Genomic DNA, 245,989 nt, shown 5'->3' with positions numbered 1-245,989 from the left:
GGAAGCAGCTCCTGCAGGAACTCTCTTTAATACATGCTTTGCAGCTGAAACAGATCAGATTCGTTTCCTTTTTTGATGATGAAAACTGGTTCCAGCTGCATGACATTTCATGTGAAGAAACTCTAGGCCTTAGCAAGAGCTACAGTGCCCTGAGGTTGCCCAGCTGAAAGCTGCCAGTGCTCTAGTTGCAGCTGGATTTACAGCACTGGCTTATTCTTTCACAAACTTATTTTATTTGGTGTTTAAATAATATCACAGGACCATAGAATGGTTTGGGTTAGGAGGGACCTTCAGGATCATCTAGTTCCAACACTCCTAGGCCTTGGGCAGGGACACGTTTCACTAGATAAACGTGCATATTTATCAAAATTCAACAGTCTTGCTAACTCCACTCAGTAGTGGAGCTTGATTTAAGTGATGAGAATGAACAACTCCAGTACAACTTGTCTTAAACCTGGTTTAATATAAAGTGATGTAAGTCAATATGGATTCCCACATTCCAAGGTCTCACTAGCACCTGAAACCGTCCTGACTCCTCCTTTCTCAGTGAGTTTTAAACTGGTGACAAACATTTGTTCCTCAGAGTCTGCAAAGTGCATTTAGCTGCTACAATAGACCTTCTGACAAAGGAAACATTGGTGAAGCTGCAGTACAAGAGTGTAAGTGTCTAGTGACAAAACAGAGGTGCTGCAGGAGCTCTGGTCCAAGCATATTCCATGTAAGGCTCGGAGGAAAGCTGAATCCAAACCTTTCATCCTCAACTAATGTGAATCTGCAGGCTTTTCCTGACATTTCCCAGAAAAAAAAAACCCAAACCAACAACATGACCTACTGTTCAGGATAATCTCTCCTAATTTTCCAACAAATTCTGGGAATGTCAGAGAAAAAGAACCAGACAGACATAGGGCATAGAATTAGCACCAAGAAATCAATGAACAGCTGGGTTTTGAGTATCAAGAGTAAGATTTTATTTCAGCTAGTCTCTTTAATTATTTAAGGCATCCTGTGTTGCACAATATACCCCCTAATCAGTGAACTATTCCCTTTGCTGGTAGGATCGAAAAACTTGGTTTTCAGCGTTTTCATTATTTTCCCATGGTTAGCAAACACAATGAACTAGAGGTTCTGTGGCTTTACGCTGCTCCTCAGGAGTAGAAAAGATTCATCACTTTGGGTACCTCTTCCTCTCGTACCAGGGGCTTCCTCTGGCTGCCAGGCTGCAGAAATTTCTTTATTGTGGGATAATTGCTTATTCTTGCTTTGAAGCTCTACAAAACAAAACCAAAACAGCACAGTGGTTAAGAATCATTGCAACTGTCACACATTTCAATGTTATCCATGCTCTGAGAGTCACATTACGGCTTGATACTGCAGAAGAAACTATATGCTTCCCCCTCTTATGCTTTGGGGGTTGTAGTGACAGAAGGTGGCAAAAGAAAAACCAGTATGTGAGGCCAGCTAAAATACTCAGGATATTTGATTATTTTGCATGTCACTTCTGACCCTCCACTCTCCCATATTTCTCAGCCAGTTTAAATTAGTGTTCCTTTCCACTTCACTATCCATTCAAACTGCCCATTCATTTACCTGCAAGACAGGAAATTTGGCAAGAACATCAGGCTTCCACTCCTCTGCCATCAAAATGATTTCAAGTAACTGAACATCTGCCCTGCTCAGCTGGTTGCCGACCAGAAAGTCTCTTCCATGGTCCTTCAAAACCTAAAAACAGAGAACCAGAAGGAGATGAGGTCTTTTCTCTGCGTGACTTAATACGATATCTCCAAAGATACATGTCACACATGGCATGGAGTTGTCTGCAGAAGAAGGAACTGCAGTTCAAACACCTGTAGTACAAACAATGATCTGATGGCACTGCCATCCTAGGCATAATCTATCAGCTCCTTCTCCTCTACATTTCTGTCTGGCAGCTCAGTTGTGCTCATCTTGCCTTGGCTGCTGTAGCTGCATTGAAGGCTAAGCTGTATGAGATACAGAAGGAACTGTAATGCTGTTACATAGCATGTATGGTAGAGGGGCAGCTGCAGTTCAGGAGGGAACTTGATGTCAAAGCTGATGCTGTGGTGTCTCCAGTCTGAAACAACACACAGATTGAAACACATATGTTTGGGGAGCTCAGTGTCTGCTGGGTTTTTGCAGCTTTACATTGCTCTCAGATTTGAAGTGCCTTCTGCCTCCCCTGTAGTGTCCTGTCTCCACCTTACTCCCAGCACCAGCAAAACCAGAGGATTTATATTCCAGTGGTAATTTTGCTTCTGTTTTCCACCACAAAACTCGTGCGCATCCAGGATGGATGTGCAGACAACAGTATCAATGGAGCAACATCCTCTTTGCCACATACCTTCTCAAAGACTGGGAAGTATCTGTTTTCAGCCTTGTCAATCATATTAGCAAAGTGTTGCTCCTTCTGGTCTGCTGGTAGGTAGCCATGTTTCAGGAGTAACTCGTTCAGATCGAACATTCCTTCCACGTACATATCGATTCTGAAAGGATCAGATCCATTTGGTCAGGTCAAACACAGGAGCTCTGAACAGCACACTAACTCCTGCCATAACCTCACTGAGATGCTGGGAAATCCCTGCCTCTTCTCTCCCACACACCTCTGCCCTGGCAAAGCTCCCCCGGGAATGCAGTTGCACTGGGGGCTGGCAGAGGGGGAGCTTGGGTGAAAGACAAATGCAGAATTCCTAGGCATAACCTAAAGACTACACACCTTTCACTTCTTACTGGGACTGACACTTCTCTGGACTATGGGTTTTTGAACCTGAATACAAAATTGTCATGTGTGCATTCCAAACTTGTGCTAAAAACCCCATCAGACAGGGTAAGATTAACAGCAGGTCCATACCATTTCTAGCAAACATCTTGACATGTGTTTAGCAGTGCTTATTAATGTGAAGCATTCAAAAATACCTCAGGTCAAAACATGTGCCCTAGGAGTCCTATTCTTTAATAACCTGTTAGTAATTCCAATTCTACACTAATTCTTGGTTATTAGAGAGAGTGTAGGGGTTTTGTTTCCTTAAGAGACACTGCCCTGAATGTGATGAGGAGAAAATGCTGCTGCTGACAACTGCAGGAGAAAATGAAAAGCAGCACCACTAAGACAATCTGCACCCCTGACTGCTTTCTTCTGCGGACTGCATTGGCCTCTGATTGATGATTCAGGGCTCACTTGCCCTGTCTAACCCCACAGGCTGTCACTGTTGTAGACATCACCTGCAGTCACAGTCATCTCATGGTGCACAAAGCACTGCTCTCTCCCACTGAATCTAGCTCTGAGCTGGGATATCCTGGTGTTACACGGAGCTACAGTGTGAGCTGGGGTCTAACAAGCAAAGGTGGTACTGTTGCAGTACAGGGCTCTCTCCTTCAGGTCCTTCCCGTAGAGGTTGTACTTCGTTGAGATGTAGTTGGCAATGGCTCTGGTCTGCACCAGCTTCATCCCGTCCATCTCTACCATTGGCACTTGCTGAAAGAGCAGGGATCCATCTAGGGGAAAGGGAATAACACAAGGACACAGAATGAGAACCTGAATAAGAGCCACAAGCATGTGTTAGACAAATAATCACATGTATTACTTTTTATTTACAATCTGAATCATTGAGGCTGGAGAAAAAATACCACGATCATCAAATCCAAATGTAAACCAAACAATTCCTTAATTTCACCACTAAACCATGTCCCCAAGTGCACATCTACACACAGGGACTCAGCCACTTCCTTTGCCAGCCTGTTCCAATGCTTGACAACCCTTTTGGTGGCAACCTTCCTCATTCTTACAAGAAAGGGAGGAAAATGCTCACCATGCAATAACCTTTTGTCAGTGACACATTAATTACTTCTACTATAGCAATGTACTTGTGGAAATTACTGATTTGAGGAAACAGCCCCATGCAGAACTTTTAGCTGTCGTACACTGAGAAATACATGCACTGCATGTCCCTAACACAGGTGATTTTCATGGAGGTTAATACAGATGGGAAGGACTGAAGGATCTGGTCCAGCCAGTTCCTGTCATGTTTTGCTAAATACATCTGGACTTTCTAAGCACTGGCCAACACACAATGTGAATAATACTGAAAAGAAATAAGAGTGGGAGTATAAAAATAATAAAATGTCCCTGTGACTACTTTATTGACAAATGGCATCTCATCTGTACAGGCATGAAGTGGAAACAATAAGTGAGTTCCATGAGATTCCTGCAAGAGCCAAATATCACTTGGAGTGAGGCTGGAGCCATGGAACTCCTTTACAAGCATGCAGAAGCCTCGTCCTAGCATGAAGGAAGTGAAAATACCTCCAGAAAGAGAGGTATCAGATCAGAGCAGTGAGGAAGTTCTTTAGCTTAAGGCAATCATATTTCTTGACTGAGATAACTGATCAGCTCTCTCCCTCTTTCTGAGGGTGCATTTATTTTATGCACGTGTCCCAAAATACTTTTGGAAAGGCAGCCTGTAGCAGCAGCACGAAGACATTATTCCTAAAGAACAGCAGGACTTCAAATGCTCCCCCTAACACAGATTATTTTGGAGGACAGGCCATGTGAAGAGCACAAACGTGTCATTTGGTTGTGCGGAAACATGACCATCACGTTCAGGAAGATGCAAGCTGAAGCTAGCACGGTGGGTACTTGCCTTGGGGGGCAGGAACACAGCAGAGCTACAGGTAAATGCTGGAAGTCTGTTTTCATATGGATTTTAAAACAACAACTTTGTAGGCAAGCTGAAATGCTAATGAATTTCAAGGGGATGTGATGACAAAAGCCTCCATTGCCATAGCATGGAAGGCAATGGACACAAGCTGAAGCAAAGGAGAGTCAACCACCTGACGTTAAAGAAAGGCTCTTGGACCGTGTGGGTTGTCCAGAGAAGCTGTAAGTTCTCCATCCTTGCAGATACTCAAAACCCAGCTGGACATGGTCCTGGGTGACTGGCTGGAGGTGGCCTTGCTGGAAGAGGGGAGGTGGAGTAGACAATCATGAGAAGTCCCTTCTGACCTCAGCGTTTCTGTGATTCAGTGAAGACTGAAGCCACTGGCTGGAAGATTCCACCTAACACACTGCAGTGTGCACCTCTGAGACCTCATGTACCATCCAGTGAAGAGATTTTCTTTTTATGACACTAAGACTTAGGAATCCTTAGGTGTTCTCAGACAAGTAATTTGAATTCTCATTCTGACTGTTGTTGTAATTACTATTACCTCTGTTTCAGTATTTAAAGGGAAGGAAACTTACCCTTCCGTAATTTTGTCAGGTCCTCTTTTTTTTCCATATACGATTCTTCAAACTGCAGGAAGAAGACAAGAGAAGTTCTGTTGTCATTCCTTGATTTAGCTTCCTTGTCATTTAGGTAAAGAAGGCCAAAAGAGATGTGTTTTGGGAAATTTTGTTTTTTAAAACAGAAATCATATTTTAAAGCTGTCAGGCACATTTGGCCATCACTCTGCCAGAAACCCGTGGCTCTTGAAACACACAGATTTCCCACACAGATCTTGAAACTGGTCTCCATCTTTGGTTTACTATCAGAATCTATCAAAAGTAAAAAAATATTACTTTATCGTTTACAATACACAATACTTTCAAAGGCAAACTACATCATGGCAGCAATAATAATCTCTTGCTCTTTTGGACATTGGAATTTAACTGAAGGTACTCAGAATTGCAGGTGCTTGACCTCTGTGATCAGAAGATAAGAAGCCAGGTTCTGCTGCTGGGGTTTAAATTTCTACTTTCCCTAGATACTGGGGAGAAGCATTTGTGGTGCTACCAGTGGGCTTTGCACATGATGCGTGGAGTCAGAACTTTCCCTCTGCTTAGGGAAAGCTCATGGTCACTGTTGGCTTGCTCAGCAATGCACTAAATGTGTAGTATGAAACTGCTGCTCAGTCACCCTTTCCACAAGCAACAGTAAAAGCACATAATTGTCACAGGATCTCAGTATAAAAGACCAGAGGCAAACCTCAACCCCAGCTGCCGCCAGTAGCCACCGAATTGGTTCCATTCGGCCTCGTCCATCAAAGTAGTGCAGCCTGGGTTTTGAAGACATCTTTCCACGTGCCTGATTTGCTAGTATCTGCAATGAAGAAATAAATGTTGCAGTTTTGAGTCTCTAACTGGCTCTCAAAGTTGTCTTATTTGAAACCATCATTTATGGTCCAAGACTTTAATCAATTAACAGAGGAGCTAAAAGTTAGATTATATTCAGACACTGCCTTGTGTCATTCTGCCTTCAAATGTTCCTTACACATGCAGAATAGTCAAGCAGAATTCCCTACTTACAGCAATTGAGCAATTCTCAATCAGAGAACCAGTGACTCAAAACCATTTGCATCCAAAGTGTTCTGTTCTGCCCAAAAAGCAGAGGGTGCTCTCTGTGTATTTTGGCATTATCTCAGAATGCAGTTTACTGTTTAATCAGAATACATGCTATAAACTCAGTAATTGCTGTACTTTCTCCAGCAGCCACTATGCTCCTTTATAACTGGCCAGGAAGGAATTCTTTCCCACAGTCAACCTCTTTTACAACACTCCCGGCTCCTGTAATTTCTTTAGACAAGCCTCCAAAGACATAGAAATTGATTTTTGCCTCTAGTAACATCAGATTTGCTTTACCACAGGCACAGCCACAGGGGCAATGCTTGCTTGGTCCTGTTCCAGCTCTGCTGGAATTTCAAGCAACAACAGTTTCTGGGCAGACTGTCACCCACCCCACTCAGAACCACGTGTGCGCAGCAGCGACAAACACACACAAAAAGGGCCCAGCCTATCCCAGCCTCACAGCTACTGACACCCTGTCAGCAACAAAGCTGAAGCATTAACAGCAGCAAAAAGGAAAATGCCTAAACCCCCACCATATTCTCCTTGTAACAAAAATGTCACCTTCTCTACAGTACGAAGGAGGAGGTGAGAGGAAACACTCCCTACTTCTGAGATCTACACTTCTCTTTCTTAATTTTGTACACCTCAAAAGCAGCTGATTTAGAATTTAACATTTGGTACACATAACCATGGTAGTAGAAAAAGTACATACACACATTTAATCTATAAAATCTTTTGAATAACTGAGTTTCACATACAGCAACTCCCTGCATTTTCTGGAAAAAACAAAGAAAAACCCGTACTTACCTTGCGCGCAGTGTAACTCACTCTAAGCTCTCAGCAGTTCTGCCTTGAGTTTATATATCTCTGTAGCCCCTCCTACACTGAGTATTCCAAACCGTTCTCTGCAAATAGGAAACTTCTCTCTCTTAACAATTAGCTCAGCTTAGGTACTTCTCACCTACGGAAAATAAATTCCTCACTAATGCTGACTATGCACAAATGTAAGATAGATGAGAGTTCAAGCTCATTGGAAACATCTGTGCCACCACAAAATGGTAATATACCTCCTATTTTCATTGCTTGGTGCCATGCTAGTTAAAAATAAATCTGATGGCTGAAACGCTCACACAGTTTAAAAGAATTCTGCTCTGCCAATCACACTTTTATTCTAATATTTTGTGGGTTTTTTTGTTTTTGTTTTTGTTTTTTTTTACTTTGAACACACTGCTGATTTACCTAAGTTACATCAACTAATTCAGCTGAAATCCTTCACAAGCTTCTATGCCTTGCTTAGGGTATATTCCTGCTGGACACTTCTGCTGAATCATCTTTTGACATCTGGATTAGGGTTTTTTTTTTCTTTTTCTGTGAAAAATATTTCCCTGAATATGACTCAGTGAAAATACACATCAAAGACAACTGTGAGAGACAGTGAATGAAGCGTGCCATTAGAAGGCAAACTGCACTCTGCACTCCTGTTTTCTTTGGACAACTGTATTGATTTCAAAACGTCAATACAGCATACACTCCCATGCAGCTGCCTATGTGGTTAATATTGCTGTAGCCATCACCTGCACTTACAGTATAGCAGGCTGTCTCCTTCATGTCCTTCCTGGACGCATACTTCGTTGCTTGGGAGCTGAAAATGATCCTCATCCTATCAGTCCTCACTGTTGGTACCTGTTACATCCATATGTTCTATCCTTGACAGTAAAAAAAATACTTAGCAATTTATTTAGAGCTAGAAACAGGGTATCAACAGATTCTTCTCTGCAATGTATTTTCTTTAAGGTGGTGCCTAGTCCCCAGGTGGAACACTCTGTATCCCATAGAGCACATAAGGGGAGCCGGGCTTCACAAAAGAGGACCCCTAACTGAGAGCACCTCTTGTAGCACCCCTTCTGGTTAGGGCCCTAAGTCCCTCTGCCCCCTCCTTATGTTTTGGGAAGGGCTCCTGTCCAGCCTCTGACACTGCTGGAAAAAGTGTTTCCCACATTCTTGGACACATATGATTTATGACATAGAATCTAGGAGATTGAAGCTCTCCATACAGTGACATGTGCACCAAGGTGCATCTGGTGGTTTCACAAACCCAAACTCCCTCTTAGGTAGCTTCTCTGGATTTACCATTTGTAGGCCTGCCCCTGATAAACTCTAGGAGACATCCCATGTCTTGTGACCACCTGACAGGAAAACATGAGTTCAAGCCTGGAAGTTAATGAGAGTGTAGACAACTTGGGAAAACTCTTGTCACCTAACTCTGTAGAATGTCACCTGTATCTGGTCTAGCTGTCTAGTCTCCTTCTAATGGGTCCAAATTCAGGAGGAATCCCTCAGCGTGCTCTTCAGTTACAGCTGAACTACTCAAAATGATTCAATCTCAACTGAGGTAGTTAAAAGTTTAGATGAGACCAGACCCTTCAGCCTTCCCTTAGAGGTAGGGGAGAGTAGGACAACACTTCAGAGGGTGACTTATCCCAATACTGACATTTCTTATCCTGTCACAAGTATTTTGAGATTTCAGGCAACTAAGTCCAATATAGCTTGTTTCCTAACTTGACTTTTAGAAATGTTGCTTCACTAAGCTTTTTTGGGAAGTGATGTTCTTTTTTCTCCCTCAGATTCATTTTCCCATATTTTTTCTTATTTCTTTTTTTTGGTTCACTCATGTCATAGACTATTAAGCACCAGATCTGGTTACTGACAGTTGTTGGAACAGTTTTCTTCTAAGCAGTTGCTTCTCTGTTGCATCAGGCTACTTCACAAGGCTGTTATTGTCTGCTGTAAATATTTTTACTTGAAACGTAATGGAACCCGAGTATCTGTTCCTCTGTGTTGTCCTAAATGTGTAGAAATAAACCCCCTCTGCCTTGCCAGAGTTTGCAAAACAGACTGCACCTCTCTTTCCACAACACTTTGCTCTCAAGAGGTAATGCATTTACAACTAGCTTGTGAGTAGCCGGTATGATGATACACAAGGTTTAAAATACCTGATTTATAGAGAAAAATAATCAGTTTTGCAAAAACTTTGCTGAGAGACCTTAAAAATCCAATTCACCACAAGCTTTAAATTTAAGAATGGAAACTTGAAACAAGTCTACATCTTTAAAGGGTAAGTGATGCTGCAAGTCTTCTCTTCCTTCTCTTGCAGGGCTCTTACTCTGAGCTTCTTTTCATGTAGAAAATATCTTCTCCAACAGGTTATATTCTGAAAATACTAACACTGCATTGTTCTTTTTCCATGTTAATAAATTCCATACCCTACAAATAGTTCTTTGCCTCCATACTCCTTTGTTTTAATGTTTTGCCAAGCATTCAGTATCAATAAAGACAAAGCAGCTGTCACATTGCCAGTGTAATAGAATGCTTTATTTCTGGTATGGGTTGCTTTGCTTCTCTAGCACTGGTTTTAACTAAAACAATACAAATTTGCTGAGCTTCCTTTGCCTTTGGTTTAGAGTTGTGGGTTGCTGCTCTGCTTTCCCCTGCTCTCCCAGCATTTTGGGTATCACCAAAGGTGGCAAGGCTTTCATTTCTTAAAAACCTTTAACACCGTTTCTACATAATGGGCATCTGGTGGGGGTTTCCTTGGGCTGCCAGGCTGCAGGAATTTCTTAATTGTAGGCACATTGCTCATTTTGGTTTTAAACACCTAGAAAAAACAAACAAACCCAGAATGAGAGAAATTCCAGCCACAAAAATGTGATTTACCCAGCATGGGGAAATAATTACTTCAGGCCTGACCTCTAGCTCCTGAATACAGCATGCTCAGTAATTAAATTACCTGCAACTGAGGAAACCCTGAGAGCACAGTAGGAAGTTTCTCCTCCACTGCTAAAATGGCTTCCATTAGCTGAACATCTGCCCAGCTGAATTTGTTGCCCACAAGAAAGTCTTGGCCATGTTGCTTCAAAGCCTGGAGAAGACAAGAAAATGTGGGGTGCGGATGAGAGTGGGGCATATGGGCACCCTTGGCAGCTAAGCTTCATCGCAGAGCAACAGAGCTAAGCAGCAATTCTATGTGGAGTTTCAAGGTGGACTTTCCAGCTGAAGCTGTGCCTTAATCACTTCATTATTGCTGGGAAAAAATGAAGTTTTGTTCATTTCGTGTTCTGGTACACAGATTACAAACTTCGGTCACTCAGTAATAATGAATGATGATGGGCGCCAGAAACAGAAACAAAACCATGTGCTTAAGTAGACTAGTAACAGTCCAAGAATTAGAAATAGGGATAATGGAGGTAGCAACAAGAAATGTAAGGAATTCACAGAACTCCCATTTAGAGGTTTCACATGAAGTGATGTCCAATGCTAATATCAGGAAGCAAACTTAGAAATGCAGAATTGCAACAGCTAAATAAAGAGAATCCCTGCCTTTGGGAACAGGTTATTTTAGTGCTAAGAACTTGTGTGATGTTCAGCCTTCATTATTGTTTTCCAGGAAACTAGATAAATATTACAAATGTGGGAAATATGGCCAGATGTGTGAATCATGTGGGTTGGGTCTGTTTTTTAATGTATCTGTGCCTGTTGTTTTACTGAAGTACTCCTAATCTCTCTACCTGATTTGTGTGCAAGGGATTCTTGCATTCCTCCAGTGAAACTTTTCCAAATGAAACTAAGTATGGTGGACACATGGGCTTTAAACAAATATAAGTATAGGACTCTTCCTTCAAGAAAAATAATCACATGCGCTTGCTTTCACTTTAGTGAAGTTTTTCTGTACAGCTGAGACATTGCTTTGCAGATGTTCAAATACCACAGCCCTGACAACACAAGCAAACAAAGAGAGGAAAATGTGCTTCTGTATTTCCCCTTTGAGACAGCCAAGAAAGTTGAGGATTGGGAACTGACCCACACCACAAACACATTCTTATTTCACAGAAACTTTTTGGATAATTGCAAGTTTGACAGACACACACTTGCTGTCACTTACCTTTTCAAAGACTGGAAAGTACCTGTTAGTTGCCCTCTCCTTAATTGACTCAAGATTTTTCTCCTTTGCATCAGGTGGAGAGAAAGGAAACATCAAAATCATTTGCATCAGATCTGATATTCCCTCCACATACATGTCAATCCTATTGGTCAGGGGAAAATGGTAGAAAAAAGCACAGAAGTTATTTCATCTGTTTTCCAATTAACTAAGGCAACTTAGAGAATTTTCTATCACCGACATAGTGCAAATTTTCACAGCCAAAACTAAGCATGAATGAAAGCTGAATATTTTTCAAAAAGAATAAAGGCCTGTTTATGTTAGGAGCATTTCAGAAGCAGTGGTTAAATCTTACTGTTAGCCTTTTTGATGCCTTTATACTGGATTTACAGGATTGAATTTGGTTTATATAATGTAGCTATCAAATACCAGACTGCTCCATTAGAGACAGGAGGTGTCACGTACAGGGCTCTCTCCTTCAAGTCTTTCCCATGGAGATTGTATTTCCCTGCTATGTAGCTCATGATGGCTCTGGTCTGCACCATCTTCATCCCATCAATCTCGACCAGGGGCACTTGCTGGAAGAGCAGGAATCCATCTAGGGTGGAGAAATGAAGGAAAGCCTGTTAGTTCCTCCTAGACTGCAAGGTGTACAAAAGAGCAAGGCACAGAGCACATTCCTCTAGCAGTGTAGGAGACCACTGATGTCTTGCTCTAACTGTAAAACTCACAGAACTCAGCTAACATTGGGGGAAGATCAAACAGCCTGCATCACACTCCTGTAGTGAGGTCACCACAGCACAGCTGGGCCCTGGGCTTGGCAGCACTTCCAGAGCTTCACTGGCTAGCGGGAGATGGCCCTGCCTGTACCTCTGCACTTCTGGAACCTGCCTCATGCTGGCAGCAAAAGCCTGAACCAGCACTTCCAACCCAAGGAATAGGAGGAGAATAACAACATGAGGTAAATCTGAACTTAAAAAAAAACCCAATTCTTTTGAATGCAGATCAATTTCCTGTCAGGGACATACATGAGCAGTACTGCAGCAAGAGCAAGCTGCTGGAATACAGGAAGGGGTCAGACCACTTTAAACATCCTGAAACTACGGAGCTAGAGGTAGAGCCTGTGACAGCTGTTGGTGCTTGAGTAAGTTTCACACAGTCACTCCAGGATCATAGTTTAAGTGTCCCCATAGATTTTACAGGCCTAGTCTCAGTGTCATTCTACAACAGTTTAGGCCTATTTAGAAACATCTTTGTAGCCCCATTTTCTGCTGGTGCAGGTAGAAGCCATTGTCTGAGCTTTCAGTGAAGCAGTTCTGAGAGCTAAGTGCACACAGAGATTTAGCATTGCAAAGTGAGTCTATTCTAGACCAGTTTTCTGCTGGACTAAATCAGTTTTTGGAGACACTCCCTCCTCCATTTACACACTAGAGGCATCCAGAGAACAATCCTGTCCTGTTCATAACCACAGCAGAACTCCAAATCCAAACATGCAGCTGCCACTTGCATTGCTCAAAGTTAATGATTTTTGTTTATTTTTCTCAATTCCCTTGGTGAATCCTTCTTTCAGATTTGAAGGTTCATTTCAACAGGCACAATTGCCTGCCCTTACAATACAGCTGTTAAAATACCTTCCTAGGCTAGAATTAATATCCTTCACTCTTAATTTACAGTTAAAATTCAAAGAGTAGTTGCAGCAACAAATAGCTTGTATTTGCTTCTTGTCGACATTCACAGAAAGATCATGTGTGTTCTTGTCTTTCCAGAACACACATCTACATCTTAAGGAAGAAACATTACTTGGTATCTATCTAGCAGAAACAATAGAATGGGAAAACTAACAGATCTGGAAGGATATTTTTCAGCAGAAAGATGCAAAGTGAAAAATAAAATTTGTCTTTCTGGCCCTTGACAAAAAGCAATGCAGCAAATATGACTGAACTGAATACACCAGTTGTTTCTAATCTACAGAAAAGAGGAGTCCTTCTTAAAATCAGTAATGGATGGCCTCTCCTCCTTTGTTTTGCAGGGAGAACCACTTCACATAACCGCAGCACAGAATACATATGCAGGATTAAAAGGAGTTCACCAGTAATTCCAGGGATTGGATGGTGCTGTCCAAAGGTGGTCTGTGGAGCACAGGTTAAAAACCAGTCCCCTGCTATTTGTAACCAACCAGCAGAACTCATTGATACCCAGGTACCACTTGGGCAGCCTTTGGCTGCACAGATTGTGCCAGGCTAGTAATCATTCAGGCCAACAGATACAGATCTGCCCAAGCCAAAGCCATTTAATACTCTGCCTCCAAAAGAGCTGTCTGTCTGCAGGCTGCCTGCTGGGAACAGCCCCTGGCCCAGGCATCATCCTGACCCTGCTGGGGCATTGCCTGGAGGATCATCAGCTGGCACGGGCCAAAGTCATGCCTGAGCCAGTCTAATGATGTGGTAGTGCCTAAATACAGGAAACTGTCAAAAATCATATTGGTAGGGAGAGAAAAGTTTAAGGGAGAAGTAATGTGGAATTAGTCCTGTTGAGTCCTGCCCTGCACAACTGGCAACATTCCAGATGTTCCTTTATCAGGATGACTAATTTATGTACCTTTCTCCAACCCATTCTACTAAACCACACCTTTTTTTCTTTGTGTTCTCACCATCTTAAGCTCAATATATAGACATAAAACATTTGATCTTCTTTATAAAACTTCCCTATCCTTTTCATCACCATTTAATTCTTCTCTCTGGATATCAATAAGCCCAGATACAATCCTGATTACAGCATCACTCTTTCTAGATAACCTATTCATGTGAGGGATATACTGACTTGGGTTTTCAGTACCTGTGCTCTTCCATTTAGAGCTATAATTGGTTTGAGTACACTGCACTGTCCTCCCACAATTTAAGAGTCCCAGCCAACCAGACCTGCAAATTTAATTCTGATCTACTTAATTCCACTTCTGTCTTATTTTTGTTCATTTTAGTTTTCTCTGACAATTTCTTTAGACACAGCTTTTTCTTTCTGAGATCAGCCACAATGCAGGCAGGACCTCTTCCAAGTCTCCTTGTATGACTTGCCAAGCTCAGCCTGCTCCAAGGTTTCTCTCACATGTCCTGGGCAGCAGGTAAACTGTGGGGTTTGTGCACTCTCTACTGCTCCTCACTGTCCCAACTCCTTCCCTACTTTGGCAGGAAGGTCTTCTCCTTCCAGAGTGTCTGTAGAGGGGTTCATTGCTGGATCTCTTCTGACCAGATATCAAGGGCAGTGGCTAAGGGTCTGCACTGGTGTGTGGGAAGGACTGGTCTTGCTCCCAAGGTTGGCATGAAGCCTTTGTGGCATGCTGCTTTGACCATGCCACGTTTTCCACAGGTCTCCCTGCTGGCTCCATGCTTTTTAACTAGGGGAGGCGTCACATCTCAGGTTCAGGAAATTCTATTTGCCCTGGACCAAAAATGTTCCAGGTACCATGCTAACAATTCAAAGCATAGGTAAGTAAGTTGTATTCAGTACAAGTGTTTGCCTGTTCAATGTACTACAATAAATATAGTAACAGAAGCCCTGGCTCTTAGCTTATAGCAGTTATTTGACACTGGAAATAACAGGTTACTCAAAACTAGTATTGCACTATTCAAGTTGTGCACCCAGAAGTTTCCACTGGTTTAAATAAACTATTTTCAAACCATAAATTTAGATAGGCTGGACAATTATTTTGAAGGACTAAGCCTCTGGTGTCAGGATTCTTACCTTTGATTAACTTGTCATACTGCTCTTTTGTTTCCAAATAAACCTCGTCAAACTGAAAAAGTAGTGAGAATAGCGTCACACTGCTGTATTTGAACATTTTTCTTCTATTAAGTGATAGCAAATAACCATGCCCAGAATTACTGAGTGAAGCAAAGGCAATGGGCCAGATCTTCAACTGCACTGTTTAGATGCAGATGTCCTGAGGATCCCCCACATAGCCTTACAGCTGATGGGGAGCAGAAGGAGGGCCTGGACACTTCTGCATCAGGGCACTTATTCAGAAATAACCCAAGACCAAGCAGCAACAGAGTGCAGGCATCTGCAGAAGCAACAGATTGGAGCCAGCACCAAGAGAAGTACAAGGTACACCAAATATTTCTAACCCCACCCCAGCTTACACACATTGTAACTGCAAACTTAGTAAGACTTAGGGTGGCTTAGCACAGCTAGATAACTTACAATTAATAAAGGCCCTTTGAATAAATCCCCATTTTGTCCCGTTAAGATTAATCACTTCAGGAGATTGCTAGTACTTCTAATAAACTCCAAATGCCACCATGTTTGCATCCCAAGTATCAACCATGGAACAAGGTTCAACAAACATGTAGTGGTACTACAAACATGTAGTGCCACTGGACAAATGAATTTAGCCACCCTCATGCAGCTTTTATCCACCATGTGCATGTTGACTTGTCCCTCACTGAGGAAAGTTGAGAACACCGGTCTGTAACACTCTACTGAAAATGTCAACCAACCTCCACTCCGGCTGCTGCCAACAGCCATCGTATGGACTCCATCCGGCCCCTTCCATTCAAGTAGGTAAGCCTGGGCTTCCCCGACATGTTCCTGAGCTCCTGGTTCCCTGAAAGATTAAGCAGCAAACAGTATCTCATAAAACTGGTGTAAGCACCATTGTTTTGAGGGGAGACAGAACCTTTTATTATCACTACACCTGTTGACGTTTAAACTTCATTTGGTTCAAAACATAAAATGAGAGACAGACCAGTGACACCACACAGCCAGTGCCAGGAAAGGAAAGATGTGTGAATCTGTAAAGCCTTCCCCAGTGCTGCCAGGGAGGTTTCTTAGGATTGCAAGCAAACACAGACAGGTCTAAACAAGTGGTATGAGTCCCTAGCTACAGGGGGAACACTGCCGCCTATGAAGACAATTATACAAAGCCACTGAAAATCCTCACATCCTCAGGGAAATTACTCACTTAGCCTCATTGCCATCATCATTGAAAAGACAAAAAGGAAAGGAAAACATGTTTTACCAGTAGGCTGAAATTTGTCTAGCTTTGTTTGCCTTATGTGCATTTTGTAGCTTCATACGCAGTCCATTTCTTTCCTCAAATAGGGGCGAATGAATTGTTGATATTCCCTTTATTCCATGAAACAGGACAAGCTTCCTTGGCCATCCTGCCTGGCTACAGCCCGTTTCCTTGCTGCTTATGGCAACCTTGAGGTGTCCCTTGAAGCCACATACGGAACCTAGATGAATTGGCTCCATGTGCCTTCAGAAGTATCCCCTGGGGCGTGGGGCCCTGTGTGTCCAGGGGACTGGCACATGGAGGCTGCCGATGCTTTGCTGTAACCACGTGGCAGAGACAGGATGTTGGTACCGAGCTGTTTCACGCACAGGGACAACCAGCTGGCCTGGCAGGGCTCACATGTGAGCTTAACCATTTCTACATCCAGGCCTTAACTCCTCTGTGCTTCATGCCCTAATTACTAAAACGTGAATAGCATTCCCCTTCACAAAGATGCTTGCAACATATACTGATGATCAGAAGGAAAAAACCCCTTTAAAACAGATCTCCTAATCATATCCTAATGGCTCTGCGCGCCCCACTTTAAAAAATTTCCAAGTGACTCCAGTTTTCCCAGAATTAAAGCCAAAGCTGCAACATTACATCTGTCACACCTTGCATCCACTTGACAGTTCTTATTTAGGTTCAGTACACTCTAGTGGTATGTCTGCTTCAAGTCACGGTGCTTCGTAGATGTACTTAAAATAAAGTACATTTGGAACGCATTTTGCCAAAACTTGACTTCAAAAAGTAAGATAGAGAGTTCTCCCTTAAGCACTTCTAGTAAGAACTGAGTCATGTTACTACAATAAATAGGGAGATTTGGGATAATTTAGTAAATATAATCCAAATACATATTAGGGAAAAAAGTTTGTTCAGCTTTAAAGTGTGAATAGCTGTTCCTAATTACAATGTTTGGCTCTAGGAACAGCGTTTTATTAATTTCTGCACCTTGTGTGACTACTTTCCACTGTTGGGCAGCTTATCAACATAGTTCACACCAACTAGCTAGCGCTTCTTTCATTATCATACTTTTCAGCTTCGTTGCATCTGTATCATTTCAACACACATGGGCCCAACTTGTAATGCACAGAAACTTATAGTAAATAAGACTTTAACTGAAAAAGCCAACGACTGAAATATCAAGTACAAGAACCTCGATCCTCCTGCAAACATTATCTTTTGTTTGCAGAAGAGCAGACGGAATAAGAAGCCTTAGGTATCATTTTATCATTTCACATGAACAAGAGATTCTATGTGGGATTAAATTATGTGAGAAGAGCAATGACAAACAGAATTAAAATTTGGCATAAGGGGTTTGTTTGGCTTTTTTTAATTAAAAATATCTCTGTCAGGTCTGAGTGGATTTTAGTTACCTTAAGCTGCCAACAAAGGAAAAAAAAATCCTCTTGAGTTTTGGTTAAAAGTTGCCTCAATTTTTAGATCTGCTGAATGTATCTTCACTGACTATACAGGGACCTGACACCTGTAGCTCACATACAGGCAGCTACTTTCAGTTAGAAGGACTGGACCTGAGTCTTGTCTGGTGGGCTCAGTTTGGCTGCTCATTCCCCTGTGAGTACTGACACCTGAGATTCCCTAAATATCAGAAGACACGACCCTTGACTAACTAGAAATTTGGCAACTTCTACCTTAAAAAAAGGATGTACTGTTTAAAAAAGTTGATCCACCTTTGATAGAATATGTTGGTGCTTTATTAGTAGCCAAGTAATCTTGTATAGCTGCCACCCATTCCTTACTGCTTGCCTTAATTAAAAATGGTCATTGGGCATTTCTGTGGAAGTTATGATTTGTGTAAGAGAAGTACAGAATATCTGTGTTACATTCTTCAGCAAGATGAGTAGCTATTATCTGAAAACCATATTAAAATAATTCAAAATCTTCCAAGAACAAGTACTAAAACCAAACACTTTTCAGAAGCGGTAAAATTCTGCCACTGCCAGACAACTCTTTCAAGGGATTAGAAAAATGCCTGATACTGATAACCTAAGGTGATGAAGAACACATTCACTGGGCAACACACAAGGTGTGTTCAAGATTTTGAACCTAGCTGCACTCCTCCTAGGACTGCCAGACTGTGGTAAATCATTTACCTTGTTTGCAGAAGAAGGGCAAGGAACAGCCTCCAGGATAGTAACTGACATGCTGAATCCCACTACACTACTCCTTCCACCTAGGGAAGGAAGGACATCACGGCTATGTAGTAACCCCCCATAAAGCCTAAAAGGCTCAAGCAAATTTAACAGATGCACTGTTTCTAAATATCAGTCTGGAATTGTCATTTGTGGGTGGTCATATTATCTGAGCAGCAACAGGAATACAGGTTATTGACTAGCTACTGTGAATGAAGCAGTGGAAGCTTCACTACTCAGTCCAAAACTGAGCACACAAGCAGGTGATTTAACTGCATTAGCAAAGGTTTACTAGCTGTTCAAAGAGGAGACTATAAATATTTATGCTGATTCTCAATATGCATTTGGAGTATGTCATGCCACTGGGCAGCTATGCAAACTGTGTGGATTTATAACTTCTAGTGGAAGTAAAATATCAAATGCTCCATGAATTACTGAACTGTTAAAGTTATACAATTTCCAGAGAAATGTGCTATCATTCCTCAGTCAGATCATATGGCAGAAGGACAAAAAAAGAGACAGGAAATGGTCTAACATATATTGCACAACAGCGGTACAAACCACAGGCTTACAAGTAGACCATGGTCTGAGCTGGTGTTGCTTGCTCCTGAAAAGCTGTCTGACAGTCTGACTGCTCCTGTTCAAGAAAATCCACTATTGCAAAAGGTACAAACAGCCAAATGTCCAGGAACTGTTGAGAACAGATATGGAAAACCTTCTAATTTTAATTAAGTAGCATTTGAGTTCTACAACCAAGATACATCACTGCTCAGGACATTTGGAGATTACGGCACTAATCCAGACATTCCTGAAGAACTGGTTCATGTAATGAATTTATGCTGCAGCAAAATAAATAATCGCATCTTGCATACACTGCCCTGATATCTTGCAAAAGCCTCAACATAAAATTTGACTATATAAAATTTTTTAAAATTGTTTTTGTCTAAAATCCACATTTCTATCCTATTTCCTACTGCTTTGTGAGCCTTAGTAACATGCCTGTCCAGAATTTCTCTGAGCATGCATCTCAGGGATGCAGGAACAATTTAAGAGATCATCTCTTCCAGAAGCAGAAGCACTCAGCATGAAGTGCTGTTCTGTTTAGCGCCGGAGCTGGGATCAAAGTCCAGCATATCCCACGGGCCAGCCTTCCTGCTCAAACCTAGAAGAAACAACACAGTGCTCGAGGCTTGCCCTTTGTCCCGTTGGTTGTTTCATGCCTGCCTTGGTCAGGTCTGGACTGCACCACAGAATTAATTTCCTGGTTAAAACACATCTTTCTCTGGCATTTTCTCTTCTGCAGTTTCCAGCTGATAAATAACTTATCAAGCCATTTTTAGTCTACCAGGCACAAAGAATGACTAAGGAGAGGAGAGAATTTATATTACACCAGCAGATGCCCTAAAAAACTTAGTAGTTTCAGTTAAAAAGAGTCATGAGAACACCTAAGGAAAAGAAAATTTTAAGTTCTTACCTTCCGACCTTAACTCAAACTCCACCCAACACAGGCAGGTTCCCCAGGGCTGTTTAAACTCTGCAGCTTGGGGGAGTTTCCACCCATACCCAATTAGAGAAAAAAACCTCCGAGGTCTCTTAAACTGACACCATCCAGTTTAAAGACGTATGGCTCTGAAAACCGACACCCAAGCAGAGACGGTCTTTGTTTGCTGATTTGACTACACCGTGTCGCTAACCTCACAGTTTCCATGGCAGCCATCTATTCGAACTGCTCTCTTGGAATTTTGGGGGCATTTTACCCAAATCAAGAGCAACACACTGAGAAGATTACAGATTTTTTTTTCTGGGTCATATTTAAGGTAATAGTAATCATTTAAAGAAAACCCATTAAGGTTTCTAGGCTATTTAATTATTGGGCAGGTTTTTATTTTTGCTGCTGTATGGCATAGAGAACTTACTCAAAGTATGGGATAGCAGGTCTCTATTACTTTGAACTAGAGTGTCAAGCTTGATATAAACAATAGATGAGCAGTTTATGTCACAACCTACCCTATGTCTCAAGGCAATAGAATTATTTTTTGAAATTGAATGTACATGCCTAATACTCAGAGACTAAATAAACTATGATTTTCTTACCCACGAGAAGTAACTCTTTCAGCTTTTTTTGTCTGTATTTCAGCTAAAAATCCCAAAACTGAAAGTGGATGTGAACAGACACAAGGATGGCATAGCAAATGGAAAATGGGATTTGGATGCCAATACAAGGTTCTTTCCTCTAGCACAGACCCACATGTGATGTTGGGCATTGCTTTACACCCCTGCAGCAGACATTAATACAACTGATCTGAAAATCTGTTCACAGAACCCACACTGTTATCAAAATTGTATTTGTCTGTCTAAAGCCGTGGCTGTACTAACACAGCACCTCACTATGGGGAATCTCAGGAAAAAAGTAAAAGTCTCCAGGTAATTTTTTCCTCACAGCTGGAGTTTTGTAATGGTTTCTCTGCCTGGCAATTGCTGGCAGTTTCTTATAGAGGATGCACTTCCCTTAGAGGTTTCCTGCAAATTTGTAATTTATGTGATTCAGAGGTTGATGCTGTAAGCAAAACCCAAATGTATGATGCTTCTTTACTCTTTGCCTAATTCTAACTCTCTCTTAAGTTCATAATATACGAGGTAAAGCGTAAAAGTAAATGTACGTGTCTGTATTTTTTCTATGTCAAACCCAGTTACTACCAGGCTACCCTACAAAAAATCCTAAGTATGGGTCAGAAGTCCAGCAGAGGCCCAGAACAGTCCCCAGCTAGCAGAATAGGTACCCTGCTTTGGAAGATCTGAACATTGTGTAAATGTATGCTGTACCAAGCATGGGCAGAGTGATCCCCATGGAATGCAGATGTGGCTCCAGTAGGACTGCAGCACATACACAGACAGCTGAGGAGGAAAGGAGCATTTGTTCATACCTATCCATGATGGCAGTATTGAATCAAGATTAATCTATTCCTGTTTTTGAGGTCTTTGATAGCAGCATGCACCTGAGTGCAAGAGTTGGTTCAGGAGCAGAGACTACAGAAGAGCATGCATGTAACTGTAGCCTCTTTGTCCTCTCTGCAGTCTCAAATGCTGCCAAGGCCAACAGTAGGCTTGGTGGTAAAGAAGAGTGGGAGGGAGAGGTCCCTAACTTAAGGGTCAGGGATGACCGAGTGGTCAAGCAAAGCATTCTGACGCTTTTTGGATTTGCTGAATATGGCCACATCCAGATTTGACTGTTGCTCCCCTTCTACCATTCCTGTTTGACAAAAAGCTGTTCTCCCTTGTTCTTTTTATTTTGCTTCCAGCACAGCCTTACATAATGTAATTACAAAGCTCCTTTGGAATCTGATGGTAATCATATCAAGGAGGTTGCTATCTATAATTCGGTGTTCTGTAAACTTCTAGAGCAGAAAAGAAAATAAGCTTCTTTTACACATGATTTGTTAAGCCACACCCATGAGTATTCAGGCAGAGGGCATGGGGCCCAGGTGTCACTGAAGTGATCTGGGGTTGGGCAAAGGCAGATTTTAACTAGTGAGTATACCGTGCCCTGGCATGTCACCTTCCCACTGTGCTCTGCAGACACACTTCTTTGTGCTGTAGATGAGGTAAGTTCAAAGTCTTCTCAAAATGCACCTACCCACAATCCTCACAAACCACTAAGCAGCTGGCCTGGGGAATGATGCCTGACTGCAGCATCCTCTCAGAGATGAGCACAGGGTACATCACTAAATGCCACCAAATAATTAAACACAGAAGGGTAGGAGGATTCTCCCCATGCTACTTATTGCACTCCTAAACTGTGATAAAACATAATCCCTGTGATAAAATATAATCACTGTGATAAAAATAATTCGAGTCCGCATGAATAGTTCAAACAAGCCATGCATCACTTAAGCCTTGCCGCAAACCTTCAGTGACTGCTGTGGTTCTGTGCAGGAAGCTTTACTGACTGTGCAAAGCAAGGTCAACCAAGCCTGTAATAACCCTCACACATGGCTCTCAGCTGGACCACTGGCACAAGAAAGTCTGAAAACAATAACCCAGTTCTGATTGACACCCACGGTAGTGCTGTGAGGAAAGTTTAAATGGAGAACTGTTTTTCGGTACATTGTTATTTGGATTGTTTAGTCTTTATTGATCTATCTCAACATGGTCAAAGGGCTGATTTATCAAGGCACGAGATAGGCAAGATCGAGGTTTCAAAGACAACTGAAACACACCTTTAGTAGTACAAAGTTCATTGTAAAACATTTAACTTAAATAGCTTACGTATTGTAATTACTTCCTATTTTGATAGAAACTTGCATTAGTGTATGTTTCCTCTATTTGGTATCTGTTGTGTTCTGGGAGTCTTTCTAGAACTCTCACTTTATGTGCATTCTTACAGCTAAAACTACTAATAACCTAAGCTTAGATTTAAAGGATCTTTTTATTTTCTACTACTAAGAATAGGGGTGGAAAAATCCTTAATCAAGTCAACAAAAGCCTCAGAAAACAGATTCATCAGATGGTGGCTCAGGGCTGATGGTGAGGAAGGAGGCAATTTCCTAAGAGCAGATGGTCCAACTTCAGAGAAAAGCAAATGCAAGTCAGATGGTACCAGCCTACAAGGCAAGGCATAAAACCATACAGTGATCAATACTGGGATCACATGCCTTTCACAGTTTAATCTTTGTGCACTAGAGAGCTGCTTAGCCCCTCAATGTTCAATATCTTTCAAGATTTCACTGTGTTCATTATATTTTTCATGCTACTTTCATCCGTTTAAATTCCTGGCCTCAATGACATCCTCTAACAATGAGATCCACTGTCTTAGTGTGAAAATGTTGCTTTCATTTGCTTGTATTTTCCTGCTTTTATTTAATTGTGTTATTCACTTCTATTATAAGATAGGGGAGATGAAAGCCCTTCTCTGTCTCTTGTACTGAAATCACATGCTTAAAAAATAATTTAATACTTTTTGTAAGTAATTGATTTGTAATTCACTTCTCACATGCATTTCTCAGCTCGGCTTTTTCCTTTTGTATTCCTTGTATTTTACTCTGTTGGTTGTATTTCCTGATTCTCTCTTGATTACATCTGCATTCTGTAAGAGTGCAGGAAACTTCCAAGCATTCTGTCTTCCTCAAAACTTGAAATGAATATGTGTGTATAACTATTTGATTTAATTTCCCACAGAAAAGGAAACTTTGAGAGAATGGAGGGCACTTTCTCTTCCACCATCAGGACAGCTTCCATCAGTTGCTGGACTTCTGTCCACAGAATTTTGACAAATATGGAAGATTGTCACCAGCTTGATTCAAGAGGAAAAATGTTTACAGGAATTAAAAACCTAATGACTTTTCTGAGTTTTGCTCCAGAACAGAGGTGATGAAGTTATTAACAATCTAAGCCTTCATTTCAGGTTTATTTCTGCATCCTTAGTCTATTCTGTAGGTTGCATGTGTACAACAGTTGTGAAATTTCCATAAAAACTACAAATGAAAAAACATCAGAAGAAACTGGCACTGTGGTACAAGATACATAAAAAATGAAGGGGAAGATAACTGCATTGGGTCAGATACAAACCTTCATGTGGTTTTGTTCTCTTGTTCTCAAGAGGAAGTTCTCAATGAAAGTTTGATAATGGAATAGGAATCTTGTTCATCTTGCCCAGCTGGTTAGCAGCACTATGGACCTAAGTGCCCAGTTCACAAAGGCAACACTCCCTTACACACACATGGGCCTCTTTTCATCAGCCTGCATGGTGAGAGGTTAAACTGAATGGATGTAGACAAAGACCTGAGCTCCCTTACTATAGCATGAATATTGAAAGATGGGTTTGGTGCACTTGAGAACCATGCTGAAACTGCCTGTGGTCTTTATACACAAGGTAATAAAGTTGTAAGAATAAAATACAGGACGTACACTCATGTTAGAAAAGTGTTGATGGGGATACGTTTCACTGCTGAAAGTGGAGATTCCTATTCATCTAAATTGGAATGAGCAGAAAAGACACAAAAATCTTTGGGGCCCAAACCCATACAGTTCAGTTGTCTGTTTTGAAGATGCATCCCTCTTGCTTCAAGTAGAGCCAGGACATTATCCAACTAGTAAAGTCTTATTTGGTGTCTTGTAGGGTAAAGATGACCTCCAGATCCTGGAGATACACATTCTCCAGCCTCATCCCTACACTGCCTTCATTTTAGTACCTGCTACTATTAACAAAAAAGCAGTATGGCACTAGAAAAATAGTGTGCCTGTTTAATTAAGACATACACACTCCTGTTACACCTTTGTTGCATGTCATACTTTGGGAAAATGTAGAACAAGATGGTCTGGAAAGTATGAGAGTTACACTGCTTATTTCAAAGCTGTCTCTGTGCAACCCATTCTGGAACTCCTCAGAAATAACTGTTCAAATCAGGTTTACAAAGGAATCTGGAAGATTTGTCTCCCAGATCACCCTTTGACTAACATTCTGCAGCAAAACTGTCTGCTGAATAATAGCAACAGTTAAATAAGATAACTATGTCCTTGAGAAAGTGAGTGGAGGGATATTCTCTGCTTGAACTAATGCGTATCCAAGTAGGCTGGCCAGGCTGGGGTCATATGTACTGAACTCTGGCATCGGAGGTAGAATGATGAGGTGATGCTCCCTTTCTCTTGCCAGGAAGGCTAACATTCCATTCCATCTTCTCTTGGACAACGTTTCCAGGTGTGAGCTTGAATGGTACTGCTGCAGGGTTGAAATTGGTCTGAAATGAAAAGTAGTGGTTGTAGGCTAAGCAACACAAATCAGCATAACTAGATAATTGTCCCCACTTCTGCATTCGGACTAAGTAATGCCTACAGCTAGGTAGCTCTTGGGTCAATGTCAGAGTCAGACATACAATGATGCTATTTGAAAATTTCCACTATACACCAAGGTCACATTAGCATTTTCAGATGTCAGTGGCAAGCTGGGAGCTGGCATGTGGTTGATTATCCACCATGTTCTTCAGCTCCTCCTCCTCTGAGTTCCTGCTTCCCACATCAGTGGGAATTTAGGCAAAGTGCATTTAACTAGACTAAATACCTCTGATTTATTAATTACTATGTATGGAATACTGGTTCAGATCACTGAGTTTCAACTTTACTACCTATTGTCACTTCATTTTATTTACTATGAAATGTGCTAATTGTGCTTTTAGCCCTTTGATAAAAACATGAAATAGTGAAGTGACAAGGATCTGGTTTCTCTCTTCACCTACTTAATATGTAGTTGCAGAGGGGCCAGGACCAGGCTCTCCTCAGAGGACCATAGTGAAAGTAGAAGAGACAACAGGCGCAGGTTGCAGCACAAAAAATTCCAACTGACATCAGCACTGAAACAAAGCCTGGCAGGAGCTGCTGGAAATGTGTGTATGTATACTTTTATCTGCCCTGCACTCCAAGGTGGCTTGCAGACATGCTTCCAGTTAGGTGCTCAGAGGTTAACCATGCCTTACAGATAAATTGCATTCTGATATTATTTGTCGCCACTGACTCCAAAAGTAGTTACGTTAAAAACGAGCACCTGGTGCTGAGAGGTTTGAAGGTGGTTCCAGGATGTCCTTCAGGTCCTTCCCACGGCGGCTGTAGTGTACTTTTCGGGCTCCGTGGCTGAGGACGGCTCCGGGATGCACCGCCTCCCTCCAGCCGGCCCTACCGAGGGCACCTGCGGAAAGCGCACGGCCCCACCTGGGGGCAGGAAAAGTAATGTCAGGCCAATTCCATGCCCAGAGCTCCTGAGCTGTTCAAAGGGAGCCCGGGGACATGCCGAGGAGTTCCCTACGACTCAAATTTTCCCCCAGCAGCAAATAAAGTAGCCCCTCCTAGGAGCAAGATTGGGTACAGCCTGCTGAGAACTCCCCTTCACCAGCAACGTCCAGGAGCCCTGGTGTCCACGTCCTACACGCCCCTGGAACCCGAACTTTCCCTCCTGGACCTCAAAGGTGTGGCCAGCACCAGCAGGTCCTAGCGATCCCCGCCTGCAAACCCGCTGAGGGACCAGCTTATTAAGCCAGGCATGGCTGGACGGAGCACTGGCCCCAGCGAGGGCTGTGGCGGCTCCGTGAGGGGAGGCCGGGGCTGCCCCAGATGGACACGGCCGGTTCCAGCCGGACACGGCCGGTTCCAGCCGGACACGGCCGCCCACCGCAGGGCGCGGCTCAGCCACGGCCGGGGCGGCGCCGGGGAACGTGTTTAACAAGAGGCAAAACACTGCACGGCAGGGTGCCGGGGGAAAACAGTGGAGAGAGCGCCTGGCGAAAGCACGGAGAGGAGGAGGAGAGAAAGGCAGAGGAGTCGGGAACGAAGGAGGGAGGTTGAGTCTGGGAAGAACAGGAGTGGGAGGAAGGTGTTTAAGTTTTTGTTTTTCTTTTGCACCAACTATAGTAATTTTCCCCAAATCAATTGTTTTGCCTATGGTGGTAATTGGCGAGTGATATTAAGCGTAGGAATATCTGTCAAGTGCTAGCTAGAAGCAGTGTTAGGAATCCTAACCTTAAATCTTGCTCCTTTTTTTTTTTTTTTCTTAGTGTTGGTATAGTCAGGTGGGAAGAAGTGCCACAAGAGGCATGCAGGAGACTTGAAAAATTCCTATGAATAGGTGATGCTTCTTTTGCACGTTCAGATGTGCTTAGCCAAATAGTAGTGTTCCACTGGAATTAACTGCAATCTAGCAAAACATGAGCTAGCACAATGCAAGCACAAGTAAAGACCCCATGCAGTCATCAGAAACCGTAACTTGTACTAAAGCAAATATCCTCTACTTGCAAGTAAATCGGCGAGAATTATCCCAGTGTTTTCAATGGAAATGAACTTGTCATTCCATCGGCAGATGGTTTTAAACCAGAAAAAGGTTGTATAGGATCACAGCCCTTATCTCCACTAAGCATAATTCACTTGGCTAACAGAATGATACTCAAGCTGATTTGTACATAAATAGATCTTGCCAGAGCAAGAGCTGAAGAAAACCCCTAGTCCTTGGAGAACACGTCAAAGTGCTTTGTGACGTGTAGGAGTGAAACAAATCCTGAGGTTATTATGCATTAACCAATTTTTAGACAGGACTTATTGGGCTGGCAACATTGAGAGATGTAAGAGAAACAGCAACGAACATCTGTATGTTTTATTTGTTTACTACTATGTTGAAGGCTAGTAACAGAACTGAAGAGCTCTTGTGTGTTGTAAAAACATTACTGAAGTCAGCTAACACCCTAAATAATTACTGCTAGAGTGCTTACCAGGACTCAAGGTTGCTGAGTATAAAGAACATATTTGGTAAAAGACTTAGATTTAAGCTGATTTAATCCCTAGTTTGCCCAAAATATAGAAGATGAAGATCACAAAATAGTCTGTAAATCTGCTGCTCTTTACAGGTTAGAAAGTAAATTGGCAAACCTGTGTGGGAATATCAAAATAAGAATGTCATCAGACAGAGTTAACCCACAACACTGTGTTACACCATTGTAGCCCTGCCACCGCAGCATAAGCAAACATGGCTGTAGATTTTGTATGGAGAAGTCCACACAATGTATAACACCTTCAAGTGTCGTCATTTCAAAACAAACCAAGAAGATAAGTAAAAAATAATGAAACAAAATTAAGTTCTTATCAACAATTTACTGAAATATCAGGAAATGAACCATCATTTGGGCCAGACCTGGAGCCTTACAGGGTATGTCTGCATTAGTTGTCTGGAACAGGAGGGTGTTTTAAAAATTAATTTCTTAACTGTGCTTTGGCTCCCATCAGTGTGATCTTGGAGTGTACAAACTGAATTCTTTCTGGATGAAATTAAATTGAAAAATCTGCTCCAGGGGTGCACCAAGTGCTGTTTAAGTGTCATTCAGCCCACACAACCACTCTTGAGCTATGCTGAAGTTAACTCTGTCCTAAACATATACAGTGTTCATGACAAGGCTTCAGTGCCAACTGCTGTTCTGCTCACATTCATTGCTGCTGTACCACTCTATTTACTAATAGGAATAACCATCAGCTGTTAGGCTTACCACCACCACGTACTAGCAGAGGCACCTCCTACATCTGCTGCATCTTTGCTTGTGAAACTCTTGAACAGCTTTACACCACAACTCTCCTCATTTTGTGGAGAAGTTCACTTAGCAAAGGAATTATGATCAACAACTACAGTGTTTTCCAAACTTTTCTATGAAGCTAATCTGAGATTAAACCAAGGACTGAACTGTAATTGCAATTGACATTACATTAGCTGATAAATTACTGTAGGTCAATACAAACTTTGTATACCTGGCAATGTGGGGAGCGTCTGTAGGACTGAAAACTTCAGTCATGCTGAAGCTGGGGAGTCTGACAAGCTCTCAAGTGGGCAATTTGTTCATCAAATATCAGATGAGTGTACTTAGTACATCCCAGTTTCAAGTAGCATCTTATTTCTCAACCCACAGCTAACACAGGAATAAACTAGGGCCATTAGAGATTGAGCACAAATCATTTCTTGTAAGCTATGTCATTAATGTAGAACTATAAATAACAAGTATGAAACACCAAGGTAACATCCTGCACAGCAGCTTTTCAAAACCTAAGTGATGTTTGTTGAAGTGATTAAAATAATTTTAAATTCCTTTGTCTAGTTGTCTGTGGAAGCTATAAAGTTAAAAAAAAAGGAAAAGAAACAACATTTTGAGTTTGGTTGGTAGAAGATAGGAGCTATATCAGGTTTGTGTGACGGTTTACGATCTCTCCTTCACGTCTCCATTCTCTTGTTTATAAACACTAACAAAATATGCCTTTCCATGAGGCATGTGGGTTAACAACGACCCTCCTCATATCAAATTTAAAGAATTTATCCTCCAAGAAAAGTAAAAATGTTTGTAAGCCCCAGCTTTCATTCATGAGACAACAGAACAATGTGATTACATAAAAAATTTATTTGATTAGTACAAGCCCTTTAGATACAGAAATTAAACGAAAACATCATTTGGCAGTCAGTTTATTTCCTAATTCAGTAATAAAAGTGCATCTTAGTTATAAAGGCACAGTGTTGACATTTAGACAAGTCACTGATGTCCAGCAGAACTGGCAAGAGAAAGACCTCACTCCTACTTTCTTTTCAAATACTTGTTTCATTTGCCAACAGTGATATTAAAGAAGAATAAAGGCCTACATTGGAAGCAATCATCGTATAAAAATCTAATCTGGATCTAGAAAAAGTCCTCAGAAATAGCACGACATATTGAAGCTATCAGTCAGCAACTCACATTTCTCTTTTCTGCTGTTCCACAAAGTCTCTAGGAAGACAGTGTGCTTGATGCCATCTCACTTGCTTAAAACTACCAGAAAAAATCTCGAGATGAATGAAGGAGAAAATAGGCTAGTACTAAGTGTTATAAAAGATACCTGCCTAGTGTATTTTTTGTGAGGGCACAACCCCCTGCCCATTGAAACACCTCTGGAACACCCCTTCGCCTTCCTCTGCGGTGCAATCAGACAGCTCTCTCACAGCCTGCGGCCAGGCTAACTAATTTGCTGCTTTTACATCATAATACATGCGGAGAACTCTCCTGACAGTCTCTACATATTTATCATCAGGAACAGGTTTCCTCTGGCTTCCTGGCTCAAGAAATTTCTTGATTGTGGGGATGCTGCTTATCCTTGCTTTAAATGCCTAAAAGGCAAACAGTAAGAACATGGTATTTAAAGAACAGAAGGTAACACAAGAAAAAAAATCCTATTTTACTGATTTGTGTAACATCCTTTAACAAGCTGTATGTGGAGACAAGACAGGAAATATGGTTTTAACCGTGGATGAATTTTACTCTCAACTCACTTCAACCCTTTTATTTTCCACAGTGACAAATGAGCCCCCTGTCTTGTCTTGATAGAGGATGAAGTATTAACAGTTATCTGTGGTTTCTAATATGTACATTACACAGATCAGTTCTTGTGACCCACAAAATATCTTTCACTTAATGGTACCACAGAACTGGTGAGAGTCAAAAAAAGGGAGGGTGCATTTCTTCAGATGTGTACAGGGGTTACTCCAGAAAATAAGTTTCTCTGGATGAAACATCTTACAAGGCTCTTCTTAAAGTAGGAAAAGCAAGACTACAGTGAAAAAGTAACAAATGTTTTGTGGAATTGTTTACACACAACAGACTTTGAAATATCATCTATCATATTTACAGCCATAAGGGCATCTTGTTAGTGCAAGGTACCTGTAACTGCGGAAAGCCTGAGAGCACATCTGACTTTTTCTCTTCTACCATTAAAATGGCTTCAAGAAGATGGACATCTGCCCAGCTAAAATTGTTGCCAACAAGGAAGTCCTGCCCATGGTCTTTCAAAACCTAGAAATGTCATTACATGAAAAAGAGGTGTGAATAGCCAGCTGAGGTTCATGTTTTCAAAATGCTGAGGCACACCTTCTTTGACAATACCACAGTCTCCTTTTCCCCCTTCTCTCCCATGCAGCTAACAGGAGCAACAGGGGATATGCCAGCAGTCACTGATCATTTTAAAGCAGAAGTCTAGAATCTCAGGGTTTTTCTTACCAATCCTTTCTTCCTATAGCTCTAGGTAACCCTGTGTACTAGACTATAGGGTTAGATACCTTCTTGGTATTCACACCTTTCAAGTCTAATTTATCTGGAATTTTTCTATATGTTTTTACCACTTCAATGGGAAAATAGAGAGTATAAAAGAGAGGTGATCAGCCTAAAGCATTGGGACTAAGATGCTACAAGTGGAATATAGGAGAGAATGCACCTGGCAACCACCTATAGGAGACCTGGCAAAGCGAAAAACTGTCTTCTCTTTAGTCTTTAAAATGGAGGAGCTATTCCTGCTAGATCATCCTGTCCATGCATGTTGATTTCCATTGAGAGTACCTCTTGGGTCCTCTCTATCAAATGATCAGAAAAACACTGAAATTCCAGTATGACTAGAAGTCAGCAGCAATAGCTGTGTTTTACTGTGTTTACAAAACCCAAACAAGATGTACTTGAAATGTTAAACAACGACAATGAGCACTTCTTTTGCAATGCAAATTACTGTGGTGGGTTGATCCTGGCAGGGCACCAGGTGCTCATCAAAGCTGCTCTATCACTCCCTTCCTTAACTGGACACGGGGAAGAAGATAAGTGAAAGGCTCTTACGCTGACCCACCCCAACTTGTCTGATACTGCTCTGACTCCCCTCGGGCCAAGAGACAGTATGGATGTCCTAGTGTAAAGTACTGCACTGACACTTCTGTTTCTGGTTGTGGTGAAATACCCAGTGTTCCCACTGCTATCCCTCCAGAATCAGGGAAGAAAATGATCCTCCTCCTTACCTTTTCATACACTGGGAAATACCTGCTTGTCGCCTTTTGAACTATAACAGCATGTTGTTTCTCTTTATCCTCGGCTGATAAGAAAGGGAACATCATAATGAAGCCCATAAGGTCATCAGTTCCTCCAACATACATATCAATCCTTAAAACCAAAGCAAACAAAAACCTTAAATAGAAGGCACCTTCACAAGCAAATTACCTTGTATTTGTTTTAGGATAGTAAACACTGAATTTCCCAACCCCCTTTTCAGGTTGCAGTGTGATCTGAGAAATGCTTTTTTAAGCAATCTAAACCACACCCCCCCATGGAAATTATTTCTGCAATTAAAAAAATATGTCACAGTGTGAGTCTTATATTTGTAGTGATTCTGGCTCTTTACTTGCTTCATTGTGCAGGTTTAAACAGGCCTGCACAGAGGTTAAGAGTGTAACTTTGGTGTTACAGATCACTTCACAATCACCAAAGAAACACACAGCACCACAAGGAATCATTCCCAACTGACTTAATTGTCTGGATGTATCCCACCTTCAGAATTTCATCCAAAGTTCAACAAGTGCCAAATAGATAAGTAATGGGGTTGGAACTCTGAAGCATCCAGGTTCTTCATCCAGCTAAATTATCAGTACAGCAGTTCTTCTGATTGTCCCTTTTCCAGAGCTAAGAGAGCAGGTTTTGTAGTGTAGATGGACATTTAAAATGCTACATACTAAGACATCCCAATCATACTTTTTTTTCTTCACAGGCACAACATCAAGGATGTAATTTCATATGGATGTAATTTCACATGAAACCAATAGTTTTTCAACAGCTTCTTCTTGTTCTTTCCCCAGCTCCCAAAGATCTAAACCATGCACTTTTTACAGTGCAGTGGGACATCACAGAACCACATATAATGTCAATGATAGCTCTTATTTTGCAGCCAAAAGTTAGAAACTAACCATTTCTTTCCACAGTTTTCTGGTTACAAGTAGTTCAGCACCTACATGCCAGTCGCCTCTTGGATACCTGTGTCAGGCTGTACTAATCTTTCACTAAGGCACAATAAACCCATGACTCCAGTATTTTTATATGAAAAGTAACTGAGTTAGAACAAAGCAGTTGGCTTGCATCTAACTGGCCTCTCAGGCTCACTGCAAGTTGTGTATCATTGAGGCCCACAGGTGATTGTGCACAGGTGTGTGCAACTATACAATTAATTCTAGATGCACCTGAACTACCATACTAAATTCAACAAGAGTAATACTGTTACATACAAAGCTCTTTCCTTCAGGTCCCTCCCATAGAGGTTGTACTTTGCTGCAATGTAGCAGAGGATGGCTCTGGTCTGCACCATCCTCATCCCATCTATCTCCACCATGGGCACCTGCTGAAACAGCAGGGATCCACCTAAAAGGAAAGATACATATTATTCAACTGATCTAATAACTTCATGTCAGATTTCTTGCTGTCTTCAGAGGAACACTGCTTTTATGGTGAGCTTGCTGTGGGTAGTCATTGTATTAAACTGGAGTTCTTCCATGCAAAGAATAAATTACAGTGGTGCAGACAAATGAAACTGAAAAACACAATTATTGTGGGTTACCATCCTTTCTTTAAAAAAAAATTACTGAAGCTGCAGTCAGGACTGTGTTCAGCAGCTTTTAAAATGAAACTGAAATGCAGTAGAGACAATCACACTAAACATCTCAATGAGTAAAAAGTGTCTAGTTCTAAGCAATGTAAAAAAAATTCTGTTCCATTATTCAAATACTATTTGAAGCAAACGTTAAGACTCACAGATTTCTCTCTTATGACCAATCTTTAATTTATATCAGGACATAAAATGAAATTTTGGGATACATATTTTCTGGTTATTGAAGCCCATGGTTAAGTCTGTTGGGACGATGTGGGATGCACAGACAAATGGAGAACAGGAGAATCCAGAGGCCTGGCAAACCCTGCTGCAGGCTGGAAAGATACTCAGTTTACAATTTCATCTGTCCACATATGGAAAAATACAGCCTCTAGAGCTGCTCACAGCTCTCAGCTTTACTCTTTTGTGTGGAAAGGACGACATATACAGTCTTCAAAGACTTCACACATCTCTAAGTCTGGTTACACTTTTCGTGAGGTTTACCTGGACACACCTTGCAAGAGCTTCTCATACTGGTCTCGGGTTTCCAAAAACTCTTCTTCAAACTGACAAAACAGAGTGAGGAAGAAGAGGAAATAAGAATCTTTTCACATTTCTATAAGATATAAACTTTTAAAGCACCATAAAAGGAAAATAATATACATCACAGTTCTTTCCATTTCAGATATGGCTCTATGGGAGAACACACCAAGGAGAGAAGTGGATATCCAGTATCTCCAGGACTGTCACATTTAATAATAGCTGCTAAGGGCAACCCTACCAGAAGAACAGGCAATAAGAACTGGAGCGAGGATGGTTTGTTCAGTATTAAGCAGGCAATGTAATGTGAAATAATCAATAGTACAGTCTAGGCTGTCCTTAAGATGCTTTCAGGAATGTGGAAAAAATCTGCTGTGCAATATTTTGATTTGGGAGCTAGACAGGAACAAATTCTTTGGAAGTTAAAACAAAGCTTTTACAAAATAACATACAAGTAGCAAGCCCTGCAGGAGGTTTAGTAAAGATGCATGTTCCAGGCACCTGAAGATTAATTATTCACAAGATGAGAAACAAAATGATACAGAATTGCTGGTGATCAGACGGATGTAGTTGCATCCAGTATGGTTGAGGATGGCCAGTCCAATCAGTGTTACTTATGGAAAAGCTGAGTTCAAGATTAAGACACCAGTTACACATCTACATGTACGTGTTTGCATGTGCAATACATGTCTGTGATCAATGCAGAACATGGAGACTAGAAAATGGTTGATGTTACCAATCCCTAAATGCCTTGCTCAGTCAGCCTCTCTCATAACATCTGTGCCACTCATTTTAGTAATTAAGATTTGCTGTACTAGGGAAATCCCAGATCAGGCATATTAACATACTGCAAATGTTCAACCATAGATCACAGTCTAAAATTCAGAACCCAGGTTTCTGCTGATGAGAAGCTGCTAAAAGAACATTCCAAGGAAAAAATGTAGTAATTGGTACTCATCAACAGCTTTTTTTAATATGTAAAAAAAAAAGAAGAGAGAGGGACTTAAAACATAGGAACAAAGGAGGGAGGGAAGCAGACAGCTCTGTCTTCTCCAAGGCCTTCAAAAAAAGACTGGTGGTCTTTTTAAAAAACTTGTATTCCTTGGCTAAGTACACAGGTAACTGTATGTACTGTAGCAGCTTATTGTGTAAAAGAGGACACTCAGAGCGATACTAGTCCTTTGTGCCCTGAAACTGTATTACCAGTTTACCACCAAGATGGACAGCAAATTAAAGGGTAAACTATATAACATCTGAAAAAATGGAAGTGGTATCTTCCTTCTCTGTTTTACCAAAGTATTTTTCCTCTTGCACAGAGGTTTCTCATTTCCCTACACATGTGGGTCAATTTGCTCACTTCACCTTGCTAAGTTTCATCTAAATTATGCAAGACACAACATATTTTGTGTTAGAGCCTATTATGGAGGATGCAGCCAGTAGAGTGAAAGATAAAACAAAAATCTCTGTGTGGGCATTCAACTGAAAACAGAAAGACTAGAGAAAGTAAATTGCTGCTTTACTGGGCACAGATAACACTAGTTACACATCTATTAGTTCAGCAGCTCTAGGTCAGTAATCAAGTGCTTAATTAAGGATTACACATTCTTGTGTTAAGCAAGTGTCACTGCTTACAGTGTCACTGCTCAGAAAACATGTCACTTGAAGCCATGCTTTTGTGTGCCTGAAGTAAAAGTATTTAATTACACTGAATGGCCAATGTTCATTTACTATTGCATCTTGGGATGCCTTTTCTTTTTTCACTAATAACATGTGATCTGCCTCAAACACAAGCTTACCAATGCGCAGCTACAAGTAAAAAACTCTAAAACAAACCTCAACCCCAGCAGCAGCCAACAACCAACGAATTGATTCCATCTTGCCTCTTCCATCAAAGTAGTAAAGTTTCGGTTTTCCAGACATGGCTTCAAACTTCTTACTACCTACAAGAGTTACAAGAGATAGTAAGTTAATAATGATACAAAAATCTGATGGCAGCTGGAATAATGGTTCACAGGTCACTCACACAACAAACATTTAGGTTAATTTTTGGCAAAATATTTTAGCAAAGTTTCAGTCTAAACTGATTTCATTTTATTGCTGCACAGTCAAGTCAAAGTATTTCACAGACTTTTCATCCCTCTGAAATTCAAGAAAAGTAAGCATCAAGTTTCTAAATAGGAGATAACAGAAAAAATAAAAACATCACCACAAAGAAAATGCTTTGAAAATGATCAAAGAGAAGAGGTAGTAAACTCAGTTTCAGAAACTGGCAGATCTTGTATCAAGGAATGTCAAAAGTATCTAAACGTTAATTCTTTACATTTAGGTGAAGCATGGGAATGTACTTTTAAGCCTCTCAGTTTTTTCCTAGCTGTGGTGATCTAGCAATCAGTAGAAGTTTCAAAAGTATTGCAATATGTGATCCAGGATCAGCAGAAACTTCAGAAGAATGGCCTGTTTCTTCTGTAATAACTGAGATTAAAATACAGAGTTTCAGAGTGTTGCACTACTTATCCTTCTACAGGTCACATTTCTGTCTATTAATAAAACCTGTTGCTCTGCAAAACTTTGTAGACTTTTCAGATAATCAATCAGCATTTTAATTCTTTAATGACCTCACAAATGAGGCTATTAATTGTTATTTTTTGAATAGACTAGTGTTTAGGCCTCAGCAGGAACTGGATTCCACTGTAGAGCCATAAGCCAAGAGAGCAATCAAATTTAATCAGACTGGCATTTCACATGCAGAACTTCCAAACAGCAAGTCCTAGCTGCAGCTGAGAGCTGTTCCCTCTGTAAGGTGATTTACTGTCACTTCAATCCACAGTTCAAGTAATTCTGGAAAAGAGGCTCTTGGCATGTAAACAATAACCTCCAGTTTCCAATATTCCAAGAACTCTTTCATAAGCAGAGGGAAAAAAAGACCTTGATCTGCTTGTTAGCCAACAGGCATGAAAAGAGAACACAAAATATGAGACTGCATCAGGCCATGGGAATTCAAACGAGCCAGGCTATTCCACCCCTGCCTGCTCAGGGGCCTCCGATTGCTCTTAGGAAAGTCACAGGGAATTAAAACACTGCCAAGTAGTATCTCTACTGCTGATAAATATAGCAATGAATTAGACACACAAAAAAAGACCAAAGAGAAGTATCACTGTGAACTACACAAAAGAACAGAATGAAACAGGGGCTACTTGTAGTACGGCTACATTCACAGAGAAGAAAAAAGCCAAAGGTGATTTTTAACTTGTAGTTTAAAAAACTAAACAAACAGAAGAGTGGCACTTTTCCTCGGTGCCACTTCCAGAGACCTGCTCTTAGCAGGCCAGTGGACAGGTCACAGTACATACAAGCAAGTCACTGATGCCCAGCACAGTCAATGCAGCAGAGGAAGGTAATGGCATAGGGGGTGCTTATTTTGTAAATACTGGGGGAATCAACAAGCTTTGAAATGAGCTGTAGCATTCTAGGTTCCTAGGACTGACCCTGCTATGCCATACTGGAAGAGAAAGTCCAATCTGTGAACTAATCTGACAGAAAGAGCACCCTGGTGGTGGGCAAAGAGCTTCTCCCTTCTCCAACCTTCATCAGAAAGAAGAAAAGTGGCCATTTGCAGCAAGGAGCCGCAATTACTGGTAGATTGCTGTCCATTCCCCTCAGCCTGACACCTCAACAGGAAAAGGGGCTTTTTGAAAAATTTGCTGTGATTTATGAAGGCCATCTGGGCTAACAGGGGGAATAGGGGAACACGAATATCGGTGTAAGAAGCGATCGCTCCCACGCTAGGTGAACACGGACCAAAAGAACATCGGTGAAGAGGGCCAGGGGACCAGCTGTGCTTCGCATGTCCCGCAGATCCAGGATTCTAGGGCCCGATTTCCCCTGTCTGCGTTCAGCAGCACAACAGCGGTCCCACCTTGCCCCCGCAACACCACCCCGGGGCCACGTCCCGTGCTCAGCGTGTGACAGGCAGCAGCCCCCGGGGCTATCAGCTCCCGCCCCTCCCAGGGACAAGCTGTTGGCAGACACGAGATGACGAGCGGTCCGTGTTGTGACACGGGGAGCCCGTGACCTGGAGAGTGGATCCACGGCTCAGGCCTGAGCCCGCCACGGACTCCCGGCTCCCGGCATCACCTGAGCCAAACGAGCCACGGGCACTGTTTGGCTGGGGGAACGGGAAGAGAAAAATCCCAGGGGCCCGCATTACTCACACACACGGAGGGTTAAAGCGCCGATGCCGAGCCGGCGCAGGACGCCCCAGCGCAGAGCCCTCCCGCCGGCCCCGCCTGCAGCCGCGATCAGCGCCGGGCCCTCCCCGCCCAGCCCACGGGACGGCGACGAGCGGAGCAGCCGCCAATGGGAAGCCGTAAATTTGCAAGTTTCGCAAAGCCTTCTGGAAAGCTAGCTCACCCCAAAGAATTTCACTAAACCTTTTGAACTGGATTAAGAACCGTTTCTCTCGGAAGGTTCTGTCGCTGTAAAGTGATGATTCCATGCGCTGCGTCCCTGCATTGTTGGCCGTTGTCACTAGCCGTGACGTAGAGAGTACCGGCAGTACTGACGTATAAATAACTCCTTGCGAGCTCTCGTTGTCTGGATGTGAGGGCGATCTGGCTGCGACATCTGTCACCCCATTGATCGCCAGGGTTGATTCGGCTGATCTGGCTGGCTAGGCGGGTGTCCCCTTCCTCCCTCAACGCTCCATGTGCGTCCCTCCCGAAGCTGCGCGCTCGGTCGAAGAGGACGACCTCCCCGATAGAGACGGTACCGTTCATCGGTCAAGGGTATACGGTAGCTGCGCTCCCCTGCTAGAACCTCCAAACAAGCTCAAGGTCCATTTGTAGGAGAACGTAGGGTAGTCAAGCTTCCAAGACTGCAGACACATCCAAGTGAGGCGCTGCATGGGGCAGTTTGCCATTGTTTTGTGCCTTACGTGCCCATGTATGCAAATCCCGTCTTTATTTTATGGCTTCTCCAATTCCCCAGTCACCTACGAATCCGTGAGCTCCTCACATGACACAATCCCTCCCCCCCTCCGCCAGGTAAAACTGGAATCCTTGCACATGTAAATGTATTTTTCACCTAGTTCTTCACCTGTGTAAGTGGTTTTCAGCCCACTTAAACAGCTAACAAAAGGGCTGGGCTTGTAAGTTATATGCTGTCTTCAGCTTCTACTGCCTTGAAAGCCAGGGGAGAAGGCTAAAGAGGTGACACAAGACACTGAGAGCAACTTTGAATAGAGCAGGAACAGAACAAAATAGAATAATTTCCCTTGGAAGGGACCCACAAAATTTAGTTCAGCTAGCTGTCCTTCTGAAGTGTTATGCATATTACAATTCAGTCTTGCAGGTAGTTTCAGAGAAGCTGACATCCAAGGAAGGCTAAGTGATCAGTTTTACAGGGAGGTCACAGTATATTGCAGAAATTACATGCTTAGACTCAATGTGGCCAGTGAACATGCAGTGCCCCTCCAAGGTGGCTTATTAAAAAAACTGAACCTCAACTGAAAAAACCCAACCAAACAAATGGCAAAGTAAAGTGCTTTCATTAAAAACTGAGTAAAAGAGCAAGTCAGTCAGTACTTCTTCAAGGATAGCTTTATTCTGGGCAGGACATTTGGCACAGAAGGAATGAAACAAGCATTTAGAATGTTTTGGAACAAAAACACTGAATAAACAAGAACCATTATTTCTCCCCATCTCTGACAATTCCACCCCCTCCTTCCATAGTAAATTCTAAAATGTTCTTTCAGTATATGTTTTTCACCTCATGTTATGGAACATCCTGCTCCTACCAACAGCCACATGAGACACAGGAACACCATAGAAATGGGTTTTCTGTTTTGGTTTTTTTTTTCCTTGCTGGCATGAAAAAAAATGCTCGCACTTTACACACTATGTTTTGGAAAATCTGGATTACAGAGTTGATGAATCCACCATCAGACTCCTTTATTATTACATGTTATGCCTAAGCCTGAGAAAATGTAAACAGTACAATTCTAAAAACATTTTCCACAAAGATGCTACTAAATATTAAAGCACAAAGTAGTAGATTACATATAATAAGTTCTCAAATATGCTGCTTGTCCAGATTCCAGTATATAAAGACCTCCATCTTTTCCAGATCTGTATTGCATAGAGACAGCATGGTAAAATACATAAACTCAGCTCCGTCCTGCTTGAAAAGAACTTTTCCAGCTTCAGTAAGAATTTGCTTAAGTAAAGGATACAGCCATTACATATAGCTAATTTTCTGTCTCACTAAGTTAGAGCTAGCTGTGATTCTGAACGTCAAAATTATTAGCTTTTTTCCCCAAAATAAAAGGCTTTAACTTAGGAAAGGAGATATAAAAAAAGAAAATTAGAAGTACAACTTATTTTTCTAATCTGTTCACTGCACTGACTAAAGCCTGAATGCTAGAGTCAAAAGAATCTCTGTCTGATAAAGGTTCAGAGATTAGAGGCCAGGTTCAGATTCATCCTGTGTTACTTGAATCTGACAAGAGTTGTCCCCCTCTTTAGTGGAGAGACTCAGGTATCTCCAGAATGTTAGTCTATTCTCAAATGAGACAGATTTCCTTTGACATGACTCTCACTCACCGGGGGTAAGTCACCTAACAACAAAGGAGCTCATCCTTAGGTATGATGAATCCAAGCCTCAGCTGCCTGTTCTCATGACTTGTCTCCTTCCACTCGTAGGAACTAAGTGTACAGACCAGACTACTTAAATAGCCTACTTAGGTCTAGGGATACTGGGATGGGTTCAAGGTGTTCATTCTTGAGACAAACTACCTAGTGATAAAATAAATTAAATGACATGTATACATAAATACAGGCATTTATTTCCACCAAGAGAAACAACTATCTTTCCAGTTCTAACACAAATATACATATTTCCCCTTCCACTTACCCACAAGACACCCATCAGGGTGTGCTTTAGAAATCAAATGGCTGCTTTACTTCACTGCTAAACATTGGCATCACTGCTGTGGAAGCAGTTAGGTATGGTTTGGAGTTAGTACTTTCTATGCCCAGATAACAGAGCAGCAGGACACTGAAGATGTCTTTGGCATGTGTAAATCTTACATCCACACTTTTGCTTCCTCTTTTTCTTGTACTGTCTCACTGTGGGCTGAGCCCATAAAAGCAAACAGTGACCAGTGCTCCCTGTGGTTCCCCCTGTAGCACTGCGGCAGCAGCTTACTCTAAGGTACAGTTTCCTCAAAATCCCACACATTCACCATGGGAAGCACTGAAAAGGCCAGAACCTGTTCTCGGTCTCAAAACCACAGCAGCTGCCCCTTGTGTGTGCCAGCAGATCCCCTGGAGAGGATCTCACTGACACACAAGCCACAGTTCCTGTGAAATGGCTGTAAGCTGAGAACTGCACCCGCTCTGATCCCTTTAGGCTGGATTTAAATCTTGTAAATAAACAATTTTCCTCAGAAAGATGAGCATTTCTGCACACTTCTGCAGGGAGATGCATTTTCTCAGCACACTTCAGCTCTGGCAGCACTGCTCCAGAACACAGCGACGGAAGGTGTTCTCCCACAGCACTGAACAGTTTTTATGGAGGTGTAGGAATGGACAAATGCTGACTGTGATCTAAAAGATCACTCTGGCACTCCTTTCCACAGCAGAACTAAACCAGATTATGGGGCTACTTTATATTTTCTCTACAACTTGATATAAATCATACTCTCATAAACTGAGTTAAACTGCTTTTCAAAGAACTGTATCAATTTCAGCAATATCAGTCACAGTTTTACATTTTCTTAACAGGACCACATAACATTCCATTTTTTCCTGCAGAGCCTCTGGGCCTTATTTATGGAAGCTGACACATTTTTCACATTGCAAATGAAGATGTATTGAGTGAAGAAGAACTGAATATAAACATAAGTAAGGTTAGACTGACTCATTTCCTCTGGGTTAGTTTTTTGTTTTTCTTTTTTTGTTTCATTTTTTGTTTGTTTTGTTTGTTTGGTTTTTTGATTTAAAACAGCAAACGATTTAAAACAGTTTTGAAAAGTAAGTCAGCTGCATACATCTTGTTTCCTTAAACTATGTTGCTGGTGTATCATTAATATTTTGTTACTCTGAAACCAGTTTTATTAGTTATTTATTAATTGTTAATATGGCCTTTAATATGTCTTCAGATCTTACATTCGCAACAGAAGAAAAGAAACAGAATCTGCTTTTTCTCCTTAGAAATCATCAGACCATTTACATGAATTTAACAGCGGTAGGTCCACATTCTATTTCATAGTGAACAATGCCAAAGAAGAAATTTTAAGCAGGAAAAAGGAAAATGGACCTACAGAAGAGTATTTACCCTTCACCAAACAAGAGTCCTCAAATTTGGTAAATCTGAATAGCAGTCCAACAAAAAAACCTTTTAAAGGCAAAAATAAATTAAAAAAAAGGTGCCTCCCACTATCGTTCAGCAATCTCTCAGTGACTGCGAAGGAGAGTTTAGACTGTTAAGTCAACTCATTCCTCTGATGTCAATATGAAGCAACGAGCATAGGACAACAGAAGTGTGGCACTGAGACAAGGCATCACTTGAAATTACACTGACTCAATTAGCACATAAACTTCGGAAGATGTCTGATGAATGCCCCTTCCTTGCTACTTCTCCTTCACTGCAATATTGCACTGTGTTTTTTTATCCACTTCTATAAAAAAGTTGAATCTAATAAAAAAGTTAATTTTTTAAAAAGTTCATTATAAAAATTTGCTGTATAAAAATGCCAAATTTCCTAAGCCTTATATACAAAATGTATCACTTTAATGAAAATAACGGGACCCAATATATAACAAAATATTTTTATACAAAAAGGTACAAGACTGCATTCAGATTAATGCAGGCAAGTAAAAAAAACCCTTCAAAATGTCTCATTCGTGGAAGATTTGCTCCTTTTAAATGTCCAGGTACATAAAGCCATATGAAATGGTCTCAGGTTGGCCAGCATTTCCTGGGAAGCACGCCCTGGTCAGAAGGTGTTTCCCAGGTCACCGGTGAGCGCCGTACTTCGCAGACCAGTCAACGCGCCCGTGGATCGGCTCCGCTGCTGGCGGGAGGGGCATCAACCTTGGCGAGCTTTTGGTAGGTGAACTGAACGATGGCCATCCAAGAAGGGGTCTGACTGATGTCAGAGATGCAAAATCTAAGGGACAAAAAAAATCTGTGATATAAAGGTTCAGTGAGAGCTGTCCACACTGAGCAACAGGTGGGTGCAGGTCCAGATCCTTCCTTTTTCACGAAATAAACCTCCTTTTTTAACGAAGTTTGCTGATTGGAAGCAACAGTGGATCCAATCCCTAAAACCTTAGCAGACAAAGAGTATTTATATCACTGATTTGACAAGTGTGAATTCTGTGCCAGCTCTCACACCATCCTCCAGGTCCCACTGAAGTAAGGCCGTAGATAAACTCACATATTTAAAAAACAAAAGTAAACACAAACCAAATAATTTTCCATGTGAAGTTCTGCAAGGTTACAAACAATACTTCCAGTCAGTCATACGCTGACAAACAAAATAGAGCAAAGATAAGTAGTTTAGTGCTGCAAACATACAGCATTGCTGGAGTACTGACCAAGAGAACTTTAGTGCTGGACTCACCAGAAGATGGATCCACAACTGGTGCTAACTGAACCCTCTGCCCAGCAGAACCTACTTCCTTCTTCAGAAATGAAGGGACATAAGCACTTGTTAGACTGCTTGATCCTACGGGCCCTGAAAGAAATGGCAAGGGATATCTGAACACAATGGATCTCCCATGCTGTCAACACATGACAAAGGTGTGCCCTGAGGGATCTTGTTCAAGACCAAGCCTGATCATGGACTGATCAAAACAAGAACTTAATTGAAGACACTTGAAATCCACAGCTCCTAAATATACATCTGCACTCAGGAGACTGTCAGCATCAGACTGCATTAGAGATGAATGGAAAACAAGTACAAATTGTACCTGTCAGGGAGAATAGAAATTCTCCCTGACATCTCAGCTTTTTCAAGGTTTCTCAAAGCTTCCAACACTTAGCATTTCAGTTGGAACTATCTTGCTTGACTTTCAGCAACTATGTGCTAAGAATATATTGACTCTTGGTTCCTATGTAGTGAGTCTGAGGCTTTGGTGCTACACAAAGCTCTTAGTGAAGGCTGTTTTAAGCACAACTTAAAAATGTGGTACAGATTCACATTTCAAATTTTGAAAGCCAGCTACAAAACTTGTCCCTAAGATAAGCAGGAACAGATCTGACTGATCTGTAGGATAAGCCATAGAAATTGAACAAAACAGTCTAGAGTTATAGTACAGAGGGACACATCATACCATGCACAGAGCAGAGCCATCACACATATGCCTATGCTATAGAGGCATATATGCCTCTATATATAGAGGCATATGCCACTGCCTAGAGCATTGGCAAAGCCTATTGTGGGAAATTATGGTAATAAATAAGAGAATAATTGAATAAATTATAAATGAATAAATAATAAATAAGAGAAAAATTGAATTACATCCTATGTTGCTACAAAAGAAGCAAAAACTTGTACAAGAGCCAGGAAGGAGATGTGCTACGTATATAAAGGTTCTCATGTAGTTTAGCTATTTACAGTGTCCTCCCATCTTGAATCTTTAAAGAATGATTTTCTGATTAAATTTGCATCCAAAACTTCAAGTTGTTTTGGTTTTTTTAACCCAAGTTTCTAGAAGCCCAAAATGTTTCTTTGGGCCAAGATTCAACACAAACTTTGGCAATAACACAGTTTCAAAACAACATATGCAAAAAAAGTATGGCACTGCAGAACTGTATCACATGAAAACCTGAAGCCACAGTTTAGAAAGGAAATAAATAAATACAATCTAAAACATCAATGTGTTATCAACATTTTATATCTGATAAAAACTAATGTAAAAATCTACAAATTAATTACTTCAACTCAAACAACAGTGATTAAATACCTGAAATACCAAATGCCAAAAAAAACCTGAAGAAGAAAATTGAAGAGTTTTGCTTTTTGTCTGAATTTTTTAAACTATAATTACTACATTATTTTAAACAACATCAATTGAAAGACATAATAACAGATTTTCTTTGCTTAATTCATCTAACAAGAGTGATGTGTATGGCTAGTTCAGTTTATGCCAGCTTCCTCCTGTAATGACAGCCATTTGTGCACCAGGTGGACTAAAATAATTTGGAAACCAGAAAACATGACTTAAAGAAACTGAAGAGGGAAACTGAAAGCAAGATGAAGTATTTCAGGTTGAACAGACCTAAGATGTCCAGCCTTCTATCCATGGGATACCTCAGACTTTTCATTAGAAGAAATGACTGTGTTTCAGTTTAAGGCTATCTTCCAAAGAAGAGTGCTCATAACCCATTTTAACACGAAGAAAGGACAGGGTTATTAGCAGGTTATCTTCAGAGCTGACAACGTTTTGGAGATGGATGACTCCAAAATACACCAGCGGGGAATTGCACAGACATCACTTATTGTAATTTCTCAGAGTCCTAAGCACAGCTTCTTACCTGAATTCATCCTGTTGGTAGTACTTCCTCCCAAACCAGAAGTATTCCCAGACAAACCAGAACTGGGCCAGTGATTAGCTGGAACAGACTCTTTGTTTGAAGTGGAGACTATGCTATTCCTGGTGCTCATTCCTGTATTGCAAAAATGCAAAGATTACTTCACTAAAATCCCTGTTGCCACACAGGCCTGCATTCATTCCACCTGATGCACAATCTTAGAGCAGATGTCTGGTTTAACTTAAGCAAAACCTCTCCCTCTCAGTAACTCTGAGTCACTCTCCATCCTCTCATAATACAGGAATGCTATAACTGGCCACAGGCCCTAATCCTGCAAACATCACAACATAAGCAGTTCCACTTGCATCAAAGGCTGCTTATATCACAGGACAGGGTCTTTACATCAAGGCCACAAATATTCTCACATCACAGAAAGTGAACCTTGCTATGTACATGAAATCTGTGCCTCCTGTAAAAGCCTAACAGCAACAAGATAACCTGAGAGGTAATAATGGCAATTCCATTTCTCATAGTACTGTACTTTTCTTTGGTGTCTCTACTGAAACCTCAGAGCACGCAAACAGTTTGCACTATAGTTCAGACGATAACTATTATTTGTATTTAACTTAGATCCCATATTTAAGCAGGGCACCTAACATTCAAGGATGCAGTCACAATTTATGATATGGCTAAAGCAGTCTTGGGATCAATGTGTTTTAGAATCTTCCTCTAGTAAAATAAGTTTTAGCTACCAAAACTCAATTGAAGTGAGACAATTTGAAAGTCAATTAATTGTTTCAGGAAAAAAGACTGAGTTTGCTTTCATAATACCTTCTAGTTTACTTAATTAATTTTGAAGTTGTAGTACTACAAGTGAATAAATAGCTAACATTATAAATAGAATTTATGAGAAAGAATACATTTATATTCATCTCATTTTAAATATTGGCAGACATGCTGTCTTGCTTCCTGTACTTCATCCTGCTCCGGCACTGGTGTGAGTATAGCAGAGGTTATCATGAAGACAGGCATGTAATTCTCTATGGAGACATGGATCTGCATTTTGCTGAACCCCAAACTACAGCAAAGCATATTCCCACTACTAGTTTGCCTGTTGTTCATGGTATTGCACACTTACAAGGTAAGCATATGGAACTTTCTTTTCCAGTCTAGAAGACCAGTCTTCTACTTTTTACGGAGACAGGAAACAGTTTGGCAAATTACAGACATTTTGTAACACACTTCTAAGGGTAAGAGTATCCATCAGGAGGAAGAAGTACCAACAATCCTGTCTCCTTGTTTGTAAGCACCACTCCTCAGTTGCTAGACTACTAGAATGTCGTTTGTGTCATGGCCATCTACATTAGGAAAGCTCTTTCTGTCCTCATGTTCTTTGAGCAGGAGCCCCCCTCCACAAGTTCAAAGGTTAAGAGCTAATGTACCAATGACTATTTCATACTCCTGTAGGAATTGCAGGAAGAAAAGGAAAGTACTTTTTACTAACCAGGCCGATACCTAGAATGGTTTAAGTAGTGTTGCTTTGCTGCTGAAACTCGCAATGTGGGAGTGTCCTGCCGCAAAAAGGTCCCATGGGAAGTTCGTGCACTGCTGCCAGAACCTACAGTATCCAAAGGCTTCAGGTCCAAAATGCTTTCAAATCTGAAATTCAAAAATTGAATTATACGAATATTTGAATATAAGAATTCCAATTCTTATAGCACATGCTTATTCACAGCTGACTTTCTCAACTCCACCCCATCTCCAGGAATCATTTTCTTATGTGTTTGCTACACCATACGCAGACAGACAACAAGGAATATTATGAACGCAAAGTCATACAAGTGCCTCTGAAAATCAGATTTATGCTTCTAGTTCCCTTATGTACTGTTTTTAAAGCTTTTATAAATCACTCATTACGTTTTTCTCTTCTGTATACCATCCATGGAAACTATAGCTCAGACTTGTCCAGAACAGTTTGTATGCAGTGGAATATGTCAAAAAGGTCCACATATAAAACCAAAGTATATATCAAAAAATTAATTTGGGGATCATTTTCAGTGGGGAAAAAACCCTCACTAAATTATATAGATATACATTTCTAGATACAAAGAAGCATGAAGAGCAACGTTACTAAGAAAGAGGAAAAGGCCAAAGAAACAGACCAAATAGCACATACACATGAAAAAATCCCTTACCTACAAAGAGTTTCATCATTCTGTCTCTTCTTGTTTTTCAAGTCCATTCTTATGATGGAAGAGCTGAAATCAAGGTCTTCCAAGTCATCCCAGTCTTCAGAACTCTTAACTGTCCTGGGAAGATGTCCCCATCTTCGCCTAGGTTTTGGTTTAAGTTCACTATTTATATTCTCAGACCCAGCAGATGTTTTCTGTTATCAAGATTGAAAAGAAACAAACCCACATGCTTGGAACACAAACTAGGTGACAGTAAAAAAGAGGACTTTTTTACCCCCTATCTCAAAGTGTAATAGTGGTAGTAGAGCTGTAACAACACAATCTTCAACTTCCATTAAACATGCTAAGAACACAGTCTGTAGCCTGCTGACATGATTATATATCTTCTGCTTTTTGTCCTGTAATAAAATCTCTTGAACTGACAGAAGAAGAAATTTCTTGGGTCTCCATTCCAATTCTATTCATGTTTCAGCATGCACCTCCCAAACCACTACCTTGCGCCTAATTTTTGCTTTTAGACCCATGTTGGGAGTATAAAACTGCATGAACACTTATGTTTCCACAAGCCTGTGTCTAGACATTAATTTTTTTTTTCTCTTGAAAGACAACACAGGTACAAATTTGTATCTTTTCAATCATTAAGGCACATTGACTTTGTGTGACACTGGCCAGTACAGACCATGCTTATGACTGACCCTGTAGCAGCAGCATTTGTACTGTCTGCCCTCATCACCTATTTTATGAACCCAGTCTCCTCATTAGTGGACAGAAAGGGTAAATTCTCACGTTGCAAGAAGAATCTGTTGGTTTCCATGTCCAGTATAGAAGACCAAAGGGACTATGATTCCCCGTCAGTAAACTGGATGCCTTTAATGGATGAAGGCAATAGTCTCCTTTCCTTCATTTCAATACTATTTAGCTTAATACTTTTCTATCTGGCATCAGTCCCATTAATATTTTTAACACTGTATATAATTTTTACTCATATGAAATCAGTGTCATCCTGTAAGTGGTGCTTTACAAAAAAAGGAAGCACAAAATTGCTCTAAAACCAGAAATTGACTTGCTTGTTTTACAGCAACTGGATTCAGATTTCAATAGAGGAACTTCCAGTTTCTAGCAGAAAGTTGGAACATTGGAACCATTTTTTAGTTCTATTCCCTGTCCTTTTATTGAAGTACAAGAACCTTGAAAGAGAACAAGAAAAAGAAACACAAGGAAAAAAGGCAGTATATCAGAAGGCTTATCTTACACTAGATGGACCTTTACCTGCTGAGGAACCTTATTGTGAATTGCAGGCAGAAGAACCTGGTTAGACTTGTCCTCCTGTAAGTAGTTACTGTGCCCAGCCCCAGAGTTATCTGTCTTACATGCATACACCACGTGCTGAGAAGACTGGCTTTGCTGAAAAGGCCTTGATGAAATTCGGGCATGAGGTTTTGGAGGGGGCTGTGCTGGAGGGACAGGCTTAATATGCAGAGATGATTTATTATGCAGTTCCTTTTGTTTTCCCAGTTCTTGAATGCCCAGGGCATGCCCAACCTGGAAGTATGAGTATCGAAGTGCCTAAAAAGTAATAAAGATGGTAGGCTTAGAAAACCAAATTTTTCATTTGCCCAGTCCTATGTGTCAGTACAAATTTAATTTCCTTTTTTTTTTTTTTTTGGGGGGGGGGGAGGGAGTAAAGCAAGTATCAGCAAAGACAGAGAGCTGGCACTGTTTAGCCTGGAGAAGAGAAGGTTCTTGAGGATCTTATCAAAGTATGCAAAAAACCAGAAGGGAAAGTGCAGAGAAGATTGAGTGAGTCTCTTTTCAGGGGTGCCCAGTGCCAGTGGGCACAAACTGAAACACAGGAAGCTCCTTCTGAACATCAAGAAACACTTTTTTACTCTCAGAGTAACTGAGCACTGGCACAGGTTGCCTAGGGAAAGGTGGTTGAACCAGATTCCAGTCACTCTGTGGTGCACCACAATGAAAGAACAGCATCACAGCCTTCAGCCATACATCCTACCATCACTCTGCTGCTATTCACAGTGATTGGATTACACTTAATTCACGTGTATTTACAGGCTGCAGTCACACCTTTGATCACTGAGCAGATACCCAAAGCAGTTGATGTTTCTTGCAAAAAATTGATTACTCTCTCTTAATTACCTTTGTCTTGCAAATTGTTCTTGGATTCTCCTCTTCTCCTGCACCCCTGAGCAACTGCTATATGACTGTTCCTTGCAGTAACAGAAAAAAATCACAAGCAGAGAAAAAGAAAACAAAATCAAACCTGACTAGCTGTTGGCCGCTTTTTGGGGTCCCATTGCAGCATGTCTCTCATGAGCTGCACTGCTTCACTGCTAGCATTAGGTATGAGAGTCTTTAGGTTGTTAGGTACACACTGAGGCCAGCGAAAATTCATGGAAGCTGAAAGTTGGTAGCCTTCAGGCCAGTCGTTCTGGAAGAAAGATTTTCAAACACAACAGAAGTTCAGCTGTAAAGTATCAGTGCCTAAACACACATATTCTACCAGTAATAGACTGTGTCCAGCTTACTCTGGTCTTATATTGAAAATTTCACTAAAAATCTCCACCTCAGACCTCTGGTGGGAGGTGACTCTTGCTGTACATCTGACAGAGTCAAGGGCACAAATGGAATCAGGAAATAGGAATCTTGCCATGATCCCAACTTTTAGCCTCTTAAACCATAGGTTTATATGCAATGTACAAGAGAAAATTAAATTCCCATCTAATGAAATTACAGTCTAAGGACTTTGTTTGCTGTGCAGGGGTCTATTTTTCCTTCTCTGTGTATCATTTTTATAGCATAATTACTGCACAGAAATGCTTACTGCACAGAAAGTAAGTTTTAATTTAGTTTATTATATCTGAGATCAATACCCTAAATTAATAGTAAGCAGGAAAATTTATTCTTTTTATGCTTACTGCTACCATGCCACTGTGTATTGTAGAACAGCTCCAGGATTACTGCAGTCTGGAATATCACTTGAGTTACCTTTTTTGGCGTCCCTAAGACTTGGCAAATTTTGAATATAGTATCAATTTCACTGGCGCCTGGGAAGAGAGGCCTCAGCGTATAAACTTCTGCCATTATGCAACCAACGGCCCAAATATCTATTGGAGAACTATAGCAGGTGGATCTCAGAAGTACTTCAGGAGCCCTGTACCTGTAAAGGAAAGAAAGAAAATGAAATCCCAACAATTCAAACAATTCACAATTCAAACATACATAAAATCACTCACCTCTTCATTCTTCGCTATTGAGAGCAAACATTCTTTAAAAACCTCCCCTCCTGTACACAGACTTTTTTTCTTTTTGATTAAAACTACATAAGCTTCTCTAAACTCTCTTACACCTGTTTGACACACAGCAATCCTAGCATGTTCCCACCTGCCTTACCACACTCCCTCTCTGCTGCTGTATCTGTAAACTGTCTTGCACTAACTGAAGCTTTTCAAATTACGCCAAGTTTAAATAAAAGTTTCATAACAAGGAGGCATCAAAAGTAGTATAACAATCAGCACCAAATCAGTACTGTACTACTTTCAAGTGCTGATTTCAAGTTCCTTTAATGTAGGTGAGTACTAGCACTTACCATCTTGTAGATACATAATCCGTGTAAGGAGGTCGAGATCGGATTTCCCGGGCTAAGCCAAAATCTGCAATTTTCACAAGTTCTGGTCCCATGCAAAGCAGGTTTTCAGGTTTCAAGTCCCTGTGAAAGAACCCTGAAATTCAAATGAAATACTGTTGTGGACTGCAATGTTACTCAGGGCAGTATCCTTTACTTTCCAACTAGATTGTTTTGCTTTAGTTCTTAGCATTGAAGCTGGAATAGCACAACACAGACATCAAAGTCTTATGTGAGCAGCAGATCTGGTCAGTACAGCATTGTACAGTTAGATTGTGAAGAACAGGATGCACAAGTGGGCTATCTGGTAACAATTCAGAGCACTTGTTCAGATAGCTCTCTTTCAACTGACTCTTCTCTGACATAAAAAAAAAGAACATTTTAATGCTAGTTTCATTCTAACTGGAAACTATCCAATGAAGTTATCAATCAGTTACATATATGTTATTTTAAACATAATATAAATTAAAATGTGGGGGGTTTTTGCCCTTTGAACTTCTTTTTGAATCTGAGAACATAATCGGCAAGCACTCAACTACTCAACACCGTGTAAGAGGATCTCAGTGTATTTTTTTAGTGCTCCCTGCATTCAGCAAAAACTGATCATGAATGAATGTTTGGCAAGAGCTCTTTCAATAAAAAGGAGAGAAGAGGGCTGGAATATCACTGACTACTGTCTCTGAAATTTGCTTCCACCATTAGCCCAGAAATCTTGTCCTTTTGCTTTTTTCTTGCAAGCATCTAAACCACCATTCCTAGATACAGCTCCCTCTGTAGTACCTTACTGGAGCTCTCCGAACTTCCTTTCAGAGACTCCAACATGGTCACTTTTTCCATGGCTTTGAATAAGCTCCCACAGAGAATGGACTAAACATTGACATAGGATGTGTCTACATTGTCCAGTATAACTAGATTAGCTTTTGTTTGTTAGATTAATGCATAACAGCACTGAAGACATAGTGCTGTAGGTATCTATTAATGGGGAGACTGCATTCTTCCTAGGGATGCTGAGTTGATTTTCTGGTGCCAGCCTGTACTGCTGCTTCTTTGTGAAAGGTACCAGGCAAAGCAATCAAGGTTGCTCTTAGCATTTAGTACAACCACTTCTGTGTTTTGCTGCACAGACATGCACCAACAGAATGCTTGAGGCAATTTATTTAATGACAAACTTGTAAAAAAGAGCAATCTGTTGTGTACTCAAATATAAAAAGATGCTTAAGAATCTGGATGGACATAGAATATAAGAAGTTTACTTGGCAAGTATTTCTATGCCACACAGGAGCAGAACAGAGAAATACAGAGAGGGAAAAATGTTCATGTGATTTTTTCCAAAACTGTTGCGGACACAATCTTGGGACACTCATTCTTACATTCTTATTGTGAGCCACAATACCATCACAACCATCCTGTTGGGCTTGCCAAACATTTCCAGGTGCTCTTAACTAGAGATTTGCGACATCTTGGTAGAAATACAAGTCTAGTGTGCTAGTAGGTCAGTGAAAAAGACAGTTTTGACATTGAACTGTTCAGTCTTCACAGCTATAGTAAGTTAAATAGCAATAAAAGCTGTTCTGAAAGTCTGTGATCCATCTGACCATTTACTGAAAAAAGCTGGCTTAGATTTTTGCAAATCAATCATAATATTTTTCTGTTTTTACATACTATGTATGTCACTGAAACAGACTGGAATTTATGGTTAAGTTTCAGATGAGTATCCAAGCCCCATCAGAAGAGTGAATAAAGTCATTAGCTGGAAAATATTTTGCAAAACACAGTTAAATGTGTATTTTAAATCAAGTGTAATGCTTCAGGTCCTTATAAGCCTTTCACTTCCAGGACTTTGGCCAGCAATGTCAGTTCTCTCCTGCTAACCCAGAGAGCTGCCCAGCAACAGACCCTACAGTGTATCTAGAGGACAGAACTGCAGAGGTCAGCAAAAAACAGTGAGGAAGTTTTTGTTAAAATAAGGTGTTTGTTGTGAGATTTTTTTAGGAGTTAAGTGGGTCTTGCTACTGGTACATCAGCTTTAGCTTTTATCACTGCTGTAAATAATAGTTGGAAGCCCATGCAGCGAAAGCTGCTTGTCAATCAGACTTTACTACCTTAAATATATCTTACAGAGAATGCGTTTTATTCAGGTGTACCTTGCATGTACCTTGTGTTCTATCTGTGTGTACCTTGAGAAAAGAGTGATTTCTTCTTTACTCTCAGTCTCAGGGGACCTTAAAATCTATTAAGAAATGTGTTCATTAACATCCAACAAGTTTGAGAGTGGCCAGCTACCAGATTGACAAAGTTGAAATCTACAGAAAAGGAACCGAGCAAACATCCAGAAATACAGTATTTTCAGTAATCTGAATCTCTCATACAGAGCCATTCTTTTGATCATTCCTTCTGCTAAAGTTAGTAATGCAATTGCTTGTGTATTAATCAAAAAACTTACAAAAACACTATCTGTCTCTAATTCAGAATGTTTATAGCTAAAACATAACCTACCATGCTTATGAATAAATGCAAGCCCTTGCAAGATCTGATACATAATATTCCTAACTGTAGACTCAGGAAACAGTTTGTTTCTGTGGAATAAAAGAGAAGAAATAATTATTAATGATTAAATTAATACATTAGCTTATGCTATCTAATGAACCAAAGATAAAAGGTTGCAATGACAAATAAAACTGCTAGTCAGCTTTTCGTGTTTGCCTACTTTCTTTTCTAGCTACAGAAGAAAAGTATTTCCTCTACAGTCCCCTGGCACAAAACTGGCCATTTAACTAAGAATTAAGGTTATAAGTCACATTCTTAAAGGTCTGACTTATACAACGTTTACCAAGTCCAAGGCCTAGCTAAACCGTAGAGAGTACATTGCAAAGCATACTTTTAGAGACATCTGGGCATTTTGTTTTCATCAGAAGGTAGGATATTAAGCATTTCTGTGAAATTCCCAAAGATAATAGGCTTCTAATACAGACTTGAACCATATTTTCAAAGTTCATGATTTCATAGAATATATATCCATATATATAATTATATACCATATAATTATATACCATATAATTGTATATATATCCATATATATGTGCCCAACTAAATTACAGTTTTCTATACCTGCGCGTGCATAGTAAGTACATTTATGCTTTAAAAGGTATAGTATATCTGTGTGAATGCCACATAAAATAACAATAACCTTACTTTGTTAAATCAAGGAAGATTATTGTCATCTGCCAGGCTGATACTATGGTCCATAGAGAGAAACAATTCAAAGCAAGGAATTTTGCCCTCAGTTATCCTCTGGTGGATGTTATTAGGGCCCAAAGGCTAAAATTAAGACTTTATTAATGTTCCCACAAATATCAAAAAGGCAGAGTTTATTCAGAATGCTGACAAATGAAACAAACAGTCTTTGGTCATGTCAGTCCAAATTGCAAGGAAAAATAATTCCTGGAAGCAATCCAAAATTTGACACCTCTTTATTACTGTTCCAACTACTTTTTATTTATTAATTTATTTGAGGAAGCCATAGAAGAAGAGATGGTGATACCACACTCTTATAAAAAAGCACCACTGGAGTACCTACATAGACATCAGAGGTTCTAGGTCCAATGCCTTCTCAGTGTGAGGACTGCTAAAAGCCCACAGTTCCTACCTCTCAAAAGAACATCATACTCCTCTACCACACTAATCTGGGACAAGACACTGGAAACTCTCATTAGACTGGCTGGGATACGCTCAAAGGTGACAGTCACAACTCCTACTGCAGCCTGTAACTTTAAGCTATAGTGATCCAAGCCTAAACAAATGATCCAATGTCCTTCAAACAGTATCAGGGATGTTAAAAGCACATTACACAAGTAATTAATTTATATCAGGAAGGGGTGATGCTGTTACATACCTCTCTTTCATTAACTGATAAAGATTCTCCTTCATGTATTCAAACACAAAATACAGGTGATCATTTTCCCTGATAACTTCTTTCAGCTTTACCACATTGGCATGGTTTAATTTCTTCAAAGACTAGAAATAGAAAAAAAAAAACAAACAAAAAAAACTCCCCCAAAAAATAACCCAACTTATTTCACTGTTGCAGAAAGATTAACTTCAAAAACTCTTTGGTGTCATAAATAATCAGACAGCTCTGAGAACAAAGACCAGATCTACAGTCTATGCAGCAATTTAATGTGCTGTTCATTCAGAAGCCAGCTATCTGCTATCATGGTAAGTAAGCACTAAAACAATTGCATTTTCTCTGAAAGAAACTTCCCAAGGGCAGAATTCACACTCTTCTTGGACCTGCACTGGCAACAGTCAGGTTACAGTCAAGACTAAAATCAACCCTGGAAAGACTTCCTTGGTATTGTGGATTAACCTCTGTGGGCAGTTCAGACGTCCAAGTGGGATGGGGAAAATAATCAGAAGGGCAGAAAGTGAAGCAATTCATAGGCTGAGATATGGAGTTTAATGGGTAAAGCAAAAAATCAAGCATGCAAACAAAGCAAAATAAGGAATTCATTCACTGCTTCACATGGGCAGGTCGGTGCTCAGCCACCTCCAGCAGAGCAAGGCTCCATCACATATAATGGTTACTTGGGAATCCAATGCCAACACTCTGAAGGTCTCCAGCTTCCTCCTCCTCCCCCCAGCTTTCATTGCTCAGCACAATGTCACATGGGATGCCCCTTTGGTCAGCTGTCCTGGCTGTGTCCCCTGTCAGCCTTTTGCCCACCTTGAGCATACTCACTGAAGGGGAAGCATGAAAAACAGAGAAGGCCTGAGGTGGTGAAAGCACTGCCCAACAGCAACTAAAACACGCCTGTGTTGTCAAGACTGTTTAGGTCAGAAATCCAAAACATAGACCCCCAGAAGGGAACGTGCTACAAAGAAAACTAACTTTACCATAGCTGAAACTAGCAAACTTGTGTCTTCCTTCTTTTCCTCTTAGATTTTCAGTGTATTTGATGTGCATTTTCACATGGTACCATAACAAAAACGACCTAGGTTTTCTGCATGTTTTCAGTGCTGACTATAAATTAAAGAGGTCTTTAGAGCCTACCGCCAGTGTTTTGTCAGCATCAGAATTTCATGCTAAATGTCTGTCCGGAAGCCAACTATAAACAATTGCACATACAAAAGTTAATGCTGCACAAAGTGCATGTTTCTCAAGCTCTGAAAAACAAACACCAATCAACTCCAGGTGTTGTGACATGAAAGCTCTCACTCACACACCCCTCACTGCAGGGAGGAATCAGCTCTCTACAACCAAATCATTTTTGTAAGGCCACAGAATTTCAATAAGCATTTTTCTAAGACTATTGACACTCCCTTCCAATGCGGAGTCAGGAAACAGAACTGTAATGTCATATGCTGCAGCTCACTTTGGGAGCAGTGCTTTGACAGAAAAGTTGTAAAGAATTTGATGTTACCCCCAAATGTAACAGTGATCGCTGAATTTGAAGTCAACCATTGAACAAAACAAGTACCTTAACCTCTCGAAGGTTCATGCACTCCTCCCAGGAATAAAACTTTCTCTTCATTCTACAAAAGTAGAGGGGAAAATAATGACTAATGCATTGAAAACATCAGCTGTTCTTAGAACCAAAAGTCTCACTGCATGTTAACAATTGAGTTCTTCCATCAAAACATAAGATGTTAGCCCCTTTGTCAAAAAAAGTTACATCTCTAGGCAAGGGATAACCAAGTTGATTTACTAGACTACACACTCAAATAGAATTACAGTCAAATAATAATAGGATTGCACAGAATTGCATTTTTCTGTTTATATATCTTGCTGAAAATAATTCAGAGCCTTCAACAAGGCCAAGCATGCTGGTTTTTTAACAGTTTTTTTCTGTAAAAAACAGAGTCTAACTGTAAAAAGAACAAGGGCAGTTTTGACAGTTATGAACAACTCAGAGAAAGGTTTTGAAACAAATGAAATGAAGATCCAATCACTTCACTGGGTCTCCAATTTCATCATATTCTCCTTGCCCCTCTTCTCTATATTTTGATTTCTCTGTAATTTTAGTATCTTACTGTATTTCCATATTTTTCTTTGTCCACTGCTCCTCATGTTTCTCCTTCCCTTGCAAGGTGCATCTATCATGCCAACTGCTTTTCCAAATCTGCTTTCCCCTTCAAGCTTACAAGCAACTCTGCTCTAACAGAAACAAACTGTGTGGCAGTTTTCTCCTAAGACAGACTATAGCCCCGAACACAGTGTTTGTGTGTAACACATGGTCCTGTGTGTTCATAAGCATTTTGATTACCACTCAGTTCTTTGAGATGTAACTCTATGCTTTAGGACCAAAAGGATGAAGGCTCACACACAAATGCACACAGAAGATCACAGATTAAAACTTACAAAAATACTCAACTGAGTCTGGATTTCAGAGGGAGTTAGGCACTCTCTGAGGTTCTGAGCCTTTACCTTTAATGATAATTTAGAATTACTATTGTAACAAGTTTCCACTTTGAAATCAGCTCTTACAATTAGAGTAATTTAAGAACTACAAGCCCTTCATGCCATGAAGGGGTCTGGATTTTTTTTTTTTTTCTGAGCAATGTTTTTGCAGTTACTGTCTCATGCACTCAGTTACCAGGCCACTTCTGTTTTTAACACAGGACAGGCATTAACACCTAAGCTAAGAGAATACTTCTGGCTTGTTCTGATTTTTTTGAGTTTTACCCATATTACAAACTAAAGGTGCTTCTAGCAAGGTCTGATACAGGCAAAATACCCTCAGCACAGGGGATTCAGCAAGCAGATAAAGCCAGCTATTGACGGGTCATACAAAACAGCATGGTACTGAAAACTCTTTTGACAAGCCTGTCCCTTGTCATGGTCATGGTTGATATTTCAGGAAGGTGCCTGCAATGCTTTACAGCTGTCTTTTACCATAGCTAGGACAAATAAGCCATTCACAAACTAAGGTCACTGCTGAAGCAGAAGAGAAAATCAAGTGAATTTCTCAAGGAATTTCAAAAAAAATCTTAAGCTGAAAAGTCCAATATATAATAGTATAAAAGATACAATAATGGACAATGAGATCAGTTGTGTTAACACTGCAGTATTAATATTCCATTGAAAATTAGACTAGTAAATATATGTCCCATGTAATCAGCAGCGAAAGGGCTGTAGATTCTAAAGCAGCATTGCAGAATACTTTAAATAATACATAAAACACATGTTTGACTGCACACAGCAGCAGAGCTGTTACACAATAAGCCTATAGATCTCACTCTCTTTATCTCCTGCTGAAGCTTTGGAGGATGCAAGGAACTTTCTCATGCTGCCCAAATAAGCTCCATATTACAAAGCTGCACAGAATGTGAAGTACTCAAACGAGCATGATCAAGTTGATGCGGACCTAGAAAGCAAAAACCTGGACCATGCATTATTAAGTAATGTATGAAAACACTTACTTTTTAATGGCTATTAGCTCTCCAGATTCAATGCTTCTCCCTAGGAGAACAGAGCCGTAGGTCCCATCACCAAGCTGTCTGATGGTTTTGTACCTATTCATGATGAAGATACTTCAGCTGCAAGTGCATTTCAGTCCTTGGAGTTTCCTGTGTTTTTTCTCCTCCAAGTGTAACCAGTTCTTTCTGTGGCAGCATAAATATAGAGCACTCAGGACAGTGTAAACAGTTGCAGGAATCATGTTTTCAAGACTTAGCCTTTGGTCTGAAAGCACAGAACATAATCCATTTGATTTCTGTACCCTCCTGAGATTGTTCACAGACTCCACTCTCTTCCAAGAGAACGGTCCCTGTCAGCCATACACAAACACTTGTCCTGGTCTCTCACCAGAAAGGGCCAGCCTATATCTGGATGTAACTGGGTGTAATCCCCAAAGCCAGTCCCATGCTAAAGCTAAAGGTACCTTACAGCAAGCTTGCAGGCAGCCCTGATGGGAGTGCTGAAGTTACAGGATAAAGTCTCACAGCCTGGAGAAAACAGTCTGCTACCAGAAAAAAATTAAGCTTTACAATACAACAGGAGGGGATTTGTCCCAGCCAAATTTTTAGGCATGTAAGTCACCATCTTACAAGTCACACTGCCATCAGTTAAACCAATATCCTGAATTTCCATATGGTCCTATGTGAGAGAGCATAGCCATATGCATTCCTCTAAAAGAAGTGTGCAGAGGAAGAATATTACATTCATGTCATGTAATTCCAAATGTATTTTACTACAGTAACTCTAAGCATGAATCAGTCTCTAGAAGTAGTGACTACATCAGATTATCTATCCAATCTTCCATTGTGACACTGCATGAACAAAAACATCACAGAATGGTTTGTGTTGGAAGGCACCTTAAAGGTCATCTAGTTCCAACCCCTGTGCCATGGGCTGAAACAAATTCCAGTACCCAGACTGCTGAAAGCCTGACCCAGTCTGATCTTGAATCCTTCCAGTGATGGGGCATCCACAGAATCTCTGCTGGATAGTAAAGTAAAAAACTTCTTGTTTCTAGTTTAATGTAATTGTTGCTGGTATTTCCTCCACTACAGTTTACAAAAAATGTAATCTATTCTATGTAAACTAACCATACATTTGAAACAAAACAATTCCCCTCAATGAAGGTTTGGTTACTGCATTTTCTTATTCTTCACCTCTTAAAAAGACAACAATATTCATGGCTCGTGACTTTTGCCTTCTGTAATGCGTATTTTAACTACATTTTCACAACTTTTTTTTTTTTTTTTTTTTTTTTTTTTTTTTTTTTTTTTTTTTTTTTTTGTAGTAGCCCTGTATCTCCCTTATTTCACAAAGCTGTATTATGATTTTAGAAGTAATGCGATTATGTTACTGGAACTCTGAACTGACATTAATGCAGAGCCACAATCCTGTAGATGCAAGATGTTGTGAACATCCTTTACTTTCCATCTTCTAAGCCTACTAGCCCTACTAATACTGATACAGGAATAAAGATCACGAAATCTGAAGTTAAAAAAACACCAACTTTTGACAATTTACCCACTGTGCATCATGTCTCTAAATCTATCTCAGACACTGGGCAGTTAGTGTCTCAGACAGGCAGGAGGAACTGCCCTCTAGCAGTATGTTTCTTTGCACACACTCACTACTACAGAGAACCAGGACTGAGCACCTTACATTAAAGACCTAACCCACATTTTCACTATTTGCCAAGGAACACAGAGCCTGTCTGTAACAACAGCAGTTTGGAGTACCAGTTCCTTTTCAGCTGTTTTAAGGTTGGGCACCTGAACAGCATGAAGCTATGTTCAGTGCTCTGCATCCAGGTTAAAAAGCTTTAACCTGCTTACTCCAACTGGTCAGTGACTGGATGGTAACTCAGAAGCCTTTATTCAGATCCTTGGCAACAAGATTTCAAACAATGACAGCATCTTGCATGTTCTACTAGTCTGAAAATCTAAAATTTATTACTATCCAAACAATTTTATACAGTAATTTCAAATCAACACAGATGGGACTTGTGGACTTTTCTGCACATAGTGCCCTGATGACAGAGTTTTGAAACTGTGATCCTAACAGATGTGATGTCTTAAAATGCACAGACTCCTATGCTGTCCAAGATTTACCATTCACATACCCCTTTCAGGGAACTGTGACTGAAGACTAAGGAGCACCCTTGCCTCATATTTGATAACCACCACAAAACTTAAGATGTTTAACACTACTAGCAATAATCACCAATGGTTGGATAGATTGTTTGTCTGATGTCTCTTGGACTGATGAAGTGGTGAACCAAATTGCTTATTCCTTACTGAGAATACCAATTTAAGTCCCTCTCCTTTCCACAGCCACCAATTTTCACAAAACTTGTATGAAAATATCTTTGTAATTCCAGCTCTGGTGTCAAATGCGACCAAAAAGACTAATTGAAATATTTTTGAGGAATAAAAGTGAGTAGAGCAAAAAAAACCCGAAACAAAATCAAACAAAACCCCTCAATATACAAACAAAACCCCCGAAACCCCTACCAATAACAAAAAATCACCTCTAAAACAAAAGAAAAACAAAAGAAAAACGAAAGAAAAACAAAAGAAAAAACCCACAAAATTACCAAACCAGTCAGAAAGCACTTATTTCAGTGAGGAATGCATATTAAAAAACATGCCAGGATGCTCAGCATTTAGCCCAGCTCCCATGAAAGCAAAAATCCACCTGGATGAAAATCCACTGACAAAACTTAAATGAAGTCTTCTCTGATTAATTCAATCAGCACCATTTCTTGTTGAACTTGATAGTGAGATTGTTTTAAAAATCTGCTTTACTCGGCCTTCAGACTGTTTCGCCTGAGTCCCACTGAAATCACTGACAAGGGCACGAGTCTCCGACAAACAGTCTGCAGGGTTCCATGTATCTTCTAATCTAAAAGTACAATCTACACAAATTCACATCATTAGAGGATGTAACTACAAACTGCAAAAATATCTTGAAGTAAAAATATCTTGAAGTTAGTCGACACTAAAGAGGAAAATATAAACCCCTTATTTTCACCATGTCGTAACACCGTGCTCAGACTCTACCTATATACTTTTTTCCCCGCAAAAATCAAACAGTAAAACGCCTTTAACAGCAAGCTTAGTACAATGTATCGAGGGTACTTTCTCACTAAGCACAACTCAAACCTACTATTTTGCTTATGAACCCTTTAAATAAGTATCCACTCCTGTTTGAAGTGCTGAAGCACCGAGAACGGAAAGCGAAACCGGCTCACTCTGCCACAGCTGAGAAATGCAGAGAGTAAACAAACAGCATGTGCCTTTTTAAGCTTGTCCCGCGTTGTGGCAATTACTCGAAGGTATTACTAGGAGGAAACAGAGACAGGCGTGGTTCAAAGCCGTGGGTGTCCATGGGTGCGATCCCAGCGGCTGGAGCGTGTGTTATACAGGACTCAGGGGATGCCTCACGAGCGGCACACCAAGGCGGGGACAGATGTGCGATGGCGGGATCGCCGCTCAGGCCAGGTCCCGGCTCCCGCCCGGCCTCCGCGCTGCGGCGGCGCCCGATCCCCAGCCTCGGCCCCTGTACACTCAAGTGCCCCCGCTCCAGTTCCTCGCTGTACAGAGAAACGCACGTCCCCCGGCCCGCCATGCCCATGCCCGGCGGGACTCACCGCGGAGGGGTCTCCGCGCTCCGGCCCGGCCTGCCAACAGGCTCGGAATGGCGGCGGCGCGGCCCCTCCGCCCCGCGGAGCAGCTGCGGCCCAGAGCGGCCCCGCGCGGGCCTCGCTCGGCCCATGGCGCGGCCCCGCCCCGGCCCCGCGCCCCCCGCCCGGCCCGGCCCGGCCCGGCCCGGCCCGGCCCGGCCCGCCGGGGCTCCCCGCGGGGGGACAGCGCCACACGGCTGCCGCCGGGGGAGCCGCGCCGGGGCCCGCGCAGAGGGGGCCCGGAGCTGGGTTTTGGCGAGAAAAAACCGAACCAAACCATCTCTGGAGCATCTCTCTTATGAGAGACTGCGGGAGCTGAGGCCATTCAGTCTGGAGGAGACTGGGAGGGGATTTCGGTAACGCGTAGAAGTATCTCAAAGATGGGTGCCAAGAAGATGGTGCCAGACTCTTTTTCAACGGTGCCCAGTGACAAGACGAGGAGCAATAGCCATAAATTGAAACACGTGAGGTTTCATTAACCGTGAGGAAGAACTTCTTTACATTGAGGGTGGCACAGCATTGGGACAGGCTGTCCAGTGAGGTTGTGGAGTGTCCCTCTCCAGAGACAATGAAAGCCCCCCCCCGGACGTGTTCCTGTGTAACCAGGTCTAGGTGACCCTGCCTTGGCAGGGGGGTGGTCTAGATGACTTCCAGAGTTCCTTACCAACCCATCAGTTCTGTGATTCTGTGACAAGACCCAGCTGAACAAACACAAACCCCACAAGGATGATGGGCCTCTCTCACATCTCAGAGAGGAGTTTAAACAACAAAACTAGAACGCAGAAATACCAAACTGAACAAATGGGAAGAATATCGACATTATAAGTGCTGCTAGAGGGGCCTGTGCCTTCCTCACCCAAGCACCAGCAGCTCAGCCCGGCTCTGAGTCAGCCTAAGACGTAACAGGAAGGGCAGGAAAAGGAAAACAAGGAACAAAAAATTGTTCTGAAACAATTCATTATCAGGACTGTAATAGTGATTCAGGAAGTGTCAGCTTCTTTTTACACTTCATCCCTTAGGTTTTAAAAGTAAATCATAGAGTTAATTCCCAGGGATTGGAAAGACAGGATGAGCTGGTGCTGTAATTCAGGAGTACAGTGTATGACAGGACATTCATTTCCTAAAACAAGTGTGGGGAAAAACAAAGCTCTGGGTGCCTCCCCCCACCCCATCTAGTCAGAGGCTAATCTTTATATTTACATGAATATATTATACAGACTCAAACTCCCCCTAACAGACAGGCATGATTCTCAGTGAAGCCAGGAGGAGCAGTGTACACTTACATGAAATTTCTTCTTTAAGCCACCCATATTACATCCCACGTGCCTAATCCCATAGTATAATGCACTCAGCCCAGCAACAGCCACAGGACACCGTTTTTCCGTTGTTACAGGCAAGGCTTCTTCAGTCCCAAAAGAATAATAGAATTATTTGGATTTGAAGTGACCTTAAAGATCCTAATAGCTTCAACCCCTCTGCTATGGGCAGGGACACCTTTCGCTTCACCAGGTTTCTCAGACCGCCACCCAAACTGGCCTTGAACACTGCCGGGGATGGGGGATCCACAGCTTCTCAAGGCAACCTCTGGCAGTGCCTTACCGCCCTCACAGTAAAGGATTTTTTACTAACATGTAACATTTAATATCTAAGAGGGGTCACACCCACGTAGGAAAAAAGCAGCTTTGACTCCAGTTCCAAAGGAGAAGCAGCACTAATGATAACCAGTTGTAGCCATGAGCAGCCCATCTCAAAACCTCAGGTGGTCATGCTGTGTCATCTCAGCTGCTCACACAGCCCACCAGCGGCACCCAGTCCCCCTTGCTCCCCACCACCTCCGGCTCCCGGCCTGTCGGGCAGCCCCCTTGCCTCACACTCTCTCCTCTCCACAGAGCAGCTCTGCAGTCACCTGGATGTGAAACCCACTGCCGGTGCCGGCTCCCACAGCCCTTGCATTCCCATTTCCCGCTCCCGCTGCCCGAGCCTGAGCGCACACCTACCCCTCCAGAGCAGACACACGCCTCCTCATCCTCCTCCTGAAAACGCTCAGGGCAGTTGACATGCACAAAGGTTCACAAATCCATACACGTGGTTTTCTCCTGGAACAAAAAGACTGTGATACGCTTTAAAAAAAATAGGTTTAGTCCAATTTTAGAAAACCTGACGAGGCGTGTGCTGACAGCAGGTGACAACTGTGCTCACTGAACTGGACGGGCAAATCACCGGGCCACGAGATTCAATGGCCTCAGCACAGCTGTTATCTCCACAGCCGCGGCGCTCTCCCGTTACCCCGTCGGCAACTCGCCTGTGCCAGGGTCCCGGCCTGACCGCAGTCACAGCGGAAATCGCGGCTCCCGAACCGCGCCTCTTTACCTCGGCTCCTGCCCCCGGGATCGCGCCTGCCGGGATTCCCACTCACGGAGACTACAGTTCCCGGCAGCCTTTGCTCTACCGCCCTTCCCGTGGTGTGTCGCCGCGGACTACGCTCCCCAGCAGGCCTTGCGCCGCGCCGCCGCGGGCGGCAGAGGCGGCACGGGCCGCGGTGCGCACTGGGGCGGGGAGTCTGTGCGGTCGCGCGTCGTAGCGGCCCGCGCGGGAGGCGGCGCTCTGACCTGGCGGGTTCGCCCGGGCCGTGTCCCGCCGCTCCCGCCGCCGGCCCTGCTCGCCGGGAAGATGGCTGCCGTCCGCAGGGCCCGCAGGGACTCCCGCTGCGTGGTGCGCTTCTCCGACCGAGAACTCTGCTAAGTGCCCCCCGCGGGCAGGGAGGACACACGGACCAAGCGGGGGGGCAGAGCCCCCGGAACGGGACAGCGCCGCCCGAGCGTCGGCAGCATGGTGAGCGGGCCCGGGCGGCGGGGGCTCGGCCGCCGTGCAGGGACGGCCGGGCGGGACCGGCACCAGGGGGTGTGTGCGTGGGAGCGGCCCCCTCGGCGAATTGCTGGCAGGCAGCCCTGCCCTGCCCGCCTGTCCGCCCCGGGCTCCGGGGAATGCTTGGGGGAAACGTGCCGTGATCCCGCCCCACCGCGGCGAGACACGGCCGCCTCCCGCAGAGGATTTTGATGAGTGGGGCTGCCTGGTTTTGGAGCGATGTAGCCCTTCGTAGGAACGCGTGAACAAAATCCCTGTGTCATTACAGGCGAGCGTGCCTTTCCTTCCCTTGTCTTCCCTCAAAAAATGTGTTGGCATAAAGTCACTCAGTAATTTAAAGGACTCCGTGGGCCATGGACCCGAGTTGAGTTTGTCATTTAACATACCAAAATTACTCCTTGGTTCAGTATTGCTTTATTGACTGCGCCTCAATATGGGTTCAAGTATCCATGATGAGAACTCGGTCATTCAAAGTTAAACCATTTGTATCACACAAGAGCTGTTAAAATATCTCACTACGGTTTTGAAAACCCTTATTTTTGAACACCGTGTTGTTTCTACCACATTTACAGAAAAATAGGGTGGCTTTCTCATTTTTTTTATAAAACCAAGAGTAACGTTAGCTGGGAGTCACTGTTTCGCTTTGCCGTGCTTGCTCCTCCCTGAGTTCTGTATGGTTCACACACAACACATAGCCCTGTTCAACTGGTGACACTCAGCTGCGACCTGTTTCTGATCTTGGTTTTATTTTGCTGAAACAGAGATGAGAACTGTTAAAGGACCTGACGTTACAGGCAGTTTAGTGAGCTGTTAATGTACTCTGAGGAAATCAGCATGCAATTATTGATTGCAAAACAAAACTGAACTGTGCAAATAAACTAGTTCTGCATTTGGCAAATGGTTTCTAAAGCTTTGCAAGCAAATCAGAATTGAATCTACTCATTTGAATTGACTTCATTTTTTACAAGTTGCAGCCTAAATCAGATGTTTACTTTTGACGTGTTACCTTTTGGTGGCTTGACTACTTTCCTCATGGAAAATTAATCAAGCCAATCAGCCAGTACACAGTACGATGTCTACCTTTCAGTCAGGATGAAGTCACTTTTTCAGCTGACTTGTATCAGGAGAAAGGCGAGCAGCACAACAATGAACAATCTAGATTTATCCCCTAAGTAGCAGTTACAGCACAGTGTTCTGTGAATTTTAGAAACTGTAAGTACAACGCAGGTATTCTCACAGTGGGGGCAAGGAACCAATTTGTACACATTGCAAAGATGAGATCTCATGAGCTGTCTGCTGGTGAAAGTCCTTGCTTCACAGTACCTGTGTTTACTCACTTGTCCTAGCAAAATTGTAGGGTTTCAACAGGTCAAATAAAGAGTGGAAAGGTTGTTAATAGAGATCAGTTTTCTAGTTTGTTCCTATGCAGTAGCAATGTGAATTAAATGCTTTACCAGTAAATTAGAAGAGTGGCAACTTAGGCTGCTACTACTGCCAGAAGACTGACCTTTGATATGAGAGATTGCACAACATGCACACAGTATAGGGAAGGTAATGACAAAACTTCAGTTGTAATCAATTTCATTATGGTTTTTGACAACTTTTAGACTGTGGGCCAGGTCTTCATAATATTTTTTGTTTGAGAGCATATTTAGGTTTGAAAGAGCATAAAATGGCATTTTGGATGCAGTTGGTCCACAACCATGTCTGACTGTGACTCAAAAATGAAGAAGTAGGGCAGCTGAATGGAGACAAAAGGTTGAAAATCAGGAGTTGAACAGATTAGTGAAATATAAAGTTTTTGAAAGAGGTAAACTTCATCCAGTTTCCTAACCTTCTAAGTAGTTTCAACGCTTAAATCAGTTTGTTTACAGACTTCAGGAGTTAAAGGTTTTAATGGGCGTGCCTTTATGCACAAGAAGATAGTGTGTTGATATAGTTTAGAAATTGCTAGTTTCTGCATTTTGCAGATAAAACCAGGCTTATTCTGCCCAGACTGGAGAGCTGACTGGACGTGATTCAGCTGCAAACCAGAAGCTGCACTCTGCACAGACAGAATTAGGCCTTATTTCTGTTAGCTCAGTGCCATAATAATGCACTTACAGACACCCATTTCAGAGCTACCTCATTCCTAGGCTGGCTCTGCTTGGCCAACAAAATATTCCTGGATGCTAATAATGTAGTAGGACTGTCACAACTCATAGGTCATTAACTGCCTGCAATTAAATTCTGGAATCGAAGCCCATGAAATGTCCAAGTTATTTACTCCTTGCTGAGATTTAATGCCATTAGTGTTTGATAGTGTTCTAGCTCACCTGTTTCCTCTACTAGGAAATGAAAAATGTGTGGAAATTAAAAATGAGAATGTAGAAATAGATGCAGTATCTGTTTATCTTCAGCCAACCAGTCATGTCTATCAATTGTAAATGATAAATTATCTGAGACATCCGTGAAAACACTTTTACAGATGACATGCCAGTGAGTTTGTGGTTGTTGCGGAATCTGGAGACATGTGCTAACTCCAGAGAGGTGCTCATCACCAAGGCAAATAGATTAAAGGTTACCATCCCATCACATTTGCTAGGATTCTGTAGTTTGATCAGAACTTCCAGGTGCTCTAAAAATGGTATAAATTTTCTGAATACATGCTTTGATTTCTGCACTTTGATTGTGCAGGAGGCAGAGATTTCTTTTTGAGAGCTTGGTAGAATCTTACTGACAAAATGTCACTCGAAGTCTCTGAGTACAATAGGAAGGAGTGGGAAATAAAACTTTTTAAAGTAGTTGTGATAATCTTAATGTTGGGTTTGCCTTCTTGTAATCTCACTTTGCATTATCTACTTGGAGAGCTACAGATGTGAATTTCGGTGCAGAATGGTAGAAAGACTGGTTTGCTTCAATTGCAGGAAGAACCTTAAACAAATGTTTTAGTTGAGATTTTGGGGTGGTTTTTTCCCCCCTTACTGGCATCTTGCTGTTGTTGTCATTGTAGTGGCTTGTCACTGATGCTCAGAATTAGTTTTCCTTTGTTTTAGTATAGACTACATAAATCTCAGTATATTTCACTGTGATAATTAATTTGCCTATTTTTAAGTTTTCCTCTTAAACTAGCCGACTTAATTTCCTGTGTAGAGCCGTGTTAGGTTTAGTCAAAGGTCTTATTTCAGGTTTTATTTGTTTAACCTGTCTCACAGCTGTACTGTAAATATAACCAACTGTCAAGCTCTCATGCTAGCTTTTTATTTTATTTTCCAATACATTTCTTGTTTAGTTGCACATGTATATATAAAATCTCTTGTTATTCCAAGCAATTTGTGCTCTTGCAAATATTAAATCAAAACTACTGGTTATCTTTACAATGAGAACGTAGTGATTAAATTTTAAATTGTTGAACAAAGCACATAATTGTTTAATACTGAAGCTTTTGCTCTGTGCTTTGACATAGACATTGAGTGTATTTAGTCAGGGGTGCCAGTGTATTGAAGCATGGAAGCCTTCAAGTGATACACAGCTAATCTGTGTTGGATTAACTTGTCTAAAATGCAAAACCCATCTTCATTGAGTTAATATGGAAGTACAACTGATCTCAGTAGTTCTAAAATTAATTTTTATCATGGAAAGGAAAGTATGCCTTTTTTTTTTTTTTTATGTGCATCCATGACAGTCATTCTTTGTGAATATGCTGCAGGAACTTATGCAGACCCTATAATCACGTTTGTCTGCTCTCTACTAGGCAGAAGCTGAAGAAGATTGTCACGCCGATTTGGTAAGAACTGATGACAGTGAAAGATCTGGTGAAGCAAATCTTCAGGTATGTCTCTCATGCTAGTTTGTTTTTTTTTTTTACAAACGTAGTACTGCTGTGATTTAAACTGCATCACTTATCCTCATTTGGTTACCACACATTTGTTGATCTGACAAATGCTTAATCTGTCTGCCCCTCCAAAAGTGAGATAAATTTCGCATTGTGTTCCAAGTGTAAAATTCAGTCTTCAGCTATCTGTGGAGATGAAAAGAAAGCTTGTGACAGATCTGGAATTTCTTTGAAGAGCTGTATAAATTGGACAGCAGTTTCTGTGATCAAATTCTAGTTTAAGTTGTCACTCTCTACTGGACCAGAAAGCTGATAAGAGCAGTGTAATAGAAAAGTGTGTTTTCTTTCAAGACTAGATTTCTGTGTAAATGCTCCCCAGAAGTTGTGATGGTTGCAAGAGACATGTAAAGTGTGACTTCAAAGATGCTGAAAATAAAGGCATGGCAGGAGTTGTAACTTGTATTATGTCACAGAGCATAGTCCATACTTTTTAAAAGAGAAAGGAGTAAGATCTTATTTGTATATTATATAAATGATCCTCTTGAATATTAGGTAACTTAGAATGCTTGTGTACAAAACCCTGGATTTTATAAATTTTAATTTTAAGAACTAATTGACTTCTTGCTTATAATAATTCTGCATAAACAAGAACAAACATGATAATGTCTGGAAAGATCGCTTTTTTATGGAATCTTAGATCATAACCATAGGACTAACAACCATTTCTTGAAACATCAGTTTTTCTTTTGAGGTGAACAGTCCAGAAAAAAGCACTTTTGCCATTGAGTGAGACTGAACAAGTACTTGTGCATGTTTTTGTTTTAATTTACCATAAAACAATTGCTGACTCTCTATGCCTAAATTCACTGAAGCCATCTAAGACTTGGAAATGTAAAGCATAGTTGAAATTCTTTTCTGTGTTTGTACTTTATAATTTCTTCTCAGAACATATACTGTCTGAATATTAATAGATTATTAATGTAGAATTAATAATGTTTTTTAGGCAGAGCTCCAGATGTTCAGAGCTCAGTGGATGTTTGAGCTTGCCCCAGGTGTGAGTTCTAGTGGGTTGGAACCTCTACCATGCAGAGCATCATCAAGAGAACCTGGACTAAAGTCTGTTGATGCCAGGGGAAAACAGGAGATGGCAAAAGAGGAAAAGGTACAGAAGAAGATCCATAATTTTGAGGTTTTATTTGTCTGTATTACTGTTTCACTGTAACTTTTCTAAAAGCTAATGATGAATTAAATCTGGAGAAACAACAGAAGTTACTATCTTGTTATTTCCATACTAATGTCTACATAATCATACAGTGATTTTTCTAGTCTTTATGTTTGCCTTGGTGTCACCTTCACAATCTGCTTTCTGAAAGACTGTAGGTAAGGGGTGAACAGCAGGAATATAGATAGTTTGTTGATTGGGAATTGCAGTTATGTCTTGTAGCACATGTCTTCTCTATTTATGGAATTATTTTGTTATCTCTGTCATAGGTACAGTAGGTAAGATCAGAAATAATTCTAAGTCAAGTGACATTGCACTTGTATTTATAAGGAATTAAAGAAGTGCTCTGTGTAATTTATTGTGCAGGCAAAAGAACTTTTCCTGAAGGCAGTGGAAGAAGAAAGAAATGGGGCCCTTTATGAAGGTAATGTGGAAGTCTACAATGAACATCCTTATTGTAGAGAAATCTAACACCCTGTGATTTATGGGCAAATCTGCATGGTGCCAGTGAACTTAAACTACAGGCTAACAGTGGTTTGAGAGCTCGGTCATTCAGATAAGCAAACAAACATGCTATAGAAGGAACCATCACATCACAGTTCTAAGGTTGAGGTAAAGCAAAAATGACATCAAGGAAGGATTTTCTAGCTTTCAGGCAAAATAACAGTATCTTGACATACTGCAGTTGAATGGAGAACTGAATTGCTTCTTCCTATAGAATGCCTCTTTATGTGACTTCTGTAACAGGAAATTAGCATAATAATTAATCATGGTAATAAACTGTATTTCCTGTGCTCACAGTTCTCATCATTCCACTGTGAACAAAACCACTTAATCTGTGGAATCCTTTAATGCTTTGTTGTTTGGCTGTGGGGGGTTTTTGGTACCTTATTTTTTGTTTGTTTATTTGGAGAGGTCTGTTTGGGTTTGGGGGTTTTTCTTTGCTTTTTAATTAACACAGCATACTAAAATAGCTTTTTGAAGAATTCCTGCAGTGAATATTCAAATCTGGTAGTCTTCGAGGTTTGTCATAAATATTTAAAGTGCCTAGTTTGCTTACCTACACTCTTGCTATCAGCACTAGTAAAAATGGAAATTCAAAGTTTTCTTTCTCGTATTTAGTTTGCAGAATCTGGAGAGTAAGAAGTCTGTCCTAACTTCCAAGTCCTGTAGGTCAGTAGTGGAGATACCAATTTCCTGTTTCTTTCATGCGGGAAAGAAAGCGAAGCAGAATGTATGTGCCATCCTGCTCATCCACCAGAGGGTTTGGCCACCCTGTTTAAAGTACAGGTGCAAAATAAGTTAAGATGCAGAAATCTGGGAGAACTCTGGAAACTCCTGAACTCAGCCACCTGCTGAATACAAAATTTCCACTTCGCCATGGGAATTTTCCTTCATTTTCAAGGGATTTTTGGTTGTTGTTTCATAGCTCATAGTAAGTGAGAGAAGTACGAGTCCCCTGTAGTTAATAAAATCAGTTGTCCCAGTTTCTAATTTGTTTAGTGTTTTTACAGGGCAGAATTACTTTAGGCTAAGATATGGTGGGTGTTTGGTAAAGGATTAAATGCACAGTAAAAAAAATATGTCAGAACTAAAAATCTGGTACATATTTAGGAAATCATGTAGTAGATTGTGAAGGTTCTTTCTGAATAAATTTTTAAAAAATGATGAGGTAAGCAGTCTATTTAAACATTTGTGTATATAAAATGAAAGCTGTGGCTTCATCTGCTTCACTGCACTCCTTGTATGTTAAACATAGCAGCAAAGAAATAGTAATATCTAACAATTCCATTCACAAAAGTATTTCAGACATCTGGATTGCATGACTATGAATTCATCTGTCTCAATGGAATTTTATTTGAGACTTAGAGAAACCAAACTGAACTATTTCTACACATAGATGAGACCTTAGAGGCACAGTCCTATGCCAGACAGAGATATATTACTGAACACATGTTGAGACATCTGTTTTCAGACCAGGCTTTTATTTGCTGACCTGGCCCAGGTCACCAGAATCCATGCCTCCTTCTGAAATCTGCTACCTGAGGTTTGTGAGACAGTTACTTGCTGCAGCTTGTTCTTGCTTAAGTACAGTAGAGGCCTTGTCTGTTAGATTAAACGCTAAAGTTGAGACTGATCTCTGTTTAGCTGGCTGCTGGTGTTTCTCATCCTCAACAGCCAAAGGATACTATTCGTCAGTCACTGGCCCTGACATGAACTCAAGGAAACAGGAACATTTACTAGCCCTAAAGTCAAGTTTCTCAGACTCAACAGACAAATTCAGAGCTCCACACTGACTCATGTTTTATTTGAGTTTTGGTTTTAGGAGTCCAAGCTGAAGAAGAATTGCCCTCTGACCTTGGTGTCATATGTGGCAATACAAAGAAACATAAACATGCACACATGGTTTTACTACTACTGGTGTTAAAATAGATTGAATGTGCATACATCAAATTCATTATAATTAAGAAGGATTCACAGAGCTGACTCAGAAGAAAGACATTCTGCAGCTTAAATGACAGTTTGTAGCCACAGTGATGTTCCTGAACCTCTTTCTCTGCTCAATGTTTGTAGTAGTAGTAGTGCTCTGTAGTGCTAAAGGCAGAAGTATTTTCTGTGTGTGTGTGAAAAATGTGCAAAACTCAAGCTGTCAGGTTTTCCTTCACATCCCATAGTTTTGTGACTAGGCTGCTTTCCTCATCTTCAGTGTGTTGAGTGGTTTGGTTCTGTGCCTTCTTTAGTTTCTATGGGTTTCCATTGCGAAATTGATATATTTTGCATCTATTGTTGAAATTTTAAAATTGAAACAATATTTTATTCATCGCTCTCACCTTTGTAGTGTTGCATATGTCTGAATGCCTGTTTGTGCTATACCAGGGACTTAAGCTACCTGTATAATTTTTATCTTTCATTTAACTTACGGCTAGTTGTGGATCTACCATCTAAAATCTTTAGAGCTTGTTGGGAAATCTTTGCAAGTGCTGGGCAACAAACAACATCAGGAATTAGTAATGTTTTAATGTAAAATTTTCTACTCCATAGTTGAATTTGTGGTAATTAAGGTAAACTTGTAAAAGCTGAAACACATCTGAGGTAACTCTTTATTCTGAAAAAGTACATGAGGTTTTTAGTTTTGAAAATAGGTACTTAATGTTCCTCTCTTCTGTGCTGGATTTAAACCTAACGGTTTAGACTAAGCTTTCCCGGGCAAAGACATTTTCCACCATTTTAGTGATTTTAGCTGAAGCCATCTCTCTGATAACAGTCTTTGCTTTGATAAACTAGTATAGACATCAGATATGTTTGAACATCAAACCTTTATTTTCAGCCATCAAGTTTTATCGTCTAGCCATGCAGCTCGTACCTGATATAGAGTTTAAGATCACCTATACACGGTCCCCAGATGGTGATGGAGTTGGAAAGAGGTGGTGAGTATGAAATTTTACTAATTAAGTGCATAGGACTACTGAAATACGACATTTTGTTTCTGAAGGATATCAATACTCTGTAAGTAAAACTGCTGTAATATGCAGTTTTAAGTCTATTAGTGTCTGGAAAACATACCTACTCTCACTTGAGTAGATTATATTTTTCAAAGTCAGTACCAGACTTGTTTGGAGCTAGCTAATTTCAGGGGGATGGATTACAAATAGTTTTGCTGTTACTTAATTAAAAAACCAAAACATCAGTCACAATTTTGATTTTTGATTTTCAGATTTAGGATCATATACAAAGTTGTAGATGGCGAAAAGATTAATTAGTTAAAGCTTCATACTAATAAAATAAGCATCTTAATTAAGCAAAGGAATAGTCTGTTCTTGTGCTGTCACAGCCAGATGATTTTCCATAGAGCAATAGATTTAGAAGGTCAAAGATTGCAATCTGAGTAGCCCAGTCTTTCAGCATAGGAATACCCCTAGCCTCAGTTCAGTGGATGTGCAGTGATGTACAGCTGGCATAACCTGAGCCCAAGACTTACGTTTAAGGAGGGCCAAACTTCTGTTCCAGGCCCCACAGCCTAATGTAGGCAAGCTTATGGAACAGCTTCCCCAATTCTTGCTTACTCATAGCAGCCATTGGTGCTGCTGATAGCTGCATCAAAAAATCAAGAGTTTTAACATGGGGAATGAAAAAGGAAAGCACAACCATGTCCCTGCGGTATTACTAGCTCAGTCTTGTTGCCCCAGGACAGTACAGCTGCCATGCAGCTGTTGACTTAATATAAAAGAGTTCACAATAGGCCAAGTGGTTTATTAGTTTCATTTCTGAATCCATTAGTTTCATTTCTGAATGTGTTGCTGGCATGAAATCTTTGCTGTGCATTTGTGCAGTAGGAAAACTACTGGATGATGTGCTATAGTCATGTAAAAACCTTGGATTTCAAAGGATTATTTTCTTACTTTAGCATCATTTTCTCTACTCCATTGAGACTCTGACCTGAAGTTGGGCAGGTGTGATCCTTCTGGAGGGTGGGAAGGCTCTGCAGAGAGATCTGGACATGCTGGATCAATGAGCCAAGGCCAATTGTGTGAATTTCACCAAGGCCAAGTACTGTGTCCTGTGCTTGGGTCACAATCCCATGCAGAGCTACAAGCTGGGGACAGAGTGGCTGGAAAGCTGCCTGTTGGAAAAGGATCCTGGGATCCTGGTTGATAGTTGGCTGAACACGAGCCAGTGTGTGTGCCTAGGTGGCCAGGAAGGCCAATGGCATCCTGGCCTATATCAGCAAAAGTGTGGCCAGCAGGACCAGGGCAGGGATTGTCCCTCTGTACTCAGCACTGCTGATGTCATACCTGGAGAGCTGGGTCCAGTTCTGGGGCCCCTCACTGTGAGAAAGACATTGAGGGGCTGCAGTGAGTCCAGGGAAGGGCAATGGAGCTGGTGGAGGATCTGGAGCACAAGTCCTGTGAGGAGCAGCTGAGAGAGCTGGGCGTGTTTAGCCTGGAGAAAAGGAGGCTCAGGGAAGATCTTACTGTTCTCTACAACCACCTGAAAGGAGGTTGTATCGTGGTAGGTGTTGGTCTCTTCTCCCAAATAACAAGTGACAGGACAAGAAGAAATGGCCTCAGGGTGTGCTTTAGAGTGAGTATTAGGAAAAAGTCTTCACAGAAAGGGTTGTCAAGCACTTGAACAGGGTACCCAGAGAGGGAGTTGAGTCACCATGCCTGGAGGTATTTAAAAGATGTGTACAGGTGCCAGTTAGGGACATGGTTTAGTGCTGGGTTAATAGTTGGGCTTGATGATCTTAGATGTCTTTTCCAACCTAAATGATTGTACAGTTCTGTGGATTTTTATTCGGTTTTTTTAAAATGTTGCTGTACTGTTCCCAGCACTTTGTTGCAGTGAGGGAAAAACAACCAGTAGTCTCAATTGTTACTCTACTGTTTTAAAAGAAATATTTGTAGAGATGGATTTTTTTGGAGAGATTTTGGTTGTGGTGTTTGTGCTTCTGAATTACTGTGGTAGGTGTTTCATATGGTCTTGATGAGAAAAAACAAGTTACACAATTAGATTTGAAAAAACAGTTTACAGTGTGTCCTGTAGGTACTGGGACTGACCATCACACTCACCAAAATAAAAGAAGGTATGTTCAGTGCAACAGCTCAGTGTAGTCTTAGTTAGGACAGGCCCAAACATAATTGTCTTCTCTATGATACTTCAAAACCCATTGGTAGGTCTGCTAGTTGCTTGCTTATATTCTCAGCTCATTCTATTAGTTTGTTTAGAGTAGAATTGAATAGTATTAAAAAGTGACTGGAAGATTTCTTAATTAGCTTGTATACCAAGTCAGGGAAAAGAAAGTGTTTTGTGATGTGCTCAAGGAGTTTTGTGTCGTTTCTGGTTATTTGGGCCAAGCAAGCAGGCAGCTATTAAAAGATCATATTATGACATACAACTTAAATTTAGATTTCTTTTTTTTAATGTGATGATGTTCTTTTATCACTTAGTAATCCTTCAAATTTACTGATGAGTAGCAAGCTTATTGTTTCTGTTCTGCTATCTTGTTCTGGCTCCTGAAATTTATTATTTCTGCCTATTTCCAGAATAGGTACAAAAGTAGTTTTCCTTCATTACTGTTGAATAAACCCACCAAGGATCACTCTTTAGTGAGTAACGCAAGCGTGAAAAATAATCCTGAATTGTTTCCAATATCTTACATCATGAGAAGGATTGCAAAATACAACTTTTCATTAACAACACTTTATTTCCTGTGTATGCCATATCTTAGACAAAGTAAAAGATGAGATCTGTCTTTTCATGAGGTCAAGAAATTCTTTAGTAACTTCAATAAAAAGCTCAAATACAAAAAGAAAACTGGAATGGGAATTTAAAACTGGAAAAACCCCAGTTGTTACTCTCAGGTGTAACCCAGCAATGTCTTAAAGACCTTGATCATATTTCATTAGTTGTTTTATTGTATGATGAAATGAGATTGCTTTTAAAACGTACAGGAAACAACTCTATTGAATGAGAGTAAGGCAGTGGATTGATGCCAAGATGAGGACATCTGTTGGTATGTTTTGTCCAATATTACAGTGTTGGCATTGCCCCTTTTCTAGTGTTGAGGATAGCAAAGAGGATGACAAAATGGCAGATCTCCTGACGGATTTCCAGCAGCAGTTAACTCTTCAGGAATCTTCAGTCAAACTTTGTCAGCCTGAAGTTTATGTCAGCCAGACCCACATCTCAGGTAAGAGTTAAGATATGCTTTAAGGGTTGAGAGGCAGAATTTGTATATACATTTCACTTTATTAAAACATTTGTCTCCTTCATTCAAAAGCCACCTTTGAAGAAGTGCATACATTATCTGTTTTTTTGCTTCTGTAGATACAAAGGAGAAAAAATTATCAACTAGGTAAACAAATGTTATTCGCATATAACATTTGTCTTTATCACACAACCTTTTTCCATGTAGTATTTCTGAGTAGAATTTTCAGGATCAGAGGCATACTTAAAACTCACAGCTTCTAGGAATGGACTTGCTGAAGTAAGTGTATTCCAATTTTCTTTCCAGTTCTTTTGGTTTGGTTTGCAAATACAATTATTATTACAATTTTTAAATGTGAGTAAGAGACAATTGTTTTGTAGACTGTGCATCTTTACCTTTCTTGATTTTATCTGATTCTGTATGAGATTTTTGTATCAAGCATGTTTCCAGGGTCAGAAAGACTATATAATAAAGCTAGAAAGTCTTTTGAAGGTTAATGACTTTCAGTGCTTCAGTTCTATGAGTGTTATCCTGAGACTTCCTTATGAGATCTAAATTGTAGAGAATGTATATGAGCTATAATCTCTCTTGAAAACAGATGCCTTTGTTCTGCATCCTAAATTATCAGTTGCACTTTGAAATCTTGGCCTCTCTTTTGTTCTGGTCAAGGAAAGAAAATAAATTCAATGTAGCAAATCAAAACATAAAGAAAACAAAGTTTTAAACGTTATTTTATTTTAATAACGGGTGCATTGTACACTTGGGAAAATGTATTTCCTTTTTTTGCCAGTAAACACAAGATGATGCAGACATTACTCTAAAATGAACTCAGGAGATGTGTCCTTCGAGCAGCAATGTCGGTCTCTTTCTAGATTTATGTTCTACTTTCCAGCCAGTCCTGTGTTATAGTATGTTTTTTACTGACTTCTATAGCAGACGGAAAACTTTTAAAAAATCACATCTGCTTCAGAAGTTACTAGGCTGAAAAGGAGCAAAAGGATCCTTTATGGACATCACATCTAATCTATAGTGACCTTTTAAGTTAATTTTTTTTTTGTTCTCTGGCATTGGGCTACAATGTGAAAAGTAGGATTTTTTTAATGGAAAGTCAAAAGCCAAACCTAGAATTATAAATAACCTGTTGATTTACAGGTTGCATCTAACTAGGATTTCTTTCTCTTTTTAGCGTTGCCTATGGAAGTACTAATGTACATTTTCCGATGGGTGGTTTCAAGTGACTTGGATCTAAGATCATTGGAGCAGTTATCTCTTGTTTGTCGAGGATTTTACATTTGCGCCAGGTATTGAAGATAATTTATCTAGAGTGAAACTTCTCTTTGCACTAAGTATGTCCTGCTTGTCCTTCCCATGGACATTTTCATGTTAAGCTCCTCAGTGCTAATCAGTTTTTGAATACACTACTAAATGGTATGTGAGATAGGTAATTTTACTGTAATAAAAATCTAGCAGAAAGTATTACTTGCTCTACCTTGTTTGCAAATTAGTGTTTCAGGTCTCCAAAATGTGGTCTGTTACGTTGTCATCCTCATATAGCCACATAGAGAAGTGCCAGGGTGCTGCAGTGTTGTGGTTCTGTACTTGGATGAAAATGACGCTCTGTTCTTCAGTTTCACTGGGAAGAGGAAAAGGCTTTCAAACACTCCAGGATTAAGTAAATTAGTCCAGGGTTTTAGATTATGAGCTACTTTTGTTCAAGAAAGTTTCTCTTAGTTGCATCCAAACTAAGTAAGAGAGTGTTACTTCAATAAATAAAAGCTAAACAGGGTTTGTAGGGAAGTTATGGTGTTTGCTTTTTTCTCGTTTTCACTAGAGATCCTGAAATCTGGCATCAAGTCTGTTTGAAAATATGGGGCAGGAGCTGCAATAAACTTGTTCCATACGCATCTTGGAGGGACATGTTTTTGGAGAGGCCTCGCGTTCGATTTGATGGTAAGCTGTACTTTTGGAAATAGTTCTAACTCTGTGTGACAGAAACAGTCAGGTGGGTTTGATGTTTATGACATTGTTGTTGTTAGACCTAATCTGAATTTGTTTGTGCATTTCAATTTGTAGAATATCTGCAAAGAGAAGGGAAAGATGCAAGGGATGAAAATAAAAACTTCCATGTATTTAAGTAACAAAACCATTTAAGTTACAAAACTCAAAAGTTTTAGATTATTGGCTTTTTCATCATAAATACTTTATGTTCTTAGTTTTTGTTCATATATTTTCCTTTTCTGTAGGTGTATATGTCAGCAAGACCAAATACATACGTCAAGGAGAACAGTCTCTTGATGGTTTCTACAGAGCATGGCACCAAGTGGAATATTACAGGTAGAGCTGTAGTACAATGAGTGAGTGAAATGTTTCTCTCTCTTAAGTTCTTTAAATCCACCCCTGGCTATCACGGACAATAAACATTCTGTAAAACTGCTACAGCATGTAAAGCAATGTGTATTTTTTGAGAATAGGTTTTAGAAATAGGATTTAGTATGATAATTAGAAATGAGCTTAGAAACATGTTTCATCCTCACTTAAACCATGTCATGTGGTGAGAGCTTGAATGCTTATAACAATTAATACTTATCTACAGATTTCTTTCCCTAAACAACTTTTACTTTACATGTCTGATACAACACGACACAATTCAGCAAAGAGAATAGATATGGTTATACAAGATTAGTCAGTTAGCCTATGTGTAATCAATTGTAAAATCAAGAGGCTGGGCTTTCTCATCTTGCTGTAAATGCCTTGTCATTGTTTCCTCAGCATGTTTTTTTGCTGTTGTTCGTCTTGCTGCTCCCAGCATTTATTGTTTTATTCTGCTCTCCCTTCTGAGGCTGGAATCTGTTCATAGAAACCATTGCACCTGATGGCTATTGCTGTAGGCTGAAACATTAGCACAGTACTTGAGTACTGTAACAATCAATCAGATTCCAGAACCTGAAAAATTCCTTATAACATTGCTAATTCTGTACTGATACTGTAATTGAGATTTTGTTGCATTGGTCTCAGTGGACAGGAATGGAGAAACTTCTGGTCAGTTTTGATCCCAAGGTAGCCACCTTGCTTTAAAAGGGGTGACAAAACTTCGTAACTCTTCATAACTTCCTCTTTCAGTATTCATAACTCTCGTTTGATTTCTGATCTCTTTTTTTCTGTTATGTGTGAAGAAACGTGTTTTCAAATGCTAATAGCAATTAAGTTCTAAATCTTCCTGGGTAGCATCATGTGATGTTAAAAGCAAACAGACAGGAAAAAAAAAAAAAAAAAGGAAAGGAAAAAAAAAAAAAAACAGGAAAAGGATATATTTTCTAGGTTTGCATTGTGTAATTATGTTTTTGCAGGTATTTGAGATTCTTTCCAGATGGTCAAGTTATGATGCTAACAACTCCTGAAGATCCTCAATCTATAGTTCCTCGCTTACGGACTAAAAACACAAGGTTATTGAAATCAAGTATTCGGCTCTATAGTTTTCATTTTGCTTTTACCTAGACATTTTTATTTACTTTTGTATTAGATTCTATATCCTAGCTTAGCAAAACAATGTTGTTTATATTGTGTTGTAGATATTTATAGATCTCTCCTAAGAACTACAAAAAATTTTGATCTTTAAGCAAAGATACCTTTCATTTTAGGGTCCCGATATTGTAATTCGATTTCCTTTGTGTGTTATGTGATTTGAAATTTTTAAGGCAAGGAGATGGAACAATCCTTTTAAAGACACTATTTTTTTACTGATTGCCTTCTCACACTTCCTTAACTGAAGGAAAGTGAAGAATTCAGTGTTTTTGATGTTTGGACATAAAAGCATAGAAAATCGATTGCATCTTCCAAACAGGTTTGGGCTGTTCACCAGGAATCTGTAAATATTTAGCAGTAGACTAGGTAGAACCAACTAACTTATCTTTACTGTCCTGTTTGGGAAAATTGGAAGCAACTTTCAAAAATGTTTTCATTGTTTAATATTATCAATAAGCCTTTAGTGAATGGAAATAAGAAACAGTTTATATCATTACACTATGTAGTCAGTCTTTGTTTCATTGCTGATATTTGTATTATAAGAACATCACACTTTTGAGACAGAATATTTTTGTCCTTGACATTATCCTCCTTTTTAACCTTCCAGAACAGATGCAATCTTGCTTGGCCATTATCGCCTTTCCCAGGAAACAGACAATCAAACCAAAGTATTTGCTGTAATTATGAAGAAAAAGGAAGAGGTAGGTAGAAAAATAGAATGGAGGAGAAATAGTTTGACAAGATCTTACTCAGACGGAGTGTTTTAAAGGACCCAAAGATTTGCCCTACACCAAACGATTTAAAAATTAATTTAATTTTTTAAACGGTTTAAAAATAAAATATACATAAATAAGTATGGTGATGTCTCTTACACTTGTCCCCAGATCTGTAAGAATTTATTAAGGCAAATAAATATCTGGTTCAAATTTAAACAGTTGTTCTCACCCTTAGGCTTAATTTCCATTTATGCTGCTATTAGGTGTCAACATTGTTAGCGGGAAAGAAGGATGAATAGGTCATTTTCAGAGAACGGATTTGACTGTGTGCAGTTATGTTCCACAACATTTAGTAAAATTAGATAAGCAGTATTTGTTAATTGAATTCTGAATGATTTGATCAACTTATTTACAAATTCTTCTGATTACCAAAGTGCAAGTTAAGAGAAACTTGTGAAGGGTAAGAAGTGTTACAGTGAGTGTGCACAGTTGGGTGGTGTCCTTCCTGCTTCTTTTGCTTTCTGTGAAAACTTCTTCCATCATTAACGTATACATTTGTGTATGTTGAAGGAACAGTAGTATTTGTTTTTAAGTATGAGAGTTTTATCAATCTGGTCTCGCAGTTACTTAGGATAAATAGTTGCATAGTGTGTTCCTTGTAGGTCATGAAATTTCTTATTTCTCTGTACAGAAACCAGTTGATTACCACAAATACAGGTATTTCCGCAGAGTTCCTGCTCAAGAAACAGATCACAGTTTCCATGTAGGACTTCAGTTGTGCTCCAGTGGGCGCCAGAGGTTCAACAAACTTGTGTGGATACATCATTCTTGTCACATCACTTGCAGGTGAGTAAACGTAGAACAAGAGCAAAGAAGGATACTAAACTGTAGAATTAAAGGTGACATTAATCTGTCTGGTACTAAGTACGGAAAATGTAAAGAGTCTGAGACTTAGGTGGCTTTAACAAAGTGTCATGAAAACAGTAACTGGTCCTGGTTTGAAATACCATCATGAACTTTTACGTGAAGAATCCCAAGATTTTAGTAACCTGTTTTAATGATAATAGGAAGTTTCCAAAGTAGCATAACTGTAGTATTTTAGCTTTTAAAAGGATTTATGCAGAGTGTTTGATTTCAGAACTGAATCAGGGTTGAATGACTTAATGCGGTGCTAGTGAGAGGGTGTGGAAAGCGTGTATTCGTTAAGATACATATCTTTTCCACTGTGGATGTGCAGACTAAAGATGTCTGTACTTGTCATATGGTAACTATAATGTTACTAACTATATAATTCAGCAGTGCAGATGATGGGCATGTGAACAACTCTTCTGATCACTTATCAGACAGGAGCCCTTACCACTGTTGTTGCACCTGACACTTCAAATTACTGGCAAGTTGGCTTTCCAGATGTTTGATGTTGGCAGTTAGGGTGGAATTAGGCCTTGTCTTCCAGTGCTCTTAATATTCAATGTTTTTGTAGGAACATAGCTCTGTTATGAATATATAACTGGGAATATAAAATGCAGGAAGTAATCTACTGAGAGTTGGGAGTATAGGTAACTTCCATAAAGAGAAAAACAAAAAACTGCTCATGTAAAAGCTAACATTGTCATACCTAATTTATATTGCAGACACTCTTTTCATTGTGAAGTTTCTGTACTGCTCAGGTCTTGGGGCTCATAGTAAGAGTGGAAAGGGAAAGTGGTTTTTTAGGTATAAATGTAGAAGTGGATTCTGTATAGTGTGATTCAGCTAATACTCAAATAGTTTCAGAACAAGGCATTACAAAAGACACTATTCCAACTGTAGTTTGATGCACACACTGTGCTATGTGCATGATTGCATGAGGGATTCAAACAGCAACTTGTGTCTAATTTAACTTCTACAATGCTCTTTGCAGATCGACTGGTGAGACAGCTGTAACTACTTTTGACATTGACAAAATGTACACCCCTTTGTTCTTTGCACGAGTGAAGAGTTTTACTGCATATTCAGAGAAGCCACTTTAAGAAACATCTTGTCCTCTCACAACTTTTGCATGAGTAAAAGGTTGTAGCTAATAAGCACTTAAGTTATAAATGTGTATATATTTGGAGCATTTTAAAATCCTGGGAAATTTTTTGAAGGCAGTATGTTCTATTTGATTGTGAATGGCTGGGATTTTGTTTTGAGAACAAGCTTATGAGTGTTAAACACCTTTTATTTGTGATAAGAATTTGATAACAAAGTTTTGCTTTGTTTTGTTCAGTTTTTTTAAAAAATATTTTTAAATCAGTTTGCTTAAAATGTGACTCTTCATCTGCCTGGACACCGATTTGTTTAAAAGGAATCAATAGGAAAATCTCATTGTCCATGGGACAGCGTGTATGGTCTCTGGTGAAGACTTGAAATGTGAAGAGGGAGAAAGTTGTCATCTGTTAAATTGTTTGACTTGAAAGAACTTCAAATAAATGTTTTCTTTAAATTAAACTTTTTTTTTTTTTTTGCCTTTAAGATCTGGCATTTTGTTGACATCAACCTTAAGGAAAAACAGTCAAGGGCAAGCAAGCATGAAATACAAAATTTAACTGCAGAGGTACATCCCCACCAATGCAGTGGTGTCAGTTAGTCATCAGTGTAATTTCATCTTGGTTGAAATTCAGTGGAGCCTGCCTTCTCCGTGGGATGTGCGTGGAGGGGAGAGGGATACAGGCAATGAGTTGTTCCCTTGTACTGTAGGATGAGTTTGCAGGTACGTGGCCCTGCTTGGGGAGTGTCACAGTGCTAGGGTGAAATGCTGGTATGTTCTGCTTGTGCACTGGCCTGGTGTGAATAAACAGGTCAGCAGGGCTCACTTGGACATGATTGTAATGTGCTACAACCTGTCATCTAACCTTGCCACACATGCTGTAAACCCTTGGAGCATTTGCTTTACTGAGATAAATTTTGAGGCTGCTGTAGATGTTCGGGTGCTTTGTACTGCTAATCATGAAGTGTTCCTTGAGGTCTGGTGCAGGTACTGTATGCTGCTTCTCCTGCATTTGTCGCTTGGGGGTGTAGTACAGACATTGTAATGCTGCTTATTATGTGTGTATCTTGGATCCTGGAAGAACTGAAGCTTTTTAGTGTAGTTTTTTGTTTGTTTGTTTGTTTGTTTGTTTGTTTGTTTGGGGTTTTTTTAAGCCATTTTGCATAATTTACCTTTGACCATCTTGTTTCAAAATACTGACCTGGACTTGAGGACTAAAATGTGAAAGTTGTGGAAAGAACTATACTTGTTCTATAATTTATAAACTGTATCTTTGCAAGGAGCTACATGATTAAAAAATACATCAATAAATCATGATTTTGAACATGCAATCCCTTGCAATTTCTTATTTTCCCAAGAAATCCTTATTTTCATACAGTTAATGGTGATTAGTTATGAGCTACCGTGCATAAACTACATGGCAGGCAGGATTGACAGGTAAAATTAACCTCTTAATGGCTTTTTGTGACACTGCTTACAGGTTATCTGAGAAAAGTAGAAAAGTTTTCAGGTACATGAGTTCTCAATAAGGATGTGCATATCTGAAAGTTGATGTTTCTAGCTACTGTAATAAGGCTCTGCCTACAAGACTTTGGTCTGTGTCTTTAGACTGCAGTTTCACTATCACTTCATACAGGAGAATGTTTAATAAGGAGCCTATTGTGTTCTCATTGCTCAAAGGAAAAGCAACTGCTTAGAATATCAGCTTCATATTTTGAAATATTGCAAAGTTTCTAAACAGGAAATTCTGTTCATTACCTACACTTTTTGTTGAGGGTGAAAGGTAAAGGTGATTCTGCCTGCTGAGAAGTGTCAAAAGTTTTGCCATAGGAGTCCGGTGATGATATTGATTATTAGTTTAGATGCAGTCTTGTCCAGCAAGCAAGTTGGATGTAATAGAGGAGCCTTTTAACTCTGAGCTCTTTTAATATCAAGACTTAGTTGCTTCTTCTGACCTTTTGTTTTTCCTAGTTTTGGCCATATATTAGTCTAGGCATAAGGAAAACATAGCTAGTTACAAATAGAGATGTTGATTCAACAGAAGTCTCAAAAAATGATTATTTTGAGATTATATGATATATAATCTCAAAATAAAAGGTTATATTATTCACCAAGAAAATTATAAAAGATATGTTATTCACGAGGAAAATTATGTGAGCCTTCTAATATATGAGACTGAGGTGTGATGAATATGCTTGCATTAAGTGATTTAAGAGGCTAATTTTGTGTTTTGAAATGGTTACTAAGCAGATGTTATTGCTGTTTGTTCATGTGCAGCTATTAAAATAGCACCTGTTTCAGCAAAGAATGGGTGAGTAGTTGCTTTTTCTTCATTCTGTATAGTGTTTTTGGTAGTCCAAGGCTCTATGTTTTTATAATTTAGTTTTATTGTCCTTGTAATTATCATATAATGACATTAGTTGGAATAACTAGTTTATTGCTGTGAAATTGTCCTTTACTAATTGTATTAGTAACTTGACTAAAAGAATAAGGTGTGCACCTATACAGTCCTTTTTCCCAAGAGTTTACTGAAGGAGTTGAGAAAAGTTCACTTATAAAAATCAAAGTGAGGCTAGAAAAGGTGACAGAAACATCATTCTTAGAGCTGTAGATCTCTTGTATGCATTGAATTAAAGACAGCAGAGTGCACACTTTCATGTAGAGAAGATGCTGAGGTGATCAGATGTTACACTGATTTGTCTCAGTCTGATTGGAGATTAGCATCAGTTAAACCTTTTGTGTAAAGAGACGATATAATTCAGCACCCCGAGCAAGGGACCAGTGAGTAGACATTGTCCAGCTGCTGGTTCAGCTCCTGAGTCACTCGACAGCCCCGAGCTAAGCTGGCCAGGATATAAAAAAGTGTGGTGTTTACATGAGGTTCTTTAATGGAAGAGAACAATAGAGTCTGTTTTGTTTGGGGTTTTTAAATTCAAAAGAATTCCCTTGGAATGTGTGCCAGGGTATTCGGAAACTTTTGTTGTCTTTAAAATGGCTGAAGTAGTGAGGTGTGTCACCATTTTTTCTATGGTCCAATATGAGGAAAACATAAGAGCTGCTATGCATTTGTGAAATTTGGATTTCAGAAATTACTGTTACCTATGCTACTTAGTATTACTAACACCTGTAGAGAAATCAAAGATTTCCATTTGTTTGTTGCTCAGTCTGGATTCAAGCTTTGTCCTTTATGCTAAGACTAGCAGCTTGCTTATTAACATAACTTGCATAATTGTTTGCTTAAAGGGAACAGTTAATACCTTTGCCTTGCCTCTGGCCTGTCCAGAGTCTAGTTCCTGAGTCCTTAAAATAACTGTTGGAGCCAGAAGTCCTATGTAATACTGACTGAAACAAAGGATTGGGAAGAGAAACAAGACACTGTTATTGAATGGAACTTCTGAGGATACATAAAAGTGACATTCTCTCTTAGCTAAAACTGTTTTCAGCTCTGGTAGCGTAGCCCATTTGAAAGGTGCATCGTGCTGGTGTGTACCTATCATTCAAGGCAGTAACAGAGAGGTGTTTACAGTACAGAGCAACTCTATGGAACAGATGTTCAGAGTATGAACAGAAAAAAAAGCATGGAGCAGGACTGCTTCTGAAGACAACATTCCTGCCTCTTTTGGGATTGGCATCCTTCCTTGGCAACTGCAAGGTTTTTGACATATTTTGAAGATACTTGTAGGATGTTTATTAATTTAGCCTCAGAATGCTCTATGAGAGACAGCTGGATATGCTTCAGAGGTAAGGAAACTAAGACTATTAAATCCTGCCAAATTCAATACTTCTTCAGTGTGAAAGGCCAAGATGACTAGACATCTTTTCCACACATTCTATTTCTGAAGGAATGAATTTCCCCTTACGTACAAGCGCCATGACCCCTACGTTTCCATACTAAATTCACACACTAAGTAAATGTCTTTGAATTAGTTCTACTTCCATGAGGGTAAGAGTTTGCTAAAGTTGCTAAAACAAAAGTTCTGCCTGGTTTAGTTTGCAAACTTCTTTTTTTAAAAAGGAATTTGCCTGCTTGATTTTTACCTCTTTTTAAATTTTATTTTATTCCCAAGGTAGTGCTGCCCCTGCAGGTTGTTGTGGCTTAGTACTAAACAAGAGCTTTGGGATGCAGCTTCCTGTGTTTCCCGGGGCGGTGTGCACTGTTGCTGTTGTGCTGTGAGGTGGCTTGCCACAGTGTGAAGCTTTCCTTTGTACTTCATAAACTAAGTATATTTATTTTCCCCTACAACTTAAAGTTTCAGAACATTCCAGAAGAAATAGAGGAAATGAACCAAGCAATCGTTAAACATTACATTTAGTCTGGACAACATTCATCCCCTGATGTTTCTGCACTAGGAAGACATTCCAATAACGTAACTGAATGGGAATAAATAGAAGGGCCAGTTCTTAGAACGGATTTTAATTATCTGAATCACAGAATCATGGCTTCCAAATGGGATCTGAGGCAGCTAAGATGAGAAGTTATATGATAAAGGATGATGCAGTGAAAAGAAGTGCCACTTGAATAGTGTACATTCCCAAAGCAGGGGTCATCATTTCAGTCCCTGCCCTGCTCTGAACGTTTCTGTTCAGTGTAAGTTTGCTGGGGCAAGGTTGGTGGCCCCAGCCACGGCCGAGGAGACATGCTTTTGGGGGTTTTGGACATCCTGCCCTGCAGTATGTGCAAGTAATCTATTTGTTACAGAACAGCTTTAAATAGGAATAACAAATATCTCCCCAGAACCCCTGTAAAACTGGTGAACATGGATATGAATGGAGTGCGTCAATGAGAGCAGAGAGGTGAACCCATGAGCCAAAGGTGTCTATCTCCACCAAAGTTTGATGTTGCATCACCTGCTGTCTTTGGGGAGCAAAAAGGAGCAATCCTTTCTCATATTTTTAAGAGGATACTGCAGGGGTTTCTTCCTGCAAGAAGCGTTCGGGCAGCTTCTTTCTATCTACGCTGGTAAGAAATTTGGTTTAGGTCCAGTACTTCAGACCTCAGAGTTTGTTAACCTGGGATGATCAGTTAAAGTATTTTATAGGGGCATTAAGTTTTATTAGCTCTTAGTTGCATATTTCAAGAAAAAAAAACCCTACAAAATATTTTTTTCTCCTTTTTCCCTAGAACCCATTTTCTGTTGCCTCTTGACTCAAACAGTGCTCACACAAAGAGCTGATTTTTGCTTTCAAGACAACTTGAGAAGCAGGCCCCTCGGGGTTAGAAAATAGGATTCAGTGGCTTAGCATAGAGTAAAATACACAAATGTCTTCATATAAAGGAAAACTGACAAAAGTGTATGAAAGTAATAATCAGTTACAAACAGTTTTCATTAAGAGTATATATATCAGGGCCTTGAGGGGTTTTTTTACTAGCTGATTTATCCCAATGGGTGTAGCCTACCCACACCTCACTGATTTGGGGGGGTGGGAAGGTAGTGGTGGAGAGGATACGGAAGGCAAATATTGTTCCTATTATGCAACCTTCAAGAAGACCCTTGACGTTCAGGGTACTTATCAAAACTTCTGTACTTTGAATCAATGCAAAGGTCTTTAATTTGTTTTGGATGATTTGGCATCTGACTTAAATGATAAACATTAATGTAGTGGGTTACATCTGTTCTCCCTGTAAATTTAATCACAAAAATATTGAGAAAGAAAATACTGAGTACCCTTACACTTGCCTTGAGTACACATATTAGCAATTGACAGTGTCTAGACACATGGTGATCTGGCAAATAAAGTCTGAGAAAAATAAACTTACAGATATTAAAGTCAGCCACACTTCCCAGTGGTAGTAGAAGGGGAAGATGGGGGGGAGGGGGGGGGCTAACATAGCTGCCAGCAATTTTATTTGAAATCTGCTCCCTCTTTAAAAAGTGTGCCTTTTTAAACATTTCACATAAAACCCCACCAAAGTCTGTAGAACCTGAAAAACTACCACAAAAAATAATCTGATGATGAGTATTTGTCTGGGTGTGTGCAACACAGTGGATCAAGTTTTTCTTCTTTCTTCTTGAAGGACTTAAATTAGAGTCTTTTATGAGACCATAATAATACAGTGTATTGTCAGCATGTCATTACTAACATCCACAGGAATTTTAAAAAATAACAATGAAGCACACTGTTATCAACCGGTGATCGCGGAGCTTCAGCACAGCAGCATTCCTGATCATCTTGTCCTAAAACTGCAGTTCAGCTTCTCTTCAGGCCTTGAAGATGGTTTGCTGTAGAAAAATTGTAACCTAAACCAAGCTTAAACTTAGGGCACCTGAACAGAGAAAAGGTTACCCCAGGTTTACAGTAAGCCTAAGTTAAGGTTTTCCAAAAGACCTAACAGAACAATCCACTCTGCCCTCAGCTCTGCACGGGGTTGTTGTGATCCCAGTTCAGGACCCAGCACTTGGCCTTGTTGACCCTCAGACTACTGGCCTTGGGCCATCAATTCACCCTGTCCAGATCCCTCTGTAGAGCCTTTTATACAGTTCTCTAACAACGTGAATGTTGTAGTGGTTTCACATTTGCTAAGTTCTGTTTCTCAGATTAGTGTAGTAGCTTTGACTCCAGAATCGATGTTATGTAGTCATTTTGTCATGCCTGACAGATTACACCACAAACTTTTGAGCTTGCTGACCAATTTTGAAATAAATTTGACAGATAGACCAAAGCTTCAGTTGCACCAAGTTCTGATGATGAAAGTAGGCAATAGGAGAAAGGGACACATTTCTGGTATCTCCATGAGAAAGCCTGCTATACAGCATCTATTTTCAGGTTTTATTTATATCATCACAAATGATCTTTATAATACTTTAATACAGTTCAATTACTAGAACCCAAAGAATTCACAAGAGAGAGCCTGGCAGAGGAAGCCAATCCCAGCTTGACAATTTCTGCCAAGATTTTAATCAGCTAGGAAAAATTTTGCATGAGCTTTTAAAAGTGAAATTAAACTTTGAGACTAAGTGTGGAAGACCATAAATCCGCTCAGTGAAATGACAAGAGGGAGGGAGGAGGCTCTCTATAGTTAAGGACACCAGGTTTCCAGTATGAAGGAGTGATCCAGCTTGGAGAAGAGTAGCTATGAATTTTTTGAGGGGGTGTGGGTGGCCAAGAAAAGCCCACTGACAAGGTTAAAAAGATCTGCTTAAAAGAACTTTAAGTTTCTTGCTGAATAATGCGGTTTTTTTCTCTTACAAGAATAGGGCTTTCAAGAGACCAACCAAGTGTTTTTAAAAATACTGAAGCATTCCGTTGGTGGGCACCTAGAAAGGACCTTCTGAGAAAGCATTAGTTTTACAGGAAAGAGCAAACCAAACCTTTTTTCATGGGGTCAGGCAAGATCTGTGTGGAGAGTCTGCAACCTCCCCAAGCTGCCAAGGCCACTCCAGCCTGGCTGCTATGTGTTGTGGAGCAGCGCTCTCCTCCTGCTGCCAGGGCTGGGAGCTGGTGCTTTGGCTCTGGGACTCACTGCCATGCTGCAGGAAGGACACAGACATGCTTGGGAGTGGTCTCCTTGTGCAAATCATGGCTATGAAGATTAGTTTCATCGGGCTGAAGGCTGGAACCTTTCTTTCTTACATTTGTCAGTAATAAAGGTATTAACGGTGAATCTTAACAGTGAATTTAACAAGTGAGGCAAACTCCTCTGGTCCCCAAGGAAGGGCTCCACAAGGCACTGGGAGGGAGCACGACTAAGCTGTAAATAATTCAGGATCTTTGCAGGAGCATTTTCTGGACATTCACAAGAGTTTTATTACTATTGCAATGAAATACTCAGAGTAAGTGCTTCAGTTAGGTTAGAGCAAGTCAAGTAACACCAGAAACCCTGCTGAAGTACCTACCCAACTATTATTAACTATTGAGTTATAAAACAATAAAACCCCAGAAAACACCTTGCTTGAACTGGAGGAAGAAACGGCCCTCTGCCCATTCCCAGTGGGACATTGTGTGTTGAGCAAGAGGAAGAGAGGAGAGTAGGTTACCAGCAGTCCAGTAACCTGCTGGGTGATGCTCTTCAGGCGAGCTTTGTGTGTTTCACTTCTTTGATCTGTCACTCTCTGTAGTGCCGGTGGTGTGATGGTCTGTGCCGGTAATCCTGCACTCTTCCACGAATCCTACATCAGCAGGGAGCTGCCATACCTGCTCTGCTGGCTGAGGCTTTCCACTAGCTGTCTGCCTTGGAGCACCAAGCACTAACTCATCTGTGCAAAGAGGAACAGGTTTTGGTTTTAATTTCTCCAGCGGTGGCTCTTGGCATGTGTTTGGGGCTTCTGGAAAGGTCTGTCCTTCTTGGTGGGGTGATAAAATGCATTAAAGTGCAGGAAAATCAGGGCAGGATTACAGTCTGACCTAGTTTTCTCCTGTGCATACAAAGACCAATATCATTGACTTCAGTGGAGTAAACTGTCAAGACACCATCCATTTACTTTTTATTTTAACTCACTTTGGCCAATGTCTGTTCATCCTGTATTCCCATCCCAAGACCAGATATTGATTCTTTTTTCTCCTGCTCTCTTCCTGCCCCTACATTTTCCTCCAAGTGCAGCAGTCAGAGAGTCTCTAGTCATGCCATGTGTACCCCCTTGTCCTACTGTCTCCAGCCTCTCAGGCAGGGAATCCCACTCCTCTCTGTGGGGAATCAGGGAAGTCTATAGGTAATGAACATGAACTAGACCTTCTCTGCCCTGAAATGTACTGCTGCTTTTGCTGTCAGCTTGGAGGGCCCTGCCCCCAGGGATCCTGCTCTGCCCACAGCCACTGCTGGTCTGCACTGAAGATAAGGGTTGTTACCTCCTGTCCTTGCTGTGACTTGAGCAGAGAAACTCTGGATGTTTGGCAAACAGCTTTTCATGACACCTAATGTCTACACTATCCACAGACATTAGACTTGTCACAGCTGTTCTTGTAGCTGTCATTACTCATTGCTGTAGATGCCAGAGTCCAGTATAAGGATGCCACCACCTCACCTTGCCACTCACAGGTGCCAGAGGAGAGGCTGCAGACACGAGGTCAGCAACGTGTCCTTGTGCCTCCACTCCTCACCTGGTGTTTGGGGCAGAAGGCCCCACCAACTGGTCCATGCCATATCCTGGCAGGGACATTCTGCTGGTGACGAAGGAGTGAGGGACCTGATCCTGCCCCAGGAAATTGCTCTCTCAAGAAGCAAAAAAGAGCTGGATATCCAGTTGCCATGTGGCTTTGACCTTTGCTTAACAGTTTCCACCAGGCACAGAAAGCACTGAGCAAAGAGGACACTCTCGTGCTGTGGTTTGTATTATTTATGACCATCTGTCTTCAGAAGAACAAATAGATTGGGCAACCACTGGAAACAATTCTTAAGACACATCACTGATTGTACAATTGCCAAAGGATGTGAAGTAAATCTTGACACAACTGATTTGGAAAAATGAAAAACAGTCATCTGAGATTCCCCCTCCAAGACAGCTCTGCTTCCTCCCTTACTAACTGGAAACATCAGAAAGCTCAGAGTGAAAAGCTGGCCAAAGACCTCCCTCGCTTGCCCTGTCCTCTAAGAGATCATCTTACATTGCTCACCGAAATCAAATAATCCAACAAGGAGAGCAAAGCATGCTTGTGGCAATCATTTTGCTGATGCTGCTGTCTTCAGGGCCACAAAGGCAGTTTCCTGCTGTCCCAGGGTGTCTTTCCTATGCCAGATTTCAGATGGCTTTCCGGATATGTCACACTGCACATGGCTAATTCAAACAGAAACATCCGGAGACTGCAGCTCTCTGGTATGAAAAGAGCTACGGCTGATCCTAAGTGTTAACAGAATCACAAAATAGCAGAGGTTTCAGACCACCTCACTGTCCACTTAACAATCCTTCATCAGCTTGTGTGTGAGGATGTTTTGGAAGACTATGCTGAAAAGAAGGCTAACAACAAGATTAAAAAAATATCCACTGCTTTCTGCTCATCCACCAAGCCAGTCCTCTCACTGTAGACTGCTCTGAGCTTGGTTAAGTACAACTTCCCTTTCCTAAATCCATGCTGACTGGCCTTAATCTTTTCATTTTAGACACTTTTTAGTCTTCCATGTGCTTGCAAAGAGTCATGAAGAGGATTTTTTTCATCACCTTTGCACATTTCAAGGTGTAGCTGGGCTGTGTGTAGTTTCCCAGATCCCCCTTGTTCTCCGTGAAGACAAAAATTGCATTGCTTTCTTCTAGTCTTCAGACTCTCCCAATCACCATGACATTTCAATGATTATTCAGAGTGACCTCACAATAACACCTGCCAGCTTCCTCTGTGCTCATGGGTGCATCCCATCAGGGCCCATGGACTTATGTATGTTGCGTTTATTTCAGTGTTCCCTAACCTTTTTCCCCTGCATTGATGGTGAGTCCTCCTTGCTTCAGGAGATGAACAATGTCGGGGAAGTTCACCTTGCAAAAGACAAAAACCCCTTAGTGCCTGGGGACTGCAGCAGCTCAGGGAGGAAGAGGATTTATACGGCATGGGGACCCAGGAGAGGCAGAGGAGGATATAACAGATGCAATCAGTAATCAAAGCAGAGCATGAATAGCAATTGGAATTGCATATCTAAACACCAGAAGCAGTTGAACCTGACTCGTGCTAACTATGCTGACTGATCCTGATCCAGGACAGCGCCTTTTCCTGGCCACATCCCTGCTGACATCCACCACAGGGGTCACTTCTACATATTGCTTGCAATGAAGTAACACACTGACTTCTTGACCATAATTATTAAAAAGCTCCAAAATACTACCCTGAGAGAAAGCAGAGCAAAATTGCCAGGCGTACCAGACACACAGATTACTAAATATTCCAGAGACCAAAAGGAAAGAAAAGCTCTCCGCAATGAATTGGGGCGTATCCCCTAAAGCTTCCTCAGCTGGAGTGTTTTCCACCACCAGAAGTTCGACAACCTTGTTTCATTTAAAAATATAGAGAATGCATTTAGGACCATATTGTAGAAAATAAGTCCATAGCCCTGCCAATCTCCCCAGGGGCAGAAGCTTTGTACAAGGGGTTGAAAAGGAAAATATGTCTTTGCTCAGTCTGACCTGCAATTCTTTTCACATGCAGAGGCAGAGGTCCTGGGGAGAGGAAGGCCAGAAGAAACAGAATGTATGTTCCCAGGACTGGAGAGATGTGGGTCAAATCCCTGATCTGCTTTCTCATTGCCCCTTTGGTGTGACTGATACAAAAACATTACCCTTTCTCAATTTGATGTTCTCAGGATAAATACACTAATAAATTCAGGTGTGCAGTTGCTGCCTTGTACTATTTAGGTAGTTCTTTATCATTGTATGTCTATTTCACCTTTAAATGCTGCATGAGCCAAAATCCTCCAAACATAAAAGTTACGTTTCTAAAAGATACAGCCCAGCTAATGTAGGGTTCTAAGGAACATTACAGTGCTCTGATGGCCTCAAAAGAGCCCTTATATATAAAAATACTTGTTTCAGAGCAGGCACAGAGATTGCTCCCAAAGAATTAGCTCTTAGATACTGAGGTCAGAGCTTTTAGAGCTAAGACCTCGGAAATGTAGTGTAGATCATCCATGCCATGTATGGGGATTTGTGTTAACTTTGGCAGTAGCTACGGCCACCAGAAAGAGCAATAAGCCAGAACAAACAATTTTGCCTGAGTTATCATCCACAACCTGACCTCCTTGCATTTCTGCTGACTTCCTAATGCTTTGCTGCACTTGGGCCTTGCAGAAAACAATTTTCTGCAGAAGAGAACAAGGTTGCAGGGTTACCTATGGGGGGATCCTCACAGATCAACTGGTGTTTCTTCATGAAGCTAATCTGAATAACCTGACCGTTCATTATATTTTCTTAAATATAAGATCAGAGGATCATGCATCCAGTATTCTTTCACCTCTGTTCTCCCTCTCTACTATGCCCTCATGACACTCCACCTAGAGTGCTGCATCCAGGTCTGGGGCTCCCAGCACAGGAAAGATGGACTTGTTGGAATGAGTCCATAGGAGGCCACTAAGTTGATCACAGAGCTGGAAGCCCTTTTCTATGAAGACAGGCTCACAGAGTTGGGGCTGTTCAGCCTGGGGCAGAGGAAGCTCTGGGATGACATTATAGCACCTTCCAGTACCTAGAGGGGGCCTGCATGAGGCTCTAAGTAACCTGCTCTAGTGGAAGGTGTCCTGGCTGATGGCAGTGGAGTTTGGAGCTAAATAATCTTTAAGGTCCCTTCCAACACAAACGATTCTATGATTCTACTATTCTTATCACTGCCCAGCTGGGCACAGTACCTTAGAGCTGGTTAAAAGAGGCTTAAAGCAATGATACATATATGTTTCTTTTCACATATCCCAAACACATTGAAAAATTAACTTTTGTGAAGGTCAGAGATGGGATCTGTATCTTTGTATTTCAAGCCAAACAGAGATAAATTTGGTGCTATATAGACCCACCATGCTGAATGTACCTAAAGTGGAGGGAGTTGCTGCCAGCACAGAAGTTCCTTCAAGAGCTTGAAAATGTCAAAATGACCCTGGCAGGTTATAAATCTGGAAAGGCTTTCTGTGTTTAACCTTAGAAAAATCGTAAAGGTTTAATTTCCTCACTTTAAAAAATGAATAACCTGTCCTCTTTGATCCTGAAAAGTATTTCTGTTGGAAACAGGCTGGGCATGATAAATGCTGCATGAACAGGGGCTGGGAGTCCCCCCAAACTGTGGGACAGTCCTGCTTGTGCAGGATTACAAGCACGGAAGCTGCAAGAAGGCATGGCTCTTCTATGGCAGGGAGCTACTGAGGGGAACTGAGATACTGAGGGGAGCTGAGATCAGAGGAATAGGTTTCATTTTGGAAACCTTTTGATTCAGACTCAAAGGCAAACCAAGAAAAAGGCTCTTCCTTCTCAGACGGGGGAAAGGTTGGTAGTAATTATCTTCTAGGGAGGTTTGGTTGTAATGGACCTTAGGAAGTCTGTGAAACTTAATAACTAGATGCTACCCATCTTAAAATCTTGAAGAAATGGTTGATTTGCAGGAAAGAATATCAGATGAGTGAAAAAACGCTAACAGCTGGAATTGGAACAGAGAAGCCATGGAACAGGATTGGTTATCAAATCCCCTTTGCTGGAAGTTTCTAAAGATAGAGGAAGTGGTTGGTGAGCATAAGGGGAATTGATAGAACTTTGGTGTGGAAACAATTACCAAGGAGCCTCCCAGCCACACATCTGAATGGCACTACTGCTGAGAGGTGACGCTAGCAGCATTGCAGTTGAGAGGCAAGGAATTCAGAGGGGAGACAAGATGAGACAGAGCCAGAGGGCTGTGGCAGGGGCCATGCCCGGTGCGGCCCCTCACCTGTGTGGCCGGTTTGAGGAATCCCAGCTATGGGATACCAGCCCCAGGGGCCTTGCCTGTCCCTAATCCTGCAGCTCACCTCCTGAAGCACAAGTGTCCATGGCTCCTAATAATTTCTATTTTTCTGTCTTAGAGGTTGTTACAAATGTTGACCAAAGTTTCCTTGAGTTAATGATCTGAAAAATCATAAAACATGCCAAGTTTGGAATTAGTGTGGGAGTAACTGACTAAAAAAAAGTTTGGTGAGTTGACCTTCATGTACAATAGTACACTGTTAGTTTGTGATCTACAGTTAGATTTTTTTCCACTTAAAACAAATCACTGTGCATGCCGTTTCACAAATTCCAATAAACATTTTGAAACACTCTATAAGTACAATTCATTCTTGTCTTGTAAATGTCTCTGAACTACACCTGTCACCATGAGAGTGGTTTCCCTAGTAACTAATATATTCCAAAGACTTAAAAAAAAAAAAAACAAACAAACAAAAAAAAAAAAACCCCACAAAAAACTAAGACTGAACCTATTTGATGAACACGTGATATATCCCATTCTGAGGTACTGTGAAGTTTTTATGGCCACTTGCTTTGTAATACTATCCTCCCGGACTCATCCCAATGAAAGGTTTATTTCTCCCTTTGGTAGATAAAGGAACCAGTCTTGAAATATGGCTTCATACATTGTACATGACATCCCTCAGCTCTTCCTTGCAAAGGTGGCAGCAGGGGTGTGTGTCAGTGCCTGCCTCTGCAGGGGAGGTTGGTGGCCCTGGAAGCCCAGTCCAAAGAGCAGCAGAGACCAGTCATGCAGCAAAGTCATGCAGATGTCATTTATGGGAAAAGGTAAAGGAATCTTTGCCAAAGATGTCTGACCCACTAAGTTCAGGCAAGAAAATTCCTATACGACAACCTAGATTTTAAACAGATGTAAAGAACTGAAGGGTCCTGCTGAAATACAGCTTATGGTGGTGGTCAGCAAAGGGGGTGATGTAGGGAATGGATGCTGAAGGGTTCTTTACAGTCTGCAATGAAAGAAATGAAAAGTGCCTGGAAAAAGCAGCAAGGCACCTTGAATATATACATATAGGAAACTGGGTCCAGCCCTGCAGACAAGGACTTAGGGCAATTGGTGTATTGGACATGATCTGGCAGTCTGCATATGCAGCTCAGAAGGCCAAACGTATCCTGGGCTGCATCAAAAGAAACGTGGACACAGGTGGAGGAGGAGGAGGATTCTCCCTGTCTACTCCATTCGCATGACATCCCATGTGAAGTCCTGCATCCAGCTCTATACAACACCTGTGCAAGGCTGGTGCAGTGCAGGGACTTACACCTGAAGAGGGACTGCCTGAAGAAACTGGAAGAGTGCAGAAGGTTGCACATGACAGCTGTGGTCCTTGAGATCATCCATCTACACCTTCCAACAGTCCCGCACGCTTGAACAAGCTGTGTATCGAGGAGGGTTGAAATGCTACCAAACCAGAATGGCAGCGAGGCAATCTGTAAGAGGAGCTGATAGCTTTTATTAGATCCATGAAACAGTGGGGGGAAATAAGACAGTAAAATAAAAAGGAACAAAGACAAGCCTTTAGGTACAAAAGCCTCTTGTGGCGCCTGCAAAAAGAGCTAAAGCGTGACCTGTTTGGTAGCACTTTCACGTCTGTGGTGCCACAGGGGCGGAGAATCGGACCCGTTGCCAGAGGAGGGGCGGGCAGGGACGTTTGAACCCAGTCACCGTAATGGGTACAGGTTAAAAACCATGTCGTTGTTGCAGCAGTTGAGGCAGGCTTGGTGCCCAGCCCCACCTCGGTCCCCTTCGCTTCCCCTGGGAGGCAGCGAGAGCTGTCGGCGAGGCTGTGCCGCAGCCGCCGTGGGGCTGGGCGCGCCCTGAGGCGCGGCGTAGGGCGGCAGAGAGAGGCAGCTGCCGCTGAAGGTCACTGGAGATTTCTCCCCATATGATCCATCTCCTAAATGGCCCGCGTCAGACCTGAAGGGGTCATGGCCACCCTTTGTCATGGGCAGGAGGTACTGGGGGCTGAGGGGGGTGCACTGCGGGGGAGGAGGGGCTGAGCTGGGCACAGCAGGGACACTGCACAGCCTCTCGGCTCTGGGGCTCCTCCTGAGGGACAGGCTTCGGCCCCAGGTTGGTGCCTCTCTGGGGGCCCCATCCTCCCCGGCTGTCCTTGGGTATGGAAGCTGCCCGGAGCAGCTGCACAGCGTTGGCTCGTGGGAGCTTTTGCTTAAATGTCCCCTGAAATTAGCAGGCGGCATGTGAGCATCCGGGTTGGAAAGAAGCAAAGGCTCCTGTGTCGGCATTGCACCTGTCGGAGACTGGGGAAAGCAAGGCATGGGTTAGTAAAACATGGTGTAGTGTAGCACCTCCCCTCTGTGAGCTGCTTACAAAGGCACTCAACTAACACGATGGTGGGATTTGATGATCTTAAGACGTCTCTTCCAACATTGACCATCCTGTGGTTCTGTGAACACAGATAACAAAGCAGATGGCATAACAGAGCCTCCCCCACCATAGGGGTGGTGCCCATGGGCTGTAGGGACACAATAAACAAGGCTCCCAGCTCTTGGCTCTGGGTTTATTTCAGCAGGTTTTGCCCAAAGCCTGTTTTACACTGACAGACCTTGCATTCACAGCCCTTAGGGTCCACTGCCAGCATATACTAAAGAAGGACCTAAAAATGAAATTATGCTAATACATTTGACGCCACAGCTTATTTTTTTTCCATGGAGATTAGAAAAGCTAAGTATGATTTTTTTATACTGATTGTTTTGAAGTGATCTTTTCACTACAAAAATATTCTTCTTCAGCTTTTCTTGAGTCAATGTCTAACTAATAAATTTTCCCATCTTTACATTTTTTTACCCCACAAACAGAAATTTCATTCAGGCAAGGGATCAGCACACAAGAATTATTGTTCTAGGTCTTCTGTTCTGGATATTTCACAATTTTCTTTAATTGCCCCAATTATTGGATTATAATTATGCAAACTTTAATTCCTTTCAGAACATTAATTTCTGCTGAGTGCTTGCAGGTCTCTTTTCCTTATAATTCTGCTTTTTCATCCATTTAATTATAGTGATTTTGTGGACTGCTGGAGCAGCAAAGCTCCTTTCAGTTGTTCTCCACTCACCATGAGAAAAAAATTCCAACAATCTGGTGTAGGACCCAGCCTACCTTTAGCTACAGACCTGCCATAGATGCCATAGAGAGACCATCCTATATATAACTCACTCTATTTTGGGCTCATACCTTTTTCTAATGTTCTCCTCCCTGATCTCTTGTGAGCACATTCAAACTGAATCTTTTCAGAATACATTTTGCAGATTGAACACATTAAAACTGAATCTTTTCGGAATATTTTTTTTCAGGTTGAATGACACAGGTTCTGTGTGACAAATCAGACTCCTGAGTCACTTGTATCATATCCAGTTTGCCAAAGCACGAATATGATGGGTTATTCTGAAGGAAAACCTGCTGGAGAGCCATGAACTGGAAAGCCAATGAGAATAAATGGTCTAAGTCTGACTGTACAGAGTCAGAACAGCCGAAGAGCAGGCTCTACTATTAGACACTTGTGACATGTTTAGTCTGTTTCTACTCCCACACAATTGAAAGTGAAAGCCTCAGGCAGATGTTTTAGGAAGGGAAAGATGAAGGCAAGTCTACAGGAAACTTGACCTAAGCAAGTAGGCTGACTGAGCAGTAGGCTCAGTTACAAAAGAAAGGAAGCCACGTGACTTAGTAGTATTTCCTAGATCGGGACTATTTCAGTGTTCATGGAGACATAACTAAACCAGTGATAGGAAAAGCATTGTTGCTGTATTTGTTAGACAATTAATCAGATCAGCTGTTTTTTCTTATGCTTTTGTTCCCAGGCACTTGTGTCGAGAGGTTCTGGTTTTTAGTGTCCTCCTGAGTATTTCCAGTAGAAAGTAGAAAACTGCAACTTCTAAATTCACATTCTATTCAAATGGGTTTAACTTCCTGTGTGCACATTTTATATCCTTCCTGGGTTTCCACATCCCGTTCCTTCTCCAGGTCTTCCACTTAAGAAATCTGTCCCCACCCAGAACAATTATCCCTTCTGTCTGTGGCTGAAAGGGCATGGATTACTATCCCTAACACCAGGTTGGGGGAATGCGCCACCCTTAACAGATCGAAAGGCAAACTGCATGTGAACACTGGTGATGACAATTGAGGGTAACACAGCCTTTGCAACAAAGGTCACTGGGATTCCCTCCATCAGGCGTGCAGCAATCCCAAGAATCTCTGGAGATGCTTTCACGAGTGTTTCCATATTCATCAGAGCTGATGTTTTAACATCGCCAGTACTTCAGAAAGCTCTTCAAAGCACTCTTCTGCCTTCAAACCAGGCAAACCAGGTACAGGTTACGCACCTTCCCCTTCTTAACCTTGCTGAAACTCAAGAGGAACAAGCAGAGGTGGAGGATGCCTTTGCTTTTCTTGGTAGTGCCAAGAAATAGGGCAAGAGGCAATGGGCAGATACTCATGCTCAGGAAGTTCCATGTGAATGGTGATGAAACTTAGCCTGCCCTGCAGCCCTGCATTGTTTACCAGGGTAGATGTAATCTCCTGCTGCTACCAGGCACAAATTTGCTCTAGTTCTGGCAGTGGATGACAACACTGAGGAGAGCAGGATGCTCAGGACAGCCCTGGTCCTTCTTGGGCTGATCATGGGCATGCAGAATGTGGAGATGTAAAGCCTACTCCCACCCAGACCCAAAGCCCAGATAGCCTCCACTGTGCCTTGAACCACAGACCACTTGACCAAAATTTCATTGACCAATAGCAAGAGTTACCTCAATCTCCTGGACTCTTTTTAGTCTTAGAGAAGATGGAGAAAAAGCTGTCTTTGCTTTTTGGATTGATCTTCTTGCTTCTGCTTCTAGTTTCGTTTCTGGACGTGGGTGGTCATGAGCTCCTTTGGACTTTAGAAAGTAATTTTGGTATATTAAAGGTAGAAGCAACCTTGTTAATAAACTTAAGGGAGCAGAATTTATATCACAGGCCAAAATCTGACATTATGGCCTAATTTAATGCTTTGTATTTAATAGGATTTAGTTGCTGTAAGATCAAATAATAAACATATTCCAGATGAAGTGGGATGGGGTAGAAACCCTCTGAAATCATAAAATCAGTGCACCCCTTTTATTTGTAGAAGACAGTATCCCCAGTAGAGCCCCAGCTGAAGCCAAGAGGTCTTCTGCTGCTTGGCTACAGTGTCCCTGCAGTCACTTTAATTCTTCTCACAGTTTAAACATGTTTATCTGAACATTAATTTCCATTAGCTTCCACAGAGACTTAATTTTATTTAGGCTGTGCATAAGTGAAAGAGTGGAAAGCAGGAAAGTGGTTATGTTACTCAGCTAGGACTACAGCTTCCAGAAATAGTGCCCATTATTTAAACACTTTGCATACACTGTGTTCCAGATATAAGTTACATATAATACACAGATGGCATTTTCCAGAGACAGTCCCTTGGGTACAACCATTTCCTGTTCCAGGATTGCCTCATGATTATGTGTAGTGCCTTGGAGAAGAGGTAACATGGCATTTCTGACTTCTCAGGATTTGTTGGCTCCTATGTACCTGAGGCAAAACACTTCAAAATCAACAAGTTTTCACACAAGCCTAAATAAAACATACACTGTGCTGTAAAATCATAGTAGCATAGGCTGATTTAGGCTGGAAGGGCCCTCTAGCTCAACCTCCTGCTCAGGCAGGACTAACTTCAGAGTTAGATTAGGTTGCTTAGGACCTTGTGTAAATTTTTTCTCCTTACAGTCATTTGATCTTGTCGTATTCCATAGCCCCTATTTGTTGGAACAAAAAAAAATTTGCTAAATAAAACTTAAAATACCAGTCTTTAAAATTACATGCATGTTAGGTAATTTTATACCAACCTGGAAAAATATGAACTGGCCTTCATGCCTCCAGAAGTTGGTAACTGGGTAACCACCATGGCCTCGGCAAGAAAGGAGTCGCAGTGGCCCATTGCAGTTTGGACAGCATTTCCCTGGAGCAAGGATGGAGGGAAACATTTTCTACACAACACTGGTTAGATAAATCCCATGTGATACAATGGTTCATTGGTGGCAGTTTGCTACTTCTGGTGTGGTGCTCAGAAATTACAGAGAGAAATTATGCGAAAAACTTCCAAACATAAGCAAAAATCAATATAAACAAATTAATCATTGCCTTTATTCTGTTATTAAATATAACTTTAAAAATTATTTCTATTACAATGTTATAACAATTTTATCACTTATTATCATTGTCAGTTTTAGGTTTTTTCTTGTCAGTGTTTGGAATGTCGTGTGTTTCTAGAGAACATTGTTCTGGCCTCAGTGAGCACCTGGGTAATACCTTTCTTTAGCTAAAATGTACATCAGATCCAGAAATCAGTATGTGCTAGCTCTACTGAGCAATCACAATTGTTTGGAATGGTCTTGTTAAAAATGTGTGTGCAGCTCATGTTCTCTATTTGCATTGTCTTGCTCCAGTGATGTGACCGTGGGGCCTATTTTCCAGTCATCACAGCTTATGAGCAGCTTCTTTCCTGCAAGACGTGCCTCCTGAGTTACTCTTGGGCCAGTGCAATAATGAAGCCAACACTTGGGTGGGCAGGAACAGCAGGGCAGGGAGCTGCCTGCACTGCACAGCTTTCTCAGGACCCTCACTCATGGCTGAGAAGGCTGGGAACCAATCCCTAACCAGCAGAAATAGAGATTAAAAAATTATTAGGAAAAAGAACCAGAAAATAAACAAGCAGATGGCTATGCCCCAACGGTAAGAAGTGTAAAATTCATTGTTCCAAATCAAGAGTTGCATTGGAATATAAGGAATGGCAGAAGGAAGGCTGGGTAATCCAATCCTATACTTCGATTTCTGCTGTGTTGTGTTCACGTATGAGCTGCCATGTTCATACTCACGCTGTTGTTTTTGTCTGGCTTTATCACATATGGCTGGTCTTAGGTAGATCTTCCTCCCATCCAAGGTAGAGCAGTCATTACCACAAACCACCACCCCAAGGCAGGACTTCTTTAAGATGCGAGAGTTGTGGTTGTTGGTGTTTCTCATTGCCCAGCTGCTGTGGTGCCTCTGAGCATTTTTATCCTCTGAGCTATAGATATGTTTTACATAGGAATCTGGCCATTCTTGAAACCAGTCTGTCTGGCTCACATGCTGTGGAAAGAGCAAAGCAAGCCACATTTTAGGCTGGGGAAGAGAGGAACTTGTCCAGGAGCTGAGCAGAGTTGGATCTCTGCTGTGTTTCCTCTAGCCTAGGTGACTGTAGCACCCCGGCAGGTGATGCTGGCTGTCAGCAGGGAGCAGTGGAGATAAGGCAGGAAAAACACAGATCTCTGTGGCTCCCCACAGGCCCCAGAGCATCAGGAAGGCCTGGCCAGGAGCTTTTTCTCATTCACGCAACCAGTCAAACAAAAAGAATAAGAAACAACAAAAAAACCCCACTGAACACTCAGCAAGCCTTAAGGACAACTGAGTAAGGAGCAATAAAAATAAAAGTGGGGAAAAAAACCCCAAAGACCCAAATACACACCACATCAGTGTACATCAGTGGGTACAGTCAATACAGTAAAATGCAGTAAGCTGTGAAGCATCTACCATAACTGATGATGATTTTGAGGGAAAAGTTCTTGTAAGGGCTACTACAAAAGCTTATTAGAAATTTCCTTTAAATTGCTAATCCCAGGACTGAGAGCCATGACAGTAGTAAAAACATCAACCAAGAAGAAAAAACTCCCATGCTCCCCTGGTGGCCACTGGAGAGTGTAGGGAAGGGTGTCAGTGAAGCCTCCAGACTGAAATGCAGGTGGAGGTGACCTTGGGCTGAAGGGCAGGGAATTCCTCCTGGAACATGGAGGCTCTGGGCAAACAGCACTGTCATGGTAGGGAGGAGGCTGGAATCCAGTAAGAATGCAGGGCTGGGAGATGAAAGGCAGAGCTGGACGCTGAAGGACTGCAGCAGGAGAAATCTGGCAGAAATATGCAGAGCTGAGGGACAGGGAAGTGGCCTTGGTGTGCTGGGTGTCTGGGCTTTCAGTGGAGAGCATGGTTGAACTAGAAAAGGACAGAGGGAGGGGAAGATCACTATTGTGCCTCTCAGCAAACCTCTGCAAACATGAAGCAAGGTTTCCCTAGGTGCTTGTGAAAAGACTTGCCTCCATGCGGGAAGACAGCTCTGGAGTTGGAGCCCAATCTGCAGCGAGACTGAGCACCCATAGTTGCAATGCAGTTGTGGGTGCTGTGCTCGCTTCTCAAAAAGCACTACCCAGGGCAAAAAGCAAGTCCTGGACATCTCTAATTAAGTGCCTACAGCAGGAGGCACCTTTTCTTCCTCTGCTTTCTCTGCACCTAATCCACCAGTGAAAACAATGCTTCTGCAGCATTGCTATTTTTCATGCATCAGCAGCTTTCAATAATATGTTTAAGGAGAAATGCATGTAAATGTCAATATTTTCTCAATATTTTCTAGCAAAATTCTCCCCCATACCTTGAGGTGACAAAAAGAATAAAGGCAATGAGTCATACATGACTGAGAAGGCATTGAAAATCAGTGGTGGAAATGACTGGTCAGAACTAAATAAATTTCTAAGACACAGACACATACCTGGGGAAGTTTGATATCATTGATATCCCAACTCATCATTTCTCCATTTCGGGAAGCAGAGTCCTCCTGTTCCATAACAGAATCATCTGCACCTTTCAGCATTTTTGAATTCCTTCCCAAAGTTAGCAAGAAAGTTGCTCCTGGCTGCTTTTGAAGTTGCCTGGCTGTCAGCAGTCTCAAGCAGTTTACAACCAGGAAGCTGTTTCCTGGAGCTAAATGATAGAGAGGCTGCTCATTAAAGATAAAAATCAGTGTTCTTCTGCCAGAAAAACTTGTTCCATTAAAAGTTTTGCAAGCCAGCAAGGCAGTGGAAAATATAGCTTAGAGATAGCCTGTGATGTTACAGAGGCATCATTAGCAGCGAGCAAATCGTGCTTGTGGCATCTGATTTGCTTTGCTCAATCTCCTCTCATGCCAAGTTTATAGCCATGTAACTCTGCTCACAGGCTCTTTGTACATCAGACCCAGTTCTGGCTCTATATTCCCAGAGCCAAACTGATTGAATAGCTCAGCAGCTCTTGAGAGGTCTTTGAGCCACTGCTTACCTATTAGATATTTCTCGCTCTGCATATGACAAAGATGAGCAAAAGAGGGGTCTGCTCCATCCCTTCAGAAGAAATGGTGCTCAACCATTTCAAATATTGCTGGTATCTCTGAGAGCTTACCAGTTGCACCAGGGAAGTACAGAAAAGGAGGCTGGGCTATCTGCATTTTCCTATTTCAATGGCAGACTGAAAAAAATCCCAAACCCCACCAAGGTATGTCTGTAAAGACCAACAGGTTTCCCTGAAATCTTTTAAACTATGTGGCTGCCCCACTCTGAATTTCAGTATCAGCCAAGCTTAAGAAAATACTGTGTTGGTTTTGTCTGGGGTAGAGTTTATTTTCTTCACAGTAGCTGATGTAGGGTTGTTTTGGATTTGTTCTGAACACAGGGTTGCTAATATAGAGATGCTTTTGGGTTTGATCCTCAGGGATCCCATGCATGAAAAGCTTTGTTTCCTTTGCTAAGGAGAGAAAAGGTGAATCAGTTTTCTCTTTCTGGAAACCGGGAGAGTTTCAGTGTTTTCAGGAAGGTCACTATAGTTTTGTCAGTTAAGGGTTTATTAAAGACTATTGAGTAATGAGAGAAGTAAAATCTACCTGATAGTCATAGACTTTTAAAAGTATGATGTATTTTATTGTTATTTCTGGCTTTGCATATATGTATGGCCCTTGGAAAGTGATTTAGCCTCCATGTCCTTAGTATACTTATTTATAAAACACCTGTGATCTTACTTTATCATGTTATATTATCACCTCTAATGGAAGACTTTGCAGATTTTTGCAGAACACTTGAGACATTTGGCTGTGTGGTTCTCTGGCATAGTCAGAGCCCCCCTGTCCCATGTTGTAACTCAGATTGTGGGGGAGAAAGAGGCAAAACATCCTCCATAGAAATAGACTCCCACAGAGGGGTGCCTGGTAGTCAGCACCAGATTCAGGAGTCTGAACTGAGGGCACTGTACTGGGAGGGCAACTAACAGGATCAAATGAGATGTCAGTACAGCGGAGAAGGGAACACAGTAAATCAGAAATAAAAGCCTCTGTAAAAAACATTAGGTCTTCATGTATTTTCCTATTGTGCTACAATGAAAATGGAGATAGTAAGGTCAGGACAAACAAAATACAAGCTGCATTGGAAACCTGAGTTGAATTTGCTAAACAAATTACCCTTGACAACTGTGTGCTCTAAAACGTGAATTGATTTGTTACACAATTCAAAATTATAGTCTCATTGCTTTTAAAATTACTTTTCTAAATGAGATGGCTTGGAAATTGATTTTTAATTTTCTTCATTAGAGAAAATGGAATATTTCTTCTTTATACTACATTAATAGAGCTAAAACAATAATGAAATATTACCTTAAAGATTAAAAAAGACACAGATAATTTCATAATAATGCACACAAAAAATGAAGTTCAAGAGAATCACACATATTTAACTGCTTGCAGGCAAAGCCTTCCACTGCCTATTTCTCTAGACTCTTGTGCTACAGCATTACTACTAGTGTTGCTGTGATAGGTCATGGAAGTTGAACACTAGGCAAAACAAAATCAAAACAGAGGAAAAAATAGTATTTGAAGATCTGCTATTTAATTCTTATTTCTATATAACATCTGAGATAGGTTAAAATACATTTAGAAAGAGATAATAAGCCATATATTTTATGAGTTAATTAGCAAGCATTTGCAAAATTTCCTCTATTTTCCTTACAAGTACTTGGTGTTGACCACTAAGGAAAAGAATTATGAATGTATATTACCAATTTACATGAGCCTATAGGTTAAATTAATTCAATATCATCTGCAAAATCTTATTTGGAAGAACAGTCTGGCAGACCAGAAGCACAGATAGATTTCACCGGGTCTTCAGCAACTATCTACAAGAGATTGAGGGTTGCAAAAAGGCCTGGAGCTGTAAAAGGCTTCTTGCTTTCAGGCTCCTGCTCTGGAGGGGGCTGTGCAAACCCTGCTGAGCAGCACCTGAGAAAAGCAGCTGTCCCTGCAGGGGCTGCCCGCTGCTGTCCTGCTGCCAAACTCTGCTGCAGGGCAGTGACTGGCAGCAAGAGCGTGTGGATGTCACCTGTCACCGAGTAGTCACCAGGTCAGGCTCCTTTCTTGTATCATTTTGTATTGTTTTGCCAGCACACAAAGAGAGTTCTTTAGTTAGTGCTTCCATCAGTCTTCCCGTTGCTCTTTGGGGTCATCTTTCAGTGATGACAACCTTTAAATTATGTCAGGTGCAGTCAGTGGAGATTTACCTGGGCTGAGTTACCTGTCCCACCAACAGCCGGTGTTGCACTATCTTCCGTGGCTGCCTTTGTGCCTTGCCTCAAGTTCGTGATTTTCTCTGACACTGAAAGTTTCACCCTGCTGTGGGAGCTCTCCTGCCTCTCCTCCATTGAAGCTGTTCTTGTCCCATGCTTCTTGTCCCACTTTTATTACTGCAGAGCTTCATGGTGCTGCTCCACAGGAACCAAGGAATGTGCATGTTTATACCAAGGTGCTACTGATACTCCTTGAGGAATATTTCTCCTGACTGGCCTTTTTTTCTTTTTTTTCGAATACATTCTATGAACTTAAAAATAACAACAGGTTTATCTTCCAGTTCAGCCTTTCTATTTGATAGCTGTAGCAGTTGGATGAAGCAATAGGATTATCTCCCAGATGCAGAGCATAAACTCACTGCAAATAGACATGTCATTCATAATGAGAAGCCTGTGGAAAAATGCACCGGGGATGCTGCTTATTTTCAGTAAGGAATGAGTCAAGCTTTTGTTTTCACATTGTCCTGACATATCCTCAAGTTGGCCGCCTCTATATTCAACATCATTTGAAATGCTTATGCTGTATTCACCATTCAATATCCAAAAGTGGAAGCTTCTGCCCTGTGATCTGGGTCTTAGAAGGAAGATGGACTTTTAAATCCTTGGTTGGTGTTGTTTATACTTTGTTTCTCTTTAATGCTTTTCTCAGAACTGTTATTTTAATATCTCTTGTGATCTGAACCAGCTTATGAGGTAATTTTTTACTATTTTTTTATTCAGTTATCATACTTCTAAATTCTGGACTGCTCTGGATAAGAAGTCAGTTGTAGGTGGTATAGTTCTCCTTGCTTTGCTGCTTCAGTCACATTCAGTGATCAAATTTTTAAAAATGCTTTTTAAAAGAAATTTTGGTTTCCTGCCTTTTCCAAACATCCTCTTTCTAGAGCGCTGTCTCAGGTGACATAGTCTGCAGGCTTCTCTGATTATCACATCTCATAACACAGACATATCTATGCCACAGATTGTAAACCAGACAGATCAGCACAGATTTCACCTCAAAGCTCAAACACTGATTAATATCTTGGCCTCTTTTTTCTCAGGCTACAAATACGTATCTTACACCACTCCTGCCCTCATGGGCTCAGGTCACTACTCAGTACAGACACTCAGGTTGTCTCTGCCAGAGCACTTGGGAGGTGCTGTGTATTCCTGCCTATACAGCACAGACCAAGGATGGACACACAGACCATCGCAGCACCTTACTGAAGAGATATTGAGATCCTGCTCTTGGGATGGTAATTTCTTGAACAGCTCTTACTCGACAGCCTGCAATTATCTTAGTTTTTTCTCTGTGTCAATTGAACAGTCATTTAGCTGCAATATTCTCATTTTTCATTTTCTATTTTACTTTTCTGGTTATTTCCAGCAGAGAGATGCAGTTAGGGGCATGATTTTTTTAGAGGCTCTGTCACATGAGGTTCATGTCCACACACTTTGTATTGCATAGGGTAAATGTTTTTGCCAGGCCTCTCAGTCCCTCTTCTTGAGGAAACATATTCATCCATGTCTGCATCAGCTCCCAACCTGTGTTCTCAGCTGAGAGCCAGGTCGTTGAATGTATCCTTACTATTGAACAGGATACTATCAATACTCTGTTTTTTTTTTTTTTTCTTTTCTCCAGGGCAGTGTTTTAGTATCAAATTCTAGGAATGTGTCTTTTTCTGCCATGTGAAGAACATAGCTCCAAATGAAAGGTTTGAGGCCTGAGCTCATTTTAATCATTGTTTGGAATGCTTGAGTATATGCAAATATATATTTAATTTTATTGAAGCATATGCAAATACATATTTCACTTTATTTATAGCTCTTTATTCAAATTGTGAGCTGTAACTCTTTGGCAGTGAAATCTAGGTTTTTACTTTATTGACCTCTTTAATTTTTGTGTCTTAACATATCAAACACTGCAAAATATGTGATGCTCTAGACATCATATTAACTTACTGGGGTAAAATTCACGATAGCTATTCCACAGATGCGAAATCACCAGGGCAATATATCAGCATTAATGTTTTAATGCTGTAAAAAATTTAGGTCTGGGTAAAATTTTGGCTTAACTTGTTCATCTTTCTGACCATATAAACTATCTGTCCTGTTTTTTGGAGTTTGTTGGTTTGCTTGGTTTTTTTGTGGCTTTTTTCACTAAGATCATAAATTCACATACTTTAGCTGGAATAGCTGGTTTCTATGGATTATCTAAAATTATAGTTGGAATGCTTTTTGAGGGCCATGTTTAAAAATTACAATCTCTTAGTGACAGTATTATGATGCAATTTAAAAATTTCCTTAGTTTATGAACATTCTGCTTTCTTATTTTGCAAGTTTCCAAAGCCCAAGGCATTCAGTCCTTTTGTCTCTTGATCTGATATTCCATTTCTCATCTTGCCTTTGCATTCGGGTATAAATACATTTAATTTTGCAGTTCTGCCTGGCATAAACATCACGTGCATGCAAAATCTCATTTTATAGATTGACACTCACTCATTGAGTGTAGTGCTTTTCTTTTTCTTACAATTCTGTGATTTTCCCTTTTGTGATTTAAAGAATGTGTAATTGCTAAATGTGTTGTCTTTCACATCCTTCTTCTTCAGAACAGGAATTTGGTATGTCACTATGATTGCTGTTTTCCTTGTTCCCACTCTGTTGCTGCAATATGCATTCTAATTTTTGAGTTGTTGGAACTGACTCATTTCTGGTATCTCTGACAGCATGCTCTGCTTTTCTCCATGGTCAAGTGGAGTATCATATCTACCAAATCCATCCTCAGCTGGAGGTAATTCCAAAATAAATTCCTATCAGTTAACCATGCCCTAGCTTCGAACAGCCAGATTCTGGTACAGTCAGCTGCTGTGGAGGTCCTGTGTGTGTTTCTCTTTCCACTGTCTACGTTATCTCTCAAGTGTTCAGACAGAACTGTAAAATTTAACTAAGTTGGTCTGCCATACTTTGAAGAATGAGAGGAACTTTTCTACAGCCTGGGCACTGGAAGGACCATTGTGTGAGGGAAGGTGAGCTTTGTTCTGGTCCCTTGCTTTGGAACAGAGCAGAGCTTTCTTTACTCCTCAGAAATCATAGCCACTCTTCCTATCGGGCTGGGCTCAGTATGCAGCAGCCTGGTGGAAGTCTTGACAATGACACAAGATCAGATCTTTTACAATTTGAGGAGTGCCAGATTACACTTGATCATCTATTTGATTCCAGGTCCTATCTCAGTTTGTCTTAGGAGAGAAGAATCCCATCTATAAGCCTATGTTTGCCAGTCTGGTGTAGCTTCCTAACATTGTCACACCCTGGAATTTCTCAGCTCCCTCCATGACCTTGGTCTCATCTGCTGCAACCCCAAAAAAGCTGCTCCAATACCCTCTATTCAAAATTTTCTCCTCGGTCTTCATAGCAGTCCCCAGCAACTATTTCTGTAGATCCTTCGCAAAACCTGTAAAGACCAGCTGCACTTCTGCCTTATGGAAAATGGCAACAAGCCAAATCCAGGCAGATATGTCCACCCACATGGGTAGTCCCTGCCTGTACTGATTAGGTGATAATTATTTAATCTTTCCTTGTCAATATTATGGCCAGCATGCGCTTTTCTCATTCGGTGTTCATCTATCACACTTGTGCACATCTAGGCTACTTTCTTTCTCAAGACTGGCTTGAGAAAATCTCTCTTCTTTAAAGTTTTGCTTGGCTTTGCTATTGTATCTCCTCCAGGACAAGGAACACAAATGAGTTTCTCAGGCTTGTGAGCTGGTCTGACACCTACAATACCCATGTGGGTGGGAATTCACTCCCACATTTGCCTGTGCACCCTCCCTATATTTTCTCCTGGATCTATCTGTGTTCATGTTGCAGACCTTTTCTCACTGGCCGCATGGATTTGTATTAGGACACCTGTAACACTAATAATGCAATCCAATGGCACAAGACAACACCTTGTTCTCCGAAAATACAGTGGGCTGTCTACTGAAGCTAAGGTCCTCACATCTAACAGATTAATTTCCTAGAAGTGATGACAGCAGCATTGTTACCCATGTCATGTTCCTTGCCTCACTTTCTTCCTCCATTCCAAGTAGTTTTTTAGTATAGAATAGTAGGCAGCAAAACTAGTAGCCCAGGATGCCTGGTTTCTTCTTTAGCTCTGAGGCTGACCTCTGCTCTTGCCGTGATTGTTTGCAGGATGACTGACTAACTTGTCAGGTACTCTTGCAACCTGATCCCCCACTTCACCAAAAGTGGCTATGCCTCCATAAAGCAAGGTAGCTGGTGAGGTGGCAGCTGTGCAGCTGCATTATCAGATTGCTCTGCCGAGGTTACTTACCTCTGCTGGCTCTAGTTTTTATGTCTGGCACTGCATCATGACAGGAGAATGTCTTTGCTCTGTCTCTGCTCAGCTGGACAAATGTCAGACCAGCCTTGCTGTAAAAGCCCAACCACATGAGTGGCATGGTATTGCAGGTTGTTCTGAGACTGCTCCAAACAGACCACTGCTCTCTCAGGACATGGACTGTGCATTTGAAACTAGATACAGTTCAGTTTTCAGCCTATCTAATAACACAGTGCAGCAATGTTCAGGTAATCTGATGACACACTCCAGTGATTGCCTACGTACCTGCTGTGGTGCTGTGGCACAAACTGCAGCAGGAGTCTAGTACGCACCACTGGGTTTCCTTACACCTCGTGTTCTTCTCAGCACAGAAGGACAAGCCTGTCTTTTGTTTTCTCTTCATTTTGCTTGTCCATTTGTCCTTCATGAAGAAGAAGCCCAGCAGCTTTTTCTGCACTGCACTGAATCAAAGTCTCCAGACTTGTGTCTGTGACAGCAGTGAGGGAGGGCACTGTGCAATGTGGTTCTGGTGCCACAGACCCAGGGACTGTGCTACTGGCACCAACATGGAAAAACAGAGACCAAGGACAGAAGTTCCAGCTCGGTGTCCATTGACCAGAAGCAAGTTGTCATTGACTGTCCTGAAAACCCACATCTTGTTTTTGTGGGGCCACCAGGAACAGGAAGGCAACAAATGAGAGGCAGCAGCAGACAGGGAACCTGTGTGTTTGGGCAGAATCCTGCAGGGACACCACAACTTACGGGAGGAATTCCTACTTATTTTATGGTGTTATTTATACAACTTAGCCTTATGGAAACAATGGACCCGTGGTGCTGTACAACTCACTTCAAAGCACTGAGACCAGAATAATTTTACGGCTGTTTTCTGAATTATCTTTCTTCTAGCTGCCTTTTAGCTCCTTGCTTCTCTGGGGATCATCTAATTTTGTAGCAAAAATGCCTAGTTTTAATTATTGTTGATAAACAAGTGAAAATTGCTTTTTACACTCTTTCCAATTACCTTCAAAGCTGCTGAGCAGAAGTTCTTACAAAGTGAGAAAGACAAAGAAAGTTGGAATGTTCCTGTCCATTCCTTCCACAGTATGTGCACTACTCCACCTTGGCAAAGGCAGCAAATTGATCTGGAAAGGTCCATATGAATAACTACAACTTGAAGAGTGCTGCTAAAATAGTGTCCTAGTGCTCTAACTGGCAGTAGTTTTCATACCTTCTACAAAAGCTCAAAAAAGCTTCAAAAGCCTGGACCCTGCTCAAAAACAAATTCCCGCTATCCCCTCTTCACCTGGTGAACCTTCTCTCCTTTCCACATGTATTGACTATGGTTTAGTCCTTTGGCATTGCAAATGATGATTTCCATTCTTAGCTGCTGTTTACACACTTAATTTTGCTGTCCCTCTTCTTCACTTAAAATGTAAAATACTTGAATTATCTTAATAAGGTACAAGCAAGAGATGCTCTTATAAATTACCTTGGACATTAAAATGGTATCTTCTAACTCTGCTGCTATCTTGCATATTTGGGCACACAAAATTACTAGTATGTATTGGTCCCTTAAGGCAGTCAAATCACAGAAATTAATCCCTACAAGATTTTGTACAGGAAAATAGAGAAAAGCAACATCAAGAAAAGGGGCAATACTGGCTACTGGCATTAAAACTTGGTTGTGTAGCTTCTCTGAGGCACATACGGAAAAGTGAGGATTGAGTATCACTTTAATGAGTGACCATCCCAGAGGTGGAGACTGCTGCTGACAGCAATAGCTAAACTCATCAAGGCTTTTTTTTTTTTTTTAAGCCATAAAATTCATTTATCTATATACAAATAGCTTGTGCAAAAGGACTTTTCAGCCATGACTACAGCAACCATTACAACATCTATTAGTCACATAACAGCAGAAGTAAAAGTAGAAACATGAAACTACTTAGAACGCAAGGTTAAAACTGCCTCTTTCACTCTCATTCAGCAAACTCTTCAAAAGGAGAAAAAGAATGTTGAATCAGTCATCTCAGTCGGTGCAAACAACTTCTTAGGGAAAATAATAAAATAAATGGCTGGATTTGGGATAAACATCTATTGTTGGTATCATACCCACCATGTAATGAAACACAGAGGGAAGACAGAGGACAAGATGGGAAAGGGCTTTGTGCAGGTGCAGGATGCACAACATGCTCTTACACATTGTTCCTGTCCGTTTTCTGTCCCTGTCTTTGACAAACTATGGAAATAGTTCACAAGGTGAAGAGACTTCCAGCCACCTTCAAACCCTTCCTTTGCTGAACAGCCCCAAAGTATCCCCAGGTAAAATGCTGTGGGGCAGTCAGCTGCCCATATCAATTTTCCTGCATTTGTTTCCTGGTACTGGCTCTTCATTGGTATGAAACCAGAGCTTTGCTGTAGTCTACAGACAGCAGAAGACTTGGCCTGACATTTAGGGTATTGAGAAATCAGCAATTTCTACAGAGATGGAACAGAGAACCATCACCACAATGCTGCAGGTACTCCAGCGTAACTCCAGGAATCACCATGTCACCTGAGCTGCTCAAAGGGCAAATTCCCATTTGAATCATGTGGGAACTGTAGGCAACCATTCCTAAGCACAGGTTTGAAAGGGACATGTATGAGGTGCAGAAATTGTTCTCTGGACGGACACTGACTGCTTGCCCTGGATGTTACTGGCTCCTATTTCATGTGCTGTGCCTTCATATTTAGCACAGCTGCATGAAATTTAAAAAATGTTCCAGAATTTTAAAGTTGGGAGTAACAAACTTCAAAAGTCACCTAAACCCACTGCTTGTCTGAATTGCTTCTTTCTGCTCCAAGCTGTGTGCAGTTGGTGCCCAAATTCACAGTGGTTTTCCAGTTTTGCCTTAGGGTGGTTTGTGGGTTTTTTGGGGGGTTTTTTGGGGGTGTTTTTTTGTTTGTTTGTTTGTTTTTGTTTTTTTTTTTTTTTTTTGTCAGAGGAAAGTGCTCTGTAGTGATCTCAATAAGTAAGAGATGGATACCTATGTTACTAAAGATCTCAAAAATCACCTTGGGAAGTTAACAGTACAAAACTAAAATATCTCTTTTAATCTTCAGTGGTAACTGAGTATCAGCCCTAAAATGACTGGAAAATCTCAGGAACAACTCGCCAACTATTTTCAGAGTGCTGAAATGACCTGTGCATGCTGAGATCATTAACAAGACCAAGAAAAAAAATTATTCAGTGCAGTTTCCCATCTATTGGATTACTTTGCTTCTCCAGCAGTCTCCAGAGAAAGCCTCTGGCTGCTTCTTAAGGTCACTGAATCATTTCACTACAATAAATGATCTTACTAGCTGGAAATGTTGGAGAGGCTCCCCGTGCCTCCGCGTTGCCGTATCAGTGAGTCACTGCAAGCCCTGTGCTCATGGGTGAACGTGAACCGCACCCAACCTGCCCCCTCCGCTGGCCCTTCTCTTCTCTTTGTCCTCCTTCCTGTGCTTTTGCTTTCCTAACAGTATTAAACTGATAGAGATCTGTGTATTTTATTGTGGACGGAATGAGAACACAGACCAAAAAAGAGGAAGAAAAAAAAAGAAGGCAAACCCCCACCAAACATGATTTGGGCCCCCTAATCTTGGGAGTCTTTGACTTTGCCACGTGTAGGCAATTACAGGAAGGAGTCAGCAATGATGTTCCCACGGGGCTCTGGCAGAGCAGGAGAACAAAGTGTCCCAGGGCAGGAACAAAGCTGTCTTCCGCACCACTTAAAGCCTGGAGACAACAAGTATTGACAGTCAGGACATTGAGAGGCTTGCCAGTGTAAGAGTCGTTGACATGCATGGTTTAGCACACCATGTAATCAGTAACAGAGGGAAATACAGGTCCCAGTAGCCACGATTCTGTCACAAAGAGCAGCACCATCACCCTGACGCAATTCAAGAGAACATTGATGAAGAAGACCAACATATCTTTGATAAATACCTTTATTTCCCTCAGTAGGAGATAGCAGGCTGTTCCCTTGGTGAAACGAATTTCAGAAAATATCTTCCCGCAAGCCCTTGGGGATACTTTCTCTCCTTATCCCCAAGTGTGCAACACACTTCTCTTCCAGCTTTGTTGTCTCTTTTATCTTTATAACTTGCCTTTCTTTAAGGCTTGTTCCTCTATTTGTCTGAATCCTTGTAGGAGAGAGGAACAAATAAGTACCACTGGATTACACTAACGAGTAGTTCAGTAGTGCTGGTTAGAAACCAAGCTCTCTCTCAGTCACTCTCAGAGTTCATATGCTACAAAACTGTCACCAGCCCTCCACTCCAGCCACTCCTATTCAGACATGCTTGGCTTGGGCTGAGTCCAAGGCACTCCATTTCCACTTTTTCAGAGTAGTGAATTTATCACACTTGCTTTCTCCCTGTAAACTAGATCTCAGATGTCTGTCTCTGTCTCTCTGCACTGACACAATCACAGAATAATTTGGGATAAAGGGTGCCTCTGGATAGCACCTACCTTATAGCAAGGCTAATTTCAAAGTTATAGTAGGATGCTCAGGGCCTGGCCAGTTTGAACATCTCCAAGGATGGAAGTCAGCCTCCCTGGAAAGCCTGTGCCATTCTTTGACTTGCTCTCATTCTGAAGGATTTTTTCCATACATTTAATCTGAATTTCCTTTGCTGCAACTTATGCATTTGTCCTTTCATTTGCACCTCTTGGTCATCTTCTGTGCCCTGCCAAGAAGACTCTGCCCATCCTCCTCCTTATCAACCTCAGGCAGCTGAGAACTGCAGTGAGGTATCCCCATCTTTACTCTGCAGCTCCCTGAATCTTAGTGCTCTCTGGCAGACAGAGGACTCAGAAACACAGGTGCTTGGCCCATAGGCAGTCTCAAAAAGTGAGGACAATTGGAAGACTTCAGTCATCTTAGGTATAGACAAGCCACTTCCAAATATCTCAAATTGCCTAAAAGCCCAGTGAAGTTAGTAAAAAAGGTCCCCCTTACTGAACATTGGTGGGCAGGGTACTCAGCCTCATTCAATTATAAGTTAAACCTGGGATGCTACCTTTACGTATTCAGTTCTTATACTCCTAAAGACCCAGTAAGGATTTGATCTGGGATCTTCAGTTTCAAAGGACAAAAGAGTCAAGTCAGAGTGTCCTCTAATTTTGCATCTTGCAGACTTCTTCATTTCTCAACCAGATTATATTTAGAACTTGTTCAGTCTCCTTTATGACCTGGTTTCTTCATGTTATACCATGAATGATTAATGTATAACCTTTCCCTTGAGAGGATCCTGCATCTCAACAGTCAGAAAAGTTATTACAATTCTGCAACAAAAGTGCACTTCTCATCCAATCGTAAATATATTTCTGATCATTATTCTGAGAAAAAGTTGCTCCACTGAAGTGAATTGCTCTTTCAGCAGCTTCTGGGACAAGGCTTGCTTTCACAGATGGCTGCTTTAGTATGACAAACATCAAGCAGACTTCTGGACACTGTAGGCTGTGTGTTCTCTTTTAATTTATGTTTCATTATGCTTATGGGAGAGTATTTTTGTGTTGTGTTTTTCTGTAAATCACTTTGACAGAAATGGAGACATGTATTTTTTCCATAGCGAAAAAACCACGATATTTTCAACAAAATAACTGAAAAATGCCATCTGAAATAAAAAAAACCCACGATATTTTCAACAAAATAACTGAAAAATGCCATCTGAAATAAAAAAAAGCGAGGAAATGTTACCTCAGTGCCTTGGTGACACCTGGTGTTCAGGCAATGGATGTGATATTCCCTGAGGGAGGGTTCCCAGGGAAGTTGTCAGACCAATGCAGTAAGAGCATTTAAGGGACAGTATGTTACTGCAGGAGCATCAGTGAGACTGAAAACTCACTCCCAGGCACTGGCCATCTTCACTTCCTCAGGGAATAATCCAGCACAGCATAGTGCTCAGGATGGGTCTGGGAAGATCAGAGGGAATGAGGGGAGGAGGAAGCCCAGTAGCCGTTTTCCTACCTCTTCCCCTGCTTCCATACTGCACTGCATTTTGATTTTCCTGCAGGATTGGTCTCAGCTTTTACTGAGCTCCCATTACCCAGGACAGAGGCCAGGTGCCAGGAGAGAGGTGTTCCCACACAACCCACAAACCTGCACTGTTAGAGGCATCAAGGGTTAACATGGCCACAAAGATCTGTGACACTTGTTTCAACACCAGTATTGGGATGCTATTCGTGCTTCTCCGATGTCAACCTATTTCTCCCTCTACAGATACTTTAAATGATTCTGCTCCACAAGAGCCAACAGGACTGGAGACAAGGGTTATGAAATGCAGAGGAGCTCCCACTAAACAAAACATGACCAGGTAGCCTAGTCCAGAAGATGCTTGTGGCAAACAGCAACATCCCCACGTGCGGTGGAAGTGCAGCCCCAGGTTTCTGTGCAGGTGAGAGGAGGAGGCTCAGTGTGGTGGCCAGCAGACCTGGCAATCATTAGACCCAGACTGAGGTCATGAGAAGCAAATCCATGAATGGGGACCGTGGTCTTCCGACATAAGGCCGAAGAAGAAAGGAGTAAAGACAGGGAACACATTTCTTAATGCTGCTTGAGGGAAACCTACTCTTGTATTGAGTGGAGCTGTGGCTGCTCTGCAGAGAGCAGGGATGGTTTTGGATGTTCATCAAACACCTACTGCTGAGAGAGACAGTAACTGCAGCCAGTCAGAAAACAGATCTGGTGTCACATTCTCAGCTGTGCACAATCTCCCTTGCCTTGCTGAAAATGAGAGCAATTCAGTTCATATTCTCCAGTTTCTCTTCCTGTCCCTCTTCTCAAAACTGCCATGAGGGCATCCTTCTTTCTTGCCTATTAGAGCCTCTCTTCCCCATTAGCTTTTTTCCCCTGGCATTTTGTGTGTTTTCTGCTTGCTGTATGTTTTCCTTTGAACTGTTTCCTCTTTTTTTCCAAACTAGCCTCCTGTAACTGAGGTGTCAGAGCAGGAAGGATCCTGTCTTCAATAATGCAGGGGAGCTGCTGTCCTATCACCACCCTTCATGGTCTTCCTACAAGGCCAGATATTTTGGGGTTTTGTCACCTAAATTTATCTACTATAAAGCATGATAAATACTGAATGCTATTAAATAAATACCAATCACTTGTATGTGCTGGACAGCTGGTGATGTACTATGTTAATAACCATTACAGGCTAAGCTTTAATGAGAAAATACATTTGATTTGAGATTTGGGCTGAGTTTAATGAATTTGTTCTTTTTTTCCTTCCCTGCCTAAATGCATAAATTCACCTCTACCTATAAAATGTTCTGAAATATTCCTGGGTATCAGTATTCTGATAATTCAAAACAGTTCCTGCTTTTCCATGAAAGCCAAAGTTCCCAAGGTTATTTGTGCAATCAAGGTCAGGTGCATCATAAAAGCCATTATGTAGGATATGCTTGCTTTTAATCTCCTCTCCCTTTATGACCCCCCTATTCCCACACTAGGAAATGCTCTTGATTACAAAGTCTTTGCAACAGTGAAATAAAAGACAACATAGTGGTTTATTCTTGCATATGGTATTCAAAAGCAATTATACTTTGATCATCTGTACTACTACCAGGAGCTACTGTGCAGATGTTTCCAATACAGGTCAGGAGCTCTGTTTGTCTAACTTTTACCTCTCTGCCCAGTCCTCCTCTTTCAAGAAGGGGCTAAACATGGTTTTCAAAGAACACACACTCTACAATGCAATTGCAAGGAAAAAGTCTCTGCCTGTGAAATCTCTGTCTCTGTATAAATACTGATCTGTCATCTTTACCTGTACTAAATGCTAGCATATTTGTCACTGATGTCAGCTGCATCTTCCTATGAAATTCTCCTGGTTCCAGGGTGCAGGAGCAGCAACGTGTCCCCAGCTGTCCCCCCAGAGGTGCCGCCAGAAGAGGGCATCGGCTCACAGCGCATCCCCCGGGATGGCAGCCCCCGGCATCCCCCACACCCCGCTCCTGGCCCTGGATGCTCCCATGCTCCCGTACTCACCGGGGCTCGCTGCCACCCCCTCCACTTCCCCCTCTCAGCCGGCCAGGCTGACATCAGCCCTGGGTTTAACTAGACCTGACTACTGGAGGATTAGGCTTAAAACCCCAGTGCTTGGTTATACCATTCTTGAACCTCCTTAAAATCACCAGTATAAAAGACAGAACAACCCTGCAGAAGCTGCTTAGATCTGCTGTCTCCAATTTTGAGGCCAGAAGACAAAACCGAACATAGTTGTTTGCGTTTTTTGTTTGTTTAGTTTTGGTATTATTCTGGCAAAGTGAGATGGATAGGGTTTGGTTGTGTAACCAGATGGGGGTGGGTCTAGTTGTTTTGGGGACTTTTTTACTTTTACTTAAAGTAAAATCTCACATTGACTATAATTTTTAAGTGCTGTGGATGGATGGAGCCAGGTAGTTGGCCCCATAGTTTTGGAGGTTTCTGAAACCTTGTAGGTTGCTCCTTTCTGACCAGGAGAAAGTTAGTTGTTAATTATTCCTATTTTCCTATATTGCAAGGAAACTTTTGGCAAATAATACACATTGCAAAAATACCAGGAAACCAAGCAGAGCATCCACCACCAAATTGCCTGGTCTGGTTTCAGGAGTTCTCACTCATTTAAAAATCTACTTGTACAGCTTTGTAACAGTAGAACTGGGCAGCAATTCTTCACATCTACTTAGCATGGAAACCAGTCAGATGTAAAGACTACTTCTTACCTTATTATTTAAACTTCTGAGAACAGAAGAGTCTTTTTCATGATGATTTGAAAAAATCTGTGCAAACAATTTTAAAAGGAAACACAGCTAATAATAGATAGATGATAATAGTTATGCCATCTATATGCATGGGATGTATTTCCTGGTCTTTCTCACAAACTCATCACTATTCTACTGAGCAAAAGCGTATTTGCATCCAAGATGTCCCAACTCCCTAATAGCCCAGCACACCAAGAGCTGGTCTCACACTCCCTTCCAACCCCAAGTGCTGTGGAAAACAAAGTAACTTCATAAATTAACAGAAGATCTTTCAGAGAGGCGATCCTTTCTAAATATACAGAAAGGTGTTATACTTAGAAAGGCACTGAAGCACTGAGATGCCATTGATTTTAAAGGAAGAAAGGCACTTAGATAACTACAAGGCTACAGATTTATTTTTTTTAAATTATTTTCATAAAGTTCCTATGTCTGGTAGGTGAGCTGAGATTCTGATTTTCTACAACAGCTGGTAAAACTGAATTAGTAGTATTTGAATTAGTAAACATTTGGCTTCCAGCAGCAGACAGAACAGCTGATAAAGACATGCTTCCTGCTTGCTAAATGGGATGAGACGCCATATGTCTAATCAATTACACAAATATCACAATACCTTGCTTCAGTATATGTGGAAAAAAATTCACTTCATGTCACTGTAAGTATTTTTACCAAATAGTTTATCACCACATAAAATTACCTCTGGTGCTGCTAATCCTAGTGGAAAGGCTGTGAATATGCACTCAGGCAAGTTTCAGGCAGTAGAAGTGCAATTGTGCCACAGAGGTTGTGCATTCCCTATTACACCAGAGCAGGAGCAGCAAATGCCCAGGTGTAAACAACTCTATGGGATTGCATTTTTATATCAACAGATTCAGTCCACTTGAAGTTTCACCTGCTGCCTAATGAAATGCGACAATGAGTAGTTTGGCATTTCTTTTTGTCACATGGCTGGACCATCCCCGTTTGAGCTGGAGCTCCAGCTGCCTCTGAAGGGTGTGAGGCAATTCCTCTCATGAGTGAATTCAGGACCTTTCTTCCAAACGCAGGCTTCCTTCACACATCATGCCACTGCAGTACCTTCTGTCAGCAAACAGGAGGTTCCTACATGGCCTTTAAAAACTTTCCAAGAATTATGGGTCAGATTCCTGGAAAAAGGTGTTGCTTAAACATGCGCTAGATCTGGAAAAAACAAGAAAAAAAAATTTAAAAACTCAAAACCAAAACAAAGCAGTTGGTTCACTCTAGGGAGCATGTTTTCCCAGACTACAAGACTTCCAACTGTACCACCATGGCCCTTCAGGCTTTCTGGTGCCCGATACCTCGTGGCCTTTGGCAGATCTTCTTTCTGATCTAGGAAGCTGCCTTCTGCCTGACCTGCTGATTTGTGAGAAGACAAAGTGTCCATGTGGTGTGGGGTGACCTTGGCCACCTGCCAGACACCTACCCAGCTGCTCTCTCCCCCTTCTCAACAGGATTGGGGGCGGAAATAAGATGAAAAGATTGAGATTTGAGATAAAGACAGAAAGGTGACTCAGCAATAATTGTCATAGCCCAAATGGATTCTGGGGAAAATAACTGTATTTATTTCCAATCAAAATAGAGCTGAATGGTGAGACACAAAGACAAAACCTAAAACACCTACTCCTTACCCCCTTCTTCCAAAGCTGTTTCACTCCTTCATTCCCCTCCTCTACCTCCTCCATGCTCCAAGTAGCATGGGGGTGGTTGTGGTAAGTCCATAGCAGCTCCTCCCTCCTCCTTCCTACTAATTTTCCAGTGTGGGCCTTTCCCATGTGCTGAGTCCCTCAGGAAAAATTTGCAGCATGGGCTCTCCGCAGGCTGTCGTTCCTTCAGGAAATGTCCCCCTGCACCATCACATGGTCCCCCATGGGCTGCAGTGCAGATACCTGCTCTGCCATAGGCTGCAGGGGAATCTGCTCCAGCATTACCTCCTCCCCCTCCTTCCTCTCACCTTGCTGTCTGCAGGGCTGTTTCTCACACTTCTGTCCTCAGTCCTCTCTCTGTTTTGCCTTTTCTTACTTCACAGAGGCACCACAGCTGCTTTTTCCTGGAATGCAGAGCAGCACACCAGGGGGTCCCATCCCTGGTCTTACCAGCTTTAGAAGTGGTCAGTGACTCATCTTCAAGCAATCCTCCAGACCTTCATGCTACTCTTATGAGAAAAATGCTCCAGAGCCATATTCCACTAAAAAAAGGCACTCTCCCTATTTCTAGGCTAGGAAGACTCTTGGGTAGCTTATACTCATTTGATTTGTGTCATACACTTAAAATAGCTCATTTTCCTTCATGAAAATTTGAATCTACTGATGTCCTGCCTGTGTTGGCTGAGGTTACATTCCTTCTGAACAATGTTCCTGTTAAACATCTGTTTTGCAGAACTTCTCCATTTCTCTGACCATCCCAGTAACTCTTCCATACAGTAGATCTTTTAAAATGAGTTTCCTCGAGAGCTGATGTATTCACCAAAAGAAGTCCTGCCAGAGCCTCCTCCTCCTGCACTAGCACATTCCTCCTACTAAAAATGGACCAATTAGCAACTAAGAGATTTTTTTCCCCTTTTTTCCCCTCTATTTTTTTTTCCCCACAGTAGCAGCTTTAAGTTGTTGAAGAGATGATTTGCAATGTATCTTCCTTCTCTCCTCTTCAGTCATGTCCAAATACAAAAGGAAACAGCTGAAATTCTGTTACTGGTGCCTAAGGGGGATTTACAGTAATCCCGTTTTTTACTCCAGCCATCAAGGTAGTTGCTGTAGGAGATGTAATATTTCCTGGCACTGACAGTACTTTCTGATGCTGTCATCTCCAAACATTGTTGCAATTAATCCTGGTTTTTATAGCAGGATTTCTCCTAAAACATTATTAATGGGCTCCATTCTGGCTGAAAGCATTGAGACAAACCATCTGCTCATCAGTTTGACCTTGCTTATCCATGGATCCTGTTGCTGGTCACCACACCCTCTAGTTCACATAATTTCCAAGATTAAAAAAACTACCTATTCCAGAGGGATGGAAGATGTATTTCCTATGTCTACACAGTATTTTTTTATTAAAAATCAATATGGGCTAATAAGATGTGATTACTTCTAGAAAAGCATGGTTACATTTTCTCCCATTTTCTTTTTAATTTCTTGTACTCATTCTTCCCATTTATTCTGAAACCTGTCATCATACTGAAATCAGACTATCAAATCTACCATCTACCAGAGACTTTTTACATTCCTCCTATAGAAAATACAGTATCTATAAAATTTGCTTTATATATCAGTTTGTGAAACATCCTAATGATCACAACTAATCAGTTTTGTTGGTGCAGTAATTCTTGGCAAGAGGATGACAGTGACAATTTAAGTTAATCCTCTGTACCAATACAACTTGGAGCAGCATTTCTGTAACAGATTCTGTATTTCATCATTCCCTGCACTGCCTCAAAGGGATTCCCTGCAGAACCCACACAGTTCAGGTAATCTGGCCTCCGATTTTATTTATACTGCTCTTTAGCATCCATTTTACATCTCTTTTTTTTGAATAATGCATATGTTTTAACAACATACATTCCAGTCTCATACAAGAAACACACATTTTATCAACTTAAACTCAAGATAGCTACCGAATATCAAAGGCAGAGGCAACCCCCAGAACAGCTCTCTATGAGGTTTGGGGCTTTTGTTACCCCAGTTTTGGGGATGTAAGTCCTATCATAAGCTCCAGCACTTATTTAGTATCTCTCCTGCATCAAGTAAAATACACAATCAACCACAAAGATTTCCAGAATTGTTCTGTTTTTTCTCTCCCTGCCAACTCAAGAATCCCCGTTCCTGAGTGATCACAGTCCCACGGATTGGTTGCACATCCATGACACAACACTCAATGTCTTTGCAGGAGGATCACCCTAAAAAAAGCTGCTTTCTGGCATTTGAGCTTACCTATCCCATTCACAGCTGAACAAAAGCTTAACACTTCATCACTGAGGCTGTAGAGCTTGAGTGAAGGGAGGGATTTGGTCAGCACAGGAACTGCACAAGATCTTAACTTAATGGTTTGTAGCTTGGTCATTCTGCAAATAACTGTCTCATTCTCCTCAGCCACCTTTACATGAAACCTCTCCATCCTGTTAGCAGCAGTTCATCTTTTTTCAACTCTCCTGCTTTTAAAATGCAAAAAGTCCTTTCTGAGGACTCTCTCACAGTCCCAGGCACCAATCCCAGCTATTAGGAAAACTACACGTGATCAGGGAATTAAGGCAACCCAAAAATGGGGCTGTTACTTGCCCCAGGTCAGGTGATGCAGTGGAAGCTGAGCCAGGTGGGCAGACCCAAAGCTCGTGCCTTGGTCCATTACTTATGGCAAGATGATACCTGATCTAACCCATCCAGCTGTCAGACACTTTTCAGCTGCTGCTGAGACTGTAGAAGAGGATCCAGGAGCCAGTTTTTGCCACACAGGTGTAGACAGTGCTGATATTCCCAAGGTCACATCTCCTGCCAGCTTTGGACAAAGTCACTGGGTTTTGTCACCACGTGGCATTAACCTTGAAGGCAAGATTTGCAATGCAGCAGCCCCATCTCTGCTGGCTCATACAGGGAGGGCCAGATTGGTGCTGTGGCTTCTGCCTTCTAGGTACTTCCTGGAGATTTGCCTTAACATCCAAGGAACTGCATCTTACTGAGCCTTGCTTAGAAACACACACAATTTCATAGTTGAACTGGCATGTAAAGGAGAGGAAACTGTCTTCAGAACCACCTCAGGCATTCAGAGCATCCTCCCACAGGAGACCAACACAGCATGAAACCTTTGAGCCTTACATGAAGTGTAAACCCATTTCCCTTGTCTATATTTTTTTGGGGGTTTTTTTTTGGTTGTTTTTTTTTTGGGTTTTTTTTTTTTTTGTTTGGTTTTTTTGTTTGTTTTTTTGGGTTTTTTTTGTGTTAAAAGCCTGCAAGGGAAAAGACAGACAGCTACTTAAGTCCATCACCAACCTATCTGGGGTTATTGCAAAGTACTGATGAAACATTCCAATCAGAGAGGGTTCCAAAACAATCACCTAAGGGCAAGGAGAGCCATAAGGAAATTGCAGAAATGCTCCCATTCTGGAGAGAGGTATTATCCCCATTTTATAGACAGGATAGCTGAGGCAGGAAGTCCCCTCTCAGTCACGTTAAGCTTTGCTCCTGGCATTCATCATCTCAAGCTGTTGGGGCTGCTCTGCATTCAGTGAGTCAGTAATCCCAGCGGGAGTTAAATCCATCACACAGACCAGTATTTCTACAGCGAGGCAAGGGAACAGTGTTCAGTAACTGCCAAAGATTTCTGTAAGAAAATCGTTGCCAAATCTCTGGTACACTAAATGTCCCGGAATATCTGCAGCTGTTCTGCCATCATGGTGGCTCCTCCTTGGCCTGACACAGGATGGGGCAATACATTAAATCTGTACAAACCCACAGACTTCGGGCAGAGATCATCAAAAGTGTTTTAATGATTAAACCATGTCAAACATTAACAATGAAGTATATTCAGATGAGCCAAGAGTTTATTTCTAGCACATTTAGACAGCCTATTTTGAACATTATAGCTGTTGTACTGAGCTATGTAAAGACTCTGCAAACCAGTACCTAGAAATGAAGACACACGCACAAGCTTTGATAATGTAAACATAACAGACGCTGTCTCCTTCAAACCAAGGAATGAAAACCCAAAAGGCTAGTAAGAGAACTTATTAATTCCTTAAGAGATGTGCAAAAATTTTTAAAAAGATTTAAAAACAATTAAACGTGTTAAAACTGGCATTTATATAAATATCAAAAAACCAAATAGTTAAACTTGAGCAATGACCAGCAGAATGTCTCGCACAATTCAGTTTTTCAGAGCTTAATGGACTCCACCATGGCAGATGCCAGAATACCAGAAACAGATACTGGCTTTGCAACTGGCTCCTCATATGTGCAAGACAGCATTTTACAAGAAGGAGTAACTTCTTTACCAGCAATCAAACCAAATCCTTAGATAACAAGCCAAAACATTACCAGTGATATACACAACTCACATTACAGAAACAGACATTTCCAGCACATTTCAGTAACATTTAAAAAACATTAACTATGACTTAAACTGTTTAAACTTGCGTGTTTGGGGAAAAAAAAAAATCTTTGTGTTAGGCACATTTTGAAAGTGAATGTATGCTACATGAAGAACAGTTCAGATGCCAACTTAAATACAGACAATTCCATCAGAAAAGCATCTTTCTGGCTCCACTTTTAAATACGGTTTTGGATATGTCACAGACTTAAACAGCAGCTCCTAAAATATGGATATGGCTATGGTAATAACACTGGAATCTGCCAGTTTCATATTAAAAACCACTCTTCATTTAGCATTTAAAAATTCTCAGAAATAAGAAAGAAAAAAACAAAAAGAAAAAAAAAGTAAAAAGAATAGATGGGTCCACCCTGTATATGCTCTAAACTTTAGAGACAATATTTAAATCTTACTCGACTGTGTAAGCGCCAATTACTTTTATGTTAGTGACGCACTTCAAATAAAAAAATAAGATCTATTAAAAAGGTAAAATAACTTTTCCATCTGTTTTGTGACTGTTGAGTCAGTTAAAGCCAAATATACAAAACTAAATGCGCCATTTCCAATTCCACTGTATCGAGTAAGAGATACGTAGCATCGTGTATCACATACAGAACAGTAAAATGATCAATGGATTCTTCTAAATGACTTTTTAATAAAAAGTCAATCAACTGAAGAGTTGAAACATACCCTAATTTTTAAACCAGTAATAAGCTTTGGGCCCTGCTTTTTTATTTAAGGCATGTGTGTTTATCTACTGAAACCAGCATCATACAAATTACCTCTACAATCACATGCATGATCTATAGTTAAAAAAATGGAGGTTTAGATTACAGTGTTTTCAAATTGTGAATCATAATTCAGCACCTATCATATTGACTAGTAAGGCAACAGCAGTGTCGGATAATATGATAATACTCCCTTCCATAGTCTATAGCAGGGTCAGTGACAGCCCAGAATTATTTTTAAACTTTAACCTACTTTTATGTTCTGTATACGGTTTCTAGGGTGTTTGCACTGGTTAAGTCCTACATAAATCACACTATTCTAGGCAGGAATAGTTACAGTAGCCATTAGAGTATTAGTGCACAACTCTCATTGTGCTTACAATCAGATGATTTTGTTGTTGGGGTTATCAAAATGGTTTTTCAGTTTGGTCTTCAATCCTTCCTTTGTTTCCTTTGTTTCACATTGTTCTCAAGGGAAGAAAAGCTGTTTGTGTACCCGTTTGCAATGGCCGTGGAGCCGTTCTGATACTCTTTCCTCCTCGAGGATGCCTTCTTGTTGTAAGTCTAGAATACATGGAAAGACACATGGTTTTGCTTAATTAGCTATAAATAACCACTTCCTCACAGTAACTCTAGAAACACAAAAGTAAACTTGCATTCATCATTTTTAAAGACCTTGTGCCGCTGGTAAGAGTCTAACAAGCTCTACCACTTTTTGTGTATGAGACTATACTATGCCTTTCATTCATCACAGTGAGAGGAGTAGTTCACTTGAAAAGAAAAAGGCTTGGCAGGATGATGGTAGTGTTATACTAATAGTAAATTAGAAACAAGGGAAGCAATTTTATGAGCAGACTGTGGGATAAGAATATATTCATAACGACATGTGAGGAAGGAGGTTTGAGGCACTGCAGGTGACAGTACCTGGAACAAAGCCAGAACAAGAGGTAGGTAAACAGTAAAAGTGAGGGGAGTTCAGAGATAGAAATGTGATGCGAATTTCCACTGGCTAACACAAGAATCAAAAACAGGATCAGGGAGACTGTCTAAAAAAATTACCGATAGTAAAATGTACATTGATTTTTTTCAAAGGGGCTCAGCTGCCTGACAAAAGCACACTTCCCCAAATTTCTGTGTGAAAGGAATTTAAACAATTAAAAGTTAAAATATGAGGAAAACTGACAAAGAAAATCAAGAAATATCTGGAATATACTACAATGTTTAATTAGCATGCTCCTATGTAGGAAGTGATAGAAACCATGGGACTGATTTTAAGAAGTACCAGATGAAGAGACAGGGAAGCCTGCTGTGTTCCCCCCCCCCCATGGAATCATTCTCACCAGAACCAAAATGCCCAAATCTCTTAAATGACATTTGAAACTTAGAGTTTGCTTGTTTGGGGGCAGCAGGCTGTTAGTTTGATTTTCTGCAGACAGTAGTACATGGTTTTCTGTAGCAGTAGTTGTACATCTTTGTACAGAGCCCACTTCTTAGCTGCTCAGAATAATACATACCAAGTCTGGATCTGTTCAAACATGAAATCAGATTTGCAGAAACACAACTAAACCCACTAATTTTCCATATGAAAATACAAACAAATGCCTCTAGAAGTAAACAAAATCCAAATTTCTGCATGTTCTGAGTTCAGGAAGTTTCCCTGGACAAAAACCAAGCATTTCCCCTTGGAAAAGCAGAAATGAACAATTCCTTTGGGTGCTTCACAGGTTCACATGCTGCTGGTTTACTTCATACTGGAAAGCTTTATCCTACATAAAGCTCTTCCTCTCCCTTACCTGCAATTAAAATTGCAGTAAGGTGTTGGTTTTTTTTTTTTTGTATGACTCTGGCTTACTGAAATTAATAACAATTCTGAATTATGGATACAGAGCATCAGAAGATTTGACAGTAGAGGGTAGATCAACAAATGTAGTACTTCAAGAATATATGCATGTTAGTGAAGGATAGCAAAAGGTCCTTTCAAGCATATCTTTCTGTAACAGCTTTCCTGTGAGATACAGCCAGCAGAATGCTAGAAAGAGTTGATGAATGTTACTTTTACCTGAATATAGAAATTTGTGAAGAGGATAATCAAAGAGATCATGTAAGAAATCTGAAAATACAGCCACCCCTGAGGAAATGCACATGGCCAAACAACACCACAGCTGGTCTGGAAGATTGTCAAGACAAACTGAATCTGGGGAGAGAAAACAAAAATAAGAGAAATGGAGCACATTAATGGAAGGAGGAAAAAAACCATGAGTGACCAAAATCTCAACAGTTATTTCCAAAACAAGTAAAGAGTATGTAATATTGTGCGTTTGGCAAGTGTTTTCTCTGTAAACCTGAGTTAGCAGACATTCAGACTGTAGTATCCTGTTAAGCATGTTTATTTATATTTTTCCATTTCAGAACATTAGAGTAACTTATGTAGAATTGATACATAAATGTCCCAAGGAAGAAAGACAACCTTCTTCCTAGTCAGAGTTCACTGGGATTTGACTTTACCATCCTAATGGAGTAGATCGACATCTCACTGCTTCAGCTGCAGAAGACCTTGGTCACTTGGTCTACACATAGACCCCTGCAATCCCTTCCCACAGACAGGAACTGTCTGACATATGGTTCCAGTGGAAGAATTTTTGGGGTAAAGGCTGCAGGGAAGTTGGGGAGCCAGGGAGGAGGATAAGCGTCCAATTATCTTTAATTATCTCTTTTGGAAAAACAGAGTTTGGGCTTATGTGATGCAGAGGGCCTTAGGCAAAATTCATCCTCACATAAAGGCTACCAGATTAGGGAATGTTTATTTAAAAAGGGAAAGACTGTTTGTTCTGCTCTGCTATTTTGCTGCCCTAGCAGCTATGCATGCAGGGCAGGCAAGGAAGTGAAAGCAGCTATGACAATAGCCAGGGGAGCAACCCAAGCACTGAGACACTGCACTCTGTAGCACTTGAACAACCAGGATGAAGAATAGGGCCTAAATCTGGAAAGAAAAACAGAAACAAACCTCAAACCAAAGCAACCCCCCCATGCCTCCCATTATGAAAATAATGAGCCCTCAGCTACAATACTTAGCCATCCTTCAGGAAGAACAGTGCTATAAAAAACATGTTGAGAATCAACACTGTGAATTGCTGGCAGTAAATGTTATTAATCATCACCAGCAAATGTTATTAAAACTATTCACAGCTCTGAGAAGGGGGGGTGGGGGGGGGCAGGGGAAGGGAAGAATATAACAAAATAATTTATCTCTAGGTTTCAGTTTCCCCCACTACAAAACAGGGAAGAGAAAACACTCATGCACATTGTGGGGTTCTGACATGTTGTACACATTGAAACCTGGTTCTTGTGCAGTATCACTACAGCATGTGCTATATTACTTAATTTCACTGCTCTTATCACCTCCAGCACACAGTGGTCAGGCTACATCCCCATACACATTAGAAACAATGCAAACGGATACAAGGAGTCCAACACAGAATTACAAGAGAAAAAATCTGCCCATTTAAAGACCAGAAAGAGAGCAGAAATATTGAATAGTTTTTAATAAACCATTTGCAACTGCATGCAAAAATAGGACAGAAAAGGCATTGTCCTGCAGGACTAGAATGGCCCTTGTTAGCTGTGGACAGCATTGCACTCAGTTTCTGGTCTGTCCCAGCTTGACCAACCAAGCACAGGGAAGAGCAGGCTAGCTCAAGAGGGCTTGGAAGAAAAGCCTCTTCCCTGGCTACTGAGTCCCAGAAATCCCAGCACTGCAACTCCCAAATGCATCTAGCCACACAACATGGTGGGGGGAGAAAGATCCCACAGACCTCAGCACTGATTCATGTACATGCCCCAGTCCCCAGTTCCCCACTGTCCTGAAAACAGAGCAGACAGACATGCAGAAGCTGGATTTCTAAGGTGATGTAGGCTCTGCAAGATGTAGAAGGTACTAGTTCTCATTCTCTCTTCTTCTATCCCCTGCCAACATTTCCTGACTCGGTAAAGACAAGAGGACCTTATGCTGAATACAAGAGCCTGCTGAAGCACTGAGGAGCAAATCACTCACCAGCTGCCCCTGAGTGATGTACTTCTTCCACCACAGATAAGGACGCATCGCTGGAACAGCGGACAGTCCGTAGTAGGAGTACATGAGGACATGGATAAAGCTGTTCAGCGTGGCACCAAAGTAAGCTAAAAAAAGGGCAAGGGAAAAATAAAGTACACTGCATTACCAGGAAGGAACATGCTGTTTCATGGAACCTACAAAAATAACAAGTTCAAAATGTTACTATTTAAAATATGATTTCTCTTAGAAGAAAAGCAAGAGGGTTCTTTTTTTACCCTGTTTTTTATTCTGCCTACCCAATGGAGTAGCTGAGCTGCTTAGGAGCTTTGTGCTTCACACCAGCCTTCTGGTTTTGATTCCTCAAATTACTTTTTTTCACATCTACATTATGGTTTCTCAAGAGAACTGAGGCAACTGATAAAAAGGAGGAATGCTCACATACCAATCAATCAATAGCTTCACCCATCTACTTTTAGGTTGATTTTACTTCCTTCCAGGCAGGAGCCAATTTTGCCATTTATAACCAAAAGCTGTAGATACCTTCAGAAACTTCAAGTTAGCTATTTTATTTGTCCTTGTTTACAGTACCTTTAGTCAGTAAAGAAACATCTAGCTTAACACTGAACTGCACAGAACTATGATGACAGAGTTGACAACAGAACATAAAGCTTGGAAGAAGAAAAACACATGACTAGGAATAGCACAAAAGTGTTTTCAAGATCACATGAGCACAAGATAGATTCTGTACGCAGTTTTGACTGCTGTACGAACACGGATTGACTTCCTTGGAGGAGAGCATGTTTCCAGATGCAGACTTTTTATAAGCTCAGTATTACTCACTGTTGTTCTGACAACACAAAACAAATACCAGTTTCTATGCTGTTTGGCTCAGAGAGCAGACTCCTGAGGAATGCAGCCTCTTGGTCTGCACTGCCAGTGGCTCACATCCATTGGGTTTGAAAAGGTTTCTCTTGAATGAAGTGCTCAAAAAAGCCAGTATCTATAAGCTACAGATCCTAACCACAGCTAAGCCAGACTAATGCAGTTAGGAAACTAGATGCCAGCTAAATGCAATGGGAGTAAAGAATTAAAGACAGATTGCCAAAGGTTAGCAGGATTTAGAGAAGAGACACATGGAAATCTTCCACTTAAAATTTATTTCCTCATGTTCATTAGTGCTCAGGGGACAAGATTTTAATTGAAATCATTTGTTATGGCCAGTGGTAAAATGAGATTAAATTAAGAAAGTCATATCTCAACTGAACTTTACAAATACAAGGACAAGAGTCACTTTTAGCTGTTTTACAGCTGAAACAAGCTTCTGGCTTGACTTGGAAAAGAGTATTGTTTCATCAGAGGGTCTGTAACTACAGCAAAAATAGAGAGAGCAAGGTTGATGGGTATCTGACCTGGGCTAATGCACCTGATAAATGTTACACTGCCACACAAATTCTTCAAACATTCCTTTCCTAGAGGCTATGCTGGCAGCTTAATTCCTGCAACCGTCTACAATAGCTGCAATTCAGCAAAGCAGCTTAATACAGTACAGAACCAGTCCTGCAGCTGAAGGTACCAGAGATGTTTGGTTTGATCAAAAGACGATCAAAACAAAGCCCGTGTTGCAGATGTTCCCCCACCATAACCCAGTACTTACAGTGACCACAAGGCACCCAGTTCATAACAAACCACCAGATGTTCAGCATTGTTGCATGGTGGTAGACATGCAGAACAGTGATCTGATGATTGTTTTTCCTCAAAATGAAAAAGAAGGTGTCCATGAACTCAATGAGTTTGGAGAAATAGTACCACCAGAGGACACGTATGATCTGGAAAGGAGGAAACAAGTTTTAGAAGCACTGCACATTGTGGGGGCTTTCAACTCTTATGTTATCTAAGTAATTAAAATCCAGATTCTGTCCTGCACTACTTGGATTGAAGACACTGCTAGGATCTTCTGTAACACTTCTGCCTCAGGTTTCTCCATAAGAGATCAAGGTACAAATCTACAGCTGCAGCTGAAAACAGAATGACAATGACTGCTTCATGAGGCTACTGCTGTGCACCTGGGCTGTCCTGGGAGAAATAAGAAAACACTTAACCAGAGCTGGTGCTGCAGTGCTTTCTGTAAAGGAGAGGTCAGAAGTGTGACTAGAAGAAATCATCACCACATCTCAGAAAGAGAAGGGCAGTCTCAACACAGAGTGGTTGGATACAGTCACAAAACCAGGTTCTCATTTTTTGATCTGGGGACACTTGAAAATTTGCACATAATTACTCACAAAAATACCAACTATAAATATATCACAGATTAACTATTATGTCTGACAGTGCATTATCTATCCATTGTACTGCAAAAGGCAGAAAAAAGCTTATAGTTTAAGGAAAATGTGCATAATCAATACTGTTCTGCTCTCCACTTACACTCAAGTGGACAATTTGAAACATTACCAGCTCCAAGTCTTGATTACGGTACCTTCATATCAGCCTCTCCTCCACTGTGTGTATCCTGACAGAAGAAATTGTATCCTCCTTCCAATACTCCTGTCACCAGCTGAGCAAATAAAAAAAAATGAAGTGTTATTTGGGGAGAAGGCTGAACTCCATGGCACCTGCAAATCTCCACAGTGGCTCTGCCCAGACATCTGGTGTCAAGAGGAACCTGGGCACCTGAGGGTGGCATTGAATTCAAGTTCCAAGCAGTGATCCAATCATAGTGAAGGGTAAATTAAATTCTCCCCATTGGGGTATACCAGAAGAAAAATAGGAGGTAACACTTTATCCCCACTTATCCCACACAGTGTGAGCATTTTCAGAGTCATATTCCACATAGATTCTCAAATCTTCTTTGCTGATGATCTCATTGTTGGAGAAAGTAAATAACCAAAGTTCAATAAATACATTTTTCTTCTGATTACTTTTGGAAAGTTACATCTTTAAGAAATTTTATACTCAAGAGATGTGACTACAATTTTTTCAACCATGTGACAGAGCATATTTTCAGCTTTGCTCTCCTTAACAGCTAACAACAGATGCTTCACTGCATTGCCATTCTTCAAGATCTTTTTAAGCAATTCCCTCATCCCAAGCACATTACATCCTTCCCAATATAAGTGACTTCCTCTGCAGGATATGCCACTGCCTGCCTGACTTCCTGGCATTACAAATAACACCTCAAACATAACCGAATCACTATTAAGAGTAACGATCACCTATTAGTCATGACAGATGACAGGGTGTCCACTGTGGAGGGACTGGCTCAAATCTCTAGACAAACAAGATCCATGCTGGATGTTTTCACCCTTTCTCTGATGGTAGGAGGTGGTAGGACAGGTGCAGGAGGTGGCAGGACAGGTTGAGGGTAGAATGGGAGGAGGGAGCATGTGCAAGGACGTGAACAAGATCCCCTTTAATATCTCAAACAGAAGAGATCATTGGACATTATTTATAAAGATGTTCTTCCTCTTGGGAATAGCATGAGGAGAAGAGTAACTTTGGGCAACTCCCAACTAAAAAAAAATTGTTAGGTATCTCAAAAAACATCTGAAAGGCAAAAGCAAGTTGTATTTTTTGGCCTTATCTATCTGCAGAATAAAAAATAGCTTTGCAAAGCCACAGTAGAAACTCCTTGTACTAAAAGTAATTTTAAAAAAATCACTTGATTAAAGGACTACAATAACTGGTATGACTAAATGCTGCTCAGAACTGTGAACAGGAAGCTAATTTTAAAAGGTTCAATAAAGACTATCACTTAAATGATCTACCTTTCCCCAATGTTATTTCTTTCATGCATCATTTTCCCCCTAAATTAGCTTTTAAAATACTCAGTCAGCCTAGGTCATTATTTTTGACCTTCTGAGATAGAATTATTGCTGCAATTTAGGGGAAAAAAAAGTACATCTAGTTATATCGTAACATACAGACCTGGAAGTATCTCATGTATTAGAGATAAATCAGTAGCACCCTGCCACAGTAAGGGCAGGGCAGCTGTGCACATCAGCAGCAGACCCAGGCACTTTCCCTACCCAAGCAACAAAGGGAAAGCAGCCATGGAAGGACTCCTCTCCTGGCTGCAGGGCTGTGAGAGGACACCAGTTTAGAAGTGGTACCTTGCCAAAGGACTGTCTGTGCCCCAGAGCAAGCTTTGCACCAAGCCACTTTCAGGCCACTGAGGGAAGGACTGCGTGGCCTTGCAAGTGCCACACAAGACTACATTGTGCTGTGATCATGTTAAGAGCTTACAGATGTTTTCATACAGTTCTCATAGTTGAAGGAAGTGTTAGGAATAGAAGGATAAAAACGTTGTTTGTATTTTAATTAATCCAAACAATGTCCATCATTAATGCTGCACTCCATGAACTTCTTCCCAGTAAAGGCTGGCATAGTGAATCCACAGAGTTTTTCCTGCAAGCAGTCCAGGTTCACCACCTAAAGCATAATGCAACCAAAGGCGTCTCCATGGATCCCACCTCTCTAAAGGACAATGGCATTAGTGTGGCTATGAGCAGTGGCTTCAGCTCAACCTGAGTACTCCCTTGTTTACAAAAGGACATATTTTTGTATGCTAGGAACTGTAATACTCTCATAGCCACAAATGACATAAGCAAAGCAACATTTGTAGGGAATGTCAGCATCTTTAATCATATAAATAGCCAGTGTAGTTACAAAAATAATTTCATTCCCCACGTTCCAGAAGGAATTAATTGGTAAAAAGCTCCTACAGCTGCCCACAAACTTTACTCAGTGCAATATACAACACATAAATGATCTTCTTCCACATTTAGCCAACTGCTCCTTTGTCTGGCACCACTATTTCTTATACCCACAATGCCTTCATCACATGCTGGAAGGCTTCAGAAAACAAAACCAAGAGATCACTTTGAAACATGACCGCAAATGGCTCCATTATGTATGGGTGTACAGCCCCAGGGAGCTGCTTCCCTGCTGCCACAAAAGCGATAAGGAGGGGTCAGAAATTTCCAGCAGCACACTTAAGTCCTTGCTCACACTTGTTGTGGTCTGCTCCCTGGATGGGCAGCATTTCCAAGATCTTCTTACACCATTGCATGTGTACAGTACATCTGTTTACAGTTTTCTCAGAAACAGAGTGGTGGCTTCTCTGTCAACACAGCCTTGAGACAACCTTTCCTTCCTTGTCTCGTCTCCAGAAGTCCTTCATCCTAAGGCTGGCAGGAGTCCAGGCCTGCTGCTGGCACTGCTGATGAACAACCACAGGCAAATCTTTTCTCCAGAAATTAACATGTCCAGAAAACGGCAATTATAACCATTTGCACTTGAGTAAACCACTTCAGGTAGTTTCTAAACAGCACAAAAAGACAGTTCCTTCATAAGCCAATCAAAATGATACTCAAACTCAATGTTAAGTCCCTCAGCTCAGGGGAAAAACCTGCAGCTCAAGGTAGCATTTGTGCTGAAACAACCCACACTTTCTTCCCCTGCAATGAAGTTTTCTCTTTTCCTATCACTTTCATTTTGTAATTCTGTTGCTAAGTTCTTTAAAATGCTGCAGCACATGCTTTTTTATCAACTCTGCCACCAAAATAGGCCAGGACACTAACACTAGTTTGACTGGGTGGAGGAGAGGTGTTACTGGGGAGGAATTTGTGTTTTTTTCGTGATAAAACTGAAGTCTGAGACTCACTGGAGAGGAGCAGATAAGGGACATAGCACCGCATCACGCTGTCAAGGCATGATGGGCTTACAAGGTTCAAAACAGACCTAGATTAGAATGAAGAGAAACAGAAGTTCATATCTGATAAAAGCAAGTAAATGCCTGCACAGACAAGAACTTTATCTTTACATGAATGCAGTTACCCCAGGGCAGAGATAAGGGCTTCAGGAGGGTGGAGAAAGAAAGGGGAGAGGAAAGAGCAACCTAGCTGCCACCCATGGCTCACATGACAGAGTACCTCTGCACAGAGGCCGCTGCCTCTTAAGACTTTTCCTACAGCATATGCAACACCTCACTCATCAGGAAAATTTAAGACTTTTCTCAGGCAGATTCAGTAGGGAAATAATTTTTCAGATGAAGAAAAAATGACAGTAAAGATATCACTTAAGAAAGCGAGCCTTCATCATTGACCAGTTTTCTCTAATGTAGGCTCAGGCAGTCCAGATCACTTGGCCAGTTCTGCTAACAAACTCCCCCAAAAAACCATAGGTCTGTAACTGGGTACCTGGCACTCTCCCCTCTGCTAAATTACTCAGCTGAGACTCAAGCAGCGAGGCACAGGCCCTACTCACAGTGCTGCAAGACACCTTGTGATGCCAGCACAGAGCGGCAGCACAGGGGGAAGCAGTGCTGCCTCTGCTGTTCCAGCTGCTCCTGCAGCTCCTCTAGACACGGCTGTGCCAGCCAGCAGGTGATCGGCCCATATTCTATAACCCCCCTGCCAGTTCCCGCTAGGCACCTTCTCCACCATGCAAGAAGCCACCCCTTGATGCCACTGCATGAGATGTAAGAGCATTATTTCTCCTTAAAGTCCAAGCACTGTAGATTTTTACAGAATAAAATGTTATTTGTCCCTAAAGGACATCCTGTCCTCCTGAGGTATGTGACAAATTAGCCTGGAGAAACCTCTCCAGCTGCTCTAGATCTGCCTTGCCTGTTATATTGTCTGGGACAAGAGCAATCCACTTCTCCGTGAGTACCAAAACCCAGCCAAAGTCATTAAATATCCCAATAAAAAAGGTATAGCAAGTACAGACAGAAACTACTATGAATTCCACATAAGAGGTCTAAGATTTCTAGTGATTTTAGACCAAAGTACACAATATCTAGAGTCACACAAATCCTATGATGCCAAATTCCCCCATGGTATTGTTTCCAACCATTCAGACATAAAGGTCAGAAAACCAAGTAGGTCATTCTCTTCATCCCAGTTGGGAGGATGCTTCACTTTAACATCTTGTTTGGGCCACATAATATGCAAACTGAGCTGTGATGCTATGAATCACCTGAATCACCATAGCTATAACTCAGGCAAAACTTCAAAATAGCGTTTCGTGTATTGTACACAAGCTATTAAAGCAACTTCTTTTCAGACACGCCACTAAACAAGTTCATAAATGGTAACATTTTATGATTTTCCTCACAGTAGGTCTGAAAATTTTTAATCCAACTGAAACTCAAAAGGTCAACAAGGAGGAGAACAGGGAGTTACACAAATTATCTGAATGCTGTTCCTCATCATTCAAGTAAGTGTACTATAAATTGCTACTAATATATGGCTTATCCTTCAAAGGAAAATTTCCGTGACTGATGAGATACAACCAAGGGTATCACAAGCTGTGCACCAACAAGGGTAATTGTGCAGGTACTTCAGACAGAGAACATACCTGGAGGTGCAAGAACCCATTTTTTCCCTGTGCCCTTTGGCTCTCTCCCTTCAAACATCAAGCGGTGTGGTGTTATATCAGCATGGTTCTCTGCTTTGCAGCATTTTTATGGGATCAGCCCCTTGTTGTAGAGCATCACTTGCCTTCACATCCAGCTTGTAAGTGCTGCCAACCACATTTCATTGCTACTATCATGTGTTTAATGATCTTCATAATGCTCTAGCTTCATGTATGCCCATTTACAAGAAAGTGTATTTGCAGTAGTAATGAACACTTCCACATGGATAATATTAGATTAAGAGCAACACTCATTTTCATGTAAAACATTTCATTGTATAGGAAGGAGGGGTCTTAATATTAATTGTATTTTAATTGTGTTATTGCTCCACAATAAAAGCTATTATCTGGTTACAAGTATGAGGACTTCTTTAGCATTTAACAATCCTCCCTTGGTAACCAGTTTATTGTTAGCAAGGAAAAGGCATTTATAGAACCAACAGTTCAGGTATTTTCTATTTAAATTTACCAGCAGATCTTGTAACACAGCAGAACGTTACAGAAATTGAGAAACTATGAGTATCATTCCAAGTATTCAAAGAAGAAGGATTGGCTGTCCTGAGAGTTTTGTCCACACTTGGTGCAACTGACGAAAAGTCTACACTTCTAAACTCTCAATAACATAACTGGAAGTTAAAACAATAGATCACTATATAACTGTAAATAATATCTGCATAAAATAATGTAGATAGACATTAAAGTCAACATGAACACTACATTTCCACAAACTAAACTGATCAACACACATTTTTTCTGGATTATAACACCATGACAAGGAGGTTAGAAATGTAAGCACATCAAGAACACAAGTAATTCCAAGTACCTACTGAATCCAAAACTGCTCCCAACTGAACAATTAAGTATCAAATTTCTTAATAACCCAACCCAGTAATTATTGAGTAGACAATTCACTACACAAGAGAAATAACATTGAATTGAAATCACTTCATCTCTAAACACTCGCCTTGTAAAATACTATAGAATTAACTACAAACTTAAAGAATTGCAGCTTATATACACTTCTAAGCTCACGCAAAGAAAAAAAAAAAGAAAAAGATTAGTAGTTTTAGCCCTAGATTGTATTTGAAAAGACTGTGGTGAAAGAATTGAAAAGAGGATGTTGAAAATGAAATATCTCCTTACAGAAGGAAGAAATACTTTGGTTAAAAGTGTTCCAGAATATTCTGTACATTAAAGCAAAAGAGTAATTTTCTGGCCACATCTTTATTTACACTACCATAGTTCTTCATTTTCACTTGAACAAAAACACACAGTTATGAGTAAAAGCAGCTAAAGAGCTCTCTGGGAAGTGGAAAACTTTACACTGCTTAAATCTTTGGGTTTTTATGAAAGGAAATAAGTACACAAAATGTTCAATTCAGTCTGAAATATATTTGTATGCTTAGATTTTAAGTTCAAAGAAACAGATGAATCACAATGGCATTGTTTCAGCAACGTTTCTTTTTTTTCCAGCAAAATTAAGAGGATGCAAAAGAACCTATTGCAAGCTTACAGAAATAGATGCAAGGAGTGTGTGCATGATTAAACACAAGAAAATAAAACGTTTTGCCCTCCAGACAAAGCCAGTTTTGCTACAAAGTACTTTGTACAGTCCACCAGCACAATCACATTGTGAAAGGAGAAGTTACTGAAGGAGTAGCCAGGCTCATGCTGAAAGATCAGGCCTTCACTTGCATCTACTGAGAAAAGTGCATTTGAAACACTTGAACCAAGGTCAGCAAGAATGTTCAAGGCAAGGTTTGTTTCACACCATCCTCAGAGGTAACATTACAATTAGGGTTTTCTCCCCAGAGAAGTGACATTGAAAATGGCTTCACCATTTCTGCAGATGCTTCCTGAATTCAGAGGCACTGCTCAGAGATTACTTTCAACATGAGCCAATGTAATTAAAACAGACACTGCAAAATAAGCCTGACCAACCCTTTTTCTCTTACCTCATAAAACATATACAGAGAGAGCAGTGTAAGTCCAAGGTTGTAGATCACTAGAATACCTCTGCATGAGAACGGCTGCTTATTCCGCATGTACTTTGGTCCCAGCCATACGATTAGTAAGTACAAGACTGAGAAGATAAAGGTAGGTGTATAGTTCTCCAGAAGAAGCCATCCTTTTACTCTGGGGTCTGAAACAAACAAACAAACAAAAACATACACACACTTAGATTTTGTAAGGAGAAGAATTCAGCACATCTGAAAATAGCTGTACTCAAAACGCTTCCAGTGCTGGAATACTAAAGAAGGACGAAGGAAGTGCAGCAAGCCCTTTTACTAAGGGCCACAATGCTAATTACAAACAACAGTATTTTATTTACATATTTAAGAAAGCAGAAATAATTACTTTCCTAAGGGAAAAATATTCTTAAGTTATTACCACTATTATTTTTAAATACTCATTACCACTCAGAACTATTACCAACTAGAATACCACAGATAAAATTATAAAGAAAAGCTTCAACAAATCTCTCCCCTTTATTTTCTCAAACCAGCCTTTCCTGATGGTACACATCTCATCTCCTAGAGTCAGCAAACCTAGGAGTGAAGCAGATACCTCTGTAGCTATAGGTGGATGATCCTGATAATTATTTTCCAGTCAATCCTAACACAATTAGACTTATGTATGTGCTATTAGAAAGAATTAAATTTTGGAGTCCTTGCATGAGCAGTGGAACACAGAACAGTCAGTCCCACCTGAGTAACCAGCCCGGTTGGCAATGCATTGACTGCTCAGGAAAAGCACATAAACCACCCTGAATCAGAGAATTTTAGGTGACTACTTGGAACATTAGTGTGATCCTGTCCACACCTGGCAGCAGCACAGTATCTCACTCCTCTCACTAAAGTCAGCCCAAAGTACTGAAACCAAGTTAACCAAACTATAAATGAACAATCCAAGTACTGCTGTCATTCACAGTCTCGACCTAATTTTAAAGGAGTCATACATTGATCCTGAATGTAAGAAATGAGGCCTTAAAACTCTAAGTTGGAAAGCAGGTAGGTAAGCCAGGGAATTGTTTGGATTTGCCACCTTTATGGTTCATGATTTTTCTCATACGGCAAATAGAGACCATATGCCAGCACATACAATATGTTATATTAGAACATCCAGGCTAATTTAAACAGGCTTAGTATAATGAGAGAGGCAACAAGGGCACTGAGATATTAATAAAAGCAAACAGAAAACATGCTTAGAAGAATCAGAGGCTTGTTCCACCTCCTGTGGACTCTCTCCTGTGAAGAAGGGGCACCATCACTGTCCTGAGTGGGACAGAGAAAAGCCATTACTGCAGCAGTCAGAAGAAGAAAGCACAGGCCTCTGAGCAGCACTGCTCTGCACACTGTGTGCAGGATGCAGTCATTTAATCCTCCTGGTCAGAACCAGGTGGAACTGGACCATCCTACTCAAGCCCACAGCATGAGGCCACTGCTTGTCCTGCTTCCACAGCCTCTTGCTTCCTCACACTGACCAGGACTGCAGTTCTCCACCTGCAGAGTTTACCCCTGGCCAAAACCTACCAAAACTATCGCTTCTTCAAAAAAGAATGGTTTCAAAGAAGCACTGTTTTCCAAAAACTACAGATATTTTTAGTGAAAACTTCCAGAGAAGCTCTAGTTATGAAGGCAAGAGTATTTTTTATTTAATTAAATTCAAATTAAAGTGGCTTTTTTAGAATAAAAGCTATTACTAAATTAAAAAAAAAAAAAACAAAAAAAAAACAACCAAAAAAAAAAAACCAGCAAAGATCTGAGTGAGGTAAGTCATCCACTAAGACAAACAACTTAGCTTACTGAGGTTAACTGAGAGTAAGAGGAATGACCTCTTCAGGTCAAAAGATCAGGAGCACTGAATAGCATCTTATTTATTACACCGTCAGACATTTTGATGCATTGCAGATCCTAAAGAAAGTAGTCACCTGTCCATGTCAAGTTAGAGGAAAAATATTTCTTATGTTCTAGTACGATCAGTTTTATTTATGTGTTAACATTTGAGAAATCTTACCTCTGGGTCCAAGCCAAACATCAAAGTAACTATTGATTGTTTTATCCATAAGTTCCATTCTACAATGGGCTGAAATGGAAAGAAAAGGATAAAGTTAGTTCTTCCACTCAGGAAAATATTTTAACCATCTGAACACATTCTGTTAGGGTTAACAAAGAACATGTTAGCATGCAAAAATTCCAGCAAACATAATGGACTTTCTCAACATATATTAGGTACATAAAGCTTATTCTAGTCTCAGAGAGTCATTGGTGTATGAGCTACATTTCCCACTGAAGTACTTCATCATAGTTACAGATGCACAGAAGCTGAAAATAATGAGTTCAGATTAACCTGAAGTTCTTTCTAATTCTGTATTTTGTACATGCAAATAAAAGCTGGCATCTTGAAAGATCCTTCAATGAGGAGAAGGACTGGACTTTGAGAAAGCCAGCAAAACTGAAATTTTCAGATAAAGACTATGAGGCTATTTTAACACAGAGTTTCATATAACTAGCAAGGCTAGCTAGGGAGGAGGAGGGAAGGAGGAAAAAAGTAAAAAGTGGCTCTGCTATCACCTGCAGATAGGTGACTGATTACAGCTCTGATTAACAGCCCATAAAACCAAGAGATCAACAGTCACCGAGTGACAGAGAGGACTGCAGAGTCCAGGAAGAAAACACAGCATCTCATGGGATGAGCATCTCCAGTTCCAGAAACTGCTTATTTTAAGTCATTTCCAGATAAAATCCATCCGACATCAGTGATTCAAATGTCATCTGTCAGCTCCCCATGTGGCCACTCTTTATTGGTAGCACCCGGTCTGTACATGGAGGCACCCACACTGTGGCACCTCGCTACGGTTAAAGCAGGAAAGAAGCAGCAACACTGTCCATGAGTAGGGACAACTGTGCACAAAGCTCTTCTCAAAAGAGGAAGTAATTTTCTTCTTGATTAAGAAAAAACAAAAGAATCCCAACCCTTCCAATTTCCTCTTTTCTATACAGAACTGTACTGTACTTTCACTAATAACATTTTATCCAGTTCTAATACAATCGTTTTCACTTTGTGGTGTTTCTCCTTTCCTAAAGTACTAATATTAACAACTTTTAGCTATGAGAAAATAACATAAGCAACACAAGCTGTCAGTATACCCACAGCACCAATTACACAAGCTTATATGTAGTTGCTAAGAAAAAAAATGTTTGTTTTTTTAGTTCTACCTAAAGAAATATCTCTCTTCCCTTTCTGAAAATCCCGACTCTAGGGGATTTCTGATGTATGCACGTTAAATTAATCATATATCCTCTGGTTTTAGACAGCTGGGACTGAAAACTCAATTTCATTCAGGTCCAACAAGAAAAGCCAAGCAGGATCCAAATTATGCTTTCTCCTCAGTCCCAAGTGGGACTGGAGCCAGTGCTGGAAGGCCTGCAGGGGCTTGGACTTCCCACGGGACCAAGCAAATACGAGGGGCTTAGGTCATGCATTTCCATTCTGTGGTCTTCTACACAAGCCCACATCCCTTCCACAGCAAGGCTCCCTGAAGACTTCTGCCTGCACCCCCACCCACCATTCCCTGCGGGGCTCTCAGGGACACACAGAAGACACTTTCCCTTCCGTGTCATACTGCCTGGGACTACGGAAAGCCACAGAAACATCACTGGAATCTGGCCACCAGGCACAAACAAAAGAGCTTGATCAAAAGAACCAGAAGTGTTAAAAGTATTTTGCAGCCCTAATTCATACTGGTTTTATTTTCTGACTTAAGAAGCCCAGCCCAAGTAAGCAAACACTTCTGAAGAAAGTGCATTTTTGGGATTATATCACTTCACCAGCTATGGAACTGTGAGCACTTGTGTGAATGGCCACAGCACTGGCACACTGGTGTCCCAGGAATAAGGAAATATAACTTGCGTCACCAGAAGCATGAACATCAGGAAGGCTGTGAGAAGTGAGTATATAATTACAAGGAGAAAAAAGATACTTAGAGAAAGCACCTTTTTTTGTCACCCCATCTTTTTTTAAAATTTGTTAGCTATTAAATATCACCACAAAACCCACTCCCTGGTGGGTGATTCATTTTGTTGCTTGAGATCCCCACTTGATCAATTTGTTGCTCTTTTGATCCAGTACTAATTGGTCTAGTAATGCAGCACTGCATCAGCCAATAATCCGGATCTGACTTCAAACTCGCTTCTCACAGGCAAAGGCTTCAGATGGCAGAGGCTGGTACAAAACCAAAGATTTGTTATACTAAAATATACAAAAAAGCTCAATCCAGAAATGACTTGCTACATACATTGTTACATTTATTGGACACTAAAAATGCATATATGTCAAGGAAACAACTAAGAAATAAACTCTGCCTAGCTATAGTAAAGACAGCAAGAAATATAAGTCCACACTGAAGCCCTCCATAAAACTGGAAGAAAAAGCTATTCCCCAAGAGGAGGAGGCTCTCTGCAGAGGTCTCAGCTTTTTTAGGCTGGTACCCCAAAGCAGCTTTTTGTGCCAGCATTATCAGACAGCAGATTGTAAAAGACACAGCAAAGGAAAAACTACTCCTGGTGTCAATTTCCAGAATTTGCAGAAAAAGAAATTGTTTCAAAAGGAACTCATTTGTGTAACAGAAAAACAGAAGGAAACAATCTGCTTTTGTTCAGAGGGGGTCATGTGAAAATGCATCAAGTCTCCTGCCAACAGCCACACAACATTAAACACTGCTTCAACAGCAGCAACTACAAGGGTTCTTTTTAAATTAGAATAGTTTCCCAATTCAGAGAAACATCGACTCCCAGAAAAATTAAACCAGTGGCCATTCGAAACACTGATCGGCATATTTCCTAATACTGATAGTAAGCAAATTCTGCAGCTGACCACATACATGAGCAGATCAGCAGTAATGCTCCTTTACCTATAAGTCAACTCACATACATGAGCAGATCAGCAATAATGCTCCTTTACCTACAAGTTATCCCACAGCAAGGCTCACTATTCATAGAATCATGGAATGGTTTGGTTTGGAAGAGACCTTTGAAACTTATCTGGTTCAACTACCCCACCATCTTTCACTCAAGATGCTCAGAGCCTCATCCAACCTTGAAAGCTTTCATGCATGGGGCATCTACCACCTCTATGACCAACCTGTTCCAGTGTTTCAACGCCCTCACTGAAAAAAACCTTCTTCCTTACATCTAGTCTAAATCTGCCTTCTTTTAGTTCAAAACCAGTGTCCCTTGTCCCAACACTACCGTCCCTATTAAAAACTTTGTACCCATTTTCCTTGTAGGCCCCTTTAGGTACTGGAAGGCCACAGTACGTTCTCCCTGGAGCCTTCTCTTTTCCAGGCTGAGCAGCCCCAACTCTCTCAGCCGGTTTCCATAGGGAGAGGTCCTCCAGCTCTCTAGCCTCCTCTAGATCCACTCTAAAATGTCCATGTCTCTCCTGTGCTGAGGACCCCACAGCTGGATGCAGCACTCCAGGCGGGGTCTCACCAGAGTAGAGGGGCAGAATCTCTTCCCTCATCCTACTGGCCACATTGCTTTTGATGCACCCCAGGACACAGTTGGCTTTCTGGGTTGCAAGTACATACCGCCAGCTCTCCTCTACCAGCACCCCCAAGTCCTTCTCAGCAGGGCTGATCTCAATCCCTTGATCCCCCAAACCATACTGATGGCTGTGGACTTCCCCAGCCCGGGTACAGAACCTTACACTTGGCCTTGTTGAACCTCATGTGGCTCCCAAGGCTCACTTTTTGAGCCTGTCCAGGTCCCTTTGGATGGCACCCCAGGCACGTCAACCGCACCACTCAGCTTGGTGTTGTTGGCAAACTTGCTGAGGGTGCACTCAGTCCCACTGTCCATGTCACTGATGGAGACATTAAACAGTACTGGTCTCACTACGGACCCAAGGGACACCACTTCGTCCATCAGGATTCTGAGCTGCTGACCACTACCCTCTGGATACCAATTCTTTTTCCAGTGAACAATCCACCCATCAAATCCACATGTCTCCAATTTAGAGATAAGGATGTTGTGGGGAACTGTGTCAAAGGCCTTGTAGAAAATGACTAACGACATCCATAGCCTTACTCAGTACTTACAGACAGAAAAAAAAAGACCCAATTAGGCCAGACAATGCTTTTTAAAACACGTACCTCTATAGACACCAGTTATTTTTTTCTAGCCTGCCTTTCTACAATGGAAGAAGAAATCATCCTCTCTGCCACCAAATTTTACCAGTGCAGTAAGGCACTTGACCAGGGCAAACTGGATCAGAGTCTGAAAGCACTCAGGCTTACAATCTGGAAGACATTTCACTTTCAAGTCCAAATATCTAATCCAGAAAAAAAAAACCCTGATACTTTAAACAAACAAAATTACTGGACTTTAATTCTGCAACACAAACATAACAAAGGGTAAACTTGCACCTTGCCCCAACAAGATCAAGCAACATCATTAAAATACTACTTTTCCAATAATTCCCTGCATTTTAACAGACACGGGGTTTTTTTGGACATCCACAGATCCTTTGGCTTCCTGAGTTCATTTCTGGCACTATGAGATGAGATGAACACCATGCTCCAGGAGCCACTCAAATATTTGGGCAGAAGATGTGAAGCTCTGCCCTACTGCTCATTCAGGCATGGATAGCCCTGGTGCTTATTGGTGTGACAATCAAAAATATAGTTCAAAGCCTACACAGAAACATGCTTTTCTTGTAGAATACATTTTAAAAATTTATTTATAGAAAGTATTTCATACAGGCTACCAGCATTGACAGCCTGCTCTTCTAATGCACATAACTACTCTCTGAGGAAATGGCTACTACATACTGGAGGATTTCAACCAGCTTCTGCCCTTCAAAGGAAATTCTCTCCTATGCTTTCCACAGAAAATGCATTCTAGAGGATTTATGGTATGAAGTAATTTAAGAAGGCTTCATCACATTTTAATGGTGTCTCATGAGTTTCTTTTTAGAGTAACTTTCCAGGTGTAAAGATGATGCAATAAAACCCAAAGTTTTGCTTTCTGTCCCATGGCACCCTTTTTAAGCAAATCAAGCAGCAGGAAAAAAAAAATTTTAAGCTCAAAGCTCAAAGCACTGGGAGCCTGCTCCCTTTCAAAAGGATCCTCCAGCTCTCACCCTGCTGCTCAAGAACTCCCTGAAACAAATCCTAGTTTTCACAGCTAAGTTCCTGAACTTGAGTTCCAATAAAAACCCCAAAATAGGCATCTAAATAATTGCTCTAGCTTCTGAGAGAAATGCGCTGTCAGGCCTGGCTGCTCAGCCTTTTTGGAAAACAGCCACTTTCTCTGTTCTTAAATTAGGACTTCGAAGCCTAAATTTAGGCACTTGCTTTTGCTTTTGGAAATCTTGATTTGTGTTTTCTCTTTAAAGTAATGTTCCCCAGTCCCTGCCACTGCAGAGGTGACTCCTCTTTTTCCTCCTCCAAAAATGCAAACTATCCCTCCTCCAAAAACCCAACGATCACACTGCTGTTTGCTTTTGTAGATGTACTGGAATTGAAAACACTCGGCTGCTTGAGAACTGAAAGACAGCACTGATAATCAAAGCTGTCAACCGTTTTCTGTCCATTTGCCAAAGCTGCCCAGTTTTTCCTTTATATTCCCCAAGCCTTAACTGCCCCTTGAATGCGTTCCCTTTGCCTTTCAACTTCCTGCCAGCTCCAGATTACCCTTTCTGAATACCCTCTTAGGTCCCGACCATGCTTAATGTTAGCAATAAAAAGGACTTCAGAATAAATTATAGTCCATATTGATCGGAAAGTGTAGGTATATTTTATGGGAAAACAGGTGAAGCATGAGTGCTGTGCATTTTGCACTTTAGTTTTGTTCAAATATAAGAATTTATTTTGCATCTGTGTCTTTAGCAACACGATTCAGATTTTTGGCCCCCTTGCATCAGCAGCAAACCCTCCAGCCTGCTGCTGACACATCAGGACCCACAGTGCTGAGCTTTCACACTCACCAGCAGCACCAGCGTAAGAAGTTTAGAAATAAATCATTTGTATAAAATTCAGAGAAGTGTAACAAATGTGGGGCAAAGGAGAGAAGCTAGTTTCAGACACTTTAACCTCAGTGGGATTTCAAACCATTTGAAATGCACAGGGTAAAGGAAGACTTTGGGCAGGGGTGTATAAATATAGGGGGTAATATATAGGAAAATATATATTACACACACACATATATATACATGTAATGTCATAACATTACTTCTGCTGTCATTCCATGCCTTCAAATCCTTCAGTAATGGTTACCTTATTACATAAACAGAGATGTGGTAATAAAGTATTTTACAGAACAGAAATAAATACAAGAAAGGATACTGCAAAACAGAATAACTAATTGCACTCAGTACACAATGCCTCATGAAATCAGAATCTAATGATCTTCAGATAGGTAAGTTAAGAGAAATAGTAGATCCTTACAATTTTATTTACACCTTCAGCAGATCTAAAATAGCTCAGATTAGGATCTGACTGTCCTAGGATTAGAACACTCACACAAAATTCACCCCCTTGCACTCAACAGCTCTTCATATGGCATGGGATGGCTTCAGACAGAAGGAAAACACCAAGGGTGATGGCCAAGCAGGAAGAGTAAGTTTGAAGCAAGCACACAAATACACCCATGGAAGTACTAAGAATCAGAGAAAAATGGTTCATGACTGCATTTACATGCCAGAAGGATGCATCTAGCATCCATCTACAAACAAGGACACTTCATGCTGCAAATCCCCCCTTTGCAGCAGCAGATCTGGCACCACTAAGCACTATGTCTTTCACAAGAGCATGCATTTTCCTGGAATAAAGTGTTCAAGTATCCTGTGCCCGAACACTGGGCCCATATACCAGCACTGTGATACTGGAAACCTCCTCACCAGCTTACAGCCCAGTGTTGTGAGAGCAATAGAGTCAAGACGGAAAGAGTATTTACAGAAATAAAATGTGGAGGAAGAAAAGGCAAAGCACACAGGTTTATTTCAACTGCTGTAATTGTAATATACAGCAATGACACTGCAGAGAACTTTTGCCTAGGGTTTAGGAATTGCTTCCATTTTTTTTTTTTTTTAATTGAAACAGAAGAGAGTATCTGTAGCAAACTAGGTTATAGATGGAAACAGGGAGAATAGGTACATGGCACAAGAGCAACAAGCTGACTTTTAGTAAGGAAAGCCAAAGCACAGCGTTTGCTAGACAGCTTTGCTCTAAAGACCCCCTGCCCAAGCACTATGGGCAGCGTTTATTAACAGCCACTCTTTGAATCTGAAGCTCCATCTTTTTACAAAAGCAGTGCTAGTACTGCATTTGGGAAAACAAGGGAACTTGGGGGTTCTGGTCGATGACAAGCTGAATACGAATGAGCAGTACCCTGGCAGCCAGGAGGGCCAACCCTCTCCCGTGGGCATCAGGCCCAGCATGGCCAGCCAGGCCAGGGAGGGGATTGTCCCCTCTGCACTGGGGCACCCTCATCTCCAGTGCTGGGGGCAGTTTTGGGTGCCACGATATAAAAAAGGTATTTTAACTATTAGACAGCATCCAAAGGAGGGCAACAAAGATGGTGAAGCGCCTTGAGGGGAAGCTGTATGAGGAGCAGCTGAGGGCACCTGGACTGTTCAGCCTGGAGGAGACTGAGGGGAGACCTCACTGCAGTTACAGCTTCTTGTGAGGGGAAGAGGAGGGACAGACACTGATCTCTTCTGTGTGGTGAACAGTGACAGGACCCAAGGAAATGGCCTGAAGTTGTGCCAAGGGAGGTATAGGTTGGATATTACAGAAAGATTCTTCACCCAAAGGGTGCTCGGGCACTGGAACAGGCTCCTCAGGGCAGTGGTCACAGCATCAGCCTGACAGAGTTCAGGAGGTGTTTGGACAGTGCTCTCGGGCACACTCTTGGGGATGGTGCTGTGCAGAGTCCAGGAGCTGAACTTTATGATCCTTGTGGGTACATTTCACTTCAGCTTACTCTGTGACAACAGCTAGCTGCAGCTCACACTGGAAAATTAGCCTCAGGAAGCCTGAAAAGCTAAAGAGGAAAGGAAGGGAAAGCATGAAGGGAAAAGAGCTAAGTCCAGAGGGCCATAAGGATTTAACCTTTCATTTCAGGGCCCATTTCTTTTATTCAAAAGCTACCTGCAAAAAAGTCTGAAAAATTTTTCTCTCCTTTAATAATGGGATTCCTGTAATCTCTCTCTGTGTACTTCACTCAAATCAACTTTATACTTCCACAGGAGAAAAATAAAGTTACAGTCCCCAAAGCCTGTTTTAACGAGCCTTCTTGGTCAAAATATTGCGTTTCCTAACAGAACCAATTAGACTACAGCCAGTAGGACCAAGGATGGAGAAATGCAGCCTTGCATGACCATTACATTCAAGAGCACTGTGTACTCAAGACAGTAAGCTTCAACTTACCTTTTCTTTAAAGGCCCATGCCTCATAATTGCATAATAAAATTTAAAAAGCAGGAAGTACAAAAAAAAGAGTGACAAGTGGGACTGTCCCTCCACATGTCTCTCATTTCCTCCAACACCCTGCATCTGCAGCACCAAATCTGAACACCAAGAACATTTGTCATCCACCCACCTACTCCTTCTGCCAAAATCCTGCACCGAGCTCTGAGCCCAGGGGACATCTCAAGAATAAAATTCAGAGTAGGGAGATACATAAGCTGTGGTTACCTCCTCAGCATTTAGTAGCTTGACAGATGAAAGTTTACCATCTAATCTATAAATGTACTTAAAATTATCCTGCGCATGTGAAACACTGTACAGAGCAAAAAATGGCTGTGTGCAGTTATCCTGTAAACAAGGTTTAGCTATAAGAAGGTTATCTCAGGTTCACATGCTGACTAGATACAGCAATCCAACAAAAGTGGAGGAATTAGAAGACCATGAAACCTGAGCGTGACTGTCACAAAGGTAATGCTACACCATGCAAATCTGACTTGTACAGGGATAAGAGTGCACATAAAACCTGAATTAAGATGCCTGCTAAGATGTGAAACTACAACCCCTGTGTTCAGGTGGGTAACTGACACCTTTTGGAGGACCACTTGTGTTTTGGAAACCAGATCACACTGAAAAAGCACACAAACAAGTCACCCTTAGGCAAGTTACAGTATATTACGTATTTATTTGTGTGCTTACACTATTTCCAGTTCTTGTGGGGTTATACCTGGAATGCTGTGGGAGAAGTGAAATTCTCTGGTGACCACAAAATAATATGCAATACACTGAAGTAGTTACATTCCTTAATACCAGTGAATTTCTATACTTTTACCTAGGAGAAGAAAGGATGCATACTGGCACTGTAAATGCACCCTAGTGCTTGCCTTGCTGCCATTTCTTTATACAGTCAGCCATGCTTTGAGAAGTCAATCTTAAAACTTTTGTATGTTCTGGCTGTACACCTGTGAGATCTTGTGTGGCTGCAGCTGTACTTGGCGACTTCATTTTAAGATGCTAAACATCATGTCAGACTGTACCATCATACATAAGTAAACAGCACTAACAGAGGTCAGACAAGTATGAATGACAGCTGGCTTTAAATAGAAGGTACAAAAAGAATCCTCCTTTTCCCACCATTCTGAGAATTAAAAGAAGAAAAAAAAATTACTTTAGGTACAAGTGTTATGTCATGGCATTGTGCTGCTCAGGACAGAATCCTATGTGCCCTGTTAAACCCTCTGCCCACAAAACAGTAAAAGAAAAAAGCTCTTGATGTCAAAAATCAACTGCCTTTAAGATCTAACTGCCTTTCTAAATGATAAAGGTGCTAATGGTATAGAAAGCAAGTTTTTGACTTCGTTCCTGCCCAGGATGCACCAGGAGTACTGAAAGTGAAGACAACATGTCCCAGCATAGGGACAGAAAACAAAGAGACAGAGGATTTCTTACAGATACATTTGTCAGATCACTCCCCCACACCTTTCCCTTCTTGTACAACACTTCGCATACTGGTAATTGTTATCGTTGCCAAAACCACGCAGCCAGCTAATGGCATTTTTGTTACAGAAGCTCAGGGCTGAAAAGCCTAGCTAATCCTGAGGAGCTGAACATACTCGCCTGCACCAGACCCAAATCAAACCAACTTCTGCTGAGAATCAGCAAGTTTTGGGGTACCGAATGATTGCTGTAAGAAAGGCTCTCAGAGAGGACTGACTCCTGCATCAGTTCGAAAAGAAAGCATTGGTACCTGCACATTTCCTTTGTTTGATTTTGGCAGCACTTTCTGAAATGTTGCTTCATCAAAAGACCCTGCTCCAGGAGGCAAGTACTGCGGTTTCTTACATTTTATTATTTGTTTTAAGGGTAGAAAGACCAGCCACCAATTAAAAGGAAATTCTGTAATGGTACAGCTGCGTGTGATCTTATCACTTATTCTTTCTATGAACTTTAAATGGACTGCTGGAAGAAAAAGACTCCACATATCTGCCAACTTCCAAGGTGTTTTCTGCAAGCTCATAATATAAAGGCTTCAGTTACCTGCAGATGTCAGGCAGGGAATTCCAGGAAAATAAGTAGCTTTCCTCCAAAGTTTAGCCACTCTTTTCTTTCAATAAGAGGTATTAAATTCTTGGTGCAGTGAAAACTCTGCTGTCATTAAAATCTGTTCCAAGGAAGAACACAGCTAAACTGAACCCCCAGCTCCAGCATGCAGAAGGTTTTGCTACATTTGCTTCATACTTTCACAAGCACTGGAGAGCAAGGGTAGGGTCAGCACTGTAATTTGCTGTAATATATCTGCTTTAAATACAGGGACAAAGCAATACCCACCCAAACAGCAGGCAACAGGTTTACTTCACAACCCTGCAGCTATCCCATTCTCTGCAGGGCAGCAGTCCCCTGGAAAAGGGGGCACCAGACGTGCCTCCTCTGCCTCACTGTATGTGCAAAGCCTCTTAAACAACATCTTCAGCAACTTAATCGTTCCTAAAGACAAGCATCTCCATCCATCCAGTCGTGATGCCAGCTCATGCCCATCAACAACCTTCGGGCTCAGAGTCATCACATCCCCTGATCCTTGCTCTAGCTCCTCCATTCAGCCTGGTCCACTCTATAACCATAACCATATAACTACCTACACAGCCATACTCAGGGTGTGTGCAGTAACAAGGAACAGACAAGAACAGCTTTGACACTGCTGCAAGGCTGCTTTCATTCCTTCCCTACTCTCCACCCTGCCTGGGTGGAAAGAACCTGGAAAAACTGAGGTAGCCCCAAAGAAAGCAGCCAAGCAAGAAGATCAGCTTTCAGCCAGGTCCATCCCACTGCTGATTTACTGCAGGAGAAGCAGTAACACGATGCAGACATGTGGGTGATGAAGAGGTCTTACATGGCTGAAGATAAGCAAAGCCACCACACTGCACCCAGCAAGGAACCATGGCAAAAAGAAAGGCAAATGAAACAGACAAAATGGAAGATGTAGAATGTCTAACGCAGAACTCTAAAATGCTATTAAGAGGAGGCCAAAATAAAATGCACTGCACAATCATCGTTTTACATATAAGAATGGTTGTAGTGGAAATTACAGAATTTGCAGAAAAAAGAAAGCACAAAATAACAAAAGGTCATTTAGGATATGTCATGCAGAACTAACTTAGATTTCTTAAATATAATTGTAGCAGCATGAATTGACAGATCACTGCACTGTAAAAAGCAACAACAAAAAACCCAATCTTGATATGTTCAAACTATGAAAGAGGCAGATTTTAGGATGTGTTAGCCTGTTTCTGTCTTGAAAACTGCAGGACTAAGGATGGTCTCAAGGCAGGTCAGGCAGGGGAAGGGGGGAAAAGTTAACCATCAAGAGACCAAACACATGAAGAACCAACAAAACATTTCCCTCAAGTAAAGGCAACTCGAATGTTTTATTCAATCTAAACACAGCTTAAGTATTCCAATAGAAACAGTGCTAATGAAAATAAATACACAGAAAAAGACTGAAATAAAAAGCTAAGGAGGCAGTTAATATGACCAAAACCTCTTGCTACACCCTGGCCAGCCTGCAGCCTTGAGGACAGAGGGGAAGAATCTCCTTTAATTCTCAGCCCTATATGTTATACTGTAATAAACAACAAACAACAACCTTACTAGTGATTTGAGACATCTTGAACACGGTAGCCCAAGACTAAATTTCAGTGGGAAGTTTGACTTTCTGGTAATAACAAGTATTTTTTACTTGATGCCCAAAGCTTATAATAAATTTGTTAGATGAGAAAATCACATTGCTATGCAATTAGTGATTTACACATAGGAAACAATTCTGACTACAGCAAAGTGAAAACCTAACTTACAGTGTCTTTTATAAGCTCTCATATTCTGCCAGGAGTGAAAGGAGAATCAAGTGATGTTTCATCAGCAACACTTGTAAAGCAACTCTTTAAATTCTGGGCAAAAGACATGCTCTTCAGCCTCTATATTAAGACTCTGCACATTAACTATAAAAATTTCAACATATTAAGTTACTCAGCAAGTAACCCTGTATATTCTGAGTGTGCCTACTTCATACATGTTTTGTACAGACTGTGTAGGATACAGAATAATGCTTCAGGCAATTAAATTGCTTATTCATGTCAGCAGCTCTCAAAGTCTTCCTCTCTGGAATCTCACCACCACCACATCTTTATTTTTACTCTATGCTAAAAGCAAAACATGTTTTTGTGCAAAAAACTCTTTCATTAGGCAATTTTTCAAGAACCAAAACACCATTCCTGTAGTTGCAGGTTATTTTTCCACAATGCTTTTATCTCTGTGTAATACAAGCCCTCCACATAGATGTGTCATCTCTAAATCAAACAGCAGCAACAGGACCCTTCAATTAAACAGACCAGTTATTCTTGACCAGGGAGTTAAATGCTCAAGTTCATATCCCCACACTGGAACTGGTATGTGGTGGAGGAATAAGGTTAGCGAAAAAAAACAAAAATGAAAAACTACCCAAAAACCCTTGTTAACATTCTACTCTCGTGTTAATGACTGACAGCTTAGGTGGGAATTTGGTAAGGATCTTAGAAGAGCAATGATGCTGTGAGGATGTGCCAGAACCACGAATGGCTGATTAGAGCTTCTCCATTGGTTCGGTGCAAAACCCAGCCCTGCTCCTCTGTTCTGCAAAACAACCCTTCAGAGTGTTGGGTGAGTGACATTTTAAAAAGCAAAGACTGAAAAAATAGACACAGACAGACATACAAAAGTGTGAAAAGGTGCAGCAACAAAAAGTTAATTAAGGAGAGCGCAGGGAAACTACGTAACTTCTCAGCTATGTCAGAAGAAGAAGATTTCTTCACATGTGAAGTTGGCCACTGAGTAATTGCAGGTTCAAAGATGGTCATCTCCTTCCAAGGCCCTGCATCTCTCCTTTGAAGGCAACACAATATTCAAGGATGTAAATAAAACCCTCCAAGAGGACTGTTTTTCATACACTGTAAAGTGTTGTTAAAACCTGCAACATTACTGTGTTCTCACAGAGAAACATCTCTGTTTCCCACCCTTCAGGATGTAAGACTGTAGTTTAACAGCTTCCTAAATGTGTATTTTAAGACACAAAGTCAATCCCACAGATGCTTAGAAAACTGCACTGTGCTATACACAACCGATACCTGAGCTGATGCATTGTTTGAGCCTGACGTGTTTTGTGAAACCAAGCAGCATTCAGTCTGCACAACTGGAAATTCATCATAGCTCTGCAATTGTTCAGCTAGAGTTTAGATTTGAGTATCTGATCTAAACAAAGCCAGCACTGAATTTAGAAAGTATGAACCAATTAAGACAGACTTTAAAAAAAAGAGAAACATTTGAAAATAACATTAGCAGTCCCTTCCTGCACCATAATGCAACCACTTAGCAGTGGTGATAGAACAAGAAATCAATACAAAGAAGTACCAAAGGATATTAATTTTATTCTGCAAGGCATGACCAGACTTGCAGCCTGCTTCTGCGTGTTTCAAAGGGAGATGATGATGGTTTTGAAAGGGCTAAAAAAAGAATAAAGAACTTAGAGGTTCTGGGAACCTGTCAAGTAAAAGTGGAGAAACGGGTATGGCCTCTAGAAAATTACTTGGGAACGTAATGAAGGCTGTAAAACCAGAGGACAGAGTGTCATGGTTTGACTAGCTGGTAAATAAAACCCCACAGCTGCTTGCTCACCCCTCTGCAGACCTGGTGGAATAGAGGAGAGAATCAGAAAAAGGTAAAGCCTGTGGATAAGAACAGCTTAATAAATGAATGAAAATTAGCAATAACAACAACAACAATAATAATAATAATAATGAAAAAGGAGGTAACAAAAAGAGAGAGGGAGGAATAAAACCCAAGAAAGACAAGTGATGCACAATACAATTGCTCACCACTCATGGACTGATGCCCAGCCCATCCCTGAGCAGCAATTGGCCCCTCCCAGCCAACTCCTATCAGTTTATACACTGACTATGACATCCTGCAGTATGGAACATCCCTTTGGCCAGTTTGGGTCAGCTGTCCTAATGGTGCTTCCTCCCAGCTTCTTGTGCACCTGCTCACTGGCAGAGCATGGAACACTGGGAAGTCCTTGACTTAAAGTACACTCGGCAACAATTAAAACATCAGTGTGTTATCAATATTATTCTCATATTAAGCCCAAAACACAGCACTGTACCAGCTACTAAGAAGAAAATTATTCCAGATGAAACTAGGACACAGAGCTCTTACTCTTTAAACTCACATGACAAGTGGTCTGACACCGCCAACTCTGAAAATGACTTGCAGCCATGCACAATTTTTACCTTTAAGAATGTAGAGGCAGCAGCAACAACAGATGGACTAGCAGGCCAATGATCTACACTGAAACACAGTGGCCTTTCCATGATAACCTGTATTATTTTATTATTTTTACTGAATAAACAAATGCAGTACTCCTTATTTGCTCAGTGCCATCTCTCTCAACCTCTGTGTGAGGATCTGCCACCCTATACTGCTGCTGTTCCCTTGTACTTGTGCCCTCCTCTAGTCCTTACACTGTGTTTTAAGCTCTTGCAGATAGTGATGGAGACACTCACATAAAACCTCTCAGCCCATGGTTGAGTCTAGTGGCTGGGACCTGACACACCCAGCACCCCTCCTACAGCCAGAGCAAACAAGAGGCTGCAGAGGCAACCATGGTCTAAGCTGCGCCTTCTGGGTGGCAAACAACTCAGAATTCAAAAAAATATGAAAAAACCTGCTCAAATCTTTTGAAAGAGGCTTTTCTGCTTAGGTGTGTTACAGAAGCAGAGAAAAAAAATCCATAAGTAACCAGACCTACTGGACTGGCAGCTTACTTACTGTCACTATATCACACATGTTAATAAATAAAGAACATTCTGCACCATGTTGTACAAACACAGGTCTTTTCCCCATTAATGAGGCTTTATGCATGCACAAAGTCATGCTCACAAGATTAATGCAAACCTTAACAACATGCCAAAAGGCCACTATATACCAAGTGAATCAAGGGATAAATGCATGATGCAAGGGATAAACACGACCCTAATTTAGGACAACCAGCTGAGTTTGCACCAGTTCACAGGGTCTGTGATCAGCTAAGAGCAAACTCTCCACATCAGTACTGCAAAACAGAAATGAACCACCAAACCACAGACATTCACCATAAGCATCTGCTGGCCTGCAATCCACAGAAGCATGTACATAAAATGCAAGCACAACTTTCACTGTGTTCTTCAAAGCCAAATCCAGATTTTTGTGCCTGTCCCAACACTGGCCTGCAGCCACCACACAAGCCCTTCCTCAAAAGCATGCTAGCAGCCATGTGAATGAACTGACTCCACAGATGGTTTCCAACACAGGCCATGCACCCAAAGTAAAATGACATTTGAACGTCAACATGCAAAAAGGTTTCTCAAGTTCCTTTTTCTAAAGGGCAGGTCAATGTTAAACATTGAAGAATGTCATCCTCCTAACCGGTTAAAGGTTTCATTATTGTTATTTAAGTCAAAGGTTCTCCCTACTGTTTGGCAAGGAGATGATTCTCAAAATGATGGTTCAAAACATTAGTGTTTTAAGGAGTAATCCAAGAGCAGGAAATATTCCTTCAGGAAAAGGTTAACTGAAGTTTTCTGATTGAATTATGTGCATAGAAATAGCATACCTAAAGGGAAGCCTACATAGATTAAGGTTTAAAGGCCTAGAGTTTCCCAAATCTTCATTGTCTCAAGTGAACCCAAACGTGAGGATACAGGATCAGATCAAGGACTACACCTCTACAGTCAGACCATGCTGACAATGATACAGTAGTGGCAAATGTAAGAGTAGATTTATTTTATTTGTTTCTAAGAGCTTCAAGATCTCTCTTTAAATGTAGGTGTCATGGTTTTACCTCAGCAGAGGAGCTGCTCCTCCACAAAGTTGTGGTCTGCTCCAGACCTTAACCATATGGGGTCTAAGGGAAGAAGGTATTTTCCCACAACTAGGACTTGCTAAGGACTCTTTAGTCAACACAGGTACAGCAGAAATACAGCTTTAACCCAAAATGCTTCCCAGCAAACTTTTAACAGCAAAAAGTGAGGGAGAAAAAGAAAAAAAAAAAAAGGCAAACTTGCCTTTTTATGAATTAACTAGCTAAACATATGAGGTGCATTTGGTTTAATAAACTAAATGACATTATTCTGCAAATTAATACTCGTTAGTTTTTGTCTAACCCTGGTAACATCCTTAAGATGACACCAACAGAAACTCCCACTGGCATACAGAAAAGCTGGAGTATTACCTGAAATCAAGACTACATCCGTTTTGAAATCAAGTACATGTTTTACAGCAGAGCCTGAACATGCGCATAGGAAGAAAGCAATTACCCTCCAGTCACCGCAAAGACAGCTGGCAAGAAGAGAAACAGTTTTCTCAAGGTCAAGAGGGAGAGGAGTGCTTCCAAGTGATAACAGAAGAACAGCCACTTAGTTCAAATCACTGACCCAGAGTCTCAAAGAGGAGGGTTATGTAGGGATCAAAGCGCAGGGCACAATTTGAAAATGCTGGAAAAAAGGCTTATTCCACATTTGCTGTGTTGCACAATCAAGTTTTATCTCCTGTAAATGTTAGGGCAACTTAGCATATTTAGTCACTGCCCAAAGCATATCATTTAGCAGGCAAATGTTTGATACGAAGTTTTGACATAGAGGTCAATTAAATACAGACAATTCTAGCTTAAATACAAGTTCATTAAATGTCTGTATATTTCTACCTGCCCAGTAGGCCATTGGTCATTAATAAAGCTATCATTAATGAAGCACAACCTTTACAGTTAGTAAAGGTTTAATAAGGGCACCAAAAATTCCCAGTTGCAACGGGATGCCAAGGCCACGTCAACTCACAACACTGAGCTCAACATAAGTAGCATGATTCATTTGTTCATGGAAAAGTGAAAATTGCACTTAGCAGCATGCATTTTTTGTAAAATCTGTACACCTGTAAGGTTTATTCCTGTTTAACAAGAGCAAACTATTTCACTAGGAAAATTAAATAATTCTCCAATGCATCCAATACAGCAGGAAAGCATTTACCAACCACATACTTCAGACAAGTTTGTTCTTGTGCTCTGTTTGCTCTGTAAGATAATGCATTCTAAATGCCAAAACACAAACAAAGAAACCAAGGCAATAAATTTCAGGAGATTAATTTCATTAAATAGATATAAGGAGACCCAATGTGTACACAGTCGATAGCAACTCTACAAGTTACGTCCATAATAAGACTGAAGGCAGCATTCATTTGATTTGTCAATCAAAAAAATCAATTCATGTCACTGTTTGCATTACCCTCATCAAAGAAAAATCTACCTGGTGTTCTGCTGGATGACTAGGACAGGCTTTGGTGCCCTCAGAAACTCAGATATAGATCACTTCTACCAATCAGCACTCAGAAACTGCAGGGATGTCAGCCTAAGCAATGCCCTCTTAACCATATTGCTGCAATACCAAATTTAAACAGCCTTAGAAAAGGTCAGAGCGAAGCAATCTGACCTGGAAAATAAGTTTTTAAACAGACCAACTTCTACGTAATTTATTGATTATCCTTTTCATTTGTCCTTCCGTGTTCTTCCATTTAAGGGAAAAAGCATTTTCAACACTAGAATGCACAAACTGCAGGAATCTCTGTATTTTTAAAACATTTAAGAATCACAAAACAAATTAGCAACGACATTACAAAGATTATTGTCAGTTTTGTGAAGTGTCTGAATGCACGTGGAGAAGTGTGCCCTGACTATCATGCAGAAAGCATCGATTTCTTCAGTCTATTATATAGCAAAACAGTTTTTAAAAGCTTTTGCTGCAGTCTGGAAGAGCGTAATTTTGTACATTGTAAAAACAGGAAAACAAAAGCATTACTGGAAGAGCTGAGGCCAACAGCCCCCATGGTATTCCTATGTCTAAATAGTTTCAGAGCTCTCACCCCCACACAACTAATTCAGGACATGGTAATCACAGAAGGCAACAGAAGGGGATTGACACTAAGAGGACAAAATGAATGAGTTGTTATGCAGGGGAGGTTATAGTAAACAACATAATTACCTATATGTGCCTTCACGCCCTAAAGGAAGAGCTTCCAAATCTAAGTGGAGCTTTTGTAGCTGTGAAGAGCCAACATTTTGCTTGTGATCTATCTTAAGACAGCAGGTGTAAAACAACATGCCAAGAAAGAATAGGTAGAGGTATTTGTGGCACTGCTCTTCAGCAATAAAAGAGCACCCCTGCCTCTCTAAGTTCTAAGTAAGGGAACAAAACCTCTAAGTCCTGAACAAAAAAACCCCAACACACCGCCAAGAGCCCATTCACCCCAAAGGGCTTTCTCAGTCCAAAAGAGCCTTCCTGGCATGAGTTGTCAGAGGGAACAACTCTGCACAGCACAGTTACTCTGGCTTCCTGCCACCATGCTGATAATTCAGACCCAGAGAGCTAAGTCACGTACCATGTGGGTAGCAGGGTAACACCTGACATGGCACTGAACCCACCCTCTGACCCAACCACTGCTCCACACCAGCACACTGCTCCCGCCCTGCCCACTGGGCCGGCAGCAGCGAGAATGAACGCTCACCGGTGACAGCCTTTTAGCACTAGGTCCAAGAGGGTCGGAGGGGACACCACTACACGGAGGCATGACACTGTTTTAACATGGCACTGTAGGCAACTGCTGTTTCTCTCCCAAAAATTTTTCTCAGGCAGGATACAGATAGCATTAAGCGGGAGATTTGCTTTGTCTGCCACTGAGTGAGGGTTGCTGAGACCACCAGAAGAAGGCAGAAGACAGGTATTTTAACCTCGTGCTTTGTCTGGGTGTCTTTTTCCCTAGCTCAGCAGAAACAGAAGCTTTTGATGTTGCAATGTTTACTGCCCCAAAAATGAAGAAGGTAAAGGAATGAGGTCAGCTCACTACTTGAGAGCATTTAACGAATTAGCAACTGAATGTCACTTACAAGGGACATGCCTGCAAAGGGGCAGCTCTGGATGACACTCAGCACTGAGCTCTCCATCTGTGGCTGCTGGACTTGAGCACCAGGTCAGCCTGAAATCCTAAAATATTGTCAGTTCCACCATCACCCCCAAAAATCTGAATCTTCAAACATATTTTCAAAACTCTGCTCCTACCAAGTTGCAAAAGAAAGTGCAATTAAAGGAACTGTCCAGAGGCCTGATGGATCTACAGTACTATTTCAAATTTACCTTTTTTTTGTTCTGTTAACTTATTTTCTCTAAGTTAATTCCTCTTATAAACAACACAAAATTAAAGTCAGCAGGGAAAGAAGAGATTAGACTAGAGAATTCAAAATATTTTATTTCAGTTCTGGCTGTACTAAAGACAAAGAATGCAACAAGAAGAATTCATGCTGAGAAATTTAAGAACAACATCAACTTACTAAAAATACTGCAATAAGTAAACCCAGACACTGGTCAGACAGCACATAAACTAAATATCATTAATGACACTATATTTAAGTACCAAATATGCATGAGTTTTAATCAAAGACAGTCCATCTAATCAGCTGCTGCTAGGTAAAAGGCATTAACTCATAAACTGCAGCTGTTTTTTAAAAAGCAGCCGGAGGCAGACCTTTGCCAGCTTGCAAGACAAAGCCACGCTGCATATTCATTTCACTGCTGCTCTCCCTGGTTGCATTTGAATGCTAAAATACAGGAGACTTAAGTCAGAACACATGACAAACTCACTTAGCTACTTATGAATAAAAAACACCAAGAAGAGCTTCCAGCACACATTACATATGTAATGTGTGCCTTGTATGAAAATCAGTGAAGTCAAGCAAAATTCCGGCATATCTTTTAGTGCTCTTAACCAGTATCAGCTGGCAACAGCATCCCTGAGGGCAAATCCATGCTTAACTTCGGCAAACTCAGCACAGTGGTCCTTTTCATTTGCTCTTAAGTTCACATAAAGCTGGGAAGGGATCTCCAGCCAGCTGACCCCAGCTATCTCCAGGTTAGAACGAGTTTCAGATAAAATCCTCCCTCTGTGTGCAAGCACAGGAACCCCCAGCCAGAGAACCTGCGTTGGCTACCTGCTGCTTTGAAAGCAGACCTTGTCTAGTGCATCACAAATACACCATAAAAAAACTCCAGCTTTTATTGCTAAACAGCATCAGAGGATCACGTGTGCCACAGGCTAACTCTCCCCGACACAGCTTCAGCTGTTGTTAGCAGCGGTGAGCCTGCACCGGGACTCATCTCTAGCTATGGAGTATTTTAACAGCAGAGGAAAATCTCGGGCTGTGACTGCACCGAAGGAGCGAGGAGGGCTTAGAGTGAAATACATCGCAAAATTCCTCAGCGTTATTCATAAGCTCTTAATCAAACCAAATAAATCCCCTCCCTCTACGCTAGCAGCTTCATACTGATGCAGCAGCACCATCAGCCCGCATCTACAAAAACTTCGCAGAGCCGCAAACCCTCCACCCAAGCGCGGCCACCGGCGATAATTTCAGCCGGCGGTTTACGGCAGGCCCGCGGCTGCCTGGTCCTGGCAGGGATCTGCTCTGGCAGAGATAACCTCACCCTGGATGCAACCTGGCCCAAAACTCCCGCGAAAGGCTGTGCCGCCACGGGAGACGCCTCATCCTCCTCTTGTTTCAGCTGCAGGGCGTGTTTCCATTTGCACAGAGCGGTTTTGGAGACTTCCTGATGGGAAGCATCCCAACTGCAGCCATGCCCCTGCCTTGTTTTCCCTCGCCATCGCTAGGAGCCGGCTGAGCTCTTTGCTGGAGTTTTCTGTCACAGCCACGAGAACTCTGCCATGGCACTGAATCCCACGGCATCAGAGATCACCCGAAGCACTGAGAATACAAATGAGCCGTACGGTGCACTGGCGTTCAGCCGCGGCTGGGACACGGCGCGGGCAGTGCACCCAGCTGCCGGAGGGAGAAACGCCTCTTTTGTCGTCTGCCAGGAGCTCTCCTTGCTGAGCAAGCAAAGGTGCTACTATTCCTGCCCAGGTCTGCAAAAACCGACCTTTTGTCTGCAGACTCACAGCACAGATCGACACCGGAAAGATCTCTGGAGCGAGATCCTCAGATGCTGCATCCCTGGGAATCAGGGGAATAAGGGCAGAAAAGCAACAAACGCAGGCAGAGGAGAAAACACGTTACCCAAGACAATACCTCACATAACCCCGGGCACTGCTTCTAATGCTGCCGGTGCCCGAGGGCTTCCAGGAGATGAAGAGATAAAAGCAAAGTGATAAAGTTTTTAAGGAAGTCCCCGCACAGGCATCTGACACACTGACACATTTCTGTCGTTTGCCCTTCCTTTTCTGCTGATTTCCTAAGGCATGTACTCTTTAAACATCTGGGTTTTAAAACGGGCCGGCCCCTTTCAGAAGCACTTTCAGAAGCACTGCACATGTCCAGGGCGCTGGTTTAAGGCGGCGTCTGTCCTGTCCCACACACGGACCCGGGAACTACCGTGCCCGCGGCTCCAATTCCAAACCAGTAAGGCGGTCAGGGGGGCTGGGCAGGAGCTCAGGGAAGAAGGAGAAGTAACAGCCTTCTCTGCCGAGGCCGACGAGCCCTTCCGCTGACACCCTCCCTCTCCGCCGGGCTGCTCCCCCGGTCGGCAGCAGCCGCCTCAGCGGGGCCGGGATGGCGGGATGCACACCCCACACATCCGTCACGGCGGAAAAAGACGGATCAGGGTTTCTGTCTTGGAACCGTGGCAGCGCTCAGCCCTCCGCGAGCTCCCCGGGAAGGCAGCTACGGCCGAGGATGGGGACTGAGGTGCAGGGTCTCCTCCCTTCCTGCCCCTGTTATTTCACCCCACCCCGTGCCCCGCACGGCGGAAGGCGCTGCCGCCGCCGCCCGGGATGCAGTATCCATGGCAATGCGGGATTGCATCATGCTCTTGACTAAATTGCACCGGGAAAAAGACGCTCCCGGCGAGAGCCCCGTCTCTTCCGCCGCCCCGTCCCCTCCCTTCCCCGGCCGGCCTGCCCGCCACTGCCGGCCCCGTCCCCGGCCGTAGCCCCGCCGCTCCCCGCCGGGCACCAAGCCCCCGCTCCGCTCCGCGCACCGCCAGCGCTGCCGCCGCACTTGTTGCGCGCCCCGCGGAGCGGCGCCCCCCGCCCGCCGTAGCCCCCGTCCCCCTCGTCCTCCGCATCCCCCTCCGGGCCCGGGCGGCCGCGCCGCATCCCGTCTCCAGGCGGAGAGCCCCGGCGCTGCTCTCCCGCCCGGCCGGGGACGCGGCCCTACCTGGCGGCGGCGGCGGCGGCGCTGGGGGCAGCGGGCGGCACCGGCCGGTCTGTCCCGCTGCGAGCCGCGGGGGCGGGGCCAAGGGGCGGGCACGGGCCGGCGGGCTCCGCCCCCCGCCGGCCGTGGGCTGACGGTGACGTCAGAGTGGTGCGGGGGGCTCACGGGCGGCGGCGGAGGGGCGCTATGACGTCACGGCGGCAGAGAGCCAATGGGCGGCGGGGGCGGCTCGTGCGGGGCTCCCGCCGGCCGGGGCTCGGGGCCGCCGCGTCCAACAGGTCCCGGCGGGCGGGGGGACGGCCGGCAGCTCCTCGGCCCTCAGGGCTCTCAACCCGGGCCGTGGCAGCGGGGGGCCCCTGTGAAAAACAATATGGGACCATGTAATTAAAGACTGTCATAATCAGATGAGCCGCGGGCCTACATTAACGGTCCCGGGCAGATGTAGTTGATGTTGTTGATGTAGTGTTTTGAAGTATCGGGCTTTGCAACACGACAGCATTTTTGATGGTAACCTCTGGCTGCAATTAAGTAGGTAGTATTTTAACTCAGTTGTATAATAAAACCGCTGGTTTTGTGTAATTTACATGCATATGCTGAGCTGGTCCCCACAGTGTCAGATGTCTGAGGAAGGAATCTCAAAGCACCCTCTTTGGCTCCTTTCCAATGGCAGGGATGCTCAACAGAGGAAAAGTCCTGTCCATGCTCTCCAGACACCTTGTTACATTCCCGAGGTCCTAATGGGGCCACTAGTGAGGGTGCCTTGCTGTACCTATGGCCAACAAGAAGAAACCTGTTTGTTTCTTTCCCTCTCTCACGTATTCTGTCCTGATGGAAGATGACCTTTTAATTTTTTCCCCTTCCCTAAGAGTTTGTTCCATCTCTTTGTTAATTAAATGAAAATGCTACATAAATAAAGAACAGCTTTGCTTTGCAAAGGAGAGGAGTCAAGCAGCAATTTGCATGGGGTTTATTCAAGATCAAGTATCTCCACTGTATGGGAAGCAGTTAGCAATTTTAGAAAGCTGAAGTAAAAAGGGTTTCCTGGAGCTTTCCCTCAGTTATAGAAGACAGCTGGTTGGGTGAAGCTGGCTATGCCAACCCAACATCCAGTCACTTCTCCTGGGCAGTGATACCATGTCCACAGTCATTTACCAAGGCCCGTGTCCATGGTCATTTATCTGAAGCAATGTATTGCAACCTCACCTCAGCTGATTGAAGCCCAGTGTGCAAACAGCCCCCAGAGATGATGCTGGGTTGGAAATAGTCAAGGAGAGGTCCCAGGAGGGTCAACCCTGTCCGGGGGTGCATTAGGCACAGCATCACCAGCTGGTCAAAGGAGGTGATTGCCCCACTCTGCTCTGTGCTGGGGTGGCCTCACCTCAAGTCCTGTGTGCTAGTTTGGTCACCACAATATAAAAAGGACATTAAGCTATTTGAGACCATCAAAAGGAGGGCCACGAGGATGTGAAGGGTCTTAAGGGGAAGCTGTATGAAGGGCAGCTGAGGTCACTTGGTCTGTTCAGCCTGGAGGAGACTGAGGGGAGACCTCATTGTGGTTTTCAACATCATCACGAGGGATAGTGCAGGAGCAGGCACTGATTTCTTCACTCTTGTGACCAGAGGCAGGATTTGAGGAAATGTCATGGAGCTGAGTCAGGGGAGGTTTAGGTTGGATATCAGGAAAGAGATTCTTCACCCAGAAGGTGTTTACGCACTGGAACAGACTCCCCAGGGCAGTGGTCACAGCACCAGCCTGACAGAGTTCAAGAAACATCTGGACAGTGCTCTTGGGCACACGGTGTGACTCTTGGGGTGGACTCAGGAGTTGCATTCAGTGGGGGGGTCCCTCCGACTCAGCATATACTATGATTCTGTGATTCTATGATTCTCTGAGTACAATAATGCAGATTCTTTCCCAGTGGGATCAGAAATGATGTTCCTTAAGCTCTTTCTGGAATAAGACAAAATCTAGCGCTAAACACTGAGGCTATGCCACTGTTCTTTAATCTTATTTCTTTTATTAGAGTAAGATGTTAGGAATGCTATTTGGTTTATGTTGAAGGGGTTTTTTTCCTGTTTTTGTTTCAAAGCTCAAATTTTTATTTCCCTGAAGGACCAAACTCTTGCCTATGTGTTTTACCCCTTTGGAAAAAAACCCCAAACCCTACGAAGACCAGCACAACTGTCAGGTGCCTTTCTGAAGACCCTTCGCCCAAATTTGTGTTTTGGATGTTTCTGAAGCATCCCTTCCTGTTTGTGAGAAGTCAAGCCATCTTAATTGAATAAGGCACAAGTCCCATTTTTTCTCACTTGAGCCAAAATGTGCTGAGCTCACTGAAACGTGACCAGCATTAGGTCTTTTCACATCTTTCACACTTTATTTAAAGCACATTTCAGTGCTTTAAATAAAATTCCTTCCCAACAGGCATACACATTTGTTTCCATGGTTTATTGATGAGAGATGATTGCACTGAGTGTTACTTTCACAGCCAAAACAGCTTTCTAAATCTGGAAGGTGCTTAAATAATTAAGACTCTATCTGGCTGTTTAAAAATAAAAAATAAGAACTTGAGATGCAGAAAGGGATGGAGCAGGGCACAGGGAGTGTAGCTGGGGAGTGAGCAGCACCCTGTGAGCAGCAGGAAAGGGATGTACTGCTTCCTGGTCCCCACACTGCATCCCACAGTCAGAGAAGCGTGTCCCAGGCCCACCAGAGGCTGGCACATACCTGCTTTGCCTCCCTTCACTTTGGAGCTTGCCTTTCTTGCTTGGTAGTGGGGTTTTAATGAGACTCTGTATGCCCTGGGTGCCAAGTGGTCCTGGAGAGGAAAGATACAACAGCTGATGGAGGCAACAATGAGGCCGGGGGGTGAGATTTTAGGTTTGCAAACCCGGCTCCAATGTGAGACTCCCAGACTGCCAGCTGGTCTGCTGGTTCATCCCTCTCCTGGTCTTTCCAGAGCGCTCATGCTGTAATCAGTCAGAGAACAAGAGCAAGGTCACCGCATGGGAAATGTCATTTCAGAATTACTCATTTGGGAGAACTAAGCAAACAATGCCAAATATTTTGGCACTAAACGTTTGGCATTTAATAGGGGTAGGAGCTGGCCATTGTCATTCTGGGCTGCAGATGTATTGAGCATCATCCTCATCTTCTAAGAACATCTGCAGGTTTATCTGGAGTGAAGACATTACCATTGACCTCTCCACCGAGCACTGATGAAATTGCTGCTGGTATATTTGCTCAGGAGGGGCTTCAGAGACCTCGTTATCAGAGTGGAATCAACAAGGCTGGAGTTCAGAGAAGGGCAAATTAAACATTATTCAGGATTTAGACAGAAGGATTGCTAGGGCTGATGTAAAATAAGTTATACCTTACATATAATTTTAACCTGTATCTCATGACTATTGTAATCCTACATTTTGAGAGAGAAGAGGAAGAATCTGAGCACTGTGGAAAGTCAAGTCCTGGGTGACCCAGCCTAGGCAGCAGCAGCAGCAGAGGTGACAAAGAGACCTCAGCAGACAGGGCTATCCTCACTTAATCAATGGGAGACAAAGGGAAGAGGTTAAATAGATACTAGTGTTTGAGAGCATGGGTGAGAAGAGAACAGCTGGAACATTTGAAAGTAGAGTGAAAAGTCAGTGAGGGCTGCAGCACTGAGAAGACAAAAGAGCTTGGAATGGAAGGTCCACCAGCATGGATAAAGGGTTAGAAGTGTGTGTTCCAGGGAAACAAGCCCAAATGATTTTCTTGTGGGAGGTGAGTTACTAAATCTGTCTTTTCTTCTTCTTTTTTTTTTTTAAACTGTTAGAAATCCTAGCTATGCCTATGTAGTAAAGGTTCATCATACACACTGTAATGAATAGGTCCTTGTTTTGATTAGAAACAAATTAATCCAGTTTTTCCGGAAGTAAATGAATAAATTGATTAGAATAAATAACCATCATTTGCCACTCAGTCATCTTAACGAGATTTTTCAATTTTGCCTGAGTTTGCCTTGGCATCCCTCCAAACTGACTGTGGTAGCTCCATGTTCTTTATCAGCGCAGTAAATGGGATGTGATTACTGTTCCTAGATCAAACACTGGACTAAAGAATCAGGCTTGAAACTGCAACATCTATTTCTTCTGAATATGGCGTTTTCTTCTTTTGTGCAGATGACAAATGCTTCATGCTGTGTGTACAACTTTGTTTAACTTCTAAGTACTTGACCTTTGTAGGAAAAGCTTCCAAGCAAGTCTTACTTCACAATTTTATATTTTCAGGTCTCATGAGCAAGTGACTGGATGAAACTACTCTTTTGAGATTCCAACACAGAACTGGTGTGAACTGTTCTGAGGTATGATCATGTTACAAACTGGTCTTAGCTTTTGAGGGTGCTTTTTGCAAAATTCTTATAGGCTAGAGTGGAAAAAAGTTCTTGACCCTGCATTTATAATCCATTTTCATGCATTTTACGTTAACAGTAGTTACTATTCTGCATTTCCTCTTCCTCTTCCATCTCCCTGCAGCGTCTGGTGCTGTAGGCAAATAATTGAATAGGGTTGAAGACCTGCACCAACTCACCAAACTTTCAGTGTATTTTAAGAGCCAGATTTACCCCAAATAGTGTCCCACAAGACCGAAATATTTTGTTTCTTGTCAAATAGGTCAAATAATTAGGGATTTTTCTCTGTCACTGGTGTTAGTATATTCTTCTTTCTCACCATGTTGCTCATAATTTCAGAGAGAGAAAATGTGATTAAAGTCCACTCTTCTCAATGCTGCTAAATCTTTAATTACCCTGAGTTCAGAGAATGATGAGTCCCAAGAATCTTGCCACTATATAACAGCTAGTTTGCTCCTATGGCATTGCTGAGGCTGCTAATAGGAGACACAGAAAGAAAAACAAGGTGTTTCTGATGATCAAGTAGTTCTGAAATGGGCATGAAGAAAGTGGTCACTTACCCGGAGTTACGCAGTGATTAACTCAGCTAACGTGTGGCTAGTGCCATCTGTCCCCAGTCTGCCTCCTCCTTCACAGTGCCTACAGGAGAAGTGGAAATCAGTGTTGGCTTGTTTATAACCCTGTACTCAAACCACACCTCTGCCTCTGGGGCAGACCCAGGCTGTGGCAGGGCATGACCCACCTTAGCCCATCCGAGGGTTTGGTGGCTGCAGTGTGCTGGGGAGGGGGCAGCACGGAGAGTCACCCCGGTGTGCCTCTGTCCCACTTCTCTGCTCTGATCCCAGAGAGCCCTGTGAGCCCGGCCCTGCTCTCTCCTTCCCTGCCTACTTTTGGGTATTCCTCTCAAAATCTGGGCACATCTACCGTGAAGTGTAGAAGCTCTTTAACGGGAAAGTATATTTTCATTTCATATAGCAAGCAGCTTCTGCTGGAGAAGAGTGATTTTAGAAGAGCTAATGCTAATCACAGTAGGGTGAACAAAGTATAAACTGCATTATTTTGCATTAGTAATTGGATGCCTTGCTCCTTGCCTGTTCCTGCTATGGTGAGTTTTTGTTGACTTGCTGTATGGATTACAACATCTAATCCTTCAAAACAATGTAAGGTTTTCCACAGAATCATAAATCCATCATTGCCCATTGCAGCCTGACAACAATTTTCTTCTTAACCTCAGAACTAGTGGGACTGGGATTTGGAGCTGTCATGTTACTCAGTATAAGGGAGCTGGTAAAGAGTGCAACACTGTATTTCCATGAAGAGTATTACGTGTCCTGAATCAGTTAAGGGCAGCATTTGCAATCCCTTTTCATGTGCCATGCTGCCTATCCCTTTCTCTTTTATCACAACAAGTGTAAACTGTTTGAGATAATCCTGTTGTTGAGAGAAAACACTGTCTTACTGCTTAGAGCAAACAGTAAATCATGTTTTTTAAAAAAAGAGATGAGGGAAAGTATTTTTGTAAATGCTCTGGTTTGTCTGAAAACATGTACATGAATCTGAATGGTTGTCATCCCGTGTTGGAATTTTTAAAGTATTAAATCCATTCAAACTGCTTTCTTGAAGGACCTCATGGTGCCAACTTCTGATAGTCAGAATAGTTATTAAGTGATCTCTGTACTCATGTTTTTCAGGAGGCTGTTTCCCTACAGAGCACTCTGATCCTGATATAAGTCCTTTCCTCTCTCACCCTTAAGTATCCATAGAAAATCTATTGTACATTTTGAGAGAACCATTATACCTGGACACTCATCCTGAGTTAAAAGTATTTTATACTATTTTTATAATCTGTTTTATTGAAGTATCACTATCTGTGCAGATCATCCTGCAGCCTGCCTTCCTGGTTGCTGGATACTAAAGCCTCAGTACACAACTCGGAGCCCTCTCCTGCCCATCTTCCCAGCAGAACCTGCAAATCCAATGTGTTGTCTCTGTTGCTTGCTCAGCTGAAGTGTTCAGATATCCTTTCCCACTTTTAAGGATTTTCTACGTCTCACCTGAGAAGGCAGATCCTGCCTTTGCCCTGTCGTCTTTGCAGTCTTCTTGGGACCTCCACTCACATGGCCTGGGAAAAAGGAAGACTGAGAATGTATTTTACAGGCAATCGGAAAAAAAAAAAAATAAAAGGACAAGATAAAAATTAAACATACAAAATAACTGGTTTTTTGGGGTTTTTCCCATTCTCACTGACCATCTTCAGAGAGCCCTCTGGAGATGTGCAGCTGAAGAGTGAGCCACTCAAAGCAGTGGCTGCTGTTGATGTTTCTAGCCCTGCTGCTGACCTCAGGAGAACTCTGATGGGGCCCTGGGTGGGCTCCTCAGCTGTAAGCTACCAGCAGCAACCTGTCAGCTATTGAGAATAATCTTTGGTTAGTGATAGAGCAACCAGTCCAGGTCAGGTTTTGTGGAGGAGGTATTTTAACATAACCCTAACTTGTCAGATGAAAAGTATTTTGGCTTTCCCTGGGAAGGATGGGTGGTTTGGTTTTTATTTTCCTAGGAATGCAGTTTTTTCCCAGCTGTGAACATTACAAGATATAGGTAGCTAATGAGATAGAAAAATTCTCTTCCTCCCTCACTCTTTTCTTGTTTTGACCACTCACACTGTAAAATAAGGGCAGGGACTCTTCCACTTTCAATGCATAGTACACTTCAAATACTTAGATGGGAGAAGGGTATAGAAATGTCACATCCCCTGGGGTAATTTTGAAAATGACCCAAGGAGCTCTAGGGGAAGACTGGGTAGACTCCTGGTCACTATCCAGAGTAGCCTCATGGGCTCATCATGAGGTTGTAAGTAAGCAAAAGTCTTAGAGATGGCTGAATCCATTCCTTCACCCTTAGGCAGAGTGAGATTTTCCTCAGCACATCCAAAGATACTGAACTATTCTTGCTGTGCAAGGTCAGCAGCCAAAAAGAACATCCCCAGCCCCACAGATGATCACGTCCCAAGCGTGTTGGTTGAGACTGTGACTGCCAACCAAAGCCATGGTAAAGTCCACAGGAGGTCGTGATGGGGTCCTGGGAAAGAAGAGTTCTTGCTTTGAGCAGAGGCTGCAGTCTCTGGGGGCCGGTCTTCAAAGAAACAGGCCTGATTTACACTTCTGAAAATTTATATTAGAAACAATGCTCTGGTCAGTCTCGTAATTTCTTCTTGAGCGCCTTGCCTTCCTCACAACTCTTTTTAAACAGTTTCTACTTACTTCAGCATGCAAATAGTACTTCAAATACCTGGATTTCTTCCCAAACTAATTTTTTTCAGTGCTGCTGAGGTGACACATCTCCAGACTTGTCTTTTTCGTAAAAATATATTTGAGCTTACAGTCCTGTCTTTTAGTTTTATGGTTTTTTCATTAAGCCTTTCACCTATTCTGAAGACACCTAAAATTTCTCCTGTGCCTCTGGTACATAATTTGGTCTATAGTCTTCTTTCCAACTTCCTGCCTTCATAATTTATTGCATTTTTAGCATTTTCAAGATGCAGTCTGCTAAAACCTGTTTATTTTTCTTTCTGTAATTTTTCTTTCCAATCCTTTGACACAAATTTTCATTTCAGTACTTGAGCAGCAATATCTGACTAACAATAGAGTTTCTTGTATTTATTGGTTTGTTTGAAAAGGAGGACGGCATGATTACACTATTGTCAGAATCTACGTAATGACCTTTCACATCCATATCCATCCTACTTAGCTTCATGGTACAGATGATGTGATGGATGTGGGTCATGTTGACTTCTTCCCAGAGTAGAAGGTTAATGCATCCTCACCTCTTATCAGCTGCTTTTATGAAAGTATTGGAGTTATGAGAGCCAGTCCTTGTTTTTTGTCTATCCTTATTTCTCCCACATAACTCCATTTTAAATGAGGCAAGTTCTGCTTTTTGAATCCTGCTACAGTTTTGTCTCTTGCATTTAAAGTTTATCTTTTCGGTGATTTCTGTGGCAAGATATTTTGTTTCTGAACTTGATCTCATTTTCTGCTTTGGCTGTATCACTGTCTAATAGCTGTACTGTTATGATTTGATAACTTTAAATACTAAATTTCTATCTAATAGAATTTAGAGGCATTCTGTATTCTTGTAATTGTGTTTTTCTCATTTAAAAGGAAGCTCTTTAGTATGGCTGGACTAAAGGCTGTTTTTATTTTATTACTGGAGTAATTTTATTCACTGAATTTTTCTAAAACTGAAAGTTCCTGTGGCTTGTTCACTGCTGCCCCCAGCCTCTGTGTGGGAATGGCTGCTGTGGGATGTCCCTTGACCCTTTCATCTCCAGGATGGCTTCTCTGTGTCAGGTCAAAACAGCTGGAACTCAGAAATGCCAAGTTACTGCTCTTTAATGAATTACCACATCAAGCCACAGAATTAAGTTGTTTGTGCTCTTACTTTCTGCAGGAAATGAGAAATGAAGCGCATGAGTCTAAACCTTTGCAATCAAAGGTACCATGCCATGCTTTTGCTGCAGACTGAACGCTTTTATTTCCTGCTCCTGCACAGGCACTTGGTCAGTTGCAGGTGCCTGAGCTCTTACACATATTTGAACAAGAACTAAAGTAGTTCAATGTATGCTGAGGACACTTACTGCTGCTACCAGCTCTCCTCGGCACCAGCAACTCTTCTAGGCATGTATATGAGAGTGCCTCTGTTCTCATAATTATAGTGTCACTACCAACATGCTATAATTAGACAAGTTAAAAATTGTCTGAGCTGAAATGCACTAAACTCCAGATGCAATTATCACTGAGAAAAACTGTTTTGAAACTTTAGCTCCAGATAGGTGATATCCTGACACCCTCCTCACCTTTCACTTGAATGGAGCTTTTTGTGTGGACTTTACACACATGGATAGTCTTTGTAAACAGCTCTTCTTGTCTTTTTATTATATACCCGTAGAAGCATTAGAGGCTCAATGGAGTGCATTTTTTTTACGTAATTCCTTTATGTCATCTGCCAGCCAGGGGGTTGTTGTTTTATTACAGTAGTTTCTCATTGACTATATGCATTTCCTGTGTAGGGGGCTGCATCCTCTGAAACTTGGAAGAATAATCAGTTCACTCCTTTATTCTGTGTGAGGTGTCCATGCTCCTTGTTTCTTACCTCTTGCAGATAGTGGGTGTGAGCTCTGCACAGCATGGACAAGATGTTCTACCTTTGAACTGCTGCCAAATTCAATGAACTGTCAGCTTTGATGTATCCTCGTTTCTTCAACCTACTTTTATGAGGGGGAAAAAAAAGCATCACTGAGGCTATTTGCTTTTTTGCTACAACCGCTCCTCATATCACTTTGACAATGTAGTTGCCTTGTTATATCCCTTGTATGGATCATTGATCGTGTCACTTTTTATAATCATTGCATTTTTGTTCCAACCCTGCAGTGAGAGCACTGTCAGCAGAGAAAAGGTAGCGCAGAGCTCAGACTTCTGCCCTGTTCTCACAAATGCAGTAGCAGGAGATTCATCATCAGAGGCTCTCATCAGAAACCCCCATTCTTCACATAGTTTTGGAGCTCTTGGCAGACTTTCTGCTTCCACCCACACAGTAAAGTCTTGTCTAATAATGCAAACAGCGTGAAACCCATTAAGATCAGAATGGCAGAATAACTGAGTCAAACTCTGCCTTTTGATAGCGGAGAGTTGTCTTTTTTGAAGGAAGGCAGGAAAGTGTGTTTCAGCTCATAAAGCTGGCTGATTTCTGACACTGAAGCAGCGATTTATGTTTGCCCCATGCGTGGCAGGATGCCAGGGTGGGCTGAGGCAGCATGTCTCTTCCTCAGTTGTGCTTTTACTGTGCCTGCTGCAGAGAGGTCCTGCCACATCCACAAGGAGCTCCGTGGGATGTGACCTGTGGGCAAGACTACTAACCATCCCTCCTGCTTCCAACACATAGCTTTGTTATACTTGGACCCTGTGTTTTATTTCAAGGTGCTTGCTGTTCCCCTGCCCTTTCCTCAACCCTAGCCTCTGCCAGACTGACTTAAAAGCTGCAGTCATCTGATTTCTTCTGGAACATTGCTCTGACAAGGAGGCTTAGCGTTCCCAGCGCTGTGGCTTTAAAGGATGACTATCCCCAGGGGTGGCAGGATGGGCCACACAGGCACTGAGAGGCTTTGAACTCCACTCTGTGTGTATTAGCACCACAAATTAGTGCCTCTGCTTAACACATTTATCAGTATTTCTTGCTGCACCGTTGTACTCTACAGTATGTAGTATTGATTTGACATGAATCAGCAGGGGAAGATTGCACATCCCAAATGTATGATGTGCAATGTTGGCTTTGTAAAATACTCATCCCTAGTTGATGCTTGCAGCACAACACTACACACCTAATTGCCCATATGTAGAACTGTGTCAGCAACCTGCCTGGGTAGGGTGCAGTAAACACGTTCATCTATTATCTAGATCCTGTTTTAGCTTAAACAGGGGGTACAGGTTTCTAAGAAAATGAAGCTTGGCCATTTAAACTCAGGTTTTGTCTGGTGGACTGTATGTGTGTAGTTTTCATTCCTGGTAAAACCCAGAATGCATCAAGCAGACCACAGCTCAGTAAGATGGGTTGCTTCCTTCGAAAGCTAACAACTTTCATAGGTATGCTGGTAACTGAAAGACTAAGAAGGGGCTGGAATAATAATTGACTGTAGGGTTATAGCTGTGGACTAAGTAAAACCCCGGAACAGCTTGCCCAGAGAGCTGGTAGATGCTCTGTTCCTGGAAATGCTCACGGTCAGGTTGGATAGGGCTCTGAGCAACCTGATCTAGTTGAAGACTTTGCTGCTTGCTGCAGGGAGGTTGGACCAGAAGACTTTTAGAGGTCAAATGCAAGTGCAGGAGAGAGAATGGGACTGAGGCCTGGGAGCTGGGGGAAGAATGGTTCACCCCTTCCAGCTTGGGTAAGCACTTGTGCTAGATTAAGGGATTGTGGAACTACAGTGTCATTTGTCTCTGCAGACACAAGTATGGGCGCTACATGCTTTCCACAGTTTGTTCCTGCTGTGGTCTCCTTTACTAGAAAGGTACCTTTGATTAGACCCCTCATTTCTACCTCTCATTACAAACAGACTTTTGAAAATACTGACTTCTTTTTCTGCTTTAATTGCCTCCAGTATCTCAAAACCAGACACTTAATACATTTTCTGATTTTTTTATTTTGTATTCTTTTATTCCCACACCAAAGGTTTGTTTCCCTACATTAGCTCCTCTTTTTTTGACTGAGTGTGCAAGGAGGAAGAAAAACCATGCTGTCAGATCTCTTACAACTACAACTGAAAGAGAGTAGGTCTCCAACAACACGTATTGACTAGACCTCTCTCGGTTCAATTGTTTTTTTTTTCTATTTGTCAGTGAAGCCTTAGAGCCAATTAATGCCATGACTAGGCCCTGCAAATTGCAGCATGCCCACAGGTGGTGGGACACGATGGCTCTGCTTCCCAGAGTCTCAGGGGTGTTCCTGGGGCTTGTTAGGATGCACAGTGTAAGGGATCTCGGAGTCACACAGTTATGAAAAAACACCACCAAAATGAAAGTGGTCCAGTCCTATGTACGTGGGAAATTCACATGTAGCTGCTGAAAGGTCACAGAATCATCTCTATGGGTACTGTGATATAAAGGGAATATTTCAGTCAAAAGAGTAAAATCTTCCTTAAACTTCTTTAGAAACATATATTTATAAGAGAGGGAAACTAACATAGTTAAGTTGTGATGGGTTTCTTTTTTTAAAAAGAGCAGGGCAAAGAGAGAAAGATCTTGTTTACATTTTTACAGAACAGTGATCCAGCTTCTTCTTAAACTCAAATTGCCATTGATTTTAACAGCAGAAGGAACGAGTCTCACATTGATTTTAGACAACAACTAAAAATTGGATTTTGTGTGGCAAACTGTTTTTGGATCATGCCTAATTACATCACTTTGGGTAAAAGCTATTTAAAAACCCCATAGTTATCATATTCCCTTTTAAATGCTATTTTATCTGAAAAAAAAAAAAATCTCTTGGGGGGGGGGACCCCAATTTCTGTACTCAGTTCAGTTTTATCTACCAGACAACATTCTGAATTCTGTAAAACCTGTAAGCAGAGGAGTGAACTTGCAGGTTGTGGGAATGACGGCTGGGAGCAGGGTCACCGTGGCTCCGTGTGTCCGCTGGCCAGCGGAACGGGGCTGCAGGAGCAGCGCTCCCACCGCGGCATCCCAGCGCAGCCGCGGTGACTGGGTGCCGCCTGCGGCCCAGCCCTTGCCGGGAAGCTTGTGTTTTGTTTTCCACACTCAGTCCTGCCTTTCGTCCTGTTGCCTCAGAATGTGCTGCTGCGGGCCACTCCCTGAGGTACTTCAAGGCATGGTTTATTTTGCTGGCGATGCCAAGAAGCTTTGGCTAAAGGCATGAACAGGTGGTGCTTGGCTTGATTCGTGCTTCCTCCTCTTCTGGGAGTGCCTGGGGAGGTGCCCGAGGGGCAGCTTGAGGTGCTGATAACGTCCCAGCAGATGTGTAAGGATTTATTATTTACGTCATGCCCTCTTCACATTGCTTTAGCCTTAGCTGAGGTGCAAATGTGCCCTGCCCTGGCCGGGGGCAAGTGGCCCAGGCCACAACAAGTATCTCTCTGGGGTGCATGAAGGCAGCACAGGGCTCCCACAACTGACAAGATGGGTGAAGTCCTGAGTGTGGTTTTGAAAAGGAAAATAAGGACGGTAGAGGAAGTGTCTTATGAGATTTCTTTGGCAAATCTTCTGAACCTTAAGGGAGAAAATCAGTTTGCATTATTTGGAGCCTCTCCCTGAGCATGGTATTTGTACAGTAGGTATCATTAGCAGAAGCTTTGCTTGGTGAGAGACCTGCAAGTATCTTTTTATGTTTAGATGGTTCCGATTTTTTGTTAAAACTTGAATTTAAATATTTAAATTCTAGCAAACAGTGATGGATGTGGCTGTCATGGTGCCATGCCTGGCACAGCGTCTCAGCCTGCACAACTATGGGGTATTGTGCTTACCTGTCAGGAAGGGTGGTGGGCTGGGGCTGGATGGACATGAGCTGAACAGAAGTTTGGGACCCAAATTACTTCCAGCCTCATTCAGTACCTTATCTGTTGGTCTTGCCCATTTGCAGGTCAGTTTTGTGTTAGTAACATGAACCTCCGCTTGACATTTTCTCCTCCCACTGGCTGTCCATGGGCTGATGTCATGTCCAATCTGTCAGTCTGTGCTCTTCTAACCATAACTATTGAGTGCACCCTTACAGCCCAGCCTGGGGATGTTTGGGCCTTGTTCACCTGAGGAACACAGAAGTCTCTTTCTTCACACTATATTTGCACGGTCACATTGTCATCCTAAATCCTGTGGTTAGGACCAAAGTTCCTTCATGTTTCATCCCTCAGATAATTTCAGATCAGAAAAGCATTCACCTGTTGCATGTGCTATTTTTTTTCAATACCAGCATTGCTGGCATCTGTCTTCAGGTACTTTCAGAACATCCTCTTTTTCTTCTAAAAATATATACTTCCTTCCTGTACCTCCCTCCTTTTTACATTATAAAGTATCACCAAAGTCACAAATATTATGGTGTTCATTGTTCAGTTTAGTTAGCTGAGAAAAAGAATCAAAAGAGAAGGTCATAAAGTAAAACTGCAAGCTGGTAGAACACTGGTGAGAAAAGAAAAGGAAATTATCCTAAGGGCAGAGCTGAGGAGCAGAAAGAAATCAGATGAAGTCTGAAGAGATGGTAATGAGGAAATGCTGCCTGAAAAAAGATGACATTTTGAACCGCCTAAATAAACTGTAGAACTATAAAGAATATATCCATTCATATCAAATCGATTGTAACATTCTTTTTTTTTTTTTTTTAAATACCAGTGGCAAACCCCAGAACCATATCATATTTTAAAACAGCAACAGAAGTTGTAAGCTTCACTTTCTTGGAAATATTTGCTAGCACCTGCAGTCCAGCCAGCTGAAGGTAAACCATCTCCCTGGCTTTGCCAAGTATCAAAACCATCTTCCTGCTAAAGAAAGGCAGAAAACCAGAAGGGAAAGATGCCAGGGGCTGTCACCACTTCTGCTCAGCTCTCCAGCTGGTCACTGTGCAAAGGGTAAATGGCAGGAGAACTGCTCAGCATGGCAGGAAACAGCACCCTGTGCTCCAAGCCCAGCAGGAGCTCATGAGATAGCCCTCATAATTACTTATCCCTGGTGCCTTTTTTTGTACAGTGCTAATCATCATCTTGACTGTTCTCCAGCTCACATGACTGCCTTATGCCTGTTGAAATTATCTTCAACGGTTTGAACTAGTTTTGGTATCTTTCTGCATGTCTTAGGAGTGCTAGAGAGATGTGTCCACACCATGTCCTTACTGCAGCTCCTGACTGAAGGCATGTAGGTGATGCCCTCCTCTCTCTATCTCTGCCAGTTTTTCATGTCTTAGAGCAAGGTGCTTAATAATTTTGCTGGGCTTCAGGTCACACAACTGGAAATTGCTTTCAAGGTCTAAAATATGGCCCTAGCCTTACTAAGAGCTATGTGCTTCCAGACAGGAGAGACCTTGCATATAAGTGCCACCTACTGCTTAAGGAAGTGTATGTCCAGACAACTGAACAGAAGTGCCTTGACAGCTTCCCAGGTGACAGCTGGCCTCCATTGCCTATTTGCTGTCAGCCCACAGGATGGTCATGTAAAACCTGTTGGCTGCATGGGTAGAAATAACAATTCTTCTTTCACAACTGCCCCAGGCTGAGAAAGGCAGAGCAGGAATCATCAGTGCTACAAGCAAGACTCGGCAGCTGCTTTTGGCAGCAAGACGGGAGCTATGGGCTGCCTACCTTGGCTGCACTTACTCCCAAAATCCTGGCACCTTGTGGCTCTCATCCCACTCTGCTTTTTCACCTCTCCCCAGAACCATAAGCCAAGTCTCTTCACGCTTGAATTTTGCTTATTTTGTTGAGAAATTTGGAGCTGCTGTGGTATACCAAATTACTGAACTTTAACTGACAAAAGTAAATCTTTAATCACAGTAATTTACCCTCAGCATACCACTGCAAGAAAATTGATCAAATTATTCTCCCAGCTCTGTTTGGGCAGTTGCACAACTTCCAGGAGCTTAAGTGACGGGAGGATCTGGCCCCTAATCGCCAGGAGAGTCACAGTTACTGCTCAGAGTACCTCCCAAATCCTCTGAGCTCTTGGGCAGTTTTCCTGTTTCAAATTGCCTTGAAAGTATAAAAGAAAAATAGAGTAATCTGTTGAGGCAAGCTTGGCTGAATGTTTCATTGTTCCTTTGTTTCTAAACATGTGGAAGCTGATTTACGTCTGCTGCTATCCAGTTAGTGAGGAACAACTGCTTTATAAAAATAACACTTGGGAAACACAAGGGAAGACAATCGAAATTTGAAAATGAATGGCCATAAGCCCAAAGAGAGTCATGTCTGACAATGAAAAAAAACCGAAACAGATTTATTTTTTCTATATATAAAGCGAACTATGTTTTTAAATCCGTAAGAACAGATGCCCTTTGTTTTCAATGCATGGTCACAAACAGTGGCATTGGGTGCAGGGGGAAACAGTTTTAATGCTTTTCTGGGGGAAAAGGGCATCAGCACTTCCCATCTTTGTCTGTGAACTATTTCCCAGCTGTGGCAAACAGCCAGGCATGGCTGGGGCACGCTTGTACTCCTCCTGAAAGCCATGTTTTCGGCTTTTCCCTCCCAGCTGTAGAATTCAGTGCTTGTTCCAAGGTCACTGAGTAAGCCTGTTAGACAAGCTCAAGGTATTATTAACATTGAAATATTCCTGAGCTGCTCTTGTGATTTTTTTTTACAATACTACCAAAGATATGTTAGTGCAATATTTATTTCCAGGCAAAAACTGAAGAAGCCAAACATATGATGATAAGTACGAATGTACTTTTGTCATCCACAGAGGGCTTTACTGAAAGCACAAGAATGAGCTCTAATGTCTGCACAGTCCTGTGCTTGATTTCTTACTCTTCCAGGATCCACAAGAAATTTGGCTTGCCGCACGAGGTGATTTTGGTTTTGCTATGAAAACAGGACAAAATAATAGTTTTCACATAAAATCTTAAAATGTGTGCTAATCTTAACTACCAGAAGATGAGAATAATTTAAGAGAAGCCACTTAAAGCACTTTGCAACACTTTTGTGTCCTCTGGTAGTGGGAAGGGGCTTTAAAATGTGGATACACTGCACACTGCAGGCTATTTTATCTTGCCAGAAAGATGTGTGTAAGTACATGCATCAGCAGAGCAATAACCACTTTCTTCTCTTGCAGTAATTTGAAATTTTATGCCATTCCTTAGACCTCCTGCAAAATGAACTGATAAGGACGAGGCCTAAATGCAGCAAAGTCACCTACTGTCTCTTCTAGATTTTGTAAAGGATGTAGCTTTTATCAAAACCACCTTTTTTGTGATTTTTGTATTGCTTTCCTTGTTCTTGTAATTGCACAATTCAAATGCAACATTCAAAAGGGGTAAATTCTCCTCAGAAACAGCTTTTTCTCTCTACCCATTGGATAGTAAAAACTGCTGTAATGGACAGGACTGGACAGCAGGCATGCTGTGCTCTTGATCTGTCTTCCTCTTTCAAAAATGTTAAACAGAATATTTCCCAAAATATGTTCAGTGCAAAGGACTCTAAGAGTACTGCCTTCTTACTTTTAAACAAACGCTGAGTGCAGATGTAGGTTATACAACATCACCAGTGAGTGGATAAGTAGACAAGAAAAATGAAAGATAATCTGTTTAACCATTCCAATTGCAAAACCCTCCTGCTGGATCACTCTGTGCTGTCACTTGCTGTCTGTGTAATGCCAAGGTAACCTCAGTGCTGTAACTCTGCATCTACAGCAACACAGGTGAGGGAACCCACATCTAGCAGCCTACCTGGTGTTGATTTAAAATGCTCTGGACATCTTCTGTCAGGCACTGGTTTGCATGGCTTTGTGTAGTCTTCATAAGTAACACATCTCTGCTCGGAGGTGTGATATCTTTTAAACAAATGCCATATGAGGTTGAAGTTAAGGAGTGAAATATGAGGTCAGTAGCATTGGAAATATGTCTTGTACTGGGAATCTGTGAAGGATGAGGATATGTGAATTTGTGATTAGAAGATCAGGAAAGTTTCTCCAATAGTCTATGAAAAGGGCACCAAGCTAGAAGATGAAGGCAAGCGTCAGCAGAGGTAAGGATATGAGGATATCATTCATCACAAAATTGAGATATGAGGAGATGTGCATGCTCTGTCAGCTAAAACCAAATTGTTGATGTGACTTCCTATCTGTCATCTGTTACCTGACACAAGTAATGACCTCATAAAACATTCATGGATACAATCAGGCTTTATGGTACAAATTTGAGGAAGCATAACACCTATTAAAACTCCTTTGGTGCTGTATTTTTCCATGGATCTTGGGTATGCCCCAAAACATAAGAGTGGATTGGGGAGTAGCAGGGAATCAGGGAGGAGAGATATCCTTCCTGGCAGTATCTGCCTTCTAAACATCAGGACATGCTCCTTACATCCTGTCCAAACTTCCTGATGCAGTATTTGGAGCCCAAAAAACCTTCTACTTGGAGAAGATCCCTTTCTGCTTTTAGTCTTAGACTCTTTTAGTCTGAGATATTCAGAGCAGACCTATGATGCTCCGTCACTCACAGCAGTGTTCTGGCTGCTTAATCTCAAAAAGCAACATCATGCTCTGGACCAAGCTTGATACTTTTTCTGATCTTTTCCTCTCTGTGTTTGTGTGTGTCTCTGCCACAACTCGATCATTGTCCATTGGACTAGATTAGCAATCTGCCTGAAGCTGTATGGTCATTCATTTTGTACTAGTGGATAGACCAACTTGGGTTATGTAGTTGTGGATATCTTGTACAGATCATTGGACTGGAAAGAAGTAATAGCTGAGGTCTTCTTCAGACAAGTGGAAGAAGCCTTGTTTGATCAAAGTGATTTGGAATAGTCAACATGGATTTATGAAAAGGAAATTGTGCTTATCCAAACTCATGACCTTCTACGATGAGAAGAGTGGCTTGGTGAATGAGTGGATATTCTCTTTCTTGGCATTAGCCAGGATTTCAAAACTGTCACCTGTAACATCCTCAAAGACAAGCAGAGAAGTATGGGCATGATAAGTGGACAATGAGGTGTACTGATAACTGTGTGCATTGACAGGTTTAAAAGGCTGTGGTCAGTGGTGCATAGTCCATCTGGAGGCCTGTTACTACGAGTGTACCCCAAGGCTGATACTGAGACTACTATTACTTAACATTTTCATTAATAACTCTGGTGATGAGTGATGGGACAAGCTCAGCAAGCTTGTAAATGGTTCAAAATTGTGAGGAGTGGCTGATACCATTTAGAGGGCCTTGGAGAGCCTGGGAAAGGGGCAGAGAGGAATCTCATTGAGCTCAGTAAAGAAAAATTCAAAGTCCTACACCTGAGGAGGAATAACTCCATGCTGCTTTACAGACTAAGGGCCAACCAGCTGGAAAATAACATGGCAAAAAAGGCCCTCAGTGTCCTGGTGGACAAGCTGACCATGAGCCAGCAATTCTCCCTCACGGCAAAAAAGATCAATAGTACTCTGGGCTGCATCAGGCAAAGTGTTGCCAGCAAGTTGAGGGAAGGGACACTTCCCCTCTGCTCAGCCCTGATGACACCACACCTGCCATGCTGTGCCAGTGCTGGGCTCTCCTGGACAAGAAAGGTTGACCTCAATGGATTTGGTCCCATGAAGTATCTGACAGTTGATTAAGGGGCAGGAACAACTGTCACATGAAGAAAGGCAGAGAGATCTGGGACTGTTTGGACTGGAGAAGAGAAAGCTCAGGGGGAATCTTTTTATTATACATAAGTACCTGATGGGATGATAAGAAGAAGGCAGAGCCTGTTCTCAGATACCAACAGGATAAGAGGCAATGGGCACATGCTCAAGCACAGGATATTCTATCTGAAATAAGAAAAAACACTTTTTTACTGTGAGGATGGCCGAGCATTGGCACAGGTTGCCCAGAGAGACTGTGGAGTCTCCTTCTGTGGAGCTATTCAAAAGCCATGGGGACACGGTCTTGGGTGGAGTGTTCTCGTTGACCCTGCCTTAGGAAGGATGGCAGGGGGTAGACTAAATAATCTCCAGAGGTCCTTTCCAACCTCAAGTGTTATGTGCTTCTGTTCCCTGATGTTCAAATTGCTATGCACTTGAACTGCACTTTCCTTTATCAGGAAAGCAAATCAGTTCCTGCACACATTACAGGTAACAGGCAGTGATAGTAGACCACCTCCCTGCATGAGAACCAGTGAGTTTTCATTAGACCCCCTCCATGCATGAGAACCTCGCTTGCCTATTTCAGACACAAAGAGAGGATGGGGCTTTTAGATGTTCTAGAAAAAGTTGGACATGAGGACAGTGTGTAAAAAGAACATTTGCTACACGAGACTCAAATGCTTCTTGATTTACACAAGGTTGAATCATAAATTTCTGAGGCTTTGCCATTACCTGAAGCTGCAGTGCTTGACCAGCTTCCTCATCTGTGAAGGGCTCCTGTGATCCTGTATAATACAAGTACTGCTGGATGTAACCCCAAAGGCATAACATTTTCCTCTAGTTCTGTAGAGAGTCAGGTGACAAAACCAAGAAAATATTTGGGTACATGAAAGTTAAGATGTCATTATGTCTAATTTATATATACATAACCTGGTTTTGCTAGTGGAAGTTGGTGGGAGGCACATAAGCTACGTCTGTACTAGTAAATGAAATAGTCAGGGGGCTGGCTCACCTGCCAGCTTTACTTGTATCCATGTGTTGGCTTTGGCTAGAGTAATTTTCTTTAAAGTGGCAGGTATGGGGCTGTGTTTTGGATTTGTGTTGAACAGAGGCTTGATAAGAGAGAGATGTTTTTGTTATTGTTGAGCAGGGCTTACACATTGCCAAGGCCTTTTCTGCTTTCCATACTGCCATGCTGGCAAGGAGGCTGAAGGTGCATGGGAAGCTGGAAGGAGGCACAGGTGACTCAAACTGACCAAAGGGATATTCCAGACCATGTAACATCATGCTCAGTATATAAAGTGGGGGGAAGAAAAAGGATGGGGAGGCGTTTGGAGTGATGGTATTTGTTTTCCCAAGTCACTGTCACATGTGATGGGGCCCTGCTCTCCTGGGGATGGCTGAACTTCTGCCATAAGGAGCAGTGAATTAATTCCTTGTTTCGTTTTGCTTGCATGTGTGGCTTTTGCATTTTCCATTAAACTGTCTTTATCTCAATGCACAGATTGTCTAGCTTTTACTCTTTTGATTTTCTTCCTGATCCCACTGATGGGGGAGTGAGCAGGCAGCCGTATGGGGCTTGGCTGCTGATGAGGGTTAGACCACAACATCATACAGCTAAATTCTACCTGCCTCTGAATAGTGTGGCTCCATCCTGCCTGTGTGACTTGTGGGCCATGGCTGCAGAGTGCAGGGGAGCTTGAGCTAGGACCATGCAGGGAATAAGCTAAACATATATTTTTTTGTACAAATATGTGACCAGACGAGCTGTTTATGTTTTCCATAGACTGTGTCTCAGCCCCAAATATTTTCTGCTTAATGGGTAGGGCTAGGGATCCATTCCATGATTCCAAGTAACAAATAATTCCATCGAAGTGTCTAGTTAATATTAACAGGCTGTTAGAACAGTGTTGCCTAAGATGAGGCCTGTACCCATTAATCAGGTTATAAGCATCATCGGGAAAGTAGTTGGGGCATGAGAAAGAGCAGCTCGAGGTAGATTAATACACTACTTCAGTAGTTAGGGAGATGATGTGAATCACTCCTGTTCACCTAGAACAGGAGCATGGAGCAGAACAGTTGAAAATGCTGCTGCAAAGTCAGTAGGAAACACTGGAGCTTTCTTTACGTGCTGCATAGTTAAGGCTGTTAGAGAGGCAGCCCTGTGAGAGGCCTGAGTCATCTCAGGAGAGGCACCTACCTGTTCTGTGTGACTGCTGACAGGGCTGGGCAGGCTTCACCGTGCTGTCAAGGAACACAGTAACATGGCTGCAGCTGGTCTGGTTGTCTGCTGTGCAATGCTACTGTGTTTGGAGGGCTCCCCCAGAAAGCTGAAGACTTTAATTTAGTTGCATGCTCACCCACTAACAGCCATCCCCAAGGAGGAGCCACAGGCACGGACAAGGCTCGCACTGGAGTAAGTCATGTGCATGCTGGTGACTGGGTCCTTCTAGAGGATCTCTTCTAAGTTGCCAGTTCTCTTCTTTACTGGTGACTGCTTGAATTCCAATCCAGCTTCCAATACCTGCCTGATCAGCTGAAATCTGTCCTTTCTACTCTGCCTGCTTCCCAATTAACATTGAATTTTGTAAGAACATAGTTCAGTCAGACCAGAAAGCCAATGTTCTCTCCCTGGTAGATATGGATGCTTAGGGAAAGAACACAAGGAACAGCTGGTACAAAATGATCCTTTCCTGACTTATTTACCTCATTCCGTGGTTTGTGGATTTCCCTGGACAGAAATGACACCCAGGCAATGGTAACCAGAACACTGAATATTAAGCCACATAATAACAATATTAGTAATGACAATGATGATGATGCCATTATCCAAGTACTAGCTACATCTTTTCCATTAATTTGGCTGATCACTTTGAAAACCCTTTTATGTTTTCACCTCTTGCAATGATCGGTTCCACAATTAACTTAGATGATTCAGTCATGTTAATCCCCCAGTCACCTATTTTCAGGAGAATAATTTCTAAATTATTTTGTCTGCTTCATTATGAAAGACCTTCTGTTTTTCTGAAAAGTCCCTTTGGCCTTGGCCATCTCGTGCTCTGTTGTATATGTTTTGAGATCAGGCAGGAAGAACACTCACACGGTGCAATGTGTATTATACAGAGGTTTACAAATATGCACTGTTTTGTTCTCTGTGGTAGCAAAGTCCAATAAAAAGGCTGGAGAATTTCCATCCTTTCTTCTCTCTCCACCAGAGACTCTTTAAAAACTATGTTAAGGAATTGGTTTAGGTACTCTGTGTGGAGATTGTGTGTATATAAACCCTCAGAGGCAGCAGCACATCTCTGTTGGGTCTGACTGAGATAGAGTTCACTTGTCCCTCACCGTGCTGTGCTTTGCATCTGTAGCTGGAAGGGTGTTGATAACACACCAGTGTTTTGGCTACTGCTGAGCAGCACTGTCCGTGTAACATGCCTTCCCCTTCACAAAGGAGCTGGGAGTGGGCAAGATCCTGGGAGTGGATGCAATGAGGCTAGCTGATCCACATTAACCAAAGGGATATTCCATACCATATAGTGTCAGGTCAGATATAAAAGCTAAGGGAGGGAGGAGGAACGGGGTGGGGCATTTGTTATTGTACAGTGTTTGCTTTCTGGAGCTCCATGTGCTGAAGTCCTGCTTCCTGGGAAGTGTGGAAGTGTCTGAATATTGCTTGCTGATAGAAATGTAGAGATTGACTTTCTCCTTTGCTTATGCATGTGCAAACTTTTGCTTTTCTTTCTTTTTTTTCTTTTTTTTCTTTAGTAAACTGCATTTTCTCAACATAGGAGTTGTTTTCCATGTTATTATCTCCCCCACTGGGTAGGGGAGTCATAGACTGTCTTGGTGGGCACCAAGCACCCAGCCAAGATCGACTCACTACAGTACTTTTCTTGGCAACCAAACTTCAGGCAAGATAAAGGGTTATTTATTGCATCCTATAATAAATAGTAGTTATTGAGTAGCAAGCTCCTCTGCAGGAATTGAGTTTGTCAGCTGCACTGTATCTTCTGTGGACCATGAGGGAATACACCTCCTTCTCACTGCCTGAGATTCATGTGAATGCTTTTATAATGCAGTCTCCCATGGTCTTGGCTCATCCTTAAGCAAGCTGTAATAATCTTAGCTAATACTGTTAATCATACTAACTAATACTGTTGGTATGCTATGGAGTTCGTAGAATCTGGCATCATTGTGGTGTAAGAGAAAACAATCTTTAGGTGAGGAGCTATTGAAATCTGCCGTGAGGCATCCAGGTCCTAGGTGGCAGGGTTTCTGAAAGGACTTGGGCAAGTTTTTAGGGTGGTTATCACCTCCCATTACCTAGGACTTTACACCTCAACAGGTAATAAACTCTGACAAACTGACTCTTCAGCTGACAGAAGGATGCCTTGCCCACCCCAGTGAAAACCAGCAGCTTCTTGCCCTGTACTGGGGCCTGGCATGTGCCTGTTGAGTGATTGCACAGCACTCTCAGAGGGCTGTAGTTGGGGCAGGAACCCAAACTGCATTTGAGGACACTGTGGCTGAGACGGGGACTCAAACTACAGCAACTGCAGTAATTGCTCCAGCAGTGAAAACAAAAGATGGACAAGGCAAGTTACCCATGCCACCAATTAGTAAAGGGAGGAGAAGGAGTAATAAGAAGAAACATAAGAAGAAAAAGAAGCAGCAGAAGAAACACAAGAAGCAGAAGAAGCAGAAGCAGAGGAAGGAGAAGAAGAAGGGGAAGTAACAACAGGAGAGGTTAGATCAAGCGGCAGGTCCTTCAACAAAGAAATCAAATGGAGTGAGGCAAATTAAACAGGAAATCACAGTTACTCAGTCCCTGACCTCATCAGAACTTCAAGACTTGTGAAAAGATTACAGCTGCCAGCCAGGTGAGCAGATTTCTGCCTAGCTGCTTTAATGCTGAGATAGTGGTGGTGGCAGTCAGCAGTTAGAAGGTCATGAAGCCCAACTGCTGGGATCCCTTGCCAAAGATCAGAAAATTGAAAGAGGAATTAGAAAAGAAGGAGCAATTTGCAGCCTCTGGAGATGGCTTCTCTCAAGCATGAGGGCAAGATATCCATTTAAGGAAGATCTTGTGAACTCCCCAGGGAAGTGGACCACTGCAGATGGAGGTATGAAGTACTTGAGAGAATTAGCAGTATTGGAAATTGTCTATAGTGATCTAAGAGGTGTCAGGTTCTTAAAGGTCCAGAGGATGCTCCTCGCACAATGGCCGTGTGGATGAAGGTGGTTCAAAGTGCCCCTGCATCATATTCCAGCAGCTTGGTAGCATAGAATTACCCACAAATAAATACACCAGCCATAGAGATGGCATCCTCCAGGCTGTGAAATGTAGAAGAAACTCTGGATACTTCCTCATCCTAACAAGCTCACACCCCAGATTTTAGGGGCAGCCCAAGAGATCAGCCCTCTTCTGCCCCAGTCAGAAGGAAGGAAAGCTCCAGTGCAGGCCATGTGGTGAACAGTAGACTCTCATGGCCTGAATGAAGTCAGGCCACCACTGAGTGCTGCCCTACCAGACATGTTGGAACTTCAGTATGAGCTGGAGTCAAAGGCAACCAACTGAGACACTGTAATGCCCATCCATGAACTATTTCATTGACTGGAGAGCCAAGGAGTGATCAGCAGAACTTGCTCACCCTTTAACAGTCCTGTGTGGCTGGTGTGAAGGTCTAATGGGAAATGGAGGCTGACAGAAGGCTATTGTGGCCTGAGTGAAGTCATGCTGTGTCTGAGTGCTGCCATGACAGACATGTTGGAACTTCAGTGTGAGGTGGACTCAAAGGCAGCCAAATGGTGCCACAATTGATATCACTGAGGTTTTTTTCTCAGTCCCTCTGGCAGCAGAGTGCAGGCCACAATTTGCTTTCACTTGGAGGGATGTCCAGTACACTGGGAACCAACTGTCTTGACCAGCTAACAAGAAGGAAACACATGCTCTTCTAGGCCTTGTGGGGTTCTGGAGAAGGCATATTCCAGGTTATGGTCAGCTTGTGAGACCCCCTCTACTGAGTGACCCAGAAGAAGAACCTCTTTGAGTGGGGCCTTGAGCAACAACAGGCCTTTGAGCAGATCAAACAGGAAATAGCTTGTGAGGTAGCTCTTGGGCCTGTTTGGACAGGACCAGCCATGCAAAATATACTCTACACTGCAGATGGGGAGCAGGCCCTCACCTGGAGCCTTTGGTAAAGGACCTCAGGAGAAACCCAAGGTCGACCATTAGGGTTTTGGAGCTGGAGTTATCGAGGATCAGAAGCCCACTCTAATGAAAGAGCAATATTCGCAGCCTATAGGGGGGTTTGAGCTGCCTCAGAAGTTGTTTCAGAAGCGTGTCACCTCTTGGCACTGTGATTGCCCCTCTGACACTGGATGTTTAAAGGAAACATCCCCTCAACACCTCACACAACCAATGCTACATGGAGTTAGTGGGTAGTATTGATTACACAACAAGCTCAAATGGGGAAACCCGATTTCCCAGGAATCCTAGAAGAGCTTAGGACTGGCCAAAAGCCAGAGATTTGGAGCATTGCCTAAGAAAGTGACTCATGCCCAAGAAGCACCACCATATAACTTCCACTTTCTGAGAAGTGCCTGAACAACAAGGGTCTCATAATAACTTTGAAGCTAAGCCCTTCTTGAAAAACAGAAAGTGACCACTATTGCACTTGGTGGATAGCCTGTTGCTTTTATTCCAGACTGAGTCCCTCTGGGACTTGAGCACTGCTGGTTTGGTCAGTGACTGGACCTACACAGGTCTCTTGGGGCTCTCCTCTGTCCGGAGAGGTGTGTATTGAGATGCCTGAGAAACATGGCAGGTCAAATGTGGGAGGAGTCTGGAGGTCAGACCCTTGTCGAGGACAATAAATGAGCAAGGGTCTGATGCCTCAACCCATCTCGGAAAATAATATCACTATAAATGGACTTTTATCACTCCTGACTACACAAAACATTGCTGTAAGTCTGCAAAAGCCTAAGTTCATGTTAGGATCAGTGGCACAACCAGCTTCACCTGCTGTCCCATGGCTCACAGCCATCAGTACAGTGAGCATCTGTGATGTTGGACCCAGCTGCTTCCCAGCCTCACCCTGTCTTCAGCACCAAGTCCTGACATTTTGACTGAGGCCATTCCTGTTTTACCTCAGTGATGCTTCATTACTTTTGGTTTCTATCTGCCACACAGAAAGAAGCAGAAGGAGGATGGAACCCCCAGCTTTTCTTGGGAAGAAGGAATTACTCAGCTTTCTTAGCCTAGAAAAGGGTTGCCAGCTGCATGTCCAAAACTGGTTCCATGGTAGCCAGACACAGAGCAGCTCCTGCCTGCCTCACTGTGTGCCTAATGAGGTAAGAATATGAAACCATTCCTTGGCAATCACTTGATGGAAGGAGAGGCTCAAAATTAGAGATTTTTTTTTTTAAGGTGAAATTCTGCAAACACAATAAGGCCTTCCATCCCAAATTTCATGCCAGACTTATCTTGCCTGGACCATCAGGTTCCACAGACACTGCTAATCTCTCACTGCTATCTACATCTTCTCTGACTTTTTGCTGTTCTGCCCACTCTTAGGTTGCCTCCTGACAATCACCTCACTTTATTAGGTGGGTTAACTCGTTGGTGGGTTATTCTCAGCTTCTCACCACTCCAATATGTCCTGCTCGTCTCCATTTCAGCTGTCTCTGAATAAAAGCAGAATTTCCTTTGCAACTCACGGTTTGCAACTCACTCTCTATGCCAGACCTGTCTTCTTCTGCCGACACTGAAATCTGGGCTGCCAGATAAACTGAACTTGGACAAACTGGAGCTCCTTAGCACCTCCCTCTTTTCCTTCTTCTTTTTTTTTTTCATTACCATGGACAAACCCCCCCCCCCCCCCCCCCCCCACTGTAGCCCTGGTTCCATGCCTGAGGTGTTTTGGTTTTCTGAAATTCTTTTCCCAGAGAATTTTCTGTAAACAAGAGAAATGTTTTTTGTAACTGTACCTATGTTATTCATTCCTTTTCCTAGGAGGGAATTTTTCTTGATGTCCCTCTGGTCTGACCAATGTGATTGAAGAGGTTTGCCTTTGTTTCACCAATCAAATTGGTCTGTGTAAAATACTGTAAAAGGGAGACACATCCTGAACATAAAGGAGTAATTTTCAGCCTTCTGAATCTTGGAGTCTGTGTCGTTGTGGTATGAAACAGCAACAACACACAAGCGTGTAACTTGTGCACTCTGTCCTCAAGTCTAGGCTGCATAAACCTTGCAGTCTTCCTTCTTGATGTTCAGTAATGAGGCATTTCAAGAGAACTATTGTGTGGCTCATGCCCATGTCTGGCTTCCCAGGTTTTTTGTGTCTCTTCAACCATCTGGGTAGTAGTGGAAGCAGGCACAGCCTCCCACTTTACATCCCATGGGTGTAGAGCTGCTGATAAGGAGCAGCCAGGTAGGGTAAAATCAGGAGGCAGTGCTTACTCAGGAGCAAAAGAAGCAGTCAGTCAAACAAGAGACTCAACCACAGAGATGTGCTGCATGGGGAGAAGAGGGGGTAGGAAGGGTGTGGTCGTGAAGGAGAAGGTAAGGCTGGCAGAGAGGGAAGTAATGATGAAGCTAGCCTTTTTCCCTGGAAAACATCTTTTCAGTTTGTCTTGACTAAGTTTAGCTTTGCTTCTTGGAGCATGTAGAGCTCCTGGGAACACTTTGTCAGAGAGGATGGGATATGCTGGGTACATGTGATTCAGATTTTTTTCCCTTTCCTATCCCCACAGAAATCATCAGGCAAGTTTTGAAACTGGGAACTTGGTGTTACATCAGTGTTTCCTGCCCCATTAAAAGAGTTTTTGAAAGTAGCTGCTAAATCACCAGTTCCTGTTGTAAGGCTACCATTGCTGCTGATCTCCACCTGGAAGTATGCCATGAAGACACAGCACTAGTGTTGTGTGATTTCTGCAGTGTCTGTAATGTCCTCTTGGAGGCACATGCCACCTGTGGTGTCCCAGGACACAGCCCAGGGGTGTTTTTTCATGACAGGTATTGGAGAATCTCCAATCTGGCTGATTTTGAGGCAGTGGGTTCCACCAGTAAAAGTTGTTTACAAGGAAGTAGCTAAGACAAACCAAGTTTATACACGCTCTGTATTTGTTGATGATAAAAGATAGGAAGTGGGTGGGCAAGGCTGTCACTATGTTGTCTCTCTCAAACTCTAGGCACAGCTGAGGAAAAGTTGTAAAGACCATGCAGTTTGATGATAAAATATATCATAATGCTTTACACTTTAATTACAATTAGAGAATCAGACTCACCACCTCACATCACCCTGTGGGCACTTCTAGACCTGCATTGTGCCTTTGGCTACCATATGTCGGCTGTTAGATGTAGTATGTCATTATAACAGTAAATGTGCTTTGCACCAAAGTTTTGACACACTACAAAACTGTTGGCTGCAGGCCAAAAGGAGATAAACCTCCCCTTTCAGGATGAAAGCAGAGCTGGAAACAGTTAACCATTTTGCTGATGTCCCGACAAGTGGTGTGCCTGGCAGATGATCCCTTCTGGACTGCATGATCCTGGAGAAGGTGTTCCGCTCCCCCGGAGAGCAGCTTGCTGTGGTATATCTTGAAAACTAATTCAGAGCTTTGTACAAACATAGGAGTACAGGAGACGCTCAGTGAGAAACAGCAGACCGCTGGGATTTTCCCTGGATACTCTTATTGCCTAGTTGTAATCCTCTTAACTTTCCTTTCTGTTCTGTGGATTTTGATTTTCTGAGGCAGGATAAGAAATATTTTGTCCCAGCATTGTGTTAGGGTTCAAGGCAAGCATTGCACTTTATTAGTTAAAAGCAAGGTCAAACATGCCATGTTTCTGGAAGCCCGAGTCACAGCTGGAGGGACTGAAGCAGGATGCCTGGCTACCTTCTCCATTCCTAACCATGCCACCTCATTGAGTTCCTGTGGCCTGAGTGGGAATGGTCAGATACTGATGACACCACGTGTGCTGTGATGAGTAGGAAGTAGAAAGTTAGAAAGAATTTCCAGGGATGTGTGGGCACTCCCTTCTGGAGCTCCGCTTTTCACATGCATCTCTGGAAATGGCTGCATCCCTCCCCCGCAAGAAGCTGTGGGATGTGTGCCAATTGAGCTGCACTGGAAGTAAAGGGAAAAAGACAAAAATCTGAAACACGTTGTTTTGTGCCATTCTCTGAGGAGGCCCAGAAAGGCTTTTTTAAAACAGTGAGTGAAGCTTGTTGTCTAGAAATTATTATTTTAAGAGCAAACTGCATTTAAAAGGAGAATCCACCTCTTCGCCTCACATGGTTGTACAGGATGTGTCATGTCCGGAAGCACTGGAATGTTACATGTTTTAATTTGGACCATGGCAGTTTTGCTGCCAGCAATTGTGTGGCTAAACCAAATGTTGGAAAGGGACATGGTGGTCTGGACTGCTCTTTAAACACACACGGAGGTCTGCACTGCTTATAGGGCATCTACAGAGCACATCTGCCTGGAGGGCTCCCAGCTGGGGTGTCCCCAGGCAGCCCCACCACTGGCTTCAGCTGCCCTTTGCCCCTTCCCATTGGGAATGCAGCAGGGAGGGAGAGGAATCACTGCTGCTCTGCTCTGCAACCCCACCAGGAGGAGTTCATGGACTAAACCCGTGAGTAGCAACTTGGGCATAAATCCACAGAGGATTTGGACATGGAAAACGGCTGTGGCTCTGGCTCCTTTTCCCCTTTATTCCACCAAGAACAGCTGTTTTCTCTCCCAGCTCACTGCAATGCCTCTTACCTTAGGAGGACACATAGGGCTGGCCCTGGGCTTAGCAATGAGCTTTGTCCAACCTCATCCCTGTGCCTTGAGCACACCCCAGCAAGGACCCTGCCTGGCTTTCTGCTCTCTGTGCCAAGGCTATTTCATTTTGCTGGCAATGGTCATGCAGCTGAAGCCCAGGGATCACACTGGAGTTTATATTGCACTGCTCTGGTTCACCCTGCCAGGGTGAGAAACTACAGGCAAGAAGTGGTTCATGCTCAGTGGTCCAGTTTGTGTCTGAAAAGGAGTACAACAGCCACATCTCCTGCTCTCCACAGCCAGGGGTGTCTGGAGAGCTGGCTGGCAGCTTGGCCTGCCTCCACTCACATCCCGTGCCATCCTCTGTCCTACTGCTCTTTAGAATCAGATGCCTGTAGCTGATGCCAGTGGGATGAACAATGCACAGAAACGCTGCAAAGTAGGATGAAAGGTAGGAAATGTGGGTGATGCCAACTCTTGCTTCCCCTCAGCAGAGAGGTATTTTTTTTGCTGGAAGGCTTTCCTGTTTTTCATTAGGCAGCTGTGTGACGGTCTCTGGGCAAGGAGTCCCAGTCCCTTGCAGTGCCAAGAAAAACACTCTAAGTTCTTGGCCTCTGAATGCCCATGTGGTGAGTAAGCTGGCAAGGATTAGATGTCCAGCTCTGCCTGTGCATGCACGGATGGGAACAGACGGGAAGGAATACAGTCCAAGCTAGAAAATGGTTGAAGGGAAAGAAGAAACCTAACTGAACTTGAGAAGCTGGAGAACTTGAGGTCGTCTTGGCACAGATGCTTCCCCAGCACAAAGACTAGAGAGAAAATGGAACCTCTCAGGATGGTAATAGGCTTCTCTCCTCCATTCTTTCCTCCTCCCTGCCCCCAGTCACCTCTTCTGAACACAACCTGCCAGAGCAACACACAACAAGCAACTCCTCACTGCCACATAGACTGGCTGTTGTCAAGGCACTGATAGTAACACACTCCTTAAGATCTTTCATCAAAATCTGTACCATCACCCTGTACCATCAGATTAAAATCTGCTTACTTTTGATCTAACTGCATTTAATAGGAGCTTGGACTTTTTCCAGAGTAAGAGCAATTGTTGTTTCTTAAATATTTTATAGACTGTTTTTTTCCTGGCCAGAACACAAACTCTTAAAAGTCAATGATGAGGAGCCATCATGCACCAGCCCTTTTTTTATTGAGCACAATGTGGCTGTTTAACTTTCCTTCACTGGGAAATGAAGGAAAATTTACTTCTTACTTTCTCAATGTCAGCAGGATTTTAGTTTTCCCTTTATGTCATGCCACAGGGGTGTAACTTTGGAGTAACTCTGAGATACATAACTAAATTCACTGGCTAAATTAACATTGTTTTCAAAGACTGAGGAAAAGTTTACAGCCATTTCTTACTTAACATAAGCCATAGTATCTTGCCCAGTTGTTCAATTCATAGCCAGTATTTACAGTTACACTTGTCTTCAGAAAAGACATTGCTTTGTTGAAAGGGAGACACAATGCTGCTACACAAGCTGCAGGAATTTGCATTTACTGCTCCCATGGCTGTACAGTGTGAATCCTCATACTTGAGAGGGAATGGGCAGAAAGCACTGTAGCCTGAAAAGCCTTCCTGTGACTTCATCTGTCTAGGAGAATCTTACAAGAAGGAGTTTCCCATTTCTAAGGGAATCTTATTCCAGGGAACACTGTATTGGGTTTGCATGGCCCCATTTTGGTACAGGGCAGATTATAGGGGTAGCTTCTGTGAGAAGCTGCCCCGATGTACAGCAGGGTTAGTGACAGATGGCTCCAAGATGGACCTGCTGCTGGCCCAGGCTGAGCCCACCATCAACAGTGGTAGTCCTTCTGGAATAGTGTATTTTAAGAAAAAGGGAAAAAACTGCACAACAGCACTCAGCTGGGAGAGGGGAGTGAGAATATGTGTGAGAAACAACTCTGCAGACACCAAGGTCAGAAAAAAGGAAGAGGAGGTGGTGTTCCAGGTGACAGAGTTGAGATTCCCTGCAGGCCATGGTGCAGCCCATGAAGGTCCATGGGGATGCAGAGATCCAGCCACAGCTCCTAGGAGAACTCCCAGCAAAGCAGATAGATGCCCAAAGGATGCTGTGATCCTGTGGGAAATCCACAATGGCACAGACTCCTGGCAGGACCTGCGGCCATGTGGAGAGAAGAAGCCAGGCTGGAGCAGGTTTGCACCACTCCCAGAAAAGCAAGCTGCTTGCAGAGCTCTGTGCACACACAGAAGGAGACACATTTTAAGGATGCAGGCCATGATTAAAAGCATGGCTATAATAATCCAGAAAGAGACCCTTGAGCATAAATAGTCTGATGCAAGAGAGAACTGGCATCAGAGTTCATAGCATCAAGACCTCTGGAGATCACAATGGGATCTCCTAGCTGAAAACTGAGTGGAAGGCATGAAGCATGTTACTGGGACTGAACTGGGGCCAACACAATGATCATTTAAAGTGCCACAACTGATGCACAGTTGAAGTCTTTGGGCAAATCACATTTCACCTCAGGTGCCTGATACTTCTTCCCCTCCCTTTGCTCACATGATTGCTGGAAAGGTCATTATTTCCATGAAAGCACTTAATGACTGCAGAACCGAAAGTCCTGCATCCATAGCCCAAAGGAGTTTCTCATGCTCTCTGCAAAAGGTCAGCCAGGGCTTGAGGCTTGGACTAGCATTTGCTTCTCTACCTTAAGAGTAGGCACAGACAGAGCAGAGCCACCTCTAAGTTGTATTCAAACAGAGTGGCAAAGCTTGCCCCCTGTCCCTGCAGCAACTCTGGTTTGTGCTGACAGCCTTCACCACACTGTAAAGAACAGGCTGGATCACATACCTGAACTCTTCATCTAGTGAATGTACAATGCTTAGACACTGCAACCATGCATGTCTCAAACAGCAGCAGCTCTGTGTTTGATCTCACTCATCCCTTCTGAAAACATGCACACAAGAAGTCCGGAGGGAAACTTCCAGCCACAACTTTTAAGGCATCATGACAAAACGTTCTCTAACTAACAGGACACATTGTCAGCTGGAAGGGTGATTCAATGACAACTGAAAGGGAGTAAGGACATGTATTGATTCAGTACCAGCAGAAAACCATTCCAACTATTTTTAGGGGATTTCCAAGCATAGTAGCTCATGCTGTGCAATCAGACAAATGCTGCCTTGGCAATAGCAAGGACTTCTTTGCTGTAGGAGTGTCAGACTATTTGTCTGAGTCCTGAGAAGCTCCACTGTGAATGAACAAAGTGAGTCTGGGTGAGTTGTACTTGCCAGGTATGCAACTCCTCCTTTTTTGAATCTGAAAACGTGGGTTCAAAAGTCATGCAAGTAACCAACACATACTGCAAATTTTATTTTTATTTCCTTATTACAGAAACTAAATTAGCATATGCCTACATCTTAATTAAAACAATTTCACCACTGCAGAAGAAGAGCATTCTTTTTATTCTCTAAAGCACACCTGTGAACACAGAACAAAGTGTAATTCAGTACATAAAAGCTTCTTGGTGCACCTCCCACTGCAGTTTCTCCATTAGTTCTTTTAAAAAAATCATTACATCTTAGGTATTTATATATGCTTCCATTAAGCTTTGCATCTTCTATCCCTAATGCAATTCACTTTTAGAAATCAGTTAAGAAGCTAAATCAAAAAGGCCTCTTAAGTTTGCTTTATTTACAGACACAATGGCTGAATTTAAATAGTTTACAGTCACTCCCAGCACCAGCTTCCAATTCAAAGGATTAGTGCATTCCAAAATTTCTCTTTAAACTGTTTCTAGAGGGGATTAAGTTGTCCATAACTACAGCTATGTAGGTGACCCCAGCCACCTACATAAATTATCTTATAGAAAATGAACATGCTGACAAAAATATTTATAATTAACAAAATGACAAAATTAAAACCTCAACCTTTAGAAAGAATGGACAGAAGTTTGGTTTTGTGCTGCAGTCATTGTCGACTATGGGAACAGCAGAATGTGGGAGAGGAGCAGTCAAGCAGGCTGAAGTCCAGAGCAAGTGTCTCTGGTTTCTTTGTGAAGAGAGCTGTATGTCCAGCTCTCACTTCCTCCTCTCTTTCGACACATCTCCCATAACTACTCTTCTGTGAAATCACTGGGCAGATTTCTGAACTGAGATAGCATACAGCTTACTTCAGAGGGGAAGAAAATAACTGCATCTGCAGGCAGGCTGACTTGCATTATCTGAATAAAGACCTATCTGTTCCTCTGAGTTTTACAGTTTACAAGTGGATGCAGGTCTTGTGGCAACTGAGAAACTGCTGTAAGATTAACAACTGGGATGCACACATATTTGTCTGTTCTTACACACTTTCAAAACCCAAATGGAAGGAAGAAGTATCTGTGATTCAGGTAGATCCAGAAGGATTTTTTTTTTCTTACACAATAAGGTAAATTACTTAGCACATTCCAGGTTAAAAAAATTACAGTAAACATTCAGTAACTGGAATGCATATAATATACAAGTACCATTACATTTACAAAGCTGTTCATGACAATTTTTCTTTCTATATTAAGCATAAAAAAGTTACAAGCTAATTCACAATAACCTTAGTTACAATGTTATTAAAATACATTGATGTTAATCATAAAAATATTTTACTATTTACAAGTATATTGTATAAACCTTAACAATAAGACTATGCCTATTTTAGGATGACTTAAATTAATATTTAGGCAGATTGGCCCATTTATAGTGCAGTATCCCTGTTTTGGTCTTCACACCATGAAACTGTACCAGATTCACAGTATCTTTGCTAGTGCTTTGCTAAAAGGCTTAATCTTTTTATTATTTAAGAAGCAATCATTCACTTATTCCGAAGAGTCAGTTTTGTTTCCACTTTGTTTCTTATTAAATCCTACCCCCAATAGTTCAGGACACTCTGCCTGGCCTTGAGCTATTTGGTTGCATTTCCACATAAGGCTGTAGTTAATTTCATCAGTTATCACACTGTCTTGCTTGTAGTCCGGATGCTGTGCGATGAATTCCCTCATCCATCGAGCAACTGTCATTAATTCTCCTGTGGACAAGAGGAAATTAGATTTCACAGTTTATACCTCTAATTTAACACCTAGAGTTCTGTGTACTATATACACAATGAGGAGCCCATGCTTTCATGAAAAACACATTCCAATACTTTCTGGTTTTCAAATATGGCTAAACTGCAGGTACAATTAAGCTCACATATCCCTGACTGTCTAAAAGCCACCTATCTGGTGCAATTTTTCAACGTTCACATGTTCCAGTGACATAATGCAGAGAGAAGTAGCAACTGGAACAAGTGCTACCAACAGATTGTATAGCAAAAGAGCTTAAACGCTTCATTTAACAGAGAATCTGGCTAAGATGAATCAACAGACACCTCTGCACTACCACACTTATATGAAATAAGTTTGTAGACGATCCATCCAACTGAGCTGCTAGTTTTGATCAGTCAACCTTGACTTACTATTCTTTCTCCCTCTGGCAGCTACTCTAGCAAAAATTAGCCTGGTTCCCAATTACACCAACTTCTGGTTTGTACAGAGTGCCTCTGCTTCACTTGACAGTTCTTGGGTTGGTCAGCAGGTACCTAAGGTCCCCAGCACCTCTATACCAGGTCACTGAATGACACACACCGCTTGCAGGAGACTGGTATCCCCATGAAGTAGCAGCTGGGGGCTGGCTAGACACCAATGTCCAGGCTGCTGAATCTTGCTCCTGAATGCAGCATGTGCAAGCAAACCTTAACAACTACAAGTTTAAGGTAACTCTGACAGTTAAGACATTAAGATGGGCTGATGGGATGCTCGAAGAGCCAAGAAAAACTTTTATGGCTAGCTACTGGAACATCAGCTTTGTTGTGAGAGTGAAAAGAGTCAAGGGCTTCCTCTTGCAAAAAGCAAGAGGAATCAAGTTAGAGAACGTGTGAAGGAATACACAAATAAATAGTAAAAAGAATCCAACACTATCTAAAAATATCCTAGGAGTGGTTTTGAACAGATGTACCTGAAGACAAATCAGAAAAAATGCAGAAAGTACTGGAAAGAAAAGCAGAATAAAAAAAGGTTACTAGAAATCAAAATGTGCTTCAAAAACCAGAACTAATGTTTTAAAAGAATGAGGCCAGAGTTTACACTTCTACATAAGAGGGCAGGAAAAAAAATTACCCAAGAGACTTTATTTGTTGAAGGCACTAAAAACTCAACATGAAAACTTTCTGACACCAACGAGAAGCAGGGGGCCTGCAAGAAGTCAGTGGAGTCAGGAGATGAGCAGAGTGAAGCTTAAAAAGAAACACATTTGAAGTGCAATCCATGCAGGCTGCACATCAGTGCTGGAGGAGCTGAGGAGTGTCCAGTGCACACCAACACAGACACCTAGTGGCCAGGCAGCCCAGGCACTCCCAGCCTTGCCCCGCTGTACCTGCACACCTTCACTGGGAGCACAGCCTGCAGCTCTCATAAGTACCAACGGGAGTATGGCACTACTGACTGACAAAAGGTGTGAGATACCTTCCAGGCAAGGAGAGGCAAAGGGAATTTTAAGTTCAGGTGTGACCATATACTGGACATGTCAACACAATTATGAATGCTGATGACAAGTGAGTAGATAAACATGATCCTACAGCACAGGAACTAGAAGGTGTATCATGGAATAACTATGAAGAGCATTTAAACATGAAAAACTACAAAATTAATTTTTTCAAAAAGCGCATAATAGAACTGTGTAATGTCTTATTGTATGACTTCAGGGTAAAAAAAAGTGTAACTGCTTCAAGAGAGGTAATGCAAAAATCATGGAAATCACATCTGTGAATGCTCATCAAGCTCTGTGATTACTGCACTGCAGGCAGCCAGGAGCCAAGAGAGCACACCAGGACCACTTGATGCTGGTACCTCAGTACTGCTTTCACCACCAAATGGTGGTGATCACCAGCTGTTGGCCTGCCTAGCAAATCTGTAGTCTCATTGAGTGGTGGCAGTCACACATCAGCTATACAGAGACCATGAGGGTAATTCCTTGCTGTGCTGCAGGAGAGGAGGTGACTGAAGCTCAAATGAATTATGCCTGGGCAAGGTTACAGCCACAGCAGCTAAGGTGTCAGTGGTCTTAACTCATAAGTGCTGTGTTCACCATTAGAGAAATCTGAAAAATTGCCGCTCTTTGTGATATGACTCATACTGAACAGGCTGCAGATCTAGAACATTTCATTTAAGATCAAGAAAAAACTGGAATAATCCAAAGCTCACAACTGAGAAATACCATGGCACAGTAATACAGTACCTAATGCTTTTTTATTCTGTGAATTCTAGTTCTTAAGAAGCCTCATTTAAAAGTCATTTCAGTTCATAAGAACTGAACTATAAACCCTACACTCTTATCTACTTCACTCTCACAGCTTTTAGATCTGTGTAAATACAGGAGCTGACTTTTGCAATGACTGCAACTCTGCACCAGGTAACAAAGCTTTTCTTTGGCAGGGAAGGCCTGCGGCTGGGGCTGGACCCAGGTCACTAGGCCTCAGGAAAAAGACTCTGCTAGAGTTATGGATTCCTTGTTTTCTCAAGACCATTTCTCTGAAGGAAAAAAAAAACAACCACAAAAAACACAACAGACAAGGGAATGTTTAAAAACATGTTACTATTCTGAAGAACTACTAAACTAGTGAATTACCAGATAAGACAAAATCCTGATTTCCACCTCAGCTTTAGAAAGGTCTTTACCTAGAAGCTCCTACAGTAATTTTCAAGAATTAAAAAGGAATGCAACACTTTAGTTTAAAACTTGGAGAGGGAGGGGGGAAGAGGGAAGAAAAAAAATTCTTGACTTATGAGGCTAAAATTAATCATGTAGCTAAATTTACATCAATGCAGTTATACAGGTGATTTACATAGAAAAAGCTAAAAAGCTGCTGCAGACTGAGCTAAGCACACAGTTCTGAGTTAAGTTTAGCCTGCATTTTTAACTCATTATATTGCTGCATTTTAAGAAGAAACATAAACAGTCATTAGTCACCTGTCTTGAAAAACATTGCAACGTGGGAAAGACAGTGGAAGAGCTTGCTCTGCTCTGTCTTGAAGGAGTTCTGCTACTTATGGAAGGACTTTCATATCAGTGAGCTAAAGTCTACGTGCCCATGGTCTAGCAGACCTGAGTTTAGATTTACGAATGCTTTGGAGCAGTAAGCTTTGGAGTCACACCAGTATTATCAGGCAAACTATCAGACCCAGCCTCAAATACTCTTACAACACTTAAGTGACAGGGCACAATGGACTAGTGTATGTTTGAACTACTACAAAGTGGACAATACAGTGGCAAAAGCAGCAGTAAATGATGTGGAAAAGCAAGATCGAGGACTGGGTATATAGTACCCTCTAAACCACGATTTTTACTCTATCAGTTACTCGTAATTTAAATTCTAAAATGAATCACTAAACAATAAAAATCAGAAATAGGACAAGATTTAAGCCAGAGAACACACTCCAGTCCTTTGCTCAATGATTCAACAGATAACGAGACATACACAACTCCCATCAGTCTTATCCAACTGAAAGTAGAAAAAGGCCAAGAAAGTCAATGTCCAAAAACATCAAACATACCAGAAGCTCTCTTTTTTATTAGCTTCAGATAGTTTAGGATGGTGCATCTTGTGTCCACATCCACTTCCATGTTTTCAAGATAGGAATTCAAAATTGGGATCAAACCAGGAAAGACTCCTTCCTGTGTAAGAGAACAGAATCAGCATAAAACACACTCAGTCTGGTTTCTGGGAGGGTAGAATAGGATGTGTTCCAGGTAGAAGAGGCTATGACCTTCCCATTGATAATTGTATCAATGCTCATTAAGGTGTACTCTTCTGTGTCAGTGCCTGTCCCATTCTGTGCAGAGCCACATCCATCCACAACGGCATTTCCACCTTCATGTGTGACAAAGGGAAAGGAAAAAATGGTTAAAAGGCAAGACGTGCACTAAACATCTACAACAGTGTTAGTCAGATTATTTGATGTGATACCTTTGCATATATCTTTTCTGAAGTAAAACATTCCCTGTCGTACAGCATCTCTTTTCTGGGCCACCTTCATGTTTTCATCCACCTGGCAAAAAAAGTATTTCAGAGATCTGTGACATTTTAGAAAAGCAAGATTCTACTGAACTGTCACATATGGGTTTCATAAGCTGAAACATCTACTATATTTCTTACTATTTCATCACACAAGGTCAAGCTGTGAAGCTAAGTTTTATCTCATGCTTCAGTGTCCAGGACAAACCCACGAACAGATGACATTTTATGAAACTGGGTCTCCAGCAGAATAGGTAATGGTGTCATGTTAGAACATGCTATGCTAATTTAAGTTTGGATGAAAACACAGGAACAGTTACGATTAACAGGTTGCATCCCTTCTGGCAGACTTCTTTGCATATTTAGATGCAATTTAAATAAGCACGGAAGAAGAAAATTTCAATTTCCCTAGCTATAATTTGCTGCTTTTATTAACAAAATCATCACTGTCTTTAGAAGAATTATCACTGTATTAAACAAACTTTCAGATACAGCATTCAAGTAAGTTTGTATGGGAATTGTATCTATTCCATTCCCAAACATCTGTTAGATATTTAAACTTAGATTGCTAGCAAAAAAGTTCTAAATTTCAGGCTTCTTGAAAGTCCTCCAAACTACAACGTTTGCTCTGCAAATGACATCATTGCTCTGTCCTTCTGGACTGAAGATTTCGTCCAAGTTCTTTGGTTGATGTGTTCTCAGGGAATTAAGATCATACAACTTTTGGACATCAGCCTTACCATACTGTCTTCAGAAAAAGAGATTTAATTTGCTGAATTCTTTGTCTGATATTTAACTAAAGGCTATGCAAAATCTTTGCTTACTTCTTACCTTTTAAAGCTTTGTTTCCAATTCATTTTATATTATGAAACCTATTTACACCACAGGTTGTTTTGAAAGTTGGAAAGAACACCAGTCCCAGCTGACGAGCGTTGAACCGCATTCAATCAGACAACCAAGATTAGTGTGAGATTAGCCCCATAACCCCCTATTATTTTATGTGAAAGAGGCAGGCTTACCAATGGTTGTGCAATTCTGTGTTGCATTACCTGCCAAATTGCTTGGCAAGCCCAAGCAATTTTCAGCCCCCCAGCCCTCCAATTCTGTTCAGGTTCTTTTAGCACCTGATCTCTTATTCACTCTTAACTGGTAGTTAAAAATGTTGTGCTTTTGAGACACTCATATAACAATGTAATTATGTAATCTAAGTGCTAAATTGCTGCGTTATTTATGCAGTCTGAACTCCCTGACATCTCCTTTTAGAAGGCAGACCAAATAATACCATGTATATATGGTATGATTACTGTAAATTTATGACTTCAGTATTTTTCTCCATTTTTATTAAAAAACTCTATGAAAAGCCTCAGGATACTATGGCTATGCTGAATTTTCAGCATAGTGTCAAAAGCCCTACAAGATCTTAATTTTAAAGTTACCTATAAGATCGCAGGGATATCCATCTAAAAAATACATGTTTTGGTCAAGTGCCTCAGAAAGAGGACACGCAAGGACAGTTTCAGACAAAACAGTTCAGCAATTGTGAGGACAAGATTAAGGAAAAAGTACATTTTGCATGGCTTGTCTGTCTAAAGAGAAGTCACAGTAGTGACCAGAATCAGCAGCATTTGTTTCCACTCAAATACTGTGTAACACTAACCATGCGGAACTCCTCCTTTCCCTCCCCACTAGATACAAACAAAACACAGAGTAAGAGCATGAGACACAAGCAACATTCATGTTAAGATAAGTCTAATGTTTTTATTTTGACTTCCTCAGGTTATTTCTCCCCTGCACATAAAATGGGAGAAACATATCCTTTCCCAGCTTCAAAACAGCCTCGTGGCAATGGTATTTCTCAACAGTTCTGCAGCAGTTAGACACTGCTAGGCATCACAGAAATTCCTACAGCAATTGTGTATGTTTAATTCCCTGAAACAGCAGTAAAATATTTGTTCAGTATTGTAGAGTTTAAATTAATTTGAAGTACTGGTACAAATGAAAACTGACTGGAAGATAAAAATGACTGTTCTGTAAGTGGAGAAATATTATTTCCTAGCTTGCAGGGGATAAAAACCAGACTTGATGCATTACATTTAGCTCTAACAGATCTGATCTTTCACACCTACCTTGGACAAAGGAATGAGAAAATCCAGTTTATATGATAGAATCACTCTGGTTAGCAATACCACAAACACAACATATGCAGAGTTTTCAAAGTCTGTTAACTGGACCTAGACATGAAAGGAGTAGAGATTCAGTTACTTTAGCAGGAACACACTCATGCAAGGAGAGTCTGGAACAGTTTGACTCAGATGTTCATGTTGGTACTTGTGTTCACACACAGTGTACTTGCTGAGGGGTGATGCACACGTGCAATCACAAGCAGTGACTTCCAGTGCATAATGCACGCACACGCTTCAACAAACTCAACCCTGCAATTCGATGCAAAGCACACTTGTATTTCAAAAGACTAATAACCTGCACCTTCAGGCTCCCTAATTACGGAAGTATAGTAGCTTTTAAATTTCCACTCTAAAAGGATTAAACTCAGAGAGCTTAGAAACAGACAGCTATAGAATAAAAGCACTTGTGAAAAAAAACAAAACTGACAGTGGAATTGTTCAGTACCAGGAAATGTACTGGAGAAATAGTCTCTAGAAGCTAAATGGGGCTTTGTTTACTGCTGTTTTAATACAAGCCTAATTCCTTTCTCCATCACCCCAAATCCATTAGCATGCGTTGATGTGCTGCAGTGGATTCCCCTGTCAGTTACATTCCCACAGTCCATGTCTGATTAAATACTGCTGTCCACTTCACTTGCATCTAGCAAATCAAAGGGGAGAAAACACAGCACAAGTAATAGGAGTTTGATACTGGATGGCAGAATGCCTGGTACTTTTCCACTTAAAAAGGAAATGCACTCTTGTACATACTGATGTTTTACTTACCTCCATAGGTCTGAATTCCACTCTCCATCCAATATCTGAATTTGGAGGTGGTGGCTTAAACCTCATTGTCTGCCAGTTTGTAGACTGAATATTCTGCAGAGAACATGAAATAATCTGTCACAATCCAGATACACATCGCTCTCTAATATAATCAAAGAAAAATAGCAGATAACTAGAGTCCTAGTGTTTTCCGTGGAACAGCATAGCGGGTTAGAGAAGTGGTTCCAAAGTAAGTGCTGTAACTTCCTAAAGTCCACAGTATAATTACCCATCCCAGGAGCAAATATGCTGTACTTTTTCATGATGTTTTGGCTGAGTATTATGTACAAGAGACTAAGGGACTGGCAAGCAGCTGACTTCATTTTTTCACGAAGGGCTGACACATTCTGAACTAAAAAGGCCTAATATTACCACAGCTATTACCCCATAAAGCTTTAAAAGACAGATTTCTACATAAATAAAATACAAACCAGTTTTCAGGAAGGCTTAAAAATTGACAGTTCCCCTTAACATTTATATACACAGCTATAATTTAGGCTCTTCATATTTTATTTGGTTTAAAGCATAAGCCATCACCTTCTAAATAAAAGATAAAACAAATAAATGAATGTGCTTACAACTGCAAAGTCATATGCTAAAAAACTAGCTGAAGTGAAAAATTAATGAAAAAATTGTTAGCTAATACAACCATCCTCCAATTAAGTAGTATCATAAAAATAAGAAATTATATATATATATATTTATTAAATTCCTCTAAATCAGACGTAACCTCAAAATGGTCGGATTCATTTGCATCATCTAGATGTATTCTCTCCTCAAACAAAGTCAATGGGTCTCGAATGAACAAGTGTGCAATATGCTGTGCCAAAAGGTGGTCAATACCTAAAAAATGAAAATTCAAACAAACAATTCACATATATCAAAACAGGCTCTAGGAAATTTTATTTTACAAGACTGAAAATATCTAACACTGCAATGCTACCTCAACCCACCACATCCTGTTAAAGTGATGATTTCAGGAAGGAAGGAAATGATTAAAAAAGAGAAAAAAACCCCAAAAACAAACAGGTTCTTGTTTGGAAATGGCAGCTGAATATTGGTGTGGCTGCCATTCTTCCTGGTTTCTGATGCATTCTGTGTCATGTTTCCTAAAGCAGTTCAACTCTCTCCATAAAAATGAAACATTATTTCCAGCTTGAGAAACTCAGTTTGATGCATTAGGGACAGTTTCTGCTACAAATTAATCCTTTTTAAAAATCTCTTAAGACTACTCTGCACACATACTTCCTGAGTAGGAGTCCCTCTGAGGGGTGCACAATGTTTGTAACAAACAAGGACAAAAACATAAAATATCCCCACACTCTGCAAACATGATTCTTAACCTGCTCATAATGAAGCAAACACTTACCTTCCTTTATTAGGTGCTCGTAGATATCTTTGTCTATTGTCAAATCAATGTCATTGTATTTCTCACCACATTCAGATAGATAACTGTCTATGGAATCATATCTGGATTTACTGATTCTATAATGGTTGTTCTTCAGTGGCTATATAATTTAAGAATACAATATTTTAACAGCTTGTTAACAATGTTACCTACGTTTTGCTCACTAATGACACTTATGTTGAGAATTATTATCCTATTTAAAAAAACTCTACAACCTAAATTAAAATTACTAAAAGCACGAGTCTTAAATAGGCTCAATATAAAGTGATTCTGGAATTGCAACTATTTTGTTTGCAGACATTTAGCTGAGCAAAAAATCAGTCATCACACATTGACTACAACTTTCTAGAAATAGAAATGTTTTCCTGATGTAATATACTATTACCCCAAGCACTTGGAAAGCATTGAACACATACCAACAGTTTCACCATGTGCACACTTTAGAGAGGCCCTTAAAATAAGTAGTTCAAGAAATATTTCAAGTAAATTTTAAAATTTTTTTATTTTATGTAATTTTGTAAGTGCCTTGAATGGCAATTCCTGCTTAGAGAAACTCCACAAGTTCTGACACCTGGCTCTCTTGATTTAGTTCTAGTTTACACTACTCAGCAGCACCCACTATTTAATCTAGTGCAATTATCGCCTTTTGGGCTCAAGCATAAATTATAAAGTTCATCATGGGGACCCTTTCCAGCCAGCTGTGGAAGACTGGGATTCCATACCTAATTAAAAATACATATTTATTAACACAAACTGACCAAACAAGGTGGGTATTTACAACATCTCTCCTCTATCTACCACAAAGACCATCACATTCCCTCATCAGGGATTCTGATGAACACAAGCAGAAGTTGATACTAAGGCAGATTTAACTTTTTTGCCCAAAAGAGCCCAGACACCTACGACATAAGATGACGTACCTCCAGCCCTCTCTCCTCCCGCGTTCGATCATCCACGGACGCAGAGATCACTCCCCAGCGACAGTCAATGTCAGACACGTAGCCTCTGTAGAATGGAGATGCAGCACTCAACGCCATCTACAATGAAACAGCCTGGCATCAAAACAAAGCACAGCCCAAAGAAACAAAAGCAAAATACAACCCCACTAGAAAGGGATCCAGAAGGAACTGAAGTTTAACGTACAGCCAAAGCCTGTGTAATCAAATATCTCAACTGCTACCTCCGAAAAATGCCTGGGTCAAGGGTTAGCATTCCTGAAGTGGCATCTGACACTCTCCAAATATTTTACCTCGACAGATCAGCATTTAAGGAACACAAAAATTACACTGGCAGAAGCACTCTTGAGACAAATCAGCAAGTATTCTGCACACTCACTTCCAAAATTCACCTGGCAATCATTTTATTTTGTTTATTTTTGTTTGGCCAAGCACCTTAGTAACATAGCTGGAACATAACTCACTCAAGGCAGGATCTACTCATCATCCAGACCAGACAGATACTTTATTTTCATAACTCCTGTTATAAACAGTTGTTTATGACAACATGCTTATAAAAGGGATAGATTTAAACAGCCTAAGCCGAAACCCTCTGTAACACCAGAAGGTTTTCAATACCAGTTGAAAAATGAAAAATTGTTTTAAGGAGCAAGCTTGCCTTGTTTTCATGAAAAACCGCCCAAATCTATTTCTAAAACTACTCAACAACAGTCTCATGCATGTGGGAGTGAGAGTAGAGGAAAAGAAATAGACATAAAGGCCAAGAAGGAACAGATATTATCTGTTTTGTGGTGTCATCTGCACATTAAATAGTTAACATGACACATGTGACAACCTAGAAAGAGTCTTTTCCCAGAGCTTGCTCCCAATTTGTGAGCTTGCAATTTGGGTATTATTTTTATTTATATAGTGGATTTTGCCATGAAGGAATAATTCATCTGACAGATGTCCATTACTTACCACAATGGGACAAATCGTAGCTAGCTGATCATAGAGATACCTTGCTTCAGAAATGCTGCAAGCCTGAAATGTTACCTGTTGGAAGATGTACAGTTGCTATTAAATTTCTACAATCACACAACAAGCACAATCTTCCTAGATTTAAAAACAAGTATACAATAAAAATATCTATCTACTAAAAATTTTAGGATTTTTAGTTTGTGTTTTTTTTTTTTTTTTTAAATGGGTTTTCCCCCTAAGTCTTGGACACATTTCTGCCCCACCTCTCAGTGGCATTTATATTACAAGCTTCTTTCTATGCCATTTCGATGTTCATTACAAGATTTCAGACCCTAATGCTTCTATGGTGAGGCTGAATATACAAATACTTGCCAGAATCAAAGAAAATTGAGTTAACATCCAGAACACACATGGGTGAGTAATGCATCTTCAGGAAGTAAGCCAGGAACCTACTAACTTAGAACAACACTCTGACTCTATTGTAGATTTAACATTTGCTTTATGTGACGCTAATCCTGTTTTAAAGAACATTTCAATGCCTTTGATCTTGAAAAAACGTGGGGGAAAAAAGAATATCTGTGCACCTACTGTAACTTTCATTTAAAAAAAAAAAGTCCAGCTTTTTTGGTATTAGAGGCCAGAACCCAGCAAAAAATAGAAAAGAAGAATTATTTGCAGAAGGTATTAATGCTTTAGAAGCCCTACCACAGATAGGCCACTGGAATAGGTAACTCCTTTGTAATATTTCTGTGAAATTTACTCAGAGCAGCATCAAACTAAAGACACATTTCTAATAGCCGACCTTATCCTCTAGACTTTGGAAATCAGCACTTCACGAATTTAAAAACTGCACAGAGTGACCAGTCTCAAAACTCCCTTTGTCTTAGCAGTTTATGTGTTCACAGATCAGAGGAAAACTTAGATGGGAATGCTCCCCTGTACCACCATGATAACATTATGCAACAGGCTTCAGCTCTAAATCAACATCTCTGCTTGCTGTCCTGAAGAATTCCAGTTGTACACAGGCTTTCCTCTTCCAAGGATAGTGACTAGACCATCCCACAAAACACAAATGTTCTTCTCAGCTTGCCACTAAACCAAATTGCCCCTCAAGCAAGACTTTAAAAAACCAACCAACCAACAAATCCCTCCAAAACTCCTGAGCTCAGTGGTGCCTCAGTGATGGATTTTTTTGGGGAGTGTTGATGATCGTGGTATAGGGGAAATATGGGATTTGTTTGCGTTTGTTATGTCTTTTTAAATCTTCATCCAATATTCATTAAAACATCCCAAATTAGAAAACAGCTGTGCTGTTGAGAAAATATTCCTTCTGTGTCTATCCTTCAAGTGGCTTGTTTTGTTTTTTTCAGAAAAAAAACCAAGCAAACAAACAAAAACCCAGTTGGTTAAAAGACAGGATTAATAATTATCTTGCAGAAAAGCAGCTAAGTATGATTTCTCATCACTAATTTTAGACATTCAGCACTAGGGAGCCAGCCTTGAAGTGGGGGTGGGTTGGCAGGACACCTACACTCTTTACCCAGACAGTGATAGTTGCCTCCCCTTTCCTTTTATGTTTATTCCAAACCACATTAAATATGAGATTCAACATGCTTTCTAGGCAAACGTCCCATTACAGAGGAAAAGAGCATGGCTGTCTTCTCCAGAAGGGCTATAGGCACTGCCAGTGCAGGCCATCCCAGCCCAAGCTCATCAGGACATTATTTTTACCTCTGGAAATGCATCGAACCAAGCTGAAGCTTGGTGTGCAGTATGAAAAAAAGGAACAAAAACTTAACCAACAAGACCACCCCCCAAATATGAAATGAAGTCCATATATGACAAACTACCTTACAAAAATAGGTGGGCAATACATGTTTTCTTCTAGTCAGTTATCAGGAATTATCAGTTGAGACAGAAAAAGCTGCCAGCATTGTTTTCATTCTCCCTTTGATGATAACAGGCCTACCAAATTTGAATTTGGCCACTGATTACCAGAATGCAATAATAAAATGCATCTAATAGTAAAATAGTACTCCTTTAAAGAGGAATTTAATAATGTTTTTGAAGTTCATACAATGACTGAATAAGGCTGGATTTCTTTTATTGGTCTTAAATAAGAGAGATGATATAAAACAAACCATGGCAAACTAACACCTTGTAAAACCACACAGTATTATGTAAACTCTATTATCTCATCAGATTCGCATTAATTTGCCCTAGTGACAAGAAACCGTATGTGGCACCTGTCAAGAACTTTTATTTATACAGCTTTTCTAGTTTCTTAAACTCAAATGGACTGCTTTTTATGAGTTTTTCTGTCCCTGCTACGAAACAAGAAGTGCCTGAAGAATTTCCTTTAATCCCATAGAGAGTTAACACTAGCCTCTTCCTAGCTCTGCTTCCAACACTGTGGTGGCAACAAGCACATTTTATCAAGATCATGATTACCTAAGGTGTTAGTGCCCAGCATCAGAGAAACATTTAAAGCAAACAGAAAATGAAAGGATTAAAGCACTCTTAATATTTAGCACCTGGATTTAAAGGGAAGATACTGTAAAGACAGGAATAACTCAGGCAAATTACTAAAAACCATCAAAAGTGGGCATGTAAAAAAGAGAGAAAACAGAATCAAAAATATCTTCCAGCACACAGTCAGAGAAGACAACTACCCACATGGATTTGGTAGGTTTGTGGTACAAGCAGTGAGAAGACAGCTCCTTAGCAGATAGCTAAAAATATTTTTGAATGAAAAACTTTATACAGGAGTTCATTATGTTTGTAAATGAAATAAAATTGTACAAAAGCAGACAGCTACTTATTTTAAAAAATATTCCCATGACCTCTTGCCACTCACTGCTTTTGTTGTTCTAAGGGTGCATAAGGAGGAAAACACCCAAAATGAGTAACTAAAAAACCTCTCCCATTTCTACAAGACAGCTCAGTTTCCATCTCCACAGTGTCATGCCTAAAAGATGACCAGAGTGGAGGATGACCTTTCACACTTGAAAAGTGCTGGAGTTTCAGGAGCAGGTGCTTGATCAAATGTGGTCTGACCAGTTCAAGAAACCTTCTCAGCAACTCATCCAATTACATTTGAATATTAGCAGAAAAAAAATCATAATGCAAGCAAATAAACCTGGTATATTGGATTGACCCTGGCTGGATGCCAGATATTCACCAAAGCCATTTAATCACTCCCCTCTTTTGCTGGACTGGGAAAAGAAAATGTAACAGAAGGCTCAAGGATCAAGGTAAGGCCAGGGAGAGATTAGAGAATCAATTAGATTGGAAAAGACCTCTGAGATGACTGAGTCCAGCCTATGACTGAACACCACCTTGTCAACTAGACCATGGCACTGAGTGCATACCAGTATTTCCTTGAACACCTCCACGTACAGTGACTCTACCACCTCCCTGGGCAGCCCATTCCAGTATCTAATCACCTCTTCTGTGAGGAATTTCTTCTTGATGTCCAAACTGAACCTCCCTTGGTGCAACTTGAAGCCATTTCCTCTTGTCCTGTTGCTGACTGCCTGAGAGAAGAGGTGAACCCCAACCTGGTTACAGCCTCCTCTCAGGAAGCTGTAGAGTGATAAGGTCTCCCCTGAGCCTCCTTTTCTCCAGGCTAAACACCCCCAGCTTTCTCAGCTGCTCCTCACAGGACTTGTGTTCCAGACCCTTCACGAGCTGCACTGCCCTTCCCTGGACTCACTGCAGCCCCTCAATGTCTTTCTCAGAGTGAGAGGCCCAGAAATGGACCCAGGACTCAAGGCGTGGCCTCAGCAGTGCTGGGTACAGAGGGACAATCCCTGCCCTGGTTCTGCTGGCCACACTGTTGCTGACACAGGCCAGGGTGCCACTGGCCTTCCTGGCCACCTGGACACACACTGGCTCATGATCAGCTGGATGTCAACCAGCACCGCCAGGTCCTCTTCCACCAGGAAGCTTTCCAGACACTCTGTCCCCAGCCTGTTGTTCTGCATGGGCTTGTGGTGGCCAAACTGCAGGACCCAGCACTTCGTCTTACTGAACCACACACAATTGGCCTTGTCCCATTGATCCAGCCTGTCCAGGTCCCCCTGCAAAGCCTTCCTGCCCTCCAGCAGATTAACAGTGACCCAACTTGGTGCAGCAGAGATCACTCACCAGTTACTGTCAAAGGCAAAACAAGCCTAACTTGAAGAAATTAACTGAATTTTATTACAAGTCAAATCAGAGTAGAATAATAAGAAATAAAACCTAAATCTTAAAATCCACTTAATACTTCCTCCCCTCCCAGCAGTGCAAAAGAATGAGGAATGAAGGCTGCAGTCAGTTCATCACACATTATCTCTGCTGCTCCTTCCCCCTCAGGGGGAGGACTCCTCACACTGTTACTTCAGTGTGGGGTCCCTTCCCTGGGACAGTCCTCTAATGAACATGTTCACTGCTCCAACATGGCATTGGATGTGGTAATTTTGTTCCTAGTGGCTGGGTATAGTTCTGTGTTTTCGATTAAGTATGGGAACGTAGATAACAGACTGATGTTTTAGTTCTTGCTGAGCAAGGCTTACTCTAAATTAAGGACTTCTCAGTTTCCCACGTTTTGCCAGCAAGCAGGTGCACAAGAATCCAGGAGGGAGCACAGCTGGGACCTGAATTGGCCAAAGGGATATCCCACACCATATGGCATCAGGCTCAGTAAATAAACTGGGAGAGTTGGTTGGGAGGGGCCAATTGCTGCTCGGGGACAGGCTGAGTATTTGTCAGCAGGTTGTGAGCAACTGTACTGCTGAGCACCACTTTCTTCCTGAGAAATAAGGTCCCCCCTCTCTTATTTTCATTACCATTATTATAATATTTTATTTCAATTATTAAGCTGTTTTTATTTCAACCCACAAGTCTCACCTTTTTCTGATTTGCCTTCTCATCCCACCAGGGCCAAGGGGGTATACGTGTGTGTGAGGCAGCAACAATATGGTACTTATTTGCTGTCTGGGTTTAAACCACAACAGCCTTTCTCACAGACTACACTTAATTTAACTGCTCCAGCCTGGATCCCTTCCACAGGGTTCAGTCTTTCAGGAACTGAGTGCTCCAGCATGGGTACTCCATGGGGTAACAGGTCCTGCCTCCTTCATGCATCCACCTGTTTTGGTGTGGGGTCCTGCAGGTGGATCTCTGCTCCAATGCCAACCTCCTGCCTCACCATGATCTTCACTGCAAGCTCCAGGGGAATCTCAGCTCTGTCACCTTGAACACCTCCTCTCCCTGCTTCTTCACTGACCTTGGTGCCTGCAGAGCTGTTCCTCTTACATATTCTCATTCCTATCCTCACCTGCAGTGAAGATAGGAATTGTACAGTTTTTCCACTCCTTCTAATTTTATGTATCTCAGAGGTGCTGCGACTGTCACTGGTGGGCTCAGCCTTGGCCAGTGGTGGATCTGTCTTGGAGTCAGCTGGCACTGGCTCTGTTGGACACGGTAGAAGCTTCCTTCTCATGGGAGAAGCACCTTCTCACAGCAGCCACCCCCCTCTGCTAGCAAAACCTGGCCACAGAACCCGAGTATACTTGGATTTTGAGACTAGAATACTAGACATACCACTTGTTACCTCCCCTTTTGCCACACTGATATACAGTGTATCAGTTGAAGAAAGTGAAAGTAGACAGAAGACAAGTGTTGCAAAGGGAAGGGTTTAGAGAAGACAATCTGCACTAACATCTTGAAAGCAAATGCACTTTACCTGGAGACAACAGTTTCCCATTCCAAAACCCATAGCATCCATATATATGTAGTCTGGCTTAGATGCCTTTGCTGCTTCTCCATCATCATTAGGAAACGTTTCAATAAAAGGCGATGGTGTGTTCTTATCTTTAAATACTGTGTGGAAAATACAGACACTCCTTAACTCAGAGCATGAGACTAAACAATTATTTTGAAAAAGAACGAAGATAAGACTGAATTTACTCACTTGGTACATTTATCACAACCTTCTCTCCTCTTCGGTGTCGAATGTTTCTGGTCAGTGTACTACAACAAAAGAAAAAGTATTTTGAATTATATGAATTTTCTCTTTATGGAAATATTTTTGCAGCTACTTTTTCAACAATTTTTAGGCTTTCAGAATGTCAACTTTCTATTTATTTTGAGCACTCTCCTTCAAAAGAGAAAAAAAGAGAAAAGAACATAATTCTTTTCCTAGTTTTAATATAGACTGTAAAAGATATAACTCTGAATTTTTCTTCAGTAAAATCAGTCTTATTTTGATGGATTTCACAGTACTACACTGATAAAACAGTCAGAAGTGAAAGGCTACAGACCTGAAGAATACAAGGCCAAGTTGAAAGGTATGCTTAAACAGCATGATTTTCATTGTCCAAAGTCTCACTTTACAGCGAGAAGTAAATCATCCATTTCAGACCAATTAAGGCAAGCTACTGAGTACAGAGATGTCTCTGTGACATACCTAAGTGAGAGCTGGATTTACCATGATGGAAGCATTTAGACACAGGATTTCAAACTGGAAACAATTTTGCAGTAGCAAAATCAACACTTTTTGCCCCATAATAGTGTGAACTATTATACAAAGTTCCTTTAACTTAATAATTAATTTTCTAAAGACACTTGAAAAAGAAAATACATGTCATAACAACCATTTCTGTCCAAGTCCTTGTGATACCTGTAGCAACCAGATACAGTGCTCCCTATTCCAGTAATGTAAAGAATTAGCAGATATGTCTATGATATTTAGGTAGTGACAAAATATTCAATTTCTCAAATTTCCCAAATATTCTTACCTAAATCTAGGGTGTTTATTGATGGCTTCATCTGGAAAAAAGAGGGATTTTGAAGCTCCTCCTTCTACTGGTGTTGGCTTGTATTCCGGCAGTGTAAATCCAGGACACCCTAACCTATGTAACACAACAATGAGATCCAAGCTGTGATGGAAACAGACTGTGATTTTAGAACGGTCAGATGATCAAAGATTAGGACTCTAGTAGACAACCAGCCAACAACCACCTTCCACAAAGGTTAACACAGCCTTGTTTTTAAATGAACCCCATTAGACAGCAAACATGGACATTTTCAGTGGCTGAGGCAGGAAAATTCAGTACTATGTGGGGTACACACATTTTAGTGTGTTAGTGCTTGTTATTAATACTGACATGTAACTGCTTTCTGTGCTTCACAGTTTATCTCGAGCATACAGGTTGACTGCCAAAGTAATTTATCCAGCCCTACTCTCAACAATCTACCCCTTTTAAAGTATATGCTTAACCAGCTTTGTAAGAATTAGAGGTAGTTTCAAGTGGTACACATATTCTAAGTCTTATAACACTTCTAGAACTCCAAAAACTCCTATGAGACAAATGTCACAAGCAAAGAAAAACTGTAGCTATTAGGTGTAAAATGCTGAGAGAGATGCAAACTAATCAGAATACACCCCTCCCCTTTGTGTAACTCCATTTCAAGTTTCAGAGTCACCTGAAACAAGAATAAGCTTTCAGCACAGCTGAGACAAAGGAACATTTGACAAGGTTGAGGTAAAGTAGATTAGTTTCTCCGTGTTGCACAGTAAAAAGGGCAAAGATTGTTTTGAAAGGCTCTAGTATTTGCATGATTAAAAAAAGATAGCTGATAAAATTACAAAGAAACTACTCAAAATATCAGGAAACACTCACACTTCCGAGAATATTATTTATGTTCAATATTGTTTCTTCTTCCTGGTTTCAGTAAGTTCTCCTACAACTGGTAAAGCCAGCTTCATCACTTACCCAAGTGCTACATTGAAAACTGCATCCCTCCAGTCCTCAAGAAAGAAAACAACTTTCTGGTCCAGCAGTGAGGGTTCAGAAATTTAGGAACTAGGGACACTCATTCAGTATATCTAAGCTAGAATTCTTTAATATTTAAGCATTTTCAAATCATTCACTTTTGACTGAACTATTTTAATTTCAATAAGCTTATGTCTTTACCTTTCTTCTGTCAGCCCTCTAACTAGCTTTTTTGTCTTCTCAAATACACAGATTTTATTATATATACGTCTACACAGGCATACATACGTATTATGTGGCAAAAAACTTCAACCCCATGAAACCTCAGAAATACATGTTAGCAAGACTCCAGACAAACCAACGAGGACTTGAATGGCAAGATAGCAAAAGGCAGAAATAATAAACTAAATTAGGCTAGCCTAGGGAGTGCAGTCTCTGAGGGATGAAAGTATGTTTGGAATGACCCATGAGTCATAAACAAACTACATCTTATTATTTACTGGCTTTCACTGAAGTCCAATCTACTGCTCCTACAGTGATGTAAAAAGTATTTATCTGTATCTACAAAGAGATGAAGAACTCCTCTCTCTTTATTCCCTGCAAGACAGGGTCCAAAACGTTTGTATGTAAAACTTATTAAATGACATAATTTACCTGTAAGGTTGCAGGGGGAAAAGACCCAATTCTCTAATACAACTACTTAACCACTGGACTTTAAATAAACTCTTACTACATCTAGTATAATTCTAATAATGTGAAAGTGAATTTTATCAACAGTGTTCTTAAAACAGCATTCATGGGGCATTATGCAGATATTTTGGCACCACTGCTGCTAAGGCATATTTTGTATTGTTCTTCCTCTCAACAAGAATTTTAGGCTATTGCATTCTCTACGACACAAGAAACTAGCTAGGAAGGTCAGCCACTTCTACTGCAGAGCAACTTTTCCACCATTATAAGCATAACTATCTTCATCCACTTCACTGACCAGGCTAGCTAGAAAAAATGTAACAAATCTCTGCCTAGAATTTTATTTCAAAGGAACGTCACAAAATACAGTTTCTCCTAGATAATGAAGTTCATCCTAAATTTAATTTCTTCAAGAATTCCTTTACAACAATAAAAAGGATGAAATCTATCCTTTGTAAGGGTATTATTAACCCAGGAGAGATGCTCTCCTTTCAGTAAGTAGAGTATTGTATAATAGAAGTACTAAGTGCAGGTGCCCCAAACTATCAGAAGCTTGCATATACTTTAGTGAAAAAGTAGTATTAAAAATAGATCAGGTTAGCCATGTTCTGCAAAATTACTACTTATAAAGATCACAGTAGGCTAAATAGGTAAAGAGAAACCTTTTCTATATAATTTTCTGTATCAACTCAAGGTGTAGGCTACTGTAGACTTAACACTTCATGTTAGAAATATTCAGTATTGTTTACTAATACAAAATCATCACAGGTTAGAAGGAACCTAAAAATGTAAAATATGCTTATTTGCTTGTCTTGTTGCACTAAAAACTTTAAGAAACATGACTGGAACATCAACCCAAACTACTTTAACCAAATAATATTTTTCTCTACTTCACTGAACAGTTTAGCTGTACGCAATACGAAGAAAAAGTGTGTAAGGAGAACAGGAGAACACTTCAACAACCTTCTCACCTTGGAAATGACGTCACTGTGCAAACAGCCTCATTTTCTTTGAGCATAGAAGCAGCCTCTTGCCGTCTTTTCCTCATGTTGTCTTGCACAGTGTTGAAATCAGACATGGTTCCCCCATACGGCTGTCCAGGTGTTCCTTCAATCATGTAACTTCCATATTCTGGTCTCCAGAGTGTTGGGTGACTATAATATAAGAAGAGGCACATTTCAATATTTCTGCAACTTCACAACAGATGAATTATTTGTGAGAATTTCAGAAATCAATACCACTTGCAAGAAAAATCTCCTTTATTTAAATATTTGACAGAGGAACTCAATGTACCTTCCAATGTACCTCACCATCAGGAAGTGGTGAAAAGAAAGCAAGGTGCAGTTGGGCAGTAATAGTGCTGCTGTGTAGTACAGTAAGTAGGATTTGCCTACACCAAATCGCAGTCACCCTTAGCATCTGTCTCAAGCTTTGTTTCTTGGGGTTTTAACCAGAACCAGAAAATAAAAATCACTGCTGCTTTTCTACAGGAGAGGATAGGGAAAAACTTCCCTGCAATTCTTACATCTATACTTCCAGCTCTTTCAAAAATGGGAGAGTGCTCCTACAGACAGCAGGCTTCCCCTATACAGCCCTCACTTGTTCCTGCAGTCAAGAGACACAGGAGCAAGTGCACATGCACATGTACTTTATGGAACGTGGATTACTGCATACACACAGACACGAAATCAGAGCAAGACAAAACAAGCACCCAAACTGCAACTTCCGTGGGCTCACAATTACATCCTCCTTTATTTCAAAGCATAATACAAAAAGTGCATGGACTGCCTGCAAGTGTGCTCAAAATTTTTCACTTCCTGAACCCCAGATTTATCTGAAAATATCAGTATCCGTGGTTTACAGTTTTACCAATAGCAGACTTGAATGTTAACCCAGTATCATAACAGGATTGAAAAAAAAAAAACCAAAACAAAGAGAAACTGGAAACAGCTACTCACTTGGGGTTTACCTTCTCCCCCTTGTCTTGCAGTGTTTGAACAACATCTTCACCACAGAGTATCAAACGCACTTTCTTATTTTCATGGTCAAATTTTACCAACATATATTCCACCTTGTAAATAATAAAAACAAAACAAACAATTAAACAGTAAGGTTTTGTTCAGACACAAATACATTGGCATGCAATCTTAAGCATCAAGTGAAAAAAAAGATATGTCACACTGAACTTTATGAAGGTTCAAAAACATTACTAACTACGAATGCAGTAAGCAGTACTGGCAAAGATGGCTGCTGGCTTATTTCATCTGAAATAAAGACTTGAAATTCCTTGAAATTTCTTTCCCTCAATTTCTAATTGGAGACTCTTCACGAAAAAAATCCTGAATTTGTACTTACGTCTATATTATTTCTAGACAAGAAAGAATTAAAACTCCATGCAAGCTATATGCAACCCACAAACACTTCACCGTCATCCCATCAGTTACTGTCTCTTCTGCTGACAAAATAACCCCCAAAACACCCAGAAGTTATTCTACAAGACATCCGTTTACACCCATCACTTGTTGGAGCTATTAAAGACTAGCACTATGTCTCATTTACACCACAGAAAGCCCACCGCTGTTGGTGACAGCATCAGTCCTGTCATTATGACACTCCAGCTCTTGGCATAGCACAGTGGTTTACACCCCAGCTTGAGTTAGCTTTGCTGCCACATTTTCCTCTTCTCCTGCCCAGCAACGTACCTTGTCCCCAAGAGCTCTCCTCCTGTCCCTGCATCAAGCTGCAACCCACATTAGATCCAACAAAGCCACTGGTGACAGCACTGCTGCATCCCAGCACTAGAGAATACATTTCCTTAACTGACATTATCTGAAAGCAGCCAAACTTGGAACACCCTCATCTCAAACTTCCTGATCTCCATGCACACTTGCTGTCAAAGCTCCCTAAAGGCTTTTAGAATGCAACCCAGCATGGCAACCTAACAGCTGCTTGGACCTTGTAGCCCTTCAATACTTACGGATACACTCTATTTGCTAATACCTCTAGGTCAGAGGATGCTTAGCAATGTTCTAGGAAGTGTAAAAGACAAACCAGACCCCAGGTGTGGTGTGTTGCCTACCATGTAAAAATAGAAGTCACACATGGAAATGCATTACCAGGGTACTGGCTTTCAAACCCCTGGAAAGGAGTCTGGTAGTTTGGTCCACAGCTGAACCAGTGGTGACAGGCAGTGCCTTTTGCTGGAGGCTCTCGAACCACTGCCTCCAAGACTTCCAAAAATCATCTAATTCAAACATCAACTTATAGTTAAAAATTCAGATTGGAATTTCACAGCTAGAACTGTCAGAGGTGCATTGTGCTCCTCAGTTTCATTTCCCAACACTGTCTAGAGCCACATCCCTCTGTATTTAACAAATGTGACTGCTGCAGTCCCAGGAGTTCAGATTCATGCAAGATGTGATGTTAAAGTTGCAGCATACCAACTCATGGCAGTTTCTATTTTGTACAGAAGTCCAATGAAAATAGGAAAGCAGCTTGCCAAAAGACAGGGAACTTGGGCCGTGTTTTACAGCACACTGTAAGTAGATTTGTGGTCTTCATGTTATTTGGTTGCTTCAGTGTCCATGGAAGAGTTATTGCTTACTACGGTGACAGAAAATATAATCCTTAGTTGGGATTTGTGATTAAATCACAAGCAGTATTATCCAAGAGTGTTCGTAATTCTACAGAATCTGATCAGAGACAAACTCTGGAGGGACTCACCCAGCAATTATACACATTTGCTGTATGTTTTCCAAGATCAAATTTTAATCTCCTTATGAAAAAATAATGATTTCTAGTTTCTGTGCAGATTGCATTTTCTTGCGTGGTATATTTTAGCAATTGTGTGCATTATGTCACAATAATCTACTTGAGATAACTACAGACTATAGTCAACCAGAACATAGTTGAGCACTGATTTAATTATTGTCCAGCACCAGTCTCTCCAGTGTCACTTGACCCTGAGTACTAGAAAGAAAAAGGAACCTTCAGTTTCCTACCACATTCAGTATCATCTCCTGCTTTGTAGAAGTATAATTCTCCATAGGAGCTGGCCTAATCTAGAGGGGGTATGTGAGCCCACACGTGTGAGTCATTCAGATGGACACAGAACGGGCATCAGGCTCACCACATGCCTGGCCTCACCCCACAGTGCCTGTGGGAGAGGGTAGCCGAAGGAAGGGCGTGGGAACTGCAGCTGCTGTCAAGACCCAAAGTTGAACATTTGTCCACTTTTACATGAGTATGCTACTGTGATTAGCCTCCTGTCTGAGAAATCCCTCTCCAAATGCAGCTGTAATGAGCTGGTGGGGAGAACCCCTGTATTTCTCTATAAACCAAATTGCAAGTTAAAAACAAAACAAAACAAACAAGCCAGAAGTGTAAAGAAACACTAAGTCAAGAAGGTAAACCCAAATAAATCGAAGTGTTTAATATTTTGAGTACAGTAGTGAATATATTGCATTTATGCATCTAGCTTTAGAAACAACTATTACTTTTGCCTGCAGAAACACTGACTAAATCTTCAAAGCTGTCTTCACACACAGATGATCTGCCATTAATTTTAATGAGAAAAGAAAAAACTTCAAATGGCTGCCAACAGTTCCAAGTAACCCATAGAGTATCTTGACAACAGAGGGACTGACTGAATGGGCACCTTTAAAGAATGCAATTTAGGCTCATCAAAAGATTTAGCCTACAGCTACAAAGAAAGAAACAAATTCGGAGTACACATTTTTACATTCAACTTCAGGTCATCATTCACAGACTTCTCACATGTTTTTTATCCACAACAAAGTTCAGAGAAATGCAGCCAAGCTGAGAGAATCAACGTGCCTGGCAGAGATTCCAGTTCCAAGGCCAACATCCATAATTCATTATTTTGCTGAGCTCTTTAGAGTTCACTTTTCTCTATCATTTTAACTAGGCTCCTTAGCAAGAAAGCAAAATACACATCAGATCAAACTACTGATGCAGATGGCTGACCAGCAGCCTTGCTTCGAGCCAGGGAGGATAATGCACCCTGTCATGGCCACTTTGGACCCAAGTTTACAGTCAGTGCTCTCATCGTGCAGCAAACCCTACACACCCGTCTTCTGGTTGGCACATGCTGCAATGCTTCTGAGGACAAGATGTGGCATCCCAGCTCCTCCCTGCAGACAGACAATGATCTGTGCAACCTCAGTGGATGAATCTCCCTGACCACCCCCCGTGTGCCTGGCTCACAAAAGTTCTGTGGTACCTACCTTACCAGGCAAAGGAACAGCAGTTTGGGCAGCTAGGTTGCAAAGCCAAAGCTGAAAGTCCAACCCCCTGCCCCATTCCGACACAGAGCAAGCCTAAAACAAATTACTGTTCACAGTTAAATGCATTAAAAAAGCAAATACAATCTTAGTTAAAGCAAATACTCAGAGTATCAGAACTACTCATGAGCCAACACAAGGGAAAACTGTTCTTTAGAGGCTTCCTTCCTTTAAATGACAGGCTTGCAGTGTAACTGCACCTGCAGAGTACTTCCACGCCAGCTCCGCTCCGCTCCACTCCACTGCCGTATCTTCTCAAGAAGCACTATGCTCCATTAGCTTGCTAGCACCTGGAATGCTGCTACTTCACTCACTATGACCTTTTCTCACAGTTGGCTACCAAGAAAATTTCAGGCTTTTGAGAATTCTTTGATACCACCTCTGTAAATACAAGTGAGATCTTGAAGTCTCTCAACTGCAGAGGACCACAACCACTCTCCATTCATGAAGTCAAACAGTTGTGCTGGACTTGTCTGGAGGCAAAATGAAAGATGACAGCTGTCTGGAAATGGGTAAGCAAGTCTGAAAATGTTTGAATGCCTGGGTTATTTGACCATAATTACACATATTATTTCTGCATAAGGAATGCTTTTTAAAAATGAAGGTGTATCAGAAACAACCCATTAGCAGCAATTCTAAGGAACAAGGAGAACCAAGTTGCCATCTTTGCCACACTGTTGTCCCAAATGTGGGTTTGTTGTCCAGTGTGCAGTGCCAATGTACACACCATGACGAGGTACTTCTATTTAATCACAGAATCTTTGAGGTTGGAAGAGACCTTAAGGATCAGCAAGTCCAACTGTCAATCCAACACTGCCACTGTACGCCCTAAATCACTAAACCATTTATCACCGAGCAACACCTAGATACCTCTTCAACATCTTCATGGATGGTGACTTTATCATCTCACCACGTAACCTATCCCAATGCCTGACCATCCTAATGGTGAATTTTTTTTCCTAATGTCTAATCTGAAACACTCATGTTTCAACTTAGGGCTGAATATTTCTTTATTCTAATTTCTGCCAAGCAAGGAGCTAGGTGATAACCCACAAAAGGCTGCTAGCTCCCTTATCATCAAAGCTTTATACCATTTATACATTTCAACAAAGAAATCGCAGTTCACTGACTACAAGTTACACAGTTCTCTTATTAATTCTACCTTCTCTTGGTTAAATGATTCTCTTGCTTCTCATGCTAGTTAGTCTGCATGCTCAGTACTTCTCTTGAGTTGGTGGGTTTTTTGAGTCAATGGACCATGGAATGTCTCCCTGCCAGAATTACCTTTTACCCAGTTGGAACTGATCTCCACACAGTTGCTGAGTTGGCTTTGTTGGTTTCTTACTTATCTTGGGAGTTTTGCCAAATGTCCTCGTGGCCTGTAAATTCTGTGTCCTTTGTGCCCACTATCGGTAGTATATCCTTTGCTAACCTCTCCCCCTAGACCTAAGATCACTGTAGCATGTTAAGCCCTAAACCTCAACGTGGCAATTCTACCGACAAGTAATTTATCTTTCTAACACCTGGACAGCAACATATCATGGTCCAAACACTTGCCTTGGTAGTGGTCTGCTTCCCAATATGAAAATCCACCCTTGCACACTCAATTTAACACCATCATGCTCCCTACATAGGGGAAAAAAATCTAACAGATGAGAGTAAAGCCTTTGCTGTAGTGTTAAACGTTAAAATCCTTTTAACATTCAAAATCTTTGCCATGAGGTACTTTTGCCTATGAAAACACTGGTAAGCACAGAGTCTGGACCTTAGTAAGCTCAGAAGTAAGGTGCCAAGGTTATACAATAGAAGAAAATAGTTTAGAGGAATGGTTTGAAAAGAAGGTGTTTTATTTGTTCGGTTTTTTTTTGTTCAGGTTTTTTTAAGAGAAAAGCAATGAAAAAAAACATTGCTTCATGCTTTCTATGTCTGAAAAACAGTACCTGCATTGGCCATATACCACACTACTGACCATCCATCTCAGATGTGGATGTCCCATCCCTGGAAGTGATCAAGGCCAGTTTGGATGGGACTTTGAGCAACCTGGTGTAATGGAAGATGTCCCTGCCCGGGGCATGGACTTTGACAAGATGATTTCCAAAGGTCCCTTACAATGCCACATTCTGTGATTATAAATAAACCTGACCATAGGTGACTCATGGACCACTCCTGTTTCTCAAGGACAATCTTAATGACAGCTTCTTTCTCCTTCCACTGGAGAAGTGGCTCCTTCTCCCGCCACACATACCTGGAACAGTTGTTAGCAGTGTCCTCATAAACCTTCCTTCAGGCCTGGAGCTTTAAGGGAAATTGAAAATTTTCCCTGAACACCCAATAAGGCCTTATGCGTATTGTTTACTGTTAACAAAAGCCTCTACCAACATTTAATTATTTTCATGCAGTTTGTCTCATATATTTATGTATGCAGTAGAAAATACCCTTTCACTAGTCATTAAGCTCACTTACGGAAAAAAACAGTAGTTCGTCCATATATATTTATTAATCAGTTAATACATCATTAAAATACCATAATCATTAAATGACAGTTGTGAGAAGAACAAAGTTTTAATAATCTGACTGTTTACATTAAAGAACCTCTGCCACAAGTTTTTGGTGTTAGAGAAAAGACAGATTGTTTTCTGTAGGTACAAATACTTCTGCTGGATGTAGAACATAATACCCAACATAGGGTTTTTTGATGCAGTTATCTTCTCACCACTGATGTGATAAAGCATGGAGCCACAGAAAAAAACAGATGGTAATGTACCTTTAATGAAAGCTTTACTGTCTTACAATAAGTCTAACGCCGGAGGGAGCAAATTTCAGAGGAAAACAAGTCTGGAAGTGCCACAGAGGCTGGCTACCCTGTTTCTAGCCAGCAAGCCCCTACACTGCACACAGGCATAAGGCACAGCATTACCATACTCATGAGATTACCACAGATGTTCTCTGCCACAGAAATAATTTCAAAAATCTGCAACAGGAGAACCAAGATTAAAATGTAATTCCCAAAATGCTTAATTTTGATCAAGCAGATTGGAAGTGCCAATCCAATTAAAAAGCACCATCACCAGCTCTAAACAAAACCAATTTACAGAAAGCGTGTCCCAGAAACAAAAGGTGTGTTTTACATAACACTGACAATAATGAAAAAATTAAGAACTTCTATGCCACATTAAATATTATCATAGACAAAAGAAAGAGGATGCAGAGGCTCTCATCTCAAACAATACAGCTAGGCCCAGCTAAGTGCTCTTGCCTGTTCCCCCTCCCATGTGACAACATCAGGGCTGTAGATTTTTTTGTGCATGATACAACGTGACTAGAGAACCTTCTGCACAGGAAGTTGGGTTATTGAAAATTAAAATTGAGAAGTTATAACCATTCGCATGATTTGAAAGAAATAAGATGTGGTGCATTACCGAAAGAAGTATCATTGATTTCTGTACTATGTAACACCTGAAGCTAGTATTATTAAAAAGACTAGGATCATGTTAACTTGAACTGTCTGCAGCCAAGACGTTATTTATTCACCTGTGAAACAAAATGCTGCAAGTTTCTAATTTGCCTTTTGCATCAGAAAGAAAAATAAAAAACCTGAACAACCGAATATGCAACATCAACAATAAAAATTTTTCTTGTACCCACATCCTTTCTCATACAGTTAACTAAAATAAGGCATCTGCACAGCAAGAAGAGGTCCTGAGGGAAAATAGGAATTACAATAGAAAATATCCCATGATAAAACCACAGCAATCCACCTGATATCTACAGAAGGAAATACACTGCGAACAGAATATTTTGTTATCAGAAATACGCAAACAGTAGGTAATTTAAGCTTCTCTTATTAAAATCTGAGGTTGGGAAGGAGGAAATCAATGTTTACTATGGGGGTGGGTCAATATCTATGATCAAGTGCAGCTTGCTTTGGGAAAAAAAAACCTCCAAAAAAACTCCAACCAACCACCCAAACAAACACACACAAAAAAACCCCCCTAAATAAAAATCCAAACAAAATTCCACACAACAGAAAAGCCCAAAACTTCCAAACTAGTTTTCATTGATTACATAATTAAGTTTTCAAAGAGCCTCTGAGTATGAACCACAATGAGTCTTGCATGCCACATACACAGTGCATCTGGCAGTACAGTCCTCAGGTAGGTCACTGGTGCTGCACTACAACCTATACACATCCTATCACCCAGCCACTGGAAGAGCTCAACAAAGGGAGATGAAGCAAAATTATCAGCCATCATGGGGTTAACCCACTGTGCATGTTTTGAGAGCTAGAGGGTTTAGTTTAGGTTTTTCCTGATGCCAGGATTAAAACCAGGCAGGGAAAGTAGTTTCATGGCAGTCAGTCAAAGTATTCAGGGAAGGAATAAACATGACAATTCTTCAAGGGCACCTATCTTGCTCAAGTCAAGATTTAAAGAGTTACATTTCTGTGCATTAGTGTATTCCTTTTAAAGGTTGCATACATACACACGTACGGCTGTCAAGCAGCATAAGCCGATGCAATAACTAACATCATACCTTCTGACCCAGCCCCAGAAACACCACTACTTGAAAGAGCAGGTATCCATAGAAGAGATATTGAGGAAGCGCTAAGTCTATTTGTAAACAAATAATTCCACTGTCCCTTTATTTAGCCGAATAAAGCTCAGAGAGAAAGGGTGAATAAGCAGGCACGTGACAAATAACAAAATCATTCATGAGTGTTGCTTCCCCCCAAGCGGCCAGCGGGTGAGCACATTGATTAAGACAGCTCCATCGAGATGCATCTGCACATGCCACATTTAGCAGAGGCCATAATGAGGAATTTCTGCATTAAAAAAAAATAAAATAAAATAAATCAAAAATGCATTCTGTTTGGGGAATTTCACTGAGGGACAGGAAGACTAAAAACATTTGTCTTAAAATGACAAGACTGCAAAAAAAATTTATAAGACTTCAGGGTACTGTTAGCTTTAATATAGGCACAAGAATACCAAAAAAAGCTTTTTAAAAAGTGTTTTCTGCACACTGGAATACTGCAGCAGTTTGTACAAAGTGACAATGTGAGATCATCATAATATTGATGATGAATCTGTATAACGACTCAGATGATTTTTTTCAAAGACCATACATTACTGACATTCCGGAAAAAGCAACAACTATTTTTTGTGATTCCATTTTATTTGTAACATGTAAAATAAAAAGCTAATTAGAAAGCTTAGATAACCATTAAAGAAATCCCACAACTCACCATACAGTTATCTAAATGGTTTCGATAGATGGACAAACATCTTTCAGCATGTAAAGTTTAAAGAAACCATAATAAATAATCTATTCTTGTTGTCCATATAAGCCAAGGTCTATCTCAGCTTCAAAGCTATCATGTGGCATCTTGTTCCACAGGGCATCTAGGCTTTGTAAAATAAATAATTATCTTAAAAGGGCATCTGCTCTTCTGGTCCATGAGGTTAGCCAAGTTTCTCATAAAATGAGAAATTAACACTACTTTTTGGTACACCATGATGGTCTCTGAACCTACTCCTTCATCAGTTCTGGTCCTTTCTTATCTTTTTGAACATTTTTATGCACGTGTATCTGTCTCTCACCAAGCCTCACTGGTTGTCTTTTTAGCAAAGAGATGATGAAAACTTCCTCTGTGCACGTTAGGGATAGTACCTGGAGTTATTTTATGCAGCTGGTGAGCTAGATTCACCATTGCTAAACAATGTCCTAGATTTTGTTCCTGGTTTTAAATGGGTGACAGGCAAACTGGAGCCTCCAACTGTGTGCATCTGAACCCAAATTCACTTCCTCAATACGCAGCAATAATTTTACCAGCATAAAGTTCCGCAGACTGTAATGTAACATCTATACCATGCTACTGCCCTAGAAACACCCAAATACAACAGGCTAGAAACTGTAAGAAGACACTAATGCAATAGCTAGTTCCCTGGAAAGAATCACTCAAGAGGAAATTCAGCTCTTTTCACAGCCTAGTCTTTCATTATGAAAAAAAGGAGAAAGTTTTCAAGAGAGTCATGCATCTTCTAATGAAAAGCAACATCTTTGGGACATTCTGGTAAGAAACCTCTGGTCTTCTGGTCTCTTGTAGCTCCTGAGAAGGTCTGCTTTGCTTCTTGCATGAGGAAGTGCTGATAAGCACATGCTCATTTTAGTTCTCATTTAACTTATTTACAAGGTATATTTGAAAAACTAAAGGACAAGGAGAGGGATTAATTGAGTGTACAGGAAAAAGATCAAAAGAAGCTTAAAAAGGACTGAGAATGAGGTAAAAGGAAGGAAAGAAAACAAACAACCAAAACCAAACTAGAATTAACTCAGTAAGACTTCAACTCGCAAGCAGGTCAGTGGTACATTTTTCATGCTGCCTCATACAGAGCATTATCAAATCTTTTTAAAGGCCTCCAAATTTCACTTCAAGCCTGCACTAAGAAAACAACTTTTTGAAAGTTGAAGATGCTTATTGTGTGCTAGGTCCCCACACTGATAGGAACAAGACTCATATACAACAAAAGGCTCATGATATCCAATTTCACAAAACAAGGCTGAGCAAGTCAGATTCCTACTTCATTCATGTATTTTAAAATAAAACTGTCATGTTTTGCCCATGTTTGCTTTCTAAATCCCTTCCTTCTGAGATCTCCTTTGGAACACGTTTCTCAAAATTTTCTCATGCTGAAACAGCTCCTCCTTAGTCTTTACAGACTGTGGAAGACAAGTATTACATGCACATAAGAATACATATGTGTATATAGCTCAGTGTGAAATGCTGTGACTCTACACTTGTGTGCACTCTCAGCACAAAACAGCAGCAGTGAGCCTTGCCAAGGGCCAGCCATTCCACTTGTCTGATCTGAGTGTCTGCATAAAGCTCCAAAGGGAAATTTAAGCAACATCCGTCAGTTAGAGGAATGCAATCAGAAGACAAGAGGTGCTGAACAGCACAGGAGACTACTAATGCACCGGCAGAGAAGAGAGTTTTTTGGGATAAAAGCTGGGAAGCAGCAGAATAGGCTAGCATCTGCCCAAGCTGCAGAAACGAATTGTTTTATATAGTATCTGCTAACTGTACTGGAGTTCTGAAACACAGTACTGAAAGCAGGTTTTTGATTCTGCTGCACAAAAAAACCCCCAAAAAACCCCAAAACAACAAAAACAAAACCCCATGATCACAACTCTGCAACCCCGAGGTCAAGCACACATTATTGGATGGAAGAGGAAGATGAGAACAGAAGGAGATCGTATTTGTTGCATAACAGGGTCTCACCAGCAGATGTAATTGTTGCCCAAACTTTGTGAGCATTAAGACAATGATAGTAAGGCAGGGCTTGATGAGGGATAATGAGATAGTTCACTGTTTTGTAATTCCCACAGTCAGGAGAAGTCAAGCATAAACAGGGAGGTCAACTGTCAGTTTTAAATGAGGTAGAAGGATGATTAAGAGGCAGAGGACCCTTACCTGCAAATGCAAATTTAAGGAGCCCTTTGCAAAGTTTTTTTTTAGAGCAAATCTTACTGTTACACTTATATTTGATAGGCTTATATTTTTTTACCATTGCATAGGCTTCATGGTTGCAGAAAATGGAGTAAAAAAACTTACCCCAAAAGAGACAACAGCTCTAGGTTCTATTAACAGTGCAAGCAATAAAAGAGCTGACTTTTCAAAAGGCAGCAGAACCAGTTTTGACCTTTCCAGCTTCTTACTCAGGACAGGATGGGAGCACTAGGGAATGCTACCCTGCAATGTAAGCTGTGATGCTGTCTCACTCCCTTCAAAACAGATGCTAGCACCATGCTCTGTTGGCACTGAGCCTTAACACTTCTGTCTGACACACAAGAAACAGTACATGATGATTCCCCAGAGTTTCATTCCTGTGGAACCCCAAGGAATGGAGTCCCTAGGAGATTACAAGCACCCCAAGGGACTCCCACAGCTCTGTAATGAGTCCTACAACACACACTGAGAAGTGAGAGTCCTAATGAAGCAAAGGCTGGTATCTACACTCATGAGCAAACACAGTATTTCCTTTTCACAGTGGCATCACCTAGAGGGGGAGCAATCTTTCAAGTATTCAGACATATGCCCTGAAAGACAAACACAGTATGTGCTACTGAAGTTGGGTTTTTCCTCATAAACATTCCTTAAAAAAAATTACAAAATACATTTTTCACTAAACACAATCACAGAAACATCTCTTGAACACAAAAGTAATTTTGTTTATTCTGATATTATCTCTACCATTAAATGAGGGCTGTCATCTTCTTTCTTGATTTCTATCTTCAAGGAGTTTTTAAAACAATTAAACACCCTCAGGCTATGACTTTATACATGAAGGTCAAAGTGCAAAGAAGACTTTTTATGAGAACTGTCCAATTAGTCAGTTGATTCATCTAAGCTGCATAAAAATGTGGCGCCGCTTTCTAACAACTAGATATCTGAGAGGAAAAATGGAAAACAAATGTACTGCCCTCTGCACTGGTCCATCTACAGCACAGCTCACGTAAGTTATGGACTGAGGTATGGTTTGGTGTTTGCACAAGAGAAGACTGGCCACAAGTACCTGGTCCACTAACACACCCCTAAACGCTGTGTTACATAAAAATATGTAACTGCATAACACAGCAAAACGAAGTTGCCACACCTGAGTTTATTAGCATTTGCTAAAATGAAGAGGTAGACAATGAACCAGGTTACCCGACCTTCTCTGAATGTTCACAGATATTTCTAATACAGCTCTCAGCTCCTCATCAAAATCACGTCTGCAATGATACTGCTCTTAAAATCCTGCCTCTTGCCATGCTGGGGCATGGCAGAAGAAAACTGTGAATCTCCTTTAACATAATGCTCCACTATTTATCGAGCATAAATACCTTTTTCAGCACAGTCCCCAGGCCAAAGGAAGAATGAGGTTCCCGAGTCCAGTCTCACAATACATCTAAGATTACCTAGTGATCAGCTGCGGGTGCTGCAGGGGCTGGTTGTACTTGACCCTTTCCTCCACACACTCCTTGTACTTTTCTCACATTAAGCAGAACTTGTTCGGTCCACCTGTGAAAGAGCTGAAGCTCTGCTGAGAAAACCAATCACCCTAAAAAACTAAATGGAAGAAAAGTTTTCTGCTGGGTTAACTTTTTAAACACAGCTGGCCAGTAACAAGACAAGGCAGGCAGCAGAAATACAAGCCTGGAAGACAGTGAAGGAAGCTGAACCAGCTCACTAGTGGATCAGCCTTAGCTATCTTGTGAAACCTCACTCCCAGAAAGCAAGGACAACTAAAATCTAACACCCATTGAAAAATGAGTACCATCTCTTAAAGATTAATGAGAAAACCCTCAAGCTAACTCTCAGAGCAACAGGAAGACTCTGTCCATATTCCTGGACTCAAGAGTGTGAGGCTCTTTTGTCAGCCTAACTTCAGTCACACAAGACGTGTGGGAACACAAACGTCAGACAGGGATAGACAAAAGTATATTTAAACTTTCTGAGTTCACACTACTCTAGTTGCAAAACCCTGCGGTGTAGACTACACATATATTAGACAGATTTTAGTAGCCAAGCCCCCACTCACTCATGGAAGCAGCTGCTGTGCACTGAGGCTTGCCCTGTCCTTATGTGAATTATAAAAGGGGTTCATTTAAAGAAGAACTGACATTAAGAGACAAGTTCTCTCAAGGTGCACAAGGTGAACAGCATTTTTGGCAAAGAGCATCTGTGAACAGCTGCTACTGCTTGAATAAAGTCTTCTCACAAATGCCGCTGCTGCTCAGAAAGCAAACTGTGCATGAGACAGAGATGCAATGGCCAAGTCCCCACATTGCTTGTATCCTACTCTGCTCTTCCAACTTCCCTGCAGCCGCACCAAGTGAACAATGCTGGACCTCAGCAACACCACGGACAAGGATAGCTTCTAGCGCAGCACATGTGAAGCTGCTCCCTGTGTCCTGGGGAACTGATCAACAGAGGAAGCAGCCCTTGCTCCTTGCTCCTTGCAGAGTGCTGTCAGGCTGTGGCACAACTGAGCGCAGGTTTACAAGGCAACACACCCAAGACCTGTGACTAAAGTTACGGTCCCCGGGCACACAGCACCTGTAACAAAGTTCAACTCATGACCCGAATGATCATCCCGATCCTTGTTCAGAAGGCCGGCTGACATGTACCAAACGCCCGGGAAACTCTGGGGTAATGCAGGGCTCGGAGGTCCCTTTCACGCAGGGATACAGGAGGAACGCGGTGCGCGGCGAGAGGGCTGCCACTGCAGAGCCGCCCGCCCATCCCTGGTCCTGCTTCCCTCGATTTCATCCCAAAAACTGAGTCTGAGTTTAAGCAGGCACTGTCCTGCACTAGAAGCACAGACATGCGTTACTCAGACACATGAGACAGCATAAACAAACTCCAGAGAAGGAGCGAGTGCTGCCGAGCATCACCGCCCCGGGAATACACCTCCCGAGGGGCTGCCCGGGCAACCGACGGGTGCCAGGCGGAAACACTCAAAGTTGTTGTAGCGTTTCCGAGCCGCGGGTAACAGCGGGGCAGCCGTGCTGCGCAACGAGACGCGGCCGGCGCGTGTGCGTGCGCGAGGTAAACAAAGCCCGCCGGGCAGCCCGCAGCGTCCCCTCCCGCCGAGCCACCGCGGCCGGGCCCGCTCCGGGCACCGCGGCCCGACCCGACCCGCACCCGAACCGGAACGGCACCTGCGCCCGCCACAGGGGGCGGCGGGGGCGGCGGCGGAGGCCGCGCTCGCAGGGGTCTCACTCACCTCGTCGCCCCACTTGAGCACGTCCTTGTGGCGGTCGCGCAGGGCGCGGTAGATGTGGAGGAACTGGATGATGCCGTGCCGCCGCACGTGCTCCGCGTACCGCCGCGTCTCCTCCCAGCTCAGCGGCGAGCCCTGCGACAGCAGCCCCATGCCGGCCGGGAGGCAGGGAGGCCGAGGAAGCGAGCGGAGCCGGAGCGGAGCGAGTGCGGCAGTGCGCGCTGCGCTCTTTGCGGCGGGTGCGCTCGGTGCCGCGGCGGCGGGACCGTGCCCGGCACCGCACGTGACGGCGGCCGCGCGTCAGGCCGTGACTCAGCACTTTCCGCCGGCAGGCGCCGCCCCCGCCGCGCCGAGCGCCAGGCTGAGCGCGGCCTGGCGGCCCCGCGGCGCTCTCGGCACGGAGCCGCCGGGGAAGGAGGGAATGCAGCGATGGAGCGTCCCTGGGGAGGCAAACCCGGTCGCCGGCAGCGACCGTGAGCGCCGCTGCTCCGAACGCCCGGCCCACGGCCCGGACACAGGGGAGGAGGCACCGCTCGCCCGCGCCAGGCGACATGGCGGCGGGAGGGTGTCCCCCGGCGGGACGGGGCGCGTCGGGCCGGGCTGGTGTTCCCGGGGGAAAGGGACCCTTGTGGGCCTGAGAGCGCCAAAATAAAGGTCGTGGTTGAAAGGCCCGAGAGCGCGGACAGTGTGCGAACGCCGCTGTTTATTGCAGATCGGAGCACCGGGATAAAACGTGATGCTCGGAGTGGGTGGAGTGAATGCAGAGAGGTCGCCCCTCATCCCCCATAAATCCTCCTCTGCGTCTCTCCGGCTGCGGAATCCATATGTTGTGGTGTCCAGCATAAGCCCAGCTCGTGAAGATGTAGAAAATGATTTTGTTACCTGGGAGTTGTTCTGGAGGGAATTGCAACAGCATTGTCTCAGGAAAGAGGATGCAAGGACGGGTCAGGGCGGGTATTTAACATTCGATAAAAAGTAGAAGGAAGGCCTATTGGACTAAGTCTTTACTAAATGAAGAGACAAAAGGCTGAATGTAACATGGAGGGAAAGTTTCTGACTGCTGAGAAGCAGAAATTCATCACTCCTGGTCCCTCATTGTTACATTCACAAAGCTCATCATAGGCTGCAGGGACAAGCAGGGCTGGTATGTGATAAACTAGTGCTTTGAGAATTAGTAAGGTATTTAAATTGTGATATAGACCACTAATGGATGAACTGTATTACTAGATATTTCATTAACTGAATGACTGTACTTACAAGAACTGCTTAATTGTCTTTATTCCAGGATAGGAGGTGCCTAAAGGATAGAATAAGATCCCAAGATAGTAGCATAACAAAACTAAAATGCATTGGTGGAAGATACCAAATATTAAAGCAAAATGACTCAAAAGTATTTTAATGATGGAAGTTTCTGCACAAAGGGCAGCACTGACAGAACAATTATACAAACTATTTATAATGAGCTGAGTTTTTAGGAGCTCATGATTTTTTTAAAAAAAGACTCACAATTTTGGCTGAAATTGTGCAGGCTAGCCTGATTGAAAGCAGGGCAGTTGTTGGTGAGGTAGTAGATCTGGAGATGGCTAGTTGACTTAGTTTGGGGGACAAGAAAACAATCTTTTCTTCTAACTAAAAAATCCCACAGCCTTTTTTATTTTTGAAACAAGAGGCCAAAAGTCTCACACTCGGCAATGGCAGTCTGATGAGGCATATGTCTCATGGGAAAGCCAAGTTGTACTTCATGTCAGCTCTAAGGGGACAAAGCCTTGCATGTTTTGAGGGCAGTTGCACCAAAAGATCAAGATTCCAAGGTGCCATCATGCTGCCATCCAGCTTCAGCTTTTCCGCAGCTTTGAGTTAGAGCTGAAGCACCTGAGGAGTCCTGGCAGTCCTAGCCAACAGCCATGTTAGCCCCTTTCTGGCTCTTGGGGCAGTGAGCCTGGGTCTGGAGCAAACCTTGTTGTAGCAAATCAAAGTTAACTCTGTCATCTTATGAATCTGCGCCAATGTGTCTATACTGTTTAGGGTCCATGCTCTCGGTTCACTTGGCTGACAGCAAGAGCCCTGTGTTACGGAGAAACTTTTCTGGAAGAATTGGGTATTTGGTATAACCCCAGCTGCTCTGAGTGTGCTGGTGTATAATGCACTGTAAACAATTCCAGCAACATACACAAAATTTTGAAATTAAGATCAATTTTATTATATTGCAGGCTGCTATTATGTAGTCTGTACTCTTCAGCTGACCACTAATGCTACTCTTAGACCTGAAATTCAAGAGCACATTTTCAGTGTCCTGTCTTTCTCAGTATTTAAACTCAGCTCATTTTTGTGTTATTTACCTGCTGGTATCTGCTCTATTTCCAGTCCTGTGTGCTTAGTCTTGTCAACTATAGAGCTAATACATTGTTTTCAACAGAAAATCAAGGTATTTTCCTTTTGCACCAGTAAAACTGACAAAGATGTAAACTCTTTTCTCACACTGCAATCTCTAGCGTAACAGTGTGACAAGCCAGCTCTGTTTATGAAGTGTTCACTACCTTCAGCTGAAGCTTTTTCCCCTCTAGTTCTGATGTATGTGTTCTGGCAGTGTGGGGTGATCCATAGTGGAGGACTAAGCCATTCTAAAGTTGACAGCATTACATGCAGAAATGTTCGTTTGCACATCACCTAAAATATGACTTCAAGACAAACCACCATTGTATAATATCTGCCCACATGCTTAATGTTGTATAATTATTTCCAGTACACCGAGTATCATGTATAATTACTTCCAATACACTTAATATGAAAAAAGCTTCTCTGAACATACAGGCGGTGTATGATGTTATTAGTTTACTCTGTACCCATATTCCCAGCCCCATGGCTTAACTACTTATTCTGAACAGTCCAAAGGAAATCATTGAGAGAAAATGTTGATGTACCTCTAATTTAGTAGGTTGATCGGAGGAGAATATGTGACTTGCAGCCTGCACAGCAAGGAGCTGTTTGACATGTTCCTGCCTTTCTCCACAGAGGATAACTCACTTGGTGTTTTGTGTAGCTGCAAAGCTATTCAAATCAGCTGCCACTAAATCTAAATAGAGTAGCTTGGCTCTTTGAGAATATACCCGCTGGGAGAGATGAAAGATATGTAGACTCATAGGTGAGGCCACTCCTACAGAATCCTTTCTTTTACTGGCTGTCATTAAAAGTAATAAGTAATGAGCAAACATCTTGTGATGAGGCTGTTATTAGAAGGAAGAAAGGAAGAAAGAAAGATTTGTTTTACTTCATGAATCATCTGCAAAACAATTTTAAAGCAGCTTTGTTCAAGGTGATTGTTGAGCTGGCATTGCTGCATACTGTGTTATTCTCGGAGTAAAATGAAAAGACTTCAAATGAAACAATCCACTTCCAAAGTTTTGAAATGGTGTGGTAGAAAATGGTTTGGTAGAAAATAAATGTTTGGGTTTTTTTAAATCAAATTTTTATGCTTCCAGGTTTATAATTTATGATATGCACTTGTGTCCGGTATAATTGACTCAGGTGAGCAGCAGATGCAGAAACTGCTTCCTTTTGAGTGAGGAGGCCTCCAGACATTTCCTGAGGCACTAGAGAGATCTGTGCTCGGTCAATTATTTCTTAATGCAGAAAGTCTTGCTGACTAGCAACTTGGATCTGTCTAGGGGGAGAAGGAAGTCAGGACACTGAAAAGATTCAAGTGAAGAATCTTCTGATATGTCTTCCAGTAAAGTCTTCCTGCTCTGCATTGAGGAATATGACTAATGGGGACTTAATCTGGTCTAACTAATAATGCTTATTCCTCTCTAAGCAAACTTCTCAATTAGTGTATGAGAGACACTGTTGTGGCTTGTCAGTAGTATTTCTTGCTGTTGCCTGATGTAGAAATGACTGTAGTAGCATTAAGTTATGTCATGAGTCTAAATGGTGCATTTCTGGGATGCTTTTTGGTGAATTTTTATTGATAACCGTTGGTTTTGAGGGTTGGAGTTTTTTACTTCAGTGAGGATGAATTGTGCATTTCAGTCTATAAAGTTTTGTGCATTTATTTAAAAATTTAAAAAGTGAATATAATCACATTGTTTAACTACTTTGGTCTGTGTTAGCATGTTCCTTTTGCAAGGAACTTGAATTTCTCATTTCTGAGTAGCCCACATATTCTTTTGTTGTGTCTGGAGAGGACATGATTATGGTGCCTTGGCTGACTTGGACATATCTAATCATGCCATGAATGCTACTGGCAGTAATAGCAGTTGTAGTGTGTGAATTATTCTGTGTGCACATTGCTGAGCTGCTCCCTCTCAGAGTGGTCTGGCATGGTGACTGATGCCCATTGCATCCTGTTCACTTGTTTCTCCAGCACTACCAGTTCCTTTGGAAGTGCACTCTCCTACTAATTCAGCTGTCACTGTGTCCAAATCTGTTCTAAAGAGGCTCTTTGAGGATGTCCACAAGATATTCCAAAGAAAGCAAGAACTACGAAATTATTTTCTGGTTTATTTTCTTCCCAGCATCTTCTAAGATGAAGACCCTTTATTATAGGATTATCTTTATATTCTTTTCCATAGGCTGACCTCTGGGGTTTTTTTCTTAATAGATAACTTTGTAATATAAAATAAAAGAATGCCAGGTGCTCAGTAGCAAAGCTGAAGGCTACCTTCTCATCCTCTCTGCATGCCGAGTTGTTGTCTTTAAGGCATCACTTCATGCATTGTGAGTATCAGAAGCAATGACATTCTTCTTTAGACATAAGAAAAATAGTGGCTGAGTGCAAAGTCCTTCCAAAGACTCTGTTGATGATTAAGCTTTACAAAAGCCTGAATTCAGAGTGTGCATCTTAACAAAGCAACTGTGTTCCTTGGTTACTTGAATTCCCACCACAGGCAGGAGTGTAAGTGTGTGCACTTCTTTTACACCCATGTATCCTCTTGAAGGACAGTACACCAAAAAGTCCTAATTCCATCATCAGCATCTCCTGAAGGGAATCCAAAACCCACAAGTAGTAGTTGGATGTGGGCTGGAGCATTCAAAAGTTAGTTAAAAAGCGGAATAAATAATTTATATTTTTCTCTTTAGTAACTGTCTCATCTTTCTTGCCACACTCAAGCTGTAGCGTATTTTTTACATAAAGTTTAGCAGCTAAGAATAAAGTACTCATCCTTAGTGAAAAAAAAGTAGTAGAATTCCTAAGTAAGATGCATTAGTAGCAGCTTTAATATCTATTTTAATATCAGTTTTCAGTCATCAGTTTTTTACAGGGTGGGAAATAAAAGCAGAGCCAGTGAGCTGCACTGCCAGGTACACCCTCGGCCACTGAAAGGCAGAGGGGCTGTGTACTGTCTTGTGCTCCTGCCTTGGGGTGGGCCTGAGCTCAGTAGTCTCACTTGGAGGCAATTCCTCTGCCAGGCAGCAACCTAGAACCACAAGCTTTTCCCATCCTGAAAGCAGTTTGATGTGCCTTAATGCAGTGAAGTCTCCCTGCCAGAGAAAACACATCTGAGAGCTGTGTAGATACCAAATATGAATTTGATTCTTCCATACTCACATTCCTTCAGGTCAGGTCTAGCTCAAGATACTAAACTACCACAGTATTAAATCTGCAAATCTGGAAATACCAGAAATGTCCCAAGACAGGACCTGTTTTTCCCCCTTCATGTATTTGTTCATTGCCTGGCACCTTGTGTGTTGTAGTTCTGTCTCCTTTCATCCTTCAATATTGTTGCTGCAGTATAAGTTACAGTTCCTGGTGGGAGTAGTCAATATTTACAAGACTGCTCATCATGTGAGCTTTTGGTCAGGTCACAATGAACCAAATGGGAATTATCATCTTGTATTTTAAAGGGCCATTGTCTTTAATTACAAAGTATTTTCATTTCTTCGACTTCGTATTGCATATTTGATTTATGTGGAGTATTTAAGTTCTATTGAAAACTTGAAAATTATTGGAAATGCATTCCCCTTGTCTCTATGAATGAAATTGGTTGGTTGGTGATTTTTTTAAAAGAATTTAGACAGATGAGTGCCAAATCAAAACAGTAAGAGGAAACCTTGGAAAAAGAGAGCATTTAGAGAGAAACTCAGTATTTGCTATGACATACTCTTTGAAGGTTACTTGTTAACACCATTCATACCTAATTCCTAGGTATTTCCACCAGATCAGTACTTCTCAGGCTCTCTCTTCCAAAGGCAAGTTACAAATGTTTTGGAGACTCCATTTCAAAGAGAAATCAAACATGATACTGAAAATACCTCTTCTTAAATTTCTTCAGGTGGACTAATTGATACAATTTTAAAAGTTGGCCCAGTACTTAGAGTTACAGCGCTTTGTAATATGTTGCTGTTATTTATAGCACCGCCCAGGAACTCACAAGTGCTTTTGTGTACAGGTAGACAAGCAGAGGAGCAGAGATGTCAGGCTGCTTTGTGAGGGATACAGAAGGCTTAATTTAAATACCTGAAATAATTATTGCTTACCTTCCTTACCTTTAGGCCCCCAGCTCTAAGGGTTGATGCAGTTCTCTTTGAGTAAGGCCGTCAGTTTCCCATAATGCCTGCCATGGAATTACTGCATAACAAACAGTAGTGACAGCCTGCCAGGCATGCTGGCAGTGGAGAGTGACAAACCTGCCTGCAAGGAGAGGCAGCCTGTGGGTTGCAGAGAGCTTTGCAGGCAGGTGCACAGCTTCCCTCCATGCTGTGCCCCAGTGCTGTGCCCCCCCCTTCCAGCAGGGACCCCCAGGCAGTGAACTGGCCAGTGGTTTGTTAGATATGGTTCTTGTCCTGCTCTCTCATCTGACTGCTTTCATCTATGTAGCTAACAGGAGCCAGGAACTGGTTAGTGGCATCCCTGCCCCATGGCAGCACTCATGAAACAGCATCATTGCTGGGCTGCAACCCTGAAAGGCATTTAATACAAAAACAGCAGTGACTGCGACATGGAGGGGAGAGCTCTGGGTCAAAGCAGACTATTGCAAAGGCCAGAACTGCTGAGGGATGTGTTGGTCTGAGCTGTGTATTTCCTGGCAAACCCCTGATGTCAGGCTGAGAGACGGATGGTGATCTACCTATTTCCCTGTGCAGAAGGTTGGAGGAGCAGGTAGATGAAGTGTGTACTGTGTCCTCACCTCTTCTTAGACTTGTTGCCTTGGAAGGGCTGACAAACCATATTCTCCTGGGCATTCACCAGCTGATACTAAACCTGTGATGACAAAATAAGAAATATATGTTAAAAGCTTTAAAAATAGTGATACACCTTCAAGTGTACATATATATATCTCAAGTGTATTTCTAACCTTGCTTTGCACAAGGTTCACATTTCAGTTGCCTATATCCCCTGTTTCAGCTCAAGCTCTCCAATATATATATGCGTAATAATAATATATGTGCATTCAGGAAGATTTTTACTTCACTTATGAAGCAACAGTTAAACCTGAGCAGATGAGGTAAGAGTTGGAACCCAAACCGTGCTTTGCATTACCAAATTCCCCAAAGCTCCATTGTTTTAGTATTTGAGGTTTATAGAAAATAACTGCCTGGTTTCTCTCCTAGGCCTGTAAATGATTATATGCCTCACATTGCTAACCTCTCCTAATACTGCCAGTAACAGCAATACAGCCTCCATGTGGTAACCCAGTGTTTCACATCCGTAGCTTCTTTAATCTTTGTCCAAATTCACATTTCTGCCAAAGAATGCATCAGGCACCAAGATAAGACTCAGGGAAAGGTAACCCTTGCCCCAGATAAGCCATCATGAACTGTAATGTTTTATCACAAGAACTGTACTTTGCACAGTTGTGTAAAAGAGCAACCATGTGCCTGCCAAACCTGCAGCTCTCCCACGCTCTGTAGCACTGACACGAGGATTCCCAGGTTTTGCCTGTTGGATTAGCTGTTGTCAGCTGGTTCTTTCCAAAGCCACAGCTGTTGGTAGCAGCACCAAGGCAGCATTGTTGGGTTTGTGCCCTGCACAGAACCATGCTTGGTACAAAGAGACAGAGAAGGCTGCAAGGTTCCCTCAGTGCAGGCTGTTGGGGGCATACAGCAGCAGAGCAAGAAGGAAGAACAGCAGATAGAGCCAAAAGATTCCATGCTTAAATAATTCAGTCTAATGCTGGTTATAAACCTCCCTTTTAGTGTATGTATGCGTGCAGGTTTTGGTCATATGGATCACCCCCTGAGAAACCTTTGTTATTCTCAAATTTCTCATGACTCCAGTCTACTTTAATCTTCTTTTTCATAAGAGCTGTGTAATTCTATGGCACTCCACCAAGGAAAAGGCTTTGACTATATCATGAAAGGGTTGTCCAAAATCCCAAGTAGAAACTCGTGAATTACTATATGTAAGAAAAGATTGAATTTATTAATAAGCCTAAACATGTTCCAGGCATCTCAAGTAAAACATGCTGTAAGCTAGCTCAGCAAAAATGCTAATGAGGCTGAACGGCCATTTTGCAAACAGACCGGCTATATCAAGAAAGATGACATTGGCCTTCCACTGAGTAGTTCAGGTATTTGAATAATTTTACATTTCATTTTTATCTTTCTTTGTCAGCTTCTGTTTCTGGATGGAGCTTCAGGTACTGAGAAATGAGTGGAATATAAGCTGAATAGATCTGCTTTTTCCCAGTGAGAAACTGAGTTATGTGAGGGAACAGCTCCCTGCTGCTGTGTCACTGCTGCTTCCACACACTGCATAAACACCACTGTTGGAAGTAGCTATAGATCATGGGCTGCAGGGTCTTTGGTGATGTTACCACACTTGTTTCTCAACCTTTGTTACAGAAAGAAAGATGCAGTTCTAAATGACCCAGGAGGTTGTTCAGAGGTAAGGGATAGATTCTCAAAGACAAAGATGCTACAATTAAACAGACATGTGCAGCTCTCAAGGGATGGCTAAGTGCTTTGGAAACACCTCAGTAAACACTACTCAACATTTTAGGCCTCTAAAAATATTGAAAAGGTAGCTTTCTCTTGGAGTTCTTTATGTTCACCTTATCACATTACTGCTCAGCCTTTGAGCCTGGCTGTATCATTACTGTCGGGCTGCAGATGGCTATTAGGAGAAGCCTGCAGGACACATAACAATTAAAGTGACTGCAGAAAAGCTGCACAGTTTTGTAAAGTTACACGTTTGGGCTTGACATTGTCTAACAGCTCATTTCCACATAAAGAGGTTCTGTGCCCTTCTCTCTGTCCTCCTGTCTTGGCCTACCTCTCCTTACATGCACTGGCTTGTGTTTTCTGACCCTGCACCAAGCCAATTCTAATTACTGGAATTGAGAAGAATATTAAACTGGAAAAAAGGTGAATCATTTGTGATAGCATATAGAGTTGACTCAAAGCATGAATGTACTGATGAGCACAAAGCTAATGTAAAGGATGTGACTGGATCTGGGTCTAGGGAAAGGAAGAGAAGAAAAACTAATCAAGAGCTTTATAGCAATGGAAATCTGGTTTATGTTCTTTGTGGTAAAGTGCCACTGCTCCTGAATAACAAATAGCCAAATTCTATTCATGCACAGTCCAGCATCATCCTGCATATACATGTTATCTTTGTTTGTCATTATGGTTTTGTCTTTCACAGCATGGGTATAAGTGAATAAAGCTGGGACTGCAGTATGACAGATCAGTGAGACACCAGCAACAAGGCTTTGCTCTGAGGGAAGATGGTCAATAGTAGGGGCATATTTTGTAAGCTTGACCCTCAGCTCTCTCCAGGAGATAACAATCTCTCTTGCCAGTTCCATGGGACTAAGGTAGGCTTTCTTTCTCCTCTTTCTCTCTCTCTGTCTTTTTTTCCCCTCATTTTTTTAGC

The 245,989-nt window shown here is 41.7% G+C and overlaps 8 protein-coding genes and 1 pseudogene across 19 annotated transcripts; 2 read left to right on the top strand and 7 right to left on the bottom strand.

The window, feature by feature from the left end:
- Window positions 1–944: 944 nt before the first annotated feature.
- Window positions 945–8,044, bottom strand: LOC136287249 (glutathione S-transferase-like). 2 transcript variants are annotated; one of them, XM_066179789.1, is made up of 7 exons: window positions 7,922–8,044; window positions 5,979–6,092; window positions 5,255–5,306; window positions 3,378–3,510; window positions 2,360–2,501; window positions 1,588–1,719; window positions 945–1,268 (listed from the first exon to the last, which is right to left on the bottom strand). In XM_066179789.1, the coding sequence occupies exons 1-7, from the start codon at window positions 7,994–7,996 to the stop codon at window positions 1,146–1,148; spliced, it is 771 nt and encodes a 256-aa protein (XP_066035886.1). In that variant the 5' UTR covers window positions 7,997–8,044; the 3' UTR covers window positions 945–1,145. The 2 variants fall into 2 exon arrangements, with proteins under 2 accessions (XP_066035886.1, XP_066035887.1); XM_066179790.1 differs by lacking the exon at window positions 7,922–8,044 and adding an exon at window positions 7,145–7,254.
- A 1,643-nt stretch (window positions 8,045–9,687) lies between these two features.
- On the bottom strand, window positions 9,688–20,027 carry LOC136287251 (glutathione S-transferase-like). The gene is made up of 7 exons (XM_066179791.1): window positions 19,951–20,027; window positions 15,767–15,873; window positions 15,012–15,063; window positions 11,739–11,871; window positions 11,277–11,418; window positions 10,125–10,256; window positions 9,688–9,992 (listed from the first exon to the last, which is right to left on the bottom strand). Exons 2-7 carry the CDS (start codon window positions 15,851–15,853, stop codon window positions 9,870–9,872), a joined length of 669 nt encoding a protein of 222 aa, XP_066035888.1. The 5' UTR covers window positions 15,854–15,873; window positions 19,951–20,027; the 3' UTR covers window positions 9,688–9,869.
- Window positions 20,028–29,371: 9,344 nt separating this feature from the next.
- On the bottom strand, window positions 29,372–38,248 carry LOC136287248 (glutathione S-transferase 3). Of its 4 annotated transcripts, none has more exons than XM_066179788.1 (7): window positions 38,153–38,248; window positions 35,775–35,881; window positions 33,916–33,967; window positions 33,043–33,175; window positions 31,789–31,930; window positions 30,674–30,805; window positions 29,372–30,123 (listed from the first exon to the last, which is right to left on the bottom strand). In XM_066179788.1, the coding sequence occupies exons 2-7, from the start codon at window positions 35,859–35,861 to the stop codon at window positions 29,977–29,979; spliced, it is 693 nt and encodes a 230-aa protein (XP_066035885.1). In that variant the 5' UTR covers window positions 35,862–35,881; window positions 38,153–38,248; the 3' UTR covers window positions 29,372–29,976. The 4 variants fall into 4 exon arrangements, with proteins under 4 accessions (XP_066035885.1, XP_066035883.1, XP_066035884.1 ...); XM_066179786.1 differs by having other exon boundaries at window positions 33,906–33,967; window positions 38,153–38,235; XM_066179787.1 differs by having other exon boundaries at window positions 33,906–33,967; window positions 35,775–35,877; window positions 38,153–38,213.
- Window positions 38,249–39,516: 1,268 nt separating this feature from the next.
- Window positions 39,517–64,861, bottom strand: CILK1 (ciliogenesis associated kinase 1). 6 transcript variants are annotated; one of them, XM_066179775.1, is made up of 15 exons: window positions 64,820–64,861; window positions 64,447–64,545; window positions 58,731–58,913; window positions 56,789–56,843; window positions 55,204–55,325; window positions 53,808–53,887; window positions 51,276–51,408; window positions 50,675–50,846; window positions 49,950–50,117; window positions 48,941–49,237; window positions 47,675–47,865; window positions 46,984–47,138; window positions 45,483–45,614; window positions 43,567–43,680; window positions 39,517–43,110 (listed from the first exon to the last, which is right to left on the bottom strand). In XM_066179775.1, the coding sequence occupies exons 3-15, from the start codon at window positions 58,829–58,831 to the stop codon at window positions 42,956–42,958; spliced, it is 1,875 nt and encodes a 624-aa protein (XP_066035872.1). In that variant the 5' UTR covers window positions 58,832–58,913; window positions 64,447–64,545; window positions 64,820–64,861; the 3' UTR covers window positions 39,517–42,955. The 6 variants fall into 6 exon arrangements, with proteins under 6 accessions (XP_066035872.1, XP_066035873.1, XP_066035875.1 ...); XM_066179776.1 differs by lacking the exon at window positions 64,820–64,861 and having other exon boundaries at window positions 64,447–64,777; XM_066179778.1 differs by lacking the exons at window positions 64,447–64,545; window positions 64,820–64,861 and adding an exon at window positions 62,417–62,529.
- Window positions 64,862–65,055: 194 nt separating this feature from the next.
- FBXO9 (F-box protein 9) lies at window positions 65,056–84,641 on the top strand. Of its 3 annotated transcripts, XM_066179783.1 has the most exons (14): window positions 65,200–65,281; window positions 69,048–69,125; window positions 70,132–70,290; window positions 70,717–70,774; window positions 73,679–73,778; window positions 76,911–77,041; window positions 78,246–78,360; window positions 78,891–79,009; window positions 79,303–79,393; window positions 80,407–80,502; window positions 81,189–81,282; window positions 81,989–82,143; window positions 83,198–83,346; window positions 83,792–84,641. In XM_066179783.1, the coding sequence occupies exons 1-13, from the start codon at window positions 65,279–65,281 to the stop codon at window positions 83,304–83,306; spliced, it is 1,308 nt and encodes a 435-aa protein (XP_066035880.1). In that variant the 5' UTR covers window positions 65,200–65,278; the 3' UTR covers window positions 83,307–83,346; window positions 83,792–84,641. The 3 variants fall into 3 exon arrangements, with proteins under 3 accessions (XP_066035881.1, XP_066035880.1, XP_066035879.1); XM_066179784.1 differs by lacking the exon at window positions 83,792–84,641 and having other exon boundaries at window positions 65,056–65,281; window positions 69,052–69,125; window positions 83,198–83,766; XM_066179782.1 differs by lacking the exon at window positions 83,792–84,641 and having other exon boundaries at window positions 83,198–83,766.
- LOC136287916 (uncharacterized) lies at window positions 74,930–75,672 on the top strand (annotated as a pseudogene).
- Window positions 84,642–98,352: 13,711 nt separating the features above from the next.
- Window positions 98,353–105,392, bottom strand: GCM1 (glial cells missing transcription factor 1). The gene is made up of 5 exons (XM_066180320.1): window positions 105,291–105,392; window positions 103,591–103,843; window positions 102,562–102,674; window positions 101,458–101,586; window positions 98,353–98,952 (listed from the first exon to the last, which is right to left on the bottom strand). The coding sequence occupies exons 1-5, from the start codon at window positions 105,390–105,392 to the stop codon at window positions 98,353–98,355; spliced, it is 1,197 nt and encodes a 398-aa protein (XP_066036417.1).
- A 21,323-nt stretch (window positions 105,393–126,715) lies between these two features.
- ELOVL5 (ELOVL fatty acid elongase 5) lies at window positions 126,716–166,314 on the bottom strand. The gene is made up of 8 exons (XM_066179774.1): window positions 166,265–166,314; window positions 143,542–143,610; window positions 141,480–141,667; window positions 134,585–134,662; window positions 133,766–133,937; window positions 132,112–132,236; window positions 130,120–130,254; window positions 126,716–128,624 (listed from the first exon to the last, which is right to left on the bottom strand). The coding sequence occupies exons 2-8, from the start codon at window positions 143,597–143,599 to the stop codon at window positions 128,493–128,495; spliced, it is 888 nt and encodes a 295-aa protein (XP_066035871.1). The 5' UTR covers window positions 143,600–143,610; window positions 166,265–166,314; the 3' UTR covers window positions 126,716–128,492.
- A 33,295-nt stretch (window positions 166,315–199,609) lies between these two features.
- GCLC (glutamate-cysteine ligase catalytic subunit) lies at window positions 199,610–236,452 on the bottom strand. The gene is made up of 16 exons (XM_066179773.1): window positions 236,179–236,452; window positions 222,062–222,174; window positions 221,075–221,257; window positions 218,436–218,549; window positions 217,610–217,668; window positions 217,382–217,518; window positions 211,654–211,728; window positions 210,658–210,774; window positions 209,699–209,837; window positions 209,060–209,172; window positions 208,291–208,383; window positions 207,469–207,573; window positions 205,295–205,376; window positions 205,095–205,198; window positions 204,882–205,002; window positions 199,610–201,319 (listed from the first exon to the last, which is right to left on the bottom strand). Exons 1-16 carry the CDS (start codon window positions 236,326–236,328, stop codon window positions 201,111–201,113), a joined length of 1,914 nt encoding a protein of 637 aa, XP_066035870.1. The 5' UTR covers window positions 236,329–236,452; the 3' UTR covers window positions 199,610–201,110.
- Between the last annotated feature and the right edge of the window lie 9,537 nt (window positions 236,453–245,989).

Source organism: Chamaea fasciata, unplaced genomic scaffold, assembly GCF_029207755.1.
Source record: "Chamaea fasciata isolate MVZ Bird 193981 ecotype frontalis unplaced genomic scaffold, bChaFas1.0.hap1 SCAF_3, whole genome shotgun sequence".
Classification (NCBI taxonomy): domain Eukaryota; kingdom Metazoa; phylum Chordata; class Aves; order Passeriformes; family Sylviidae; genus Chamaea; species Chamaea fasciata.
This window is presented reverse-complemented; position numbering and strand designations above follow the sequence as displayed.

What these genes read in the sequence shown, in the direction of transcription:
- LOC136287249 (XM_066179789.1), bottom strand. Translation starts at nt 7,996, where the DNA reads ATGAGGATCATTTTCAGCTCCCAAGCAACGAAGTATGCGTCCAGGAAG. An exon ending in TGGCGGCAGCTGGGGTTGAG is followed by an intron (nt 5,307 to 5,978) that starts GTTTGCCTCTGG and finishes TTCTTCCTGCAG; the next exon opens with TTTGAAGAATCGTATATGGA. An exon ending in CCTGACAAAATTACGGAAGG is followed by an intron (nt 3,511 to 5,254) that starts GTAAGTTTCCTT and finishes CCTTTCCCCTAG; the next exon opens with ATGGATCCCTGCTCTTTCAG.
- LOC136287251 (XM_066179791.1), bottom strand. Translation starts at nt 15,853, where the DNA reads ATGTCGGGGAAGCCCAGGCTTACCTACTTGAATGGAAGGGGCCGGATG. An exon ending in TGGCAGCAGCCGGAGTGGAG is followed by an intron (nt 15,064 to 15,766) that starts GTTGGTTGACAT and finishes CTACTTTTTCAG; the next exon opens with TTTGACGAGGTTTATTTGGA. An exon ending in ACTTTCCAGTCTTTGAAAAG is followed by an intron (nt 10,257 to 11,276) that starts GTAAGTGACAGC and finishes TGTCTTCTCCAG; the next exon opens with GCTTTGAAGCAACATGGCCA.
- LOC136287248 (XM_066179788.1), bottom strand. Translation starts at nt 35,861, where the DNA reads ATGTCTGGAAAACCGAAACTTTACTACTTTGATGGAAGAGGCAAGATG. An exon ending in GACCTGAAGGAAAGAGCTTT is followed by an intron (nt 31,931 to 33,042) that starts GTATGTAACAGT and finishes TTTGGTTTTAAG; the next exon opens with GATTGATATGTATGTTGGAG. An exon ending in CAGGCTTTCCGCAGTTACAG is followed by an intron (nt 30,124 to 30,673) that starts GTACCTTGCACT and finishes TTTGCCTTTTAG; the next exon opens with GCATTTAAAGCAAGGATAAG.
- CILK1 (XM_066179775.1), bottom strand. Translation starts at nt 58,831, where the DNA reads ATGAATAGGTACAAAACCATCAGACAGCTTGGTGATGGGACCTACGGC. An exon ending in TGAACCTTCGAGAGGTTAAG is followed by an intron (nt 55,326 to 56,788) that starts GTACTTGTTTTG and finishes TTCTATTTCTAG; the next exon opens with TCTTTGAAGAAATTAAACCA. An exon ending in AGCGGCCAACAGCTAGTCAG is followed by an intron (nt 49,238 to 49,949) that starts GTTTGATTTTGT and finishes ATTACTTTTTAG; the next exon opens with GCACTTCGATACTCATACTT.
- FBXO9 (XM_066179783.1), top strand. An exon ending in AGATGGCAAAAGAGGAAAAG is followed by an intron (nt 70,291 to 70,716) that starts GTACAGAAGAAG and finishes TTTATTGTGCAG; the next exon opens with GCAAAAGAACTTTTCCTGAA. An exon ending in TTACGGACTAAAAACACAAG is followed by an intron (nt 80,503 to 81,188) that starts GTTATTGAAATC and finishes TTAACCTTCCAG; the next exon opens with AACAGATGCAATCTTGCTTG.
- GCM1 (XM_066180320.1), bottom strand. Translation starts at nt 105,392, where the DNA reads ATGCTGAAAGGTGCAGATGATTCTGTTATGGAACAGGAGGACTCTGCT. An exon ending in AGCCAGACAAAAACAACAGC is followed by an intron (nt 102,675 to 103,590) that starts GTGAGTATGAAC and finishes TCCTTGCTCCAG; the next exon opens with GGAAATGCTGTCCAAACTGC. An exon ending in GCCAGTTCATATTTTTCCAG is followed by an intron (nt 101,587 to 102,561) that starts GTTGGTATAAAA and finishes TACTTTCTAAAG; the next exon opens with TCCAAAGGAGCTCATGACCA.
- ELOVL5 (XM_066179774.1), bottom strand. Translation starts at nt 143,599, where the DNA reads ATGGAACTTATGGATAAAACAATCAATAGTTACTTTGATGTTTGGCTT. An exon ending in TGTTTGGCTTGGACCCAGAG is followed by an intron (nt 141,668 to 143,541) that starts GTAAGATTTCTC and finishes TGTTTGTTTCAG; the next exon opens with ACCCCAGAGTAAAAGGATGG. An exon ending in TCACAAATTTCTATATTCAG is followed by an intron (nt 128,625 to 130,119) that starts GTAAAAGTAACA and finishes CATGTATTCTAG; the next exon opens with ACTTACAACAAGAAGGCATC.
- GCLC (XM_066179773.1), bottom strand. Translation starts at nt 236,328, where the DNA reads ATGGGGCTGCTGTCGCAGGGCTCGCCGCTGAGCTGGGAGGAGACGCGG. An exon ending in ACAGTGACGTCATTTCCAAG is followed by an intron (nt 218,550 to 221,074) that starts GTGAGAAGGTTG and finishes TGTGTTACATAG; the next exon opens with GTTAGGGTGTCCTGGATTTA. An exon ending in TTCTCATTCCTTTGTCCAAG is followed by an intron (nt 205,377 to 207,468) that starts GTAGGTGTGAAA and finishes TTTTTTTGCCAG; the next exon opens with GTGGATGAAAACATGAAGGT.